Source organism: Daucus carota, chromosome 6 (assembly GCF_001625215.2).
Source record: "Daucus carota subsp. sativus chromosome 6, DH1 v3.0, whole genome shotgun sequence".
Classification (NCBI taxonomy): domain Eukaryota; kingdom Viridiplantae; phylum Streptophyta; class Magnoliopsida; order Apiales; family Apiaceae; genus Daucus; species Daucus carota.
Window position 1 is genome coordinate 26887028 of NC_030386.2, and position 279883 is coordinate 27166910.

General features: G+C 35.6%; 38 protein-coding genes, 1 long non-coding RNA gene, 1 other non-coding gene and 5 pseudogenes across 58 annotated transcripts; 17 read left to right on the forward strand and 28 right to left on the reverse strand.

The window, feature by feature from the left end:
• Nucleotides 1-666: 666 nt before the first annotated feature.
• LOC108224848 (putative lipid phosphate phosphatase 3, chloroplastic) lies at nt 667-5853 on the reverse strand. 9 transcript variants are annotated; one of them, XM_064080355.1, is made up of 11 exons: nt 5718-5838; nt 5478-5513; nt 4374-4466; nt 3750-3909; nt 3192-3419; nt 3006-3093; nt 2811-2920; nt 2596-2686; nt 2203-2391; nt 2056-2115; nt 667-1134 (listed from the first exon to the last, which is right to left on the reverse strand). In XM_064080355.1, exons 4-11 carry the CDS (start codon nt 3783-3785, stop codon nt 932-934), a joined length of 1005 nt encoding a protein of 334 aa, XP_063936425.1. In that variant the 5' UTR covers nt 3786-3909; nt 4374-4466; nt 5478-5513; nt 5718-5838; the 3' UTR covers nt 667-931. The 9 variants fall into 9 exon arrangements, with proteins under 9 accessions (XP_063936425.1, XP_063936426.1, XP_017255073.1 ...); XM_064080356.1 differs by lacking the exon at nt 5478-5513 and having other exon boundaries at nt 5718-5853; XM_017399584.2 differs by lacking the exon at nt 3750-3909 and having other exon boundaries at nt 5718-5837.
• Nucleotides 5854-12616: 6763 nt separating this feature from the next.
• LOC108226480 (uncharacterized) lies at nt 12617-13373 on the forward strand. Its single transcript, XM_017401446.2, has one exon. It carries the CDS (start codon nt 12886-12888, stop codon nt 13285-13287), a length of 402 nt encoding a protein of 133 aa, XP_017256935.1. The 5' UTR covers nt 12617-12885; the 3' UTR covers nt 13288-13373.
• Nucleotides 13374-16638: 3265 nt separating this feature from the next.
• Nucleotides 16639-18111, forward strand: LOC108228004 (peroxidase P7-like). The gene is made up of 3 exons (XM_017403451.2): nt 16639-16930; nt 17008-17199; nt 17325-18111. Exons 1-3 carry the CDS (start codon nt 16706-16708, stop codon nt 17874-17876), a joined length of 969 nt encoding a protein of 322 aa, XP_017258940.1. The 5' UTR covers nt 16639-16705; the 3' UTR covers nt 17877-18111.
• Nucleotides 18111-22698, reverse strand: LOC108228003 (uncharacterized). The gene is made up of 5 exons (XM_017403450.2): nt 22268-22698; nt 22091-22137; nt 20190-21983; nt 19230-19365; nt 18111-19038 (listed from the first exon to the last, which is right to left on the reverse strand). Exons 1-5 carry the CDS (start codon nt 22419-22421, stop codon nt 18347-18349), a joined length of 2823 nt encoding a protein of 940 aa, XP_017258939.1. The 5' UTR covers nt 22422-22698; the 3' UTR covers nt 18111-18346.
• A 1919-nt stretch (nt 22699-24617) lies between these two features.
• Nucleotides 24618-31924, forward strand: LOC108224944 (uncharacterized). Its single transcript, XM_017399713.2, has 10 exons — nt 24618-24861; nt 29175-29270; nt 30117-30201; nt 30359-30480; nt 30612-30636; nt 30735-30818; nt 30909-30938; nt 31022-31127; nt 31250-31318; nt 31710-31924. Exons 1-9 carry the CDS (start codon nt 24772-24774, stop codon nt 31311-31313), a joined length of 702 nt encoding a protein of 233 aa, XP_017255202.1. The 5' UTR covers nt 24618-24771; the 3' UTR covers nt 31314-31318; nt 31710-31924.
• Nucleotides 31925-32971: 1047 nt separating this feature from the next.
• On the reverse strand, nt 32972-35310 carry LOC108225528 (uncharacterized). 3 transcript variants are annotated; one of them, XM_017400418.2, is made up of 3 exons: nt 35172-35310; nt 33643-33753; nt 32972-33351 (listed from the first exon to the last, which is right to left on the reverse strand). In XM_017400418.2, exons 2-3 carry the CDS (start codon nt 33746-33748, stop codon nt 33212-33214), a joined length of 246 nt encoding a protein of 81 aa, XP_017255907.1. In that variant the 5' UTR covers nt 33749-33753; nt 35172-35310; the 3' UTR covers nt 32972-33211. The 3 variants fall into 3 exon arrangements, with proteins under 3 accessions (XP_017255907.1, XP_017255906.1, XP_063935290.1); XM_017400417.2 differs by having other exon boundaries at nt 33643-33750; nt 35172-35309; XM_064079220.1 differs by having other exon boundaries at nt 33643-33851; nt 35172-35306.
• Nucleotides 35311-36995: 1685 nt separating this feature from the next.
• Nucleotides 36996-42391, forward strand: LOC108227390 (ubiquitin receptor RAD23d-like). 2 transcript variants are annotated; one of them, XM_017402508.2, is made up of 12 exons: nt 36996-37275; nt 37844-38005; nt 38521-38574; nt 39259-39329; nt 39412-39468; nt 39725-39902; nt 40608-40748; nt 40834-40899; nt 40992-41039; nt 41143-41252; nt 41392-41470; nt 42090-42391. In XM_017402508.2, the coding sequence occupies exons 1-12, from the start codon at nt 37210-37212 to the stop codon at nt 42216-42218; spliced, it is 1161 nt and encodes a 386-aa protein (XP_017257997.1). In that variant the 5' UTR covers nt 36996-37209; the 3' UTR covers nt 42219-42391. The 2 variants fall into 2 exon arrangements, with proteins under 2 accessions (XP_017257997.1, XP_017257996.1); XM_017402507.2 differs by having other exon boundaries at nt 37061-37275; nt 39722-39902.
• A 964-nt stretch (nt 42392-43355) lies between these two features.
• On the forward strand, nt 43356-46990 carry LOC108227388 (vicilin-like seed storage protein At2g18540). The gene is made up of 5 exons (XM_017402504.2): nt 43356-43768; nt 44274-44485; nt 44637-44717; nt 44888-45196; nt 45294-46990. The coding sequence occupies exons 1-5, from the start codon at nt 43438-43440 to the stop codon at nt 46743-46745; spliced, it is 2385 nt and encodes a 794-aa protein (XP_017257993.1). The 5' UTR covers nt 43356-43437; the 3' UTR covers nt 46746-46990.
• A 241-nt stretch (nt 46991-47231) lies between these two features.
• Nucleotides 47232-51704, reverse strand: LOC108227389 (probable protein phosphatase 2C 80). Of its 2 annotated transcripts, none has more exons than XM_017402506.2 (5): nt 51566-51704; nt 50725-51417; nt 50279-50603; nt 49147-49296; nt 47232-47747 (listed from the first exon to the last, which is right to left on the reverse strand). In XM_017402506.2, the coding sequence occupies exons 2-5, from the start codon at nt 51297-51299 to the stop codon at nt 47454-47456; spliced, it is 1344 nt and encodes a 447-aa protein (XP_017257995.1). In that variant the 5' UTR covers nt 51300-51417; nt 51566-51704; the 3' UTR covers nt 47232-47453. The 2 variants fall into 2 exon arrangements, with proteins under 2 accessions (XP_017257995.1, XP_017257994.1); XM_017402505.2 differs by having other exon boundaries at nt 50279-50609.
• A 395-nt stretch (nt 51705-52099) lies between these two features.
• On the forward strand, nt 52100-52884 carry LOC108227391 (uncharacterized). Its single transcript, XM_017402509.2, has one exon. It carries the CDS (start codon nt 52205-52207, stop codon nt 52724-52726), a length of 522 nt encoding a protein of 173 aa, XP_017257998.1. The 5' UTR covers nt 52100-52204; the 3' UTR covers nt 52727-52884.
• Nucleotides 52885-56701: 3817 nt separating this feature from the next.
• LOC108225555 (uncharacterized) lies at nt 56702-61798 on the forward strand. Of its 2 annotated transcripts, none has more exons than XM_017400447.2 (5): nt 56702-56840; nt 59412-59503; nt 59619-59774; nt 59860-59982; nt 60409-61798. In XM_017400447.2, exons 2-5 carry the CDS (start codon nt 59423-59425, stop codon nt 61582-61584), a joined length of 1536 nt encoding a protein of 511 aa, XP_017255936.1. In that variant the 5' UTR covers nt 56702-56840; nt 59412-59422; the 3' UTR covers nt 61585-61798. The 2 variants fall into 2 exon arrangements, with proteins under 2 accessions (XP_017255936.1, XP_017255937.1); XM_017400448.2 differs by having other exon boundaries at nt 59872-59982.
• A 376-nt stretch (nt 61799-62174) lies between these two features.
• On the reverse strand, nt 62175-62246 carry TRNAE-UUC (transfer RNA glutamic acid (anticodon UUC)). The gene has a single exon. It is a non-coding gene; the product is annotated as a tRNA-Glu (tRNA).
• A 916-nt stretch (nt 62247-63162) lies between these two features.
• LOC108228123 (succinate dehydrogenase [ubiquinone] flavoprotein subunit 1, mitochondrial) lies at nt 63163-71442 on the forward strand. Its single transcript, XM_017403609.2, has 16 exons — nt 63163-63453; nt 64170-64337; nt 64736-64823; nt 65102-65248; nt 65367-65507; nt 66084-66169; nt 66250-66342; nt 66418-66481; nt 66568-66711; nt 67398-67585; nt 67671-67845; nt 67925-68095; nt 68320-68389; nt 68481-68601; nt 68685-68722; nt 71049-71442. Exons 1-16 carry the CDS (start codon nt 63358-63360, stop codon nt 71149-71151), a joined length of 1893 nt encoding a protein of 630 aa, XP_017259098.1. The 5' UTR covers nt 63163-63357; the 3' UTR covers nt 71152-71442.
• A 490-nt stretch (nt 71443-71932) lies between these two features.
• LOC108226167 (UDP-glycosyltransferase 83A1-like) lies at nt 71933-73807 on the reverse strand. The gene is made up of 2 exons (XM_017401108.2): nt 73265-73807; nt 71933-72945 (listed from the first exon to the last, which is right to left on the reverse strand). The coding sequence occupies exons 1-2, from the start codon at nt 73743-73745 to the stop codon at nt 72062-72064; spliced, it is 1365 nt and encodes a 454-aa protein (XP_017256597.1). The 5' UTR covers nt 73746-73807; the 3' UTR covers nt 71933-72061.
• A 2259-nt stretch (nt 73808-76066) lies between these two features.
• On the reverse strand, nt 76067-77850 carry LOC108226906 (UDP-glycosyltransferase 83A1-like). Its single transcript, XM_017401900.2, has 2 exons — nt 77261-77850; nt 76067-77049 (listed from the first exon to the last, which is right to left on the reverse strand). Exons 1-2 carry the CDS (start codon nt 77751-77753, stop codon nt 76169-76171), a joined length of 1374 nt encoding a protein of 457 aa, XP_017257389.1. The 5' UTR covers nt 77754-77850; the 3' UTR covers nt 76067-76168.
• A 1205-nt stretch (nt 77851-79055) lies between these two features.
• LOC108226168 (UDP-glycosyltransferase 83A1-like) lies at nt 79056-80058 on the reverse strand (annotated as a pseudogene).
• Nucleotides 80059-80622: 564 nt separating this feature from the next.
• LOC108192987 (red chlorophyll catabolite reductase, chloroplastic) lies at nt 80623-82862 on the forward strand. The gene is made up of 2 exons (XM_017359542.2): nt 80623-81081; nt 82141-82862. Exons 1-2 carry the CDS (start codon nt 80731-80733, stop codon nt 82744-82746), a joined length of 957 nt encoding a protein of 318 aa, XP_017215031.1. The 5' UTR covers nt 80623-80730; the 3' UTR covers nt 82747-82862.
• Nucleotides 82863-82900: 38 nt separating this feature from the next.
• On the reverse strand, nt 82901-86430 carry LOC108192988 (uncharacterized). Of its 3 annotated transcripts, none has more exons than XR_010284684.1 (5): nt 85988-86430; nt 85085-85214; nt 84324-84666; nt 83166-83279; nt 82901-83082 (listed from the first exon to the last, which is right to left on the reverse strand). XR_010284684.1 is itself a non-coding variant. In XM_064079973.1 (3 exons), exons 1-3 carry the CDS (start codon nt 86318-86320, stop codon nt 84455-84457), a joined length of 675 nt encoding a protein of 224 aa, XP_063936043.1. In that variant the 5' UTR covers nt 86321-86430; the 3' UTR covers nt 84122-84454. The 3 variants fall into 3 exon arrangements, 1 of the variants encoding a protein (XP_063936043.1); XR_010284683.1 differs by having other exon boundaries at nt 84402-84666; nt 85988-86429; XM_064079973.1 differs by lacking the exons at nt 82901-83082; nt 83166-83279 and having other exon boundaries at nt 84122-84666.
• A 1921-nt stretch (nt 86431-88351) lies between these two features.
• LOC108224303 (protein TIC 22-like, chloroplastic) lies at nt 88352-94610 on the reverse strand. The gene is made up of 7 exons (XM_017398853.2): nt 94057-94610; nt 93879-93953; nt 89876-89932; nt 89101-89160; nt 88933-89013; nt 88822-88857; nt 88352-88666 (listed from the first exon to the last, which is right to left on the reverse strand). The coding sequence occupies exons 1-7, from the start codon at nt 94501-94503 to the stop codon at nt 88589-88591; spliced, it is 834 nt and encodes a 277-aa protein (XP_017254342.1). The 5' UTR covers nt 94504-94610; the 3' UTR covers nt 88352-88588.
• On the forward strand, nt 91708-93233 carry LOC108224302 (uncharacterized). Its single transcript, XM_064079464.1, has 3 exons — nt 91708-91721; nt 91813-92494; nt 92659-93233. Exons 1-3 carry the CDS (start codon nt 91708-91710, stop codon nt 93121-93123), a joined length of 1161 nt encoding a protein of 386 aa, XP_063935534.1. The 3' UTR covers nt 93124-93233.
• An 871-nt stretch (nt 94611-95481) lies between the features above and the next one.
• Nucleotides 95482-96333, forward strand: LOC108226169 (LOB domain-containing protein 36). The gene has a single exon (XM_017401110.2). The coding sequence runs from the start codon at nt 95501-95503 to the stop codon at nt 96029-96031; it is 531 nt and encodes a 176-aa protein (XP_017256599.1). The 5' UTR covers nt 95482-95500; the 3' UTR covers nt 96032-96333.
• A 171-nt stretch (nt 96334-96504) lies between these two features.
• LOC108226170 (uncharacterized) lies at nt 96505-98096 on the reverse strand. The gene has a single exon (XM_017401111.2). It carries the CDS (start codon nt 97876-97878, stop codon nt 96697-96699), a length of 1182 nt encoding a protein of 393 aa, XP_017256600.1. The 5' UTR covers nt 97879-98096; the 3' UTR covers nt 96505-96696.
• Nucleotides 98097-98442: 346 nt separating this feature from the next.
• Nucleotides 98443-114999, forward strand: LOC108228090 (probable disease resistance protein At5g66910). The gene is made up of 7 exons (XM_064079751.1): nt 98443-99264; nt 99809-99830; nt 100585-100799; nt 101260-101429; nt 112135-112481; nt 113631-113842; nt 113953-114999. The coding sequence occupies exons 1-7, from the start codon at nt 98631-98633 to the stop codon at nt 114813-114815; spliced, it is 2463 nt and encodes an 820-aa protein (XP_063935821.1). The 5' UTR covers nt 98443-98630; the 3' UTR covers nt 114816-114999.
• A 997-nt stretch (nt 115000-115996) lies between these two features.
• On the forward strand, nt 115997-121044 carry LOC108224876 (probable disease resistance protein At5g66900). Its single transcript, XM_017399619.2, has 5 exons — nt 115997-116950; nt 117547-117956; nt 118306-118667; nt 119572-119783; nt 119893-121044. Exons 1-5 carry the CDS (start codon nt 116848-116850, stop codon nt 120753-120755), a joined length of 1950 nt encoding a protein of 649 aa, XP_017255108.1. The 5' UTR covers nt 115997-116847; the 3' UTR covers nt 120756-121044.
• A 723-nt stretch (nt 121045-121767) lies between these two features.
• LOC108227827 (probable disease resistance protein At5g66900) lies at nt 121768-127112 on the forward strand. Its single transcript, XM_017403189.2, has 5 exons — nt 121768-122524; nt 122877-123283; nt 123647-124014; nt 125617-125828; nt 125930-127112. Exons 1-5 carry the CDS (start codon nt 121894-121896, stop codon nt 126790-126792), a joined length of 2481 nt encoding a protein of 826 aa, XP_017258678.1. The 5' UTR covers nt 121768-121893; the 3' UTR covers nt 126793-127112.
• A 5226-nt stretch (nt 127113-132338) lies between these two features.
• LOC108226416 (geraniol 8-hydroxylase-like) lies at nt 132339-139455 on the reverse strand. Its single transcript, XM_064080498.1, has 2 exons — nt 138393-139455; nt 132339-133176 (listed from the first exon to the last, which is right to left on the reverse strand). Exons 1-2 carry the CDS (start codon nt 139278-139280, stop codon nt 132562-132564), a joined length of 1503 nt encoding a protein of 500 aa, XP_063936568.1. The 5' UTR covers nt 139281-139455; the 3' UTR covers nt 132339-132561.
• Nucleotides 139456-139618: 163 nt separating this feature from the next.
• On the reverse strand, nt 139619-140185 carry LOC108226171 (uncharacterized). The gene has a single exon (XM_017401112.1). The coding sequence runs from the start codon at nt 140183-140185 to the stop codon at nt 139619-139621; it is 567 nt and encodes a 188-aa protein (XP_017256601.1).
• Nucleotides 140186-140725: 540 nt separating this feature from the next.
• On the forward strand, nt 140726-141977 carry LOC135147258 (probable disease resistance protein At5g66910; annotated as a pseudogene).
• Nucleotides 141978-145834: 3857 nt separating this feature from the next.
• Nucleotides 145835-148656, reverse strand: LOC135147323 (uncharacterized). 2 transcript variants are annotated; one of them, XR_010284779.1, is made up of 5 exons: nt 148287-148656; nt 147964-148094; nt 146991-147058; nt 146722-146899; nt 145835-146543 (listed from the first exon to the last, which is right to left on the reverse strand). It is a non-coding gene; the product is annotated as an uncharacterized LOC135147323 (long non-coding RNA). The 2 variants fall into 2 exon arrangements; XR_010284778.1 differs by having other exon boundaries at nt 146722-147058.
• A 4382-nt stretch (nt 148657-153038) lies between these two features.
• Nucleotides 153039-155311, reverse strand: LOC108227469 (geraniol 8-hydroxylase-like). The gene is made up of 2 exons (XM_017402619.2): nt 154300-155311; nt 153039-153950 (listed from the first exon to the last, which is right to left on the reverse strand). The coding sequence occupies exons 1-2, from the start codon at nt 155182-155184 to the stop codon at nt 153336-153338; spliced, it is 1500 nt and encodes a 499-aa protein (XP_017258108.1). The 5' UTR covers nt 155185-155311; the 3' UTR covers nt 153039-153335.
• A 3551-nt stretch (nt 155312-158862) lies between these two features.
• Nucleotides 158863-160363, forward strand: LOC108226172 (probable disease resistance protein At5g66890; annotated as a pseudogene).
• A 6782-nt stretch (nt 160364-167145) lies between these two features.
• On the reverse strand, nt 167146-169424 carry LOC108227468 (geraniol 8-hydroxylase-like). Its single transcript, XM_017402618.2, has 2 exons — nt 168412-169424; nt 167146-167886 (listed from the first exon to the last, which is right to left on the reverse strand). The coding sequence occupies exons 1-2, from the start codon at nt 169297-169299 to the stop codon at nt 167272-167274; spliced, it is 1503 nt and encodes a 500-aa protein (XP_017258107.1). The 5' UTR covers nt 169300-169424; the 3' UTR covers nt 167146-167271.
• A 1877-nt stretch (nt 169425-171301) lies between these two features.
• Nucleotides 171302-173118, reverse strand: LOC108225433 (geraniol 8-hydroxylase-like). Its single transcript, XM_017400289.2, has 2 exons — nt 172125-173118; nt 171302-172001 (listed from the first exon to the last, which is right to left on the reverse strand). The coding sequence occupies exons 1-2, from the start codon at nt 173010-173012 to the stop codon at nt 171387-171389; spliced, it is 1503 nt and encodes a 500-aa protein (XP_017255778.1). The 5' UTR covers nt 173013-173118; the 3' UTR covers nt 171302-171386.
• Nucleotides 173119-175718: 2600 nt separating this feature from the next.
• Nucleotides 175719-177506, reverse strand: LOC108226173 (geraniol 8-hydroxylase-like). The gene is made up of 2 exons (XM_017401114.2): nt 176602-177506; nt 175719-176467 (listed from the first exon to the last, which is right to left on the reverse strand). The coding sequence occupies exons 1-2, from the start codon at nt 177487-177489 to the stop codon at nt 175853-175855; spliced, it is 1503 nt and encodes a 500-aa protein (XP_017256603.1). The 5' UTR covers nt 177490-177506; the 3' UTR covers nt 175719-175852.
• Nucleotides 177507-206450: 28944 nt separating this feature from the next.
• LOC108226174 (geraniol 8-hydroxylase-like) lies at nt 206451-207815 on the reverse strand (annotated as a pseudogene).
• Nucleotides 207816-208300: 485 nt separating this feature from the next.
• On the reverse strand, nt 208301-210154 carry LOC108226611 (geraniol 8-hydroxylase-like). Its single transcript, XM_017401598.2, has 2 exons — nt 209156-210154; nt 208301-208987 (listed from the first exon to the last, which is right to left on the reverse strand). Exons 1-2 carry the CDS (start codon nt 210041-210043, stop codon nt 208373-208375), a joined length of 1503 nt encoding a protein of 500 aa, XP_017257087.1. The 5' UTR covers nt 210044-210154; the 3' UTR covers nt 208301-208372.
• A 2640-nt stretch (nt 210155-212794) lies between these two features.
• LOC108226769 (geraniol 8-hydroxylase-like) lies at nt 212795-214641 on the reverse strand (annotated as a pseudogene).
• A 7336-nt stretch (nt 214642-221977) lies between these two features.
• Nucleotides 221978-240665, reverse strand: LOC108227930 (nuclear pore complex protein NUP58). Of its 3 annotated transcripts, none has more exons than XM_064079923.1 (6): nt 240203-240657; nt 239977-240091; nt 238967-239437; nt 238024-238525; nt 225935-225975; nt 221978-222394 (listed from the first exon to the last, which is right to left on the reverse strand). In XM_064079923.1, exons 1-6 carry the CDS (start codon nt 240460-240462, stop codon nt 222308-222310), a joined length of 1476 nt encoding a protein of 491 aa, XP_063935993.1. In that variant the 5' UTR covers nt 240463-240657; the 3' UTR covers nt 221978-222307. The 3 variants fall into 3 exon arrangements, with proteins under 3 accessions (XP_063935993.1, XP_017258818.1, XP_017258819.1); XM_017403329.2 differs by lacking the exons at nt 221978-222394; nt 225935-225975 and adding exons at nt 234126-234544; nt 237494-237534 and having other exon boundaries at nt 240203-240665; XM_017403330.2 differs by lacking the exons at nt 221978-222394; nt 225935-225975 and adding exons at nt 234126-234544; nt 237431-237534.
• On the reverse strand, nt 227465-229491 carry LOC108227929 (geraniol 8-hydroxylase-like). The gene is made up of 2 exons (XM_017403328.2): nt 228531-229491; nt 227465-228343 (listed from the first exon to the last, which is right to left on the reverse strand). The coding sequence occupies exons 1-2, from the start codon at nt 229416-229418 to the stop codon at nt 227729-227731; spliced, it is 1503 nt and encodes a 500-aa protein (XP_017258817.2). The 5' UTR covers nt 229419-229491; the 3' UTR covers nt 227465-227728.
• A 1402-nt stretch (nt 240666-242067) lies between the features above and the next one.
• LOC108226938 (GDSL esterase/lipase At2g23540) lies at nt 242068-243965 on the reverse strand. The gene is made up of 5 exons (XM_017401931.2): nt 243426-243965; nt 243162-243292; nt 242815-243063; nt 242479-242734; nt 242068-242397 (listed from the first exon to the last, which is right to left on the reverse strand). Exons 1-5 carry the CDS (start codon nt 243679-243681, stop codon nt 242171-242173), a joined length of 1119 nt encoding a protein of 372 aa, XP_017257420.1. The 5' UTR covers nt 243682-243965; the 3' UTR covers nt 242068-242170.
• A 996-nt stretch (nt 243966-244961) lies between these two features.
• On the reverse strand, nt 244962-246615 carry LOC108226937 (protein JINGUBANG). The gene has a single exon (XM_017401930.2). It carries the CDS (start codon nt 246442-246444, stop codon nt 245056-245058), a length of 1389 nt encoding a protein of 462 aa, XP_017257419.1. The 5' UTR covers nt 246445-246615; the 3' UTR covers nt 244962-245055.
• Nucleotides 246616-247133: 518 nt separating this feature from the next.
• LOC108192847 (putative F-box/FBD/LRR-repeat protein At4g03220) lies at nt 247134-252775 on the reverse strand. Its single transcript, XM_017359351.2, has 3 exons — nt 251522-252775; nt 249415-249582; nt 247134-248199 (listed from the first exon to the last, which is right to left on the reverse strand). Exons 1-3 carry the CDS (start codon nt 252647-252649, stop codon nt 247426-247428), a joined length of 2070 nt encoding a protein of 689 aa, XP_017214840.1. The 5' UTR covers nt 252650-252775; the 3' UTR covers nt 247134-247425.
• Nucleotides 252776-253916: 1141 nt separating this feature from the next.
• LOC108224435 (putative F-box/FBD/LRR-repeat protein At3g56780) lies at nt 253917-260108 on the reverse strand. The gene is made up of 3 exons (XM_064079915.1): nt 258907-260108; nt 256609-256776; nt 253917-255039 (listed from the first exon to the last, which is right to left on the reverse strand). Exons 1-3 carry the CDS (start codon nt 260035-260037, stop codon nt 254236-254238), a joined length of 2103 nt encoding a protein of 700 aa, XP_063935985.1. The 5' UTR covers nt 260038-260108; the 3' UTR covers nt 253917-254235.
• Nucleotides 260109-261543: 1435 nt separating this feature from the next.
• Nucleotides 261544-267540, reverse strand: LOC108225304 (putative F-box/FBD/LRR-repeat protein At4g03220). Its single transcript, XM_017400140.2, has 3 exons — nt 266345-267540; nt 264034-264195; nt 261544-262490 (listed from the first exon to the last, which is right to left on the reverse strand). Exons 1-3 carry the CDS (start codon nt 267473-267475, stop codon nt 261711-261713), a joined length of 2073 nt encoding a protein of 690 aa, XP_017255629.1. The 5' UTR covers nt 267476-267540; the 3' UTR covers nt 261544-261710.
• A 5967-nt stretch (nt 267541-273507) lies between these two features.
• Nucleotides 273508-274861, forward strand: LOC108224633 (oxygen-evolving enhancer protein 1, chloroplastic). Its single transcript, XM_017399310.2, has 2 exons — nt 273508-273941; nt 274029-274861. The coding sequence occupies exons 1-2, from the start codon at nt 273699-273701 to the stop codon at nt 274782-274784; spliced, it is 999 nt and encodes a 332-aa protein (XP_017254799.1). The 5' UTR covers nt 273508-273698; the 3' UTR covers nt 274785-274861.
• Nucleotides 274862-279883: the final 5022 nt, after the last annotated feature.

The following is a 279883-nucleotide window of genomic DNA, read 5'->3' on the forward strand; positions in this document are numbered from 1 at the left end:
TGTCCCTGTTTGACAAAAAAATCGTTTAATAATACTCGAAAAAATGTTTCTAAAATTATCCCTAGATTTGACAGATGCCAGAGTATTAAAATGAGCAGTACTAGTAGTATCTGGATTAAATATAAAAATACGTTTTTAAATAAAATGATTTATATCACAGAATTGAAAATTTTAACTGATCCATGGGAATATAAGAGATTAGTCTCAGCTGTTATTTATCTAATACCGATTAAAACATGACACTGTTCACTTAAATACTCCTTAAAACTAATTTGAGATTTAAAATAGGAACTTTTTTTTACCTTTTTCACTGGAGTTTTCCAGTAAAAGTATAGAGAAAACTAATTAAGAATTTCAAAATTATATCTTACTCCATTGACTAGTTGATCTTTCTAATATAGTTTACTTGGTGAGTTTCGGAGCAAAATATTAAAAACCCAACAGTTCAAAAATTTTACTAGATTAGGAGACGTTCAGGTGAACTTATCCATTATGACTTATGACTTAACATATGATGATAAATTGTAGTTTAAATAAAATGTATGTTTGGGTTATTTTGACTTATTAATAACTTACAGATTATTAAAAATATAATAACAAAAATAAAAATGATTCACTGGTAATTTATGACTTATGAGTAATTTATTTATTTTTAAAAACAAAGAGTTCAAAAAAATTTAAGACATTGAAAAAAGTACCTCCAACTTGTGGTTTTAAGTCGGTTTCTAAAAGTCTAGGCCTGACCAAAAAAAACTTAAAGCCTGGGCTTTATGCTCTAGGTATTTGCAAACTTAAAGCCTGGGCTTTATGCTCCAGGTATTTGCACCATAGTTCATCTCACTCGATATTTACCATCCCCGTCTATAATAACACAAGCTAAGAGAGTTATTCACATGTGTCCATACAGAGGAGGATATGATGCGCTTCAACACTAGCTCCTCCCAGCTTCCAAATCTTCAACTGTCTGCTGAGTGGAAGTACCTTTTGAAGCTAGTCCACTGAAATTTCTATCATGTTGCTGGGGCACAGTTTGAGTACTTGCAAGCTGTGCATTGCAGGTAGTTGCAGCATCCGGCACACGCCCGTTTACGAGTGATTCCTCCAACATTCGGAAATATGCATATGGACCCCAACCTACAAAAACATATGTTAGAACAAGTTGGCAAAATCATCTGACTTTTGACTTATTCCTATTATCACAGTCAATATAAATATAATCACATTAAAATGATACTAGGAGTAGCAATATTATAGCAATTGTTGATTTATTTAGGAATGAAATAATGCAAAAAAAGATATTTTCAGACACAATTAAGGGCAGAATTAGAGAAATGAAACAAAGATCCAGCAAAAGAGGAACTTCTTTGCTAACAAAACAAAAATAAAAGGTTAAAGACAAAATGGATGAGCAGCAAAAGAGGAACTTCCTCGCTAACAAAATAAAAATAAAAGGTTAAAAACAAAATGGATGAGCAATTTGAGTCGCACAGATAATCCTAATCCCAGAAACTGGCTGAGCTTCTTCGCTAACAAAAAGAAATAAAAGGTTAAAAACAAAATGAATGAGCAATTTGAGTTGATCAGATAATCCTAGTCCCAGAAGTTGGCTGAGCATAATGACAAAAGCAGAAACCCGCAGAAAACCTCTCTACCAAAAATGACTCATACCCCAATCCCTTTGCTAACAGGGATTTTTGTTGTACTTACAGTAGCGTCTTGCATATGTTATCAAAAGAGGCTGTCTACCTGTACTTGGTAGGACTATTGCACATTTAGTATCCTAGGGTGCTGAGTGCTGACATGCTGACAGGAGGTTATGTATTTTCTTCCATTGCTGCTTTTTAAGAAAATCAGCTCAATGCATATTGCTCGTTTATAGTATCAAGCTTGATATTGAGATAAAATTTAGCTCATTCATAATCTCAGTCAAACACGAATGAACTTCTCTCAAATTGTACACTGAGCTGCTATGAACTCTCCATGCATTTACAGGGAACTCTATACTAATGAAACTAAATACTAGCAATAAAACTACATAAGTTAGCAGAAGGATACCTTGACTGTGATAGGGAGGCGGGAAGAACTGCAAATAGCAAAATGTGGCTATTGTCAAACCTGCAAAAGTATTTTCTCGATAGCTTATAAACGAATTCACTACTATATAGACTTAATAATGAAGACTAAAAATTTAGCTTTATTCACCTATGAGACCTCCAGCAAAAACATCCTGCCAGTGGTGCCAATAGTCGTCCACTCGAGATATCCCAACAAGTGATGCAATTAAGAGGGGGAAGAATACAATGCAGAGTTTTGCAACATGGCCTCCGCGATCGAATGCTTTTACCTTTCCAGATAGATAGAGTGACAGAAATCCCATCCCAGCAAATGACCCTGCAATTGTTTAATCGACAAGCTAAGAGGTGGTCGGACACTTATATTCTATTATCATGTGAAACGATCAGAGTCTTTCGAATTATGCATCTCTGAGATGAAACCTCATTGAAATTAATATGCAATCAATAATTTTCACACACACACACATATATATATATCAATCAGAACAATCAAGCACATTTGGGAGTATTTGCAACTCACACGCAGTATGTCCACTTGGAAAACTTTTATGCCCTTCTCTTACGGTACTTCTGTTACCATGACAAATAACATTTCCCCATTGATCATAGACCTGCATAAAAAGCATATACCAGGTTCCCAAATTTAAAAGAACATTGTAAAACACACAGAATCTGCTTAAAGTAGAATTTCAGTCTCCAAAAAGAGCCCATATTTGCTGGTTTATAGCATCATACATCTTTTCCGTCAGGAAAACAACGCCAGAAAAAGTCTGGCCGAGGTCGACCAACAGCATCTTTTATTGCATCTGTAATAACCGCAGTTACTAGAACAGAGAATAAGAGGCCTGGTATAATGTAAGATCAAAACAATTGTTAATTTACTTTATATTTCAATAAGAGCAAATGTATAGCAAGATTAAAGAACATCACCTAATATGGCATGATGAAGATCATAAACATCTCTCCTACGAAGATAGAAGATGAGAAAGATGACCATTGGCAGAGCAACTGCATATATCTATCAACCAAAGAAAAAATGAAACAACATATGTTAATCACACTAATCACAGCAGCTATTTATGATGAAGGAAATGATTATGACAAAGGATAACTTACAGGAACAGCCCATATTGGAACAGTGTTGCTTTTTAAGGGGAACTTGAGATCACTCATCATATCCTTTCCAACATACCGATAAAATGGGTGAATAATATTTAGAATGACATCTATCACCACCAAAAGTATTAGTATCAACCAGTCATGCATGTGTGTCCTTGCCACAGTATATCCATGAGATTTTACAGTATGTGACCCACTCTGTGTCTGCATCATCCTGTTCAGCAACTGAAACATGTGGAAGAATATGAGAATCAGATTAATCATGCTCACAATGTAATCATGCATGTCAACCATAGATTCCTAGAAAATAAAAAACAAAAATGAAGTTAGCTCTTCGAAAGCTCTAGTATTCGATATTGAGAATTTATATCGAACTTTTTTAATTAATTTAATGAAGGAAAAACGTAACCTAACAACAAGCCCGGGATGGTTATCCTCTTACGTGATTGCCAAGAGTGGAACTGTTCAAGTCTCAAATTTGTGGTGTGCGTGCCCCGGGGGGGGGGGGGGGGGGGGGGGGGGGCGATGACAATTAATATTGAGATGTGGACTTACTGACAAATAGTATACATACTGACGTGTGATATGCATCCAAAATGAGATCTAAACCCGAGTCAAAAATTTAAAACTGAAAATGGTCCACGGTGCCACGAAGTACAAATGTCACCATGTTGTTGCTCAGTTCTTGGTGTATTTCCAAGTAGAAGCGGAAGTTCTGAAAATTAAGGCAATTGATCAACGATGAGGAAAAGTGGGACATGGATCCGCATGAATTACTCAAAGGTGGGATACATGATATAGACCCTAAATCCCCAAGGAACAAAATAAACAAACTGATAGGCAGTCCATAAAAGCTCTCTAAAAATCCATTTAATCAACTCAACAACTACGCTACATCTCTTCCTGCAGTAGCAAGCTACTTAAATGCAGCTCAGGAACTCCACATCCTACAAGAGTGCAGCATTACCCCAGACGCAAGGTATAAAAAAAAAAAAGGATGCCGATGCCAAATTTAAGATGAAAACAGTATGGAGAGAATTATAGCAGAGTAGGTGATAAAAAAGCAAGTTCAGCTAAACCAAATGCTTAATTTAGAAACTTCATCTCTAAGATACAATTATATACATGAGTTTAGATATCCAACAGATAAAACATTATATACAAGCTAAATAAACAAACCTCTCTGTTCTTGGATTCTAACAAGGGATAGTAGAGCGAAGAAGAATTTCCAGTATTAATTGCAGAAACCTCCAGTCTATGGCTCGGTTCATCCTGGATGACCATCAATACATGAGCCTTCAGCATGATAAATTCTACTAATTACAATATCCGATTACCATGAAACTTATAGTCTACTCTAATGCCATTAATAATAAAATTCAACATGTGTTTATTAAAAAGCAGAGGAAGCCAACAAATAAACCGTAATACCTTAACATACTCCCACAAGATTCAAAATGTCATGTCAACTGTGACTCAGCAAGTTCACTCAGAGTGTTGTACAGTTTGAAGTAGTAAAAAATTAGTTCTGGCACCAATACCAAACTCCAAGTTCATGATATTTGTCCAATCTTAACCGATTGAGAAGCATAATATAGTAATTCATGTACAGCCACAAATCAATGAGGATAGGCAACTAAATTTACAACTGATCAATTATTTACCTCAGCCTGACATATTCTTAAAACACAATTTGGTGAACAATCTATCAACATCAGTCTTCCTATAGTAAAAAAACGATTTGCTCTGTCTGTCAACAGCATTAATTTTGGTTACATCCTTAACTGGAATTCAAATATATTATATCCCTGTCACAACCCTCACAACAAACACAGTGTCTTAATAACGCCTCGAGCTGACAAATTGACGCCCCCAACACCAAAATGCAAACAACTGGCCATCTCTCTAACTTTCCTGCTTCACCTAATTAATTTACTCATAAATCCGACAACCAGTATCTCTAACCTTGCAATAAAATACATACTGTAATAGATACAGCTAATCAATTTTAATCCAAAAAAGTGGAGCATAGGTAAATACCACTACTATTAACTACTACAATCGGAAAGTGTTAGTAAAAGCCGCGAAATGTATATAATTATAGTTCTAACACTCCTCCTCATCCGGTAACAAAATCTCACTACTATACACAATCCCTTATGAATAATAATGTGCAGCAGAGAATAGCTTATATAACAAGATATTTAACCATAATCAACAAAAATTAATACACTGAAGTGACAATCTAATGAATAGTAAATACAGCATAGTGTGTGTGGGTACCAAAATGGAATCCGAAAATTCTGAGAAGCAACAAACCTGTGATGAAGCACGCAAATTGTTAAGAGAAGAGGATTTCATATAGTAATTTTTTTTTTTGACGGAAATTTCATATAGTAATTAATTATATACGATAGTGGAATTGGGATTACAGATAAATAGATGGTTGGAGATATGGTAATTAATATACAAAAGCAATAGCATACAGGTTGATAATAGTTTGTAAATAAATATAGTTACTACCTGAGTTCAATTCAACAGCAGGGGAATTGTGAGTTAAACCCTTGTGAAATTGTGGGCATGGAACACGCGTGAAGAGTGAGTGGTGAGTGAGTGAGAGGATAGGACTCGGTGACTCGGACTTGTTGTTTATGTGTTGGCATGGGTATCGGTGTGACACGTTTTTGTTGGACTGACTGTGCACTGGAACTGGGCCCGCCTTTTTTGACGGACTCTGATTTATCTTTTCGGAGAGCCCAATTCAGAGGATCCAAATGTTTTTTTATTACCCCATACCAAGGATCCAAATGCTGCTCGTATTATCAGTTTGTCACACGTGCCTGTTTTAATATTTTGATTTTTAACTGGTCAAATTAATTAAATTATATTTAATTAGTTATCTATTTTGGGAAAAGAATTGTTTCTAAATAGATGTCTCATTTTGAATTACAAAACATTTTTTAACACATATTTCCTAACTTACCCTAAATTCCAAGTTTCAATATTTGACTTTACAATTACTCATACTAATCTATGCAATAATTATGGGCATATGTGAAAATAATTTTTATAATTAAACACTCTTTGATATGTGTGTTTTTTGCAAAATCCACAACTAAAAGGAACGAAGGGAGTAACAAATTTTATCTTTTTTTTAAGCAAATGTAATCTTCTCATTATAAAAGATCATCGGCTAAAATGCCAAGCAGCTCAGATGGGACAGAACCCTCTCTGAAGTTCCAATCTGGATTAGAACTAGAAGAGCGAGCTAACCAATCAGCTGCTCTGTTCCCAGACCGTTTAACAAAAACAATATCAACATTGTTTGTGGAATTTAGAATCCATTAATAACAATATAACAAAATTTATCTTAGTGTAAACAATATAACAAAATTTATGATTTTAATTAATAATAAAACCGTGCCCGGTAAGATTGTAATGCTAAATTTAAGTTTTCTCTTTTTTATTTCTAATTTAGTTGAATTACTTTGAAATGTACCGCGGGTTTGGATTATAAAATTCCCATCTGTGTATCAAATATGGGAATGTTATGAAATAAATATGTGGATGACTTTTGGCTCTTTGATTTCTCCCATGACCTTTGACTTTTAGTTTTCTCCCATTGATACTTGAAACTCTTGACCTTTCATTTGTATTCTAAAGACCTATATAAAGGCTCTTGTATGTATTGAGAAGGTGCAAGTAATACATAGATGTTATCACATTCTCTCCTCTCATTTCATATACACTTCTTTTGTATTATTTACATAACACGTTATCAGCACGATTTGCTCTCGTTCTTGTTACTTTGATGCCGCTTCTTATGTTAAGAAGTCCAACACTACAACGTTTGTTTGTATCCAAATTTAAGTGGTTAAGGTTTGCTCTTGTACAAGGTATGACTTGTCCTTATTATCAAAAGATCGGAGTTCCTTTCTTTCATTTCAAAGTAAAGAGTTTTTGGAGTGATTAATCTGAAAATCGACCATGACTATAAGATTATAAGGTACACATCTTTATCATCTTCTTCATTTTTTTTAATGAAATGTTTTAATTCCTTATGTTCGACTAGTGCTTGTTCATATTTCTCCTAAAATTCATATATTTCTTTAACAAAGAAATTGAATATTTTAGACTCCCCGAAAAGATCTTTTGTACGTTTACCTAATATTTTTCCAATTCCTCTCTTTATTATGTCGAATTATGAAATAAGCTTAAGTTATTGATGTGATTTTGGAATTGGTACTGATTATAAAAGTTTAAATTGCATTCTGACCGGGTTCTGAGTTTTATATTATTTTGGTTTTCTGTAATTTATTTTATTGTGAGATGGCTACATCTTTGTTTTTTATGAATCTTAGCATTTTCAAAGATAAATGAGCTATTTAAAATTTTTGTGATTTGCATCTTTTCTTGTAGATTATTTTGGATATTACATATTGTCCTTTTCAAGCTTGGTAAAATATGATGTTATTAATGTACCTTGTGTTATTCCTGGAATATGATAATGCTTTAAGTTTAATACATGTAATTTTATTGGTGATGTATCTTCGCCAAAGTTTAAAATTTTAATGATGATCATATTATTTAGATATAAACTTGTATTTGTGTGTTTCTTATTATACCTTGGTAGAACTCCTGCAATTTTTTATAATTGGTGTGATTTATGTTAGAATAATTCAACAAGAAATGATTATGCACAAAATATGTTAGAATTGATTAATTCTACAAGAATGATTTATGCTAGATTGATTTATGTGATTTTTGTGATTTGAATGAGACATCTTGTGACACATTTACATAAATCTGTTAACTCTACCATTATACCTTTCGCACATGTTAGAATCTTTGTATCATGCATTAATCGAATATTTGTGAGATACTTATTTTTACTAATAAAATCATAAGTTATTAGTGACTCACTAATCCAAAAGTTGTACATGATTAGTGGATAGTAAGTCGTCCTAATCTTTAAAAGGTCATGAGTCATATGTGCTCCACTTTGTCCTAAAAAACGATTGTTCTCAAGTCATTATCTATTTCATATGAGTTTAAATTGATAGTAAGCTTTATTAATGACTTGGCTAATTTTTCAATGAGAGAGATAAATATTCCATATCATTCTTATCTATATACATTATGTATGACCTCACCTCTAGTCTTTATCAATGTATCTCAGATAAATATATGCTACACAGATCTTTGTTTGTCCATATTTAATCTTTCTATTTCGAGGACACCTCAAATTTTGAGATAGTCTAAATTTTTATATTATGGTTTGATTGAGATGGCTTATGTGCACACACTATGTCACTTGTAATAAGTTGTCTTGCTCACATATTAAAGAATATTACATATGCATGATTCAAAGTTCAAATAAGCGACATTATTTGATCTCCATGTGAAATTCTTGATAATTGATAGTATGTTAATATCACTACTTGCCTTATATTTATAGTTGATTTAAAATTAGCGTTGGTAAAAGTGTTTTTTTTTCATAAGTTAAATGATGTTGGTATTATCGACAACACCTATTTGACGATGTTGTTTTTAATAGATTGATTGTATATGATTGCACCTAGTAGTTGCACGTAATAACAACTAGAAGTTGTCTCTATATAATAAAATTCTTTTATCATCACACATTGACGTTGTGTTTAATTTTTGTGAAATTTCTAATGGATATTAATCATATTTTTCATAAATATAATTTTGAGCGAGGTCTATAAAATAAATGTTGTGTGTTTAAACACTTGATTACATCCCAGAAGAGTGATATAGTAGAATAATATTCAAATCACGAGTTTATCCTAGATGATATAATATCCCTGAAGGATGATTCTATATAAAGAATAGTATAATATTTGGATATAATAGATTTTAATTGAATAAATATTATATTGTATCACGTAGATACAATATTATGAAATTGATGAAATATTTGGATTGTTAAATTCATGAGTTGATATTGTGACTAATGTGATTTACTAAATTTGAATTATTGATAAAAGTATTATGTATTGCAACAAATGACATCACACCATAATGTGATAATATTAGAAATTTAGAGGATATCAACCATGATAGTAGCAATGGTCATGTTATTACAAATACTTTAAGTCATATTTTTATTATGTGTATAAGAAATATTTATCTTGAATGATATAAAGATGACTAGTAGCAATACTTCATATCTAAAATGAGTCATCCAAAAGGGAGGATTATATTTGATGCCTCATTATAGTTTTTCTAAATATAAGATTCGGGAAGAGAAAGTATAAAGCTCCGGAAGAGCATGTATAAGGTTCTCGAATGTTACTCCAGAAGAGCATGTATAGTATTGATGCAATTATTCTCTCCCAAGAAAATTGAAGAATGAAATTTATATAATTTATTGCATTGAGATATCAAGTGCATTTAGATATTGAGTCTATTTCATGACATTAAAAGTATTTTGAAGAAAGATTCTCCACTAATTTATAATAAGCATAATTGAAATTGATTTTGAAGTAAACCAGAAGTTTACTTATAAGTTTACAGTTTGGCATGACTAGCTAAGCCACCTCGATTTAATAAAGGTGCGAATAATGATTGATATTTTATATGGACTTTTGTTGAAGAACTTGTAGATTCTTATTCTTATCAGTGATACATATATTATTTGCTTATAAGGGAAAATTGATCATCAGCAAGGATATAATTGTGATTTATCATCTTTGAGAATAAATTAATGAAGATATTGCATGAGATAAAAATATCATATTGTTGAACAGTGAGATATTTTGTGAAATATATGGTTGTATATAAAGTTATTATTAACTCGCAGCCTGAAGTATGCGAGATTCATTATTTAGAATATATATTTATAATGCTGGTGCATCTCATAATGAGTATATCCGTCCATAAAAATTACTGAATATTTTGTATCACATATTTATCGATTCGCATCATCATATAAACAAATTTTCATAATCTCTCCCCATTTAAATAAATTATTTGGTCATCACAGATTTTCCACCACGTTAGTAAGATCGATTCCTCAATTGGATATATATTACATATGAGTGCATTTGGAATCATCATTATGTATTTGTTATGACTTGATTTAATGAGTTTGTTTTTCCAAAATCAAGGGGAGAAAATAAATAGCCGGTGAAAAAGAAATATGAGAATGAGTTATCATTGTCTCATCTTGATCCTCAAAATAAAGAATATGAACCAGAAGTTCATAAGATAATTCATTTTGATGACCAGAAAATAGTGACTATGTCGTAAACACCGGCTACATATGCTCCTATGATATAAATGTCGCACAAGGACAACCTCAAGATACTACTATGTCTAAAGAACGCCTGAAGCGTGATAGACAAGTTGGTTCCATATCTTATACAAAAAGGTGAAAAGGAGCAATAATTGATGATGGCTAAATTGATAAATCAATAATTTTTGAGGGATCTCCAGAAGAGATTGTATTGAAGGATCTCTTGAAGATATTATAGACATGACAGATTAGAGAAAATAAAAGTAATGAAAACTATTGAGATCTCGATATATTATGTCTTTTCCAGAATAAAGTGGAACCATAAATCGAATCGACGTCGATGATATTTATAGAACTTGAGGTTATTAACAATGAGGATCATGAAGCAGAATCTGTTAGAAAATATTTATAAAATTGGCCAAAGAATAAATGATATAATTGAGGCAATTATAAAGAAAAATTATTTGGACCAGTAGTCCTCTCACACCAGAAGTTGTGAAAGTGGTGCGTCCTACGAATCATTATCTCTTAAAAAAAATATAGAGAACTTTTTGAAACTGCAGTTCACACACCCAAAGGTGTTAAGTCAGTGGGATATGAATGATTATTTGTGCGAAAACCAAATGAAATTATAGAAATGTAAAGCTCAAATAATTGTATGATAACCTTGTGTTGGTTATGAAGAGTAATAGTACTTGTGGTGGAAATGATTATTTGATTGCGAAATAATCCCGCAATATGTGAAGGTTCAGTTTAAGTTTTATACGACCCACTTGACAATTATCATCCTAGAAGGATCTTAACTGCCAGAAGCTGTATAACAAACTCTCGAGAACTATACCCTCTCAAATGGAAAAGGGATTCGGGACAAATACGTGTTATCATTGTATATCAAATTATAGGTGACAACTCATAAAGTCTCTGGCCAGAGCAGATGGAAACTAGAATGTGTTTCTAGTTAACATTGAATTGAGTTGCACCTGATGTTATAAAGTTTTTATTTAGTGTATATATTGAATGGAGAATTGCTCTTGGATAAATGATACAGTGTCATATGTGAATCCCAAAAAGATTATAAATACACGATAGTACACTAACTTTTGTGAACACTTGAAAGAAATTCTCGGTCCTGAAGTACCGTATCTAAGTAAACTACAACCTGTTTTATCATACACGTTTTGACATAATTATTTAAAGCAAGTCTCCGCTTTCGATTAGTGTTCATTGTTAAGGGATTGCTCGCTCTAAAGGCGTGTTAATTCTGAAGTACAAAATGATAATTTTATTCGATCACTGTCAACCTATATATTCTATAAAGTTTAAAGCTAATTTTGCATGCATAAAGAAATAAAGGATCAAAAGTTGAATAAATTATAGTGGAGATGCAAGTAATACATAGATGTTATCACATTCTCTCCTCTCATTTCATATACACTTCTTTTGTATTATTTACATAACAGGGAAGAGATTGTTTAATCACTACAGTATTTTTGTAACAAAATTTTATTTTATTTTTTGATTATACCCAAAGCGATTCTCTAATCATTTTAAAAATAACTGTCGGCAGCTTTTGCTTCCTTCAAGAAAGTAGTCTGCATATTCTTGAGTGTCAAGGGTTCGCATACGTACTGGCGTCAAAGCAAAGAGTAACAGCACTTTGAGAATGTTGACCGGGAGTCCTAATACTTTCACTGCCTCGGCGCCAAAGAAAAACACAGGTAAAAACTAAAGCAACCATGTTTAATCATTGCTGCTATTAGATTTTAAGTTCTTACACTACCACCTCCAATCATATCTGTCACTGCACTACGAACATATAAAAATGATTTGCGAGTCCGATTTATATCTCGAACCTCAATCAAATTTTTATACATGATAAATTTAAACATACAGTTATTTATTTTGTAAATTTGTTACTTGTAAAAAGCCATAAGCATTTATAATAAAATGAGAATGCTAACTTTTGTTTCGAGATTATTTTTTTACCAAACATTTAATTATTTATAAATCTTAATTTACTTCTCACTTCTAATCCACTTCTTTACCTTAAGTCAGAAGCACTTTTTTTAAGTTTACAAAAACGTCTCCCTAGTAAATATATTATTTATTTTGTTGACACAATACTTTTCGATGTTTTCGTATTTTTATGGCGACAACAAATAGTGCTAGTACTGCCCGGAGTATACGATACAGCAGCAATAAAAGATGACAGAGCTCGCTTTACATACAAAATTCCTCACACCATACATTCATTAGCGCCTGTCCTTTGCTTCCTCCTTGACAAAAAAAGTGTACACAAAACAAAGAATCTATTCTTCTTCTACTCCCATCTATGACCCTTACCAAAACTAAACCAAAACACAAACTATCCATCAATCAGATCTGAAATCGCAACTGCAATTCACAATCACATTCATTCAAGATCCATAGATGGCCACACTCCAGAAATTCAAGCTGCTAGCCACCCAATGCTCCATCCCCAACAGCCCAACACGAAGCCCAACCACCAGCCCAATCATCCACCTCCGCCGCCGCAAGACTCTCCGCATGCTCCTCACTCGCGGCGCCACCGACGTCTGCAATAGACTGCCTCCGCCGAATCAAAAACCTGAGTCGCCGGAGAAGAGTGGGAAAAATAATAAGCTCAAGGATTTGTTTGTGTCTTCGTCTCCGTCTCCGCCGAGATCTGAGGAGGAGTTGGGTGATCGGGGGAGTGATGAAGCGGGGTGGAGACGGGGCGGTGTTCGGGCGGTGCGGCCGTGGTCGGTGGCGCTGCGGCAGCGCTTGCTTAGGAAGGCTTGGCGACCGGTGCTTGTTACCATACATGAGTGAATAGTAGGACTACACTTTCTGTTTTGCGTATTTGTACGGATGATTAATACTATTAATTATTAATAATTTTGTCATTTATTTTTTAATATGTGCTCCTGTTGTAATTAAACAGATTATGGCGAGTACTCATGTCTTAATAGGACGAAAATTTGTGACATTTAGCCAAAAAAATACAGTGACATGAAAAAATAAATATTCCAAATAATGAAATTGCGGTGAAATATAATATTGGATTAAATGAGAAAAACACCAAGTTTAGTACTAGAAATTATAGGATTCGTATTGAATGATCAGTATATAGTTTATCGATTTATATAAGATTTATATCACTTTTTTTCAATTTTTTAAAAAAGATTTACTCTCTCGATTGACTTGTCGAGTATTCATAAAATCAAACATTAATCTAAGCAAATTTAAATGAGTAATCGATTGTTAAAAATAGTTTATAGAAGTTCAAAATATAATTTCACAGTCGAAAATACGAACTCGGAAATTGGGACCAGTACTCCATTTCTCCAACCAAGCAAACTTTGCAACATTAACCCTTTCACGTGTATGTTCGTCCGTATCATTAAATTTCAATAAACTTTATTAAAATTATAAGAAAATATAAACTAAATCATAATTAGATTTACCAATGACTTCTCTCGTTCCCTAATAAATTATAAAAATCAAGAAAAAAATTTAAACACATAAAATAAAACTATGTCTCTCTCATAATTAACTTCTTATTCATTAACGATATAATTATCAAGTTATTCCAAGCGATCCTAATATTTTATCAAATTCGAAATTTTTGAATTTATACTATTCTTTTGGACTAGACACCCACTCCACCTATACGGCTATCCATATAAACTCAGATCTCTATGTACCTTTTATCTAGCGAAGAATGTAGTATTCCGTTGTCAACTGCAATACTAGTTTCAAAAGCTTCTATATTAAAATTAGAACATTTGCTCATTTTCATTTTGCATTACTTCATCCAGAAGACCAGAACAAAACTAGTGCAATGCAACTCGTCCAGCCTGTGATTCCTTACCACCTCCGTAATCAGCATTTCATTATTCATGCTTGAAACACATCCTCGGGGGTGTTTTCCTGAATGGAAATTGAAGTCCGGAATAAAAGTGAAAGGGATGGGAATGAGCATCTCAAGAGAAATGTAATTTATATCATAAAATTATTAATCCAAATACTAACACAATGGGTCTGAGATTTCGATTATCGTTAATCTACTCATGAACCAAACACCCAAATACTACATTTATAATCATTTTTGTTGTAATGTTCATGAATGGTTCCGAATATTACAAAGATTTTCATCTTTGGACCGTTGGGGACGGAGTTACGTCGATGGTTTGTACAAGTATTTCTGTTTCACTAATTACTACTATTCCAGATACGTCATGATACGGGATTATTTGGACTACAAAATCAAACCAGATTGTAGAGCAAGATTTGATAAGTAATAGTCAACAAATTGGGATTCATTTATCAACAGATTTTTTTCTTCCATTTGAACTTATTTCAATAATTCTTTTAGTTTCGTTAATAGGTGCGACTACTGTAGCTCGTCAATAATAAATCTTTCGAATTCGGAATACAAATCAAACTTTGTTGGGGGTTTGAGGTTTCGATTACCGTTAACCTGCTCATCAACCAATCACCCCTCTTGTATCTAAGTACCTGATGACACAATCAAAAAAGAAAGCCTTTAAGCAGATTTCCCTCTGTGTCCTGAGAATCCGAAAAAGCTTCCAAAATGATACCGATATCTTGGCTTAGTTGCATGGTATTTATAATAACTAAAATGACGTTAATAACTAAAATGACGTTTATAATAACTAAAATGATGTTAATAAGAACTAATGGAGTACCTCGTTAAGATCGATTAAAAAACCTCACAATAGTGATTAATTTGATATTATGGTCCCATTCTTTTCCTTAAAGAAATCATATCATCTCATTCTTCAATTGCTCATGTCTCCGTTGAAGTCGTAAAATCCGTATCGAAGTTGAATTCGTTCTTCAGGTTCACGTTTTTTAGGATGCTTTCACTGCACGGATATATCGTTTATGTGAGAAATATTCACAGCTTAACCTCAACTTTTTAGGGTACGTACTTAGTCATAGACGAGTTATTCGAGAAGTATAAGATTATTTTTGCAGAAAGTCAGAATCAAGGAGTTGCGACGATCAATCGATAACTACACCTACTTACTCTCACCTGCTCTCATAAATTCTTCTGGCACCTCATCAGAGAGCTTTAACGGAAAGTTTTGCCAACTTAGTTAGGGCCGACAAACGATAGTTGCTTTGATTTTTCCGGTTTATCTAACACGGCCCCGTTTTGACTTGTCACAAATAAAAGTATTTAATGCTAGAAAAAGTATCTACAATCCTTGGTCTTTTTTATACGTTTATTTGTGTATAAAATATATTTTAAATTATTAATGTCAGTCTTTTCTCGATTCAACATAAAAGAGTTTATAAAATAATAATCAAAAATATATATTTACGTATCATAAATTACGTGTAAAACATAAAAATGACACATGAAAAAGACATATTTTTCTCTTTGAAAATAGAGAAAGCAACATTGTGCAATAAAAGTGAAAGTATTTGTAAAGAGTAAACGGAGTTTTGTAACATTACATTTACACGCAGTAAAAGTGAAAGTACATGTAAGAAGCGAATAGTCAGAGCATTTTTTTCTGAAAATAACTTCATATTTTTTAAAATAAGTACTAACATATATGCTTATTAAATATTTATTTCTACAAAAATTTAGTATATACTTCCTCCGTATCTTTTTAGTTGTCAAATTTGATTTTATGCCGATCAAATTGATCAAAGTTTGACTAAAATTTATTAATATTTTATCAATTGGAAACTTTTAATCTACTTTAAAATGTAATTTTCAGTTTTTTAAAATAATGAAAGAATAATTTATAATCTTTGATCAAAATTTAGTAAATTTGACCAACAAATATAGAGATGTGACAGTTAAAAAGAGACAGGGAGAGTATTTATTTATTTAAAAAAAATTACTATTTCCGGAAAAATATATTAAGCACAAAAATATAGGATGCGACTTGGCTTTTGCCCGGGAACTAGTGCACCTGAATTCAGACCGGACCAGAGTTTGATCGGGTCGAACATGCCACTCGTCAACTGTGAACTTTATTTATATAGCAGTAGCCATCTAAATCACTAATGTAAACTCTCTGACAAAAAGTATTTCATTTAAGCGCGGAAGTCTTGGAATTTATATCCGCAACTAAAATAAAATCATTGGCCTTCAACATGCATATCTTCTTTGCCTATAAATACTCATTTCATTCACAGCTAAACTCATCGCCTCTCATTTACTACAGATTTCTCAGTAGTGATCAAGGAACTTCAAGTTTGCAAAATGGCTTTCCAAATTAATAGTAATACTAATTCATGTGCACTTGTCTTTGTTCTAGTTTCTCTTGTTTCTGGCCTGGCTAGTGCGCAGCTCTCTGCTAACTTCTATGCTAGCTCATGCCCAAATGTTCAAACTCTTGTCCGCACCGCGACGAACCAAGCTGTTAGAAATCAGCCGCGTCAGGGCGCCTCTGTTCTTCGCTTGTTCTTTCATGATTGCTTCGTTAACGTGAGTTACCCTGACACGTATTTTAAGGCTCATATGTAGTTTCACAAATTATTTTTAATTTTTTTTTTCTGATTCAGGGTTGTGACGGATCCATACTGCTGGATGACGTGTCGGGTTTCACCGGGGAAAAGACAGCAAATCCGAACAGAAACTCAGCAAGAGGTTTCGAAGTGATCGACACTATTAAAACTCGAGTCGAGGCGGCTTGTAATGCCACTGTCTCATGCGCTGATATTCTTGCACTTGCTGCACGAGACAGTGTTGTTGCGGTATGTCAACTTTCAAAAAATCACATGCATAATTACAAAATGTCAATTAATATCTTGATTTGAAGTTTTAACTGAAATGTTTACTTGGTGAGATCAACTAAATAATGCTGGACTAATTGTGACAGCTGGGAGGACCGTCATGGACAGTACTGCTAGGCCGAAGAGACGCGAGAACAGCGAGTCAGAGTGCAGCTAACTCGCAAATCCCAGCACCAACCTCAAGCCTCTCCACCCTCCTCTCCATGTTCTCTTCCAAAGGCCTCAACGCCCGTGACATGACCGCGCTCTCGGGGGGCCACACCATAGGCCAGGCTCAGTGTACCAATTTCCGCGGACACATATATAATGACTCCAACATAAATGCAGCTTTCAGAACTACTCGCCAGGCAAATTGCCCTGTTTCTGGTGGTGACACAAATCTGGCTCCTCTCGACATCCAAACCCCTACTCAATTCGGAAATAATTACTATCAGAACCTTGTGAATCAGCGCGGACTTCTTCATTCAGACCAGGAGCTTTTTAACGGTGGATCTACGGATGCTCAGGTTCGGAGTTACAGTACCAACAATGCAGCTTTTCGAAGTGATTTTGCAGCTGCAATGATAAAGATGGGAAATATCAGTCCTCTTACTGGAACTAATGGAGAGATCAGGACAAATTGCAGGCTTCGTAATTGATCCCCTGCAGAATATTCACATACCCCAAAGTTTCGAAACATATGTTCTTGATTTATTAGTGTTGTGTAATGTTCTGTTTTCGTGTTCGTATTAACTCAAGCTATGTTTGCATGTTTTTAGTGAATGTGAGTGATGTACTGTACAAGACCTGCTATATCATGGCAGGGCTTTACTAGTTCAGTGTTTAAAGGAGTGAGTGAAAATTTACAAATAATTATACACAGATGTTTTTTAATATTTGTTCTTCGATTAGCAAAGGGTGGGTACAATAGAAGTTGATTCACAATAGTAGCTTGAGTCAATAGATAACATTCTTAAACTTTACAGATATACTTGGCACCTCTTTTAGGAACCAGAAGGGAACTAGTGCAGCTGCGCGACACTAAGACTGTACCTGGACATGTTAAGTTGCGAAGAAATTGCATCTGCATGGCTTTGACAAGTTACAAATAGCCAGGACACCGCTCCATCTATACATACAAACTTTGATCTCTATGACAAAGGTCGATCACAATTTCATCTAGTAAAGAATGTAGTATTCCCTCGTCAACTGCAACACTAGTTTCAAAAGCTTCTATGTCAAAATCAGTCCATTTGCCCATTTCCCTGTCCATTACCTCATCCAGAACAAAACTAGTGCAACTCGTCCAGCTTCTGATTTCTTCAACCACCTCTGCAATCAGCATTTCATTATTCATGGATAATGGCAGGCCTCTCCAAGATTTTATTCCACCTTTCATGCTCGGAACATATTTTGTATCCAAGTACTCAATGACACAATCAAACAGGAATCCTTTAAGTAGATTTCCCTCAGTGTCCTGAGATTCAGAAAAGCATCCAAAGTTCGTCCATAAAACACTACCAAGAGTTTCAAGTTCATTAACAAGAAACCAGCATACTGAGAAACCTTTAATCTCAGCTGGATTATGTTGGAAAGTATTCCCAAATACTAACTCGGCATTTAGTATGACTTCCTCTGCATGGGCTAGCTTGCTTCCTTTTAGTCTAGAATCAACAAGGTCCATACTACAGACAACATCAGAGATACTGTTGAGAAAATCAGCCACGAGCTCTATACTACGCCTTTCTTTGCTTAATGAGTTTACGCCATGCAATCCATCAACACCAGGCTCCAATTGTTGTGCTTCGTTGTAGGAAAAATCTATGAAATCAATTTGCAGTTTATGAACTTAATTTGAAGTGAAAATCAAGGCAAGCAAGATAGAACTAAATTAAATACCAGGAAAAAAAAAAAGCTTATTAAAAAAATCATAAGAAACAGTGTTATAGTCTTATTGATAATCAGAAATATAATCTCTATGACTGAGAACAACAATAGTTTCGGTTGCTTACCTGAACCACCATCAATACTGCTCGATAAGCAGCTCTCATTTGAAATGGAAGCTTCAAGAACAGATAATGGGCTCATATTATTGTTTTTGCTATCATTTGAATACCTTTCTTGAGCTTCTGTTACTTTCTGTTTGGCCTGCCAGAAAGACACAAATTACAATTGGAGTGAAGCATCACAGAAAATGTTGGCTGTAACTTCCAGTTTAAGGAGGAAGCCAGTAAAAAAACACATAACATAAAAGAGGCACAATGAGACATTAGATACAGATCATAATTAATAACTAGGAGGCAATTAAACGAATAGAAGTAACAACTAATGTGATTCCAGAAAGTGCATAACTTTAGATGAACAAATGGGTACATGATTGTTATATTTTTTTTCTTTCCAACATTACATGTAGGTCTACTTGAGGGGAAGTGATTTTAGGAAACGCAGCATTCAAGAAGCTTACTAAGATTTCAGGATTGTTCTGTTGTAAAAATTAGAAGTTGCCTTCTTTCTTATAAAATGGTCCCAAGAAGGCAAGAACATGTAATTATAAACATAGCTCTCACGCTGATATAGGAAAAATATTCATAAACTTACAAAATATAATTATAACTTATATGCATATATGTGCCGACATGAAATTATGCTCTCTTCATGAAGTTGAAGTACAACTATTTTAGGAACCAAGGAGTTCAATTATTATAAAATACACAGTAATACATATCATTGAACATCTGACACACAGTTGAAGGGGAAGTTCTACTTTCTCAGTAAGTGCAGTGGCTCTGTTAATAATTTTTACATAATTATAAAACTTGATGCATTTAGAATAGAAAGTTCAAAAATTATAAGGTACTATTAGTTGATGCCATACTGCATCACAGCTGAAAACTTATAAATGTGAAAGGTAAAAAAAAAGTTAATTCTAAAATGGTTAGTTGCAGTTTCTATAATTATAAAGGCTAACAAACCTGGAAGGATGGATGTGAACCCGAGGTATGCTCACAACAAGATGAATCGCCTATCTCAGTTGGCCTGGCAACCACATCATTTGCATCGAAAGACCTCTCTACCGTTAAGGCAGATATTAGCTCTTGAAGAATAATGGCAGATGTTCGCTTAAGTGGGGAACCTTCTAGTGGCATCGCATTCTCCTCTTCACTAGTTAGCTCTTTCAGCTTTTGTTCTAGAAGGACACTTAAAGTATCCCCTGGAGAAGGCAATTTCTGAAAGCAAGTTTGCCTCTTTCTGTTGATTGTATCAAATGCTGAACTTCTCTGTGAGCTGTGGGTACATGTACATTCACTTTGATATTCCCTATCATCTGGTTTTGCTAGTATTCTCTCCTTATTCTTCTTTGAGGAACTAAATGTGAAGGAAACATCACCATTGCTGGTGTCACTGATTCTGATAATTTCTCCTGGACGAGCCAAATTGCTATCAATGCAAGGAAGGTTTGTGGATTTATCATCCCCTCTTACAAATGCTTGACTTGATGCATTGGAATTGATATATCTTTCTTTATCGACTGGGGAACCAGCAAAGCCAGAAACATTACCTTCTCTAGCAACATTTACAGATCTTCGCTTCCTTGCAGAGGATAATGGATCATATCGCCTATCAGTTGATCTTCTCTCTGAGACATATCCGCATTTGTCTAATTTACCATGCATTCTAGAGCTGCGGACAGGTGGTCTTTGATTTAAGGGTTCTTTCCTCAAGTCAACTGAATATGTGGACCTTGGCGGAATTCTATCCATCCTTAGAATCCCCTGATCCTGGACATAAATGTTTTGATCATAGCAGACAGATGAAGGTGAAGCCTCTTGTCTCTTATACTGTTGGCTTGTCAATTGCCACCGAGTTTGACCTCCTTTACGAAGAGCTGCCCTGTTAATATTATACTCAGCCCGAGGATTTACATTGCTCGGTGGTTGAAAAGTACAATCAGAGGAATTTACAGGATTTGCTGAGAAAATGCTCTCTTTTCCTGTTTCAGGCGATAATCTTTGTCTACTTTCAAACCCAAATGAAGAACAACCCATGTAATCTGAAACAGATCGCTGCTCTTCCAAATATGATCTTGATTCCAGAAAATCAACAGATTTTCCATAAATTTTACAAGAAGATTGTCCAGATAGCCTGACCTCACTTTCATAATATGTTGAACATTCGGCTTGATCAGTGGACACAGCTGTTTCTGCCTCGACCAGGTGGGCATCTGTTGGATTATGATGCCTTTGTTGACTCGAAGAAGGTAAACCACATATTGCTCTATTCCTAGCTTGCAACCCAGGTTCTAAAATTCTAGTAGCAGCACCAATCAACCGAGATGCACTTTTCTTTGAAAGACTTTTGGGACTTTTCACTGGTGAGACAAATTTAGGATGATGATGCTTACCTGATCTTGACAAGACGTTCTTAAACTGCAACCCCTCAGCTCCAAACCTGCTTACTGATCGTCTTTCAGAACCCCCCGTCTTCTGTAGCTTCTGAGGCCTCGATTCATGCTTAGAACCCGCCTTCTCCACTTCTATCTGCTGTCTGGCAAGTGCACAACTATCAGTAGCTATTTCTTCCCCCCTATCAACCCCAAGTTCATAACCTTTCTTCGACTTATTCCTCTGTACAGCAGGCAAAGAATCCAAACCCATAAGCCTAGCCACCAATGTCGGAGTTTTCATTCCTTGTTTTTGCCCAGAATCAACATTTCGTGCCCCATTTTTCTTCCCATTTGAAAAGGCTTCACCTTTTTCATCACACATCTATCAAGAACCCACACAAAATAAACCAGGACAAATAAGTCAAAAGTTCTAAACTAAATGCCTCATACACAAAAGAACATAGTATCAAAATCAAATAACATACACACCAGTCTAAGCTTAGGCAACTTATCATCAGTTCCAAACTTCTTGGAACCTGTTTTTGCAATGCCAATACAATCAAACATCAAAATCACAAATTTATTCTTACTTCCAAAAAAGCAACTTAAAAACAAGAACTTGAAAACACACAAATGGACAAATATAAGAAATCATAGAGTACTGACCTAGTGGAAGCAATTTGTTTGAAAACAATTTCTTCTTAGCAAACCTTCTGTTCCAATCAAACAGCTGGAAGAAAATACCACCACACCCACCACCACTTGCTCTCTGAGCCTTTTTCTCAGTAATGGCCAAGACAGACCCTCCTGCTTCACTCATCTTCACACTCTATACAAACCCTATACACCAAATTCTCACAAACACCAAAAATAAGCACAGCCCAGATACTAAAAACAAACACCCACCAACAAAAACCCCTACATTATTTCATAATTGTATTTTGTGTACATTAGGAATGATGAGGAGAGCAAGAAATAAAAAAGATAGAATCTTGGAGCATTTTTAGAGTGTGGGGTGTGTACAAGACAAGGGGTTTCACAAGAAAGAAGAAAAAACAGAAGAAATACTTGTGAGAGCCTGAAAATGTGATGAGTGACAGAGCAAAAGTAAGTAACAAACATATAATCCAAAAAGAATTGTTGGTAGCTCAGAGTAGTACTGTCTAGTGTCTAGTATATTATAGGCAATGTAATAATGCAGTGGATATGGGTATTTTTTACAACCAAATCATCCCCTTTGCTGAATAAAATGGTTGATTTGCTATTTTTGTGTAACAATATTGTCTGCTTTATATATTGTGTGCAGAAAGTCAAGAACAGCCCTTGTTCTTTCAGCTAATAATAATTTTCAGTCTGGTATTTTTTTTTTAATTTTTGTCCAAAATTATTATGACTACATTTTCACCCGAATATCCTAGTATTTTAAGACATCATATAAAATCGAGTAATAGTTCGGTTTAAACCATCGTGACTCATGTAAAGTGTGCAGTGCCCACTCAAGAAAGGGGAGTAATTATTTATTTTATTTAAAGAGAATGTGGAAAGGAATAACGTAGAGGAAGAAAGGAGGTGTGATGGTACAGAAGCTTGGTGTTGTCGAGGGAATGCAGGGAGCAGTTGAGAGTGAAAAAAGGAAACAAATGGGCGTGAAATGGGTGCTCCCGGTTGGAGGTGACAGTGGCTACAGCAGCAAAGGCCAGAGAGTACAACAGATAGAATGAGACGAGACAGCGGTGAGGTGCGTAGGATAAGAAATATCATTGTCAGATGCACTCGCATCGGACGTTTAGCGAATAGAAGATATTAAAAAATATACAAACCAACCTAAATCACGCCCGTATATAATTACAAATCCTTTTATAAAATCTTACGAATATAATATTTTTTTTTTAATTTTATTTGTAAATATATTACCTCTCTGATTAACGTTTCATATCTTTTTTTATCAAAAAAAAATCTTTTCATATTTTTATTTATGTCTCCTCCCCTCACCTCACTTTCTCTCATTCCTGTAACTTTATGTGTCTAGTATTTCTCCCCCTGCAATCTCACCGATCTTATATAGCTACATCAGTTGTATCTTCCATCTATCTTGTTCGCAATTAAATTTAATCAAAAATTATTGACCTCGATATCCGATGCTACCATTAGAGCATTGTTTGGTGGATTAGAATATATGATCTGTTACAAAGACTTCTGTTGGAGATTTTAATTCCGAAATCGACAAAGTCAACACGGAGGTGATCAGCGTTTCAACTGCAGCTAATGCAGCAAGAATTGGAAGTAAAATCATCTATGCTGATTTATTTAAGTGGCAGAAGGAAGTCATAAAAATTCAGGAGAATGGCAAAATGTTTATTGATTTCTGATTTGTTGTTTTAGTTGTTTTGTAGGTTGCAATGGCTCCGTTTTTGCAAACCAGTTGCAGGTTACAACTTATTATACAAATAAATATAATTTTCAATTTTTTCAAAATTATATTCTAGTTATATAAAGTTGCTTGTTGTATTGCAACCACCGTATTTTTGTAAATATTTTTTGAAATATAATATATTTACAATTTATTTTAAAAAATAATATTATTTTTACAAAAATTCTTTTAAATTTGATTATTTATAAAAGAAATCTTAAAAGAAATTACTCCCTCCGTCCCATCAGATTCCTTACGCTACTTTTTGACACTCATTTTGAGACTCTTATAAAATATAGTTCCATAACGTGTATTTTTCTAAAAAAAATCTTGAAAAAAAGTTTGGAGTTTAAACTTTTATTCAAAATAAAAATAAATTAAAAACACGTTATTGGGCTATACTATATAAGTGGTGGGACGGAGGGAGTACTAGCAAATAGCAATGAAAAGTTCAAATCTAGGTAAGAGAAACTACAACCTTGATCGAGGTTGTAAATCCAATGAACAATAAACACGTGGCTTGCCAGGTATGGTAGGCTGGGGAGTTACCCACTCCCACCTCACCAATTCCAACCTTTTAAACATTTTTGAATCTCTCTTCTCTCCCTGACCAACAGGAGTCGTCGAGCGAGATCGGGGGCTTCTTGACTTTTCTTCGCCCTATATTCTCTCTCCCCCTGTCTTTAAACTTCGATAAAACCAACTCAACATCACAATTCACAAGCTCTCAACTCTTTTACAAGTATATTTATACAGGAGCATGGCGAATTGGGAGCTTAATGGCTGTTGCAAAGACGATCAAAAAGCTTTCCTCGCTACTGTCGGCATCTACACCCTCGTCATTCTCGCTGTAAGCCCCTCTCTCTCTCTCTCTCTCTCTCACTTTATCTGCCCAGTATACAATTTGTATGATCAGTTTATTCAAAATTTTAAGTATACCCTTATGTTTAAAAACAAAACCAACTTATTTCCAAAATGTCCCATTTATATCTTATTATATTTTAGCAGAACAAGTAATTTCGAATTTTTTTTATGAATTGTATGTCTTTATATACAAAGGACTCCATAATATATAGGGGATGCTTGGTTCATGGTTAATGAACCCACTTAACTGGAATCGGAACCTCAAACCCATGTGTTGGTGTTTGGATTAGCCATTTTGTAGTATGGAATGGGAACCCCATTCCCACTTAATGGTTAAATCATTCCTTGCACACCTCTTAAAATACTCATTCACATACCCCTCATTCTCATTCCTATCTACCATGTAAACACGCCCACAAATCATAATCTTAATCGGTTGGAGTTGGTTTTGCAAACAGTATGACTTTACACTATAATAGTGTACATGGGTGATTTGGAGTCGAATAGGTGCGAATAGCAATTGATCAGATTCAGCTTAATATATAATTACTCATTTAAATCCGGTAAATCTTACTCGGACTCTTCTTGAGTTCGAATATCTATATTTGTATTGGATTCGCCTCAACTTAAATGGATACCGAACTACTAGATTTTGTATATTCAAATTCAAATTTTCTTACAATGTAATTTATACTATTAAGAATACTAGGATAATTGTTTACTGAAACTAAAATGTGATCATTTTGTAGGATATTATTTTAATATGGATATTATTAACATATAATATATATACATAATAATATACCTAGCCAACGAATTCTAGTTGAGTACCTTTAAGAAATATGTATTTCAGTGCTATTAAAATTTTAAACTACTCTATATAAATATGACTAAAAGTGTGTAGGATCCGAATCGATATTCATTCGAATTATAAAATGGGATTCAAAATTCACTCATTTTATATATTCATTTTTAACTAGTCAAATCCAGATTCGAACCCGCCACCCGGATTACTCAGATTCGCTTTCACCCCTAATAGCAGTTCTTTTAGTGTTATGGGTCGGAGATGATCTAACGTATCACGTACATTTGATTGACGAAATTTAAAAAATAAATAGAAGTTCCCACCTTTTAAACTATGGAAGCACTATCGTAATTACTAGGTACAAAACCAATTCAAAATTTTATGCATGTAAGATGCCCTTGTCTAGATCTTTGATTAAATCCAAACCATGATTTAACAAGAAATAAATCTACATAAATATCCTCTCTCAAACCAAGCAAGTATAAATGGATGCAAATTTTACTAATTGCTACTACAAAATATGTTCCTTAATAATCACAATCAAACAGGTCTTAAAATTCTTAAATTGTTAATAGATCAATTATTCAGATTCTTGGTTTAAATTTCATTCACAACCCCACTTTTTTTTTTCTTTTTTCTTATCATATCCATATTTAATTGAATCTAACGATTGATAGAACTCCAATTTTTCTATCCTCGTGGTATAAGTTTTAGGATGTTAATTTTCGTTTATGTGATTATTTACACTGAAACAAGGAAACATGATAATTCACTAATTTATTAAACATTGCGATCAATACATGATTGAGGCTGTCTTGTTTTATTGTTGCCAACACTTTATGGTTTCTTTATCACGAACCAGTTTAATTTTATCTTATATTGAAATTATGAGGAGGATATCTTATTTTGTTGAATGAAAAAAGTCATCTTGTTCTTCTAAAATCAATAAGAAAGTAGTGATTCTATATTTCTATGTTTCCTCTTCTTGGTTATGGAATGTGTAGACCTCATGTGGATTAGAGTGAGTTTTCTCACATCACTAGTGATCTTTGCCCGTGCTTCGCACACTCCAATGTTTTTTTTATTTTTTGTTCTGAAAATCATATTCAAATTTTATTGAAATCCTCGTTAAGTTGGACGCATTTATTTTTTGTTTGACTACTATTTTTCTTTGTATTTCTGCATTGACACCATATCAACTATGAAATATAATTTATCCAACATTAAACGAATAAAAATAAATATGTAAATGAAAGGTAGACTTATAATTCAGAATTAGAAAGCAAAGCAATCCTTGAAAGTAATACGATTTCATGTGTCTGAATGAAAAACACACCACTACTAAAATATGCAGAACAACACTGAATTTAATAGAAAAGGAAAAAACAGTATGAAATGAAAAATAAAATAAAACGGTGAAGAAGAACATTTCCGGCTATGCATAACATAAACAGATTGCTCGATTCTCCGGTATTTCCGCTACGATTTCTTCTCCTGTTTTGATAGGAATTTGATGTTAGAGTCAAACAAAATTATTAAATGTAAAACGGTCATATAGTTGTTGTGAGATCTTACCAATTTAACCTTTTTAGAAGTTGATTTGGATGTTCCAGGGGTATCACCACTCTCGGAAAGATTAACAACTGAGCTCTGTAAAATATAAGTAATTACATATTGCATATGCATGAATAAGTCTATAATTAAGTAGTTTGTAATGAGAAGATAGTGCAAGGGGTTGCTCACATCTCCAACAGCAGAAGTTGTACACTGTGTATCTGTTGATGAGGAGATCGTGGAGCCAGAATTGCTTGCATAACATGCATCAACAACAAAATATAGTCTGCTCTTGGAGGCTATATTATCTTCCTTAATAACTATTTTGAGCTCAAGCTCATTTCCAGTAATTGATCTAATCTGCGGAGGAAATTCATTTGTTGTGTGATCCTACAGCAAATGGCATAGCGAGTTAATCCTGGGAAGTGTAATGATACATGCATGTATTCAGTGAGTGTGTTCATTCAAGTACTCTCACCTTAAACTTATCAGAAATGAGTTTAGTTGCCGTTGTCCCGATCATCCTCTTGGCCGCACGATCAAGCAAAACAAAATTGTATGCCTCAGTAGAATCTTCACCAAGAATTACGATCCTGTACCTGATGGATTGAGAAGCAATATTGGAGTTTAGCTGTTGTAATAGTTGAAGACCAGTATCGGCTCAACACTAAAGTTAATTAAGTGGTTGCTTAGGGCCAAGACCCCAAAATTTATAAAATTATATATATGTATATGTATATAGTTAAGTAATAATAATTAGATTTTAATTTGTAAGTATGGAAAAAACAAAATATATAAAATAAATATGAATTATTGTGCTTTTAAAAGAATATAAGGGTCCTACTCTGGTACAAACCTTCTTAGCGTACAAACTACAAACCAAAATTAAAAAGTCTCTAAATCAAATCGGAATATAGCACATATGGTATGGAAATTGATCGTTGCGAGATGAACAAAAATACAGTGAAGTCGGATTTCAAAAAAAGTTCACCGATTGACGGGAAAATTCAAATTAAAAACGGAGGGGATTCTATGGATCATGTGTGGCAGAGTGTATATTAGCTGGTGTGTGGTTGCCCCTGCAGGGCCATTGGATTAGATTCATCCGAGGGCTCATATTGAGTTTGTAGTTTGTACATTAACTTAGTTTGTATTTGAGCACTTCCCATGAATATAGAGAAGATTAACTTGAAAAATGAGAATTAGATAAATCAAATGATTTTAATTTTTTTTAGTTATATGTGTATTAAGTACTTACTAAATGGAATAAAATTTACAGTTTAAATATAAAATATTTATTTTTATTTTTCATAAATTTTATGTTATTATAAATATCAGTGAAAAACATATCAGTGAAAAACGTCAAGGCCTGGTTAATTACCCATATTACTCTGACTCCTCTCTCGTCGGTATACTGCTGCCCAGAATTTCTTGATTTAGTTCCGGTTCCATTTTAGATTTGATTATAACAGTCTGCTAGGTTTTAGTCTTTTAGTGTTATGCTTTTTTATAAGTTAAGCTAAGCAGTTGGGCTCTGATATTTTTTTATTGTATTGATACAAGTTTCGTGGGGTGTATTGAATATTTTACATTAGGCTTCTTGGGTTGCCTCTTTTTACTAGCCTCCCTTCCCCCAACTATTTGATGCCACACTCGGTCTCAGTAAAATGAAAATCCATCTTTGTCTTCTGGATGTTTCATTATTATCTCTGTCTAATTGTCTCTGGTTGAGTCCAACAGATGTCCTTAAGGCTCATTCACTCACATATCTTCTCAAGATCCTTTCCAGGCTATTCCACCATCGTTTATTGTGTATAATTTGGGATACTGTAAAATATCATGCTGGGATTTGTACTGTTTGCAGAAGTGGACTTGTATAAAAATGTTTGATGCACGCTTCCCTGTTAAGTAATTAGTACTGATTTTATTGATTGTAACAGTTATGGAGGACATTCCTTCTTACACCATTCAAACTGATAACAGTATTTCTTCATGAAGCAAGCCATGCAATCGCTTGTAAGCTTACATGTGGTGAGGTATTAAAGTTTTCTTTATTTCTGCATGTGTGACATATATTTTGATCTTTCCAACAAATTACCAATGCTTCATTTCTAAATTCTTGCGTTCTTCTAAAATTTGATCTTATCAGCCGTTCTATTTGTACATTGTCAAAGTTAAAATTATGATTTCTATGTTCTACCATATGCAGTTAGTTTTTGACTAGTTTTTTTTGCTCTCGTTAATTATGCATGGCACAACTTTAAGGTTTTTGTTGGCTATGTGACTGACACAAATCGACGCGCGTTATTGTTTCTTACAGATTTTATTTTTTTATTTTTTATTATGTTTGAAAATATTATAGAAATATTGTAAAAGCGAATATAATGTGTAAAATGACTATACTAATATTATGATTTTCATTGTCTGTTCCTGAGAAAAAGTAATGATTGCTCTAGAATGTTGGGTTAGATGGTATATTATAGTGTAGTAAGAACTAAACAACACATTATAGTGTAGTAAGAACTAAACAACACATATATTTTGGCTAGGTATGTCCAATATAATCCTCAAGTTCTTAAAGTTTGTTCTTTTTTGGTACTTTTGTTCTTGAAGTCATGAGTTGTAACTCATATCTAATTTATGTATATTTCCTTATTATTTTGCCACTTATCTTGTGCCTTAATTACAAAAAATTTGAATTTGACACTTGCCATGAAATTTGCTATTTTCTTAGAAAAAGTTTACGTGTCTTTTTAATGTTAAGGTAATTAGGTTCCAAGCACTAGTTGTATTGATACACCTTATGAAACAATAGAGATTGTTGCTTGAGCTTGTAAGAAAGTAAACATTAAATCTTTGTTCCTTCTTATTTTGTTATGCAGGTGGTTGGAATGCAAGTTCATGCGAATGAGGGTGGTGTGACACAAACACGCGGTGGCGCCTATTGGTTGATTTTGCCAGCTGGATGTAATTAAATTTTTATACATAATTCACATGTGTATTTATATTGCATCTTTATTACCACATCATCTTTGAGTAAAAAACATATAGTATTTGTCTTCAATAGTGGCATCCATATACAGTGTCATGTCACTGAGAGTGTATTAATAATTTCTGCATTCAGATCTTGGTTCATCGTTCTGGGGAATGGTTTTTATCCTTGCATCCACCAATCTTATGACTGCAAGGATTGCTGCTGGTTGTTTAGCCGCTGCTCTGCTTGTTGTACTTTTTGTTGCCAAGAACGTAAGATAAATAGTTGCTTGTGCACGCTAATCTGCATCAGCAATATTACTTTCCTTAATCACTAGATCTTAGGTTATCAATAGAATTTGAACGTATCATTCTAAATGGTTTGTTTTTCTATGATGAAACAGTGGACTCTCAGAGGACTCTGCATCGGTCAGTAATTCCTAGATATTGGCCAAATGCTTTTATTTTTTCTGTTCTGTTGTGGGTGTTTTCCTCATATAATCCGTACTTGTTTATTTAAATTCCAGGTTTTATAATTTTTCTTGCCATTATATGGGTGCTTCAAGAAAAAACTACTATTCATATACTTCGGTACATCATTCTTTTTATAGGTATATACTTGTTTTATATCTTATTGGAACTTGTCTTTTATAGTGAAAAGATGTGTTTCTCATCCGTTGTTTGTATCTGTAAAATTGCAGGTGTCATGAACAGTTTGTTTTCAGTCTATGGTATAAACTATCCTTCAGTAATGCCAGTGGATAAGTGCTAACGTAATTATTGTATTATAACTGACTTATATCTGATGCAACAGATATCTATGACGATCTAATTTCCAGGAGGGTGAACTCTAGTGATGCTGAAAAGTTTGCTGAAGTCTGTCCGTGTCCTTGCAATGGTGTTGGATGGGGAATTATCTGGTGAGATTTTTTAAGCCCCAAAGTTTTGTGAAACTGTTACATTAAGGAATGTTCTTATCAAGTTGTCGAAGACTTTCAATGCCAAAATTTTGCCACTCATCACTAAAGGTGTTTACTTGCAGGGGAATGATATCTTTCATATTTCTGTGTGGTGCATTGTACTTGGGACTTGTTATATTGTCTTAATTAAGGTAATAATTCTGGAACCTTTGGTAAAATAAAAAGAATTCCCTCAAATAGTTTCTTCCAGTAAAATTATTGCCATATTATTCATTTGCTTGTTTGGAAAAACAATACGTGCCATATATGTGACGAAAGAAATTACATGCTTAAGAACAAACGAGCTGAAGCTGGTTGCCATATCAGGGTATATTGCCAGCTTGAGATACCCTCTTTTCCTGTATTATAAATCAGTTACAGTGTACTATGTGCATCTCGCAACTGCTAAAGAAGGACAAAGTTCTGTTGCATCTTATGTATGCCTCATTGCTTCTGCATAAGTTTCAAATGATTAATTTATTTGTAGTTCAAAAGGTTTGTATACTTGTTTCATTGTTTGACTAACTTTCAATTGATCTCCAGGATCAGGGATGTGGGTTCAGAACTGCGAGAATGCTCCGATATCAGAAGCGCATCAACATATTCAGGATATCGACTATGATTTGATCATACTAATCTTGTAGAAGACAGTACCCTTTTGCACATTTTTTAGCTCATTCTTTCAAATCCCTTCCCAGGGTTAACATACCAATTATGTAGTTGTACCTGTACAGTTAAATACCATTTTGTTCATTCTATTTTATGGACCTTGGAATACATATAGAATTATTATTTTCATGATAAAGTGACATTTATGTGATGAGAAAGCCAAAATGATATTTTTATTTTTAAGATATTTCACAAGTATCTCGAAAATACTTTAACTTGTATCAAAATTTACTTAAATGAACTAGGCGAAATTATCAAATAAATTAATTATAAATTAAATATGTTTAATTGGGGAGGGATTAAGTTATTTCATGACCTGTACCAAGAACGAACTTAAATGAATTAGATGGGATTGCCAAATAAATTAATTATAAATTAAATATGTTTAATTCGGGATGGATGTTATTTCAGGATCCATCAGACCTAGATGAATGATCCATTAGAACATTCAGACCTCTTCGTCCCAAACTCAACACTAATTATGAAACATGATTTGATTTTTCTAATATAAATTTATTTTATTTTCTGATTTCTACCCACGACCTAAACGAGTGTAGCAGAGACTTGCATCCTACAAATTCATCCAAATTACATAAAATCATGTCTAATCCAATCGAAGGTGGCACAAGACAAAGATACAAGACAAAGATAATAGCATCCGCGTTTGCTTCTTCCTTCACATAGCCCACCGAAGAAGCAAAGATTACCCTTTTATCGGGATAAAGGAGACAATAAAAATTAGTTGTTTCGCAACCTCTGAATGACTCGCCACTGTATTATTTGTTGTTAAAAAAGAGGATAATTTTGAATTGAAAATTTTGAAGAAAGAAAGGAGGAAAATCAACTACTACATAAGCGGATAAGCCCAACAATAAGGTCATAGGGCATCAACAAAATAGATGAAAAACATCATTTATCAGCTATTCAGCTTTACAGGCATCACAGAAGGCATTCAAATTAATTCCTGTTTTTTTGAAGTGCATGGTGATACACAATTAGAACATGATCTACAAGCAAAATCCAGCACCTTAGATGATAAAGAGAGTTTCCATAAATTTTGTCAGAATACACTGGATCGAGTTGTATACTATGGCTAGAATAAGCTGCTTGGCAGACATAGCATAAGGCATAAGCTACATCAAGCTTTATATTGTGTATTTACCTAGGAAGCCATACTGTATCAATCAACACTTGTCCACCTATTCTGAATTTGGGAATCATCTGCAAACAATCTTGCTTAGCAACAAAGTTTCGAAGTGGTTACAAGTGAAAACAAACTGAAGGGATTAACAGCTGGCTGCCAAGGAAGAAACTTTTAACAAACAGTAGTCATAAAAAACAGTTTCCTCTTCTGACAATATTATCTGTGCAAGTCATTAATGGCCTTGCATATCAAGCATCTCATCCAAACGCTTTAATCTCTCTAGTCCATCACTTATCAAGAAACGTATCCTCTGCTTGTCACTGCAGTTTCGTTGACTCTCAAACTCTTGTCTAATTATATTTCTCAATTCAGCTGAACAAGTGAAATTAACAGAAAATAATTAGGGATGCAGCATTAAAGTAGTACAATGTAAACTAATATTTTCTCGACTACAAACAACAGGTACTTAACAAGAATCGTTAATAACTAAAATTTATAATTCCAAATCTAAGTTCTGAAAGCTATAAAAGTTTAGTAACTAGCTAATGCTTCGAATGTGTGAGATAAGGCAAAATCCTTTCCTATTTTATACTTACTTTTTCATTATATATTTGGGTTCTTGATACATGCAAAAACACATAACTATAAATAAAAAAACTTTACCTTTACTGTCACATGGTGCTCTTTTTGTAATCTTTAGTGCTTGTCTATACAGCTTCAGCACTCGAGCACGAAGAATGAAACTTCGAAAATCCAAGGACTGAAGCATAGCTGCTGGTACAGACACAAATTATGGCACAAGAATTTTTGGAAATATGAAGTTAAGTTTACTGGATGCTACCACTCGTTTGGAATGATGTACATAACACTTCCTGCTAGGAATTTATATTCTACTATATCAATATCCAAAGTGATCCATAACGGTGACAACGAGATAAACAGAAAGGTACCATATTGCACTCTAAGAAACATAGAAGAGCACATAGAAAGGTCAAAACAAGTTACTGATTTCACCACTTTGTAGTGTAACAATGAATGACAACCAACGTTTGCTTATACTTATCACATTGCATAAAGTGCTAAACACAAGCTTCTTTTAGTATTATTGTTAGTATAAAAATTTTCAACCACAAGCTGAAGCACTAGGTTTTGGTCCTTTTTAGTTTGTAACACAGTTTTAGAAAATATTGCTTTGAATACCAGAACTCAAAACAATGTTCAGAAATACCGCACAAGACCCACATGTGTGAAGTACTGAATGTGTACCATGAGTCAAAACATTGTTCATGAATATTATCATAAGGTGCAACGCCCCATAATTGCCCACCCTATTTTCTCCTCTCTGAGTAGGAATACTTATTATGTATAATCAATGTGGTAAAAAGGGACTTATTTCAGGTATTTTAGTCCAAACAGGAAGAGTAAATGTATCTGGCTGCTTGGGGGAAAAAACTTGAAATAAAATGTAGAAAAATTAATACCTAAATAATTAAACAACATAAATTTACTAAAATCACATAAACCAGTTTAATAGTCGCAAAAGAACAGTAACTAGCCCCAAAGAACGTGACTCAAAAATGTCACAACAAAACGAAGTTTTAAGATGCGTTTTTATCTGTATCAGATATGCTGAAGAGTAGTGATGCACTGATGCATACTTGATAGCTAATGTATCAATATAAAGAAGTGAACAGTTGGCCTGTGAAGTATGTATGAGGCTCCCATCACACTGAACTACTGAAGTATAGATGTAACTGATTCTCGTGGTGGTTGCACAGAGTCTTAACACAAAGTTATCTTGCGTATCTTAGAAACACTAGGTAATATTTCAGCTCCCCTGATTATGAAAACACACAAAACACTCTTAATGCCTTCGTGTTTTTCAAACACTCCTCTTTAACATGCTTTTGTTGTGACATCAAGGGTCATATTTTCAATTCTTGTTATCTGGGTTTATAAAATTGTGACATATAGGGCAACATCCCAAAATTGATGAATTCTAATTTCTTGCAGCAGCAAAACATACAAGACACAGGAAATTAATCACACACTAAACAATTGATTCTGAATTTATCTCATATCTTAAATCGATCTTTATATATCTCAGACCAAAAAGTTCAAAATCAAGCACAATTGATGTATACAGCTATGTATACTGATAGGATTAGACATTTACAGGATTAGACATTTACCTTGCGAAGCAGTGCCGGGTGTAATATTCTTTTTCCGGCAAATCGGGTCGGACGTTCGGTCATGGATCGATATTCATCCGGTAAGTTCCCGGTCCAAACCACCCTGCCCAATTTCAATATACTTTTTTGAGTTTTGAACCCAAATTATATGATTTTTATTAAATGCTATTAATTGATTCTAGTCTTAGTACATTTAATTGATTTAAATGGTTGATTTCTAAATCTTTAACAAAATTATAGATACATAATTGGAATATCTATACTTTTTTATAATATTTTAAAAAAAGATCTTATCAATATAAAAAATATATAATTATTTTGTTAAACCTATATATATTATAAATAATATCGTGTTCATAATTAAAATCTTCAAAATTTATGTAGATATGTTATATTTTTATGTATTTTACAGGTTATCACGAGCAATACTTAAAACCAAGTACAAGAGTGAGCAAATAGAATCATCTAAAATTATCATTCATCCATCATACAAAAATAAATAAATTTGTGTCTTCCCCGAGTGAATTGAAAGTTGGATCTACATTGGAATCCTCTTGAGGAGAAGTTTGGTTTCAAACCCCGGTTCGAACAGGAGGAGTACGCCATGTTAATGTGTCTTGGATGATCCACATATGACGGTCAAGGCGCATATGAAAACATTGAACTATATATGACGGTCAAGGCGCCGATGAAAACATTGAACTATTTATGTGGCTGAGGGTTGTAATTCAAGTCGAGTAAGTCGAGTTTAGAGCTGAGTCTAATTCGAGTCAAGTTTAATCGAGTATAGTCAAACCAGCTCGTTTTTGTAATCGAGTCTAAACCTCAATGTCTAAATCCAACTCGTTTAATTTTACAGGTCGAGTCGAGTCTACTCGTTTAGCTAAACGAGCCAGTTTAACGAGTCCAGCGAGCCAGCTCATATAATTTCAAACTTGATCGAGTCTAAATCTTAACCGGAACTCGGCTCGTTTAATTTCACGAGTCGAGTCGAACCGGCTGGTTTAGTTAAACAAGCTCGAATCTTTGCCCGAATTCGACTCATTTAACGAGTCGAGCCGAGCCGATCCGATCCTAGTTGGACGAGTTCGAACCAAGCTAGCTCACTAGCCGCCCGTCTCGAATTACGGCTATATATTCAGTTAATCTCTTATGATTTGTATTATATATAAATATATAAATATAGGGTTTTACTCCAATAGAAACTACTAGAATAGAAACTAAATAGAAACCAATGCGATTAAGTAGAATGGCGCGGGTATTGGGATAGGGGATGGATCCCGAGATGGGCTTAGATGGAGTCTAAGTGGGGCCTAATAGGGCCCGGGGCCTAGTGAGGCCAAGGTTTGGCTCTTTAAGACTGTCTGGAGCCTATCCAGGACCTGTGAGGAGCCTAGACGAGGCGCTAGCGGGCCCGGGGTGGATTGAGTAGGGGTGAGGGTGGATCCTAGGTGGGTGATAACATATAGGAGGTGAGTGATGACATATAGGGGGTGAGTGAGGTCATTTAGGTATAGTTTCCCTTGGTTTTCATTTTAGTTTTTATATTAGTGATTTCTATTTGAGCAATTGCATATGTATATATCATTTTGTGAATAAAAATATAAGATTAATATTTTTATACAGAAAAAGAATATTTAAAAATAATAATTTTAAGTATTCAGTCAAAACTTTTAGAATTGTGTGCAATAAAGTCAAATGTCAATTATTTGAAAAGAGAGGTAGTAATTTATTAAATTTTAGTTGAATATTGGAAAAATTGATACGGACCGATATGAACAAATAGTACCCAATCAGAGGAAGACACGTATATACGACTGCTGCAAATCACTTTCAGCAGTTATGACGACGCCTCCTTATCCAAGGGTATAGAAGCCCCAAGCCCGTCACAGCAGCACGCAACCGCCTGGTCACACTATATAAAACCCCCCTCCCCCCACTATAAAAGCTGCTGCAAATTTGTCTCACACACCACATATACACATATCATATTACTAGTAATAATATTCTGTGTGCACTTGTTTGGAGAATTTCGGAGATGAAAATCTTCGTTAAAACCTTGAAGGGCACTAACTTCGAGATCCAAGTCAAACCTGATGACACCGTATGCCAATCTCTCTCTCAGTCTCTTTTATATGCGATAATCTCTCTCTCTCTCTCTTGATGTTTATATATGAATCATGGTATTTATGTAGTGATAGGCTAATAGCTGCTTCTTGATTGTGTTGAATTGAATTTGCAGTGCATGACTCCTAGGGTTTTACGTTCTAGTTCAATTTGTCTGTAGGGCGATTAGAGTATACATACATAACTTGTTATAAATCTACATAACTGTTTTTGTTGCTTCGTTGCCAATTCACTGTTGCATCTGATTTGTTGTTAGAGTTTGTAATTGTTTGGATGCTTGTACGAATTTCACTTTGATCTTGTCGAAACTTGTTTCATTCTCCACTTGTGTGTGTTTGTTATGTATGTATATGTATTGTTGTGAAGGAATTGGATCACAGGCACAGGATATGTTAAGTAATGAGATGGTAGTGAGTAGAGTCGATTTGGATTTTGTTAGTGTTCTTGCTATTTCAAGAATTTAATTGTTTTGGAATGATCGTGTATCTGCAAATGCGTTGCCAGAATTGGCCTGTTTAATTTGTTTATTAATTGGTTTTATTCAGATTTCTGATGTGAAGAGTATTATAGAGGCGAAACAGGGTAAGGATGTTTACCCTGCTGCACAACAGATGCTTATCCACAAGGGGAAAGTACTTAACAATGCAAGCACAATCGAGGAGAATCAAGTTACTGAAAATAGTTCCGTCGTTATTATGCTCTCAAAGGTTCATCATATTCTTGTAGTGTGTGCAAAACAATATTCTCCCTAAATTTTATCATTAGCTAAAGAACTCGGAGAACGAAATTCTGAGTCGAAACCATAGTAGTCATATTTTAACAATCAATGATATATAGGCCTTGGGGGAGTTTGAGTATCTGATAAACATTTATTATTATTATTATTATTATTATTATTATTATTATTATTATTATTATTATTATTATTATTATTATTATTATTATTATTATTATTATTATTATTATTTTACTTTTTTGCTTTATGGGAAAGAGTTTGACGATGTGATGCTGCAGTTATGTATATTAGTATGTGTTACTAACCAATGTTGTATTCAGTGACGACTTGCTCTGTATGGTTTTACGTCATTATTTGGTTATAATTCGTTTTGGCGGACCCTATGATCTGACATTTTGGCGGGCCCTATGTCTAGACATTTTGATAAAGTAATTAAGAGGCGTTAGACTTTATTAGTGATGCTTTGCTTTCGTGAAACCATTGTAGGCAAAGATTTCATCAAGTGGCGCATCAACTACATCAGCCGCACCTTCAAGCACGGTGAGTGCAGAACCACTTCTCTTGTATCTGTAACTAAAATCCTAATGTGTAGAAGATGTTTTGCTGAATGGCTATGTTAATGGCTTATAAAAATGAAACCAGAACTTAAAAATCTGAAAAGCTGCTCTGTGATTAAAGTCTCGGTTCTTCAGTTTAGAGCAGTTTCTGTTGTGTGATATGCCATCACTTTGAGTTCATGTCCAGTGACAACTTATTGGCTATAATATTGTTTGTGGTAGTGCCCATTATCTCAAAGGCCATGGCACACAATCTAATATGTGGTAGTAGATAGGTAATAGGTTAGCACATGTTGGATTGATGGTACTACTAGGGATGATATTCTTGCAAGTGCTTACATTCTAAAAATCAATTAAACTTAATTTGGATGTAGTACTACTTAGTTAAAGATATATTTGTTATCTACATGTTAACCTATCCTATATCTTACTATATAGAAGAAGTGTTTGTAAAGTCCTTCCGCTAGGTGTTTGATAGAAGTTCAGCCTAGTAGTTGCATACGAGAGACAGTAAATTTATTAAGTTAACAGTTCATTAATATATGACAATTCTGGCTGAATATATCTTGTGAGTATTAAGACTGGAATGACACTTTTTTCCTCAGTCTTCTGTTTCTGTTACAATGCTGTGTTTTCTTAAGAGCTGAAGGATCTTTTTATTTAACAGGTTCAACCAGCAAATCCCTCACCTGCTGCAGTGTCTGTAACATCATCTCAAACGCCTGCACCAACTACGCTGTGAGTTATATTTTATGGCTTGCTTTATTATTGTATGATTGCTTTTTTACATATGTGCTGATGGTTATTGCTTGTTTGCCAGCGGACAATCTGCATCTGCAACTCCTCTCATTCCTGCCCCAAGTTCTATTCCTGCTTCGTAAGTACAAACTTGCACTGGGTGATCTATTTTAATTAGTCCCTCATGTTTCCTAGTGGCCTTAATATTTCGATTTGCTGTAAGATGTTACAATTTTTATATATGCTCCATAATGTACCAGTTTGCATTTGTATACGTGTGGGTGCACATTGTGGTTTGTAACACAGGTGCTTATTTCACATGGTGGTGATTGGTCGTGTTATAAACTTGTAAATCTTATTTTCTTTACTGTTGCCTTTTTTATTTGCTAAAGCAGATCAGATTCAGATGTATATGGCCATGCAGCATCAAACCTTGTAGCTGGAGGTAACTTAGAATCTACTATTCAACATATTCTTGATATGGGTGGAGGGATCTGGGTTCGTGATACAGTTCTTCGTGCCCTGCGTGCCGCCTTTAACAATCCAGAGAGAGCTATTGAATACCTGTATTCAGTGAGTTTCTCCTTGTTCTTGATTTTCCTTAATCTCATTTATATTTGAAAATAGCTTACTCCCAGCTCTATTTTACTTCAAACCTATTTAAATGATATATAATATCAGTTGTAATTTGATTCTATCTAACTTGACCCCAAGTTTAGACATTGCCCACTATAAAAGCTAATGATAGGATAAAAGGGGCTCACCATGGATGTCTATCTTGTACATAGACTGACTACGAGAGACGTCACTAAATGAAAAAAGAAACAAAAACGATCTAGCCGTAAACGAAGAGACAGCAAAGAACAGAGTTCAGCTAGCACTAAATTATTGATCAGTCCGAGCAAGTTGAGCTCATCTTGATAAATCTGAAAACCTCCTTTTAATACAGTCAGATGCTTCTCCTAAATATGGTCGCCTGCTGATTTTCAGAACCATATTAAAATGTCTGATTGTCTATACCGGCGTCCAGCAAGTTTTCAATTTTTTTTGGTCAGGAGTTTGCTGTACTTTCTCGTGGAATTTTTATTTGCTGAATTGAAGACCTCCCTGAATTGAAGTCCTGGGTCCAGTATTGGTTCTGCATTTTCTTCTTTGTTTACAGCATACCTAACAACTATCTTCCATTTTCTTTGACAAACTATTGTTGTCGATATATGTTTTGCCTGTTTTTGGCGCCACTCATTTTTACTGATTATATAATACAATTAACAATTTAAGGGCATTCCTGAGCTAGCTGTAGCTCCTGTTGTTGCTCAAGCACCTGCTGGCGGTCAAACTATAAACCCTCCGTCACAGGCACCACAAGCCCCAGGTCCTCAAGTTGGCCCTAATGCAAATCCTCTGAATCTGTTCCCACAGGTATTGATATCCAGACAATTTTATTCTTCTCATAATCATTCTTTTATATGAGTCGATATTTATTGTCATTTCTTCGGGAGTTCAGGGACTTCCAAATATGGGTTCAAATGCAAATGCAGGAAACTTGGAATTTTTACGTAACAGCCCACAGGTACATGATTTTCTATATAGTACTAGAGAATGTTTGTCTAGTAAAAGTTTTTGAGATCTGACTTTTTGTGTGTTTTCATCCATCTATTTTAGTTCCAGGCCTTACGAACAATGGTTCAGACTAATCCCCAGATCTTGCAGGTAAATGTATATATAATAAAGTCATAACTATTTGTGACCATTTTTCGTCTTTTACACTTATGTCGAGCACTTTAAGCAATCATGAATCAAAATCCATTTGCAGCCTATGCTTCAGGAGTTGGGGAAGCAAAACCCAAACCTGATGCGACTCATTCAGAACCGCCAGGCTGACTTTCTAGACTTGATAAATGAACCTGTTGAAGGGGGGGAAGGGTATGAATTTTTCTTTGATGTTGCTGTTAAGCTCAGTAGAACTGGAATTTGCAGTAGTGTTGTCTATTCATTTTCTATCTCTTTTCGCCTTTTTTTTTTGCCTCCTTGTGCTATAATTTTATTATTTTTTGTTTATCAGGAACATTCTGGGGCAGCTGGGTGGAGCAGCACCACAAGCTCTCTCTGTTACACCTGAAGAGCGAGATGCCATTGAACGTGTAAGTTTTAAAAATATTTAAATTAATCTAGGATATTTCACTGGTGAAACTTTCATGCAAATTTCTTTAGAAATAATACACAACTCACCAATGACATTTCTATTGGGTGTCCTATTCTGTCTTTTGACATAGTTCATTATTTGTAATGTACGAATGTCTCTCGTCGCTGGGAATGAACATATAAAGTCCCTCCATATATTATTATAATCTGTGTATTATTTATAAGCAACATAGGTAATATACTAATGTCCTTCTAAATCCTTTAAACTGATCCCGAAACCCCCACCCCTAAATGAAACTCAAACAAGCTGTATCAAGAACATATGTTATTCAAGTGTCTGGTAAGTGGTAACTAGCAATGCTGCATTCGATTGTAGTTCCCATTGTTGCATTTACACTGTAATGTTTGGTTGCATTTGGAGGCTGCCCTGTAGAAATTGGTTTATCATTGATCATGACACTGTCCTCCTTAGTAAGTTTAAAATTTATATGTGCAATTAATAAAATGACCATAATTGAATAAGCCATAAGGTTAAATCCAATATTACCAGAGTAAGTAGTTTTTTTTAGTCAGGACCCGAATAAGTTTTTAATACATTCACTTTTGTGGTTTCTGCAGCTTGAAGCAATGGGTTTCAATCGAGCTGTTGTATTGCAAGTATTCATCGCATGCAACAAAAATGAGGAGTTGGCTGCCAACTATCTTCTAGATCATGGTCATGAGTTTGATGATGATGTAGCTAACTAAAGTTTTTTTTTAATCCAATATAAAAATTGTGATGCTGACTTGGTTTTATTCCCTTTAAAGTGGGTAAGGTCTTGATACAGCCAAATAGTATCTAGAGTCGCAGCTGTTTCTATTACATCTTGGAAAATTCTTATTAAGATTTTTTCATAGTAATTCTCTTTGCAGCTTTTTCATTCCTCCTCCTTGTTTATAGAACAGTTCTATTAGAACTATTGTTTGATCACATGTCAAATGCTAGTACTGGCAGCATGCTAGGTTCCTTTAGTGAATGTGGCTACATTTGTTTACCATTTCTTTTTACTGATTTTTTAGTGATTCTCGGAGTTCAGATAGGTGTTGCCTATTGATGGCAACAGGGGAGCTGTTGCCCTTGGTCTTGAAAACTGATCTTTAAGCATGCTTTCGGTTTCCCTTTTCTTAAATTGTTCTTTCTACAAACTGTAGCCAACTATATATTAACAATAATTTCGTTTTTGATATCTATAAAATGATTTTCAATGTTGTTATTATTTTGAACTTTCTAATAATATCTATTCATTTGATAAAAAAACTCTTACAAATGAAAATAATCATCTGATAAAATATTATTGTCATAAATTAGGGATAAATAACAAGAATTAGACTTAAGAAGGCGTTAACTGGATAATTAAATGAATAACATATAAAAATGATAATACTTTAATTTATCCATATTAGTTTGAGAAATATATTTGATGGTGTTTAAAGTCGAATCACATAAGATTATATATAGAACGAATATAGAACGAACCCCGCGATGATTCCTATATAGATCTTCTCAAACTCTGGTATGAATGTACAGACAACACTGATTGAACTGATTTGGGAAATTTTCAATCGTAAAATGAATAAGTTGGAAAACAAACACGGCCTTCATCTTGAAACTCGTAATTGCAAGCCCAGTGTCTTATAGTAAAAGCCCATAATCTTTATCCTGCCAGTCCTTATCTTTTATCCTGTAAGCCCACGTCACATGATAAGACTAATCACACGTACAAACAAATATCCTCTGCATGCAGCATTGAATGCCGCGCCCGCCCTTGAAGCTCCATTTTCTCAAGTATGTGCCACGTATTGCCCTCACAGACACGTGGCACATGCAGCACACACCACGTTACTATGTCATCTATTATATAACCAGACTTCACAAACCATTTAGCTCAAGCCCTTGATTGTAGTGAAAAGCGTTTGTGCATGAACAATGAGTGTAGGCTTTCTAGCTATGTGGAGAAAGAACTTGAATATGGCTTCGATATTTAAGTTATGCGCAGTCTTGGTATGCGTTACTGCATGTGTAATAAATGTGACAGCAGCGACATCTAGTTTGGATGATGAACATAGGAAGCTGGAACTCTTGGCCAAGAAAAATGAGTGGAGATCAGTTGTTTCCACAGAAAATGGGAAGATCTCGGATGTGGAAATCGGAGATGGATTTAACAGAACCTACTATCTTCAGCACATTGAAATGGACCCCAACTCTCTGTTTCTGCCTGTTATTTTACATACAGACATGACATTTTATGTTCATTCAGGTAAGTTCTCTTAATTTCATCTACTTTGAAGTGTTGCATTTTGTTTTACTAGCCCTCATTTCATCTACTTTGAAGTGTTGCATTTTAATTTACTTAACCCTCTTCTTTACTTTTGACCTTAAGTTGTGTTCCATCAAGACGTTTTAAGTGTCCCGGCATTTTAAGTTATCAGTTCTCCTAAAAATTGCTAACCGTTAATATCTGGCAAGAATAGAGTGGGATAGGCGTTGCAACAGAATTTGATCATCCAAAGGCAATATAGACAACACAACAATGTATTTGGTATATATATCCATGAAATTGGGTAATCGGTTGACCTACATATTTAGAATTTATAAGGGATTTATCAGAGTTTTTGTTTGGATAAATCAAGGATTTTTACTCAGTTGATAAATCGATGAAACTCCTGTCAATGATTAATTGGTGATTTTTTAATAAATCGGGAATTTTTAGAACACCGGATATACCTCAGTTTGATTTACGCAGGCTTAATATTGTCATACAGGTAGGGGAAGAGTGAGTTGGTTTGATGTAGATGGAGAAACGAATGGAGACAAGCATAAAGACAAGGATAAGAGCCAAGGGATGAGGATTCAAAGAGGAGATGTTTACAGGTTCAAGCCTGGAACTATTTTCTACATTAGGAGCAGCTTAGATGATGAAAGACGGAAGCTTCGAATATATGCCATTTTTGCCAATTCAGAGGGAGACTTGGGAGTACGTTCAGTCCGTTTAGCCTCCCAATTTCTTGAACTACTAATTTGTTATATAATACATAATGCAATGGAAATTAATTCGATATGATATAAAGGAAATTTAGGGTCTGCAACAATTTTATATGCATTAATCAAACAAGATATTTGTGCAGGTGCCTGTGGTTTGGCCATACTCTGGTGTTCGTGATCTTGTTCTCGGCTTCGATAAGAAAGTCCTCCAAGCAGCTTTCCAGGTTAGAACACAAGCCCTTGAAATTTCAGTACCTGCGTTTGGATAATGCGGTGTCAATTTAAAGTGGAGTATAAGATGCTCTTGATTCTGTAAATGCTGTTTTTTCTCTTGTTTGCTCTAAACATTTAAGAGAAATTGTGTGTAACCTGGATTGTATGTTTGAATTTGAAGATGCCTGAGGAAGCAGTTGAAGAAATAACGAGTGCTAAGAAGCCACCTCAAATAGTGCATGCAGCACAAAACTCGAGTAGCAGGACATTCTGGGAAGTCGAAGCTCAGTTTATAGAAGTTTTTCTCGGAAGGAATATGTACAGCCTGTTTGAAGTGAATAAAAAGAAGAAATCGACTGGGGTTTACAATTTTTTTGATGGAGATCGAGATGTTGAGAACTGTAATGGATGGAGTAAAGCAGTATCAAGTGAAGAGTTGCCATCTCTCCGAGGATCGAACATTGGTTTGTTCATGGTTAATTTGAGCAAGGTCATTTCATGAAACTTTTTACTATATATCTGAGACTAATAGCATTTCAGGTGATATCTACAAGATCTGACACTGCTTTTGTGATTTGTGTTTTAAGGGGGCAATGATGGGGCCACATTGGAATCCGTCTGCAACAGAGATAGCGATCGTATTAGAAGGACAAGGAATGGTTAATATTGTTTGCCTGGGAACTGGAAGAAAAGAATGCAATAACACAAGGTTCATGGTTGAAGAGGGGTATGCATTTGTTGTGCCAAGACATCATCCTATGGCTCAAATGGCCTTCAACAATGGCTCATTTGTTTTTGTGGGGTTCACGACGAGGGATAAGACCAATCATCCTCAATTTATCGCAGGAAAAAGATCAGTTCTACAAACTCTTCAGAAGCAAGTGTTGGAAGTAGCATTCAATGCTAGCAATTCAACAGTTAGTCGGCTTCTGGACCCACAAAATGATTCGATAATATTAGAATGTGTATCTTGTGCAGAGGAAGAAGAGAAGATAATGGAGGAAGAAATTGAGAAAGCGAGAGAGGAAGAAAGGAAGAGACAGGAAGAAGAGAGGAAGAAAGAGGAAGAGGAAGAGAGAAAAAGGGAAGAGGAGGCCGCTAAGAAAAGAGAGGAAGAGAGAAGGAAGCGAGAAGAGGAGGAGGAGAAGAGAAAGGAGGAAGAGGAAGCGAGGAGAAGAGAGGAAGAGAAGAAGAAAAAGGAGGAAGAGGAGGCCGCTAAGAAAAGAGAGGAAGAGAAAAGGAAGCGAGAAGAGGAGGAGAAGAGAAAGGAGGAAGAGGAAGAGGAAAGGAGACGAGAGGAAGAGAAGAAGAAAAAGGAGGAAGAGGATGCGAGGAAAAGAGAGGAAGAGAAAAGGAGACAAGAGGAGGAAGAGAGGGAGAGGAGAAGACAAGAAGAGGCTGCAAGGAAAGCAGAGGAAGCTAGGAGAAGAGAAGAGGAAGAAATGAAGAGAAAGAAAGAAGAGGAAGCAAGAAAAAGGGAGGAAGAAGAAGAAGCAGCAGCGAGGAAGAGGGAGGAAGAAAGGGAGAGGAAAAGAGAAGAGGAGCAAGCCAGGAGAGAGGAGGAGGCTAAGAAGAGAGAGGAAGAAGAAGCTCGGAGGAAAGAGAAGGAACGAGCACAAGAAGAGGAAGCTAGAAAGAGAGAGAAAGAGAAGGCTCAAGAGGAAGAACAAAGGAGGCAGGAGGAAGAACAAATACAACAGGAGGAAACAAGGAGACAACAAGAAGCTGCTAAAGAAGCAGAAGCAGCAAGAAAGGCAAAGGAGGATGAACAAGCGAAACAGAGAAAGGAGCAGGAGGAAGCTGAAAAAAGAGAACCAGAGAAGGCCCGAGAGGAAGAAAGCAGGAGGCAAGATGAAGAACAAGCACAGCAAGAGGAACTAAAGAGGCAACAAGCTGCAAGGAGGGCTAGAGAGGCAGAAGCAAAACACAGAGAGGAGGAAGCTGGGAGTGCAGGAAAAAAGAAGTCGGAAGAAGAACAGAAACAAGAGGAGATCGAATACCGACCTGGAGGCCCGGGAGGAGAAGGAAGAGTTCTGTGAAAAATGTGAACAGGTGAAATGAAGGAGTCTGGTTGATTACTTGGTACTTGAAGGAATAAGTTTCTTCGTGTTTGTGACGTTGATTTATGCAACTGTGGCATTGTTTTCTTAAAATAACGAACCAGCTGGAGAAGAAAAGTTGGCATGTAAATTAGGTTTCTTCTGAGAAGTCTGGTTGTAACTTATGTATGATCGTAGCTTATGTATGATGTTAATGTGTATGGAATGTGCTTTTTTGTTCAGAACCTATAATTTCAGACCTGTGGAGCACAAGTCTGTTTTTACCAAGACTCAATCTAACAGTAAGGTGGCAAAAATGCAAAATATAGAAACCTGATCGTCTAGACCAAAAACAAGAAAACATGCTCCAGACCTGGTATATTATATTTTCTTTTTCTGAATTTTATTATATCACCGAGCTGAAATAATTAGAATCTAAATTGAAATCGTCTGCTCGTAATAATGATTCAAAAATCTGATTCTGGATAGCATATGATGCTGCTCTTTAAAACTGTAAACATATTTTATATCAGGTCTTAAGATGTTAAGAACCCAGTAACCCGCTAAAGATGAGAAAAGCAGCCCATTACAAATGAGGAAAGCATGAAATTTATTACCTGCCAACTAGTGGTTATAGCCTCTATGAAATGGACAAGCAAAGAAACGCTCAATATAAGATAATACAACTGCAGTCAGCGGAGGAAAAAACTAGTTGGTGGAGCTGCTTATATAAGAAACTACGACTGTAATGTCATCAAGCTTTCCACCGTAGTATCTGAATCCTGCTTCCTTGGCTGCTGTAGAGAATGGGGTTTGCTTATGTCTGTCTAGAGCCCTTTGTTGTGCGAAAGCAGCTAATTTCTGAGATAAAGCATCAGGATCTAGACCTCCTCTCATTCCTTCAGCAACAATAGATACTACCTCGTTGCTGAATAGATTGTCAAATAATCCATCTGTCCCAGCAACAATCACATCTCCAGGTACAACAGGAATCATAAACACCTGAAATAATTATACCTAGATACATGAAACTGTTGACATAATCCTTCATCAAAAAAATAATGGCACTCCTATTTCGCCTAAAGATTATCGATTCAAATTCATTGTGCTTCTTCCTGAGGTCATTCCTTACAGAAGTGTTTTTAAATCTCTTGCGTTATTGAAGATGCTAGAATAAACATACTTTACAAGGAGGAAAGATTATGTTATAATAATATGAAATCTGAAAGGTTTCACACAAACTCTGGTATGTCATAGGTAGGTCAGGTAGATGATTTTGCATAGCCCAGAGCCCAACGACACAGAGCTTATTTGCCTCGAATCATCTCGTGAGAGCTGATTCATTTCAAACTGTACCTCATGGTGAGAGATGCAAGGCGCATAATATGCCGCCTCAGTGAAGGTTATTTTAAAGAAAAGGAAAAATGAGTTTACATATTGAAGCCCCTAAATAAGTCAACCAAAAAGAATATAAGAAAGATGAAAACGCGTAATGATTCCAACATATCATGCTTATCTTTGTATCTCTTCATGTGCAAAAAAGTATGCTTTGCATTCTTATGCAACCGACATTCTATATAGACACAGTTTAGATAACCCATTTATGTATTATAAATACCCATAACAGTGTTACTAGTTAATTGTACAACACCAGTGAATTTTTCTGACAAAATAATTTATTTTGTAAAATGGAACTATAGACATTAGGGCCGTTAAGCTGAATTCAAAAGAAGTTATTTATTGCTTAAAGTAAAAAAGTGGATTATAAGTGATAAGTAGGTTAGGATTTAGTGGATTATGTGACTTAAGTTATTTAAGTGTTTGTATAATTTTACATAGAATATTTGGTAATTTTAAAAAAGTAGAGTGTTACTTGAAAAGAAGATATAAAAGAGGTAGAAGTTGCACACAATAAAAAGCTAGCTTTCTCAACTTTCTACTTCTCTCTCCGAAAATTTTTAGAAGTGCTTCTACTTCTTCACACAAACGGGTCAATTAAAGAAGAAGCCTGCTTTTGATTAAAAGAAGCCCGGCTTCTCATTTCCCAAACATGCATATTATCAAATCGAAACAATAACCTGATATAAAATATAAACACTAACAAAAATTTAAATAGAAGTGTATATACTAGTACAAGTAAATTTATTATAAAAGTAAGAGCAGACTCTACCATATTAATTTAGATATTTAATGACTTGTCACAATATCTTGCACCTTGGTGCACTGTTCGCTTTTAATAACACTGGACTTGCAGATACATAAATTCAGACGAAAGCAGTGACTGATCAATAGTTTGGTTTTCCTCATCTATGAAGTCATAACTCTAGGCAGCAAGTGTCCGTTCAAAACTAGCTGAGAAATACAGATGTACCAAATGATAAAAGCGAAATTGTTTACTGACCTGCCCGGAACTTGGTTGATCACTTCTGCTACTACACTCCAGCTGATACGTGAAGTTAAAACCATGCTGCTGCACAGGGGACTCAAAGACAGTGCAACCATCTCTAACTACAATGAATCCACTGTCACCAAGATTAATAGCATGTATACCCTGCTTAAACAAAAAACAATATTAAATAAACTTGGTATAATAATTTATAGAATTAACAATTTACAAGTACCACATATTTTTAGACTACAGATGTACTGAACCAAAAGTTATCTCAGGTTTAAACATCGTTCCTTCTTGATATGTCGTGGTCCTGTATTCGATAACATTTTGACCCTGAAACAGCTTAAACTTTGATATGATTCCTCATAACATCTACTTAAATATGGATATAGAGGTGTAGATTGATTACATCCTCATAGGATGGCAAATAGTCGTCTAACTCCGACATCTGGGAGTGCATCAAATACCACCTCAAGATATTTATAAATATGAGAACATCAGAAATGAATCTAGATACTGAGGTTTTATAGTAAGAAAACCTCCTCTTTTTAAGATGCTCCAAAATCAAATTATACAACAGAAATTGTTTAAGCTCACGGTCAAACAATGGACAGAAAAATCCTATATAAATTAGAGTGACCCAGATAAAGAGGAATTTGGATAGTCCCATAAAAACCAAAAAAGACATACCCAGTGTATCCTGCTCACAAAGCGGGTCTAGGGTGGATAAGATGTATGTCGAGACCTTACTTCTACTATAGAAGGAATTTGGTTATTTCCATAATTTATACAAGAAACAAGGAGCTTCAACTAAGAGCCTTCCCAACAAAAGCATGATACTCCGAGGTTCTCTAAGATGTGGCATACATTAACAGATACACTAGGTTGCATATCTTTATATACGAAAAAAGTACTACTTTCAATATAAACATTTATGAATTGTCTTTATTAGACCAAAAACCAGGGTCCAAAGTCTTTCTGCTTTAAGGTTTTGCAGGCACAAGTACAACGAGAATGGTAGATTAGACTTAAGGTACACAAAGCCACATATTAGTCTTAATAAAGTAGTTAAGTTTTAAATATAGTATAGTTTCTTGAATTGAAATAAATTGCAAGCTGAGCTTAAGCAATGCAGAATAACCTCTTCTTTAAGACATATGATGCAGGCTGTTGAGGATCCCATAGCTTTTGTAGCAGAATGGGCTCTAGTTAACACCCTCGCAGGATCAATCCCATCCTTAGGCTCGTTCAGGATTGCTCCCACTGAATTAGACATGAGTTCACGGGCATATAGTCCAGCATTAACTCCAACATCCGCCCAGCCACCAACACCATCAGCAACACCAATCACTTGCTCATTTACACAAATGAAGTGAGCATCCTCCCCACCCGTCTCTTCCTTATCAGGATGTGGCAGGTAACATGATCCAGAAAGCAGTTTCAAGGTTCTCTGCGCTGGATCTTGTCTGCATCTAGAACACGTTTAACAAGATTATATGTCATTATGACAACAGAAATTATATAATAACACATTTAATAAAAATTCAAATTTCAGCTTAAAAGTAACACCAAAATGAGGAAACATACTCATCAGCTGATGCCGTGGTAGTTGCAAGCTGTTCACTACATGATAATCCATTCACTGTCATATCTGGAACTAATCCATCTGAGTAACATGACGAAGAGGAGGCATGAGCATTCTTCAAAGAAGGATCAAAATCTGAATTTGAGCTAAAAGACCTCCGCGTAACATCAAATATAAAATACCCATGAACCAACCGACGATGGTTATATGGTTCTCTACTTCTACTTAGACTCATGCTTAATTTCTGATAACTCCTACAACCAACTCTTTCATTACAATAAACCCCAAAAGGTTTTACAAAACTACTGACATTCCCACAACTCGAAATTAACTTCTCCACAATATGATCTCTTGTGGCAGTTGCGGAACCAGAAGCAGCCGCCATCATACTCCTGCAATGTGAGTACTTTTGAACTATATCAACAGTATTTTCACCCCCACGAGAAAGTCGAGCCTGGCAACAAAATTCGGAATGCGTAGACAGAAATCTTGGCTGTCTAAGCAAAGATTTCACTGTATTCCCAAAACCAAAACTAAATAAAGCAGAATTTAAACCACAAACAGCACCAGAAAGCATTTTAATGCTTTACACACAACATCTGCGATTCTTTCCCCAACCAACAACTACCAAGAATATATATATTTCTTGTTATTTTAACAAACATATGGTCTTCAATATTGAAGTAATGATTCACCTGCTATGCAAATAACATTGAAGATGCATTACAATAATGTTCATACTTAAAAACATCTCAAATGATAGAAAAAATCAATATTACGCGATGAATGTGAATAAAGACACAATCTTTAGGTATGAAAAAAGATATAGGTTGAAAAGGATACCTGTTGTTCCTCTAAAACCTCATCTGCGCCTCTTTTTTGAAATGGCAGACCCAAGAAGCAATAGGGGCTGTTTGGCCAAGGTATCTTTTGGAACCTGTTTTTCTTGAGATACAAATTTTTTGGGTTTCTTTTCAAAAATTATTACTGCTATTTCAGCAAAATAATAATAATAATTTACTGCTCTTTTTGTCCAAGCTCTCCTATTGTTTTATTATTATTATTTTCTGATGATGTTTTATTATTTTTAATGACAAAGGAGATATACAAGTGAGCAGAATATGCTGATATATGATACTCTTTTATGTATTATCATTTTTTTAAGTGAGATTATATCATCGTTTTGACTTCTATCATTTTTTTAGCGGGATAAACTTATTTTTGCAGTGAGATTATTTTTGTATAATAATTGAAATGCAAGATATTTTTGACTAATTTACGAAATAGCCTTTTCAATTAATTAAGAGCCCTAGTCTATTTTTTGAAAAAAAAATCCCCAAAAAAAAACTAGTTTATATATTGGTATTTTGTGATTGGTGAGAAACCTCTTGAAGCACAAGGATAGATAAGGTTTGCTCAGCTGCTTTTCATTTCAAAAACTTCTCCCTTGGTCTCTCACCACTCTTTCCCAACAAGTCCAATATGCAGCTGCAGATGATGCACATGAGACTCCTCTGTCCGAGTCCAGACCGCCTGGTCTCGACTCTGGTTCGGACCAACTACACTTTATTCTCCGCATCCAAGCGAAAATTGTCCACATCACGCAACATAACAGCCATGGCCAAAAATGACACCAGCTCCGAAGACGAACTTGGCATCGCTGAGAAAGCTGGCATAGCAGCCGGACTCGTATCGAACCCGGTCATTGCATGGTCTCTCTTCACTCTCAAAACCACTGGCTGCGGTCTGCCACCCGGGCCAGGAGGCTCCATTGGTGCACTGGAGGGAGTGAGCTACCTGGCTGTGGTGGGAATCATAGGCTGGTCATTGTACACCAAGTCCAAGACAGGATCGGGTCTGCCGAGCGGACCGTTTGGTCTGCTAGGTGCTGTAGAAGGACTGTCTTATTTGTCGTTGTTAGGTATTATAGTTGTTTTTGGATTGCAGTTTGTTCAGCAAGGCTCCATTCCTGGACCGCTTCCTACTGAACAATGCTTTGGCTAGTTGAATTGCCTCTCTGATTACACCTTATCTTAAATTCTTGTCTCTCATATTACAGTTTCTTTTCGAGTCGGCTCGGGCTAGCTGTTGTATGTAAAATTTATGAGTTCCTGCTGCTGATTTAAATTAAGTGCAAAGTTTAATTAAAATTATTTAATCAAGTCATTGTTTAACATATTTTTTTAAAGCACTGATGCAAAATTTTATTAATTTATAATAAAAATAGAAGATAAATTTTTTTTATATATAAATGAGTTAATTCAATAATAAAAAGTCATATGCCATCTATAAAACAGTCGTGTCGAATACAAAACATAAAAACAATCACTCATTAATTCATTTTTCTTGAAGATACAATCACATGGTTTGTTGAAAATGATATTTACACATATTTCGCCACTTTCGCTTCCATCATAATCAGTTTGAGCTATCAACTGAACCGAAATATTTGGGTAATTTCAGTTAACCTAACCGAAATATTTTAATAATTTCGGTTCGGTATTTGGTTAACCGCACTTAATGCTCAGCCCAGCATTATGAAAGAGTGTAGATTAGGGGTGAGAAAAAAAACCGGAAAACCGAAACCGAGCCGAAAAACCGAAAAACCAAACCGAAAAAAATCGTAACCGACAAAAACCGAAAAAAACCGTAACCGAACCGAACCGATATAACGGTTTGGTAACGGTTACGGTTTTACCCCTAAAACCGAACCGAAAAACTGAACCGTTAATATAATATATAATAAAAAATATATAACATTTTTTATATATTATTATATATAACATATTACATATGTGTGTGCTACAATATATTAATTATATATTTTAGTAAGAGAAATTGATATAATAAGTATATAAATATTTTTCTAAAATTAATAAAAGCATTAAATTTGTATAGTAATTTGAACCAAAAAATCAAACCGTTTATATAATATATAATAAAAATATAACATTTATTATATATTATGATATATAACATATTATATATATATATATATATGTGTGCAACAATATATTAATTATATATTTTAGTAAGAGAAATTGATATAATAAGTATATAAATATTTTTATAAAATTAATAAAAGTATTAAATTTGTATAGTAGTTTCTAATCAAATAAAAACCGGAAAAAAACCGAAACCGACCAACGGTTAACCGAACCCAAAAAAACCGTTGGAAACGGTTCGGTTACGGTTTCTACCTAAAAACCGAACCGAACCGAAATACACGGTTCGGTAACGGTTTTAGGTAGAAACCGACCCGTGCACACCCCTAGTGTAGATTGACGCTCATTTAAAATTGAAGGTTTCAAATCTCCCTATCAACTGATTTCGTATTTATACATATGTGGTGAGAATTTTAAAGACCAATCAAAGAGAAAGGAAAAGATACTCGAATGTGTAAGCAACAGATACGCATATACGCATATGCTGTATGTGTGTTCATCTGGTACTCAAATGCATAAATTACAGATACATATATATATCACATGCTCATAATTGATGTCGTTATTAAAGACATCATTTCCGCATGTTTTTTTAATATGAAAATTGTTATTAAGAACTTTCACCCCAAAATTGGAGGATCGACCAAACAAAATATTAATAGATAAATATATGACAAGTTTAGATTATTTTTTTCAAAAATTACAATTATTTTTTTATAATATTAATTGAGAATTACTATATGTTAAAATTATAATTTATATAATAAATAAAATTTAGTAGATATAATTTCATTTCACTAATAATGATGACAAGTGATGATTGATGAGAATGATGATTATAACGATAATAATTATTATTATTATATTTATTTTATAAGAGTGTATAGCGAATGTCAGTTAAAAGAGCGATCCCTCCCATTTATTTATAAAGGGGTATTTATAAAGGGGTTGGGCACGACGATTAATTTTTGATTAATTTTGAAACCATTTATTTATAAACGAGTTTGACATGAAGATTAATTCTTTGATTAGTTTCAATATATAAAGAATTGGAATGGGTATTCGAAGAAAAAAGTAAAGAAATGGTTGAGACAAAGGGGGTTAAGTAACAAAATACTATATTCACTTTTTTAAAGGTAGATGCCCAACCACACTATTCTCATACTTTTTTTTAAAATGAATATTTCGAGATACATATTTTTGAAACGAGTATTATATTAAAAATTATTTATAAAGGGGTATTTATAAAGGGTTTGGGCACGAAGATTAATTCTTGATAAATTTGGAAACCATTTATTTATAAACGAGTTTGACATGAAGATTAATTTTTTGACAATTTTCAATATATAAAGAATTGGAATGGACATTCGAATAAAAAGGCAAAGAGATGGTTGAGACAAAGGGGGTTAAGTAACAAAATACTATGTTCCCTTTTTTAAATGTAGATGCCCAACAATACTATTCTCATACGCATTTTTTTAAATGAATATTTCAGGATACGTATTTTTGAAACGAGTATTATATTAAAATTAAATTTTTTCTTTTAAAATAGTTGATACACATTTTCAAAATGGATAATCGTGCAACGTATCCTCGTAATGTATAACTTTTAGCTTTCCGAAATTCTTATCAGATCTCCCACCGGTCAATTCAACACCCCCTTATCATGATCGATTTTAATTAAGCATTAAATATATCGGGTTACACATTTTTAAAAGCGATGCTCGAATGATATTTTACGTCATTAAATTGAAAAATGACATTTTTATACAAACATGTAAAAATTTATAGTATTTTTATTATTGTTTAAACAGAGCGAGTAGTTGTTATGTTATTCATTTATTTTAAAAATATATTATTTTATTAAACAAAATAGATGGAATAGCGTGATTGTGAAAGAAATAATTCATAAATAATATAATTTAATATATATATATATATATATATATCTTAAAATTTTGGGATCTTTTTAAAAATACCCATCTGTAAAATTATTTTTTTTAAAATACTACCATCTTTTTCATTGTTTTTAAAAATACCTTTTCATAATTTTTTTTTTCAAAAATACGATTTGTAACTTTTGCAACCTCATTTGCAACCTTGGGCGGCGCAGCCGTAAAAGTTGCAAATGAGGTTGCAAAAGTTGCAAATGAGGTTGCAAAAGTTGCAAATAAAAATGGAAAGTTGCAACAGTTGCAACTGCAATTGCAACTAGTTCAACTGAAAACTGTAAGTTGCAAAAGTTGCAAATGAGGTTGCAAAAGTTGCAACTGAGGTTGCAAATGAAGTTGCAAAAGTTGCAACTGCAGTTGCAACTTTTGCAACTTCATTTGCAACCTCAGTTGCAACTAAATGCAGTGTGCCCCTGGCGGGGCCGTTAGATTACAATAGAATCAACTGAATGCAACCATATGCAACTGAATACAACCATATGCAATCATATATGCAATTACAAATCCTGATTTCAAGTTCCAGTTTTCGAATGTCATTTTCGACCTCATTTTCGGAATCGATTCAGCTGCATATGAAGTTGCAAAAGAGGTTGCAACACGGCTGGCGCCGCCTGTAGTTGCAAATGAGGTTGCAAAAGTTGCAAACAGTATTTTTGAAAAAAAGATTTTATGAAAAGGTATTTTTAAAAATAATTCTGGAAAGTAGTATTTTTGAAAACAATAAAAGAAAAGGTAGGTAGTTTTGTAGATTTCCCTAAAATTTACAATAATATTTTCGATATGCTATCAAAATTTAATCCGCTTACTTACACGAGAGCAATTAATAATCAATAAATGATGATTGTAGTTAATCAGATTAATTAATTTAGGACGCGTTCCGGCGTTAGCAAAGAAGTTTTGTGATGTGACGCTTGAAATTCCTAACCCCAAATAAAACACTCCATTCTTTTATACAAGCCAAAACTTTTGATATTACCTAACAAATGACATGGACCCTGGCCCACGAACAAAAGCGTCCTTTTAAATCCACACCAGTTTCGACCCAGGTCCAGTTTCACCCTCTGGCCTCTGCTATTATACTACTTCCATAATAAAATTTATACTATGCAGTATAAAAAATATAAAAACATATTATTATATATATCACAGATAAACACAAAGGCTCTTACTCTGTCTCTCCATTTCGCTGAGTAAACCCTTTGTTGACGTCGTGGTTTCAGGGTCAGTAATCTCAAGAAAGCTCTCTTTTTTCACTTCTAAGTTCATATAATCTGTGAAGTTGTGTTAATATTTATGTTCATGTCATGATATATGTTTTTGATGGTTGGTTTGTATGTGTTCTTGTTTTTTATCTGCTGATCTTTGATTTTTTGATCGCTCTTTGTTTGTCACGTCGTTGATTGATGTTCTTTGTGTTACATGATTGACTTGACTTAACAAGTGTACTTCATGATTATCTTCATGATCTTGCAATAGATTACATGATGTTTGTATGTGCACACGTGTTGGTAGGATGGAGAATTGTATGCTAGACCATATCTTTCATTTATTTATACCGCGGCGGGGGCATCGGAAAATTTTATTGGAGTAAATATTTTACCCTAATATCCCGGCGGAGTTTGAAAATGGACCCTAGGGTCGCGACGGGGCTTGAAAATTTTACCCTAGTGTCGCGGAGGGGCTTGAAAATTTTACCCTAGTGTCGCGGAGGGGTTTAAAATTTTTACCCTAGTGTCGGGTCGGGGCGGGGTTTGAAATTTTTTTACCCTAGTCGGGCAGACCAAATTTTTTTTATCCTAATTGCGCCGTGGTGGACTCAAATTTTTTTTTATCTACCCTATTCATGCCGCATGCGGCGCTAAATGTTATTATATTTTGGTGATAAATATTTTTGGCCTTGTGGGGGCTGACTGTGGACCCCTTCATCATGAAACAGAGATAGGGGTTCCATGGTCCCTGAATTTGAAACTACAAGCTGTTGTATAGGAATTGTTTGTAATTCTTGTGATTTTGAAAGTTAATGTGCATTTTTATAGTTACCCTAATTTCATGGATATTTGACCACCTACACATTGTATCATGTATGTTGCTCTGCTTTGTTCTTTACTTGTAGGCTGTAAGAAGTTTTCAAATTCTTAATATCTTATGTATGAGTTTAATCTGATCTGTCTTCAATTTCTTATGTAACCTGCATCTCCTACCATTTTATATCGTACTTGTCAACTACTGACCTGTATTCCATCATCTTAGTTTTTCTTCTGCTAAAAACTTGAGTTGTTTGAAGACAAATAAATGGTCCACAAGCACCTTGACATCTCAGAATATAGTTAATTTATTGTATTCTACTCTTCCTTCAGGGTAACCAGCATTACTTTAATGCCTGAATGCCAGTCTTAAAGTTTTTCTGACTGAGCTATGACCTGACATTATAAATTTAATTTTCCCATCTGCTTATTTTAGAAGCCTCTTATGGTTTCACACCTGGTCAGCTACATTTTTGATTGTCAGTAAACATGAATAATTCACACAACCTGAAAATGCATATTCCTTTCTGGATCAGCAATTTGACTTTCATCCCAACTTTACGGATAGTAAGTTTTGGATTATTGCTCTATTCCCCCTTATTCCTGTTCTGACATTAGTTCATTCAGCCAGTGAAAAACTCAAAACTTGAATAGGTTATTGATGTTTATGAGATGCACTGCAGAGCCAAATCCCAGGGAATTTTGAATGCTATTCATAAGTTTGACTTATACCTGTCTTTGAAGGACAGCACTTCTGAGCTTTTTTAAAGAACAAAAAGATGCCAGATATCTTCCCCATGACACAGTTATTTTCTGATATTTGTTGCAAGCATGTGATGTCATATTAACGACATCAATAGTCAAATTCTAGGAGTGGCGGTGACTGTTAAGATTTATTTCCAACATACTCTATCTTCATTTTCTTTTGCCAGTAGTAAGTACTTTTAGCAATTATATACTTGTTAATACATTCTCAAATATATAATAGGAGTCTGCTCTCAATAGCAATTGTATACTTGTTAATACATTCTCAATTATATACCTGTTAATACATTCTCAAATATATAATAGGAGTCTAATGCTAAATAAAATTATAAGGTGATGCATTTTTAGTAAGATATATCAGGTGTGCAGATTTCAGTATTATTATCATGTTGGTAAGTTTGTTTATGGTACTAGAATGTTCTGTTGTGTTAGTCTCTGTGTTGAATTAATTTTATGATGTGTTATTCTTACTATAGAGTGCCTTTTTCTTTTTCTTTATATTAATTAAATTATCTGTTATCAACTGTGAGCCCCGTTTTTTGATTGAAAGTAACTCTAGTTAATATGTTTATTTGGCTTCAGTTATTTTTGTTGTGATGCATTAGTAATTAGATATAATCGCGCATGACTACAATTTGTACCCTTAAATTTTTATGGTCCTTTTAAATTTGTTTGAGCCGCTAAAGGCAGGTCTGGTCAGGAGTGTAAAATTAGGCCATCTTGGATGTTGTGGTGTATCCTTTATGTTCTTTGTGTTGCCATTAATCAGAGATGTATGTTCGGTTGCCTATAGATGTTGATAGAATGTACGGCTAGTTTTTGTTAGAAAATTGTATTAAAAAATTTGGTACTTTTTCTGTCCTTTGTGCTACATTTTTCAAGAATTCCCTAATCATATGTTCAAATATTTTTTTATTATGATTTACAGTTTTTAGACATGATTATAATCTTTAGAACATGGATAATCTAGTTCCAATTACTAAATCCATTTATTATGCTGTAGGATCAATAAAAATGGTGTTGCCGGACAATGAGATTGATCAAAGTGATGATGATCACTCCTATGAGTTTATTGACTCAGATGATTTACATACGGTAAGTATCAGGCCTTCTAATCTTCTTCCTTTTTTACTTAAAAGAATTCATCTATTGATATATTATATGAAAAGAGTTTTGTGACTATTAATCTTCTGCTTTGTTACTATTGTAGGACAAAAGTGATCATAGTGAGAGTTCCTTCGAATTTATTGGTTCTGAAGAAATGAACTCCTTGAAAGATATTGAGGAACCAAATTTTGCTGGAATTACATGTGAGGGAAATGCATCTGATATTCTAGATTCAGAGACTGCTGATGCTTCCAACAATGTATGCTTTTGTTTTTTTATTTCCTGATTTTTTAGAGCTAGTTTTTGTTTAAATTTTGTGGTGTAATGATCAATGATTTGTTTAGGATGAAGAGCAGTTAGACGACATGGATAGGTTCTCATATAAATCAACCGACTCTGAGCTCAATTTTTCTGATGAATGCACATATATGGAGGTTGCATCACCCATCAGTGATCTGGATGATAAGGTGTGTAGAAATCTCAAGCTTAATTTTTGCTAACTTATGATTTCCCTCCACCCCAGTAAGTAAATTGAATCTTTGAGGTGGCCACTGTGTGTACAGTTTAAATGATTTACTGTATGTTCAGTTAGATCGAAGTAAAACAAAAACTAATTCAATTTTATTTGGATATTGATTTACCTTGTAATGAACTGTAGTTTTTTTTTTTTTGGCTCGGGGGGTGGGGGTGATTTACCATATTGACAGGAAAATTGAAGTAAACCGTAAAACTTCATTTATACCTGCTGGATATAGGTATGTATGGCCTATTAGTTTTTCTATAATGCAGCTCCGAATTTACCGTATTTACAGGAAAATCGAAGTAAAACGTAAAACTTTATTTATATCTGCTGGATATAGGTATGTATGACCTATTAGTTTTCTATAATGCAGCTTCGAAGGTTCAAGCGTAGAGCTCTTACATATGAGATAACTGATATCAGTGGAGTCTTTACGGTGCCCACAAATTTGATGCTGCGAGGGAATATTGAAATTAAAGATATAGCTAAGGAATTTATTCTCCCATTCCTTCCTGCGAAAGCCCTTGTGAGATTCAAGGCCGTTTCCAAAGAATGGGACAACAGAATATCACATCCATTCCTAGCCCATCTGCAAAGCTACTGCTTTGAAGAGATGTCTGGGTTCTTCTGTCAGAATGGTTTCCAACATTTCTTTGTGACCCTTGATCAGGCCGCGTATGGGATTCCAAATTCAACTTTGTCATTTCTTCCTTCGAATTTTAAGATCAAAAGTTCCTGCAAGGGGTTGCTACTCTGTCAAAGAGTCCCTGATGAAGACGAAGAGAATGAATACTGCGTGTGTAATCCTGCTACCAGGGAATTCCATGTGCTTCCTCAGTCTACTTACTATCATGGTCCAGAACCAAATTTGATACTTGCATTCGAGCCGTCTTCGATGAACTTTGGGGAAAATTACAAGGTGATATGTGCCTTTGACATGCATGATGGTTTTAAGATGCTTTGCTTTGACATTTACAACTCAGAGACAAAGTCTTGGACCTGCTGCTCCGATCTTGTCTGCCCTGAGTTTGAGGTAGCCAGTTTGGAAGATAATGGTCTATACAGGAATGGAGTGGCATATTGGGCTACCACATTAGGCTATCTTCTTGCTTTGGATATCAAGAACAGTTTCTATCAAGTTCAGCCTATATGTTCAGAAAGGTTGAAAGCTGAAGGTATCTTAACATTGCTAGATGGGGAGCTATCTTACATTCAGGCCTATGTTGAGCCTTCTTACCTTGAGAGTGGTACTTGCTGTGATGACACAGATGATGTGAAAAATACATGCATAATCGAGATATTTGGGGGTGTTACTATGCGCTTAAGACGTCGTGTTACTGTTAAACTCGATATGAAGATTTATGATACCCAGTCCTTCAAGGTGTTGTTTGCTCCTAAGAGGGATTTCTTTATTTTCAACATTGAAAATGTCCTATATTCCTGTAATGTTGAGGAAAAAAAATTTGAAGTGATCAGAAGCAGAAGCAGAGGAATCAGCTCGAGCACGACATACACTCCGTATGTGAACAGCCTTGTGTCTCTGGCGTGAGCAGCCCCGTATCTTTGTCAGCCAGCGTTTCTGTAATCGTTAATCATGTCATAGTGCCTGTTAGTTTTCGTTGTTGCAAACATCTGGACATCTAGTTTGTCTAAAAACACCCATGCATAGGATGCTGTTTCCTAATATTTCAGTCTCAGTATTACCATCTGATGTGGATTCCCGTTTTGGTTGAATGAACATCTGTTGACATTGTGTTCTTATCTTTCATGTTTTTCTGATCTTAATGATTCTGCTCAGCCCTCATACAGTACTTGGTTCATTGATATTTTTATCAATGATGGTAAGTTTTAATTAGTTCAAGAGCAGCCAGCTATATTATCAGTCCACCCCGAGGTAGTTATCTTGCTTTAAATTATGTGTTCTTGTCTATCTTCTTTCCTCAAACTGCAACACTTTTCTCGTTCTTGTTACGTGCTTCAGCAGCAACTCGGAAGTGTGAGTTTACCCTAATATATCCAATAATATGGGCACGTTAGTGGCATCTATATATCGTTTCAGGCATTTAGCAAAACAAACAAGTGGAATCAGATTTTGATGGTGATGTTTCCAAGGTTGTATATGAACTAATAAATAAAAAATTCCATTGCCGGGAATCGAACCCGGGTCTCCTGGGTGAAAGCCAGATATCCTAACCGCTGGACGACAATGGAGGTATGAGTTGATAAGTGCAAGCAGACAGTTTATTTGATAAATTACACATCACAATTACATACCCAGTCACTCCAGTCTCCAGTAGTCAGTCTGGTAAGTGGCGAGCCCGGCTCAAACTATTCTATAATTTCTAAAGGAACTTTTCCAAGTATCTTATAAAACGAAAGGCGAAAGCCCCGCTACATGAAGTTGGACCGTTCGAATGATACCCCGTGGCGACCTCCTCCCTCTGTTTCATTTAAATATAATTATTTTTTTATATGTATTTTAAAATTTTGAAAAAATCACATTTAAATATAATTATTTTTTACAAAATGTATATCAAATAAAAGTTTAAAATCTAAATTTTTATTTAATATAAGAGTTGAATTTTTTTATTGAGCGTAAATATTTTTTTACACCTCAATATACGTGTCAAAAAGTCAAAAATCAGTTAAAATATGACAGAGGGAGTATAAATTTTTCTATCAATTTACATGAAGATAAGGATGAATATTTAACACATTTTTTCATAATAACTATGATAGAAGGGCCATTAATTTCTAATATTTGAATTTTTATTGTGATCAAGATTTTCTACTAATTAAGAGAATTTATCAAACTAAAAAGTATTTATGTAAAAAGATTCTTCTATATATCCGGTTTAATAATTTTAAGAAATTTTTATAATCCATGTTTTATATTATCCTTTTAATAAATATATCATTTTAGTCTACATCAAGTTATCGTCACTATTTTAATATGTTGATAATTGAGAGTTTTAATATGTTGATAATTGAGAGTTTTAATAAATAAATATTAATTTAGTCCACATCCAGCTATCAATTACCATCACTATCCTAGTATCATAATGATCGAGAAATTTAATTTAATTTTTTAATATATGGGGAGAGGGAGTTTAGAACTCGTGACTAGGAGAAATTAAAAAAAAGATAACCGAACGGGTTGGTTGGTTTTTTTTTCAAGATTGTAGTGATATACAGTCACACTTTTGTCCCTCTCTCCCTATTATTTCCTTAGCCATCCTCTGCGATTTTCGAGACAAACCATATATACATACACGCGCGCACATATTATAAACACGCACGTATATTACCGAAGTAGCGGACGATGTGGCGAGCGGTGTCTCGTGGCTTCCGCATTCCGGCGAAGAGATCCGGCGCCGGCGAAGCTTTGAAGCCTCACAGATTATTCTCCACTGAAGCGGTATCAGTATCTTTTACGAATCTCTTACTTTTTAGCTTTTATGTTGTTGTTATGTACCTATTTGTTTGTTTATTTTGTATTTCATGTGTTTTTTTCCCATTTTGCTCGATTTTAGTTTGTGTAAGCTGTGATTGAATCTGTTGTTTTGGCGTATATGACTGGACTAAAGTGTAGGCGTATTGGATGTAAATTGATTTATTCGTTAATGTTATTTCTAGAGATATTTCAATAACCTAGATAAACAATTTGATTTCATGATCTGATAATGATTGTGGATATACGTGAATTCTGGATATCAAAATGCTAAAATTTTATAAATGGATAATTACTGCATATCAGTTTTGTGCGTTTATGTATACTCTGTAACAGTTATTGCAACTTTGGCTGATCCTTTTGTTAGTTGTTGCTTAGACACAATTCACATGTTTCAGGCCCGAGAATAGTAACCCGCTACACAATTTAGACTAGAACAACAATGAGTTTACGTAATTAAAAAACAAATGAAATTAGTCTATTCATTTGGAGTTGAGGTTATTTGTGTTATTGTTTTTTGTTTTTATATTGATTACTTAACTATGCTAAATGATTTTTTTCTGCAGCTAAATTTGTATAAGAATTATTGGTATTCATACATTATACTGCATAGGAATGATAAATTATACAAAATTATTGTGGTAGAAATTAAGTTACTATTATTTGTTCAAAAAATGTGACAGAGGGTGGGAGGCTCATCGTATACTATAGTGGATCATACATATGATGCAGTCGTGGTAGGTGCTGGTGGTGCTGGGCTCAGAGCAGCTATAGGGTTGTCTGAGCACGGATTCAACACAGCATGCATTACTAAGCTCTTCCCGACTCGTTCACACACAGTTGCTGCTCAGGTGTGTGGTTTCTTGCATCTCCTCTAGGCATTGCATTTTAAATATGAATCCAGATATGTATCCGTTCTTGTGCAATGTTGATATGGAAGCTCATATTTTTCTTGAAAATATGTAAGAGTACTGTTGGCCACTGGATGCTTTCCAGTCTCTTAAGCTGCAATTATGAATCTGTTGCGTGTTCAGTTTGAATAAACAGATTCACTAATATGCATTTCCACATCAATAATGATAGCATCCGTTTACCTTTTCATTGTTAATTGATTATTTGCTTGTTAAGAAACTATTGCATTTAGTGTTCACCTCACATCTACTTGCATTTAGTATACCTCTTAAATCTACATTTTATTTTATTTTTGCCAAGGATTTTGTGTTTTATATTCTGATAAATTTGCTTGCAGGGTGGTATAAATGCTGCATTAGGTAATATGAGTGAGGATGACTGGAGGTGGCACATGTATGACACTGTCAAGGGAAGTGATTGGCTAGGTATCGTGTTTATTAGAAGGGGACACTCATCAACACTTAAATACTTGTACAATGCTTGTTGTCTTGTGTTTTATACATGTGATCTTTTGTCAAGATCTTTGTATTTTATATACGTATCAAGATCCATTTGTATGGTTTTTATTTTGTTCATATTCCTCCTATGTTGTCTGAGGAACATTGTAATTTTAAGGGACATGCAGTTTTTGTTGTTACTCTACATTCAAGACTTTAGCTCCGCAAATTCACTCACTCTAAATTGCTTGTCTTCTTCTTTACAGGTGACCAGGATGCCATTCAATATATGTGTAGAGAAGCTCCAAAGGCAGTTATTGAGCTTGAGAACTATGGCCTACCGTTTTCCAGAACCGAAGAAGGAAAAATTTATCAACGTGCTTTTGGTGGTCAAAGTCTAGACTTTGGCAAAGGTGTAATACAGATTTTGTGTTTGTGTCGTATCTCTATAAATATTTTTGTGATCTTGGTGGATATACGTATAGCTCCGAGAATAACTTTTTTAGCTCTTTCTGTTTGTGATTGCTCTAGGTGGACAAGCCTACCGGTGTGCATGTGCTGCTGATCGAACTGGGCATGCTTTGTTGCACACGTTATATGGTCAGGCCATGAAGCATAACACACAATTCTTTGTGGAATATTTTGCTCTGGATCTACTCATGGCTAGTGATGGTATTTTTATATTTCTTTTTTCAGCCTTCGATAATTTGATTTTATATAGCATATCCTCTTTGAGTGGAAATAAGCAAATATGTGCATTTCTCATATGACTGTACCTGGTTGTAATCATTCCGAATTTAGTTCTTGATATTTTGATTTATTGCTTTTGTTTTTTATTTGAACAGTGGTTAACTGACTGCAGACACTTGTCTCGTTGAATGTGGAAGCCATCAGTTGTTTTACATTCCAATAATTGAATTTTACATTAAAGTTATATAGTCGGAATCAATTTGAGCATAATAAGACTATCTTATTCTTAAGAACGTACCCTGTGAGTGTATCATTATCATAATAAATTGAGTGTATCTCAGAACATATCGTATTATTAATTTTAAACAGGGTCTGATATTTGAGTCGATCATCATATCATAGGAATCTACTTGCAATTTTTTTTTTTCGCATTTGTATTTCAGTTATCATTATTGGGCATCCCGCCATCCCCTCAGTTGAGGGAATTTGTAGGTAGCGAAATTAGTGCCCTTTGTAAATGTTTCAGTTCATTGCTAATGTTGCACACTTTGATGACAGGTAGTTGCCAGGGTGTAATTGCATTAAATATGGAAGATGGCACTCTGCATCGCTTCCAGTCATCTTCAACAATTTTGGCTACAGGAGTATGTCTCATTTCCATTTTAAATGTCCTTCTCAGAAGAGTTACTTTTTAGTTTATGTAATAATTGATATTGTTTGTCAGGGATATGGTAGGGCCTACTTTTCGGCTACCTCGGCTCATACTTGCACCGGGGATGGCAATGCTATGGTTGCTCGTGCTGGGCTTCCGCTTGAGGTTTGTCTTCTTAACTATCTACATTTGAATGATGTTTCTTCACTGTTATTTGGCACTCTTGTCGTACTTTTGCAGGATCAGGAGTTTGTGCAGTTCCATCCAACTGGAATATATGGTGCTGGCTGCCTCATTACTGAAGGTGGGTGCTTTCGGCACCACAGCATATTATCTTTCTAATACATCAGACTATGGTGATTGATACTGTTTCCTTTGTTCTGTGTATAGGTTCTCGTGGTGAAGGAGGCATTCTCAGGAACAGTGAAGGTGAAAGATTTATGGAACGTTATGCCCCTACGGCCAAGGACCTTGCATCAAGAGATGTTGTTTCAAGGTCTATGACAATGGAAATTCGGGAAGGTCGTGGTGTAGGTATGGTCTTTTGAGCATTATCACATTAAAGATACAAGATTATATCTTGTAGAGAATTCATTCTCTTTATAACATCACAGTTGGCATACAGAACACCTTCGTCTAAAACCGTCTAAGCTTATATTTGTTGCTCTTTGTTGTAAATTATTGAGACGGTTGTACTATATGTATCTCAGTCTCTTGGTCAGAAGCATCAAGCAAGGTTTTAAAGTTATACTGTCATAGACTTGAATTGCTACATGTTTACAATCAAGCATTTACCTAATACCGGTTTTCACTTTTCGGCAATAAAAAATATTCTATGCATATTGACCGTCAATTATTGTTGAGAAAGTATTATTGAATGAATTTTTTTAATCATTATTAATATTGAAACGACTGCTTATATTATTCTATTCTACGATCTTCAATTTTCAAAGTTTGTGGATATTTTTACTTTTTTTAAGTTACTGTTTGCTGAGCGTAAAGTTCAGTTAGCTGTTTATAAGTTGATTATAAATTTCAGTCGCTGTTTGATCTTTAAATGGTGGTATAACTTGGAGGCTAATATCACCATTAATCTGAGTTCTAAGAAGTGTAATACAGCTCGACTCCTAGTTACTCCTGATATGGATAACTGTGCTTTCTGCATTTGCACAATACTCTAATTAACTCTTAATATTTGCACTTGTTTTAATTATCAATAGGACCCCAGAAGGATCACATATATCTCCACTTGAATCACTTACCACCAGAGGTCCTGAAGGAGAGGCTTCCTGGTATCTCTGAAACTGCTGCCATATTTGCTGGTGTTGATGTTACAAAAGAACCAATTCCTGTTCTACCTACCGTTCATTATAACATGGGTGGTATTCCAACAAATCATCATGGAGAGGTAATTTATGTTATTTACTGTTCTTAATTTTAGATATTAAAACTATTAGCTATAGTGAGAAGTATTCTTACCGCTGGAGCCACAGGTCGTTACAGTTAAAGGTAATGATCCCGATGCAATAGTTCCTGGACTTATGGCTGCTGGGGAGGCAGCTTGTGCATCTGTTCATGGTGCCAATCGCCTTGGTGCAAACTCTCTCCTTGACATTGTTGTGTTTGGTCGAGCTTGTGCAAATAGGGTAGCAGAGATCCAAAGACCAGGCAAGTAGCTGCTGTAAAATATTATAGATGTCATTTTTGCAACCATGCTATAAGTGGTAGTTTATTTTTTTGCATGCAGGAGCAAAGCAAAAGCCATTAGAAAAGGATGCTGGTTCCAGGACCATTGAGTGGTTGGAAAAGATAAGAAATTCAAATGGCTTACTTCCGACATCGAAAATTCGGTTGAATATGCAACGAATAATGCAAAACAATGCTGCTGTATTCCGCACACAAGAGACCTTAGAGGAAGGTATACAACATGCTAATTCTCATATTGCACCCTTACAAACCTCCATAGCTCGTTTATATATGAAGATTCGATAGTGACTAGTATTTTCTCTTTTGACTGTTTGAATTTTCCAAAATTTTAACATCTAAGACATATGTTTCATTTAAGACTACTGGGATTTGCGACTACATCATTCATTGTCCCCTAACACAATTCATTTGCATTCTATGTCTGTGCTGTTGCAGGGGTAAAATTGATTGATGAAACTTGGAATAGCTTTCATGATGTTCAGGTGAAGGACCGAAGTTTGATATGGTAATCTTCTTAGAACTTTGTCTGGTATTGGCATTAGATCACTAAGATATTTAACTTTTATTCACTTTTCTTTCTAATCAAACCATACCAGGAATTCTGACTTGATAGAGACACTAGAGTTGGAAAACCTGTTGATCAATGCATCTATTACCATGCATTCTGCTGAAGCAAGAAAAGAGAGCAGAGGAGCACACGCACGTGAAGATTTTACGGTTAGTCTAGTAACCTAATTACTTATTACATCCTTGTTATATTATTTATTCATAACAAAATTGATTGTTCTTGCTATATGCAGAAAAGAGATGATGAGAAATGGATGAAGCATTCACTGGGGTAAGTCTTGATTATTATTATTATTTTTTTTTTGTCTTCAAGTTATTCTACATTCCCTCTTGGTTCAATTTATGTATATTGGGCATTTATTATAAACCTGGCCAATCCTGGTAGGTTCCTGGCTCAAGCGGAACCCAGTGCTAAAGCTGGGTTGGCTTTGGGCATTAAAGTAGTTCTGCATTTGAGTAAATGGTTCTTAAACAAACGCAGTCAATTCTGCACCCAAATTCTAAACTTAAGCAGCTGTTTTATTGTCATGTTGATATTACTTTATAGAATGAAATTTAAAGTCTGAGCTTGTTGAAGCTCAAAAGTCAAAACCATGTCATCTTACATGCATAAGAAACCACTAGGCAAGTGAGTTATTTTTCTTTGGCAGAATCATTAATTAGGCCCGCAACTGAAGTTTTTAGCATGATTTTTGGTAGACTGTCAAAGTTATAAAAAGAAATTACCATAAATTTAAACTGTATGTACAAGGACTTCAATATGTAATAATTACTTATACAGATTTTTAAATTGTCTTAAAATTAAATTATAAAAATAATTTTAAATAGATTATTAGCAGAGAATATTTTTATTTGGAGTATTAGGTATGTTTTTTTTTTTTTTTGAAAATGAGAATAAATCTCAACGAGAATCGGCAATTCACCGTGATAATTCTTTCATTCAAGAAAGCTTATTATCTAACCGTCGGACATGCAAGATGACCGGGGAAATTTAGACAATAAAACTTTAATGTCCGAAAAGAAAACCGGTCTTCTTCCAAGAATCCTGAAAATAAAACAAAAAAACAAGAAGAATATAAGTCGATATATTTAGCAGATTATATTAAAATATTCCCACAATCATGATAACTCATGATTGAGACAATTAAGCTCTTAATTAAGGCATAATAATAAAACATTATTGTCCTTAATTAAGACACAATTAACGCCCTCAAATAAGGCAGGCACAATTTACGCCCTCAATTAGTAGGCACAATTAACGCCCTCAATTAGGAGGCACAATTAACGCCCTCAATTAAGGCATAATTAGCGCTTTCCATTCTGAAACCGAATCCCGTCCCGAAACCGCCGTCACCACCACCATCTGCCTCCACCGCTATGCTGTCAGTCAGGTTGCCTCGTCGTATGCGAAACGAATAAGGAAGCGTCTCATTTGTAACACGAAAAATCGCCAAAAACACCAAAAACCAAACAAAACACAAGGATTAAGCAAACAAACAAATACTTGTTGATCGAGGGTCAAACAAAATTGAATCTTTTGACCAAGCAAGCAAATCATCAGCATAAAAATGGCCAAGCCATGCTGATTAAATCTCCAAAACTCAATCAGTACACCCACTAAAACAAACCCACGATTTATTTTCCACTAACAAGCTGAAATCAACGATCAAAATGGCACAAAAGAGAGATTAGAAAGAACGAGTTGACTCAGTGGTTTAAAAAAGAAGAAGAAAACAAGTGGCGAATGAATGAAGATAGCATCAAACAAAGAGCCCACTATTTCCATCCATTCTGATATAACTAATAGAAGGCTTGGAATTTGAATTTGAAAGCTATTGACATCTGGCTTTGTTTCCTTTGGATCCAAGTGGATAAGAACGAGCAGCAGCTCAGTATTAGGTATGTTTAAAATAATAAGTATGTTTATATATCATATAAAATGTATTTTTAAAAAAAATTCTGAATTGTCTGGAGGCTGAACCACCAAACCTTTTCACTGTCATCTTGCCCAGTAGGTAGCTGGGCGACGTTTTCAAAGGATCATCTCAATCACGGTGTTATAATTTATCAGAAGTCATGTTTCATATTGGATTACGAAATTTGAGCAATCTGTTAGATTTTGATTATTTGCAAAGTAAAAGTGCAGTTTTCTTTACTGACTGAGCTTTAAATTATTGACCAAATACTATTATCAGTTCTATAAATCCGCCCTATATCCTTTTTTTAAAAGGTTAGTAGTAAGGAAAATATATAAAACATTATATTCAGAAAAAGGGTGGTCAGAAAATTAGATATTGTGAAGTTGATTGGAGTATCTATGCCAGTCTTGAATTATGTTGGGGCTTCATACCAGAGAGAAGATGGTATGAAGGTATAAAACAATGACCCAGCAACTCTATTCTGTGGCCTAGTTGGTTTGTTCCTGAGGATCTGAGAGGGAAGCTGTAAAATAGTGTGATGGAATATAATATTATTGCAATTTCCAGTTTAGCTTTTTAATAATATTTCCCAGCTCTCAGTTGCCTTTTCCCCCCTTCTGAATTTAGCTTTCTGCTGGAAATGAGGTCTTTATTTTGGAATCTTTTTTTAATTTGCAGATATTGGGAGAATGAGAAGGTACGGCTTGACTATAGGCCTGTTCACATGAACACATTAGATGATGAAATTGAGACTTTCCCACCTAAAGCTCGTGTGTACTGAAAAAAGGATATTAAGGATACATACCGGGGATGCAAGAGAAAACTTTTTCTTTTGGGAAGTTGCAATAATATAATTTAAACATAGAATTTTTTTACAATAATGGTTGTATTGGTCATCAACCTGCAATGTTGTGTAAACGAGTGTAACCATTTTTTGTAGTTAGATATTTCTTTTTCTCTATCGATGCTAGTCATTAGTCAGTACTCAGTACCCTTCAAGTTTTCAGTGCTCCCCTACTTTTGATTAGTAATCCCAGCAGGAAGTGAAAGTTCACTCCTAGTGTTATTTTAATTTATCTGTTGTACATTTGACGCTCATTTCAAATACAATGCATATTGTATAGCTGAAATAGTATTGGGGATTGGGGAACTTAAACAGATATTTGCTCATTGTAGTAATGCTGCTGAATGTGAGATTATTTTCCGTTCCCATACACTTTTTACGACCTCCACTCTCTCTAGACAGTCTGGAGTTCGACACTTTGTGTTACCCTGTGACCGATCTTGCAAACCTTGTTTTCGTTAAAAGTGGCGTCGGAGTTGCGGAATATATATTGACCTTTTATAGGATCTGGTAGAGAAGGATATCATTCCTGCTGGTCAGAGACTTAAATAGTTAAATGTCTTTAGAAAAAGTGATGAAATGGCCAATGCACAATAAACTGATACTACTGGGATGAAATACCTTTGGATTAGTTAAAGAACTAACCCTACCTTACTCTGTTTACATAAAACAGTTAACATACTGCATAAATCATAATCTCATTCATTTGCTACCTCAAGTATCCAATATAACAATGCGTGCATCGGTTTGCCCGGAAAATAAGGAATTATGAAGGGCTACTAGCCTTGAAAAGTAATGAAGTTGTAACATAAAGAGCCACATTCGAAATGCTTAAGAGGCATCTCTGTCACATTTTTAACCATTTAATGAAGTCGGTCATATTTGTGTTAGAGCAACCGTTGTCTTGGCAACCACTTGTAACAATATTTTGATGGATCAAGGCCCTCTCTTTGAATGCCTTGTCATGTAACAACTTTTCCACTTTACTGGTGATTTCTCCTCTAGTGATGATCCCAGTTTCATCTTTATCAAGGCCCAGGCCAACCTTCCAAACGTCGCAAATGTAGGTCTGGTTAAGAAACTGATCAGCAAAGTAAGGCCAGCACAGGAATGGCACGCCATTGCTCACACCTTCCATTGTGGAATTCCAACCGCAATGACTTATGAAACAGCCTACGGAAGGATGATTTAACACGGCCTGCTGATGAGTCCATCCCACCATTCGCCCACGCTTGCCTACTCGAGCCATTACTGCTTTCAAGAACACCTCAGACTTCTCGTCCATAGTATCAGGACGAACAACCCACAAGAATGGCCTTCTGGTGACCTCAAGTCCAAGAGCCAGTTCTTCTAATTGTTTTTGGTCAAAAATTGTGAAACTTCCAAATGCTACGTATATAACTGATTGTTCTGGATGTTGGTCTAGCCATGTTAGGCAGCTTGCATCAGCCGGCCAAAAGTAGCCTTTTGATTTTCCTAGCCGGTGCTCTGCAAGAAGCGGGCCAATTGGCAAGATTTCTGGAAATAAGCCAAATGCAGCAGGCTCTAGCTCATAGGATGTGTTGCAAATGACCCTGTCTGCTAATTTCACAGTTCTGTTAGTTTCTTCCAGAAGGTTGAAGATGATTCTCTCAGTGTTAGAGTTACCAAGAGAGGTCCAAGAAAATTGTTCAGGTTTCATGGCAGGCATTGCTGAGGCCAGAGTAATCGTGTCGCGTCTTAAAATAGTTCCTGCAATGAAGTTACAGAAAGAATTACTAAACTACCAAATTATACCAGATTATTCTTATGTAGCCTATAAAGATCTAAAATCTATCTCTGTTCCACATAAATCCAGTTAAATTTGTTTTAATCCTCAGCTTTACTTATTTTTGGTAGCTGCTGTCAGACTTTTTTAACAAGTTAACAAACTGTAAATAGAAAAATTACTGTAGATAGAGTTTTAACTGTACAAACTTGTTTAAGTATCAGTTTCAATGTGTTATTTGATGTTACTAAGCACCACAATTTTATCAGCTAGAAAGAAATTCTATGATTTATGACTTCTCACCATCACTGTCCAGAACTCCATCTTGAATCAAATTTGGGATGCTAAATATCGAGGCCAATAATGCAGCTGATGCAGGCCAGAAAGCTGCACTCTTAATCTTCATTCTTTCTGCAACTGCCAGTGCCCACCCCATATTTTCATCAGCAATAATGCATGTAATTTCACTGTCATCTGTCCGTTTTATATCCTTAACAAGTTCCTCAAGCTCTCCTGGCATGACTCTGAAAATGTCTTGTGATAGCTTGCCAAGATCACTCCTATCTTCCCAAGGTTCCATTCCATCCGGGAGTGAAACCATATTTATAAGCTCTTCTACATTATCTTCCTTTGGTAATGCACTCAAAATGCGCTTGTGTATGAACTCAGTGTTGACAAATGTAACCTTAAAACCCTGCTTAACTAATTGCAAGGAAAGCTCCATTAGGGGAATTACATGACCTTGAGCCGGATAAGGGATAGCTAGAATGTGCTGTTCTCCCATCTTTTCCCGTTAAATCAGGTTTTCCAAGATTTTTTTTATGTTTCTTGGTAATTTGTACTCCTTAACTAAGATTTTGAAGTAGATTTATAGGTAAGATCTGATTGAGATGCCAAAGATGAAGACATTGATTTATCGTGATATTCTTATTTGTCGACAAATGTATGTACTCTCCTTCACTGTCTATGTCTACTTTTGTCCTTCAATTAGCGGCCATACTGTCATCTGCATGGAAGTTTGCCATGTCTTAGAACTAATATAAACATCTTAAACAATGTGTTTCAACTCTTATTTTTATCGACACATCTATTGTTTTTCTGGGGGTTGGTCCTAAATAACCAAATTTGAGGTGATAATGCCCCAAATATCAAAATATCCAATAAATGGCCCTCACTAACCATTAGTGACGCACATGGTGTAGCGTCTTGGTTTTTTTTAACCAAAACGCTACATCGTGTAGCGTCTTAAGTTTTGTTTTTTATTAATAAAATAGAAACGCTACTTTCAAAAGCGTTTAGTTTCCGTGGTTTTTGTTCAGAGGGGACATACAACCAAGACGCTAGACGCAATGGCGTCTAGCTTTTTTTTTTTTTATTCATTTAACTAAACACGCTAGTTAAACTTGCGTTTATGTTAGTTTTAAGATCAAATGGTAGCCGCACTAGTGTCTGACCTATAAGTTTAAAATGCCAAAATCTCTTTTGGTCCTAAACCCTAACCATCAGTCAATTTAATTTAAAGTATGAACTAATTATTCTATAACACAAACCTAAACCCTAAATATTAACGATTGTAAATTTATTTATTCCGCCGGCGTCTCGGCTTCAGGGCCTTCGGCCCTTCAGCCTCGCTTAATTAGGGTTTAGGCTCGAGGGAGTAGGGCCTACCGGCCCTACACCCTCAATCCTAAACCCTAACCGTCGGCTAATTTTATATACAGTACGAATTAATCATTCTGCAACCCAAACCTAAACCCTAAATGTTAACGGTTGTAAATTTATTTATTCCGCCGGCGTCTCGGCTTCAGGGCCTTCGGCCCTTCAGCCTCGCATTAATTAGGGTTTAGGCTCGAGGGAGTAGGGCCTACCGGCCCTACTCCCTCAATCCTAAACCCTAACCATCGGCCAATTTAATATACAGTACGAATTAATCATTCTACAACCCAAACCTAAACCCTAAATGTTAACGGTTGTAAATTTATTTTTTAAAACTAGTGGCCCTAAATCCTCAATCCTAAACCCTAATTATCGGTCAATTTAATTTCAAATATAAATTAATTATTTTAAAATCCAAATATGAACCCTAAAATATTAATGACTGTTAATTTACGTTCTAATTATTATTTTATTGGGGGTTATCAAAATTATTTTTAAAAAAGCAAAATGAAACAAAATTAGTAAATCACATATAATAATAAACAACCAATTAATTTTGAAGGAGCTGGCCAATCACATATAACTCAAGAGCAAGGTGAAGAAGCACTGTCATATATATTCTCTGTACATCTTGGGCTTGGGCCTAAAAAGCCTAAAAAATGTAAAACGTTACTTCTTGTAGCGTTTACATCTTTTAAAAAACTGTAAAACGTTACACGAAGTAGCGTGTTAGTACAAGTTCAAGACGCTACTTCAGATACGTCTTTACTTGTTATTCAGGGCCAACTTTTTAAAAATGGTTGTTTTGGGCATTAGTTTGGTTAATCCGGTTATTGAGGGCCTTTTTTCCTTTCAAGCTAGTGGATTTAGATCGGCATAGTTGGTAACTGGAAGGAAGTAAAAGGATAATACTGACATAATGTGTTGCCAATTTTCTAATGGATTTACGCGATAGACAATGTCATTCCATGCCTTCTCGACCCACTTTCGGGAAGAATACAAAACCTTGAAATATACTTCTGGCTGGATGAAGTGCAAGATCTGTCTATTAGCTTCCTGAACTTATTTATCACATGGAATCTCCTTATAATAATCCTTCAAATCATTGTACATCAAATAGATGTGAAGTACAAGATCATTAATCACATGGAATCAAGTATTAATATTTTTCAATCATTGAATATCAGATGATTTCCTGCTATATGAAAAGTTAGAGAAGAGGCTTGAAAGGGCATGGGAACTGAAAATGGCCAACTTTTGTGGCAAGTTTGTAGATAATCTACTTTGAGTGATTAATATATACGATCAGATAATTTATTTATGGCCAAATGTTCTGGAAGTAGTCTCTGCACTTCAGAACTTATTACTTCCTTGGAAATTATCAGCTGCTAACTAGTAGACATGTTAAGTATTGATAGAAAGAAAGTAGCAAGTAGTTATTTCATCCATTGGATGAAAAGTTGGTAGTATTGATAAAAGGTTGGAAATTACTTGATAGCAAGTGAAATGCTTCAGCCATGCTAAGGGAAAACATATTCAGACATGAAATAGTTATTTCATCCATTGGATGAAATTTCGTAAGTTGGTGTTAGAGCAGCCATCTCCTTGGACACTACTAGCAAGCTTTTCTTTAAGCACCATAGCTCTTTCCTTATAATCCTTGTCACCAAGAAGCATCTCCACCTTTTTCTTAATTTCACCTTTTGTGATGATGCCATTTTCATTTTTCTCGAACCCCAGACCAACCTTCCAAACATCACAGATGTACGTCTCATTAAGCAACTGATCCGCAAAATAAGGCCAGCACAGGAAAGGGACTCCATGACTCACACCTTCTGTTGTCGAATTCCATCCACAATGGCTTATAAAGCAAGCCACAGACGGATGTCGTAGAACTTTCTCTTGAGGTGACCAACCTACCATTCTTCCACGACACCCTATGCGATCTTCAAATCCTTCTGGATAAGCCTCATCTGTACAATCAGTCATATCAGGACGGACAACCCACAGGAACGGCTTGTTTGTGAGTTCAAGACCTAGAGCCAATTCTCGGAATTGTGTCTGATCAAAAACTGTGAAGCTGCCAAATGCAACATAGATGACCGAGCCAGCAGGCTGTTGATCGAGCCATGACAGGCAGGCAGAGTCCTCTGCCCAAAAATGACCTGCTTGATGTCCGAGCTCGTTGCTTGCCGATAGTGGACCAATCGGCAACGTATCTGGAAATAATGTAAATGCCGCAGGCTCAAGCTCACGAGCTGAATTGCATACTATCCAGCTTGTCAGTTTTAGGGACTCGTTTACATTAAGAAAAAAATCAAAAATAATTTTCCGCGTTGCCAAGTCTGTGAAGCAAGTCCATACAAATGTCGAAGTACTCATTGCAGGCATTGTTGGTGACAGCTGAATGATTTCATTCGGTTTAAGGACTCCTGTATTATCAGAGATCACGGTTATCTTTGAATATTTAGTCAAAAATTGGTCAATTTGACTTCAACGAACATTCAGGGACGGAGGGAGTATTATATTTCCGCTGATAATCTTGTAACATTAGTTATCTAACTTTACATTACTTTCCTATACTAGTAAAACTCAGTAACACATATAAAATATATGAATAATATAAGATTAACAATGTCTTACCACCGTCAGTGTCCAAGACTGCATCTTGAATGAGCTTATGAATACTGCGGAGAGACGAAAGAGTAGCTGTTGATGCAGGCCAGAAGAATGCTCGTTTAATTCCCATGTTCTCGGCAACTTCCATTGCCCAGCTCATAGCCCCATCAGCAATAACACAGCTGATTTTGCTATCGTGCCTTGCGCTGTTAATATTTTCTATGAGGTCTACTAAATCTGCGCGCATCCGCAGTGGGAGAACGTCGAATAACTTCCCAATGTCATTCCTGTCCTCCCCTGGTTCCAACCCATCCGGGACCGAAACCAGGTGTATCAGGTCTCCCGAATCATCATCCTTGTTCGACAAGGCCTTCATGACTCGCTTGTGATTGAAGTCGGTGTTCACAAACGTGACTCTGATACCATGTTGAGCTATTTTACGGACAAGCTCCATCATTGGAATGACGTGACCTTGTGCTGGAAATGGGATGGCCAGAACACGTGATACCTTGCTCATCTTTGCAAAAGTTGACGAAGGTTTTTTTGGCTAATGCTCTCTTCTCCTGTCTCGTATGCTTGGGTGTAATATAACAGTGTTGTCAGCTCATTCACAAAAAGGAAGTTCAGATAACGAATGGTAGCTGCAGACAGAGTTATTATTGAATGGTAGCTGCAGGCTGCAGCATGGAGTTGCAAAGACTCTTAGAATATGATCCCGGTAATTGCTCCTCCTAACACACGATTTTAAGAGAATTGGTCACTTATTAGAATATAATATGATCCTCGTAAGTTCTCTTCCCAGCACTCTGAACTTTTGAGAGAGTTGGTCACTTAACAAAGACAAAAACGAAGAGATTGAACTACGATATTATTTTAAATTGGTCCAGTAGAGTACTTCAGAGATAATATTTATAATCTAGCATATGAGACAATATAATTCTTGCCACAAATAGAAACAGACATTAGACACTACTGTAGTTTTCAGATCAAGCAACTCCAACTATATATGCCAAGTTGCCAACAACTCAACCGTGGTCTGCCATGACAACCTTTCTTGGTCGTGAGGGTGCTCAAAGTGATTTTCAAGCTTAAAAATTGTAAGCTTATCAAGAATTTTAGTTTAAACAATAGATAAATCAGAATTTCATATCATATCTGAAAGCAGGCAGTATTCATGGCAGGCATTGTAGGTATCAGACAGATAACATAATGTTTGAACATTGTGTTTCTGCAGTAAAACTTCCCAATTTTTGGCAACATGCAATGCCCCATGCTGCCACCCCATCAGCGATAACACCGACAATATCTTTATCATCATCAGTTATATTTTGTATGGGCTCCTGCTTTGGTTGCCTCACTCTCCACATGCATTTACTCAGCTTTCCCATATCTTCTATCTTCCCGAATTCCCTTCCCATCATCCGGGATGAGCTAGGTGAATCCCATCTCCCAAATCATTATCGGTCTTAGACAAAGCTTTCATGACTCAACTGTTATCAATCAGTGTTTACAGAATATGGTTACTCTGAAACTGAAACCATGCTCTCTTTGCAAACCCCTAGACTAAAATAACATCAGTTGTCCTGGTAATTTGTTATTGTTAATCTATATTGTGTGACTCGTGTCATGTATCTAAGAGTTCAATACTATAAGTTAAGATAACGTAGTCATTTGCATGTTAAATCTTCTGTTAATCAAGTCGTATGAATATCACCAGGTTCTCAACCTTCTACTAATCAAAGTAATAATGGAAGTCGATCGATAAAATGCTTTTTGAATAAAATATAACAGTGAACGAAACAAATCAAATAACGAGGAGACAAGATGAAAAATAAAAACCCGAGTTCAGTGGCGTGACTGTCTCCAACATTTTCCAACAATGCTCAAGTCTATCCCTCTTGTTTAAGTCTATTTTCTACATTTTCCGACAATGCTTTAGCAATGCTAACTGATTATCCTTGATAAAGTTTGAGGGCAAACATATTCAGAAATTAAGTACTTATTTCATCCATTCGACAAAATTTCTGAAGTTTGTGTTAGAGCAGCCATCTCCCTGGACACTACTCGCAAGCTTTTCTTTCAGCTGCATAGCTCTTTCTTTATAATTCCTGTCACCAAGCAGCACTTCCACCTTTTTCTTGATTTCACCTTTTGTTATGATGCCATTTTCATTTCTCTCGAACCCCAGACCAACCTTCCAAACATCACAGATGTACGTCTCATTAAGCAACTGATCCGCAAAATAAGGCCAGCACAGGAAAGGGACTCCATGGCTCACACCTTCTGTTGTCGAATTCCATCCACAATGGCTTATAAAGCAAGCCACAGACGGATGTCGTAGAACTTTCTCTTGAGGTGACCACCCTACCATTCTTCCACGACACCCTATGCGATCTTCAAATCCTTCTGGATAAGCTTCATCTGTACCATCCGGCATATCTGGACGGACAACCCACAGGAAGGGCTTGTTAGCGAGTTCAAGACCTAGAGCCAATTCTCGGAACCGTGTCTGATCAAAAACTGTGAAGCTGCCAAATGCAACATAGATGACCGAGCCAGCAGGCTGTTGATCGAGCCACGACAGGTCGGCAACGTATCTGGAAATAATGTAAATGCTGCAGGCTCAAGCTCACGAGCTGAATTGCATACTGGGACTCGTTTACATCAGCAAAAAAATCAAATACAATTTTCCGCGTTGCCAAGTCTGTGAAGCAGGTCCATACAAATGTCGAAGTACTCATTGCAGGCATTGTTGGTGATAGTTGAATGATTTCATTCTTTTTAAGGATTCCTGCATTGTAAGTTTTTCGATGATCAGGGTTTTATATATCTACAATTCCTAGCTAATATGCTCCAGGATTATGTGGACGGAAAGATTGTGTTTATTATGTTTTTTTCAATGTAATAAAATGATTACATGTATGAAACTTTCATTTTTGAATGAATGTGAAATTCAATGTTTTGGAGATAAAACCAAATATGTCTATTTGATGACTAATTTATCTCTCATGTTAGAGCCTCCTCATCGGTCAGTATTTTTCAACAGTGTCACATAATTAAATATAATATTTTTTATATTCTCTTATGTACATTATCTTTAGTGTTTTAAAAAAAAATACTTCAATGACTGGCATTTAATTAATATAATTATTTAAACTTAAAAATACAGGGGTGCCAATTATCCCAATCTATTGTCGCCGGTGCAGTTTTAGATTAAAAACCAACCAATTGGTTGAAAGCGTGACTTAGTAAGAGATATAAAAGTAAGTTAACTATCATGTCGATGGACATGAGTGTATTAGCAATTCTGCGGATTAGTCGAGGAGTGTGAAAACTGATGTTTATACTGAATTATCAAATAAAAAGAAAATAAAAGCAGAATAGAAGTTTTAAAAATGGGTGAAAGTGACGAAAACCGTAGCTGAGTAGCTTGTAAATGCGTGTAGAATCGAAACTAGCGAGAGCTGATTCATTTGTGTAAATTGAATGATCGTATGGTAATGGCGCTCATCTTTTCTAATCTTTCTTTTCACTCCTCTCCCTCCCGCTCCTTCTCTCTCCCTCTTTCTTCTTCTTATTCATTATCTCATACCACATCTTGCAATTCCTCCTCTACATCACCCGGTCTCATGAACCATCATCATCCTCGGAGCAAACTGATGGAGTTCCCGTACGTGTCGGCCCCACACAGGAATCTAATGGTGGATATTGTCTCTAAAGTGGAGGCCCACCTATCCTCTTCCTTACTTCCCTGTACACTCCCGCAGGATGTAGAGTACTTTGAGAATGAGAGTGGCACCGCACAATCTGCTCTTCTTGTTAGATCTGCCGTACCTTCCTCCCAGGTACTAGCACTCACCTGTGTCTATCTACTTTATCATATTACTGTCTTAGGTCGTGTTTGGTTATGGCTTAAAAGCCGGCTCCGGCTCCTGGGTTTATAAGCACTTATTTCGTACCGTAAGTCAAGAAGTACTTAATAAAAGCTGAGAATACTGGCTTTTGTTTCATGACTTCTGCTTCTCTCCCAAACACTTAAATCAGTTATAAGTCTTAACTTGCTTCTAACTTATATTTTACTTCTCTACTTTAAGCAAGAAATACTTATTTTTAGCTCACCCAAACGGCCCCTTAATCTTGTTTATCATCGATTGTGCATTTATGCTTATCAAGAGACACTGCCCATGTCTGTTTTAAGGTATTATCATAAAATTAATCCCTGTAGTTGTCGAGTCTGTATGTTGATTGGAGACTTAATTGCGATTACCAGGGGTTACTCTAGCAGTCAAGACAGAATGTAGATTGTAGAGGGCAAGATGAGCACAAAACAAACTCTAAAACGAACGTATGGCAAAATGGGCATGAATCAAAAGATTACACTCTAAAACATTTGGTCGAATGGACAAAAAGAAGTCTTCACTCTGGCTCCTTTCTTTGCATATTTACAGAAGAAAGTATTATTGTTTGTTTCACCGGATTAAGGGTGATAAAGGAGGTAATTGACGTTTTTTCAAGTCAATTAGAAGTCGTGTTTTTCCTAGCGAACTTCAGGGTTTCATTGTAGTGTTCGGTGAAGTAGAGAACAATGTTGAACTATCTGAAGAAGGGAATCAGAGCATTAAAATATGTGATGAACTCAGCAGAAAGTGAACTGTAATCATACTTTTTCCACAGTGATAACTAATTAGCAATGATATTGCTATACATTCCCAAACTGGGAACAGGCGATTTGTTCTTGGTTATAAGGGTGGCGACAGTTATCTAATTCTTAAATTTATGAGTAAGACTGTAAGAGTCAGGATTTGATCTTATGCATATTTCATTGTACTAACATCTAGGACACAGTGTTTCTTCACACACCCGCACTCAGGCTTCCTAGACTAAAATATTTCATTGTTTCTCAGATAGATTTTATACTAGGGAGTTGGCTACATTGTGGACTGCCGACTGGAGGAGCGTTAAACATAACAAGCTTTTCAGGATATCTCAACTCATCAACAGATGCACCAAACTTCCTGGTTGAGCTTATCCAGAGCAGCCCAACATCTATGATTCTCATTCTTGATTTGCCTCCACGCAAAGACCTTGTCTTGCATGATGAATACCTTAAGACCTTCTACGAAGACACACTACTGGACGACAAAAGGAAACATCTTGAAAAACTTGTGGAGGTAAAACCTTACTTCACATCCTCTTTGTACATCCGTTCTGTTGTTTCTCCTACTGCTATTATGGTACGCATAGAAACTGGGACTGACGAGGCAGAGCAGTTGGAGGAGATAGTTCGTGATCATGTGAGTCCCATTGCCAAGGAAGTATTACAGATTTGGTTGGAACTCTGTGCTTGCGGAAAAAGAGAAGTGGAACAGGAGGAGATGATCGCTTTGGCTAAAAGGGACAAAATAACTAAAAGCAAGACTATTGAGATTGATCTGGGATCAAACTTACCTCGGTTGTTTGGAGAAGTAGCAGCAGCTAGGGTTTTAGAATCCTTAAAGGAAGTGTATTAATAGTTATATACACAAGGCTGTGTAATACATGCAGACTGAGCAATCACTGTTATGAACTTGTACAAATATATAATTAAATTTTGACAGAATAGGTCAAATTAAATATACCATTCAAACTCCTGACAAAAAAAATAAATATACCATTCAAACTGAATTGTGACAAAGAAAAAGCTGGTAACACATAGAAAGAGACAGATGCATATCACTAATTTTTATTTTGAAGAGAGAAGGATTTTTAACTACACAGCTTAAAGCTTAGTAATCTCGAAATGCAGAAGAATTTAAAAGCACCAGTAATCAAAGCAGCTGGACCAGCAATCGTAGAAGCAAGAACAGCTGCAACCATAAACTGAAGAATGAATGAAGGAACAACAAACAAATATGTACTTTAAAGCAAATATGACTGCTAGTCAGCTTACCACATTCATGACTTTTTCTTTCTTAGTATCCTCCGGAGGATTCACTTTGTTGCTGCTGTTGTTGTCTATGGACTGGAGTGTGGGTGATTCCATCCCTTTGATCTCTCCCTCTACCTATGTACACAATAATCAAAAGTAAAAATCTGAAAATAACAAGATATGCAAACATAAAATTGAAAATATAACAAAAACTCTTCTAGTAACTCGAGTACGATCTAAAATGATTCCTTCATAAAAACTATATTCCTTATATCCTGTATATCCTTTTGTGTTTGCTATTTTCAACGATGTACATTCATTTTGTCAAATTTGTATAAATTTAAAAACACTCAAACCGACACATTCATAAACACGAATATGAACAGAATTTGAATACTAATATTCATAACATGACCAGATTGCACTCAGACTTTGAAAAGACATTCCACAATCCCCACAATGAGCAAACCTTTTCTACTTTACCCAGACTTTAGTAGCTAATGATTCTTTGTTTCTTTACCTTATGATTGACCATATCAAGCAAATCTGAAAGGTCCATATATATAGTTAAACCACTTCAAAAGAATTAAAACATCTCTGTGTATTTATACCCACACTAAAGATGTTTGATTCCTTTTATCTTTCATACAAATCTAACAACATAAACTGAAAATCATATGCACAAATAAAGAAACCCAATATACACGTAACCGAATTGGGAAAGTTTTTAACATTTATTTTTAATAAAATTTTAAACTTGAAGATTAAGGTTATTTTTAGCTTCGTTTCAAAAAAAAAAGGTTATTTTTAGCTTAAATTTTGTGAAAACCGTTGGCCTATGGGACACATTGTAAATTTTATCGACAGCAGTTATCCAAGATTTTATGGGAAGTAGACAATTAGTTGTGTTACCAAACTATGCTTTTATGGTAAGATGCTATGAGGTTCTACAAAAACATCAAACGAGCAAGATAATGTGCAGGACAACCAATGCATTAGACTGGTACGAAATTCTCCAAATAGTGTTGGAACCCTACCTCTGATCTAGTTAAAAGTTCTGACATACAATTACAAGTAGCCGAGTAGACTATTAGAGACAATGAGCATGATCGCGCACATAAGAAAAAAGATATCAGATTACAGAGAAGGGAGGCTGAGAATCATCTCAAATGTGCTGACCTCATTAAAGTTTCAAATTCCTGATACACGAGTAAGTGGACTTCATTCCTAAAAAAGTGACCCGGTATAATTTTGTACCTTGCAAACTTGGAGTCTCCTTGCAATAGGAAATAATGCCACTACGTTGAAGTTCAGAACATTCTAATTGGTGTTGCCATAATTCTGCACACAGGCAGAGCCTCATTTTTACTTAACAGCTTTAGTGACGGATGAACCTGAACATCATGCATAGATATTCCATCTCCAATATCAAGTGTGCTTACATCCACGACAACTTTCGAAGGAATTTGCTCAGACGGACAGAGATATTTCAGATTATCTCGTATCTTATATATAAAACCTCCTGCTTTCACACAAAATCATATCACTTAGTCCAGAAAAATCCATGAAAAAGCCAGTTCTCCATCAACAATCAGAGGGCACTATTCATTTCTTAATTTAAGACATTGCATCAATCCACACAAGTACTTGTAACATATATATAAGCATTCAACTGTACAACGGTACTTAAAAAATAAAGTGGAATTTTTATATAAAAAGAGAAACTATAAATGAGTGAATGGAGTGAATTTTAAATATAAATTCTGAACCTAGTGGTTTTTAGTAAATTGTCATAGAACTGTTATGTTCCAATAGCACAAATATACCAGTAAGAACATCAGTCACTAATAAACATAACATTTCATTGTTAAAAAGCTGTTCACAGTTCACAGGAAGTAGAAGCAACAAACTAAAGAAAAACAGAGAAGCCGAAATCCAACCTTTTCTGATACCGGGACAATCATCTTCCCCTTTAAAGACAATAGGCACATCAACCTTTAATTTGGAGCCTTCATCTGCCCAGACAAATACTAAATTAAAAATCTTTCCTGTAACCGGATGCCTGTGAACCTAAAAAAAAAAAAACAACCAAGGTCATGCACTCATATTTTACTATAGCCATTTCTGCCTAAAACTCTAATAACAGAGATATAAACAATACGAGTCACCATTTATTCGGTTACAAAATTACAAATCACCGGTCATCATAATACAAATTGTACAAATCACTTAAACTATTGGCCTATCAATATATGATTAGTTGCTGTGAGTTGCTATTTTTCATATTATTTATTGTTTGCATTCAACACAACTAAAAATATACATATTTACGACCAGTTTTCTCGCGAGAACAATTGTCATGCACAATTTTAGAAGTATGCACAGAACTAACATATAAAAAGAAGGGTCCAGTCCGGCCAGGGACTGTATATACAGCCAGCTAAATCCCAGCCTTTGGATGGGATTAAAAATTCTGTAATTCCAGCAAGGCAAATCTCCTTCCACTATTTTTTTTTTTTTTAAATAACATTTTTTATCGGAAGCAAAAACTCCTTCCAGCAATATTTTTGTGCCGATGGAGGCGCAGAATTTTAAATCGCAGCCACTAGGATGTGACCGGCTTTATAAACTGTCCCTGTCATCAACTCATAAAAAATGTTGCGCAATTGTTATCACAAGTCATCAAGCTGGCACAACAACCAGAACAATCATATGTAAACATATAATTATAGTAATACTAATATTTTTATTCAGAAAAAAGAAAATTTGAAAACTAATGTTCAGAAGTATAGTAGTTTAAAAAGTCACAGCAACACAGGCAGATTGGTATAGAGCTCAAGTACCTTAATAGGAAGTACATTTCCGGATTCAAGTAGTTTAGAAGAACCCGACCCGGCAAGAATCCGGAGACTAAAAACAGTAGAGCAAAAGAAAGGCAGTGGCACAAGGTTGATAAGAGACTGAATCTGATCCTTGTGCGCAGTAATAATATGTCTCCTGGAAAGTGTGTTTGCGACGTCGTCTTGGGCCAAAACGACGCCGGGTATTCGACCTTGGGCTCTCTCTTTCGCAGCTATATTTTTGCCGGTAAGTTCTCGCGGAATGGCTTCAATTGAGTGGTACAGTGGTGACGTTTGTATAGCTCTTCGAAGCCCAATCTTCCACCACTTGGACATGATTATATTGTAAAATACTATGTGTATCTGTGTGTATTTTCCGACAAAACCGGGGTTTGTTTGGGTGATGACTGTGTATTAGGGCTGGCAATTTCGGGTTTCGGGTCGGGTTCGAGTCGGGTTGACAGTCGCGGGCCAAAAATTTTACCCAACCCGAACTCGACCCGCACTACCCGCGGGTAACCCGAACCCGACCCGAAAATTAATATTTATTAATAAATATATTTTTTTAATAATAAATAAATATTATTTTAATTCAAATAAATTAATATTTTATTAAATTAAATAATTTTTATTAAATTTAACTATTAAATATTGTAAAAATAATATATATAATATAAATATATATAAATATATTATATATTAATTTTCGGGTAATTTCGTGTCAATTTCGGGTAACCCGAATTCAACCCGAAAATGACCTGTTTTTTCTGGGTTGATTTTGGGTTAACCCGAATTCGACCCGAACCCGAAAAACTCCAACCCGAATTCATATTTTACGGGTCAAATTCGTGTCGGGTTGTTGGGTCGGGTCCAATATTGCCACCCCTACTGTGTATCAGCTCCAATTTTGTATTGCAGCGAAACTATTTATAACTCGGGAGCAGAGCGTAAGATCAGGAGAGAACAATTTTCTTTTAGTATCGAATTGAATTTTTTATAAGTAAATTATTTTATAATTATCTTATGTTTATTAAGAATAAAAATTTCATAGTAGTTAACAAAAATTAAAAATCTTAAAAGAACTAATTCAGAAAAAACTATTACATGTATAATTTCTACAAATTTAAAACAACATATTTGAATACATGCCAGTGAGTAACTTTCAAATAAATAAAAACAAATGTGTTTGAGTTGAATAATCATGAATCTGCTCATTAGTAAACAATTTTTAAATAAATAATTAAAATAAATGTCTTTGAGTTGAAAAATTTCAAGCTTATGGATGATAGTGAATTTGTGCCTGTGAAATCACGAGACTGTTCACATTTCCCCCGCCCCGCTCGACCCGATTCGATCCCCACCCTGTTCGGGTCGGGGATTCGGGGAAATTTTCGGGGACGGGGCGGGGAACGGGGAGGGTTTTATAAAAAATTTGGGGATCGGGGCGGGGTCGGGGATTCGTGTCTTCTCGTCCCGATCCCCGACCCCGATTGTATATATATGAAAATAATAATATATAATACTAAATAAATTATTAAAAATAGATATATTTTATAATATTATTAAAATTAAATAATATTCTCTATTTTTAATGGTCAATTATAATTATAATATAATATAATATATTTTACTATTCCAAAATTGTCTTTTATTTATATTATAAATCAATTTTAATATATGAGCTGATGTTGAAAATATGAGATAATATCATTTTATTAGTATATTATGAGTTAGTAGTTTATTTTTTTATTAAAATATATATTATATATTATAAAATTATTAATTTTGTATTAGAAAATTAATTTCCCCGAATCCCCGCAAGGATCCCCGTTCCCCGTTCGGGGCGGGGATCGAGGAGGAAAATAATCTCCATTCAGGGTTCGGGTCGGGGTCGGGGATGGGTATTGAATTCGGGGATCAGGGGCGGGGATAGCACTCCCCGACCCCGAAGTGTCCCCGCGCCCATCCCTACGCAAGGCCAACTTGATCCTTTTCCCCAGAGATCCCAGATGAGGAAACCTAGGAGAGCCGCAAGGTAAACAACTACCTCTCAGGTCTCCCGACTGATTCTACCATAGAGGCCAACGACAGACAATAACTCTCCCTGAACACAGCTTACAACTTTCATCGTATTGTGCTCTCCAAATAGCAACCCTTCTCAAAATCTCACTCAAAAGGTGCTGAGTTGGAATTCCATTCTAACTAAGGATTCTTGTGGTTCCGGAGGATCCAACTACAGGAGAACCGGGAACGGAGAGCTCCCCATTTTCCGACGACTCTTTGGTCTTAAGAACGCAAGTTTTAAGAATGAGTGATTGCCCTTCTCCGACCCTTACTGCCCAACCTGAGAGCGAACATAAATACAACTAGTAATAGAGAGCCTGTTTAGGAACGTAAATTAAAGACTTGTTAACATCCTGTTTAGGTACACCATTAACAGTTGACATCCTCTCTAAGGATATGAAGAGTTGTGAACAGACTCTGAGGACAATGTGATACAATCCAAACTTCTAGCTAACAGTATATGATCAAGACTTGGAGAGACTATAACACGACTGTGAGGGTTCCTAATAGACATTATTGACAAAATCCCTCTGAAACCCTTCACTGGGATGAATCCGATGTGACATCAAAACCAGGAGGGATGAATACCACGTCGTCCCACTCTGAACTGGAATTATCCTGCACAATAGATTTTGCTAATGAGTTCACATGTTCAGTATTGAGAGAGAACAGTGTGAAGAAAAGGTACAAAAATGGATGAAAGACTACTATGCTATAAGACAACTAGTTCATCCATCATCGTATTGAAAATAACAGGAAATATAAACTCTGACCTTCATTCCCATAAGAATATCCTCAAAAACAGCCACCTGCCAGAACGAACAAAAGTTGATACTTCTAATGAATATTTAACCAGACTAACAGAAAAATATCAAAATATGTACCTGTATATCTCCCTCCTTCAAAGCAGGATTCATTTTTCTCTGATCGCGAGAAGCTTTAAGCAAAGAGTTTTCCAAATCCTCCTAAGTAATCCATAATAGTCCATTATAAGTGAAAGTAAGCACGCTTAACCACAGATATAGGCACCTGAATTGTTATATCAAACACACCTTTCTGAAGAAAACAGGACGATATCTCGTTTTTTGGCTCTTCAATATTAAGCTCCTGGACTGCGATACATAAAATGTGCAATTAGGTGACATTGGATAACCAAAATAAAGTCAAGAAGCATGAACACTCTCTGAAAAAGTAATATAAACACAATTCATTATGGTCCTGGAAACTATTAACCTTGAGTTGTGGTTTCGAAGGTATGAGATTTCTAAGGAGACTCTAGTGCAGACTATTTAATTATAACAGTCACTGAGTATCAACAAATAAAACATGTCGAATCTATTCTTTATAATTGGAAACACCTTGTCAGTTTCTTTATATAACCACTGGGTCACAGTGTCTGCAGCTCTAAAAAACAAAACACATTGTGTTTCACAACTAAACAAATAGACATAAGCTGATTATGTCTATAAAGTATAAGCACATTGTATTACTTTTTATCATGTTGACTGGGTCGTCTTAATAGAAACGGGTCTTCTTAGATTCTATTTTTCTTCTCCTATATACTTTTTTCGCCTTCTCCAATATATATTCTTGATAAACGAAGAAAAATAGTGGATTAACTACGCATGTATTTATTACTTTTTGACTTTAAATTATTCTAGACATTGAATCTATGTAATGATGAATTTGGCTGCTTTATATGACAATTAAGTTTTTCTTACAAATTATATAAATCTATATTATTTTACATTATATATCAAAAACGTATCTTTATTTGTTTTAACAATACACCATGGTAAACTGACAATATAAGTTAAGAAACAAAACCTGGAAAACTGGAACTCCGGAGAAGCTCCCATCAGAGACACCAGCTTTTTCTCTTTCCTATGAGCAAGACCAGAATCACCGTTAATTTAACATGTATCGGGCAAATACTTTAAGGCTTTAAGTCAACCTAAAACCACTTGTTTGTCTACTCAATAGTAGTAACTGTATCCACTCTCCAAAAATATACGGGAATTGCAAATTATATTTCATTAATCTCATGGTAGACTATGCTAGGCCACATACTAAACCATACAGATAATGTATTGTATTATTTTGTCCACGGATTTTACTATTGTGCAAAAGTGTGGTGATTAATGTTGTAATGCTGGCAATGTTATTGCAGTAAATATATCAATCATCGTCATTTCATATTAGCCAATAACAGAGTCCATAAGAGCAGCAGCTAAATCTAGTCTTAGACCTCAGAGTAGTATCCAGTCTAGCAGACAGAAGCATAACCATTGGTGCCCCTCTTTAGTGACACATTGAACGGGAAAGTTAAAAAGCTATTCAAGTACAACAGAAGCCAGGAAATTTCACACGGACGAACACATGGGGATGCACCCGCAAGCTGTGACAAAGCAATGAAGGTTAATACAGTAAAACCGAGTTACCAGTTGTTATGAAGGTTTTTTTGTTAATGAAATGCAACCCCAATGGCTTGGAATGGTTCTCCTAAACATTCTAACATGACAAAAAACAATGAAAATCATCCGTACAATAGGAGACATCATAACCTTGTTATTTATATTATGTCACCTCATCAGCAAGTGTAGGATTTCTCATGTTATTGCTATGGAAATCAGAGGACAGTATACAGTTGGAGACTGAAAGTAGAGCTGGAAATCTGGATCTAAATTCATGAAACCGAACCAATCCGAACTAGATTTTTGGTTTTAGTTCATGACAAAATTTTTTATAAATTAGTATGGGTTTTCTAATATTTTTTTATATAAAATTCAAGGTCAAAAGTCGCACGTAAATAATACTATATTAGTAAATAATATAAATAATAATTCTAATATATTATCAAGAAATTAGATAGTCATTATTAATAACTTGTTCTATTTATAATGACTAATAAATATACAAGCAACTATTCTTTTACTTCTTGTAGAAAGGGCGGAGTCGTCAAGCTAATATCAATACATAATCCTAACAAGTTAAATATAAAATAATGTTAAATAAATCGATAAATTAACATATGAAATCACCATTAAAAAAATTAACACAAATATGGATAATCCATATTTATATACACAACTATATAGAACCAAACCAAATTATATCTTATATTTGATTAAATATAGTTGAAATATAATTTTGGTTCCTAAACCAAATCAAAACCATATTATTCATCCAAAACCAAACCAAATCCATATTCTGCTAGGTCTAACTGGGAGTAGCATCAAGAGGTACAGAAAACATAGTATACCGTTAGAGTAGCTGGTAGCATCAAGAGGTAAAAATACATGAGAAGTGAAACCCACCATATTGCCTAAAAGCATATCACGGGGTAAACTTCTGAAGTATGGAGAGGGTACACACTTTTATTTGTACCAGATTTTAGATAAATTATTTTATAGTAGATTATTAAGGAATTATAAATCCCATTTGGGATGGAAGACAAAAATCCAAAATGCCTAAAATGGCAAACACATATGAACATCTGCAAGTGTCTAGAATTACTCAATACTCCTGATATAGTGAGGTTTTAATTGCCTAATTGGAATCCAATAACCAACCGATTAATTTTTTTACAACATCAATGACAGCATATTAGGTTTCTCTCTGTTTTATTTAGCATTCATGCAAATCTGCCATCGGTGGCCATGGGATTGATGCTGTAAGTGGAACCTAATTACCAATTTTTAACTTTTATTACCATGCTTATTGAGTCGACGACTAGTCACCGACTAGTCGCCGAGTCGGTGCAGCAGGTTAAGTCGAGCAGCGACTGTCTTTTGGGAAGGTTTAGAGGATTGCTTGAATGCATCACAGCCACTTCTTCAAGTTTTGCGAATTGCAGATGGTGATGAAAGGCCTGCTCTCGCAGAGGTTGCAGCTGCTATGGATTATGCAAGAGTCCAATTTACAAAGGCATTTGTTGGTCCAAAAACGCAACTTCGAAACAAAGTATTGAAAATTATTGATGACCGTTGGAATACACAAATGGGGAAACCTTTGTATGGGGCGGCCTTGTTTCTTAATCCCGGGAAGTACTTTGACATAGTTGAAAGGAATCCTTCATGTGCCTCCCGGATAAGAGAAGACTTTAATGATGTACTTGAGAAGATGGTTAAGGATCGGACTACAAGGAACCTTATAAGTAACTCCGCGGATGACTACAAAAATACAAGAGGAGGATTCGCTAGAGAGATGGCAATTGAGCACCGAAAGGAAAAAAGTCCTAGTAAGCTCACTTGTGTTAGTCTTACTTCCGTATTAGCTATTTTTATATTCTTATTACTTATTAGTATTATTTTTATTTTTATATTAGTTGATTGGTGGGATGCTTATGGAGGTCGTGCAATTGAGCTTCAATCATTTGCAAAGCGTATTGTTGGTTTATGTTGTTCATCTTCCGGTTGTGAACGGAATTGGAGTACATTTGAATTCGTATGTGGCTACACTTTTATTATTATTATTATTATTATTATTATTATTATTATTATTATTATTATTATTATTATTATTATTATTATTATTATTGTTATTGTTATTGTTATTGTTATCAATTCACAACTACTAAAGTACTAATACTTGCTATCTAATTAATTTAGATACATACAAAGAAGAGGAATAGGTTGGAACATCAACGTTTAAATGATTTGGTGTATGTTCAATACAACCGGAAGATTGATTCCCGATTCAAAAAGATGCGTGAACTTGGAGAAAAATATAATCCACTAATATTTGAAGACTTGGAGTGGACTAATGATTGGATGAATGATATTGATGATAGGTTTTGGAGTGCGGTGGATATAGCTTCGGGTGCCTCACAAGGACTTGAGGGACGCACTTTACCAAGAAAAGCTAAAGGTGGTTCAACTAGTGATTTGCTTACCTACAATCGACGTGGCACTAGTTCGACACTACATGATGATGATGATGATGATGATGGATGGGGGGAAGATGAAGACCATACTCCTATTGATGATATGGAAGTGGAAGATGACTATGGTGTTCCTCCCGATCCATCCTTGAAGAATACTCAAGAGGGAGATGAAGATTTCATGCTTGATTAGTTTATTTCACTCATATATTATGTTTTTATTTGCTTAGGGATGCTTAACTTTTGGTATTTGAACTTATTGTCTCTTTCCTATTTGAAATATTGAATGATGTGTTTTTATCTATATTATATAATCTTTACTATATATATATTTATTTATTTATGTATATCACGACTTGTCGACAAGTCGATTCCAAGGTGTCCGGGCGCCGAGGCTCGACTTGTCGACTTAATAAGCATGTTTATTACATAGCCAATGAAAGCATATAACAGGCTTTACTCTGTTTTAGAATGATGGCTGCAGCTCGAATCCTATGGCCAGTACTGGCGGATTTGCCAATATAGAACATATAACTAAGCTGATTAGAAATAATTAGTCTGAGGAACATAAGCATACTTAGCCCAAGGCAATAAAGATATGCAACGTCACCACTGCTGTCCCTTGCCGAACTGGAAAATGCTAGCTCAATATAAGTGATATCGCCTTCTAGTAATTTAGTCATGTATTTTAAGATACTGCCTAAATCCAGCAATATAACTAGAGCAGACAATTTTGGGCCTCCGATAGAAGTATACAAGGGCCTAAAAGTTGGGGTGAAAGTGGAAACATGTATGATTTTAGTTCAGGAATACTCAATGTTCTCCACATTTTTAATTTCGAGGTTGTCAATAAATACTGCCGAGACTTTTAAAATTTAACATGTTACCTGTTGAACCTAATCACGGTTTTTAGAATTAAAGCAAAAATAGCATCATCAAATAACTCACATTAATTGCATTAGTTATCTGGGTAGAGTCCGGTATCAACCTAAACCCGACCCCATCAACTTTAAGCTGAAAAACCTGCAACAACAAATAAAAATCAAAACCATCATTTAACCACACAATCCGAAACCAACAAAACAAACACAAACAACATTCACTATACAATTCAAAGCAACACTACTTTATTAAGCGCAACAGGAACCACTTTGGAGCCCTGTCGCATCCCCGGGTCCATAGTCTTCATCTGCTCCAAAAGGGTATGAACATCCTCCTCTCGAAAACAAAACAACCCGAGAGACTTCCCAGAAGTCCCACTCGAAACCAACACGAATTCATCAGAAGGGTTGCTGAGAGCGTAGACTGGGACCCCGGCTAATCTTTCTTCAATTTCTTGTATAGATAAGGAAGAAGAAGAGGAGGATGAGGGTGAGGGTAAAGTGGGGGTGGTGGAAATTCGAGCCCATGTAGGATTTGGGGCTTGGGGAAGTGATGGTAGCTTGATGTTGGGTGGGAAGGTTGATTCAAGGGCTTGTTTGGCTTGGGTTTGAAGGGTTGAGAGGGCGGAGGTGAAGCGGGATTGGATATCTGTGAATGCTTGTTCGAGGTTTTGGGGTTTTAGGAAATTCATGTTTTCGATTTGGGGACGAGAATGTGGGTTTTGCTGCTTATTATACACTGCTTTAGATTTTTGATTTGTTTTTCTAGTGTGTATGCACACATTTTAAGAACTGGTTTCTTGTCATTGTCACGGACTGGCGTTTTAAGATTAAGATTTCATTTCTTAGAATAAATGTTACATTTGCATAATTAAGTGCAAGCAAAATGGGTACCCTTGCAAGGCTTGTGCTAGTATCACAAAAATAATCCGAAAAAATCAAAATTAATGATCACGGACAACTAACAATCAATAATTCAATACTCTTAATCAACCAACAACGCAATAACACGTACAATCATATATATACAATTATATACATACACATATATGATACCCTTAATCGAACCTAATTCTGTTTTTGATTTTTTTCAAAATTTTAAATCTAATCAATAATTCATTTCTCTGGCCGAAATTTTGATGAAAGAGAGAATGAGGAGAGAAATGAGACAATTAGGGAGCACAGATCTGGGGGAGAGAAATAAAGAGAGGGGGAAGCGAGAGAGGGAAAGAGATAGATGCCGAGGAGGGGGAAAGAGAGATTATTAGCGCGGGAAGCAGGGAGAGAGACTGATGTTGTGGTTGAGGGAGAGACGAGATGTTGCTGTTATTAGGAACGTATATATGCAAATCTTTTAGCTTTTTTTAAAAAAAAAACGTAAAATTACAACTATATCAAGAAGATAGTAATTTTGCAATTAACATGTTAAAAAACTATATATATTTGGTAATTTCCCTTAAATCAATGATGAATAAAAAATTGAAAATAATTTTTTTGTACAAAGATTTGCATAGGTACTAGTAGAAATCTTCAAATGATTTTCATTACTAAATAAAGGAATGTTTAGTAATCTTACAGATTTCAAAATTTTCAGTCATAAATCTACGTACCGTTTAGTCTTAACAAACAATTGATTATATATTCATGTTTTTTTGCGGTCTTGAGAGAGAAGTAACGAGGAGGAGCATAATGTCTTCATCAAACTCTCGCTGTGCTGCCTGCAAATTCCTTCGAAGAAAATGCTCACAAGACTGTGTATTTGCCCCGTATTTCCCACCTGACCAGCCTCAGAAATTTGCAAACGTTCATAAAGTGTTTGGAGCCAGCAATGTCGCGAAACTCCTCAATGATCTAAGGCCTGTGCAACGCGAAGATGCAGTCAATTCCTTAGCTTACGAGGCAGACGCTAGGCTCAGAGACCCGGTTTATGGCTGTGTAGGCCTCATCTCAATTTTACAAGACCAACTCAAACAAGTTCAGGGTGACCTGATTAATGCCAAGAAAGAACTAGCCAATTACAGAACTTCTGCAGTGTTACCCTACAATATGTTGCCTATGTTAGGCTTGTGCTTGAATCAAGACCACGGGGCAATGCCACTAGTAATGCATGATCATCCGCAGAAACAGCACCTGATGGAGGCTCAGCAATTAGCTGTGGCAGAGTGGGAACAACAAGAAATGTTAAGGCCTTGCAAACAGGAGCAACAACGACGTGTTTAATACGAGTAGGCAGGTTACTGCTAGTGGGTTTGATCAATCTATAGCAGGTGTTTTGACAATGTTTTTGGCATTGGAATCATATGAGGATCCATATCATCATCAAATCCTAGAACAGCAGTCAGAAGAGGCTTATATTATGTCCAAGAACAACACTAAGATGGGTAGGGCGGTTCATTGATCCATGTTAAAAACGTTTGATAGATAGTTTTATGTCGTTACCATATTATGGATATTCTAAGATAATTTTGGGGTGAGCAACCCAGAATTTTGGGACGAGAGAGGATAAACCCTTATCACTTGGGCTATCCAATTGCGCTCAACTTACTATTCTTTGATTATGTTTGGTAGTAGTTTTGTTGCTTCAGTTTAATTTCGTGTACCATATATAGTGTCAACCGATCTCATGAAATTAGGAAGAATAATACAGCAGAAGAATGAAATTAATCTCAATACCAGATAGAGATATCACCAAATGAGTACAGAACTGCAAACTGAGATAAAATGTCAACAAAAATGACTAATAGATTCATTTCTTTCTCCACACAGTCTATTCAAACCAAACCAGGAGGACACAACATATGTAACAGTCAAAAGTTTCAAAATCACCAGCTTCAACACATGCACATTTGTGCATGCACTACATACTTAATTAGTGGTAACAAATATTAATAAGGACTTAATTCAGAATCATAGTCAAGCCTGCTACTCTCACTCCTATAATGCTTCTTCTTATCACCTCCGCAAACTATTGTTATTTCACACCCGCATATGCTCCCAAAGCATGAAACCAAACGTGCGTCTGATGAACCACTACGCCGCCTTGACCTCGCCCTCTTTGGAGCCTTCCCTCCGGCTCCTCTCTGATTATCAGGATTTTCGTAATTGTTATACACAGATGGCACCTCCATTCTCCATCTATCAATCTTTGATTTTAGTCCTTCGATACTCGAATCCTCCACTGTCCAATCCCCTAGGATCGAACTCCCTGCATCATGAGGCACAGGCAATTGTGTAGGGTAGATCCCTCTAGCCACTGCTGCGGCTACTACTGATGGCGATGGTCCCACGTCCGATATCATCGATCCGCCCTTAGCCATACCAATCTCTGAACCGTTCAGCATTGAGCCATTAACAGCTGAACCACCGTTCACTACAGAGCCACCAGCACCAGCACCACCAATCTGTTTCTGCATCGCTGGCTGATTCATTATGCTGTTCATTTCCGAACGATCACTCCGTGATCGCCACAACTTGATGCCTTTCTCTTGTTCCTGTTCCTTTTCCTTTTCTCCTTTAGCCACCACTATTTGTTTTCCTTTATCACCTTTTTTATCCAGGCCATTCTTATAAGCCTTTCCATCCATTAAATCGCGGTATCCAACCGACGAAGAAGGCCCAATTTCAGAACACAGAGGCATGCTTCTCATGGTGTTATCAAGCAGCGTAACGCCCATATTTAAAATGCCTTGAGGCCGGCCAGAAGGACGGCGAATCTGAAGAGCAACAAAGCGGCGAGTAGAGTTGTTTTGTTGCCTTAAAGCAGGGGGAATGAGATTGCTGATAAGTACCCGTACAGATCCTACAAGAATATCTCGTAACCATCCCATTGTGTATATCTCAATCATGACTCCGCTTGTTTCTGAATCAAGAAACTCTTCATCCACACGAAACACAAATTTGTCGTTCCACGAGGGGCTAATGTGGCCTCTTTGATCAATTTTTGAACGCAGTTTGCGGTCCGGGCTGATCCATATAACTGCATAAGTACGGAGGTTTTTGTAAACCGGTGATAGATCCTGGGCTGAAATTAATGTCAGCTCTAAGAGCTGGAAAGGTACTTTTGACATTTTGTTGTGATATTTTGGTTATAGTTTTGGCCTTGTACTCTTACACGGTTATCCTTTTCCTCGTCGCCCTGGGAATTCAGGACGACGAGCAAGGATCAAGAGGTGGAAGAGACAGAAATGGAGATGGAGGCTAGGATCGAGATAGAGAAGTGGATTTGTTTGTTTCTTTAGAACAATGAGAAGGCGAGCTGTTTTTTCTCCTTTCCATATAATTTTTATGTTTCTTTATAAATTGAGGCAGTGTATTGGCTAAATTTAGCTATATATTTGAAAGCAAGATTATCCGAGTCAAACTAGTGTCATGTCTAATTTCATCTTTTTTCCTTTCTCATATTTTTATTACCTTTTCGAGCAAAGAATGACGAAATGGAGAATCGGAGTATCAACTTTTAAAATTGTGGAGTTTAGGGGTCTTGCTTTATTTCTTTAACGTCAAGATGTCTTGAGGCTTAGCTCAAGTCTCCGGCCTAAAGTCTCCCCCTAGTCTATTTTACCATCTAGGTGAACTTTTAAGGACATTTCCTTTCACATTAAGTCTCCGACTTGTAATTTAAAAAATTATTTTGTTCATACAAAAGTATAGGTGAGCTTCCAAGCGATTTCCTTTTGCAAGAATTCGTCTACGAAAAACGCTACTTTAAGTTTATAAACTTAACACAAGTTTCATCTGAGTTTCCCAGTAATTCATCTCAGTCGCTCTACACTCTATTCTATTTAAAACACATACACACGTAGTTTATGATCCACCGAATATGGAATTGTTAGCTGGTGCAGCATTGGGAGCTGTCATGAGCGAACTCTTCCAAGTCGTTAAAACAGGTGCAAAACACACACTCAGCTTCAAGTCCAATCTCAAAACACTTAAGAAAACACTTAAATCAGTTAAGCCCATTTTCGATACCATCGAAAAGCTGCAAGAAGAATTAAAGGAGCTGGAGCATCAAGAAGAAGAGATCCTACAATTCACCAAGAAACTACAAAGTGGTGTAGATCTTGTAAAATATTGTAGCACAATACATTACTTGAATGTATTCAAGAGACCTTTTTACTCCAAGAAGTTGGGGGACTTGGATAAGGCTATAGTGAAGTTTTTTAATATACAGGTGCAGGGGCTGACGGCTGTTAATAGTTTGAGGGCTGTGATTGGTGTTAAGCAAAATGGTGATAAGTTGGATTCGATACATAAGAGTTTGAGTATCGGTGAGTATTCGGGTTTTGGGGCTATCCCGGGTGTTCCCATTGGGGTGGTGGGGTTTGATCAGCCGCTGAAGGAATTGAAGGAGATGTTGCTCGATGACAAGGTGAAAATTAAGGTGGTTTCTGCTCCTGGAGGATGCGGAAAGACGACTCTGGCTAAAATGCTCTGTAATGATCCTGACATTCAAAGTAAGGATTTCTCTCTACATGCTGCCTTGAATTATTTTTTATAGCCTTTTACATGATTTTACCAACACTATTGTAGACATTTTTAAAAAATAAAAACAATATTGTAGACAAATCTATGTGATATTAGTATATTACATACACATCCATGTTTAATTTGATATACTATACGAATTACAGACAAATCCTTCTAGAAGTAAGAACTGTAGAGAATGTCTGAGACTGAGAGTAATTGTTAGTACTATGATTAGCTTAATTTGATATAAAATAATGATTATCTTAAGACAACCCACCAGTTAAAGACTTGTCTAGTCCGTAAAATTTATGCACTTTCTACTAGAAAATTTACACATTTTCATCCGTTCTCACAAGTCCCTCTTATTTTTTTTCTCTCTTTTCCCTAGTCCTCTTTTCACATTTGTGCATTAAGTATGCTCCCTCATTCCAATTCTTTCAATTCACAGGAGCATGAGTATATATATGGCAATATGGCAGTCTTATATCATTATTTAACCTTATCATGTTTGATGTATTACCTTATTGGCAGGAATATTTAAGGGTAACATACTCTTTGTGATAGGGGTGTTCACCGGACCGCCCACACCGCACAAACCGCCCACACCGCACCAAACCGCACCACAAAACGCGGTTTTAAATTTTTGTGGTGCGGTCGCGGGTTGAATTTCTTACAAACCGCGCGGTGCGGTGCGGGTTGTGGTTTTATATTTAAGTATCGCGGTTCAAACCGCACCGCACCGCATATAATAATATATATATATATATATAATATTTATATTATATAATTATATACATATATTATTTTTATATTAATATATTACATCTTTATTTATTAAAAGATTATACTGACTTCGTGATAGACCGAGTCTATATAGATATGCATTATATTCCATATTTGCCCAATTTAATAGTCTTTACTGTAACCCAATATTAGCTTTAATTTGTATTCGATACTTGAAATGTTCTACTCCTTTTCAATATAACATTGTTTTTTGAGTTTGTATTTGTAATGTGACCACACTTGAATGTTGATTAGGTCACTGAATGAAAAGACAAAAATACTTAGTGACTTCTAAATTTTATTATAATTTTTAATTTTTAATTTTTATAATTTTAAAAGTGAAATTGTTAGACCGCACAAACCGCATAAACCACACCGCACCGCACCGCATTTATGTGGTGTGGTTTATGTGGTTTTTTATTAACGCGGTGCGGTCGCGGTTTGAATATTTAACCAAACCGCATATGCGGGTTGGTCTGCGGTTTTAGAGAAAAACCGCACCGCCCGCACCGCGAACACCCCTACTTTGTGACTATCTCAAGATTAGCTGACACCACTGACATTGTTAAGAAAATAATACAACAATTGCCTAGCAGTCAACTGCCCGACTTCCACAGTGATGAAGATGCAATCAACCACCTGGAATGCTTGCTTAAGCGTGTGAGTCCAAGTCATATACTGTTAGTGTTGGATGATGTATGGCGTGAAGGGGTATCCCTTGTTGACAGTTTATTTAGCCTGAGGGGTGTATTGGATTGGGATTTTAAAGCATTTTTTTGCATTCATAAAATCCGAGGGTATTCGATTGGGATTGTTTGAAATCCATTAAAATCTTGAGGTATTCAATTGGGATTTTAAATTATGCTACAAAATCTGGTGGTATTCAATTGGGATTTTAAAATATGCTTTAAAATCCGATGGTATTCAATTGGGATTGTTTAAAATCCATTAAAATCTGATGGTATTCAAATGCTGATGGATTTTTTTTCATTTTATAAAATGATGGATTTTGTGGCATTCTTCAGTGTATTTTAAGTTTTTTGAAATCCCACCAAATTCAATGGGATTTTGAAGCATTGTACTTAAATCCTATCAACTCTGCGACATTTCAAATCCGCACAAAATCAAAATCTCATACAATCCATTAAAATTCATAGACTAAAAACAATCCATTAAAATCCCAATCGAATACACCCCCGTAAATTTGCCGAATTATAAGATCCTGGTTACATCAAGATTCTCTTTTCAAAGATTCAAACCTGTGTACAATCTGAAGATTTTAAATGATCAAGATGCCATGACTCTTTTCTGCCAGTATGCACTCCCAGATGATGGAAGTTCTACAATACCTTACGATCTTGTGGAAAAGGTAGAAGGTGTTGCTTGATGTAGAAAATAGAAACATTTTAGAAGCTTATCATTCAACAAACTCATATGTCACACACACAATTATTTGTTTGAAGTACTAATACTCCCTCCGTCCCAGCCAATTCTTTACGTTTGGTTTGGGCACGGAGATTAAGAAATATGTATAAAGTAGTGGAAAAGAGAAAGAAAAGTGGGTGAAGTGACGAGACCCATCAATTTTTAATGTATAAAAGAGAGATAGTGGAGTAAAAGTAGTGTGAAAAGGGTGTAAAAGTAGTGTGAAAAGGAAGGAAAAGTTGGGAAGTGGTGGGACCCATTTACTATTTTTGGTAAGTTTTGAAATGTAAAGAATTGGATGGGACATCCCAAAAAGGAAACTGTAAAGAATCTGGTGGGACGGAGGGAGTATGTTTTTCTTAAAATTCACAACAAGGTTGCCCTTTTTATTTTGATCATAATCCATGTCTTTTTTTTTTTAATTTTAATATCTTAACAGTGCACATACGTTGTCCATTCCAAATGTGCATCTGACTTTCATTATAATTGACTAGTATTTATGCCCGCTTTGCTTGGGCCTTTAAAATTTGTAAATTTTCAATAAAAATAAATTATTATCTTATATTTGGATAATAATTTTAATAAAGTTAAATAATTAATTTGTATATATATAATTTGCTTTTGTTCTTTTAGTATATAAAAAGTCGTTTTTCTCAACTATGTCGAGCTGCGACCCTCGTACTTTAATCGAATATTTTATGATCAAAATAAATTAAATAGCTAAATGACGTCTCATATTTCAGTCAAATAAGTTATATTTAAATAATTATTAACAATAATGATTTACATATATTTTGTAGTTTCAAGAGAATAATAATGTAATAAAATTTCATTTAAAACGAATATCAAATTAAACAAAAAATTATTGTATAATTTGAATATTTAAAAAAGATTGGTTCTTAAATAAAATTCATTTATATTCGAGAGTTATATAATATCTTTTTGTATTTTAAATGGTTTTTATCGAGTACTCCTCGGCGTCGCCGAGCGGCGATGTCTCTCGCTCTAGTCAAATATTTTATAATTAAAAAATTATAAAATATAATATAATAATTTATATTTTAGTATATAAAAATATAATATCATTTAATATATAAAAAGTTTTTATATGAAGTGCTGCTCGGCGTCGCCGAGCGGCGACGCCTCGTACTTTAGTCAGATAATTTATATTTAAAAAACTTATAAGTGATGATAATTTTTATATATATGTGTGTGTAGTTTCAAGAAAAAAGTATAATGTAATAAAAGTTCATTGATAAAATAAAAATCACATTCAACAAAAAATTATTATATAATTTGAATATTTATAAAGTTTGACTCTTAAATAAAATTCATTTATGTTTGATAATTACATAAAATTCATTTATATTTTAGTATATAAAATATAATATTTTTTAGTATATAAAAAGCCTTTTTATCAAGTACTCCTCGGCGCCGCCGAGCGACGACGCCTCGTATTTTAATGTATATTTTAAAAAATTATAAATTATAATAATTTTTAAATATTTCGTAGTTTCAAGAAAAAGGTATAATGTAATAACAATTCATTACTAAAATTAAACTTAGATTCAGCAAAATATTATTGGAGAATTTGAATATTTTTAAAGTTTAACTCTTAAATAAAATTCATTTATGTTTGACAATTACGTAATATCTTTTAATACGAAGAAGTTATTTTTTATCAAGTACTCGTCGCCGTCACCAAGTTGTGATGCCTCACACTTTAATCGAATATTTTATAATCAATAATAATTTACATAGATTTCGTAGTTCCAAGAAAACAGTATAATGTAATAAAATTTACCGGAAAAATAAAAATTGAATTGAACAAAAAAATATTGTATAATTTAAATATTTATAAAGGTTGGCGCTTAAATAAAATTCATTTATATTCGAGAATTATATAATATTTTTAAGTATATAAGAAGCCTTTTTTATCAAGTATATATTCCCCGGCGTCATCGCGCGGAAACATCTCAGACTTTACTCCAATATATCATAATCAAAATATTATAAAGTATAATGTAATAATTTATATTTTAGTATATAAAATATAATAACTTTTAGTATATAAAAAGCCTTTTTATCAAGTACTTCTCGGCGACGCCTCGTATTTTAGTCAGACAATTATATTTAAAAAAATTATAAGTAATAATAATTTATATATATATGCAGTTTAAAAATTATATATAGTCAATTATATTTGAATTTATATATATTCGTAGTTTAAAAATTATAAATAATAATAATTTATATATATTCGAATTTTATAATCAATAATATATTACATACATTTCGTAGTTCCAAGAAAACTGTATAATGTAATAAAATTCAGGGATAAAATAAAAATCGAAACAAAAAAATATTATATTATTTAAATATTTATAAAGGTTGGTGCTTAAATAAAATTCATTTATGTTCGAGAATCACATAATATTTTTTAGTATATGAAAAGTCATTTTTTATCAAGTTTCCTCGACCATCCCTCGCACTTTAATCAAACTCAACAAATTTGAATAATTTACATTATTGTATAATTTAACTTTTTTTATTTTTGATCCTTAAATAAAATTCATTTATGTATGACAATTATATAATATCTTTTAACATATCTTTTAATATGCAAAAATCATTTTTTATCAAGTACTCGTCGCCGTCGCCGAGTGGTTACGCCTCACACTTTAATCAAATATTTTGTAATCAAAATAATTTATACAGCTAATGGACACCTCACATTTTAATCAAATATTTACGGTTCAAAAATTTATGATAAATAATAATTTACATATATTTCGTAGTTCCAACAAAATAGTATTATGTAATAAAATTCGCTGGTAAAATAAAAATGAAATTCAACAAAAATTTATTGCATAATTTAAAAAATTATAGAAAAATTATTGTACTTATAATAAACATTTTTTAATTAAATACTATACATAAAACTCGGTTAAACTTAGTTTAATGTAATTATTAAAAGTCAAAACTCGGTTAAGGCTTGTATCAAGTGTTCATTATATTAAAGCTAAGACAATATTTTTTTTATTTGTCTCTACTTGTCAAGTGAACTCAATAAGCAGGCATCGAAGTACATGACAAACACCTGAATAACAAAATAATATTAACAATCCCAAGTCTTTGCCTAAAGTCCAACTAACTTGTCTATATCTTACATCTTCAGAGGTCATTTTCTTTTAGCACAGAACTTCATTCAAGTTTAGGCAAATTTTTTGCTCTGGACAACACAGAATCATGAAGCCCTACACCACTTGCCATTTATACTGAAATCTCCAGTAAGAGGAGATGAATGAAGGCGTGTTTATTTTGTAAAAGTCTAGACTTCACAGGATACTTTTGTCGCACTTGGCTCGTACGGAGACTGAATCACTAAGCCGTACACCACTTGCCATTTATACTGAAATCTCCAGTAAGAGGAGATGAATGAAGGCGTGTTTATTTTGTAAAAGTCTAGACTTCACAGGATACTTTTGTCGCACTTGGCTCGTACGGAGACTGAATCACTAAGCCGTGCATCTCTGTAGTTTTTAAGATAGTGAATCTGAAGCAACAGGACTCTTTGCTGGTGCGTATCATAATTTTGAGGCTTCGAGCGAGAGGTAAAGCTGTACTTGAGGGCCTGTAGAGGTTTCATTGGAAATGCAGCAAGTGAATCTTCCATAGTATGGATATCACTGAGCCCATCCTGAGGACATAAAGACAAAATATTAAAATTTCAGAAACCAAATGCAAACATTAATATGATCCAAATACAACATATATGCGTAAGTGTAGGAAAAAAAAGGAAAAAGGAACAGGTCCGGCAACAGAGAGGTAGTCATGGTACCTGGTAATGAGGTGCAACATTTGGCTGATTAACTGTTCCGGGAGGTGGATTATCCACAGCAAAACCAACTTCATCATACCCATCCTTTTGTTTTCCACTTTACTGGATCTTTGTATGTTCAATATGGCAACACAGTCCTGGATCTACAAACAACGTGGCACATTCAAGAAGGTTATCGCCCAATTATAGTGAGTTGATAATAGTATCTTGAACCACCAGCATAGCGGGGCAGCCTGGTTCTTCAAATCCTCCAAGTTCAAATTCCAAGCACTGATTCCTCGAATGTATTCTTGCTACAAAAGACCATTAAATAGCCATTAAACCAAGTGATTCACGCATCAGAAGATGTCAACTGTCATCTCTAATGTAAGCACATTATTGCTATGGAAGTAATGCCAACTGTTAGTTTTCACACTAACAATTTTCTGCGTGTCAGTAAGGAAGCATTAGAACAGAGCATGAAACTTTCAAAACAATTATATCAAACAAACTATTAGTATTAAACTCTTGGGCAGATCTAAAGACTTATACATATCCTCAACAGCATGATGGATGCAGATTTTCTCGAAGTATATATATGAGAAAAAGGTGAGGCAACAGGTATAAACTGCAGTTGTACATATTAAATATATGTTCATAAAAGTTTAGAAGTTGTCATTTTATTACCTGTGATAGTTGATCCTTATATGGACAAACCTTTACCACAGCGCCAATGAGAGTTTGGCCATTGAACAAAATCCAGGTCACTAATGCTAGTTATTGTGCCTATATATCTAGTAAACCACAAAAATATTATATGGTGCGAAACTGTTGATGTATAAATTAATTAGAAATAAAATTACACTTTCTAATATACCACTTTGTCTATATGCATCACATAGGTTATTTATCTGCATCATACTGAAACGTGAAAGATAATTTATTTATTTCCCTTGTTTAACTATCCTGGGAAGTCATCTTTTGTATTTTATGTGCTGCATACATCTCCTTTGTTTCTGAATTCTAAAGCGGGAAGAGGCTTCAAAGTTGGTTACATCTCGACATTATCTGCTTCTGTAATATGCTGCATACATCTCTACATTGTTTTATTTCATACAAAATATATCAACTCTCCACAATACTTTCCCAGTATAATTTCCAACGCCAAAACTTCAATATAAACATCATTGGTACTTAAATATCAAATGCAAGCACCACACAATATTAAAAATTAAAATCAGAATGACTACTAATAACAATAATAAGTCACAGAAGTCTGAATACTTAACTCAATACATTGATCCATGTACATATAAGAACTTGTAGCACTGGTCCATAAAAACATCAACCTGAAACAATAGGAAAATACCTGCAGTTAGACAAAAGAGCTCACAATGCTTGCAACAATCCACAAATCAGAGCATCACGAAGCAGTGGAGTAAATAAAACTTTAACAAACAATATGAGGCTATAACATGAATTATAAAATGAACACAACATGTTTGGCCAAGCACACTCAAACTCCCATTAAAAAAATATATAGCTATCTTATGTCTTGTAACAACCATCATAAAAAAGCCAAACTCCATGAATCAATTTTAAAAACTGAAGATACCCAAAACATAGTATAAGCATATACAAAATAGTCAAGTTACTAATCAAAACTCACATAGTCGCACACAAAAGTTACTTGAATAATGATATATTCATCAATCTTGTTCTTTTGGGCAAATCATCAAACAGATTCCGGACGAAGTTCAATCGCTGAAAATAGATCAAAGTTATTAGACAGGTATAGACGAAATCAACTCCATCATCAGTGATAATGAGGTCTAACATCCTTGTGCATCCTCACGCCTCTTTTTCGTCTTTTAAGAGACACATAACCTGAAAACGGACGTCGTTGTTAGAAGCTGGGTTATAGTGTGTGCGAAAAACTATAACAAATACGGTAGAGAAGTAGCGGAACCTTGTATCATATCCTCATAAGTGAATAAACGCCGCGAACGATCATCATCATCCTGCCAGTAAACCAAGCGAAATGCTTTAAAAAACAGATCAAGAAATAATAAGTAAGAAGGCAACATATACACGACTATAACCTGATTCATGGCTTGCGCAGAGCTGCAGAAGAAACTCTCTCTTACCAAGACAGGTCTGTGGCGTGGTAGAGTTCAGCAATGGAGGAGGCTGGGTTTTCAAATTTGAAATTAGTAAAATATCTTTAAGAAACATGAAAACAACCTAAGCTTGTAACATAAGCTTCGGGTTCAAACCCCCCTCCGGTGTTGTTTTGCAGACACCCGTCCAGCAGCTACACCGCAAGACACCAGTACACGGCGGAGGAAGCACCGGAACGGGATCTGGCGTTATCATTTGGCGCTAGAAGGAGGGGAAGATTGTATTCTCCGTCCTGTGGTCACGGTGCCACTGGACTCATCTTCATCAGCAAACTCCCGAAAAGAGAGTCCCGATTCAACCATGTAAGCTTCAAAACGCACTCAAATCTTTCAAAACCCTCTCAGCCATGATTCTCTTTGTTGTGTGCATGTTAGCAAACCCTGTCTAGAAGAACCCTAAATTTGTCTGTAGTACATCAAGACACCTTGTCCTGTAGTCCCTTACACCTTTGTCATTTAACTATTTCTAGCATTTCTTGAAGTAGTAAGTTGACTATCTGCTTACACTATTTCTATCATTCCACTACTGTCTATACTGCACACATACACTTTCACCAAAAAGCAAGCATACTCCCTGGGTAGTTCTTGTTTGAGTTGTTCACTATAATCATGACAAGGGGTGGAAAAACCCAAACCCAATCAACCCGATCCGAGCAGTTCAACTCGGTGGACCAGGACAATCCACATCAGGATCTCATCTCTAAACCACTCTTGACCGGGATCAATCCAGAAGAGACCCGGATCAACCTAGACGATGCCCGGGTCACAATTGAAATGAACCAGTTAAAGTGCATCGATGTCCCGGTGACCGCAGACCATGTTACATATCTAACCAACATAGAGTTGGCCGAAGCAATCCGGTTATACCAGGAACAACGAACCGAGAACCTCAAAGGACCCAGGTTGATTCCTGATTCTGAAGACTTTGAAAATTCCCGCCAATCCCGGGGTTCCGTCTTTGACCGGATTGGTGACAAAGTAAGGAAAAAGAAGCAGAGAGAAAGTGATGCCACAAGGCGAAAGATCCTGGCCAAAAAAAAAAAGAACACATCCGGAGAGAAGAGAAGAAAAGCTAGAGCAAAAAATTCAAAGAAGGATCCAGTTATAAGAAGAAAGGCTCATGAGCAAGTCCCGCTCCAAACGATCTAGGAATGAGCCAACCCAAGAGCTGATCTAAGACCATGAGAATAACGAGTATCAGACCAATCTATGGGACATGATCCATGAGCTGTAGAAGAAAGTTAGAAGGGACTCCGGGTACGGGAGTATGATAATGAGGCACTCTCGGCTTATATGAGATGTCTTCAAGAAGCAATCAGCAAGAAGTTTTTCTAAGCAACCATACTAGTCCTGACTTAGATGAGTCCGGACTACGCAATCATACTAGCCCTGATTCAATAATGAGTCCGGACCAAGCAATCATACTTGGAAAAAAAATTTCTAAGACAAACAATCAAAAGCTACCCCGGTCCAGTTATGACATATCTCTTACTTGGAAAAATTATTTTCCAAGGCAAACAAACAAAAAGCTACCCGGGTTCAATCATGATCTATCTCTTACTTGGAAAAATTTTCCAAGGCAAAAAGCAAAAGCTACCTCGGTTCAATTTTGAGAACCCGAGTACCCCGGTTCAATCATGAGCTATCTTACTTGGAAAAATTTTCCAAGGCAAAAAGCAAAAGCTACCCCGGTTCAATTTTGAGAACCCGAGTACCCCGGTTCAATCATGAGCTATCTTACTTGGAAAAATTTTTCTAAGGCAAACAAACAAAAAGCTACCCGGGTTCAATCATGACCTATCTCTTACTTGGAAAAATTTTCCAAGGCAAAAAGCAAAAGCTACCCCGGTTCAATTTTGAGAACCCGAGTACCCCGGTTCAATCATGAGCTATCTCTTACTTGGAAAAAAAAAAAATTCCAAGGCAAACAAGCAAAAGCTACCCCGGTCCAGTTATGACCTATCTCTTACTTAGAAAAATTTTCTAAGGAAAAAAAGCAAAAGCTACCCCGGTTCAATTTTGAGTACCCCGGTTCAATCATGAGCTATCTTATTTGGAAAAAATTTTCTAAGGCAAACAAGTAAAAGCTACCCGGGTTCAATCATGAGCTATCTCTTACTTGGAAAAAAATTTCCAAGGCAAACAAGCAAAAGCTACCCCGGTCCAGTTATGACCTATCTCTTACTTAGAAAAATTTTTCGAAGGAAAAAAAGCAAAAGCTACCCCGGTTCAATTTTGAGTACCCCGGTTCAATCATGAGCTATCTTACTTGGAAAAATTTTTCTAAGGCAAACAAACAAAAAGCTACCCCGGTCCAGTTATGACATATCTCTTACTTGGAAAAATTATTTTCCAAGACAAACAAACAAAAAGCTACCCGGGTTCAATCATGATCTATCTCTTACTTGGAAAAATTATTTCCCAAGGCAAACAAACAAAAAGCTACCCGCGTTCAATCATGATCTATCTCTTACTTGGAAAAATTATTTTCCAAGGCAAACAAACAAAAAGCTACCCGGGTTCAATCATGATCTATCTCTTACTTGGAAAAATTATTTTCCAAGGCAAACAAACAAAAAGCTACCCGGGTTCAATCATAAGCTATCTCTTACTTGGAAAAAAATTTCCAAGGCAAACAAGCAAAAGCTACCCCGGTCCAGTTATGACCTATCTCTTACTTAGAAAAATTTTCTAAGGAAAAAAAGCAAAAGCTACCCCGGTTCAATTTTGAGTACCCCGGTTCAATCATGAGCTATCTTGGAAAAATTTTTCTAAGGCAAACAAACAAAAAGCTACCCCGGTTCAATTTTGAGTACCCCGGTTCAATCATGAGCTATCTTACTTGGAAAATTTTTTCTAAGGCAAACAAAAAAAAAAAAAAAAAAAAAAAAAAAAAACAATCACCCGGACTCATGTCAAGCAATCCCGTCCGGACACATGTGGAGCAATCCCGTCCGGACTCATGCCGAGCAATCTAACCAGACTCACCTCTTGTCCGGATCAACCCAGGCCGAGGGACAAAAAGCAAAATCTCACATCCTACCCTGATCAACCCAGACGGGGGGCAAAAAGCAGAATCCCACCACTTCGTCCAGATCGGTCCGGACAGGGGGGCAAAAGCAAAATTTCACACCATGTCTGGATCCACCTGGATAGGTGAGCAAGATTTCACACCTAGTCCGGGTCAACCCGGGCAGAGGAGCAAAAGCAGGATTCTTCGCCTAATACCGGATTAACTGGGATAGAGGCGCAAAAGCAAAAATTCCACCTTGTCCAGGTTAACCCGGACAGGGGGGCAAATGAAAAACTCCACCTTCTCCGCAATCAGCTCGGACTAGACAATACACTCAACTCCCTCACACAGAAAATCTGTATAAGGGAGTGGGGGGCAAATGATAGGGTATAACCCGGATTGGCTTAATCTGGACCCTGGATTGGCTTAATCCGGACCCGAGCACGATATGACCCGGAGATGATCCCGGACCCAGGAGACGATCCCGGACCCAGGAGATGGTCCCGGACCCAAACACAACCTATCCACTCTTCTCCCGGACCGGGACACAAGAGTCCAAGCCGACACCTGAACAAGCCACATTCTAACATGAAAAGGATTGGCTTAACCCGGACTCTGGATTGGCTTAATCCGGACCCGAGCACGATATGACCCGGATATGGTCCCGGACCCAGGAGATGATCTCAGAACCAGGAGACGATCCCGGACCTTGGAGATGATCTCGGACCCCGGAGATGATCCAGGACCCAGACGCAACCTATCCATCCTTCCCCCGGACCGGGACACAAGAGTCCAAGCCGACACCTGAACAAGTTGCAGTCTGACATGACAAGGACAATACCCAATGCCAGCTACTGACACTATGAAGACAAACCTCATAACACTCCAAAATACTATTCCTTAGCTGACACCTGGACAGGTGTTAAGCATCCAAGCCCTACAGATGGACAACAGGATCCAAGGTACACATCCTTAAACCCTAATCCTTGGCCTATAAATAGACCAAGGATGAGAGGCTTAAGGATCTTCTTCTCCACACTCTCATATTTCTCACACACTCTAAGCCACCATACACAGCAGCCATACACCTTCACCCACCACACATAGATAACTCATTTCCCGTCTATATATTTTCCGACGCCTGTACTCATTCTCACGCCGGAGGCGCCGCGGGGCTCAAACCCCCCTCCGGTGTTGTTTTGCAGACACCCGTCCAGCAGCTACACCGCAAGACACCAGTACACGGCGGAGGAAGCACCGGAACGGGATCTGGCGTTATCAGAAACTCTCTCTTACCAAGACAGGTCTGTGGCGTGGTAGAGTTCAGCAATGGAGGAGGCTGGGTTTTCAAATTTGAAATTAGTAAAATATCTTTAAGAAACATGAAAACAACCTAAGCTTGTAACATAAGCTTGGGGTTAGTACGGTGTAATGTATACGAAACACAGCAGGAAGAGAGCACGTGGGGCAAGGAGTTTACGTGGCTGCATAGAAACAAAGCGGTGGCATTTTTGTAATAAGCTGGAAGTCTGGGGTGAAAGAATTAGGCAGGGCGTTACTGTACAAATCACGCATCAGGAGCTATAATATAATATAATATATAATATAAAGAGATTTATTTCTTCAATACCTGTAGACTGTGAGAAGCTGCAAAGGATTTCCGATAGCCCTTAAAGTGGTTGGGCGGTCACTTTATGGACAAGAGGAAGTAAAATGGAGACATGAACAAATGAGCTGGTCTGATAGTACCAGCAAAGAATTGCTTGATCGTCTCCAACCCAGTTTAGATGCCCTGGACGAAATGAATGAGAGTTCATTAAAGGACTGTTGCCTGGACCTTGGATCATTTCCCGAGGATCAAAAGGTTTCAGCCACCACTCTTATGGATATATGGGCAGAATTATACAATCTGAATGATGAGAAGACCTACTGTAATCTTGTTGAACTAGCATTCAGAAATCTTGTTAATCTTTTCTGCACAAGGTACTTCTCCTCTGCTGCAAAACTGCCCAAATTTATTGATTAACTGCAATTTTGTGTTTACATAATAGTAGAAATATTTGACTTTTATCAACTGAATATCTCGACTATTGCCTTACAGTATCCCCTCGCATTAATGAAATTCACAACTCTTTTTATAAATATTAATTGATGGTATCTGACATATTATATGGTACATTAAAGTGTCCGAGGATGTCCACTAACATTAGGTCTGTTATTTTGGTTAACGCCCATATGACCTCTATATAAGTTGTTATATGATTAAATGATGATGTTCACCTTAAAAAGACATGATGTTGCATTGATAGAGATTTCACTTATTTTGGCATGTTTCTTTTTAGTTGGAGGTACATTGAATTTTAATGTTTGCTTTGGCATATGAGTTTTTATAGAAGTTCTAAATAAATTATTAATCTGTAGCAAAAGAAGCAGTTGAAATTATGGGACGAAAAGTTTGTCAATTTTGACTTCATCAGACCTCTATATTTTGATATAGTTCATCAAGAGTTCCCTGTTAGTAAGCACTCTACACTTTACACTCGCCTGACTAAAGCAAACAAATAAAAAAATTGGGCTGAAGCTAAACATATAATACCTTGCTTTATAAGAGCATCTCCAACGGTGTTGGCTATAATCGTTGGCTAAATTGGACCTGTAAGACATTATGTAAAATTTGCTGAACCTGTAAGACATTTTGCTTCAATGGTACTGGCTATATTGGTTGGTTATAATTTAAAAATAGTATGTTATTAATATTTTAAATTGTTAAAATAGAATATATTAGTTCAATATGGTAATAAATGATGTACAATCATTCTACAGATTTTCTTACAGACCTGTAGAGGTTCGACAAATTTAGCCATCCATAGGAGGTTGGCTAAATTTATAGACAACAGCTGAGCATGGTTGGAGTTGGGTTTTTGGAGCTGTTCGCTAAATTTTTTTATTTTAGGTATGCCACCTCACTTTTTAGCCAAGGACTTTAGATGGTTGGAGATGCTCTAAGACTTGCAAGAGATCTGTGAGTAGTTTGCTTCAGTTGGCTAGAAAAGCCTATAAGAAAATACACTCTGTGTCCACTAGTTACGAAACTAATTAAAACTATTGTTGTGACCAAAATTATGATTGCAGACAGACAGGGAATGAGGCTGACCGTCTCTGCAATGAAAGGTCTGTCATGCAGCATGATCTGCTTAGAGATCTGACTATCCACCAAAGTAACACGGAACCAATAAAACATAGAAAAAGGTTATTTATAGAGATGCAGGGGAACAACTTTCCCCAGTGGTGGACTGAAGAAATGAACCAACCAATCCAAGCACGCCTTTTGTCAATTTCGACTGGTATGCTTGATTTAATATGTTCTTCAGAGTTTTTAATTGATCATACTAAAAGTGCTTTGTTTTATTTAGTTTTCTTCGTCCGCTGATAATGTAAAAACTTGAATTTGCAGATAAAAATTTCTCCGGAAGCTGGTTTCCCTTGACACTCCCTGCAGTCGAGGTTGTAATACTAAACTGCTCTTCAGCTATGTGCACTATACCAGAGTTCATTGAGAAAATGAATCAGCTGAAGGTTCTGATTGTCACAAACTATGGCGCCTCCTTCTCTAAGCTATCCAACTTCCAGATTCTTGGAAGTTTACCCAATTTGAGGCGGATGAGATTTGAACGAGTTTCATTATCTTTCCTCGACACACCCTTACTCAAGCCGGGGAACTTGCAGAAGATATCTTTTACTATGTGTGAAATTGGGACAGTCTTTGAGAATACTAATATCGACTTATCTCATGTCTTCCCTAATCTTGAGGAGATTGAGATCGACTGTTGTGAGGACTTGCTGAACTTGCATGTTGGGTTGTGTGATATTGTTAGTCTTAAAAAGATAAGCATCACTAACTGCAATGGGCTATCTGCACTTCCAGAGGAGATTGGGAGGCTCACAAACCTTGAATATTTACTGCTCAATTCTTGCACCAACCTATTAGAGTTGCCAGAATCTGTTGCAGACCTCCATAGACTGAAAGTTCTTGATATATCTGATTGCCTAAACATTAGCAATTTGCCCGGAAGAGTGGGTGAGTTGCGTGCTTTGAAAACAATCCACATGGGAGGTTGCCTGGGATTATCTGAGCTACATAAGTTGCCCTCATCTGTTAAAGATCTGACGCTATTAAAGAAGGTGATATGTGATGTTGAAGCTAGTCATTTATGGGAATCATATGGAAGTCATTTGAAAAATCTCAAAGTTGAAGTGGTAAAAGAAGATGCAGTTAAAAGCCTTATGAGAGTCATCTCATCAATTCAACATTCTTGAATTGCTTCTGTTAGAAATCAACATGTGTACTTCTGGCAACGCTCTGTTCAATATCTATCGTTATAGTTTGTAAAGATATCATTACCAGGGGCTCAATAGATCAATTGATTGTGGCATTTATAAATTCTGTATTATCCGGATTTTGAAGAAACAATAATAAGAATTTGATACAGAGTTTTTAGTTTCTAGGAGAGCTGAATACTGATAACAATCAATATGATCGATTAACTGGTATGAATTTATCCAAAAATACATTGAGATATAATCATCCCAATGCAAAAGGTTATTTACAGAACCGATAGAACATAAGGAAAGGTTTATTTATTGAGATGACAGGGAATCACTTTCGTAAGTGATAGTAATGAATTGATGAAATAAACCAACCCATCAATGCAAGTCTCTTTTCAATTTCGACTGATGTGCTTGATTTGATATGTTATTAAATTTTTTGAACTGATCACACTATTAGTCTTTTGTGTTATCTTGTTTTCTTTGTACATTGTCGATAGCAAAATTTAAATGTCCAGATATAAATTTCTCCGCCAAGCTGGTTTCACTTGACACTCCCTGCAGGCTGCAGCTGAAAGTTCTGGTTGTCTAACTTATGGCTCTTCCTTCTCTATGCTATGCAGCTTTCAGCTTCATTCAAGTTTACCAATCAGATTTGAACGAGTTTCATTCTCTTCTTACAGTTTCGGAGTTGGATGAATATGTGATGGCCAAAATTATAATATATTTTATATGTTGAGCATTTTTTAATTGTTAAACAGATAAAATACTCTCATTTTGATCATAGATAGTTAATAATTTTATCCTTCTGACAATTAAATAAAAGTGTTAAAAATATATTATAATTTTGACGGTTGTATATTCATCCAACTATCATTAAACTATATGTTAATATCCAAATGTACAAGTAAATACAATATTCTATTAAGTAACAGCTCAAATAATATATTTATTAGAAGAAAAAATATAAAATCATGTGAAAAGAAATATTAAAAAATGAAAAATTTTATTTTTTAATTTACATATTCATGGTTGGAAATTGGAATGATATTTATTTCACATTCTTTAAACAATAATTAGACAATATGTATATATTTCTTACAATAAAAAATAAAAATATAACTGATTTCCATATAAGCTCTGAACAACACAGTCCAAATCGTGGGAATACGGACTTTTTAAAGTCTTGCTCCAGTGTGAAGTCTTCCTCTCTTGTTTATCATCCAGTACTCTTTATCATTTAGGCGAACTTTCCAGGAATTTGCAACTGACTTTCCGGTATTTTCACAATTTCACCTCAGTGCCTTTAAATTCTATTCTATTCTATTCAAAACTCGCATATCCCCAAAAAAAACTCAAATGTGTTTCGTTAATAGTTAATGAATCCGGTTAAGATGAATCAGAATCTCAAACTCATACGTTAAAGAATCTGAATCTCATTTGGAAGTTAAGTCATTCCTTATCGCTCATTCTCATGCTCTTCATTCCCACGGCCCCAAAATGTCTTTCCTAACTGATGCAGCACTGGGAAGTGGCATAAGTGAACTGCTCAAAGTCGTTATATTCGTTGCAAAACGAACCTTAGCCTTCAAATCCAATCTCGAAACACTAAAGAAAACACTTCACTCAGTTGAGCCCATTTTCGATGAAATCAGAAACCTTCACAGAATATTAGAACGTCCAGAAGAAGAGACCCAAATTTTCATTAAGCAATTAAAAAGTGGCGTGGAGCTCGTAGAGGAGTGTAGCACAATCCCTTCCTGGAAACCCTGGAAAACTTTTTTTCACTCCAAGAAATTGGCTGACTTGGATAAGGCCATAGTGAAGTTTTTTAATATACAAGTGCAGGGGTTGACGGCTGTTAATAGTATGAGGGCTGTGATTGGTGTTTGATCAAAATAATGAGAGGTTGGATTTGATTCTAAGGTGTTTGAATATTGGTGAATATTCGAGTTTTGGTGCTGTCCCGGGTGTTCCCAGTGGGGTGGTGGGGTTTGATCACCCGTTGAAGGAATTGAAGGAGATGTTGCTCAAGGACGAGGTGAGAATTAAGGTGGTTTCAGCTCCTGGAGGATGCGGAAAGACGACTCTGGCTAAAATGCTCTCTAATGATCCTGATATTCAAAGTAAGGCCTTTTTCGCTCTGTGCTGCCTTGATTAATAATTTCTTTGTTTTTATGCAATATTAATTGTCCTTATTGAGTAATTACTTATATGGGTTATAAGAAGTTGGAACCTATAAGTTAGGAGTTACATCGATAACCTAGAAGTTATATTGAGTAATATTTGTGATACTGACACTTCATAGTTCATATGGTTAGAAGCTAGGAGGATTGACATTGCATTGATTGCAAGGGAATGGAATGAAATTGCTACTGAGTTAGTAGTAAATATTTATAATAATCAATCATATATTCCATTCATATCAATAAAAATGGAAGCTCAACTCATAAATTATAAACTAGTGCCCTATCCTCCTTTCTGTTCACTTGACAATAAATCCAGTATAGAAAGTTTGCAGTCTAGATTCCATCTTTTTCACTACTACTCTTACATTTTTTTTATTTCTCTTTTTCCTTTACGTTAGTCTATTTCTATCTCGTTCCATTCCTTCCAACTCAAGGGAGCGCGAGTATGTATTTGGCAGACACAAACCATTTGGTTATTTAGTCTAATGTCATTATAAGAACTGATAAATGTTTGATGTGTTACTTTTTGGCAGGAATATTTAAGAAAAACATACTGTTTTTGACCATCTCAAAATCAGGCGACATCTGTGACATTGTTAAGAAAATGTTACAACCAAGACTGCCCAGCAGTCATCTGCCAGACATCCAAACTGATGATGCAGCAATCGACCTCCTGGAATGGTGGCTGAAGAGTATAAGTCCAAGTCCTGTACTGTTGGTGTTGGATGATGTGTGGCCCAATTGGGCTACCGTTGTTGACAACTTATCAAGCCTGAACTTACCACATTATAAGATCCTAGTTACATCGAGATATTCTTTTCCAAGATTCGAACCTGTATACAATTTGAAGATTTTGAATGATCAAGATGCCATGACTCTTTTCTGCCAGTTTGCACTCCCAAATGACGGAAGTTCCACAATTCCTGACGATCTTGTGGAAAAGGTAGAAGAAAAGCTTGCTTGATTTGGAAAGTAAAAACGTTATTGAAGCTTATATATACAGCATACCATCTGTCACACTCACATACACTTAAATTCGTACGGAGAACCAATATTATTTTGATAATTATAAAGGTCGTCATTCAGGTTTTAATTTTTTAACGGCGTCCTTCTTCTTCAACATTGATATAGATCGTTATGTGTAAGTGTAGATAGTGACTAGTATTATGCTGGATATCTATAAATTAACAAGCAGATATATTGAACATGTCTGCATATGGCAGCTACATATTACACATCCACACGTGAATCTGACTTTCATTAGAACTAATCTATTTTTTCATTACTTGTAGACTGTGAAAGGTTGTAAAGGATTTCCACTAGCCCTTAAAGTGGTTGGGCGATCACTTTATGGGCAAAAGGAGGTGAAATGGAGACGTGAACAAAAGAAATGGTCTGAAGGTAAATCTATTATAGATACCAGCACAGAATTGTTTGATTGTCTCCAACCCAGTTTAGATGCCCTGGAAGAAATGAAGGAGAGTTCATTAAAAGACTGCTGCCTGGACCTCGGATCATTTCCTGAGGATCAAAGGGTTCCAGCCACCACTCTTATGGATATATGGGCAGAACTATACAATCTGGATGATATGGATACCTACTATAATCTTCTTGAACTAGCATTCAGAAATCTTGTCAATCTTTTCTGCACAAGGTACTTTTTAACTGACCAATTTTTAAGATTAATTGTGAATGTGTGTTTAAGAAGTAGTAAAGAGTATTTCCTTTTTATCAAATGCACCTCTCAAATATTGCTTCTACTATGTTTCCTCAAAGTAATGATTGTCCCAACTCTCTACCGACGTTTTGCATAACTATTTATTGAAGGAATCTTACATCTTATGTGGTACAATAAATTGTCTGAGAGGTGTGCACTAGCATTTGGATAAAGCCTTCTGACCTCTATAAAACCGGTTAAATGATTACATGATAACGTGGACCTTCAAGTTTCACATGAGGGACATGGAATGATAGATCCATAAGTTTTGAATGAACATTGAGTCTTGGAGTTCAGATTATGGACAAGTAGAACCCGTCCAGTGGAATTCTGCATTAGATTTTACAAATATGTGATGTTGCAGTAATTTAGATTTCACTTATCCTGGTATGTTTTTTTTTCAGTTGGAGGTACCTAGAATTTTATGGTTCATTAGCCTAGGTTTTTTGGAGAAAAAGTTGTAAACAAATTGCAAATCAGTTGCAAAAGAAGCCATTATGAGATTTGAAATTTTAGGACAAAACTAACAATACCAAGCTTTGAGGGACATTTTGCAGTGTGTAAGTTGTGACTTCAACACACCTTTACATGATGATATAGTTCCTTAAAAATTTCTCTGCTAATAAGCACTTTACACTTATCGGTTGAACTTGCTTGACTAAAGCAAACAAATATTTTTTTTTGGCTAAAGTGAAACATATACTACTATGCTTTACAAATTGTAAGAGATCAGTTAGTAGTTCCATTCACTTGGTTAGAAAAACATGTAAGAAAGTACACTCCTTATCTACTAGTTATGGAACTAATCAAAACCATTGTTGTGACCACAATTTGATTGCAGACAAACAGAAAATGAGGTTGAGGACTTCTGTAATGAAAGGTCTGTCATGCAGCATGATCTGCTTAGAGATCTGACAATCCACCAGAGCAACATAAAACCGATAGAACATACAGAAAGGTTATTTATAGAGATGACTGGGAATAAATTTCCAAAGTGGTGGAGTGAAGAAATGAACCAGCCAATCCATGCACGGCTCTTATCAATTTCAACAGGTGTGCTTGATATAATATGCCATTCAAAGTTTTTAATTGATCGCTCTACTATTGCTATGTGTTGTTTAGTTTCTTTGTACACTGACAATGTAAAAACTTGAATTTCCAGATAAAAATTTCTCTGGAAGCTGGTTTCCCTTGACACTCCCTGCAGTCAAGGTTGTAATACTAAACTGCTCTTCAGCTATGTACACCATACCAGAGTTTATTGAGAGAACAAATCAGCTGAAGGTTCTGATTATCACAAATTATGGCTCTTCCTTCTCTAAGCTATCCAACTTTCATCTTCTTGGAAATTTACCCATTTTGAGGCGAATGAGAATGGAACGAGTTTCTTTATCTTTCCTCAACACATCCTTACTCAAGCCGGTGAACTTGCAGAAGATATCTTTTACTATGTGTGAGATTGGGACTGCCTTTGAGAATACTAATATCGACTTATCTCATGTCTTCCCTAATCTTGAGGAGATTGAGATCGACTGTTGTGATGACTTGCAGAACTTGCATGTTGGCTTGTGTGATATTGTCAGTCTTAAAAAGGTAAGCATCACTACCTGTAATGAGCTATCTGCACTTCCAGAGGAGATTGGGAAGCTCAGAAACCTTGAATATTTAATGCTCAATTCTTGTACCAAGCTGTCAGAGCTGCCAGAGTCCATCGGAGACCTCCATAAGTTGAAATCTCTTGATATATCTGATTGTTTAAACATAAGTGATTTGCCCGGAAGAGTGGGTGAGCTGCGTGCTTTGGAAACGATCAACATGAGAGGCTGCCAGGGATTATCAGACCTGCGTAAGCTGCCCTCGTCTGTTAAAGATCTGAAGCTGTTAGAGAAGGTGATATGTGATGCAGATATTAGTCATCTATGGAAAGCATACCAAAGTAATTTGAAAAAACTCAAAGTTGAAGTTGTGAAAGAAGATGCATTCAAAAGCCTTATGAGAGTCATCTCACCAATTCAGCAATTTTGAGATGTTTTGTTGTTGAAAATCAACAACAGTCACTGAAAAAAACTGTTGCACAACTAAGCAACTATGTATGAACCAAGATTCAATATGAGTGCGAGTCTTAGAAGTTATCATGAAGTTAATCATACAGGACCATTTAGATTATGTTTAACCACTCTTCCGGGCAAATCATGAAGTTACCATTCCGCCACATAAGTAATCATGGAGTTAATCATGTAAGAACCTTTAGATTAGTTCCGGGTACCCAACTATGTGATGTTTATTTTATTTATAAATTTGATAAATAATTAAATATTGTTGTCATATAAAGTAAGGGATCTAAAAAAACTTAATAAATTAATATTAATATTATTAATATTTTTAGTGGATTGTATTGATTTTGATTTTATACGAATTTTTTATGCAGAATTTAGATAAAATGTTATAGAGTTCTTAGTTATTAAACACAATATTTCAAAATCTTGTGGATTATGATGAGATTTAAATAAACATAAAGTACACTGAATAATCTCACAAAATTTATCATTTTATGAAATTCGAAAAATCGAATATCATTTAATTTTAATTTCTATTATATATTATCGAATTTTTAAATATAATTTAAAATCTTGAATACCATCCGATTTTTAAGAATAATTTGAAAGACAATGTCCCAATTTTTTCTCAAATAGCGTGATAGAAGAATGATTTAATTATGTGATTTATGTGCAGGGTCTCATTATTGATAATATGAATGAAATCAATTAAAATATTATTAACTAAGATTTGTGATTTTCTTCTGCAATATCTAGCATTTTTATCCTAATTCAATATTTTAAGATTTTAATATATATTTCAAACTTTGAATTTGAATACACTTAAAATTTTATAAATTTAGAAAAATAGTTAAAAATTTGAACTGAAATGCAGCCCTAAATCCAAACATAAAATGTACGAAATCGAAGTGGAAACTCCCTGCATATTACCTCCACGCGGGCAAAACGAAACTTCAACAACTCTTCCTTTGTTTATTAAAAACGACTCAACTTGTCTCGGCGACCTTTCCAACAACTCATCTCAATCCTTGTTCATTCTTCATCTCTATAAAACACATACATGCTTACTTAAAATGAACACTTTCTCTTAGATTCCTCAACTCAAAATGGCTTTCATAGCAGACGCAGCTCTAGGCACAGGCATAAGCGAGCTCCTCAAAGTCGCCATAGCCGTCGCGAAACAAACCTTAGCTTTCAAAACCAATCTCAAATCCCTAGTCAAAACCCTTCAATCAGTCAAACCCATCTTCCACGAAATCGAGAAGCTCCACAAGGTTCTTGATCGGCCACAAGACGAGACTGATCGCTTCATCGAGCAGCTGCGCAGCGGAGTCGAACTCGTGGACAAGTGCAGCACAATTCCGTGCTGGAACAAGTACAAACAGTACATTTACTCGAACAAATTAGTTAAATTAGATAAAGATGTAGTCAAGTTTTTTCAAATAGAAGCTCAGGGGTTAGCGGCTGTGAATAGTTTGAGGAGTGTGGTTGGGATTCAGGATAGTAATGATAAGCTGGACTTGATTCTTAAGTATTTGAATATTAGTGATTCGGGGTTTTCGTTCTGGGGAAGTGTCCCCGGGGTTCCTGATGGGGTGGTTGGGTTTGAGCGGCCTTTGAAAGAGTTGAAGGAGATGTTGTTGAGAGATGAGGAGAAGGTTAAAGTGGTTTCTGCTCCTGGAGGATGTGGGAAGACCACTTTGGTGAAAATGCTCTGTCATGATCCTGATATCGAAAGTAAGGCATCCTCGTATTAGTCCTCATTTGTTAAGGTCATACTTAGATACTTGCAATTTCTGTTTAGTAATGAGAGTTGAATATTCATGTGATCGAAGTGTATTTGGATAATTTTGCAGCAACAATGCTAAAGAGTTGGATAAATTTAATGCATCATATGAATCACTAAGTATATCTAGGCTGACACACATGTTATATGCCTGTGATTTGAACTACTGCTGTAATGTATTTTATCCTGTTTGATGTATTCTGTTATGGACAGGGATATCTGGGGGAACATATTCTTTGTGATTATTTGATTTATTGTCATTGTGAAATTTGATCTTGTTTGTTGTGTTTATTCATTGTACAGATATATTTGGCAAGAACATACTGGTTGTGACTATTTCAAAATCAGCCAACATCACTGTGATTGTTGAGAAGATATTCAAATGCCGAATGCCTGACAATAAACTGCCAGACTTCCAAAATGATGATGATGCAATCAATCACCTGGAATACTTGTTGAAGCAAATAGGTCCAAGTCCTATACTATTAGTGTTGGATGATGTATGGCCTAATTGGGTATCTCTTATCGATGACTTGACCTTCTCATTACCAAATTATAAGATCCTAGTCACTTCTAGATTCTCTTTTCAAAGATTTGAACCTGTATATAATCTTAAGATTCTAAATGATAAAGATGCCATGACTCTTTTCCGCCGTTGTGCGTTTCCAAAAGATGGGAATTCTAAGATTCCAGAAGATCTTGTGGAAAAGGTAACATACTGAAATCTGCTCGCTGTACAGAAGAAAATGCTTTTCTTTTTTTTTTGGTAACTTATCTGTTCAACAAATCATAGGCAACATACACATACATGTGCACAGCACCAATATGTTTTCTCATCAAATTCACCACAAACTTAAATTTTTTGCATCACTTGACATTTCAACGATCTCATTTTTGCTTTTACAGTCACTTTATATTTGACAGGTAAATGATTATAGAACGGTGACTACTATACTGTAGGATATCTATACGTAATGAAGCAGAATCTTTAACATGTCTGCAGGTGGCATCCACATATTAATTAGTGCATCTGACTTCAAAAAATATTTAACTTATTACTGTATTACTTGTAGACTGTGAAAGGTTGCAAAGGATTTCCTTTGGCCCTTACAGTGGTTGGACGGTCACTTTATGGGCATCCAGAGGTGACATGGAGACTTAAACAAAGAAAATGGTCTGATGGTAAATCTATTTTGGACACCGAGAGAGAATTGCTTGATTGTCTCCAAACTAGTTTAGATGCCTTGGATGAGATGAATGAGAGTTCAATAAAGGATTGCTGCCTGGACTTGGGATCATTTCCCGAGGATCAAAGAATTCCAGCCACCACTCTCTTGGATATGTGGGCAGAACTGTACAACCTTGATGATAAAGACATGGATAGCTTCAGCAATCTCGTTGAACTAGCATTCAGAAATCTAGTTAATCTTTTCTGCACAAGGTACTTCTTATCTGCTGCAAGACTGACCCATTATACAAGATAAACTCCAAACTTTTAGTTAAATAGTGGAAGAAATTTTTAACTTTGCATCAATTGCATACTTCAGATTACAAAACTTTTATTGAAATCCCTTACATCTGTAAATTTTACAATTCTTTACCGACTTGCTGAGATATTTTACCGACTCTTTGCTGAAGTAATTTGGTAAGAGTATCTGACTTACCGTATATGGTAGTATACAGTCCATGAGAAGGTCTACTAGCATTTGGTCCATAATTTTTGTAAATGTCCAAATGATCATAAATTTATTAAAATGATTAATCGATAGGTGGAGTTTCAAGTTTCTCACGATGGACATGGAACCTTAAAGTTTAGATTGAACACATGAAATCTCATAGCTAAGGAAACTGACATGGTCTATGATTACAATTTTAAGGTTTGATTTCTATTCATTAAGAAACTTGGAAATCAGAACAGGAGAAGCAGTTGTAGTAGTTGACACTTTGGTGGAACGATAAAAGTTTTGCAATTTGTTATTGTGACTTCGGGTTTGATGTGATAATGTTTTTACAACAGGATTTTATATTATGATAAGACTGAAGTGTTTCAGTGAGATAATGTTTTTCTTAATAAGAACTTAACACTTTACATTACTGAACTCAGTTGTGTAAAGGGAACACGACTACTGCTAGGATAGGTAAGAACTCTCGTATTTATTGAAAATTAACAATTACTCCCTCCGTCCCTTCCATTTCTTTACACTTTCCTCTTTGGGATGTCCCATCCATTTCTTTACATTTCAAAACTTACCCAAAATAGTCAATGGGTCCCACCACTTTCTCACTTTTCTTTCCTTTTCACACTACTTTTACTCCACTATCTTTTTTTTATACATTAAAAATCAATGGGGTCCCACCACTTCACCCACTTTTCTTTCTCTTTTCCACTACTTTATACATATTTCTTAACCTCCGTGCCCAACCCAAACGATAAGAATTGGGAGGGACGGAGGGAGTATATGCTTTATAAAAACTGCAAGAGGTTGCCAGTACATTATGCCAAAATTTACTATGTTACATAATGTGCATTGTTTATTTGTGATAGTTTGTTATCATCAATAGTGGTCCTTTGCAACGTTAGATATACCAATATCTTTTCTGCAGTAGTCTAGATAGAGGTGTATCTTTGTTCCAAAACAATTGGGTAATCAAGGAGCATCACGATAAAACTACTATTTTCTGTTGACTAATAAATATATATCCAGATTTAACTTTCTTCTCAATCATAGTTTGTTTAATGCATCTTAAGTTGGAAGTTCAGGCATATTTTCATTATACAACTTATCCACTTCAAATTAGTTTCGTATATTAAGTCTTATAAATTAAGTAATAGAGTAGACTTACTCCTCCTCTAGTATATGTTTAACACAATAGCACTTGGTATCGAAAAAATTCATTTATCTCTATATCAGCTATAAAACTTTCAGATGTATCTAGTAGTTGATAGAACTGATTAATTTACATCACTAATTGGTTCATATGTGATATGCCATACTATGTTGATGATATTATGATGAATTTAACAAACCTATCTTTGCTTCAGCCATAAAGGAAATGAGGTTGACGGCTATTGCAATGAAAATTACGTCATGCAGCATGATCTGATTAGGGATTTAACCATCCACCAGAGTAACAGAGAACCGATAGAGCAGAGAAAAAGGTTGATTATAGAGATAACAGGGAATGACTTTCCTAAGTGGTGGACTGAAGGAGCAGGCCTACCAATCCATGCACGCCTCTTGTCGATTTCCACAGGTCTGGTTAGCTAATCACTAAATCACTCTCTTAGTTCTCTGTGCTGCTTTTTTTTTTTTTTTTCTTTTCCCTACTGACATTTATTAAAATTTTATGTCCAGATAAAAATTTCTCCTCAAGCTGGCTTCCCTTGAAACTCCCTGCAGCCGAAGTTGTGATACTTAACTGCAGTTCAGGTCTGTACACCATACCACAGTTTATTGGGAGTATGGATAAACTGAAGGTTCTCATTGTCACAAATTATGGGTCTTCCTTCTCTAAGCTAGACAACTTTTATTGTCTTGGAAGTTTACCCATTCTAAGGCGAATCAGATTAGAACGAGTTTCATTATCTTCCCTCAGCACGTCCTCAATCGAGTTGGTGAACCTGCAGAAGATAACTTTTACTATGTGTGAGATCGGCGAGGCATTTGAGAATGGTACTATGGACCTCCCTCGCATCTTCCCTAATCTTCTGGAACTTGAGATTGACTGTTGTGATGACTTGATGAAATTGCATGTTGGAATCTGTAATGTTGTCAGTCTTAAGAAGATCAGCATAACTTACTGCAATGAGCTATCTTCACTTCCAGAGGAGATCGGCAGGCTCAGAAATCTAGAAGTTTTGAGGCTCAATTCTTGTACAAAGCTATTAGAGTTACCAGAGTCAATTGGAAACCTCCAAAAATTAACAGTTCTTGATATATCTGATTGTTTAAGCATAAGTAATTTGCCAAGAACAGTAGGCGAGTTGTGTGCTTTAAAAAAGTTTCACATGAGAGGCTGCCAAGGATTGGCAGACCTACATAAGCTTCCCTCATCCGTAAAAGATCTGACGCTATTAGAGAAGGTGATATGTGATGAAGAAGCCAGTCATCTATGGAAAACATATCGAAGCCATTTGAAAAATCTGGTAGTCGAAGAGGTAAAGGAAGATGCATTTGAAAGCCTTATGAGGGTCATCTCACCAATTCAGCATTGTTGACACAGCAAAAGAATGTGGTACAGCGTCTAGATTTCTGAAACCAGAAGTTCTGATTGTATACTACTGGCAAGTGTAGGTTCAGTTTTCATTGTTATTGATAAATATGTGTAAATTCTACATAGTATCAATGCTAAACTGTAAATCAGTAGCTCTGGAACAGCATGACTAATACCCCATTTGCGAAATAGAATGTACTGGAGAACCTGCAGTACAACGATCTGACATTGTATATAGAATGTAGTAAAATGTCATTCAGAATAATCTCCAGGTTTCCAGATGCTATTGTATTTAATTAAAGTTGGTTCTCTTATATTGGGACAGGAACTAAATGTGCTGCATGCAATTTAGTTTGGTGTAAACAAATCAAACGGTTCGTGAGCTATTCGAGCTTGACTCGTAAAATATTCGAATTTGATTTGGTAATAATTGAGCCGAACTCAAGCTCGAGCTATTTGGATGTTTTACCAAGACGAGCTCGAGCTTCAAATTACTCGGCTTGTAAGGTTCGCGAGCCTTATTGAGCTTCGACTATTTTTTTAATTTTTTTATTATAAATATATTTTTATAAATATATTTAATATTTTAATTATAATTTATATATTTAATCGAATCGAACTAGAGCCAAACCGATTATATTTTGAGTTTTTGTCAATATTTGGTGACTCGATTCGAGTTTTCGAGCTGAACTCGAGCCTATCAAACTTTTTACGAACCGAGTTTCGAACTTGAAATTAAAAGCTCGATCGAGCTCGACTCCCAAACTTAATAGTCGAGCTTGAGCTCAGCCTGACAGTGTTCGACTTGGTTCGTCTCGATTACACCCTAGTCGTCTAGTCGGATGTACACATTTATAATAAATCAAAGTCATGCCTACGAGGCATAACTGATTCCTTCACATTGACATTTATCTCAACTCCATGAAGTGTACAGGATTTCTTCACCGACCTTAGAAATTTTTGATGAGCTCATTTGACAACATAAATTTTCCTATATCTCTCCTTTTCTTTCTCCGAAACTTATTACATTTTCAAAAATCTTATCATGTGTGTCTATATATGTATGTCTATATATATATATACATGTACAAATTTTAATTGAAATTCATAATTTAAAAATTAAATCTTTAAATATATATCCTATATCTCTCCTTTCCTTTTTTCGAAACTTGAATTATATAATATATCTAAAAGCAATAACAAGAAACTGAGATAGATTCATCTTTGTATCAAATATGCATTATTGGTATTTTAAAAACTTCTAGAAAACCAATATTTCGAGTCTATGAAATTCCAAAATAGTTAGATTTATTTTTAAAATATATTCTCACAAATTTGTTTTTTTTATATAGGACAGATGTGCTTTGTCTTTTTTTAAAAAAAAACAGGACTAGTGAACATTACATCCACATAAATAATTTCTTAAAATTTAATCAGACTTATCTATAAATATACATAATTCCAAAGCCAAATAACCTTGATAGTACGGCATTCTACCGGTTAATTTACCACATGCAAGTATGCAACCTATACCACATGCAACCTGGAGCTTGTTTGTCTGTGCTTAAAGCCCGGGCTTTAAGTCATCTCTGGTTTTAAGCTGAAAAATGTCTGTTTTTTGTGATAAATCAGAAGTTAGTTTAAAGTCAGAAATAAGCCGGAAGCTACTTAAAGCCAGAAGTTAGTTTGAGGTACTTTTTTCAGTTACTAGTTTTTTGAACTTTTTTGATAAAAATTAATTCTAAATCATAAATTACTCATAAACCATTTTTATTGCTCTTATTATATTTTTAATAACTCATAAGTCTTTAATAAATCAAAATTACCCATACAGACATTTTAAGCTCTCAGCTTATCAAATAAGTCACGTTAAGTCATAAGTCACGTTAAGACATAAGCTCAGCCAAACGGGCTCCTAAACGATCTCATTACTGAATCAATTTATTATCATAAAAGTTAAAAATCATGAATCATCTTTACATCAATTCAGTTATATGATACATCTTGAACAAAAAACTTCTTTTCTATAAATAATTAATTCACGTGAATATGATTAATGATCGACGAAAGACGGAAGGTTTGGTGACTTTAGAGCATCTCCAATAAACTCTTTAAACAAGCTCTTAAATGAAAAAATAGAGAGCATTAATAAAATGGAAGCTCCAATAGAGTCTTAGAGGCTCTTCAAAACCTTAAGAGTCTATTCTCTCTCCTCTCTTTTAAGAGTCTCTCACTCACTCTTAAGTTATATTTTATTATAAAGTAATAGACTTAATTACCGAAAAAACTATTAAACTATTGTGATTTTTTCATTTTAACCATAAATCTAATTTTGTTGCAGAAAAATGCAACTAACTAATAGAAAACGTATTTGAGAGAACCCAATTTGAAAATATTTCTAACCATGGTTAAATGGATGTCATACACAACTTTACTAAAATATTATTTTTATATAATTTTATTTTAAATATTTACATAATTCATTGTACACACACCAAACAATCAGTTTTTTTTTTCGTAGGGCGCACTGGGTAAACCCACGAGTTCACATAATAGCCTGCAAACTGCACTTAAGTGACAGGCTCTGGTCCAAGAGGCATAATTTTTTTTCCTTAAGGCGCACTGGGTAAACCCACGAGTTCACATAATAGCCTGCAAACTGCACCTAAGTGACATGCTCTGGTCCAAGAGGCATAATCACAAATTCTGCTCCCTTCGGAAGTCGAACCTGTGACCAAAAGGATACAAGTCCCCTCTTTAAACAGTTGAACCAACCCTTGCGGGCAATTTTTATTTGAATTATCAAGGTTCGTCATAATATAATTTATAAATTCGATACAAATATCATAAATCACATGAAAAATTATCAATACAATCATACACATGTAGCCAGTAGGCTATGGATGTTTCATAAAAATCATGCTAACATTGTCCTCTGCCTTCAAACATAAATTATAATTCGCTCAATATTTGTGTAAAATATGAATTAGGATTTTAACCTTTTAACTCGATAGTAAAAAAAGTAATAAAATTCATATACTAATTAATTTATAACTTAGACAATATATGTGGCATACATCTCAATTTTAACTTAACTATGATTATGAATTAGTGAGATTGGGTTTTCTAAAAATAATTTTTTAAAGTTATTTGCATTATCCCGCAATAAATATACTATTATGGTTAAATTGAAAAAAACATGATAGTTGTATAGTTTTTTTAGTAATTAAGTCAAAGTAATACAAGCATCCACTTTCTCTTTCCACTCTAGTATTGTAGTCCTATTCATTTAATAATAAAATATTGTTTAAGAGTGGATGTAAAGAGTGTTGTTGGAGTTGAGTATACATTAAATTGTTAAGAGTGAATATTTTATATTATATTTGAGGAATGACTTAAGATACTATTGGAGATGCTATTAAAAACTGAGACGTGTAAATTGTAATGTTGTTCGACTTTACCTTATGCTTTCTTATGTCCATTCCAGAAACAGAAAGGTCAATAATTGGCCGGGCATGTACTGCTCACTAGTCACATCTGTATGATGATAATATCACTATTCGATAAGCTTCGGTTAACCGACAATTATAATTCACCGATTCAAATCATTTTGTTTGGTGGTGATGATTTTTTTTGACAAATATGGATAAAAAACAAAGTTCACCGACTCCTTCTCCTTGCTCTGCAATTGGGGTCCCTTCGTGGTTTCCCCGCATTCACAATCATAATCTCAATTTTTAATACTGTATTATATAAAACTAGAAAAATTATTTGGAAAAAACATCATTTTAGATATTTTTAATTTTTATAATAAATTGTTTAGATGCTACTAGCCTAATACAGATCATCGACATGATTTTTAAGTGAAATAATTTGTGTGTTAAACCTTCAAACTCAAAATAAGTATATAAATTAAATAATACTCCTTTAATTGATTAATTTTGTTATAAAAAACAATAACTTATAACACATATCATGCACAGTGATTAAATTATATATATATACTCCCTTATGTTTGGTTTGAGCACGAAATTTAATAAATATGTAAAGAGGGTGAAGTGGTGGTAGCTAGTAATAATAAAACTGGCGTGAAAAATGTGGAAAAGTGGTGGACTCCTTGATAATTTTTATAAATTTTGAAATGTAAAGAATTGGATGGACATTCTAAAAAGTAAACGGTAAAGAAATCGTTGGGACACAAGAATATATTTTATTAAATATATTGAATATTTTTTGAAGATAAAATTTTATTGAAATAATATGAATTTTTAATTTTTTTTTGAAGTAATGAATCTTTAAATTAAGACAGTTTATTAATAACTAATAAATGTTTTTTTTGATAAGTCGATATATATTATAAATGAAAACGATGGCAAGCCGTGAGGAGAGAACATAAAATTTGGCGTACTATAGGCTAAACATCAGGGAAATGAAACTAATAAATGTGTGTGGGTTAATATATTTATGTATGTCAAACAAATATTTTCATGCAACATATTAAATAAATTTTTAATATTTAAACAGTCTAATTAAGATTGATCCTAAGATTACTGAGAACATTTCTATGATTCTAATAATAATGATTATTAAACAGATACAATCAAACATGTTACAAATTAAATAGGTTAGTATATCCATGTACCCTAATAAATTCGGCTTAATTTATATTTGTTTTTGTGTAATTCTAGTTCATAAAATTACTGGGCAGATTGGTTACAGCTTACTTTGTGGTCAGTAATGAATACATGCCCTGCATAGAACGTAATTTTCGATTAAGGCGATTAATATTGTGTTAATAGATCAGCTTTTCTTTTAAAAGTTGTGTTAATGACTTAATGAAGCATATTAATTAATGATTATAGTATTTGTTAACCAACACTCAACTCCAACTGAGAAAATAACTTTGTGACAGGCTGACAGCTTAAGAAGTTGAATTGATTATCAGCAGAAAAGAGAACAAAGGTGAGATGCAGGGGTAAGCATAATTCGGTTTGGACCGTTTTGGAGTTTCAAACTGAACCAAACTGTATATTTCGGTTTTGAAAATTTACAAATCATATACAAATTGAATGTTATAAAAACCAATCTAAATCGAACTAATCATTAAAGGATTGCTTCGATTTGATTTCGGTTTAATATCAAAATATTAAAAAAAAAATTATACACTTTAATTATTTTATAATAGTTTTAGGTGTCCCTTTTTTGTCACTTAACAAAATACTTAATGAAAGATAAAGGAGAAACTTGTATAACTCTTCGATATAAATAATTTTAGGTACTACCCTTATACATTGTTATGAAAATAAATAATTCATTTTATTTTAAAAACTAAAAAAAATATTATATTTAAAAGAGAAAAAAAATAAAATTTGATTATTAATGTAGAGTACGATAAAATAAGGTTGGAGAAAAAGGGGAAGAATAATTTATAATATTGATCAACACTTGAAACTTAAATACCTAAAAACTAATTATATAAAAATATTAACTATATAACATATGTGCTAACGGTTCGGTTCGAATATTTCGATCGGTTTGAAAGTAAAAACAGAAACCAAACTGAAAATTTTCGATTTTCTAATTACCAAAATCAAAACCAAACCAAACCGTTAAGAAATCGAAATCGATTTGGACGTTTGGATCGGCCGGTTTGGAACCGTTTCGGATAATTACGCTCATAGAAAATAATTCAAATACATAGCTCCAACTCTAAACAACCGTAAAACATATAGTCACAGAGTGCAAGTGTGCACGAACATGCAGACATTATTAACTACTGAACAAAAGGAACTGCTACAGCACGAAGCGGGTGAAGCTTGGCCAGAGTGATCCCGAACTTATCCTCCATGTCCAAATCTCCTGGTGCAATCCCACCTTCAAGTTTCCACTCAAAACAATTTATGAGGGATCCCACCATGATCGGCACCATCCTAACTGCAAGGGGCAATCCAGGACATTTCCTTCGACCCGTGCCAAATGGAATCAGCTCGAAATCATGCCCATACACATCAACTTTGGAGTCCATGAATCTCTCCGGGTGGAATGACAGTGGATTTTCCCATAGCGTGGGATCGCGTCCCAAAGCCCATACATTCACCATCACTTGCGAATTCTTGGGAATTATATAGCCACTTAATTCAACATCTTCTGTCACTTGGCGTGGTAGCAAGAAGGGAACCGGTGGGTGCAACCTTGCACTCTCTTTCACAATGCATTGCAAATAAGTCAACTTAGAAATGTCTGCTTCTTCTACTATCTTGCCTTTTCCAATCACTTGATTCAGCTCAGCTTTCGCCTTGGCCAATACCGTCTCCGGCTTTCTTAATACCTCAGCCATTGTCCATTCCACTGTACTTGAAGTCGTATCTGTTCCTGCAAGGAACAAATCCTGCCCAAGTATATAATTGTTAGAATACAGATAGGCACTCCTCCTAGCACTTTCAGTTATGAAATTGTCAGAGCTCTCTGTAACTTGTATAAACTTGATGAAGAAGAAAGAAAACATTTCTATTGATTACTCTGAAATGATTACAAGCCTGTCTTTATATACATGAGCTACTACTCTAGCTGTATAACAGATTCTGTTATACAAGTGGTGGTGTAACTAACTAGACTGTAACTACCTACCTCTACTGTAACTAATTGTTTTTACTGGAATGTAAACTAACATCCCCCCGCAAGCTGGAATCTATGGTTGAAGATGTATCATAGATACCAAGCTTGGAGTTGAGAGTTCGCAACTGTGGAGAAGGGAGTGTCTTAGTTAGAATATCAGCCAGTTGATGTCGTGTAGGAAGATAAGTAAGTTGTAACAAGCCCTCTAACACCTTGTCTCTTGTAAAATGACAATCCACTTCGATGTGCTTTGTTCGTTCATGAAAGATTGGGTTCTTAGCTATATGTAATGCAGACTGATTGTCACAATGTAAAGTTACTGGGGTAAGTTTATGAACTCCTATTTCTTGTAACAATCTAACCATCCAAGCAACTTCAGCAGCTGCTGAGGTCATGGCACGATATTCAGCTTCTGAGCTGGATCGTGAAACCGTGTTTTGTTTCTTGGATTTCCAAGAAACAGGTGAGTTTCCAAATAGCAACAAATAACCAGTAACTGATCTTCTAGAGTCTGGGCATGCAGCCCAGTCAGAATCTGAAAACGCTTGCAAGGTGATAGAATCTGAACCTTTCATAAGAATTCCTTGTCCAATTGTGTTGGAAACATAACTAAGTGTATGGAGTAATGCTGCAAAATGTGGTACCCTGGGTAAATGCATAAATTGGCTTAACAACTGTACAGTGTAGCTCAAATCAGGACGAGTATGTGTTAAGTAATTTAGTTTACCAACGAGGGACCGATACAAAGCAGGATCATGGAATGGATCACCGTTTTCCTGGCTGAGCTTTAGATGTAGTGGTAATGGAGATACTGCTTTAGGTGGTAGATCAAAATCACATGTACTGAGTAGATCGTTACTAAACTTCTTCTGTGATAACACAATACCATCAGCAACATATGTTATCTCAATTCCCAAGAAGTAATGTAAGAGTCCTAAATCTTTTATCGTGAATGTAACATCCAAATGATGTTTGATAAAAGAGATATGGTCCTCATTGCTCCCAGTAATGACAATATCATCGACATATACTATAAGGATAGTAATGTCATCATCCTTGTGATAAGTAAACAGACTATAATCGTTCTTGGATTGAACGAAACCTTGTGTGATCAATTCTTTGGCTAATTTGTGAGACCAGCAGCGGGAAGATTGGTGTAAACCGTAGATAGACTTTCGAAGCCTACACACAAGATTAAGAGGATTAGAGTATCCTTCTGGAACATTCATATAAACCTCTTCAGTAAGATCTCCGTGAAGGAACGCATTATTTACATCCAACTGGAACAATTTCCATTTTCTGCAGGCTGCTAAAGCAATGACACAACGAACTGTACTCATTTTCACAACTGGTGAAAACGTTTCTTCAAAATCAATACCATACCTCTGACTGTACCCTTTTGCTACTAACCGAGCTTTGCAGCGTTCAAGTGTCCCATCAGCATTTAGTTTGACTTTGAAAACCCATCGACTACCAATTGCCTTTTTACCAGTAGGCAGAGGAACTAATTCCCATGTTTTGTTATTTTCCAATGCCTTGATTTCTTTCTGCATAGCTTCTACCCACAAAGGATTATTTGCAGCTTGATTATAATTAGCTGGCTCTGTGATGACTGACTGATTGGCAACCAAACAATGAACACTTGATGGTAAAGCTGATGAAGATATCAAGTTGCACCAATGTGTAGTTGTAGACTTAGTAGCAACACTGCAAACATAATCTTGGAGATATGTTGGTGTCTGTTTAGTCCTAAATGACCGTCTAACAGAGTTGTCAACAGGAACACTAGTATCTGTAGATGGACTAGTGTTATGAGACTCAACAGTGGAACTAAGTATATGGTTTTGTGGGGAAGAAGAAATACTGGATTCTGGTGTATGATTTGAATCTTGTGTAGGATTTTGTGACAGATTATCTTGTGTATGATTTGAATCTTGTGTGGGACTCTGTGAAAGATTTTGTGGTGGAAAATCAACTGTATCAGGAACAGATGATACCTTTGGCAGAAATGTCTGGGAGAGAAACTGATTTTGTGTTTGATTTGTGTTTGCCAACACTTGAAAAGGAAATGTAAATTCATGAAATACCACATCCCTAGATATGACAATAGTGTTGTGCAATAGGTCAAAAACTCTATAACCTTTAGTGACATTACAGTAGCCTAGAAACACACCAGCTATAGCTCTAGGATCTAACTTGGTCCTGTGAACTTTGATTGTAGAGAAGAAGCATAAACAACCAAAATTTCTCAGAATTTGCAAATCAGGAGCTTCCTTATATAGTTTGAAATAAGGACTTTGGTTGTTAAGGCATTCTAGGGGCATTCTATTAATCAAGTAGGTAGCACATAAAACTGAATCACCCCAAAATCTATCAGGAAGACAAGCTTGGAAATGTAAAGCTCTTGTGGTCTCAAGCAAATGTCTATGTTTACGCTCCACAACACCATTTTGTTGTGGAGTGTAAACACAGGTTTTCTGGTGAATTATACCATATTTTTCATAAAACAGCTTGACAGATCCTTCACTAAGCTCAAGAGCATTATCAGAACGAATGCATTGCACAGATGTCTTAAACTGAGTATGCACATATTCAACAAAATTCTGTAATACAGAACAAACTTCAGATTTGTACTTGAGCAAATGAACCCAAGTAAACCGACTAAAGTCATCAACTATAGTCAAAAACTGTGTGCAACCAGTAAGAGATTTAGTTTTGTATGGACCCCATACATCAATGTGCAGTAATTGAAAAACAGCAGTAGTCTTAATAGTACTCACAGGAAAAGGTTGTCTAGTTTGTCTTGCTGTTGGACAGATTTGACAAACATTAGTAGCCAAGCATTCTTTGACAGAGGATACAGGTGCCACCATAGGTAACTTTGAAAATGGGATGTGTCCCAACCTGACATGCCATAATTTTGCTTCTTCAACTTTATTGAGATGTGCAGCAGTACATAGCTGTGTAGGAAAAATTTGCTCTGTAGCCTTTGTACTGTATAATCCATTGCAGAAATTACCAAGAGGAATTGGAGGCCTGTTCATTGAAAGGCCCTGAATAAAGCAACCTTTGTTAGTAAAATTGATTTGACAATCCATATCTGTACATAATTGGCTCACAGAAATAAGACTAAAATGAAAGTCAGGTACATGTAGTACTTTTTTCAGTATTATTTCACTGTTTAACCTAACAGTTCCAATATGTTGCACTTTTATTTGCCGTCCATCTGGCACAGTGATGAAACTATTATTTGCTGAAATATTTTGATATTCTTGAAATTTATCAAGAAATGGACAGATATGATCTGTTGCCCCACTGTCAATCAACCATTCAGAAGTTGATTGAGAACTGAGGCAAACAATACCTGCCAATAAAGCAAATTTGGAGTCTGATTGATTAGAAACATCACGAGAGGTTGAAGCATTCTGAGATTTTTCCATCATTGCCAGAAATTGATTGTATTGTGCTGTCGAAATTGGAGAAGATTGCTCTGTATCTTCTGTATTTTCTGAAACTTGATGAACAGCAGCAGCAACTTTCTTGTTTTGTTTAGTTTGAAAACCAGGAGGAAATCCATGTATTTTGAAACATCTTTCGATACTATGACCAGCAATGTTGCAATTAGTACAGAAATAGTATGGTTTTGTCTTCTGACCTTGACCTGGATTGTTAGAGTCTTTAGCATTAGAAAACTGTTTCTTCTTGAAACCTTGATTCTGAGAATAATTGCCACCAGTCTTTCTTTCAGAATAGAATGCCATAACTTCAGTCTGATTTGTGAGGTTTGATATTTCCTTGTGCTTTTCCTCCTGTGCAAACAACCTGTAGACCTGAGAAACAGTTGGAACAGGCTGCATCATCAACACATTGCCCCTAATCACAGCAAACTGCTCATTTAGTCTCATTATGAACTGCAGCATTCTCTGTTGTTGTTGCTTCTGTTGTAGACGTTGAGTCAGTCCACAAGTACACTTGTTGCAAGTGCAGTTAAGTAATGGATCAACATCTGTGATTCCATCCCAAATAGTTCTGATCTTTGTGTAAAACTCAGAAACTGAATCAGTTCCTTGTTTAAGCTCTAGAAGCTGTTGTTCAAGTGAATAAATCTGTGTCAAAGAGGCAATTCCAAATCGTTCTTCAATATCATCCCAAATTTCTTTAGCTGTTTTCATATTAAGAACACTTTGAGCAATAACCTCATCCAGATTGAAGAGGAGCCAAGAAATAACAAGATCATTGCAACGTTCCCATTGTTTAAACAACACATCAGTAGATCGAGGCATCGGAAGACTTCCATTAATGAAACCAAGCTTATTCTTAGTAGATAAAGTAAGCATCATAGATCTTCGCCAGTTATGATAACCGACACCATTAAACTTGACAGAAACAAGTTGAAATGAGGTAGTATCTGAAGGATGAATGTAATACACACTGGATGGATCATTATTGGAGATCAATCGACTAGTTTCAGACGCCATTAGATGATGATAATCAGAAATTTCACAGTAATGAACACAGCAAGCAGATGAATCAATGAACAGAAGTGATTCACAGTTAAAGAATCAAGAATCGGTGTTGAATTGTATATGCACAGATACAATCGGAAACTAAGTAAGTAACGAACAGGAGATGAATGCGTAGATGAAACCTGGAGATGAACACGATGAACACGATGAGATTACGATGAGATTATGATGAGAGTGATCGAATTCGCCATTTTAGCTCTGATACCATGTAACTTGTATAAACTTGATGAAGAAGAAAGAAAACATTTCTATTGATTACTCTGAAATGATTACAAGCCTGTCTTTATATACATGAGCTACTACTCTAGCTGTATAACAGATTCTGTTATACAAGTGGTGGTGTAACTAACTAGACTGTAACTACCTACCTCTACTGTAACTAATTGTTTTTACTGGAATGTAAACTAACATTATATATACAATAGAACAAATCACTTATATACACAAGGAAATATTATCTTACCGTGAGCAAGTGATTGGCATGTCGTTTCTCAATTTCATTTGTTCGCAACAATTTTAACAGTTCGTCGAGCACATCTGTACTAGGACTGTCCTCAGAGTCACCCAATTTCTTCAGCTCCAAACGCTCATTGACCATACCATCAAACAACTTGATTAACTTACCAAAACCAACAGTTGATCGTCGTTTGATACCTTGAGGATCGAAAGACCTAAGAATAGGAAAATAATCCACTAAATTAGGCGTACCTGCCTCCTTCATAATGTTCCACACCGTGTCCTTAAACTCCTTAGTGTCACTGCCATGATACGGATCTGCCATATCCTTGGAAAACATGGTATTCGACAAAAGATTAAGCGCGGTCTGAAAAGCAGCACAACCAATATCTACAGCCTCCCCACTTTCGCTACACTTAGTAACGTATCCAACAAGCTCCTGCACCTTGTTTGTTCGAAGATGATGATTTGCATCCAGCTTGCTAGTAGCAAAAATATAAGTGCTCATAATTTTTCTTAGATTCCTCCACTGATTTCCAACAGGCGACCATGCAACCGAGGACTTGAAATGGTCGCATGCACGTATAGCATCGGGCAGGGGCCGAGTAGAGAAGGCCAGGTCTTGCTTTTGGAGGACTTCTCGAGCTGCAGTCGGTGAAGAGATGACTATGGTGGTTATACGTCCCAGTTTTAGACTCATAATTGGACCATAAACATGAGCCAGGTTGGCTAAGGATTTATGCGGGTGTTTACCGAGATTGTGTATATTTCCTATTAGTGGCAATGGGGAGGGACCTGGTGGAAGCTTTTGAACAGCTTTGACATTGTTTCTTTGTAGTAAGAAGAGTGAAAAGGCCAGCACTATGCAGAGCAAACTGATCAAAAAGATCTCCATATGCCCCAGTTCTGGTTTAACCTTGACGAGAGGTAAAAATACTGATAAAAAATAAAGAAGACGATTGTTGGATGCTTATACAATTGTGTTAGTTTCTGTTTCTATTTGTACACAAACACGACCGACAGAACATAGAAATGAATGGCTCCAGTTCAAACAACCTAAAACGTCAATGTCCAGAATACTGATTAAAGATTTTACGGTTCAATTATTTCTCAAACAAATGTTGCAGGCAAAAGAACCTTTTTTTAGTTAAGTATCGGATTTTTATTGATTTCAATCTCATAAATAGTGATGACGCTATTTTTTTTTTTTGAAATAAATCGGACTTGCATTAATCAACTACCCTCCGGGGCTAGGTTACACAAGATAAAATCAGGAGCAGTATGATACCATTCCTGAGGACCTGACATAGAACAAGCAGCCTGTGCTGAAGAGTGGGCTACATTATTCGCAGATCGCAGTACAAACATAACTAACACTTCCTGAAAGTGTTTAATCAACTCCCTGCAATCTTCCACAATCGTGTCAAAGATTGAATTGCCGTGACCTGCATGAATTGCATCTACTAACAACTTTGCATCTGATTCAAAAATACATTTCTGTGTCCTCCATGTCTTTACCCATGATAATGCTTCCTTTAAGCTCAAAGCTTCAGCCTCCCGCGCATAACTCCTGCCTTGCACCAGAGTTGTTCTGGCTCGAAGAAACTCTCCCCTTTCATTTCTCACGACACAGCCAACACCCACATACTCACTGTCTTGTCTGCAGGATGCATCTATATTAATCTTAATCCATCCCTCTGGTGGTGGACACCACTGTCGCGTATGCACATGAACTCCAGTTCCGCTTTTACAGGTTTCCTCTTGAGCTTTTTTCCACTCCTGAAGCATGTTCAAAGCCATAGATTTAATGCCAAAGACAGATGAATTAATCTTTTCCCACACCCACTTATTTCTTCTAAACCACAAGCACCAGCAAATTACTCCTATCAACGCACACTGTTCATTAGTTCCACCAATTAATTCCTGATTATCTAATTAATTGCTAAACGGTGATTCAACCGATTAATATTAATTTCCAATTTTTAAAACACTGATGTGGATAATTTTTATCATCTCTAGCCTCCTCGTACAGGAATTCTTATCGGTGGTGTTTATAGGGCCGACTTTAGAGATTTGGGTGCTCTAGACGATTTTTGAAACCAATGCTCCTATTTTTTCCGGATCATAAATGAAAATTTTACATACATTCAAATCAATATACAATGACCATACAAAAAAAATTCAATATACAATGACATCATAAAAATATTGATTTAAGATTATTACAATCAATTCAAATGCATGTAAATATATAAATACAAAAATTTATCATTAAATACTACATATGCATGAATTTGTTGATGTACTAGGATAGTGGTGTCCCAAGACGTTCGCCTTGGTATGGCGACCGAGGACCATTTCTCGGTGTTTCCGTTGAGAGATTTAAGAATTAGCCAGATAGTTCACAACCTTCGTGACAACAATCATAATCTGCAACGTACTTCCGAAAGCCATAGTTATTGCTCTCCAAACACTAACCATAGATTAGGACACTCTTGGGGGCATGGCCCTGATGTAGCTCTGTTGTAGACTGATATATAATACAGAACATCAGAGCCCGTTTTGGTGTGTGGAAAAACTAAACCTTACTCCGTTATTTAGAAACGCTAATAAACTTACTGGTGTAGGAAATGACAAATATGAGAAAGAAAAATGCTAACTATCTCAAAACTCAAAACTGAGACTCTGAGAGAATAATAGTCAATATTTTAGAATTCATATAAATAATTTGATGAGAAATTAAGAAAAAGAAATGTAAAAAATATCGAGACAACTAGATTATTATTATAATTGTCCAATAGTTAGAGAGTTGAAGTCAAGCTATATTTGTTTTTCATAAATTTTGTCACAAAAGATGTGTCGTTTTTGTATAATTAAGAAGTAGTTATTTGGTAGTTATCTATTCTGTTTTGAGAATCGAATCCATGCACGCCTCTTGTCGATTTCCACAGGTCTGGTTAGCTAATCACTAAATCACTCTCTTAGTTCTCTGTGTTGCTTTCTTTTTTCTTTCCCTACTGACATTTATTAAAATTTTATGTCAAGATAAAAATTTCTCCTCAAGCTGGCTTCCCTTGAAACTCCCTGCAGCCGAAGTTGTGATACTTAACTGCAGTTCAGGTCTGTACACCATACACAGTTTATTGGGAGTATGGATAAACTGAAAGTTCTCATTGTCACAAATTATGGGTCTTCCTTCTCTAAGCTAGACAACTTTTATTGTCTTGGAAGTTTACCCATTCTAAGGCGAATCAGATTAGAACGAGTTTCATTATCTTCCCTTAACACGTCCTCAATCGAGTTGGTGAACCTGCAGAAGATAACTTTTACTATGTGTGAGATCGGCGAGGCATTTGAGAATGGTACTATGGACCTCCCTCGCATCTTCCCTAATCTTCTGGAACTTGAGATTGACTGTTGTGATGACTTGATGAAATTGCATGTTGGAATCTGTAATGTTGTCAGTCTTAAGTAGATCAGCATCACTTACTGCAATGAGCTATCTTCACTTCCAGAGGAGATCGGCAGGTTCAGAAATCTTGAAGTTTTGAGGCTCAATTCTTGTACAAAGCTACTCCCTCCGTCCCAATGAATTATATACATTGGGAACGGACACGGAGACCAAGAAAAAGTGTAAGAAATAAGTAAAGTTAGATGGAAAGTGGGTAAAGTGGTGGGATCCACATATTTTTTAACACTCCCTCTGTTTCATATTACATGTCCACCTTTGATAACTAAAAATTGTTTCAAATTAGTTGTCCCATTTCAACTTTCAATGCAATGTAGTCAATAGTTGTATTTCCTAGATGAAGTTTATACCACATCCTACTAAATTATATTTCCTAGATCAAATATTTCCTACATATTATACTTGGTCAATGCAATAAATACAATAATAAATGAAAGTTTTTTACAAAAGTTAGTTTTTCTTAATATATGTGATTTGTTTAAAAGTGGACATGTATTATGAAACGGAGGGAGTAATAGATTTGAGATAGTGGAGTAAGGTAGGGTGTAATAGTGTTTTTATTATTATATAATAGAGATAGTGGGAGAATGTAGTGGGTGTAGTAGTGTTTTATGTTATAAAAAGTTGCTATTTTGGGAATGTATAGAAATGATAGGACATCCCAAAAAAGAAACTGTATATAATTGATTGGGACGGAGGGAGTATTAGAGTTGCCAGAGTCAATTGGAAACTGTTGGAATATAATCTGAAACTTGTATTTGAATATTAATGTTTATGTTTTATTTTATTTGTTTTATTGAATAAATTGTACGTGTCTTAGTGTCTTAGTAAACGTTTGTGATGGTTAGCGCAGTAGTAGCTATAGACCCGTTTATAGTTCAGTTTCAGTATTATCAGGGATGTGGAAGAAGTGTAGTCATGATAGGATGTTAGTTGCTATTTTTTAGGTATCACCTTTATGTGTCTAGCCTATTTATATCTGATTGTATGCGTTCATTTTTAACAAGAAGAGAGGATACAATGTAGTCCCTAGAGAGCAGTTTGTTCTTGTACATATCAAATTGCTATACTGTTCATTCTATAGATATAAATTTCTAGTCTTATATTTTCAACATGGTATCAGAGCGAGGTTGGGAGAGAGTATCAGGGCTTAACAGCCTTCCTCCGATCCTTGGGTTGTTGCTGGGTGTTGGCGTCACGGGTGCCGGGCGTTGTGCTGCAGAGGCGTTGTGTTGCGGAGAAGATGTAGTTTTAAGTAGGCGTTGCAGAAGGATGGTGGCAAAGCTACACGTGTAGTATGGGATGCATGTGTAGTATATGGCTGTCGAGAAAGACAAGGCGATGCCGGAGAAGTACGTGAGAAGAAAATCACGGCACAAGTGGTCATGGAAGAAATTTTTAATTTAGAATTGTGGGTGAGAAGTGCACCCTGGAGAGAAGTACTTCAAAATTGTTTTTGATGAGAAGTGCATCAAACTTGATAGTGGTGAGAAGTGCATCACAAAAATGAAAAGATGGTGGTGAGAAGTTCATCACAGATGAAGAGAAGTGCTTCATAAATTCAGTTCAGATAAGTTTCAGATTAAGGGGGTGATTGTTGGAATATAATCTGAAACTTGTATTTGAATATTAATGTTTATGTTTTATTTTATTTGTTTTATTGAATAAATTGTACGTGCCTTAGTAAACGTTTGTGATGGTTAGCGCAGTAGTAGCTATAGACCCGTTTATAGTTCAGTTTCAGTATTATCAGGGATGTGGAAGAAGTGTAGTCATGATAGGATGTTAGTTGCTATTTTTTAGGTATCACCTTTATGTGTCTAGCCTATTTATATCTGATTGTATGCGTTCATTTTTAACAAGAAGAGAGGATACAATGTAGTCCCTGGAGAGCAGTTTGTTCGTGTACATATCAAATTGCTATACTGTTCATTCTATAGATATAAATTTCTAGTCTTATATTTTCAACAGAAACCTCCAAAAATTAACAGTTCTTGATTTATCTGATTGCTTAAGCATAAGTAATTTGCCTAGAACAGTAGGTGGGTTGTGTGCTTTAAAAAAGTTCCACATGAGAGGTTGCCAAGGATTGTCAGACCTACATAAGCTTCCGACATCTGTAAAAGATCTGACACTATTAGAGAAGGTGGTATGTGATGAAGAAGCTAGTCATCTATGGAAAACATATCGAAGTCATTTGAAAAATCTGGTAGTAGAAGAGGTAAAAGAAGATGCATTTGAAAGCCTTATGAGGGTCATCTCACCAATTCAGCATTGTTGACACAGCAAAAGAATGCTGTACAGCGTGTAGATTTCTGAAATCAGAAGTTCTGATTGTATAATACTGGCAAGTGGCAACACTTAGGTTTTCATTTTTATTCATAGATATGTGTAAATTCTATAGAGTATCATGCTGAACTGTAAATCAGTAGCTCTAGAACAGCATGACTAAGACCCCATTTGTGAAATAGAATGTACTGGAGAACCTGCACTGCATCGATCGGACATTGTAAATAGAATGTAGTAAAATGTCATTCAGAATAATCTCCAGGTTTCCAGATGCTGTTGTATTTAAAGTTGGTTAAAGTTTTTTCTTCTCAGTTTGATAACTCAACTTTATCAGTAAAATTGATTGTGATATGATATGAATGGTACATTACATCTGATATGTTTTAAATTGATAGTAACAGATTTACGTGTTCAAATTCGCTGTAATGAACCCATTTACGTGAAGCATCCACTTGGGCCAAATTCAAATATGATGTATGAATCATAAGAGTTGCCAGTATTGTGATCGCCAATGTGCTCTAGTTTGCTAACATCTCAAAATTCTTCTAGGTGATGTTGAAGATTGCGTGTTTGGTAAAGCTTTCCATAAAATTCATCGCAGATGTTTTGTCCATGCAAGTTATCATATTGTCCTATGTACACATTTATAATATACTCTCCGTCCCCTCATTTGTTTACATTGGGGGACGTGGATCGGCACGCATTCTAATACTCTCGTAAAATGTAGTTCAATAAATTATTTTGAACTTTTTTTTCTTCTGAATAAAAATTTGATGTTTAAATTTTTGTAAAAAAAAAATTCAAAAATAAGTTATAAAATTATGTTTTATATATATCTTAAAATGTGTGTCAAACTATGTGAAAAAACGGTAAAAAAATGAAAGAGACAAAGGGAATATTAAAGTCATGCCTACAACACATAACCGAGTCCTTCACATTGACATTCAACTCAATAAGCGTGCCAGGATTTTCTCTTCACCGACCTTAGAAATTTTTGTGAGCTCATTTATTACATTTGATTTTGACAACATAAATTTTTCATAGATTTTACAGTAAATATACTATCTAAAAGCAGTAACAAGAAACTGAGATAGACATCCTTGTTTCAAATATGCATGATTGGTAGTTTAAAAACTTCTAGAAAATCAATATTTCAAGTCTATAAAATTCCTAAATAATTAGATTTATTTTTAAAATATATTCTCACAAATTTGTTTTGTTTATATAGGACGGATGTGCTTTGTCTTTTTTTTTTTTTTTACTAAACATCGCTATAAACATTACATCCAAATAAATAATTTCTTAATTTTAATCAGACTTATCTATATACATAATTCCAAAGTCAAATAACTTTGATAGGAAGGCATTCTACCGGTTAATTTACCACATGCAACCTAAACGATCGCATTGCTGAATCATTTTATTATCACAACTAGGTGTACAAACCGCGCTTCGCGCGGTCAGTAAAAACATTACGCTCTAAAATAACTTGAGGCATTGATGGTAGGCTATCAAAACAAATAAGATGTTGATGATATGCTATCTATCTAGACTTTTCTTGAAGGAGAATGCAAGTGAAGAAAGTGAGTAAGAGAAAATAATATAAACGGCCGCCATAACTTTATATTATTAATAACAAATATCAGTTGCTATATTATTACGAGTTTTGGAGAGTAGAATAACAACCGCCAAGTAGCAAGTAGAAGAAAATAGTTTCATATAGAATTTCAACCTAACGATCATTATATAGATGTAATGTAATATAGGCTTATAGCCTACTGGAAGATATTAAGAGCGGAATAAAAATTACATATTTTGTGCAGTGTAAATAATCGAACGGTTGTGTCCAGGTAATATTGTTTCAATGTGTTCTTGCAGGACGGAGTTCAAATGTCGCCTTTGTCTTCTACACTTGCTTGAAAAACACATCAACTCTGTCAACTTCATTAGTGAAACACATGGTAGTTATCGTTTTTACTTTCATCTGAACTATTTTCTGTTTCAAGAACAGAGTCTGATAGCTCATGAGTAGTATTTACAATTCAAGAACATATAAGTACAGACCTCATGGAATACCTCAAGTATGACTCCTCTATATTTTTCCCTGTTCATTGAAACATAATAGTTCAGACTTTTTAAATCTTTTAGCTCATTAATAGTACTTGTTGTAATCATCTCCAATATAGATTCCCTAAAATCTTCTCTAGGATCATATGATGACTTCTCTGATCCAGCTTATCTTGAACCATCATATGTTCTGCACTTGCTATCGTCGTAGTTCTGTCCAAATTCCCACCTTCGCCGCATGAAGAGACACTCGGCCAACAGCTGCAGCAGATGGCCTTCATCCACCCCTTGGGCTTAAGCTTCTGGTTCTCTAATTCTCCAGAGCCCTGCATTCTTATAAAGGAATGAAGGACTTGAGCAAACAATCTATTTAATACATAAAAAGTTTTCAAGCTAGTTGGTGAAACCATGACTCTCCCTGAGGTCCAGACAATTTGCTATTATCATGAAAAATATGCTTGGAGGACAACAGGAAATTAGTTCTTTTTTGTTGAATAAGTTACTAACTTACTGGTTTGAAAAACTCCATAGATTTCCATTATTGTCCTTTCAATTTGTAACAGCTCTGCAACTCTAGCTAATGTAGAAGTAGCAACAGAATACTGAGACATGGAAGCTTTCTTTTCAAGTTTTAAATTTCTAAATTATCAAGTAAACCAGGAGTGGGTGGCATCATAAGGAAGGAACCGCTGACGAAAAGAATAACAAACATGATTAAAGATAATGTAAACCTAAAAATATTAGATAAATTAGTATTCTCTACTGGCTTTAGACGCCCACCGGGAAGCTTGCAAAAAGTGTTCCCATTTTGCCGTAGAAGTATATGCGAGGTGATTGTGTTCTTGAACCTGCAAAATCAGATACATATGTGGAAAACTTCATCATCTTGCATGACTTTGACAACTCTCAGAGAAAATCTACGGGGGGATAAAATCTGATTAATGCAATTCATATCAAACCCTACCCTTTAGGTGTCGTTTGGTTGGGTGGTATGGAGAATCAGGTATGGGTATGAAAGCAACCAAACCCATACCTAGTGTTTGGTTGGATTTTTTTTTATCTTCATACCCATACCTGAACCCCCGATTATAACTTTTTAAAACCCAAGTGGAGGGGTGGGTATGAGCTGCTGGTATGGGTATCAGTATTAATATTCTTTTCTTATATTTAGAAAAAATATTAATAATAATAAATAAAATATTTATATATACAAATAAATGTTATTATTTGATAATAAAAATATTTATAATTTTTTATTTAATAAAATAATTTAATTTAATCAATAACATGATTATATTTTTAATTAAATAGATTCATTCCAACACTCAACCAAACACAAGATATCAAGAATGATACCTTAACCCCATACAACTCCAAACCGATTCTTAATTCAAACCCCATATCACTCCACGAACCAAACGACCCCTTAAAGCTTTCCAGTAAGCAAATCAAAAGTCTGCAACCAATACTAAAATAAGCTGGGAAAATAGATAGTCTATTAGCTCTAAACACAAGCAAAATCAATAAAGTGTAAAAGTGCTAGAACATAATGTAACATCTGGCAGGCCATAGTAACTCCTGGGAGCTTGCACTTACACACATTATCACACCCAAAAAATGTAAAGTGCAACCCAAATTAGTTGATTCATGAACCAATTAGAATTGTTTGACCCCAATAACAGTATTTCATGATAGGAACTACACGTAAATGGTAAGAAAGAATAAAACAACAGATGTGGGATTAGAAACTGACCTTAACAACAGCCCAGCAATCAATCAGCCAAATCATCCAAATGAATTCCAGCCACAACTTCCCAACCACCCTGCCAATTTTTCGGCAAGTATTCTTCGAAAAAGGGTGTGCACAACAACGAAAAAGAAAGCCTGATAAAAACCCGCAACAAAGAATTAGACTTAAGTTGGACAACTCTAAAATTTATAATTTATAAAATTGAGAGGAGCATTTGGTAAGCACAAAAGAAAGAGTAGAAATCTGGATTACAATGTATAATTTATAAAACTGAGATGAACATTTGGTAAATCACAAAAGAAAGAGTAGAAATCTGGGAATATTACCGGAAGAAGATTGACGACTAAGCCATAGATGAAGAAGAGGACGGCCACCGGAAGAATAACAGCTGCTGCAGCAATCGCCATAGCCAAGCCAGCCTAACAAAGAGGTCCAATAGTGTGGGTAGAGCTTATTTTCGAGTAGGAAATAACCAAGCGAAAAGATACAACTGCTGGAGGACCATTTATAGCAAACTATCCGAAGAGATGATGAGGCTTCAGTTACGAAACAGGAAAATTTTGAAGGCTGTACAGGTTCCGGCCGGATAAAACCGCAAGGCCAGCAGAGAGACAGAGGGCTGTGCGGAATTAAAAAATTAAAGAAATAGAAATTAAATAAGAATAAAAAAGGGCGAGTGTGAGAAGTGAGAATTGAGTCTAACAACAATGAGGAAAGAACCACGTAGGCCGCCCTGGATTTTACTTTATATAGATATAACTAGGTGTATAACCCGCGCTTCGCGCGGTTGGTGAGAATATTACAAGATAAAATCTAAAAAAATGTTGGGACATCTTTTAAAAAACTCTTCAAATATGATATCACTCCATGAGAATCAAGGTATATCAAAAATTTATACACATATATTCTTGATCATATCACTTGCGTTAGGTTATATAAATTTTTCACGCACAAACTATTTCTTCTTGTTGGTAGAGAAGTTGAATCTTTTCAATATATCCTTTTTATTTATTTATAACATTGCATAGGTTATTATTTTTTTAGTTATCAAATCATTTTGACCAACATAATTCTTTTAAAAAAAAATACTTTTTTGACCTTTTTATATTTTTCTAAAATTGTTAAATCTAAAATTTATGCAATAAACTTATTCTTTACCACTTGTGTAATATTATATAAATATCTCAGTATCTCACACATTAATTATTTTTTCTTCCATCCCTATTTTTTTTGGTGGAGAGTTGGTAAAAATTATTTTTTCTTTCATCCCTAATTTCTTTTTGTGAAGAGGTAGAATCTTTTCAATATATATTTATTTTGAATTTTGTAACATTACAGTACCCCTAGCATGATCTGCAAGATGATGCCTTGCATGCCTTTCATCATTTTCTGCACCGTCGGCACGTGCTATATAGTTAAGCCCAAACTACAATATGAACGATACAACACAGCCTTCTGAGTTGTGAGCTACTGTATATAAACTAATGCTCATTACAAACTACAAAGACAATCCGGTCTTTGGAACACAGCTCACAAGTCACAACATTTTGTTGGCCGGCCAGGGAAAAATATAAGCATTCTGCTTATTACAAAAATTGTCTGAGCTTGCTACTTACAAGTTACAACATCAAGACTTCCACTTTCCGAAGTTTGCCTATGCTTGTGTGATTGCAAACTCCTGGCTCAGCCCGGCTATCATAATTCACAATGAATGACAATTTGTTTCCAAGTAGATCATAAACAAAAAAAATGATTTGAATGAAGTTTTGTTAAGCTCGGATATGGCCAGCATAGCCATAATGTCTTAAAAGTCCTGCATCCAGCCTCCAGAGCAAAGATACCAATAAAGAGATTAATGATTCAAGCACTCGCAGAGATTTGTGTGAGACAAAAAGCAGCAGGAAGTTACATTGCATGGCTAGAAATGACATCAGATAACAATAACACAATCTTGTATACCTGGAATCTCAATTTCACCAAGACTGCCCTCAGAAGAAGGAGGATCAGCTTTATATGCCGCCTCATTTAGGCTCCTGCACATTGTCAGTATAACTCTCATACTAAATATTACCTAAGAGGTAACAATTTTTGCAGACATCCCAGTTCCGATATATGTGCATACATCTGTATTTGTGAGTTGTTTTCAAGAATCATGACCCCCACACGGCATCTACAGGCCTTCCAAGACGTCGACATGTACGGTAATAAGAGGATTCAGTGCAAGGGTATATCGTATATATCAATATAATAGAAATGTATGTTTGATGATATGCATAATAACGCCTTACTTCTTAGTTCTTAACAGAAATGTATGTTTGATGATATGCATAATAACTCCTTACTTCTTAGTTCTTAACATAACAAACAAACACTTCATCAAAGTTAAAATCAAAGACATAACTTAATCATTCAACACAAAAAAGTTTGACCTGAATTTTCAATGGTAATTTCATGATAGAAACTACACATGAGTGGTAAGAAAAAATAAAACAGTTAATTCCTGAGAAATGGGATTAGAAACAGACCTTAACAGCAGCCCACCAATCAATCAGCCAAAAGAGTTCCAGCCACAACAACTCCTCAACCATCCTGTTAATCTTTTGGTAAGTAGTCTTCGAAAAAGTAAAATATACATGACAGACATAGACATGAGGAAAAGCCTAAAGATGTTTAGATTAGCAATACATAAGAAGCAAATAAGAATCAAACAACATCAAATAAGACTCCCCAATGGATCAGAGGTATCACAAGACTAAGTGTTCAATTTCTAAAATCACTGAATAGGCATCAAAAGACCAAGCCTTCAATTTCTAAAATCACTAAATACCGAATTCGTAGAGAAGCAGAGATAAAGAATGTTAGTAAAATATACATGACAGGCATAATATGAGCAAAACTTAAAGATGTTTAGATTAACATAAGAAGCAGATAAGAATCAAACAACATCTAATAAGACTCCCCAACGGAACAGAGGTATCAAAAGACCAAGGCTGCAGCTTCTAAAATCAATAAATAGATTTCAAGAGACCAAGGCCTCAACTTCTAAAATGACTAAATACCAAAATCGCAGAAAAGCAGGGATAAAGATTGAGAGGCTGAGAAGGAGGCATACTTATCACCTTTTCATAGCTGGTTCTGAAATAGCAAACCGATGTGGAAGGATTGCCCAAGGAAGGCCATTTATAAGAAACTCCGAGGAGGCACAGAGACTTCAGTTACGATTTGGGGAAATCTGCGGAGCCTGTCCAAGTTCCAGCCAGAAAATAATTGCAAGGCAAGCGAAGGGCCATCAGGTTTGATCAGCACTGCATACATCAATCAATTAAAGGAGAGCTGATTTAGCTGAGCGAAGTTCGCTCAGAGAGCAAAGATTTGAGTTTAAGAGTTTAGGGAGCGACACGTCAGCCGCCCGGGATTTTACTTTATATAGATATATAGATATAATATAAGATATCACAAAAGTTAAAAATCATGAATCATCTTTACATCAATTCAGTTATACAATGCACATCTAGAACAAAAACTTCTTTTTCTATAAATAATTAATTCACGTGAATATGATTAATGATCAAAGAAAGACGGAAGGTTTGCTGACTAAAAAAACTGAGACGTGTTAATTGTAATTCCTCTGTCCTATAATATTTTTTAGGTTTATTTTTATCAGGTTTGTTGATACACATTTTTATCGTGAATATTTTCAATTTCGTATTAGTATTAAATGTAAAAACATCACCGTATCAAAGTACTCATAAATATGAAGTCACTTATGACTATATTTAGTTTTATAAATTAGACATAAATTAATAATTTATCTCATGTTATGAACAGTGCCGACATATAAAATCAAAAAAGTTTTTTTAAACGGGGTGTAATGTTGTTTGACTTTGTGGGTGTTTGGCTAAGCTTCTTATAAGTGCTTCCGGGCTTCTTTTAGCACTTTAAGCAGCTTCTACTTTTTACGTGGTGTTTGGCAAAAATAAGCAGAAGTGCTTATTTTGGGTTTTTAAGCCAGAAGTTGGAAGCTAGACATGCTAGCTTTTTTTGAGCTTTTCCCGTGATTTGCATTTATTATGAAGTTTTAAAAATTTTAATATATAATAAACTTTATTTATTAATAAAGTTTTTAATATTTTAATGATTTGATTTTTTTTAAAATTTATACATTTAAATTACCAAACACTCAATTGACTTATAAGAAAAAGTTATCCAAACACTTTTAATAACTTATAAGTTAAGTTCATTTATCAATTATAATCCACTTCTTTATTTTAAGCAATAAATCACACTTTTAAGTTAAGCCAAACGCCCCCTTTATCTTAGGCATTCTTCTGTCCATTCCAGAAAGAGAAAGGTCAATTATTGGAGTGGCATGTACTGCTCACTGGTCACAATATCACTATTCGATAAGCTTCGGATACCGGACAATTATAATTGATTCAAACCATTTTGTTTGTTGGTGATCTGATTTAAAATATATATGGATAATAACAAAATCTACCCACTCCTTGCTCTGCAACAGGGGTCCCTTCGTCGTTTCCCCTCAAACTTCCAAAATGCATTCACAATTATAATCAATTAATAAATTATATAAAATTAGAAAAATTATCATTTGTAAAAAAACATCAATCTTAGAAATATGATTAATGAGAACATTTCTATGAGTTCATCATTTGTAAAAAAACATCAATCTTAGAAATATGAGAGAACATTTCTATGAGTTCTAATAACCATGATTATTAAACAGATTCAATTAAACATGCTAGGTATCCATGTACCCTAATAATTCGGCCAAATCTATAGTTGATTTTGTAATTCTAGTTCATAAAATTACTTGGCATATTGGTTACAAGTTACTTTGTATGTGGTCAGTATTGAATATATGCCCTCCATGGTAACGTAATTTTCGATTAAGGCGATTAATATTGTGTTAATGGATCAGCTTTTCTTTCAAAAGTTGTGTTAATTGAGCATATCAATGATTATAGTATTTGTCAACCAACACTCAACTCCAACTGAGAAAATAACTTTGTGACAGCTTAAGAAGTTGAGTTGATTATCAGCAGAAAAGAGAACAAACGTGAGATGAAAATAATTCAAATACATAGCTCAAACTTTAAACAACAGTAAAACATATATAAACATATAGTCATAGTCATATAGAGTGAAAGTGTTCACGAGCATGCAGACATTATTAACAGTGCTACATGCACAAAATTGGGTACACAATTTTGCACAAAATAAAGTGGCAACTGAGGTGGAAAGTTTCAATTGGTGCTATTAATGCATAGGGGCATGTTCCAATCAAAAGTTAACACATACTTATTATGTGAATGCTTTTATACCCAATTTTGTGCTTCTAGCATTTTCCTTATTAACTACGGAACAACAGGAATTGCTACAGCACGAAGCGGGTGAAGCTTGGCCAGAGTGATCCCAAACTTATCCTCCATGTCCAAATCTCCTGGTGCAATCCCACCTTCAAGTTTCCAGTCGAAACAATTTATGAGGGATCCCACCATGATGGGCACCATCCTCATGGCCAGGGGCAATCCAGGACATTTCCTTCGACCCGCGCCAAATGGAATCAGCTCGTAATCATGCCCATACACGTCAACTTTGGAGTCCATGAATCTCTCCGGATGGAATGACAGTGGATTTTCCCATAGCGTGGGATCGCGTCCGAAAGCCCATACATTCACCATCACTTGCGAATTTTTGGGAATTATATAGCCACTTAATTCAACATCTTCTGTCACTTGGCGTGGTAGTAAGAAGGGAACTGGTGGGTGCAACCTTGCAGTCTCTTTCACAATGCATTGCAAATAAGTCAACTTAGAAACGTCTGCTTCTTCTACTATCTTGCCTTTTCCAATCACTTGATCCAGCTCAGCTTTCGCCTTGGCCAATACCGTTTCCGGATTTCTTAATACCTCAGCCATCGTCCATTCCACTGTACTTGAAGTCGTATCTGTTCCTGCAGCGAACAAATCCTGCCCAAGTAAATAATTGTTAGAATACTATATGATACTGATAAGCACTCCTCCTAATACTTTCACATTTCGCAGAATCAATTACTTACCATGGTAAGAGCTTTCTTATATATACTATAGAACAAGAGTAGTGCAACATGCACAAAATTGGGTACAGAATTTTGCACAAAATGGCGTGGCAACTGAGGTGGATAGTTTTAATTGGTGCTATTAATGCATATACAGGGGGCCATTCCAATCAAATGTTAACACATACTCATTATGTGAATATTTTTGTAATCAATTTTGTGCAACTAGCATTTTCCATAAAACAAAGCACTTATATACACAAGGAAAAGGATTATCTCACCGTGAGCAAGTGATTGGCGTGTCCTTTCTCAATTTCATTTGTTCGCAACAATTTCAGCAGTTCGTCGAGCACATCTGCACTAAGACTGTTGTCAGCTCCCAACTTCTTCAGCTCCAAACGCTCGTTCACCATACCATCAAACAACTTGATCAACTTTCCAAAATAAACACTTGATCGTCGTTTGATACCTTGAGGATCGAAAGCCCTAAGAATAGGAAAATAATCCACAAAATTCGGCGTACCTGCCTCCTTCATAATGTTCCACACCGTGTCCTTAAACTCCTTAGTGTCACTACCATGATACGGATCTACCATATCCTTGGAAAACATGGTATTAGACAAAAGATTAAGCGCAGTCTGAAAAGCAGCACAACCAATATCTACAGCCTCCCCTCTTTCGCTACACTTAGTAACGTATCCAACAAGCTCCTGCACCTTATTCGTTCGAAGATGATGATTAGCATCCAGCTTGCTAGTTGTAAAAATATAAGAGCTCATAATTTTTCTTAGATTCCTCCACTGATTTCCAACAGGCAACCATGCAACCGAGAACTTGAAATGGTCTTGGGCACGTATAGCATCGGGATGGGGCCGAGTAGAGAAGGCCAGGTCTTGCTTTTGGAGGACTTCTCGAGCTGCAGTCGGTGAAGAGATAATTATGGTGGTTATACGTCCCAGTCTTAGACTCATAATCGGACCGTAAACCTGAGCCAGGTTGGCTAAGGATTTATGCGGGTGTTTGCCGAGGTTGTGTATATTTCCTATGAGTGGTAAGGGGAAGGGTCCTGGTGGAAGCTTTTGAACAGCTTTCATATGATTTTTTTGTAGTAAGAAGAGTGAAAAGGCCAGCAGTATGCACAGCACACTGATCAAAAAGATCTCCATATGCGCTGGTTCTGGTTGAACCTTGACGAAGGGTTAATATACTGATAAACAATAAAGAAGATGAGGGTTGGGATGCTTATGCAATTGTGTTAGTTTCTGTTTCTATTTATACACAAACAGGACCGGCAGAAAATAGAAATCAATGGTTCCAATTAAAACAACCTAAAACGTCTATGTCCAGAATACTGCTTAAAGATTTGACACTTCAATTATTTCTCAAACAAATGTTGTTGGCGTCACGCCATCTCCAACGGTGGAAGCAGTTTTTTATCTAAATTTTTGTCCAAATTTAGACCGAATTATCTTTTCATTTTAACTATTCGGCCTAAATTTTGGTCCAAATTCATATACTCCCTCCGTCCCGGTCAATTCTATACGGTTTATTTTTCGGGATGTCCCATCATTTCTATACATTCCCAAAATAGCAATTTTTTATAATATAAAACACTATTACACCCACTAATTTCTTCAGCTATCTCCATTCTATAATACTAAAAACACTATTACACCCACCACTTTCCTCCACTATCTCAAATCTATTATTAAAAATAAATGGGTCTCAGCACTTTACCCACTTCTCATCTAACTTTACTCAAATCTTACCCTTTTTCTTCGTTTCCGTGTCGAATCCCAATGTATATTATTCATTGGGACGGAGGGAGTATACATATTTTATTCTTCAAACTTTCTTTCTATTATTATTATTATTATTATTATTATTATTATTATTATTATTATTATTATTATATTTTAATAATAATATAAAATTTCATATTAATCTTAAACTTATAAATTTATTTAATTAGAAAAACGCTACATTCAAACAAAGAAAATCAAAAGAAATTTAACATCTTACTATATTAACTAAAAAAAATAAAAGAAAGTTTTAGTTTATATTATGATTTCTTCTAAGTTGCAGTTTCAATCAAGTTTTATCGAGCGTAATCTCTATTTTATGTTTAATTAATGTATTGTTAATTTGAATTTAATAAATTTAAGAGTCTTTAGTTTTATTATATTTCAGAATTAAATATAATTTGTAATTATTTAATAATTATTCTAACATATAATCAATCAACTAACTAAATATACAAAACATAAAAGGTTATTATTATATTATTAAAAAGATTTAGGCAAGTGAATAGGGTTGGCCTCAATTTAGGCAGGCACCGTTCACCGGTCTAAATTTAAACCAAGATTTAGGTCACTATCGGAAAAATTTACGTCGAAACTGGTCCAAATTTGGACCTTTAGCCCCCTGTTGGACTAACAACCATTTTTTAATTAAGTTTTGATTTTTTTTATTTCAATCTCATAAATAATGATAACGTTATTTCGGTAGTTGTCCCGATATTGATGTGATTCCACCAATTAACTCATGATTCAACCATTTAAATATAATTTTTGTTTTTTACGACACTCATGTGGATACATTTTTATCATCTCTAATAAATTATTTTTTGTAGCTCTCTTAACTAATTCTTGATCCTGCCTCCTTGTACAGAAATTATTAACGTTGGTGTTCGTAGAGGTTTGGGTGCTTTAAACGATTTTTAAAACTGATGCTCCTATTTTTCAAGATCGTAAATGAAAATTTTACATACATTCAAACTAATATACAATAATATAATAAAAACATTTATTTAAAATTAACACAATCAATTAAAGTGCATGTAAATATATAAATACATAGATTTATCATTATATGCAATAGTAGAATTTTTTGGTACTTGGTACTTTTATGACAGTGATGCCCAGGACGTCCATCTTGGTCGCCATAACAAGGGCCAGTCCTGGATGTTTCCGTTGAGAGACTTATGAAAATGAACACTTGTTCGTCATTTAATACCTTGAGGATCGATAGACCTAAGAATAGGAAAATAATCCGCAAAATTAGGCTTACCGGACTCCATCATAAGGAGCCTAAATGAAGAGCCTCTTGGAGATGCTCTCTAATGGAGCTCTTAAACAAGCTCCTATCCTTCAATTTAAAGAGCAAATCAAAAAATAGTGCTCCAATGGGCTCCTAGATGCTCTTTAAAAATTTAAGAGCCTACCATCTCTCCACTCTTTTGAAGAGCATCTAGTAGCTCCTAACTAATATTATATTAATTTTTCTCCCACTACACATTCAACCTTTCTCTCTCTTTTCACTTCTCTCTCTAATTTATATGAATAAAATAAGAATAGAGAGCATGTTTAAAGAGGAGCATTGGAGTTGGAAGATTTTTCAATGTAGAGCATCTCCAATAGTCTCTTAGTTGGCTCCTATGTATAATATAAAATATTAAGCTCCTAGTAAGTTAGTACATTGTTAGGAGTTTGAACTCCAATAATGCTCTTTATACTCACTCTTAACATTATATTTTATTATTATTTGAACTCCACTATGATAAAAGTACAAAGTCACATGGGTGATAGTGAATATTATATTACAAAAAACAAGTTAAGAGCCTTGTAGTGGCTCCTAAAAGAGAGGAGAGAGAAGGGCCTCTTAGTATTTTTAAGAGCCATTAAGAGCCTATTGGAGCTCTATTTTCTCTTATCCTCTTTACTTTTGGTTTTAAGAGCCACTTTAAGAGGTTATTGGAGATGCTCTTAACTCACTAAGAGCCACATATTATATTATATTTTAAAAAGTGATTTAAGAGCACCATTGGAGATGCTCTAACTTGAGATTTGAGGAGGGAGAGAAAAAATGTTGCTCCAAGAGACTCTTAAGTGGCTCTTAAATCACTAAGAGCCTCTTGTTTCTCTCTCCTCTCTCCTCAAAGTTAAGAGCCACCACATTATTCCTAACTTATTTTTTCACAATAAAAAAATCCTTCATTCCACTTCACCTCCATCTTTTCATCTCTTTTGTTATAGTGGAGCCCAATATATGAATAAAATATGAAATAGAGAAGAGATGTAGAGAGTATTATTGGAGCCACATTTTTTATATTATATTTAGGACCCAACAAAGAAGCTCTTGGAGATGCTCTAATGCTCCACACCGTTTCCTTAAACTCCTTAGCTACATTCCCATGATACGGATCTGCCATATCCTTGGAAAACATGGTATTAGACAAAAGATTAAGCGCGGTCTGAAAAGCAGCACGACCAATATCTACAGCCTCCCCACTTTCGCTACACTTAGTAATGTATCCAACAAGCTCCTGCACCTTGTTTGTTCGAAGATGATGATTTGCATCCAGCTTGCTAGTAGTAAAAATATAAGTGCTAATAATTTTTGTCATCTGTAGCCTCATTCTTATCAGTGGTGTTTACAGGGCCGACTTTAGAGATTTGGGTGCTCTAGACGATTTTTGAAACTGATGCTCCTATTTTTTCAAGATCATAAATGAAAATTTTACTTACATTCAAATCAATATACAATGACCATACAAAAAAAAAAAGTTCAATATACAATAAAATCATATAAATATTGGTTTAAGATTAACACAATCAATTCAAATGCATGTAAATATATAAATACAAAAATTTATCATTAAATACTACATATGCATGAATTTGTTGATGTCCTAGGATAGTGTGTCCAAGATCCGTTGAGAGATTTAAGAGTCATCCAGATAGTTCACAACCTTCGTGACAACAACCATAATCTGCAACGTACTTCCGAAAGCCATAGTTATTGCTCTCCAAACACTAACCATAGATTAGGACACTCTTGGGGGCATGGCCCTGATGTAGCTCTGTTGTAGACTGATATATAATACAGAACATCAGAGCCCGTTTTGGTGTGTGGAAAAACTAAACCTTACTCCCAGAGGCGGATCTTAGAAGGGGTAAGAGGGGGCAACTGACCCCCCTTAATTTTTATTTTTTTTAATATTATACATATTTTTAGGTTGTAAAATTGAAATTGACCCCCTTAATTTTTTTGTGACCCCTTTTATTTTTTTTTACAAAAAAATTGACCCCCCTTAACTTTATAGTCAGATCCGCCACTGCTTACTCCGTTATTTAGAAACGCTAATAAACTTACTGGTGTAGGAAATGACAAATATGAGAAAGAAAAATGCTCATACTACAAGATTATTATTATAATAATTGTCCAATAGTTAGAGAGCTGAAGTCAAGCTATATTTGTTTTTCATAAATTTGGTCACAAAAGATGTGTCGTTTTTGTATAATTAAGAAGTAGTTATTTGGTAGTTATCTATTCTGTTTTGAGAATCGAATCCATGCACGCCTCTTGTCGATTTCCACAGGTCTGGTTAGCTAATCACTAAATCACTCTCTTAGTTCTCTGTGTTGCTTTCTTTTTTCTTTCCCTACTGACATTTATTAAAATTTTATGTCCAGATAAAAATTTCTCCTCAAGCTGGCTTCCCTTGAAACTCCCTGCAGCTGAAGTTGTGATAGTTAACTGCAGTTCAGGTCTGTACACCATACCACAGTTTATTGGGAGTATGGATAAACTGAAGGTTCTCATTGTCACAAATTATGGGTCTTCCTTCTCTAAGCTAGACAACTTTTATTGTCTTGGAAGTTTACCCATTCTAAGGTGAATCAGATTAGAACGATCGAGTTTCATTATCTTCCCTTAACACGTCCTCAATCGAGTTGGTGAACCTGCAGAAGATAACTTTTACAATGTGTGAGATCGGCGAGGCATTTGAGAATGGTACTATATATGGACCTCCCTCGCATCTTCCCTAATCATCTGGAACTTGAGATTGACTGTTGTGATGACTTGATGAAATTGCATGCTGGAATCTGTAATGTTGTCAGTCTTAAGAAGATCTGCATCACTTACTGCAATGAGCTATCTTTGCTTCCAGAGGAGATCGGCAGGCTCAGAAATCTTGAAGTCTTGAGGCTCAATTCTTGTACAAAGCTATTAGAGTTGCCAGAGTCAATTGGAAACCTCCAAAAATTAACAGTTCTTGATATATCTGATTGCTTAAGCATAAGTAATTTGCCTAGAACAGTAGGTGAGTTGTGTGCTTTAAAAAAGTTCCACATGAGAGGTTGCGAAGGATTGTCAGACCTACATAAGCTTCCCTCATCTGTAAAAGATCTGACGCTATTAGAGAAGGTGATATGTGATGAAGAAGCTAGTCATCTATGGAAAACATATCGAAGCCATTTGAAAAATCTGGTAGTCGAAGAGGTAAAAGAAGATGCATTTGAAAGCCTTATGAGGGTCATCTAACCAATTCAGCATTGTTGACACAGCAAAAGAATGTTGTACAGCGTTTAGATTTCTGAAATCAGAACTTCTGATTGTATACTACTGGCAAGTGGCAACACTTGGGTTTTCATTGTTATTCATAGATATGTGTAAATTCTATAGAGTGTAGTAACATGTCATTCAGAAAATCTCCAGGTTTCCAGATGCTAATGTATTTAAAGTTGGTTAAAGACACATATCCATGTAAGCTTGAAAAGTACGTCAATAATTAGTTCTCTTGTGTTGGGACAGGAACTCAATGTGGTGCATGCAATTGAAACTTTTGTTTTTGGTTGAGCTATGATTTGGTTTGTTATTCACATAATTATCCTGTTCTCTATTTTGTCAGAATTGGTTTTATTAAGTTTGTAAGAATGTAAGTGCATTTGCTCAATTTAGTGTCTTTGATTCAAGTGTGAAAGTCCATGCCTTCTCGAGCTTTTAGCATAAACGTTCCGTGACCAAGCCGCTTAAGAGGGAGTGAGGGACAGTCCGAGAAAGAAATTATAACATCCAGTCCACAACCATATGTATATATATCCGTTTATTGACTCGTAGTATCTATTAATGGTTTAAAGCTATCCCTTATTGTAGATTCGAAGTCCGAATTCACACACAAACTTCTAGAATCTGGTGTCTCTGCACTTCCAGCTGGACCAAATTCTCATACTCTCTCCGTCTCAATTTATAGGTCCCTTTTGGACAAAAAATTTGTCCCACAATACTTGTCCCTCTCTTTTTTCAATACAAATTTATTTCTATATTAATTATAAATTTTTTGAAACTCAACATTATTCTCATTTCTCAATGCACTAAATCTCTATATTTATTGTGATTTTTTTGAAACTCAATTATATTCTCCCTTATCAATGTACTAATTAATGATATATGAGATAAAATTATATCTAATCAACTACTTTTTTCTTAATATGCGTGTTTATTCCAAAAAGGACCTATAAATTGAGACGGGGAGTACCATTTATAATATACAAGCCAAGCTCACAATTAGATACGTACAGGGTCCCGACAAACCAACAAACCATCACAAGTCGATCTAAAATTAATCAGAGGTTTGCCCAAAATTTTAGTAAATTCTACATCCGTTATTAACTTGTATCTATACAAACTTCTTATTCTAAACGGTGTCCATGTTACAGAAATGCTCACAAATGTTTATTATGAAAGACGCTAGAGGACTAACTTCGCAGAAAGCCATTCCTTTTATTACATCGTATCTGACTGTACCCCCTTGAAATGTATTGGCATTTTTAGTTTGTATAGTATTTTTTTTCCTTCTCAGTTTGATAACTCAAATTTATGAGTAAAATTGGATGTGATATGATATAGATGGTACATTACATCTGACATGTTTTAAATTTGAAAACAGATTTACGTGTTCAACTTCGCTGTAATGAACCCATAAGTGAAGAATTCCCTTCAGCCAAATTCATATGTGATGTATGAATCACAATAATAGTTGCCAGCAGTGTGATCGCCAATGTGCTCTACTTTGCAAAACATTTCAAAATTCTTCAAAGGTGATGTTGAAGATTGCGTGTTTGGTAAAGTTTTCCATAAAATTCAACGCCGATGTCTTGTACATACAAGTTACTCCCTCCGTCGTTTTCCTAGATCTTTTGGTTGTCACTTTTTAACGTAATTTAATGTGATTAAAAGGTATATTTTCATATTTTTTTTAAATTAAAATTTATAGTTTATATTTTATTCATAAAAATATTTTAAGAATAATAAATAAAAATATATTTTTAATTATTTTAAATTACATGTAAAATGTTAGAATGACAGGTGAAAAAGAACTTATAATATATAAAAGTCATGCCGACTAGCCATAACAAAGTCCTTCTTCACATTGACATTTATCTCAACTCCAAGAAGCCTGCCAGGATTTCTTCTTCACCGACCTTGAAATTTTTGATGAGCTCGTTTATTATGTTTGTTGCTTTCGACAACATAAATTTTCCATAGATTTCACCGTAAATGTAATATCTTAAAGTAAAATTCTGGATAAAATCATTATTGCGTTTGGTATTTTCGTCAAACCATTCATATATTATTTATATTTCATAAATCACAAGTTATATCATTTATATATATATATATATATATATATATATATATATATATATATATATATATATATATATTTTCATATCATAAACATATCTTAGTTTAAATATTATTGCACAAAGTAAATTCATATATTTAATTAGCTAATAATATACCCTCAGTGTTTGATTCAGCTTCTTTTCTCATGTATTCACTTATTCCACCCATTTGTTTATATATACCGGACACCAAAACTAATAAAATTATATATATATATATATATATATATATATATATAATATATATAGTTAAGTTCTATGGAGTACAAAAAAAATTGGAGTATTGGAGTACAAAGTTTGATAAAATGTAATCTAGTCATCTAAATTTCAATTTTTTTTGTCCAATAATATTTGTAAATATTTGACAACCTGCACATTATGTTCTGCAACATAAACATCGTGATCAAATGGTAGAATAATTACTTTTATAAATCATAGGACTCTATGTTCTGCAATATAACTAATAAGCAGAACAATAATCTTAATACTTGTTAAAGTTGAAAGATATTAATGATTAATTGACAATTATGTGCAAGACAACTTATAAATGATAGATTATATCAAAATTTGGATAATCAAAGATATTATATAGGATCAAACTAAAAAATTATGATTTGTACTCCAATACTCCAATGTTTTTATGTACTCCATAGAACTTAACTCATATATATATATATTATAGATTTAGTTAATTTTAACCTATCTTTCTCTTTGTTTTTTTTACTTTTTTATCCTATTCAATTGTTTATATTTATGCACGACGATTCGTAAAATTTTACAAAATAGCATAAAATCGAAAGAAAAGTTTATTAATGAAATGTTTATCTGATAGATTAAAAAAAATGAAACAAAACAGTGGATGAGATTAATTTTTTTTTTTTTTTTTGCTAGTTGATGAGATTAATTTTTGTATTATATTCTTTCCATCTTTTATATGAAACCATGACTATTAAAACATACTTTCAAGTGATTTAATTGCATAATTATTTTTTTTACAAATGTTTTTGTGTATAAAGATACATAATAAAAAATTTAATTAAAAAAAGTCAAAATTTATTATTTTTATTAATCATTCAAAGCACTTAATAAGTGTAAAAACGGAGAGAATAAAAGCTAATATTTTAGTCAAATGTTAAGAATTTAACAGAAAATTAAGAAAAAAAATGTAAAGAATTTCGAGACAACAAGTATTATTCTAATTGTCCAATACTAAGAGAGTTGAAGTCAAGCTATATTTATTTTTCTTAAATTAGCCTTGTGTAATTAAGAAGTAGTTATATGTTAATTATATATTTTGTTTTGAGAGTCGACTCTCGCAATTAGACTTTTAGTTCTCATTTTTTTGAATTTTCATCCTCTCATCAATTAAGCCTTCTTCCCCGTATCATCATTTTTCTATTTATCAGCTTTTCAATAAAACTAAAATCTATTTTTTTATTTTTTTTGGTGAGATCTTATTAAATACCTTGTTATCAAGGTTGTAGTGGTCCCATATTTTTGAGAAGTTAGTATGCTATGTTTTGAAATTTTGTTTATCGTTTATGAATTTTTCTGAAAAGGATTTATAAGATTTTTTCGGTGATTTATAATACTCGTATTGATTCTAGGTAGGTGATGAATATGGCAAGAGCACATTTTTTGCAACAAAAATGTATGGGGGTCATATAGTCACTTTTAATTGTCATAGTATTTTCATAAATATTCTTAAAAGTTATAAAATTACAAAAAAGTTAAAAAAACATAGTATTTGATAAGCTCCTTTATAATATCAATTTTGTTAACATATATAAATTTTAATTTAATTCCTAATTTAAAAGTTAAATTATTATTTCTTATATCTCCCCTTTCTTTTCCCCGAAAACTTTAATTATGTAATATATCTAAAAGCAATAACAAACAAACTGAGATAGACATCTTTGTTTCAAATATGCATTATTGGTACTTTAATTTTTTTTTTTAGAAAATCAATATTTTGAGTGTATAAAATTTCAAAAGGATTAGATTTACTTTTTATAATATATCCTCTTTATGTGACAAATTTGTTTTATTTATATAGACAGATGTGCTTTGTCTGTTTTCTTAAAACAGGGCAAGGAAATATTACATCCACGTAAAAAATTTCTTAAAATTTAGTCAAATTTATCCATAAATATACATAACTCCAAGGTCAATAACCGTTGTGAAAGTACGACACTATACTGGTTTAATGGAGAGTATATCACATGCAACCTGAAGTCTAAACGATCTCAATCGCTTGGGTCACATAATTATCACAAAAGTCAAAAATCATGAATCATCTTTACAACATTGGGATCCGCTGTACATCTAAAGAACATACTTTTACTCGTATTACTTAAAAAAGTTATTTTTCACTTATAAATAAAATTTCACTAATTATAAGAAATAAACTCTTGTTTTAAATTAAACTAAACTAAACGACTCCTTAGATAAATTTATAGACAGTTTTTATACTTTTATAGAATGCAATGAAATGCAGGTTGAACAAAATGTTTATATTAAATGTTAATTAGATTAAATATAACGAGTTTATGAGTTTTTGAAATTAAGTTCTAATTACATTCATATTTAGGTTTAAAAAAGTAGTATAGATGTTAATCTTTAAATTATACTGTGTTAATTATCTAATCAAAGTATCTCTTTTGATTAGAATTTAATTTATTAAATTAGTGTAGGTTAATTAATGTTCTTACACTTTTTTGTTAATATTCCAGGATATTATTAGTTCTACTCTCATATGTAAATATTTTATTATCAAAATGTTCAAAAATACTTTTTAATGTGAATCCGTTATATGATATTCATCTTGAACGAAAAACCTCTTTCTTTATAAATAATTGATTCACGTGAAAATGATTAAATGATCAAAGAAAGACGGAAGATTTGCCGACCAAAGAAACCGAGACGTGTAAATTGTAGTAACGTTGTTTGACTTTATCTTACGCATTCTTCTGTCGATTCCAGAAACAGAAAGGTCAATTATTGGCGGGGCACTAGTCACATTTGTATGATAGTGTCACTATTCGATAAGCTTCATTTAGAAATTACAAAATCTGCCGACTCCTTGCTCTGCAATTGGGGTCCCTTCGTGGTTTCCCCTCAAACTTCCAAAATGCATTCACAATTATAATTTATGTACGTTAACACCTTCAAACTCAAAATAAGTATATTAATTAAATTTATTTCAAAAAAAAAAGAAAAAAAGTATATTAATTAAATAATACTTCTTTAATTGATTAATTTTGTTATAAAAAATAATAACTTATAAAACATGTATTGGTGATTTATAATAGTATATATATACTCCTTACGTTTGGTTTGGGAATGGAGATTAAGAAATAAGTGTAAAGTAGTGGAAAAGAGAAAGAAAAATGTATGATGTGGTGAGAGCTATTGATTTTTAATGTATAAAAGAGAGATAGGGGAGTAAAAGTGATGTAAAAATGGAGGAAAAATGAGTAAGTGATGGAACCCATTGATTATTTTTGGTAAGGTTTGAAATGTATGGGACATCCTAAAAAGGAAACGGTAAAGAAATGATTAGCACATGAGGGAGTATATTTTTTTATTAAATATATTGAATATTTATTTTTATTTTGAAGATAAAATTATGTTCAAGTAATATGAATCTTTAAGTTTCTTTTTTTTGAAGTAATAAATCTTTAAGTTAAGATAGTTTTTTAATAAATAATAAATGTGTGGTTAATATTTTTATATATGTTAAACAAATATTTTCATGTAACATATTAAGTAAATTCTTAATATTTTTTTTTTGATAAAAAAGAATCAATTCATTAATCAAAAGCCATAGACAATCTACAAATATAATCAAAATTGGACAAACGCTAAATTATATCACTGTTGAAATTTTCTTTGTTGGAGAGATAACTAGCTTTGAAAATGATTTAAAATATATGTACTTTTTTCACCCAATTGATTTTCACTCGACTATTCTCAATAATCAACCATAAATACGATTTCATAATAACCTTCGAATCTAAATAAACTCATGAAAATCATGCTGATATATAACCTTGGTAGGGAGAACATCGAAACACACCAAACCGAAAATCAACATAAAATTCAAATAAATTGAGAACTCATTGAAAGGTAACCAAGATTTCAAACAAGAAAACGGAAAAAAAAAATTGAGACGGGCGAAAACCGATGGAAGTCCCTTCAAATTTTTTTAATGGAAGCTAGGGTTTGAGGGAGTGAGAGTTGGGAATGATACGAAGGAAGTTAGTATATAAATTCTTAATATTTAAACCCGTTAAGAAGATTGATCCTAAGAAATATGATAACTGGGAACATTTCTATGAGTTCTAATAATAATGATTATTAAACAGATTCAATTAAACATGTTACAAATTGAATAGGTTCGTATATATATCCATGTACCCTAATAAATTCAGCTAAATCTGTAGTAGTTGTTTTTGTGTAATTCTAGTTCATAAAATTACTGGGCAGATTGGTTACAGCTTACTTTGTCTGTGGTCAGTAATGAATACATGCCCTGCTTTAGTAACGTAATTTTGCGATTAATATTGTGTTAATAGATCAGCTCTTCTTTTAAGAGTTGTGTTAATAGAGCATATTAATGATTATAGTATTTGTCAACCAGCACTCAATTCCAACTGAGAAAATAACTCTGTGACAGCTTAAGAAGTTGAAAATAATTCAAATACATAGCTCCAACTTTAAACAACAGTAAAACATATAGTCATAGAGTGCAAGTGTGCACGAACATGCAGACATTATTAACTAAGGAACAACAGGAGTTGCTACAGCACGAAGCGGGTGAAGCTTGGCCAGAGTGATCCCAAACTTATCCTCCATGTCCAAATCTCCTGGTGCAATCCCACCTTCAAGTTTCCAGTCAAAACAATTTATGAGGGATCCCACCATCATGGGCACCATTCTCATAGCCAGGGGCAATCCAGGACATTTCCTGCGACCCGCGCCAAAGGGAATCAGCTCGAGATCATGCCCATACACATCAACTTTGGAGTCCATGAATCTCTCTGGCTGGAATGACAGTGGATTTTCCCATAGCGTGGGATCGCGTCCGAAAGCCCATACATTCACCAGCACTTGAGAATTCTTGGGAATTATATAGCCACTTAATTCAACATCTTCTGTCACTTGGCGTGGTAGTAAGAAGGGAACTGGTGGGTGCAACCTTGCACTCTCTTTCACAATGCATTGCAAATAAGTCAACTTAGAAATGTCTGCTTCTTCTACCATCTTGCCTTTTCCGATCACTTGATTCAGCTCAGCTTTCGCCTTGGCCAATACCGTTTCTGGTTTTCTTAAGACCTCAGCCATCGCCCATTCCACTGTACCTGAAGTCGTATCTGTTCCTGCAATGAACAAATCCTGCCCAAGTATATAATTGTTAGAATACTGATAAGTACTCCTCCTAGCACTTTCAGATTTTCGAAGAATCGATTACATAACATGGTATCAGAGCTCTCTTATATACTCCCTCCGTCCCAGCCAATTGTAGCCAATTGTTTACGTTCGGTTTGGGCACGGAGGTTAAGAAATATGTAAGTAGTAAAAAAGAGAAAGAAAAGTGGGTAAAATAGTGGGACCTATTAATTTTTAATGTATGAAAGGGAGATAGCGTTAAGAAATATGTAAGTAGTAAAAAAGAGAAAGAAAAGTGGGTAAAATGGTGGGACCCATTAATTTTTAACGTATAAAAGGGAGATAGCGGAATAAAAGTAGCGTGAAAACGGAGGAAAGATTGGGACATGATTGGACCCATATTTTTGGTAAGTTTTGTAATATAAAGAACTGGAAAAGACATCCCAAAAAGGAAACCGTAAATAATCTGGTGGGACGGAGGAGTATACTATAGAACAAATCACTTATATACACAAGGAAAAATTATCTTACAGTGAGCAAGTGATTGGCGTGTCGTTTCTCAATTTCATTTGTTCGCAACAATTTTAACAGTTCGTCCAGCACATCTGTACTAGTACTGTCCTCAGAGTCCCCCAACTTCTTTAGCTCCAAACGCTCATTTACCATACCATCAAACAACTTGATTACCTTTCCAAAACCAACACTTGATCGTCCTCTGATACCTTGAGGATCGAAAGACCTAAGAATAGGAAAATAATCCACAAAATTAGGCGTACCTGCCTCCTTCATAATATTCCACACCGTGTCCTTAAACTCCTTAGTGTCACTCCCATGATACGGATCTGCCATATCCTTGGAAAACATGGTATTCGACAAAAGATTAAGCGCAGTCTGAAACGCAGCACAACCAATATCTACAGCCTCCCCCCTTTCGCTACACTTATTAACGTAACCAACAAGCTCCTGCACCTTGTTCATTCGAAGATGATGACTTGCATCCAGCTTGCTTGTAGTAAAAATATGAGAGCTCATAATTTTTCTTAGATTCCTCCACTGACTTCCAACAGGCAACCATGCAACCGAGGACTTGAAATGGTCGCGAGCACGTATAGCATCGGGCAGGGGCCGAGTAGAGAAGGCCAGGTCTTGCTTTTGCAGGACTTCTCGAGCTGCAGTCGGTGAAGTGATCACTATGGTGGTTATACGTCCCAGTCTTAGACTCATGATCGGGCCGTAAACCTTAGCCAGTTTGGCTAAGGATTTATGCGGTTGTTTGCCGAGGTGGTGTATATTTCCTATTAGTGGCAAGGGGGATGGTCCTGGTGGAAGCTTTTGAACAGCTTTCACATGATTTTTTCGTAGTAAGAAGAGTGAAAAGGCCAGCAGTATGCACAGCAAACTGATCAAAAAGATCTCCATATGCGCTGGTTCTGGTTGAACCTTGACGAAGGGTTAATATACTGATAAAAATAGGAAGATATGGGTTGGGAACTTGGGATGCTTATGCAATTGTGTTGGTCTCTGTTTCCATTTATACACAAACATGGCCGACAGAAAATAGAAATGAATGGCTCCAATTAAAACAACCTAAAATGTCAATGTCCAGAATACTGATTAAAGATTTTACGGCTCAATTATTTCTCAAATACATTTCGCAGGCATAACAACCATTTTTTAGTTAAGTATCGGATTTTTATTGGTTTTAATCTCATTAATAGTGATGACGCTATTTGTGATAGCTGTCTTGACATTAATGTGATTCCACCAATTAAGTCCCGATTATCTAATTGATTGCTAAACGGTGATTCAACCGATTAATCCTAATTTAGGTTTTTTTACAATACTGGTGTGGATTTTTATCATCTCTAGCCTCCTCGTACATGAATTCTTATCGTTTGTGTTTACAAGGCCGAATCTAGAAATTTGGGTGCTCTAAACCATTTTTGAAACTGGTGCCCTTATTTTTCAAGATCGTAAATGAAAATTTTACATACATTTAAATTCAATATACAAAGAAATCATAAAAACATTGGTTTAGGATTAACATAATCAATTCAAATGCATGTAAATATATAAATACATAAATATATCATTATATACTACATATGTATAGATTTTTTAATGCCCTGAGATAGTGATGGTCAAGACGTTCGTCTTGGTATGCCGACCAAGGGCCATTCCTGTGTGTTTCTAGTGAGGGATTTAAGAGTCAACCAGATAGTTCACAACCTGGTTGGTGACCAAAGACCATTCCTGGATGTTTCTGTTGAGAGATTTAAGAGTCAGCCAGATAGTTCACAACCTTCGTAACAACCATAATCTGCAACGTACTTCTGAAAGCCATGGCCATTGCTCTCCAAACACTAACCATAAATTAGGACAATCTTGGGGGCATGGCCCTGATATAGCTCTGTTGTAGACTGATATATATATATATATATTAATACAGAACATCACAGCCCGTTTTGGTGTGTAAAAAACTAAACCTCACTCCTTAATTTGAAAACGCTAATAAACTTAAGGTTTGTCTAGTATGTGCCATGAGACTGAATTCTATAAATTTGGGACATTTTGATTGGTGTGTTTATTGTATTTGCATGGGTTCCACAAATAATAAGAAATAGGAGCCAATTAAAATGAGTAAAACTTGTAATTTCTAGTGTTTAGCATGTGCCATGAGCACACTGGAAAAACCGATAAACTTATTGGTGTAGAAAATGGCAAATGAGAAAACAATCAAAGTGACTGCAACCAAACTGTCTTGGACCATTGTCAGATCTAGAAGATTGTGACATGTATATTATATTATTAAATCCCAAAATTTTTTGTCAGTATTTGGGTAAAATTATGAGCTTATTTATATAATAAAAAACTAATTTTTATATTTCCTAACTAAAAAAAATTCAAATTTTTAATAATAATATTGGACAACATAGCAATTAACTTTTTTAACAAAATCAGATTCCTAACTAAAAACTCGATTTCTAAAAATAACACATGCAATATACATTAAAAAATGAAATATTATTATATATAATTATTAATATACAACTAATGATATATTTCAACTAATGTTATTTTTAATTACTCCATGTTATCAATTTAATATCATGGATCCATACAATCCATTTATACTATCCTGTACAATAATAATAATATTATTATTATCATCATTATTATTTTTATATTAAAAATGAAATATTAATAATTTAATTGGTTAGTCGAATTTTATCTGCCGACTAGTATTATTCATATGGGTCTCCTTAATATATAATGTTTCCAATAAATCATTTTATTATAAATAAAGCCAAAAATTTTAAAAATTCGGTTAATATGATCGATTTGTATGTCAATTAAATTTAAACTATAGAAGACAAATTTATAGATGTTAAAAATCACTATACGGGTTATAAGCTGGTGATGATTAAAAAGCAATTATTAAAAGTATAATTTTTAAACAATGATAAACATACAGTCTTAGAGTGGCATGTAAAAAAAAGTAGTCGTCACGGAACAACAAGAGTTGCTAGAGCACGAAGGGGATGAAGCTTGGCCAGAGTGATCCCGAACTTATCCTCCATGTCCAACTCCCCTGCTGCAATATCACCTTCAAGTTCCCAGTCAAAACAATTTATGAGGGATCCCACCATGATGGGCACCATCCTCATGGCCAGGGGCAATCCAGGACATTTCCTTCGACCCGCGCCAAATGGAATCAGCTCGAGATCATGCCCATACACATCAACTTTGGAGTCCGTGAATCTCTCCGGCTGGAATGACAGTGGATTTTCCCATAGGGCAGGATCGCGCCCAAAAGACCATACATTCACCAGCACTTGCGAATTTTTGGGAATTATATAGCCACTTAATTCAACATCTTCTGTCACTTGGCGTGGTAGCAAGAAGGGAACCGGTGGGTGCAACCTTGCACTCTCTTTCACAATGCATTGCAAATAAGTCAACTTAGAAATGTCTGCTTCTTCTACTATCTTGCCTTTTCCGATCACTTGATTCAGCTCAGCTTTCGCCCTGGCCAATACTGTTTCCGATTTCTTTAATACCTCAGCCATCGCCCATTCCACTGTACTTGAAGTCGTCTCTGTTCCTGCAACGAACAAGTCCTGTCCAAGTATATAATTTGTGACTTTAATCAATTCGGATATCATGATTTGTATGATTATGACAAAAAAGCAATTGACAAAAATCCTTATATATCCTATAGAACAAATCACTTATTATCTTACCGTGAACAAGTGATTGGTGTGTCGTCTGTCAATTTCATTTGTTCGCAACAATTTCAGCAGTTCGTCGAGCACATCTATACTAAGATTGTCCTCAGAGTCCCCCAATTTCTTCAGCTCCAAACGCTCATTTACCATACCATCAAACAACTTGATTAACTTTCGAAAATGAACACTTGTTCGTCGTTTAATACCTTGAGGATCGATAGACCTAAGAATAGGAAAATAATCCGCAAAATTAGGCTTACCGGACTCCATCATAATGCTCCACACCGTGTCCTTAAACTCCCTAGCTACATTCCCATGATACGGATCTGCGATATCCTTGGAAAACATGGTATTAGACAAAAGATTAAGCGCGGTCTGAAATGCAGCACAACCAATATCTACAGCCTCCCCCCTTTCGCTACACTTACTAACGTAACCAACAAGCTCCTGCACCTTGTTCGTTCGAAGATGATGACTTGCATCCAGCTTGCTAGTAGTAAAAATATACGAGCTCATAATTTTTCTTAGGCTCCTCCACTGATTTCCAACAGGCAACCATGTAACCGAGGACTTGAAATGGTCGCAAGCACGTATAGCATCGGGTTGGGTCCGAGTAGAGAAGGCCAGGTCTTGCTTTTGGAGGACTTCTCGAGCTGCAGTCGGTGAAGAGATGACTATGGTGGTTATGCGTCCCAGTCTTAGACTCATGATCGGACCGTAAACATGAGCCAGGTTGGCTAGTGATTTATGCGGGTGTTTGCCGAGATTGTGTATATTTCCTATGAGTGGCAATGGGGAGGGTCCTGGTGGAAGCTTTTGAACAGCTTTGACATTGTTTCTTTGTAGTAAGAAGAGTGAAAAGGCCAGCACTATGCAGAAAAAACTGATAAAAAAGATCTCCATATGCCCCGGAGAGGTGAAAATAGTGATGAAAAGGTAAAGAAGATGATGGTTTGGATGCTTATGCGATTGTAGTAGTTTCTGTTTCTAAATTACACCCCACACGACCGACTGCAAAAATAGAAATGTCATTAAATGAGTGGTTCTTGTTAAAACACCTAAAACGTCTATCTCTAGAACTAGGGCTGTTCACGAACCGAGCCAAGCCGAGTTTTGACCGAACCGAGCCGAGCTTTAATTTTTTTTCTGACGAGCCGAGCCGGGCCGAGCTTTTTTATCGAACAAAAATTGTGTTCAAGCTCGGCTCGTTAACTAACGAGCCGAACACGAGCTTGTTCGCGAACAAATACAAGCCGAGCCGAGTCGAATCGAGTCGAGCCGAGCCAGAAAAAAAATAAGGACAAACCGCTAGTTGACTCTTAAAATAGCTAACCAAATAATTTTAATTTTTTTTAAACTTTGTTTATATCACTAAAATGTATATATGTTAACATCCATACGGTTAGATCGGTAAGAAATATTTTTTAAAATATTGAAACACTAAATTAGGATTAAACACTAGTTAGCGGTACTAGTTAACCTTCTACTTGACTGTTAAAATAGCAAACCATATAAAATTATTATTTTCCGAAATTTTGGTAACATCACGAAAATATATATATATATATATATATATATATTAATTATATGTTGAATTCTGAGTTTAATAACATATATAAATTATAAAAAAAAACCCGAAAATATTACATTTTTTCGAGTTTTAATGAGCCGAGCTCGAGCCGAGCGAGCTCGAGCCGAACATACTAAAAGCTCGGCTCGAGCTCGTTTACTTAACGAACAATTTTTTGTGTTCGAGCTCGAGCTCGTTAACTTAACGAGCCGAGCCGAACGAGCTCTTAACGAGCCGAGCTCGAGCTTGTTCGCGAACAGCTCGGTTCGTTAAACAGCCCTATCTAGAACACTGATTAAGATTCGACAGTTCAATTATTTCTCAGAAAGCTACAGTGGCCGCTGACCAAGGGGCTCGGAGCGGAGATATTGTTTCAACACGGCTACAGCGACAGGATAGCAACTAGGCAGAAAAATAAAATCAGAGAATAGATTGTTTTGGATACTACAATGTCAGAGCCACGTGAAGCGATAGAATAATGAGTTAAGGCTTCAATGAGTAAGATACCCGAAAATGTCCCTTTACTGTGAGGGAATTAAACAAAACTTTCGATTTTGTCACCAGTATAAAAAAGCTCCAACCCCATGGATATAGACTTGGATGATATATAAATATAAGAGTTTAATAACAAATTCATTGCTTAATTTTTTATCAGTTTTGATTTGGTTATAAGATAATTTTAATTTTAAATTAATTAAACTAAAAAAATAAAAACAGTCATTTAATTTATATGCTTATAAAAATATAAAAAAAAATTCGATTTATATTATTTCAATAGTCAGATTTGAATCAAACATATAAATTTTTATAAATATCCAATTTTTCCTTAATATTTAGGATTTATTATATTAAAAGTTGTATTGATTTAATACATATGCTTTTAAATCGTTATAAGAAAATGAATATATGTAGACAACACATTTTTTCTATCCAATTATTTTATATTGAGAAATTATACTGAAAATGTTTTTTTGCACAAGTTTAATTCTTTTTGAATGATTACATGTTTATTAATTTTAAAATTTTGTACAGTCAGGTACTCATGTCCTTATGAATCAATATAAGGAAAATTAAATTCGTGGAGATAAAAATTTGTAAATTTTTGTGGTATGATTATAATTTAATTATTAAACTTTAATATATTCATTTAGTCACTTAATCCATATGTGTTCATGTTTGTAAACAATGACGGGGACGGAAGGAGTAATTGTAGTTTCATAAGTTTCAATACAAAATAACAATGAATTAACGTATAGATTCTTATCTAAATTAGTTTGTTAACAAAAAATTTCCATAAATTAGAAAAAATAAATACTCGCAAATAATAAGATAAATGAATAAATAAAGGGAATTTACCCATGCTACCACTAATTCTAAGTTTTTTTTTTGCGATTTTATTGTCGTTTGAAAATACTTGAAAAAAATAATTTTTTAAGAAGTATTGGCGAAAATATGATCATTAAATGCAACCAGATGTCCTAAGCATGGTTTCATCTGGTTGCAAGTATAGTTGCATGTGGTTGCTTACCGTATTTTTACCAATATTTTTCAAAGTTAGGTATTTTTCAAATAAATATAATTGCATGTGGGCCCGTACAATATTTTTGCAAATAATTTTAAAAATTTTGATATTTTTGTAAAATATTTAAAAAATATATAGCATTTTTTCGAAAAATGCTTTGGACTGACTGAGATATTTTATTTATGAGAAAATCCCATAGATAAATAATAGACACGCGAGATACATTTTATCATTTATAAATAGTAGGTTTTGCAAGTGGTGGCCATGCCGTCATGAATGAGATCAGAATTTATTTTAGTTAATTTTCTTATTCAATCCTCGATTAGGTAGCCTTCTCATACACGAATTCATATCGCTGGTGCTTTCGTTGAGAGATTTGAGAGTCAGCCAGATAGTTTACAATCTTCACCACAACAACCATAATCTGGAACAAACTTCCGAAAGCCATAATAGCTCTGTTGTAGAATGATATATAAATACAAAGCATCAAGCCTGTGTGAAAATTGGAAAAACTAAACCTTACTCACTCCACTCCTTAATTTAAAAACGCTAGAAACTTTTACTGGTGTAAAAGATGACAATTGACAACTGAAAACGCAATTAACTGATTGCAGCCAAACTAGAGTGGCATGTAAAGGAAGAAATTAGTAGTCAAGGAACAACAAGAGTTGCTAGAGCACGAAGGGGATGAAGCTTGGCAAGAGTGATCCCGAACTTATTCTCCATGTCCAACTCTCCTGGAGCAATCCCACCTTCAAGTTCCCAGTCAAAACAATTTATGAGGGTGCCCACCATGACGGGCACCATCCTCATGGCCAGGGGCAATCCAGGACATTTCCTTCGACCCGCGCCAAATGGAATCAACTCGTAATCATGCCCATACAAATCAACTTCAGAGTCCATGAATCTCTCTGGCTGGATTGACAACGGATTTTCCCACAGCATGGGATCGCGTCCTATAGCCCATGCATTCACAAGGACTTGTGAATTCTTAGGAATGGTATAGCCACAGAGTTCAACGTCTTCTTTCACTTGGCGTGGTATTAAGAAGGGGGCCGCTGGGTGAAGCCTTGCAGTTTCTTTCACAATGCATTGCAAATAAGTCAACTTAGAAATGTCTGCTTCTTCTACTATCTTGCCTTTTCCGATCACTTGATTCAGCTCAGCTTTCGCCCTGGCCAATACTGTTTCCGATTTCTTTAATACCTCAGCCATCGCCCATTCCACTGTACTTGAAGTTGTATCTGTTCCTGCCACGAATAAATCCTGCCCAAAATTTCCGGATATTAGTAAGATATGAGAAGCATACATACTACAGAGGTGCAAATATTGTGTGTTGCATAGAGGTGCTAAAAAATAAGACCAAAAACAATTAGGAATTATTAAGAAGATTAACTTACCAAGAACAAGTGGTTGCTGAGAGTTATATCAATCTCATTCGTCTGTACCAATTTCAGCAGTTCGTCGAGCACGTCTGTACTAGAATTGTCATCAGAGTTCCCCAGTCTCTTCAACTCCAAGCGTTCACTTACCATACCATCAAATAACTCGAGTAGCTTCCCAAAGTGCACAATCATTCGTCGTCTAATACCTTGGGGATCGAAAGACCTAAGAAAAGGAAAATAATCCACTAAATTAGGCGTGTCTGCCTCGAGCATAATGTTCCCCACCAAGTCCTTGAACTCCTTAGCCTCGGTGTTATGATACGGATCTGCAATATCCTTGGAAAAAATCGTATTTGACAAAAGATTAAGCGAGGTCTGAAAAGCAACACGCCCAATATCCACAGCCTCCCCACTTCTCCCACACTTATCAACGTATCCAACAAGCTCCTGCACCTTGTTAGATCGAAGATGATGATTAGCATCGAGCTTGCTAGTTGTAAATATATAAGAGCTCAAAATTTTTCTTAGGTCTCTCCACTGTTTTCCAACAGGCAACGATACTACCGAGGACTCGGAGTGGTGGCATGCACGTACAGCGTCGAGCCCGAGCCTATTAGAGAAGGCCAGGTCTTGCTTTTGAAGGACTTCTTGAGCTGCGGTCGATGAAGAGATGACTATGGTGGTTATACGTCCCAGTTTTAGACTCATGACCGGGCCGTGAAGCTGAACCAGGTTGGCTAAGGATTTATGCGGGTGTTTGCCGAGTTTGTGTATATTTCCTATGATTGGCAAGGGGGAGGGTCCTGGTGGAAGCTTTTGAACAGCTTTGACATGATTTCTTCGTAGTAGGAAGAGTGAAAAGGCCAGCACTATGCAGAGCAAACTGACCAAATAGATCTCCATATGCCCGGCTTCTGGTTTGGTTTGGTTTCTATATAGGGAAAATAAATTCAACCGTCCTTAAACTTTACTGGTTTTATGATCTACGTCCTTGAACTATAAAGAAAATAAATACGATCCTTGAACTTTTTAATATTTCTGATTCGGGTCCTTCTGTTCAAATAAAGTTAACGGACGTTAACTTTTGCTTAGGTGGCAGCTGATAAAATTAAAAGAAAAATGTTGGATGCTATATGGATATTATGTGGCACTTTAATAAAATTTTGTATGGAATGTTATTGCACTTTAATAAAATTTTGTTTTCATTAATTGATTTTTTTACTCTAATATTTTTCTATAACACAATGTAAAATTGAAACAAAAACAAAGATAAGATTGACATAGAGTACTTGAACATTAATTGATAGTGTAATGATATTACATTGGAATAGATAGCTTGAAAATAAAACAAATACTAAGTAGCAAAAATATTTCAAAGTACTCATAATTTTAATACTAGATATCTTAAATTCTTGTAAAAGTAGTCCACATTAACACCGGATTCCATCTGAAATTATAAAGAAGCAAATTAGAGTTATAAAATGAAGATAAATGAAAGAGATGAAGTAAGAAGTGATGCTCTCAAGGTTTTGATGATCACACTGCCAGCAAGCTAATAGCATAAAACTTGTGCTTGTTAGCGAGCTATCAATGATATATTTGCATGTGCTAACAGCTTGATATGATCCAGTATTATGTTCAACTGTCAGCAAGCTTACAGGTTGTCATTCAGGCTTATCAGCAAGCTCACAGCGTGAACAGAATAACAAATGGATAAGGATCAAAGTCGAAAAGCAAGGAGATTTATTAGGAATCAATTTGTAAGGACTTTAATATTTATATATAACTTATATAAATATTAGAGCTCAGTTTTTAAATCAGAATTTCAAACAAAAACGATTTCCTAACTTATAGGAGTTTTTATCTCATACTTGATCTTATCTCTAACTACTCCTATCCTATTTCAAATTATGGTTTTTATATAAACGTTTTACTGAGATATATTCACAACGTTTTGACGCTTTTTACTCAGTAAACTTCACAAGATTAAACGTTCAAATTGGGAACAAATTATGCGTGAGTTCGGTTGGAACAAGAACGTTTGAATTTGTTAGCAACTTGACCGTTGGATCTTTGTGTATATAAACTTGAGTGTGGTTTCCGTTTTGATGGAGAACACGAACACACTTCAAGCTTCTGAAATACAACACACTTTCATTGCAAAATCTTTACTTGAGCTCTAGTACTTATATTTGATTATATATCTATATTGAGTTCATAGTTTCGGTTGTATTACACTCATACATTGTATTGTTCAAAGCGTAAAGGTTTGTTGCTGTGTATCGAGCTTGTGAAACAAGGGAACAAGGGGACTAGTTATGTGACGCCCCCGGCTCGGGATGACCTCAGAAACCCGACCCGGGGATGCCAAACAAACTAACCAACTCAAAATATACTTACACAATCTTAACAACACTTAATAATATAAAGCTCTTACAACGTCTTCAAGTTTGTAACAAAAGATTACATCATAAGCTCCTAACTTAAACACAAAACAAGCATATTATACTAGCATCTTCCTTTACTTGCTACATGCCTCTCGTTGCCACTAAAACCTTAGTTCATCACATTCTTATCCTTTCCAGAACATCCTTCTCCAAAATTCTTTCCTGAGAAAGTTAGTGACATAAAAGAGTGAGCTCATAAAGCTCAGTAAGCATATATCGTACGATTCAACTGAGGTTTATCCAAGAAACTAAAACAATCTTTCGATAAAATAATCATCAAGAATTTATCAATATCATAAAAGGTTCATCGCAGCAAAATAGTTCACATAAGAATAAAACCGAGTATCCAAGCATTATTAGTTCATCAATTCATCAAGTTGGGATCCCGGCCATCTAAACAATCGGTTTAGCTTTACTTCCTAAAAGGAAGCATCATCATCAGTTCATCAAGTATCAATGCAAGAATACTCGTTTTTCATCAGGAAAACATCATTTCCAAATTCAAATCATCATTTAAATATTAAACATCAACAGCGAAGTACAGTATATACTTACAGTGCACAATGTCCTAATTTAAGCCTCAAGTCCAACAACTTCGTTCCCTAAAATATGCACACATTTATTTTATTATTATCAGATCATACTTATACTAAATTTCCAATTACTACTAATCAGATAAAAATAACTAAAATTTAAATAACTAATAAAACTATAATAAGTCAGGAGACTTACTAGACTTAGCAGCCCGATAGCTTCCTATTTTTAGCAAGCTGGATCTAGTTGTGTTTATATAAGGAAAGGAATGACCTTCCTTTTAATTTTCCTCGATGTGGTACAATGAACCTAATTTTAATAAAATGTTGGCAAAGGGGTGGCGCTAGCAACTTGCGCGCGTCGAGGGTAACTTGTGCAACTTGGCATCGCGGCAGCACCTGCCTTGGCTTCCATTTCATTAACATGAGAATCAAGTCATTGCTTATATTCATGAGAATGTTTTATAATGCTCTCGATGTGGTACAGAAACAAAATAAAACAAAAGAAATCCTGGAAGGCTAGCAGACGCTAAGGTGCCAAAGGATTACCAAGCCTCTCATGCCTTGCTAAGGTCTACAAGCTTTTATAAGTCTGGAATCTGGTTTTTTCTATATATTCTCCATTTTCTTCCTTTCTTTTTTCAATGTGGGTTTGGAGTTCTCTGATACAAGTTACACTATACCACATTGATTAGAGATTGAAACTATCTCCCCCTCAACCTCTATATAAACTCAGCTTAGCTCATGACTTTACTTTGAGAAAGTTCAATACTTTCTACTTAAGAAAGTTTACAACTTCTCCTTGGCTTTTCCATGGTCAATAAAATTCAGTCTAAAGTTTTTATTCAAGGAAGCAAGAAGCATAGTTCTCCTATGATTAAGTAATTTACCCATTGCTTCAAGTCCCACATTGATAAGATAATAGAGACGTAACCTCTCTTTTCTATATAAATTCTAAGGAGCCAACCTTGGTTGCTTAGTTTTTGGACTATATTTAGTCCCACATCGAGGAGATTTCAGAGATACATCACCTCCTCCTCTATATATATCATGAGACCATGAAGCCCATAGTAGAAAATAAGCCAAACTATGACTTGTTGGCTTAAGTTAGGACATTTTATTTGTCCCACATCGAGAAGGTATAGAATACCTCTCCTTCTCAACTCTATATAATATCATAATAAATCTACTTCGTTGAATACTTAAAGGGAACTAACCCCTTTCCATATTGGAAGGTTGGGTTTAGATCTTTTACGAAGTTTTATATGATGAAGTTTTGTTTGACTAAATAAAATAAAATATTCTTTATTGGGCTTTATTTAGCCTAATAAAAAAATAAAAGTTCAAAGATGAAAATGACCATCTAAGTCCCACATAAATTCCACATCAAATATGAGATTTACATCTCTTTCTGTATACAACTTAGGAAAACTTATGTGTGTTTTAATAATAAGGCAATTTGTCCCACATCGAAAAGATGTGAGAACAAAGCCCCTACCTCAACTATATAGTGAGGTTAGAGAAAATTTCTATCAAACACATTGGGCTTGGCTTATTGGTTAAACTTGACCTTTATTATTGGCCTACACTTAGTCAATAATTAAGGCAAGTTAATATTTCAAAATAATAAATTTTTAGAGAAAATAAAATACTAATCTGAATAAACTTAAATTAGAATAAAATGAAGTGGGGATGTTACAAGTTAGCTAGAAGAGTATACTTGGGAAGTATAGGTCTTGGAGAGCTTTTGGTTCGTGGTTCAGGGGTTTCAGCAAGCTGATAACAGGAACAAGGGATAAAGGGAGTTATATTATTGAATCATTGTAATCGTTAACATTATTGATTAATAATATAATCTCTTACCAGTTGGTAGGGGACCAGGACGTAGACCATTAGGGTTAGGGGTCGAACCTGGCTAAAATTCTCTGTGTTGCTAGCTTACTGATTATATCTGTTTTGCATTACATCTGCATTGTTAGCTAGCTGACTGTTTACTCTGAAATTAACAGCAAGCTGCCTGTGACAGTATAAATATTCGGTAACATTAAAAATCGGTCATATTAGCCATAACACCTATTCACCCCCCCTCTAGGTGTGTAATTTCAATTGGTATCAGAGCTGTGTTTGTACTAATACTTCTGTAACAGGAATAGTATCGATCGATATGGCTGATAACTTTCAGGGAAAGTCCGATTTTAGAGCTCCTCTCCTCACGGGTTCTGACAACTACAATTGGTGGAAAGGCCAAATGGAGGCTCATCTATCCAGAGATCCCCTAATGCAAAGAGTTGTGCAAAGAGGTCCTTATGAATATCTTGATAAAGATGGCAAAGTCAAGGACGTTGATGTTCTCACAGCGGACGAGCTATCAAAGGTTGCTGCCAATGGAAAAGCAAGGAGTACATTGATCAATGGGCTGAATCAAGCTGAATATGACAAGGTCTCATCTCTCAAAACAGCAAAGGAAATTTGGGATGCATTGGAGACGTATCATGAAGGCTCACAAGGTCTAAAGAAGGTCAAGCTCGGAAAGCTCATGAAAGAATTTGGAAGCTTCGCTATCAAGAAGGGAGAATCCATTCGTGAAAGCCAAGCTAGATTCCAAGTCACTCTAAACAGCCTTGAAAGACTTGGCAAAAAGATTCCTCAATCGGAAATCAACATGAATATTCTTAATGCAGCTCCATTCGAATATGGTGCCAAGGTCACAGCATTGGAGTCAGCTCTCAACATTGATACTATGGATCACCTGGCTATATTTGCTGAGTTGGAACAATTTGAAGCTAAGATTGAAGCTAACAGCTCAGAAAGCAGCAAGCTGCCAACAGAGAAAATGAAGAATCTTGCACTGCACTCCTCTGTCAGCAAGCTGGAAACAGATGAGGAAACAGAATCAGATGAGGATCTAGCTCTTATGTCCAGGAAAATCAAGAGAATGATTGAAAAGAAAAACAAAATGAAGCGAGAAAAGGGCAAAGCTTTTGGTGCAAAGAAAGATCCAAAGGATGATGCATGTTTTGAATGTGGCAAGAAAGGACATTTCAAAAGGGATTGCTACAAGCTGAAAAACAAGTCAAAGCCGCCTAGACAGCAAGCTGATTACAAGAATAAAAAGAAATCCAAGGCACTTCTAACTTGGAGTGATGATGAAGATGAGTTAGCTTCTGATGATTCTAGTGATGAGATGGTGAATTTGGCTCTTGTTGGTCTCGATGGCTCAATTGATACAACGGATTCAGATACGGACACTAACAGTGAGGTAAACTCTATTAATTCTGAATTACATACTATTGATACAACTACTTGTGAACTAACCATGCAGGATAAGAGTTGTTTATCAATAAGGGAACTCATTGATCTAAAGAATGAGAATTATGAGCTCGAGAAAGAAAATGTTCATTTGAAGAAAGTCATAGGTGAATTCTTGAATGAAAAGAGTGCCAAAGCTAGTAGTGGAATCATTGCTACCCTCAAGGAACAGATCTCACAACTTGAAGGGAACAACATGCAAATCCAAAGAAGGAATGATACACTCATGAAGGAACTCAGCACGCTGAGAGCAGATCTTAAAGCTAAGGATGCAAGCTTGGAGGCATTCGAGTTGAGCAAAACACAAAGCTTAGCCGAAATCTCTATTCAAGCTGAAAAGATCAAAGCATTGGAGCAAGAAGTCAAAGATCTTCAGAAAGCCATGGGAAAGTTTGTTCAAGGAGAAGAAAGTCTCAAATCTATGATGAAACAAGCTAAAGGTTCTCATGATAAAGGAGGCATTGGTGCAGCTTCTACATCCACATCTTCAATGAGATATGAAGGGAAAAATGGCATTCCATACAATTATGCCATGCCATGGGTAACTTGTCACAAGTGTGGAAAGAAGGGCCATCTTGCTAATAATTGTCCAATGAAGAATACTCAATCAGCAAGCTGGAAAAGGAAGTCAGCTCACAGACAGTATGCTGACAACAGAAACAGACAGAAGACAGCTCCAAGACAGTATGCTGATAAGACCAGCAGAACATGGAAGAAGAGTTCTAAAGTGGTCCAAATGTGGATCAAGAAATCTGATCTTAATGTTCTATATGTTTTATCAACTAACACTGTTGGACCCAACAAAATATGGGTACCAAAACGTTGAGTGTTTTGTGTTTGTTTTGTAGGTTTGTCTCGTGTCTAACGTAAAGCCAAATCAATGGATATTGGATAGTGGATGCACTAGGCACATGAGTGGAGACAAATCACAGTTTCTAAGCTTGAAGATGAAGAAGGGTGGACGTGTCACAATTGGTGATAGCAAAACTCTTCCTATTCTTGGCAAAGGAACTATAGGTAATAGTATCATTTCTATCAACAAGGTACAATATGTCAAAGGTCTTACTTATAATTTGCTTAGTATAAGTCAGTTATTTGATGATGGTCATATTGTTAACTTTGGTAAGGATGAATGTACTATACTTGTTGGTGCTAACAAAACTCCTCTAGTTGCAAAACGAGAAGGGAATATATATGTTTTGAACTTTGAAGAACAGGAGGCAGGTGTTTGTTTAGCAGCTGTGGATAATAATCCAGAAATTTGGCATAGAAGGCTTGGACATGCTCATATGGATCATCTCAGCAAGATGTCAGCAAAGAAGCTTGTTCGAGGACTACCAAAGCTTAAGTATGTCAAGATGGAGACATGTTCTGCTTGTCAATTGGGAAAGCAAACAAGGACTCCACATAAGGCAAAGAAAATGGTATCTACTTCTAAACCTTTAGAGCTTCTTCACTTGGATCTCTTTGGTCCCGAAGCTTATAAGAGTATTGGAGGTAAACAATATGCCTTTGTTATAGTTGATGATTATTCTAGATTCACTTGGGTATTATTCTTGCGTACTAAAGATTGTGCTTTTAGTGAATTTGAGAAACTAATCAAGTTGCTTGAGAACAAACTAGATACAAGACTTGTAGGTATTCGAAGTGATCATGGTGGGGAATTCCAAAAAGACTTCATAACTTATTGTGAAGAAAGAGGAATCTCTCATGAGTTCTCAGCACCTCGTACACCTCAGCAAAATGGAGTTGTAGAGCGTAAGAACAGGTCCTTACAAGAAACAGCTAGGACATTGCTGCAGGAGAGCAAGCTGCCAAGAAGCTTTTGGGCAGAAGCTGTCAACACAGCAAGCTATGTTCTTAACAGAGTGCTTATCAGGCCAATTCTCAACAAGACTCCTTATGAATTGCTAAGGAAAAAGAAGCCTAATATCAGCTATTTCAAGGTTTTTGGATCTAAGTGCTTCGTACTCAAAACCATTGATAGGGATGGTAAATTCGATTCTAAATCTTATGAAGCTATATTTTTGGGCTATTCTTTAACAAGTCGTTCTTATAGAGTGTATAATCTTGCTAAACATACTGTTGAAGAGTCTATTGATGTTTCATTTCAAGAGTCTACTGATGATCTTGCAAGGGATGAGGAAGAATGTGCAGGTACAGGTACTGACAGCAAGCTGACAGTGAAGGAAATTGGAAATCAGCAAGCTGACAAGTCAACTGCCACAACTTCAGAAGGCAATAAAGCTACTGAATCCACTCCATCTCTTGAAGAAACTTTGGATAAGATGTCTAAGCTCACATTGGATGAATCCAGAGGTCAAACTTCATCAGCAAGCCAAAATGTTGTTGATCAGACTCCTCCTAGGCAGACTATAAGGAATGAAGAGGTCATAGCTCAACATAATCTACCAAAATCAACTAGAACAGTGAAGAATCATCCTCCTCAGTTGATCATTGGAGATAAATCAGCTGGAATCAAGACAAGGAAAGCTCAAGCCAACATTTGTGCTTATGCTGCCTTTATAGCTCAAGAGGAACCAAAGAATGTTCAAGAGGCTTTACAAGATGAAAATTGGATCATGGCAATGCAAGAAGAACTCAACCAATTCGAAAGATGTGATGTTTGGGAACTTGTTGATCCACCAGAGGATGCTTCAATTGTTGGAACCAAATGGGTATTTGTTGTGAGAGGAATTGATACAACACCCCCAGAACCGTATAGCACAATTATAGGGATATCTGTTACGACTACGAAAATCACGGCTAGCTCTTAGGGGCTACCGTTAACATAAACTAACGAAACAAATGAGAAACAAGTGTGTTTAAGGGCTGAGCTTGCAAAGAACCAAACAACGAGGCCGGAATTATGGAATTCCGTCCTGCAATTGCCCGGAAATATCTGTCACAAAGGTTACACGTGCCTCTCTTTAGAGTGTAGAACTCGTGAATATGATTCTCCTCCCTTTGCAAGGTGCCTACATACCCTATATTTATAGGGATCAAGCCCATGTAGTTCTCGATTTAGGACTCTGAAGAGATAAGCTCTTATCCCCTCGAGTTTAAGATAAAACAGCCTTCTTTCAGTAGTTATCCAGCGGTATCCCACTCCAAGTAGGTTACTTGAAGCCTTCATCTTGCATAATTATCCGAATATTCTTGAATTATCTTCCCCCGATCATAATTATCTTCATAATGTATGTATTTATCCCTTAATTCGTAGATAAATAATAGCTAACACACTCCCGATATGTCTCCAATTCGCCCTCCTAGAAACAAGGAAGAAGAGTCCTGTTTGGAGTCTGCCTGCCATTCTGCCCAGGCGGCGGAAGCCCTGCCAGCGGCATCCCCTAACTACAGCCCCGTAACTGCAAGCCAGGATGCACTTAGCGGTAACCCCTAGCAGTGGTAACCCCTAAAGCGCCTTCAGGTGCAACCCCATTCTGATGGCAGCCTTCACTATATTTCCAGTGTGAGTCCATACACCTTCTTGTACACCTTCAATGATCCACCCAGCCATGGTGAAGCCCATTATTCTTAACCAAATGATTCCAATAAGCCCAAGTGAAGCCCAAATAACATGATGGGCTATAAAATAAGCCCAGGGAGATTTTATGGCACAACAACTACCCCCCGGTTCCTTGAAGTATTAAATACGAGAGGAACCTAAGAACGGTAACCCTCAATCATCCAGCTGCAAGCCCTTGAATTATGTCAGAAATTAGTCGTATATTATTTCTAAGCTTACGTGGGCGTAGCCCGATGTAAGAAACAAGAAATAATTCAGACGTAATTCCCACACATAATTATAAAACCAATTATATTAATTCAATACAACCACCGCAAGCCTTGAATATTTATTCCCAAAGATAATTAAAATTATTTTCCAATTTGTCCGGGCTCGCACAAATCCAATTCCAGCTCTTTTAACTTCCAAAGCTTATCCAAATATTTGAATATAAGGCTTATCCCATAATTAAAATTTGAAATCATTCCAAACCCAACCAAATCGCCTAGATTGGTGGTGCAGCTGTGGAGTCCCAATTAAACTCTACCCCTTCAGCTGTCTAATCCCCTCCTCGGGAAGCTTCACACCATCAAGGCTTCCGCATGCCTATCCAATCGCAGCGCGCCACCTGGCAGGGCTGTCCCCCACTTTTTCCCACTATATATACATCAGCCCGAAGCCTTGCCTTACTTTTTTTTATATCTCCCCAACTCTTCACTCTCCCACTTCTCACACTCGAAGCATCCCAGGCGCAGAGCTATTTCGTTTTTCCGGCGTTCTCTTCGGCTTTTCTTCTACTTCCGACCAAAGGTATGTTTCTTGACCTCCGGCTTTCCTTTTCATTACATTCATCCATGTTTGTGGCTAAAGGCTTGTATGATCCATGCCTGTTTGTCTCTTCTCTACTTTTCAATTGCTCACCTCGGTATGCGTGCACACATCCACATTTGTCCATCTGAGGTTACTTCAGTAGATTAAACCGCCAATATGCCCTGCATGCCAGTATAGTTAAATATGTACACTCGTTCTCTGAATGCACACACACCACATGCTTTGATTTGGCCCTGATTATGTTATGTGTATCTCGTGACCTGACTGCCACTCTCGGCGTTGCTGTGACGCCTTGTCGATTCGCAGCCCCAATTACGATTTTAGGCCATAAGCCCTAGGTTCCCAATCAGCCTTCAGAGGAAACCCCTCTTTTGCGATCGAAACCCCTTTGTGTGTCTTTATCTGCCTTGGATGTTTTATTGTGTGACTTGCTGCGTTGTACTTGCTTAGATTGTAGCCTAGGGTAATTATTGGATGTTGACTGTTGTGGTTGAGACTGGGGTTAGGATTAGGCTTCCCGCTCCGGGTCCCTTGTTGGGCTTCCCGAAGAAGATGAACCGCCCTCCGTGGCCTGTGCCACCTCCTGTGAGGGATGTAGTCCTCTTACACCTCAGGGCTCCAACTGAAGCCTTTTCATTCCTTCCTCACGCCCGTAGGGCTCCACCCTTGCAGCCCAGTCTTCCGCAAACCCTTTCTCCTTCTTCCTTTTTGTTTTTCTTTCTCTCGACCGCTCCTCATCTTGCTGTGTCCTTTCGTTAACCCATCCTTTCCTATTGTAGATGTCTCAAGGATCCATGTCCTCACACTCTTCTCAGTCTGCCACCAGCAAGGCTCCCGTTGTTGCAGTTGACACGGGATCCTCTTTTAGCCAGGACCTTCAACCTGCCCGGCCCAGCTTAGGGGTTAGCTCCAGGACCCGCTCCAGGCGCAATTTGGTGGTGAAGGAGCTCAACTGGACAACCTCTGAGTCCAGTAAGGCGGATGGGACCTCGGGCTTCCCGCTGGACCCTGCTGCTGAAGCCCTCGAGGGGAGCCCCGAGGAGGCTGAGCGGGAGGCTGAGGCTTCCGTGGAGGTGATCGAGCCTCCAGCTGTAGTCCTGGCCTGCGAGCATATGGACTCCATCATGACTCCTGTTCGGCTGCAGTCCCTATTGGAGTCCTGCAACCCCGGCTGCACCTTGGGGATCCCGAAGCCAGGAGAGAGGTGTCACCGCTTTGACACCCTCAAGCCAGGCACTGGCTACCCCAAAGCCGTGCTTTCCGCCCAGTTCTTCAGGCTGGGTTTGTCTCTCCCCCTCCATCCTTTCATCCTGGAGGTCTTGGACTTCTATGAGGTCTCCCCCATGCAGCTCACCCCCAACTCCTACCGCATGGCGGTCTGCCTCTACATCCTCTATGACATCCACCATGGGGTGAGGATGTCTGCCTTGGAGTTGGGCTGGTTCTTCCAGCTGAAACTTACCGGCAGGACCCCCGGTTTCTTCTACCTCACTGCCTGGAACACCCATCATAAGAAGGGCATCAAGGGCAACCGCCAGTCGATGTCGGACTGGCAGAAGCTCTTCCTTTACTGCTATGACTGCCCAGTCTACAGGAAGGACTTCAATCTCTCCCCCAGTAAGCCAGCTTTTCCTTAATCCATTGTCCAGTTTTGCCTTTTAGGGTTCCCGTTTAGTTTCCTTACGCTTGTATTTGTTGTAGACATGCCAGTGCAGACTCCTCTGGCGGGAGAGTCCCTTGAGAGGGCCAAGCATGTGTTGGGGCTATCCACCGGGCTAGGTGATGGCTCCAGCCTGCTTACTCCGGAAAATCTGGAGAGGCTCGGTTTTTCCACCACGATGGTGGATGCATCCCCCGTTGACGAGGGGGGTGCAGATGTGGAGGCGACGGGAAACCCAGGTTTCCTCTTAGCTTGCACCTTTGAACTTACTTTCCTGATATTCGCTTTATAAATTTCCTTCCTGCATGCTTTACGATTTTTATGCCATCTGCTATGCTTGCATCTCCCCATATTTCCGTATGTGTTTGCATATTATCTAATTGTTTCTTCTTGTTTCTCTTTGCAGATATGGCTTCCAACATTCCCAAATTCATTAAGCGCTCCACCAAGTATGAGGATCTTTTTGGGGAGGCCTCTGATCCTCAGGCTCCCCTTCCGGTCAAGCCACTCTCTCAGCTCCCTTCCCCCTCTCTGGAGCAGAAGAAGACCTCCTCCGGGGGTCGCAAGCGGGACCCCTCCAAGACTGCTGAGGGGGGGTCTTCAGCTGAAGGCCGTACAAGCAAGAAGCCCAAGCTGGCCCTGGCACGTAGTTCTCCTGCCCCTTCCTCTACCCAGAAGACTCAGCTCTTCCAGAGGATGCTCTCCGACCAGGTATCTGAGGCCACTATCCGGGAATGGGATAGGCTTTCCATTGCCGAGGCCACCCGAGACAAGATGGTGGCCAACGCTAAGAGCCTATTCCTCGACCTGAAGATGGGGGAGCATGTCGCCGACACCGCCCGGGTGAATGAAACCATGAGGGCGGACCTCAAGCAAGTCAGGGCTGATCTGGCTTCCGCTGTCAAGGAGAGGGACACCTTCCGGAAGGCCAACCTCAAGTTCAAGGAGGCGGAGGGCGAAGCTCGGCGGCTGAAGGAGAAGGAGGACATGGTGAGGAAGGGCCTTGAGGAGGAGGTTGACGGCCTGCGGAGGCAGGTCAAGGAGCTGGAGCTGCAGGTGAAAGGCCTTCAGGATGCGGCTGCCACCATGAAGGCTGGGAGGAAGGAAAGGGAGGCCACGATATTTGAGGCGGGGGTTGCCGCAGGGGTGAAAGACTGCGTGAAGTCGGCTTTCCGCTTCTTTCCTGACAATGACTGGGCAAAGTTGGGGCCTGACGCTGCGGTGGCCCTGGAGGAAGCAAAGGCTGAGAACGAGGCCGGCATGAATAAGGCCTTGACTGCTTCTCAGGGTCTCTCCGGTTCCGGCGGCGACAAAGGGGTTACGGCCGAAGATCAGCCAAAGCCCGCAGAGCTGGTTTCTGCGGGTCTCGTGGTGACGCCCCCAGAAGGGGTTCCGGCCGTAGCCCCGGCGGTAGCCTCTCAGGACCCCCCGGCCGTTGATGAGAAGGACTCCTCCTCCCCTGCTGCTCTTTGACCTCCTCTCCCCCTGTTTTAATCAACCCTTTTTAATTATGAATTGTGAATTTGTGCGTGGCGCTTGTCGTCACGAATTAAGTATTCTTTTGGATGAGGGTGCGGGCACCTCCGAATGCTCCGCAAGACATTTTTTTAATATTGTAAAGGGCCTCCCCCTGTTGGTGTGGGGAGGAATTTCCCTTGCAATATTTTGCTCTCCTTTTTTGCTTATATAGTCGCTCTTATTCCTTCCCCGTTTTGCCTTGTATGCCTTTCTTGTATTTCCTGGGATATTACTGTGTTGGTTGCCTAACTTTTCCATGCAGGTAGAAAGGGTGAATATAGGGGATAACCCTTGTACCGAAAGCGTACACATTGTCCACCTTCTGGGGGATGCGACCCTTAGGGCCTTGTTCTCCAAGGTCGTTTCCTTCTTTGCGAATGTATGTTGATGTATGTGTTAACTCACCAATAGCGTACATAAAAGCACTTGATCTTTCCTTGTAATACTCCGTTCAAGCATAGTTGAATCCGATCTCGCATGTGTGAAAATCTAGGAACACCATTGGGCTTAAGCTCCAAAATGACCCCTAGGTGTAAGCCTTTAAAGTAGTCTCCCGGTATAAGTTTTGAGATAATTTGACAACGTAGGCCTTGTAATAATTCCTCCAAGTAAGTTCCGAAGTAATCCCACGAGGTGAGCTTTTTAGTGATCCCACAAAGTTGGCCTTGTAATAGCTTCACCAAGTAAGCCTTATGAGCCTGGATAGGCTTTAAACTCGAAAGCTGCGGTAAGCCTTTAGCCTTGAAAGCCTCGATGGGCTTTAAACCTTGAAGAGCTACCGCAAGCCCAACACCATGAAAGCTTGAAAAGCTTTTGCCTTGAAAGCCTTGATAGGCTTGGAACCTTGAAAGCTTGAAAAGCTTTAGCCTTGAAAGCCTTGATAGGCTTGAAACCTTGAAAGCTTGAAAAGCTTTAGCCTTGAAAGCCTTGATAGGCTTGAAACCTTGAAAGCTTGAAAAGCTTTAGCCTTGAAAGCCTTGATAGGCTTGAAACCTTGAAAGCTTGAAAAGCTTTAGCCTTGAAAGCCTTGATAGGCTTGAAACCTTGAAAGCTTGAAAAGCTTTAGCCTTGAAAGCCTTGATAGGCTTGAAACCTTGAAAGCTTGAAAAGCTTTAGCCTTGAAAGCCTTGATAGGCTTGAAACCTTGAAAGCTTGAAAAGCTTTAGCCTTGAAAGCCTTGATAGGCTTGAAACCTTGAAAGCTTGAAAAGCTTTAGCCTTGAAAGCCTTGATAGGCTTGAAACCTTGAAAGCTTGAAAAGCTTTAGCCTTGAAAGCCTTGATAGGCTTGAAACCTTGAAAGCTTGAAAAGCTTTAGCCTTGAAAGCCTTGATAGGCTTGAAACCTTGAAAGCTTGAAAAGCTTTAGCCTTGAAAGCCTTGATAGGCTTGAAACCTTGAAAGCTTGAAAAGCTTTAGCCTTGAAAGCCTTGATAGGCTTGAAACCTTGAAAGCTTGAAAAGCTTTAGCCTTGAAAGCCTTGATAGGCTTGAAACCTTGAAAGCTTGAAAAGCTTTAGCCTTGAAAGCCTTGATAGGCTTGAAACCTTGAAAGCTTGAAAAGCTTTAGCCTTGAAAGCCTTGATAGGCTTGAAACCTTGAAAGCTTGAAAAGCTTTAGCCTTGAAAGCCTTGATAGGCTTGAAACCTTGAAAGCTTGAAAAGCTTTAGCCTTGAAAGCCTTGATAGGCTTGAAACCTTGAAAGCTTGAAAAGCTTTAGCCTTGAAAGCCTTGATAGGCTTGAAACCTTGAAAGCTTGAAAAGCTTTAGCCTTGAAAGCCTTGATAGGCTTGAAACCTTGAAAGCTTGAAAAGCTTTAGCCTTGAAAGCCTTGATAGGCTTGAAACCTTGAAAGCTTGAAAAGCTTTAGCCTTGAAAGCCTTGATAGGCTTGAAACCTTGAAAGCTTGAAAAGCTTTAGCCTTGAAAGCCTTGATAGGCTTGAAACCTTGAAAGCTTGAAAAGCTTTAGCCTTGAAAGCCTTGATAGGCTTGAAACCTTGAAAGCTTGAAAAGCTTTAGCCTTGAAAGCCTTGATAGGCTTGAAACCTTGAAAGCTTGAAAAGCTTTAGCCTTGAAAGCCTTGATAGGCTTGAAACCTTGAAAGCTTTCCTTCCCACCGGTGTAGCCAAGTTATCAAGTTGTGTTTACGAGTTTTAGTGTATTTAGCATTTTCGATTTCCAAATTTATTTGAATTTTAAGCCAAATGAGTAATGTTAATGATACGCCTACTACCCCCCGAGTTCTTTAGCATAATTTTAATTATGGTGGAGAACTAGATGCAATTGAAGCCCTAAATAATTTTTAAAGCATACACGAAGTATTCAATTAACAATCATGGTAAGCAAGCAAGCATATACAACATTTTTGTAACGGAAAGCTGCGAAATTTTATTGAATCACATGGTAAAAATTGTCATATCATAATATTGGGGGGTGCAACGACACTACCCCCCGAGCGTCCTGGCAAATAAAGCAAATAGTAGCCTGATAATTTTCCTAAAAGCATGGCGATTACAACTAATAAATCGCTTTTATTTCCTGACCCTTAAGCCGAAGCCTACAGAAATACTACCCGGGTGAAGCTACTGGTAATACCTCTTTAAGTGTTGGGCATTCCATGCCCGTGGTATGAGTCCTCCATCCATGTCTGTGAGGTGATAGGTACCTTCCCAAAGCACTGTTTTGATGATATATGGTCCTTCCCACTTTGCACCAAAGGCCCCATGAGCGGGAACCCTCATGTTAGGCATCATTTTTCTGAGAACTAGGTCTCCCGTTTTGAGGGGTCGAGCCCTTACTTTCTTATCAAAATATTTACGGGTCCTTTGTTGATATGCAGCAAGTTTCAATTGAGCCGTATCTCGTACTTCTTCAATCAGATCTAAGTAGAGCCTGTGGTTGACCTCATTATTCTCAGGGTCGTAGTTATCCCTTCGAAAAGATCCTGCTCCAACTTCTACGGGGACCATGGCTTCACACCCGTATGTTAGGGTGAACGGGGTTTCACCGGTGGTAGACCTTGGAGTGGTGTTGTAAGACCACAACACCATGGGAAGTTCTTCCGGCCAGCATCCCTTTCTCTCTTCGAGTTTGGCTTTCAGGGTGTGCTTAATAATTTTGTTTACGGCCTCCGTTTGACCGTTGCTCTGAGGGTGGCACACCGCGGAGAAGCCTTTCTTTATGCCAAGATTTTCACAGAAATTCATCATTTCATTGCTGTCAAACTGTTTCCCATTGTCTGATATGAGCTTGTAGGGAACCCCGTATCGACAGACGATCGCGCGGCAAACGAAGTCTACCAACTTTTTTGCAGTGATGGAAGCTAGGGGTTCAGCTTCAGCCCATTTAGTAAAGTAATCTACAGCCACGACTGCATATTTCACCCCTCCTTTCCCTTTTGGCAATTCACCAATCAGATCTATCCCCCAAACAGCAAACGGCCAGGGGCTTGTCAGGGTCTTCAGGGGTACCGCGGGACTCTTGTTTGTATTAGAGAACCTCTGGCAGCTGTCACAGGCCCTGGCGAAGGCATGAGCATCCTTGTGGAGGGTAGGCCAGTAGTAGCCTTGACGAAGGATTTTGTGAGCGAGGGAGGCACCCCCCGAGTGATTCCCACAGATCCCCTCATGCACCTCGCGCATAATGTATTCACACCTTACCCCAGCGACACACCTGAGGAGGGGCCGATTGAATCCCCTTTTGTAAAGGATTCCATCATAAATTACATACTGGGCAGCCTTGTACCTCAATTTTCTGGCCTCATCTTTGTCTGTAGGCAGGGTTCCATTGGCTATGTATTCGTGGATTGGGGTTGTCCAGAGGTTAGTCTCATCAGCTTCAACATCCATGACTTCAATTTTGGGGATGCTAGGCTGATACTGGATTTCGAGGGGGATCACCCCGAGCATGTGTGCATCCCTCTGAGAGCCTAATTTGGCTAAAGCATCAGCATCTGCATTCTCAGACCTTGGTATTTGCTCTAGCTTGATTTCTCTGAATTTTCCAATTAATTCCTGGGCATACCGCATATAGAGATCAGTGCGGGGACCCCTAGCTTGGAAGCCTCCTCGGATGTGCCAGACTACCAGCATAGAATCACTGTAAACATTCATGTTTTCCACTCTCATTTCCAAGGCCAGCCTCAGGCCAGCTATTAGGGCTTCATACTCCGCGTCGTTGTTAGTGGCATTGAAGTCGAAATGAATGGAGCTTTGCAGCTTATGGCCTTCCGGACTGACTAAGACAATGCCAGCCCCGGCCCCATTTCCATTTACAGCCCCATCGACGTACAGGTTCCACCAAGGGGAACAATTCTCAGGTATGGCTACTGAAGACTGGGGTTCAGGTGTGCATTCCATCCCTTCGACCTCAAAAGTAGGTGGAAATTCTAAGATGAAGTCAGCTAGCGCTTGCCCCTTTATTGCGGTTCTAGGCTTGTACTCTATGTCAAACTGGCCCAGCTCGACCGCCCATTTCATGATTCTTCCCGAGGCTTCCGGCTTGTGCAAGACCTGTCTGAGAGGGAAGGATGTTCGTACTTCAATCTTGTGAGCCTGAAAGTAAGGCCTTAATTTGCGGGAAGCCAAGATTAGTGCATAGGCTAACTTCTCCATGTTTGAGTAGCGGGTTTCAGCATCAAGTAATCTCTTGCTCACATAGTATACTGGCTGTTGGGCTTGCTCTTCCTCCTTGATCAGGACGGCGCTAATTGAGAACTCGGAAACCCCTAGGTAAAGGATCAAGGCTTCACCCTCCGTTGGCTTGGCCAGCAGGGGCGGGCTTCCAAGTTGCTCTTTCAGCTTCAGGAAAGCAGCCTCACATTCTGTCATCCATTCAAATTTTTGCCCCTTTTTTATGGCTGCGAAAAATTCTCTACATTTGTCTGAGGATTTTGAGATAAACCGGTTTAGGGCGGCGACCCGGCCTGTAAGGCATTGCACCTCCTTTACGTTCCTAGGCGACCTCATTTCAATTAAGGCCTTGATCTTCGCAGGGTTAGCTTCGATTCCCCTGTGATTGACAATGAAGCCCAAGAACTTGCCGGATTCAACCCCGAACACGCATTTTTGGGGATTCAACTTCATCCTATAATCCCTCAGTATGTCGAACATCTCTGATAAGTGTGTAACATGATCGTAAGCCTCCTTTGATTTTACTAACATGTCATCTACATACACTTCCATAGTTCTTCCAATCTGATCTTTAAACATCTTATTGACCAGCCTCTGATATGTAGCCCCAGCGTTTAATAGCCCAAACGGCATGCCTATATAGCAATAAAGCCCCCTGTCAGTGATGAAGGAGGTGTGTTCCTGATCTGGCTCGAACATAGGGATCTGATTGTAGCCCGAATAGGCGTCCATGAAGCTTAACAGTGCATGCCCCGCAGTGGAATCCACCAACTGGTCAATTCGAGGGAGCGGGAAGCTGTCCTTAGGGCAAGCCTTGTTCAGATCAGTAAAGTCTATGCAAGTTCTCCACTTTCCGTTAGGTTTTTTCACCAACACCGGGTTTGCTAGCCATGTGGGGTAAAAAGCTTCTTTCACTAGGCCTGCCTTCAATAGTCGGTCTACCTCTTCTTGAAGAGCGGTAGCCCTTTCCCCGCTAATTGGTCTTCTTTTCTGTCTGACTCCCTTCCTGTCTGGGTCAATATTGAGGTGGTGGCACATGACTTCCGGGTGAATCCCGATCATATCCGAATGGTTCCAAGCGAAGACGTCCAGATTATTCTTTAAGAATGCGGTCAGGGTTTCCCTTAGGTCCGGTCCCAACTGTTCCCCAATTTTTAGTTCTTTAGTGGGGTCGGACTCATCCACCAAGATGGACAGGGTATCCCCAGCTGCTCCAGTCTTCACTTGGGTTTCCGGCATCCTTGGGTCGAGGTCGATCTCAACGGTAACCTCTTTGTTGCCACCCTCTTGGGGTTGCGTACCCAGGATTTCATGAACGGGAAGCCGTGTTCGGTTTCCGAGTTGATAGGTTACCATAGCACTATTGAAGTCACAAGGTGCCTCGCACTCATTTTCTTGCTTTTTATTCTGGGGCTGTTTTTGACCATCTCCTTCGAAGTCACTGTCAGTAACATCTTCCACAATCCCTTCAACCAGGGTTTCAGCTGTATCAATTTTCTTTGCTGGGAGTTCATCCGTGGGTGCAAGCCCTTCATGCACGGCATGCGAGGCTTCTAGATAAGGATCTTCCCCCGGATGTTGTACGATGATCACCATGTTGCAGGTTGCTTTCACAAACTTTATTAAAACTCTTCCCTGAGCCTTGGTTTCAGGTTTCTCTTCAATATCCACCTGCTTGTAACAGCTCTCCGGGATATCTTCATCCATTTGTTGGGCTTCTTTACAGGCTTTTACTGCGGACCTCAAAGCCTTGCTATAACATTCCCGGGAGTCAGCCTGACATCCTCGTACACACCCTACCCCATTGGGGGTTGGGAACTTCATGGATAGGTGGTATATTGAGGTTACAATTCGCATGTCCCTTAAAATGGGTCTGCCCAGGATCCCGTTATAGGAGATGTCTTCGTTTACTACCATGAACTCTGCAACCTGAGTGACAGCTCGGGGTTCCACTCCAAGGGTGATTGGGAGTCTTACCCTTCCAACAATCTGGACAGCATTCCCCGTGAAACCATACAGCTCATTATAGCAAGCCATCATATCTTTATCTGCCATTTTCATTCTTTGGTACGCACTGTAGGCCAAGATATTGACAGAGCTTCCGTTATCGACGAGGAGCCTGTGTACATTGACATTTCCGATCACGGCTGTTACCACCAGGGCGTCGCTATGAGGATGGTGTACCGCGCGCGCATCCCCCTCAGTGAAGGTAATGTCCATGGTCTCCCCTTTGAACATTTTGGGAGGCCTTTCAGACAGATGGCACACATTGGTTAAGGGCGGCCCTCGGGCTTCCCGTACATATCTTTTCATAGCACTGCGTCCCTGGCCTCCCACGAAGGGCCCTCCGATGATCATTCGTACACTACCAGCACGGGTGTTACGGTTGGCTTCCTGGTTATTTGTCCTTTCAGCTTTCTTTTCCTTATATTTCTTAGCCTCTTGGGCTACGAACTCCGTCAGGTATCCTGTTCTGATAAGATCCTCTATGTGGTCTTTAAGATGAATACATTCCGCCGTGTCATGTCCGTTCAAATCGTGGAAAGCACAATATTTTCCCTGATCTTTCTTTCCAGGGGGTCCACTTCGAAAGGGCTTCCGGAAGAGTCTCGCCTTGTCTCCGACCTCAAAAATGTGATCTATAGAAGCCGTTAGTGGCGTGTATTCGTGGTACCTCGCTTCTCTTGTCTTCCTCACTGTCAACCTTGACTTGTCGAAGCCCTGCGTGCTGGTTGTGTTTACTGTAATGGGCGAGGTTTTGCCATCCCGACTCGAGGGCTTTTCACCAGCAGGCCTTGCGTAGGGATTCCTCTTGTAGGTGTTCCTCCTATCTGGGCTGTAAGACCTATCCCTCTTGTTTTTCCAGCTGCTACGGCTTTCAGACTTTGACTCCTTCTTCAACTTGGCCAGGGATTCCTCGATCACTTTATGGGGTTCAGCCCTAGCAAAGAAGTCAGCTAGGGTCTCAGGTTCCCGCCCTTGCAACTCCTTCCAAAAGTCTGTTCCAGGCCTTACCCCCGCTATCAAGAAGTTCTTCAGGGTTTCCTTCGAAGTTGGCCTAACCCGGGGTACCTCTGCGTTGAAGCGCTTAAAATACTCCCTCAATGTCTCATGTTCCTTTTGCTTAATATTGGCCAGAGTGTTGGCAGGTGGGGCGTAAGTGACGGAAGCCCTGAATTGTCCCACAAACAGTTCGCACATTTTCCTCCAAGAGCTGATGGAATCAGCAGGAAGCCTCTTGAACCAGTGATGAGCGTCATCCCTGAGGGTTGCAGCCAACAAGCGACATTTTGTGAGGTCTGGAATCTGGTAGACCTCCATCTCAGTGTCGAACCGGCTAAGATACTCCACGGGATCCGTGGTTCCGTTAAATCGCAGGTCGCCCACCCCCCTGTAGATACGAGGTAGGGGTGACTCCCTAACCTTCTTAGTAAAGGGTGACTTTACGGTAAGCTCGGCTTTCGACTTCTTATCGGCTTTCACCTTCTTTAGGGCTTCCAACAGTTCTTCCATCTTGCATTTATCATCCCCATCATCAAGTGCAACCTCATAGTCATCATCCAGGGGTTGGTCTTTCTTCTTGCTCACTTCATTATCATTGTGCGACCCTGAGCTTTCCTCATCGTCATGAATGGAGATAACCTTTGACGGCCTTTGGTTTTTATCCTTTGACCGAGCTTCAGACACGGGCTTCTCCGGTCGTTGACTGGGAGGAGCCCTATGTTGCGAGCCTTCAGGTCCATCCCCGTTAGGGGCCTTGTTGCCAAGCCTGTGCCGCAAGTCTTGCTCGGTCAGTTTCCTCCCAAGGCGGTCGAACACACTAGCAGCCTGTGAGTGCTCTCTATCATCCATGTCGGGATTCGCTTCCTTCTCGAGGTTGCCACCTTCTTTCCTGCCGTCTTCTGCACCGAAATCTAGCTTGGTGGGAGTCACCTTGCTAGCCCTTTTTGACCTTGCTGACTTCCTTTTCAAGGAGGCAATCCTCCTACTCATTCTCTTCATCTTTGCCTTCATCTCCTCGCGGGTCAATTCTCCGCTTGGAAGATCACTTTCATCCTGTGTAGCGCCTTCCGGCGTCTTAGGGTTTTCAGTATTTTCGGGAATTTCTGACATCTCTCCTCTCTAAGATCAGTAATCCCCTCCTTCTAGCGCCAAAAAGTGTTGTGAGAGGAATTGATACAACACCCCCAGAACCGTATAGCACAATTATAGGGATATCTGTTACGACTACGAAAATCACGGCTAGCTCTTAGGGGCTACCGTTAACATAAACTAACGAAACAAATGAGAAACAAGTGTGTTTAAGGGCTGAGCTTGCAAAGAACCAAACAACGAGGCCGGAATTATGGAATTCCGTCCTGCAGTTGCCCGGAAATATCTGTCACAAAGGTTACACGTGCCTCTCTTTAGAGTGTAGAACTCGTGAATATGATTCTCCTCCCTTTGCAAGGTGCCTACATACCCTATATTTATAGGGATCAAGCCCATGTAGTTCTCGATTTAGGACTCTGAAGAGATAAGCTCTTATCCCCTCGAGTTTAAGATAAAACAGCCTTCTTTCAGTAGTTATCCAGCGGTATCCCACTCCAAGTAGGTTACTTGAAGCCTTCATCTTGCATAATTATCCGAATATTCTTGAATTATCTTCCCCCGATCATAATTATCTTCATAATGTATGTATTTATCCCTTAATTCGTAGATAAATAATAGCTAACACACTCCCGATATGTCTCCAATTCGCCCTCCTAGAAACAAGGAAGAAGAGTCCTGTTTGGAGTCTGCCTGCCATTCTGCCCAGGCGGCGGAAGCCCTGCCAGCGGCATCCCCTAACTACAGCCCCGTAACTGCAAGCCAGGATGCACTTAGCGGTAACCCCTAGCAGTGGTAACCCCTAAAGCGCCTTCAGGTGCAACCCCATTCTGATGGCAGCCTTCACTATATTTCCAGTGTGAGTCCATACACCTTCTTGTACACCTTCAATGATCCACCCAGCCATGGTGAAGCCCATTATTCTTAACCAAATGATTCCAATAAGCCCAAGTGAAGCCCAAATAACATGATGGGCTATAAAATAAGCCCAGGGAGATTTTATGGCACAACAGTATTCAAGAATAAAGTTGATGAATTTGGTACTATCACTCGGAACAAAGCTAGACTTGTTGCACAAGGATACAATCAACAAGAAGGGATTGATTTTGGTCAAACATATGCTCCGGTTGCAAGATTGGAATCTATTAGGATGCTCTTGTCATTTGCATGCTACAAGAAGTTCAAGCTACATCAAATGGACGTCAAAAGTGCATTCTTAAATGGATATCTAAAGGAAGAAGTTTATGTCAAGCAACCACCAGGATTCGAGGATGAAAAATATCCAAATCGTGTCTACAAGCTCAAGAAGGCATTATATGGGTTAAGGCAAGCACCTCGGTCATGGTATGAAAGGTTAAGTGAATTTTTGATCAAAAATGGTTTCATTAGAGGTAAAATTGATCCTACTTTGTTTACCATTATTAAAGGTCAAGATATATTAGTTGTTCAAATATATGTGGATGATATTATATTTGGATCTACTAATGATTCTTTGTGTAAGTGGTTTTCAAAGTGCATGCATAGTGAGTTTGACATGAGCATGATGGGCGAGCTCAATTATTTCTTGGGGCTCCAAATTAAGCAAACTCCAGAAGGGATTTATGTGCATCAATCCAAGTACATCAAGAATCTCCTCAAAAGATTTGGATATGAGAATGTCAAGGCGAAATCAACACCAATGAGCGTTGTCAGCAAGCTGACAGCAGATGAAAATGGTAAAGATGTTGATATTCGAATGTATAGAGGTATGATTGGTAGTTTACTTTATCTTACAGCCTCTAGACCTGATATTATGTATAGTGTTTGTGTTTGTGCTAGATTTCAAGCAAAACCAAAGGATTCTCACTTACAAGTTGTTAAAAGAATATTTAAATATTTAAGTGGAACCATTACTTTGGGTTTATTCTATCCTATCACAAATGCTTTTGATCTTGTTGGGTATAGTGATGCAGATTATGCAGGAAGTCAAACTGATAGAAAAAGTACAAGTGGTGTTTGTGCATTTTTGGGTCAAAGCTTAGTTTCTTGGTTAAGCAAGAAGCAAACTTCAGTTGCTCTATCTACGGCTGAGGGGGAGTATTTAGCAGCTGGTAGCTGTTGCTCTCAAATGCTATGGATGAGACAACAATTGAAGGACTTTGGAATCAAGTGCAAGCAAACTCCTATCTTTTGTGACAACACAAGTACAATCAATATTTCAGAAAATCCTGTCAATCATTCAAGGACAAAACACATTGATGTTCGACATCATTTTCTGAGAGACAATGTTGCAAAGGGTGCTGTCAAGCTGATTTTTGTGGCTACAGCAGATCAGCTAGCTGACATCTTCACAAAACCTCTTCCTGAAGAACGATATATCGTGCTGAGAAGGGAATTGGGCATGTGTGATGTGCAGTCAGCAAGCTAATAAGCTTGGTCCGGGTACTATCAGCTTACTCTTAGTACTTTACATATTTTAAATTATTTTTGCATGCAGGTCAGTTCAAGGGTTTATTTGCAGTTTAGGTTAATTAATAAACTATCCGTTATGTGCTGATTTACATGAATTTATATGTTGAATTTTGTTACGTGATTATGTGATAATCTATGTGATTTATGATAAGCTTTAAAATTCAAATTTTTAAGATTTGCTATTTAAGTGGAAATCTGCTAAGAATTGTTACTAGATTTTGTTAGGATAATATAGCGGATATATCATGTCGTTTTTCACCAAAATTAGTTTAACAAATATTATCCCTAAATCCTCTCCCGGGATCATTATCAAAAGAATTTTAAAATCTATCATTTCTCCGAGTCTATACAGCTTCCTCTTTAAAAGCTCACAACAGCCCTCTAGGGTTTTATCTCTCCTACACAATCGCCTTTTTCAATTAACGATTGCGACGATCGGTGCTCGTGTTGCGATGAAGAAGAAAACTAGGGCTTCGATGAAGACTCCAACCTCTGCTTCAACTGTCACTAAGCGGAGACTCATTGACGAGGATGACACCGAGTTGGATGCTGAGTTGGTTGATGTTGAAAGCAGTGATGAACAGTCGGGTGTTCGCAAAGTAGAGAAATCTGGGAAGAAAGCTCGCATGTCGGTAGAAGAGAAGACCGAAGGTCAGGGTCTTGAGGATCGGAAAATTATTTTCGGAAAGCCATTGTCTGGTAAGGCTTTCTTCAACTGTGGTGTGGTTAAGTTGTTTAGTAATTTAGGCTTTGAATCGTTTTTGGTTGACATGCCTAAACTCTGTTACCCATCGCTTGTTCATGAATTTTATTCACAATTAACTGAAAATGCCTCTGGTCAGTATGTGTCTTTTGTTGCTGACACTAAAATCACTCTATCTCCACTATTTTTGAATGCTATTCTGAAAACCCCTCCTTCACCAGTTTCAATTTACACTAAAAGAGGTTTTAAGCAATTGGATAATTTTAGTGTTAAGGATCAGTTTCATGTGCTGTTTGGGGCTGATGGACCTACTGAAACCTTTCCCTCTACTACTCAAATCCTTCCCATGGCTCATGCTCTGTTTAGGGTATCTATTGATAATGTGTGTCCTAGATTGGGAACTAGGTCAAACTTATCTGCTCAGGATGTGATTGTAGTTTCTATGTTATTATCTGGAAAGTCTTTTGACATTGGGGAGTTGATACTGAAAAATATGATTGGGGCTATTGAGGGTAAGTCGAACACTGGACTGCCCTATGGATTGTTGTTGACTCGAATCTTCGAATGGTTTGGTGTTGGTCTGGATGGGGTTGAGAGTGTACAGGCCAAAGAGTTTCTCGACGGTAAGTGTCTCACTCAGTCCAATCTGAAGCTTGAGAAAGATGGGACTTTATCAGTTGTCGAAGTTCCACCTCCACCTTCAGTTCAATCTGTTTCTGCTGGTTCTGTTGATCTTGGTATTCCTGCCAAGGATATACTTGATTTTATGATTGAGCTTCGTGAAAATCACAAGCAGTTAGTGGATGGACAAAAGCAGTTGTCAGAACAGATGGATGACATTGCTACTCAGTTCCAGTTCTGGAAAGATTTTGTTTTTGCTGGTAAGACTGGAAACTCTCCTGAGAAGTGTAGTTCTGGAAGCCTTGGGTATGAGTTACGCAAGAGGATGTTTGGTTCTTGCGGGTCCTCTGATGTCAAGTTCACTTTTACTTCTACGGATGAGGCTACCGAAAGTCCACGCCCACGCACTGCAATGGATGCTCTTAAGGAGGCTGCGGGCACTGATTCTGTGTATGCTGAAGCTGGAAACTTGATGATGGAACAGAATCGCATTGCTATGGAGCTTGCCAGGAAGCTGGGTTCTGAGAAAGAGAAATCTGTGGACGATGACGAGGCTTAAATTTTTTCTCTTTTTAATGATTAAGGGGGAGAAAATTTAGGAAAATAAAACATTGTTGCTTAAGTGTTTATCTGCTATGCTTAAGTACTTATTGGCCCTATGTTAAGACTAAGTTGTTTTGAATTTGGTTGGATATCAGGTGGTTTATCCTGATTGAATTTGTTAAGTTTGTTTTGGATATTTGTTGGTTGCCAGGTGGTTTATCCTGGTTTAGGATTTTATTTTAATTATCTATGCAAGTGCTTTATTTCTTATCTGGTTGCATAAGTGTTATATTTGTTATATTTGATTTAAATGCTGAATTGCTGTATATGTTAAGTTTAATGATATTAGATTGCTGTATTCAGGGGGAGTATTATTACTTTTCCTAAATATGGTGTAATCATCAAAAAGGGGGAGATTGATACTCTCAAGGTTTTGATGATCACACTGCCAGCAAGCTAATAGCATAAAACTTGTGCTTGTTAGCGAGCTATCAATGATATATTTGCATGTGCTAACAGCTTGATATGATCCAGTATTATGTTCAACTGTCAGCAAGCTTACAGGTTGTCATTCAGGCTTATCAGCAAGCTCACAGCGTGAACAGAATAACAAATGGATAAGGATCAAAGTCGAAAAGCAAGGAGATTTATTAGGAATCGATTTGTAAGGACTTTAATATTTATATATAACTTATATAAATATTAGAGCTCAGTTTTTAAATCAGAATTTCAAACAAAAACGATTTCCTAACTTATAGGAGTTTTTATCTCATACTTGATCTTATCTCTAACTACTCCTATCCTATTTCAAATTATGGTTTTTATATAAACATTTTACTGAGATATATTCACAACGTTTTGACGCTTTTTACTCAGTAAACTTCACAAGATTAAACGTTCAAATTGGGAACAAATTATGCGTGAGTTCGGTTGGAACAAGAACGTTTGAATTTGTTAGCAACTTGACCGTTGGATCTTTGTGTATATAAACTTGAGTGTGGTTTCCGTTTTGATGGAGAACACGAACACACTTCAAGCTTCTGAAATACAACACACTTTCATTGCAAAATCTTTACTTGAGCTCTAGTACTTATATTTGATTATATATCTATATTGAGTTCATAGTTTCGGTTGTATTACACTCATACATTGTATTGTTCAAAGTGTAAAGGTTTGTTGCTGTGTATCGAGCTTGTGAAACAAGGGAACAAGGGGACTAGTTAGCTAGAAGAGTATACTTGGGAAGTATAGGTCTTGGAGAGCTTTTGGTTCGTGGTTCAGGGGTTTCAGCAAGCTGATAACAGGAACAAGGGATAAAGGGAGTTATATTATTGAATCATTGTAATCGTTAACATTATTAATTAATAATATAATCTCTTACCAGTTGGTAGGGGACCAGGACGTAGACCATTAGGGTTAGGGGTCGAACCTGGCTAAAATTCTCTGTGTTGCTAGCTTACTGATTATATCTGTTTTGCATTACATCTGCATTGTTAGCTAGCTGACTGTTTACTCTGAAATTAACAGCAAGCTGTCTGTGACAGTATAAATATTCGGTAACATTAAAAATCGGTCATATTAGCCATAACACCTATTCACCCCCCCTCTAGGTGTGTAATTTCAAGAAGATTAAACGAATATCATATATACATGTTTAAGCTCTCAAATACCTGCGATTTTGATCTTCTCTGAATAGCCCCAATTTCCTTAAACCCTAGCTATAGACCCAGTTACCCGCCGATGCTTGTTATTTCTCTGTGAAACATATATGTATATTATGTTTTTATATGTATATTACATATTTAAATTAAATTAGTTAAATGAACTTATGAGTCAGCATCCACGTGTTTAATTCTAATAATATTTTATATATTATTTATTTAAATTTCCTGCCACCTAAGCAAAAGTTAACATCCGTTAACTTTATTTTGGACAGAAGGACCCGAATCAGAAATATTAAAAAGTTCAAGGATCGTATTTATTTTTTTTATAGTTCAAGGACGTAGATCATAAAACAAGTAAAGTTCAAGGATGATTGAATTTATTTTCCCTTTCTATATATGAACCTACACTACTGATGGCAGTTTATTATTACTGCTCATGGCACGCATTTTGAAATTTCTATAAATTATAATTTCGTAACGTAAATAATCTAATAGGACTGACAAAGTATAAGATTGAGCGTATTAGAGCATCTCCGATGGTTGGCACCCTTCAACGATTGCTAATTTTGACACATAACTCAAAATATTATTTTTATATTCACCCTCTTCCAAATCATTTTTAACACCATTCTTTCAAAATACACTCCAATAATTGACACTCCAGGATGCCAACTTTATTAATAGAGAAATGATATTTTATATATTATTGGAACCACAAATGAATATTTTATGTTTTATTGGGACCACAAATGGTTGACAACTTTTGACATCCCAAAGTGACGCCCATATCAATTCACCTGGCATCCCAATGACACCCCAATAGCACCCCAGCATCTCAAATGGAGTACTAACGAGTGCCGGTATATGTCATGCCACATGACGTTGGCACCCCTCTTGCCATCGAACATTGAAGATGCTTTTATTGACTATATTATAAGTAATATATAAAAGAAGCAGCCTGTCCTTGCTTGCATCACAATATGATTTAGTCTACTATGTCATTGGGAATCTTTCCTTTTTATATTAAAAATCATATAAAACAAAGCTTTTGTAAGTTTACCTGCTTAAGTTGACTGAGGAAAAAAATAATCAAACAAACTGTTAAACGAAAAACATGTTTATTTGTCATCAGGGGAGTAATGTAAAAATTTGATTCCACGAGAAGGAAATTAAGTACATCAAGTTCATTCTCAAAGATCACAAATCCTAAACAGACTCAAATCTAACATGTAAAGAAACATAAATGTTTTAATTTAATACATATACGTGCTAATTCCGATCAAAACTTAACACATGTCATTTTGTAAAAGATTATATATCCAGTTTTGAGCACCAAACATTTTCCTCCGCCGAATTCAACTAAGAAACAACCGGAGTTGCTACAACACGAAACAGATGAAGCTTGGCTAGAGTCAGCCGAATTTATCCTCCATTTCCAACTCCTTTGGTGCAACCACACCTTCTGGGTTTCCATTCGAAACAATTTATGTGGGATCCCAACATGACCGGCACCATGCTCATAGCCAACGGCAGTCCAGGACATGTCCTTCTGCCCGCGCCAAATGGAATCAACTCGTAATCATGCCCATAGACATCAACTTCAGAATCCATAAATCTCTCAGGCTCAAATAACAGTGGATTCCGCCATAGCTTAGGGTCACGTCCAATAGCCCATGCATTAACTAGAACCTGTGAATTCTTTGGAAGGGTGTAGCCACATAGTTCAACTTCATCTTCCACTCGTCGTGGAATTAAGAAGGGTACTGGTGAGTGTAACCTCGCGGTTTCTTTAACAATGCATCGCACATAGGCCAATTTAGAAATGTCTGATTCTTCTACAATCTTTCCTTTTCCGAATCACCTGGTTGAGCTCAGCTTTCGCCTTCACCAGTACTGTTTCTGAATTTCATAATACCTCAGCCATCCCCCATTCCACTGTACTCGAAGTCGTATCTGTTCCTGCTGCAAATAAGTCCTGCGCGTGTGTACTTGTTTCAATCAATTGAAATTAGGTTCAACCATTAAACATCAAACTTTTAATCAGATTTAAAAAAAAAAATTATTACGGAATTATATTTTAAAGAAACCTTAAAATGCATGTCAAAAAGTAAAGTATATAATTGGATGAGACGGAGGGAGTAACTAATACAAAGATGAAATGAAAAACTTACTATAAACAGGTGTAGAGTGTGAGTTCTATTAATCCCATCTGCTTGCAATAATTTTAGCAGTTCTTCAAGCACGTCTGTAATAGTATTCTCATCAGCGTGTCCCAACCTCTTCAACTCCAAGCGCTCGTTTAACAAACCATTAAAAAGTTCAATCAGCTTCTCAAAATGACTTGTCGAGCTGTGATTGACGATGATATGACGATGGTGTTGATGCGGCCAAGTTTTAGGCGCATGATGGGTCCGTAAAGTTGAGCGAGTTCGGCCAGGGATTTGTGGGGGTGCTTGCCTAGTTTGTGTATATTTCGTATGATGGGCAAGGGGTGTGGTCTGGAAGTTTTTGAGGAGTTTTTGCTCTTTTTCTTGCAACTGAGAAGAAAGTGAAGGCCAAAGTATGCATATTCCAGTGATTATAACTATACCCATCTGTTCGGCTGCAAATGTGGCTCGGGAGGTAGGATACAAGTTTTTGGAGACGATGGTGCACGGAGGCAGTTTCCATGATATACCATGCTTATATCAGTTTCCACCCGACCAACCAGCAAGTCCAACAATATCCTTGCAAGTCTCTTGTAAATATAATAAAAAATAGTTTTATAATGATTTAGGACATTATTTAAATATATTAATTGCAAAAACATATCTTGTTATTGTGCCTTATAATTAAGATAGTAGTATATTTCAATCTCGTACACAAATTCATATCGTTGGTGCTTTCTCTGGGAGATTTGAGAGTCAGCCAGATACTAGTTAGACAACCTTCACGACGACAATCATAATCTGGAACGAACTTCCGAAAGCCATAATAGCTCTGTTGTAGACTGATATATAAATACAGAGCATCACAGCCTGTTTTGGTGTGTGAAGATTGGAAAAACTAAACCTTACTCACTCAGACTCCTTAATTTAAAAACGCTAGAAACTTATTGGTGTAAAAGATGACAATTGACAACTGAGAAAGCAATTAAATGATTGCAGCCAAACTGTGTAAAACCATTGCCAGCCTTAGAAGTTTGTGATCTGGTAATTATGCAACAATCATTAATATAACAATTTTAAATTTAATGATAAACATACAGTCTCAGAGTGGCATGTAAATTAACAAATTACTAGTCAGGGAACAACAAGAGTTGCTACAGCACGGAGGGGATGAAGCTTGGCCAGAGTGATCCCAAACTTATCCTCCATGTCCAACTCCCCTGCTGCAATCCCACCTTCAAGGTTCCAGTCAAAACAATTTATGAGGGTGCCCACCATGACGGGCACCATCCTAATTGCCAGGGGCAATCCAGGACATCTCCTTCGACCCGCGCCAAATGGAATCAGCCCGTAATCATGCCCATATAAATCAACTTCAGACTCCATGAATCTCTCTGGCTGGAATGACAACGGATTTTCCCACAGCGTGGGATCGCGTCCTATAGCCCATGCATTCACAAGGACTTGTGAATTCTTAGGAATGGTGTACCCACAGAGTTCAACGTCTTCCTTCACTTGGCGTGGTAGTAACAAGGGAACTGCTGGGTGTAGCCTTGCAGTTTCTTTCACAATGCATCTTAAATAAGTCAACTTTGAAATGTCTGCTTCTTCAACTATCTTGCCTTTTCCAATCACTTGATTCAGCTCAGCTTTCGCCCTGGCTAATACTGTTTCCGATTGCCTTAATACCTCAGCCATCGCCCATTCCACTGTACTTGAAGTCGTATCTGTTCCTGCAGCAAATAAGTCCTGTCCATGCCCCATATATATTAGAAATTTTAAATATTTCCGGATATTAGTAAGATATGAGAAGTATATATACTTCGGCGGAGGTGCAAATCAAGTTATTGTATATTGCGTCGGTGCTCCTAAACAAGACTAAAAACAATTAGGAATCATTAAAAAAGATCAACTCACCAAGAACAAGTGATTGCTGAGAGGTATATCAATCTCATTTATCTGCACCAATTTCAGCAGTTCATCGAGCACGTCTGTACTAGAATTGTCATCAGAGTTACCCAATCTCTTCAACTCCAAGCGTTCACTTACCATACCATCAAATAACTCGAGTAGCTTCCCAAAGTGCACACTCATTCGTCGTCTAATACCTTGGGGATCGAAAGACCTAAGAATAGGAAAATAATCCACTAAATTAGGCGTGCCTGCCTCGAGCATAATGTTCCACATCAAGTCCTTGAACTCCTTAGCCTTGGTGCCATGATACGGATCCGCAATATCCTTGGAAAAAATCGTATTTGACAAAAGATTAAGCGAGGTCTGAAAAGCAACACGCCCAATATCCACAGCCTCCCCACTTCTGCCACACTTATCAACGTATCCAACAAGCTCCTGCACCTTATTAGATCGAAGATGATGATTCGCATCCAGCTTGCTAGTTGTAAAAATATAAGAGCTCATAATTTTTCTTAGGACTCTCCACTGATTTCCAACAGGCAACCATGCTACCGAGGAGTCGGAGTGGTCGCATGCACTTACAGCGTCGAGCCGGAGCCTATTAGAGAAGGCCAGGTCTTGCTTTTGGAGGACTTCTTGAGCTGCAGTAGATGAAGAGATGACTATGGTGGTTATGCGTCCCAGTTTTAGACTCATGACCGGGCCGTAAACCTGAGCCAGGTTGGCTAAGGATTTATGCGGGTGTTTGCCGAGTTTGTGTATATTTCCTATGATTGGTAAGGGGGAGGGACCTGGTGGAAGCTTTTGAACAGCTTTGACATGATTTCTTCGTAGTAGGAAGAGTGAAAAGGCCAGCAATATGCAGAGCAAACTGACCAAAAAGATCTCCATATGCCCTGCTGCGGGTTTGGTTTATTTAGTTTAGTTTCTATATATGCACCTACACTAGTAACACTATCGATGGCAGTTCATTACTTGAAAAGATATATGCCCATTTGTTAATAATTGGAAGTAAATAAGAGCATCTCCAACGGGCTCTCTAAACAACCTCCTAAATCAAAATTTAAAGAGCAAATCAAAATTTAGTGCTCCAATGGGCTCCTAGATGCTCTTTAAAAATTTAGGAGCTTATCATCTCTCCTCTCTTTTAAAGAGCATGTAAGAGCTCTTAACTTCTTTTTCATGAATATAATATTGATTTCCCTTCAACTTTATCTACAACAATGCTCTCTTTTTACTTTTCTCTCTCATTTATATGAATAAAATATGAATAAGGAGCAAGTATAAAGAGAGCATTGGAGTTGGAATCTTTTTCAATGTCTTAACTCACTAGGAGCCAAATATTATATTATATTTTAAAGAGTAATCTAAGAGCACCATTGGAGATGCTCTAAGCCTGTACGCTTATCGATTGGTATAGTATAGATTCTTATAAATCTGGGGGAGTAAGACATTTTTATTTTTTGCCAGTCTGGGACTCTGGGTGGGTGAGACTTGAAGATCATAAATGATAAACTTTTCTACTAATTTATATCGTGAATAATTAATACACATCATGCATGTGTGACTTGTGAGATTGGATTTAATCTTTTTAATCAGTTTGACAAATGTTCATTTTTCAAGTGGCTTGATATATCAGTTTTCTGTGCAAACTGCAAAGAATGAGTCTAATATATTGTAGAGTCTTGATGAAAATTTAAAACTTTAACCTGTGATTTAATGTTGTTATATAATAAATTAAAATGAAAATTTTAAATTATAAATTTGGATAATTTTGTATCAACGAGTTGCTAATAATATAATAGTAAAAATAAATTATATATAGCAAATTTGAATATTTATATCAACTTTCATCATAAAATATAAAATTAAGGAAAAGTAAAAAATCAATCCTTTATAACAATTTCTAATTTTAAAATATTTAAATTTAAAAGAATTTCAAATTTATATATAATTAGATTTTTTTAATTTAAAATTAAAAATAACTTAACGCCATTTTTTTTTCAGAAGGCTCTTAATCTTTAATGTTGCTTCGATATGATCTTCTCGGCCTTGAGATACTATAAGATTGAGCGTGTTATTGACTATATTATCATCTTTATATAAAAACAAGCAACCTGTCCTTGCATTACTATATGATTCAGTCCAGTCTGTCATTGTCTCATTGAGCATCTTTCTTGTTTATATTAAAATCATATTTAAAACCTCGTAAGATCTGTTATGCAGTGTACTAAAAGATATCCTCCTATAAAACAAAGTTTTCTCAAGTTTAGCTGCTTAATTTGACGAGAAAAAGATAATCAAACAAACTGTTTTAGGGAAAATATGTTTATTTGTCCTTAAAGGAATAAAGTGAAAATTTGATTCACGAGAAGGAAATTACGTACATCAAGTTCAAGTTCATGCTCAAAGATCACAAATCTCTAACGGGTTAATGCTCTAATTCATCACTATACTGAACCAAAACTTTCAATTGGCCTACCGAGTCAAAAAAGCTTTCAGTCAACTAATTGTACCATTCAAAACTTTCAAATAGGACATTCCGTTAGTTTCTGTTAAGTTTTTAACAAATACATCAGCGCCGGTCATCCTGCGTGTCGCAATCTCTGCCGGAATCTCCTGCACCGCGCTCCCCCTCTCTCTAACGGTGTCCCGCCACCACCATGTCAGGTGGTTTCCCTTCCTCTGACCGCCTCTGACCGTGCTGAAAACGCTCATCCATCGTCCAGGCATGATTTCTCAACACGCCATCTCTCTCCCTCCTTCGTCGTCGCTGTCCATGGCGGCTTCCTTCATCGTCCCCCGTCCATACTTCTCCAAATCAGGCTCACAACGCACCCAATACAAATATAATACACACCCAACCATTCTCCATCTCCCTTGTGCATCTTCTCCCTCCAATCTAGCTCCTTTATACTCCTCCAATTGCCACCAGAGCCGTTGCTGACGGTGGTCCATGTGGCCTCCAATCTCTCCTCTGGCTTAATTCGTAAGCCTCGTATCATCCTCTTCACCACCCAAAACCAATTAACCCCTCAATTACCCAAAATACTACCAGAAATCAGAAGCCCCCGATTCAAACCCTAACACTAGCTAAAGAACCCTAAGTTTTATTTTAATCTGGGGAGAAAATAATACAAATCCGTTAAAACTAACGTTATCCGTTAAAGTCAAAGGCCTGCTTAACGGCGTTGAAATGTTTTTTAATCTTGATCTTGTGATTGAAAATTTTTAGATACTTTGTTATTTAAATGAAAACTTTTTTGACTCGGTAGGCCAACTGAAAGTTTTAGTCGAGTACAGTGACGAAATAGAGCATTAACCCAATCTCTAACATAGTAAAATGTAAAGAAAAACAGATTCAGGCACAAGATTTTAATTTGCGATTTTTCTATGGTGTGCGGTGTGCCCACACTAAGCATCAAAATTTATGATTTTGAATGATTTTTATTAGTTTATCTTCTTTAATAATAATGATGGACACTCATGCAGTTACAACAATCATAACGATCAAAACCCTCCCATTTTATATAAGGAAAATGCTTGGTGCACATAATTGTGTACAAAAACATGTACATAATGACATGTGGCGGATTTTAATTGGATGACCCCCCTCATTTACACCAACCACCCCAATTAAAACTTACCACATCACTTGTCACATCATTATGTACAAATTTTCTGGACACAATTATGTGCACCTAGCACTACTCTTTGTATAAATGTTTGTGCTTAGCATGTACCCATGGGTACACACTAGACAAACACTTTAATTTGACGTTATTAATACATATAATTTAACTAAGGAACAACCGGAGTTGCTGCAGCACGAAGCGGATGAAGCTTGGCTAGAGTCAGCCCGAATTTATCCTCCATGTCTAACTCCTTTGGTGCAACCTCACCTTCAAGTTTCCATTCGAAACAATTTATGAGGGATCCCAACATGACCGGCACCATCCTCATAGCCAACGGCAGTCCAGGACATGTCCTTCTGCCCGCGCCAAATGGAATCAACTCGTAATTATGGCCATAGACATCAACTTCAGAGTCCATGAATCTCTCAGGCTGAAATGCCAACGGATTTTCCCACAGCGCGGGATCGCGTCCTATAGCCCATGCATTCACAAGGACTTGTGAATTCTTAGGAATGGTATAGCCACAGAGTTCAACTTCTTCTTTCACTTGTCGTGGTAGTAAGAAGGGCGCCGCAGGGTGAAGCCTTGCAGTTTCTTTCACAATACATCTTAAATAAGGCAACTTAGAAATGTCTGATTCCTCTACAATCTTTCCTTATCCGATCACTTGATTCAGCTCAGCTTTCGCCTTCACCAGTACTGTTTCTGGATTTCTTAATATCTCAGCCATCCCCCATTCCACTGTACTCGAAGTCGTATCGGTTCCTGCTGCAAATAAGTCCTGCGCGTGTGTTCTTAATCAGAATTTTAGTCTTATATTACGAAAAAATTAATCTACTAACTAATACGAGGATGAAATGAAATCTTGAAATGAATAACTTACTATAAACAGGTGTAGAGTGTGAGTTCTATTAATCTCATTTGCTTGCATTAATTTTAGCAGCTCCTCAAGCACATCTGTACTCGTATTCTCATCAGCGTGTTCCAACCTCTTCGACTCCAACCGCTCGTTTAACAAACCATTAAAAAGGTCAATTAGCTTCTCAAAATGACTAGTCAATCTCCGCTTTATACCTTGCAGATCAATCCATTCAAGAACCGGAAAGTAATCCGCCAAATTAGGCTTCCCGGCCTCAAGCATGATATTCCACACCAAGTCCTTGAACTCCTTAGCCTCCGAATCCCGATTCGGGTCCGTCATATCCTTGGAAAATATAGTGGTGGACAAAAAATTGAGTGAAGTCTGAAAAGCAGCACGGCCAATATCGATCACCTCCTCGTTTCGGCTACAATTTTCACAGTACCGAATCAGCTCCTGCACCTTCTTGCTCCGTAAATGCTGATTTGCATCGAGCTTATTTGTCGTAAATAAATTTAAGCTCATAATTTTTCTGAGGCTTCTCCACGTACTGCCGACAGGCAACCATGCGACAGAGTTTTTGAAATGGTCGCAAGCGCGAATAGCATTCGGCACGGGGCGGCTAGAGAAGGCGAGGTCTTGCTTTTGGAGGACTTGTCGAGCCGTGATTGACGATGATATGACGATGGTGTTGATGCGACCGAGTTTTAGCCGCATGATGGGTCCGTAAACCTGCGCGAGTTTGGCCAGGGATTTATGGGGGTGCGTACCTAGCTTGTGTATGTTTCCTATGATGGGTAAGGGGTTTGGTCCTGGTGGAAGATTTTGAGGAGTTTTGGCTCTTTTTTTAGCTACTGAAAAGAGAGTGAAGGCCAGAAGTATGCATATTCCAGTGATTATAACTAGGCCCATCTGGCCGTTCGGCTGCAAATGTGGCTCAGGAGGGAGTATAAAAGTTGTAGGAGACGATGGTGCAAGGAGGCACATTGCATGATACATGTACTTATATCAGTTTCCACCCAACTACTCTTAAGTTGATTTTCTTAACAATTGTGAAGTTTACAGGCTATTGCGTCACTTGCGTGAGCCCGTGAGTAGCGGTTCCTACATTAAAAAAAAATAAAAAAAAATTAACCCTTGCATTGACGTATATTTATTTACGGAAAATTAACTTACTTCATAATTCCCCTCGTCCCGATTCATGTATTTTCACTTCCATAAACTCCTGTAGGATTTTTTTTCTCACTATTTATAACTAGTTGGGAAGCTGCGTGTTGCGGCGGCCTATAAAAATTATATTAATGATTCAATATTAATATTTGTAGAGTGTAATAATTTTATGACTTTCTATAAAAAGTATATTAATGATTAGAATTAATATTTGTAGGATAAAATAAATTTTATATTATAAAAATCTTGATGTAATACCAATACTAATATATAAAATTGCAAAATTGGACTATAATTCATGGTGAAAAAATGAAAATAAATTTCTACACGTAATTAACAATTTAAAGCACGACGAATCTTAATTTTATTTGTGTTTTTTTTTTGAAAAGTAATATTGTTCTTACATTGTCACCTTCCTCCAATATTTTGGATTGATTGTGCACAAAAACATCTAACTTAAATCCGTGGGATAACGGTCTATAACTACCATTGCGTGTAACAACCTTTATTTTTTAATACTGTATAAACAGTCTTCACTTAAAAGTTGCTTGAACGGAGCAAACAGATAATGCATAAATAATATTTTCATGTATACAAGGTAAATCATATAAAAATTAACAACAACAAACATGTCCGATAAAAAAAACAAATATTATAAAAGAATTACCAACAAACATACATCACTAATAGTTAATTTATTGATATCATCCAACAATATCATGTCAAGTCTATATTCTTTTCCCGTATTTGGATTTGTCAACTCCCACATAGCGATCCATAATACATTTGCTTGCAACAACCTTTATTTTTCTTAATACCGTATAAACAGCCTTCATTTATCGTTGCAGAAGAACGACACCACCGAGTTAGAAATCAATCAAGAGAACTATCACCAGAGTTGTGGTGTTGAGAGAGAGTAGGTTGTGTTTAGATAATCCAAAACACTACAACCTATAGAGGTATTTATAGGTGCAGAGAGACTTGTGTGCACTACAACTTATAGGGGTATTTATAGATGCAGGGAGACTTCTGTGCTACTCTTTCCCATAATTAAATAATCTGTAACAAAATCAGATTAAAACTTTCAAGCTGCTATATTCCATAAATAATCTGAAACAAAATCAGATTCTGAAACTGACTTCTAATAAATCTGAAACTAAAAAAGATAATTCTAATTTTTGATATTTTTCATCCAAAAATTGAAGAAAATTAGAAAAATAAAATAGAGCGATGTGAGAGTCGCCACCTATGCCCCGCTTCTCCTTTATATAAGTATATTGATATTGATTGATGATTGATTATTGATGATTGATGATTCATAAACATATGTGAAAATTATATCTCACATCACAAACTCTCGTGATTTGATCTTTCTCACGTCTTTAAATTTTAGTACTCCCTCCGTCCCTATTTATCTGTCAACTTTTAACATTTTCACGCATATTAAGAAAATTTAAGTTTGATAAGAAACTTCTATCAATACCCTTATTTAATGCTTTAATCGTAGGAAAATACAAGTGGGATTACTCCATTATCCAATACAAATTTGATGAATCACTGAATAATAGTCATGATATTTATAGCTTGAAGAACAAAGTCAAAGACTCTTCGGGTTATTAAATGAAAAATTTTGCTTTGGTTATATAAATGGACCGATAAATAGGGACAAGTTTTTACTTTCAAAGTGGACAGATAAATAGGGACGGAGGGAGTAATTTTTTCCACGCATCACGAATTCTCACAGTTAAACTATTTTTACATCTTTAGATTTTGATTTCTTTTCTGGCACTACAAACTCTCATAATATTAATTATTTTCGCACATACAAACTCTCATAGATAATATTTTCCCATACTCACGAACCCTAAGGAACTGTTTCACACATGATTGGTTGTTTCACTCTTATATTCTTGATTTTTAAATCCGTGAAACAGACATATTTTACTTGCATTTGATCTCTTGACAAATAATTATAAATTAATATATATTTTGTTATATTTTAACACTAATTAATAAATAGGAGTACAATATTATAATGTTTATGAGAATAAAATTTGGCGGAAGTATTTTATCTATGTTATAATAACTGGGAATAGAAACAATTCTATTGACCTATGGATTTAGAATTTATCGAAAACTTTTAGTTAATCAATAAACTAATTTTAAAAAACAATATAATCGAAAAAATTTCAATAAAAAAATTTTCTAGAACCATGTATTGTTGAAGTCGAAAAGGTTTCTATAAAAGAATACTCCCTTTATGCAGGGATAGGCATGGAGGTTAAATTATATGATTTAAAGATTAGTTCAAGATTATTCATTTTATTAATTTCCTATGGTAAATAATTTAAAATAACAAGTGTCATGACGAGAATGGTTTAGTCCCTTCATGCATTATCAACTTTCTGGTAAGAGTGGATTTTAAATATATCAATAGAAGATTTAATTTAGAGGCTGATGGGCTTGCAAAGGAGGGGTTAAATAGATTTAGGCTAGTTGAGGGGTGGATATGAGGCCCACTATTTTGGATTGATGGAAGGGCCTTAGAAGTCTCAGTCAACAAAATAAATAGGTTTGCGGGTTTCAAATTTGGCCGTTGCTGGTATGTGAGTTTCTATGAACTCTGGCATTCCCAAGCTGAGCTTTTTTCCCTCATTGGCCTTCCAGCTGCAAACCTATTGGCATGCTTTTCTTGGGAATACATTTTTGTTATTTGGCAGATGATTTCAAGGGTCAGTTGTTGAATATAAGTTCTTACCATCTACCTACTATCTCATCTGCCATCACTCCATTTCACTCTCTTCCTTTCTCCCCTTTCTATCTTTCAAAACTTCAACCTCATGGCCTCTAGCTGGGTTCCTCCTAGACGTAACTTTGTCAAGGTTAATGTGCGAGCCTCCACTATAGCAGATCCACTTCCAAACGGAAATATCAACGGGGTGGGCATTCTGGCAAGGAACAACAGGATGGAATACCTTTGGGGGCTCATGGGTCCAATGAAAGATATAGGGTTTTTGGAGCTGCAACTCTGGGCTATTCATAAGGCTATGGTGACGGCCTATGAAAAGCGAATTCCCAGGGTGATAATAGAAACCGACAATGTGCATGCGTATGATATTCTTTTGGAAGAAGATGATGACATGATTGAAGAGGAAGGTCTGGAGGAGGTTGTGAGGCAGATTAACAACCTAAGTCGTACGTACAATGGGACTAGGCAAGAGGACGGAACTAAATGGGACTGTGAATTGGTTCTGGTGAACGCAGCAAAAAACAGGGCAGCACTATGCATGGCGCAGTATGGAATGACAAACTTTGAGTCTCTGGTGGAAGTCCCTCGTCCTTTTGAAGAACTTCAAGAGCAGCTGAACATGGATATTGGACTTGGGCCAAGAGCTGATTTCTTAGAAGTGCAGCCAAATTTCGGTCGGGGTGAGATTGTGGCGGGTCGAGTTGGAGGAAATCGTGTGGTGATCGACTTAACTGGCGAAGCAGGTAGGGGTAGGGGAAGGAGGCAGTAAGGCAGGTGGTTTACGGCTGTTGCTCATTTCCCGTCCAGTTTTTCGGTTCATGGTGTTCAGCTTTAAAGGTTTCCTGCTGCGTGGCTTTGGTGGTCGTCTGGGTTTTCTGTCTCTTTTAGGTTATATGTTCTGGTTTAAGATTGTTTGTTAGTAGTATGGATTGGTATTGCTAAGCTCGGCTATTTTGATGTTCAGCCAGCTTTGGTGCTTTATTTATTATATTCTGGTTTATCAAAAAAAAAAATATATCTTCTGAATTTCTGATAATGACCAATAAGCTTACCGCACAATCCGTACCATTATCGAATTTTCTATTTTGCTATCTCGTGACGCTGACTTGGAGTCGTTAACGACTCGTTAAAACAAATACAAGAGTGCTTTAAATTGATATCTTAAATCAAAATATAACACATTTGAAGCGCTCCAATAATATCTTAATGGTGTCTTAAAATACTAGAACATCTGAGAAATGCTTTATTTTTGAGGTACAAGTATACATACCCTAAACTATTTCAATCAATAAAAAAAATAGTGTTCTCTCATTTCAAGACATCTCCCTGCTCTCTCCTTTTCACTTTCAAAGCCTCCAACAATAATTCAACGGTTTTTCTAATGTGTGACCAACATTCATGAAAATGGTTTGTTTTGATTGGTGGAATTGATATGAATGCAGGGGGCCATTTACATTTATTATTCGTCCACCAATCAAAAGCTAGTATTCTTATGGATGTTAGGGATTATTGTGTGCCCTTGGGCACACCATAGAAAATTCGATAGTAATTCAAATGTATTACTATTTTAATAATGAGGCACAATAATAAAGCAAGGCATGTTGTTGGAGTTTGGTATGTTAACATTATGTAATAAATGATTAGGATATTATTTTTTTATTATATTTATAAGGCATTTGCTAAGACATGGTTAGACTTGCTCTTATAATTCATTTTCATCAGAAAATTATGAAAAAATAGCTTTCAGTTGTTGCTTGTGTGGATTATTTCAGCATATAATTTTTCTTTTTATATTGTTTCAAAATTATTATATTGTAAAAGCTCTATATGATATGATAATGGCTGATAATTGATTGATGTGACATCTTTTGTCGAAAATACAATTTTGAATTATATTTTACTAGAAAGATTTGACAATTGCAAGAATGAAGAAACTAAGAACGTGAAAATCTTTTAATAAAAATCGACTGCAACTCTTTTTGAAAAATATTTAAAAATAAATATCATTTCGTAACGAAGCTATACTCACTGTTGCTTAGTTGATCTTCTAGGACTCCATTTTTCTATTGTTTGATAAATTATAAGTATCAAACTGAAAAAAAAAATTATTATAAAATAATATGACATCAATATTATGATATTTTAATTAATGAAATCAATAAAAATAAGGTCATCCACGCTTACTAAGAGGGGTGTATTGGATTGGGATTTTAAAGCATTTTTTTGCATTCATGAAATCCGAGGGTATTCGATTGGGATTGTTTGAAATCCATTAAAATCTTGAGGTATTCAATTGGGATTTTAAATTATGCTACAAAATCTGGTGGTATTCAATTGAGATTTTAAATTATGCTTTAAAATCCGATGGTATTCAATTGGGATTGTTTAAAATCCATTAAAATCTGATGGTATTCAAATGCTGATGGATTTTTTTTCATTTAATAAAATGATGGATTTTGTGGCATTTTTCAGTATATTTTAAGTTTTTTGAAATCCCATCAAAATCAATGGGATTTTGAAGCATTCTACCTAAATCCCATCAACTCTGCGACATTTTATCAAGAATCCGCACAAAATCAAAATCCCATACAATCCATTAAAATCCCAATCGAATACACCCCGTAAATCGAATTACTGGCCAACCAAGTCTGTTACATGATTACCAATTTTTTTAGCATTTATGAGGAAAGAAAAATACAAGCATGCGCAATAAACAAACGGTTTTTTATGATGTGTCCATGGGCACATGCTAAGCGCGGAAATTTTTGTATTTGAAGCATTTTTATTGGCTCCTACTTCTTAATAATGATGGACCCCCTGCAAATACACCAACCACACCAATGAAAATGCTCCAAATACAAAAATTTCCGCGCTTAGCATGTGCTCATGGGCACACACTAGACAAACCCATAAACAAAACGGGGTTGGTTTTCTTTTATTACACTTTATTATATTCGAATAGGAGGCCACAATATTTGAATCATTTGCTTAATTTTCCTTAACATTTTAAATACTTTGGTGTTTTTAACGTGTTTAGGGATGATACTCGCTATTCATGAGTTCCTTGAATATGTAATTTGCTCAATATGTAAACCTAGTATAATTAATGTTCTAAGAATTTAACTTTTTTGATAAAATTGAGAGGATATTTGATTGGTTTTTAAGTGGGTGTTTGGGTGGGGTTTTTAAGCCCCGCTTCTAGAGTTCTAAGTTGGAAGCACTTATTCGTATTGTTTGTATAAAAAGTCGAGAAGCACTTATTAAAAACTAGGATTCTTAGGGGATGTTTGGCGACGACTTAAAAGCCGGCTTCTAGTTTCATAAGTTAGAAGCACTTATTTCGTAATTTTTGTGTAAAAAATCAAGAAGTACTTATAAAAAGCTATAAATGCTAACTTTGGTTTCAGGGTATCTACTTATTTACCAAATACTGTAATCACTTATAAGTCTTAACTTGCTTCTAATTTCTACTCCACTTATTTATTTTAAGAAAGAAGCACTTCTTTTAAGCTCAGCCAAACGACCCCCTAATTTTTGTTCCATGACTTCTACCTTTTTCCAAACACTTTAATCACGTATAAGTCTTAAGTAAATTTTAACTTCTACTTCCTTTTTTTACATTAAGCAATAAAAACTTATTTTAAACTCACCCAAATGGTTCCTAAATCAACCCCGTGACAATCAGAATTGAATTATTTGTAACATATGTTGTATATTACTCCCTTCGGCCCACCCAATTGTATACAATTGGGTGTGAACACGGAGATCAAAAAATAATAAAAAATGAGTAAAGTTACATAAAAAATGAATAAAATAATGACATCTATTTATATTTAATAGTATATTTGAGATAGTGGAGTAAAGTGTGAGTGTAATAATGTTTATTGTATTATAGAATGAAGATAGTGAAAGAAGGTAGTGGGTATAATATTTTATATTATATAAAAGTTACAGAATGTATAAAAATAAGGGGACATCCAAAAAATAAACTGTATAAAAATGAATACAGAAATTGAACCTGTAAATTTGGCCGGACGATGGGGGCCATTTGACCGATTTTAAAATAAGTGCTTATTGATTAAAATAAAAAAATGAAATAGAAGTTACAAACGACTTATAAGTGATTAAAATATTTGGAAAAAATGTAGAAATTATGAGAGAAAACTAGCATTCGTGCTTCTGTTTTTTTTTACACAAACGGACCAGGAAAACAAAAGGCAGCTTCTGGAAAATAAGTGTTTCTCCTCCGTCGCCAAACAGGCACAATATGTTTAAAAAAACCAGATATTCAAGAAGCAGTACATTGCTCGTTCGTAATCTAGTAATGATCATGAGTTCTTTCTTTTTTTAAAATAAAAATTAATCTAAAGTTAAGGCATTAATTTTTCTTTAAGAAAACAGTCAGGTTACACTGAGGTAAATGCATGAACCAGCAATGAACTATATTTCCTCTGGTACAAATCCAATCGAACTTGCTTATACAACAAAAATACAAGATCCAAACCATTACAAAATCTTCTAATGTCGTGAAGTAGAAATTCTTTTATCATTACTCAGCTAGAAAAAGCTTAGACCTTTACAGTGTTTTCAGTCTCTAGAAAGAGTCTAGAGGGTTTGAGACGAGAACAATTGATACACACGTTCAATCACCAGTGAGATGGGGTTAGAGCATTCAGGAATGAGCATTACATGTGAATACTGCAGTTCATCAAATGCAGATTATTCTCATGTTATTCACATACCTATATCAAATGGGCAAAATCGGGCATGTCAACTTTCATGCAACTGAGAATTAGCCATCGCCCAGTGCGAGTTTTAGCTCTTGATTTCTGCGAGTAGAAACAATGACCAAACTGAGCATCTTAAGTAATCTTTTAAGCAAGACATTAACACAAATATAATCGTAAAGCCTAAAAAATTGGACCAACATTTACAATGATCATCATCACAACTTCTGCTGAACAATGTTTTAACTTAACTCGTTACGTGCATGACCATAATTTCCAGCAATAGGACTAGCATATTATGTCCCTTTATTATATCACTGTTATTCTATCAGGTCCTTGAACAAATTTTCCTGTTGTTAACCCTATGAACTTGTCTTTCATCTTGTCATTTAGCCCAAGATGATTGGAAGTTAATGAGAAAAAATGACAATGGGTACACCGTATACATCAAAGCTGACATGGAAAAAAGTAGAGCAAATCTGTTGCCATTTCTGCACCTATTTACAGAGCTTTAAATGATCAAATCCCAGCAAGCACATGGATAGAGGAACCAGACTTAACTGCTAGACCATAGGTTTTTTTTTGGTATACATAGAGGAGTTAATAAAGACTGTAATTTTGCTCTCTTTTTACGCCATGTCAGCTATGATGCGTGATGCAAGAGAAGAAATAACACAAAAAGTAACAGATAAAAGTACCACAAAACCAACTTAGCCCAAGGTGATCCAACAGCCAAAAACCACTAACCCTATGATATCTCAACCATAAGAGAGGAATTTTTTAAGATCACACACCTATATCAACTGACAAATCAATATTTTCAAATACTAAGAAATTAGCAGATCCGTGAAACTCAACCACAAAATACACTCCTAATAATAAATAAAGAAAACATTTTTTTTTCCACTCGTTATTATAATCTAGAGAATTCTTAGAAAGGGATTAATTAAGTGGGGTAACCTTATGTGAGTGTTATATGTCTTGCAACATGTTCTGCTTGCTTGCTTACAGAATATTGAAAAACATAACTGAACATTTGCAGGACATACAGTACTCCATTGAACTCATGTTCTGTTCGGTTGGGGTGAATGAATTCGGAATGGAATGAAATTTAATATGTGCTATGGACAATTGTTCAAAAATTTCATTACTCCCCTCATACCATTCCCTACACCCTATACTAGAAGTCACACCCTCAATTTGAGAAGGAATGCTCCATTCTCTCCTATGCTCGATTTCTTCTCAAATCTCATCATAACAATTTTGCACTCACTCATTTATTTCCGAAACTTCCCTCCTATATCTAATATTTTATTATATTTTTACTCATTCCCTCCATTCTCCCCAACCAAACACAACTTAAGGTACTCTGCAACACGTTTGCCTACTTAATAAACTATATATCTAATTCAATACTTTGTAACTTAAGATTAACTCTACTCCTAAATAGCAACATAAAATATGCACAAGTTCATATATATAAATTCCATGCTTTGTGTCAGTGTGTACACCATGTCTTTTTCAACATAAACAAAAACAAGTTCAAGGAGGTAATAAATAAGAAAATTAATTTAAGGGCTCAATAAAATATTAGCAACAAAATGCAGGGCCAACATCCAACCCTATAGATATTAAGTTTCAATCTTAAAGATGTTATGAAAATCAGATACCCTCGTATCCCAACATGCATGTCATGATTTTATTAAATATATACACTTTATAGTGGAAATATAGTATTAACACTTAGGGATCACGAATGAGTTTACCAAACCGAATATACCCAGCGAGTCACTCTCTTAAAGCTGAAGTGTACTAGTAAAAACATGTTGGCTTTGACATTGGCATTGCAACACAGTACGTACACGAGATACTATAAAAACCGAGCAAGATATATAACACTAATATTATGAATAAGAGGCATGTAATACAACAAATGTATATGTATACTGAAGCAGCCCCTAATCCCTGAGCGATAAAATTTTCCATCCTGCAAATGGTCATACTTTTAGAGGAATTATAAGTCTACATTTCCAGTTTCAACTGCCCATCTGACATCGACATTACTCATTGGCAACAGAGCTGATTGTTGATACCAGCATGAACACCATCACCACAACCTCTCATACCTTATCCTCTATGAAATAGGTGTAACTTCTACTTTTCCCAAAGGTCCAATTGGTATTCTGTCCATCATGGTGCAACTACTTGTGCATTGCATAATCCTCAGCTGTCGCTTCTAACATTTGCTCTTGTACTTTCTTTATTGTTAAAACGTTATGCAAGTCTGCTGGCTACGATAATTAATTTACCCCTCTAGTCATCACTTATCCCTCTAGCAACCCTCCACATTAGCCACCCTATTTAAATAAGGTGTATAACATTATCCTTCGAAGCTGTGTTACCCGGACTCTTTCTTTTGCCTCGAAATACCCGTGTCGGACACTCGGCACTTGGACATGAACACTTAAACCAGGAGACTTATTTTAGGCCAACAACATGTAAATTTTCATAATATTACCGAGTCCGACACGTGGACACGTATCCATGTCTGACACTTCTAGCCGAGTCCGAGCAACATAGCTTCGAAGTACTGTCTGTCATCCTATTACTAACTTTTACCCCCTCCTCACTGAGGTTAATTAGTTGCACGACCACTAAGTACTAAGTGTTATTTTAACTAGTATTTATGCCCGCGTTGCTGGGCTATTTCATGATAAAAATAATTCTACAACGGAACTTCAATATAGCATAGAAATCATATTTGATTCCACAAATCCGAGTGATTAGCAAAATGTTACAGTTTTGATTAAAGCAGAGTTGATAATCAACCTGTTATTTCACTGAAAAGTAAATAATGACCATTACAAAAGGGGTCTATTGACCAAAATGAAGCTGACGAAAACATCTCGAAGGTGGAATGGCCGTTGTTGCTTTTCAATCTTTTGTCGCAGTTGAGGTCGGAAAGTCCTGGTATTTGAGTAGTCGAAGACATAGCCTGAAGTTCAGTACTGGTTGTTGTCTGCTCGGCTGCTGGTTTTTGTTCCTCCAACTTAAAACCATGACAAATATTTGTTGCAAAGTACACGATTCTTTTCCTCATGATGTTGCCTTCATGTAGTTCCAGTTTGATGGTATATGGCTTGAGAGGCATAAGCCGGAAGCATTGTGGAAACTTCCGAGAAACAGATGGCTGCCACCATTTGATATTACACAATTTATCCATGTCTGACACTTCTAGCCGAGTCCGAGCAACATAGCTTCGAAGTACTGTCTGTCATCCTATTACTAACTTTTACCCCCTCCTCACTGAGGTTAATTAGTTGCACGACCACTAAGTACTAAGTGTTATTTTAATATCTTGTATGCTCAACATGCCCACCTTCCACTCCCTTTATCTTTTGCTGCATTTGCCTAGAAATCTCGATTTAGCAATAACTTTTATTAGCTAAATTGTGTCCAAAAATGATAAACAGTTGCTGATAAAGATAAGCATGATTGGAATATTTCCTTTATATGAGTCCTTTTGCAACAAGTACGTATATACTGTCCTAAGCATGAGCTTAAACAAAGGCTACACACCTACACATCCGCAGTTAAGACAAAAGACAGAATAGGTTAAGGCACAGAGTTAGATCTACTCACAGATGCAGTGTTAAAACTCGCCCCAGATCCTGTAGCAGGTCCTATTCAACAAAAGCATAAATCAAAATATATTATATAAAATAGCAGAAATACAGAACTAGGAAAAAAGGGATACAAATAAGGTGGTGATTATTTGTAAAAGTGATGTAGCAACTGAAAGATAAGCTATATACACATCAAAGAAAATAGCTGAAATACTGAACTATGGAACAAGAAATGCAAAGGGATTGTTAAATATATATAGAAGTAATAAACAACGGCAAAAGGATTTATTATCTAACTAGTAATTTTTTTTAAGATATAAAAATCACTATCTCAGAGAAATTTGGGGAATCTCAAGCCAAAGCTTCTTCCTTTTTTTTTTTTTAATTTTATTCTTTCCTCTTCTGTCAGGTGCATTTTTTGCCTTGAGGCTTATGGTGATAAGATTGCCCTTAGATAATACTTTATTTTCAAATAAAAAACCCATTATAAAAAATAATTCATTAAGAGCTAGCAGTAAAGCTTGCAAATGTTTCAGATAAAGAGATGTTGCAAATGTTGCAAACATATATGATGAAAAGAATTACTCCAAATGCTGCAAATCTACCGTTAACTTAACAGATATTTTACCCATGTGACCTCTCAAAATTTACGTATCATATTTTGAAATTATTTCTGAACACACACAATGATGTAAAAAAAATTAAAATAATTTTTAAAATATGTATTTATTTTAACATTTTAAAATAAGTTACATCGTTTATGTAAAAAATAAATAAATTTTCAAATTCTAAATCTAGATACATATTTTAAAAATTATTTTAAATTTTTTTACATCGTTGTGTGTGTTCAGAAATAATTTTAAAATATAATACATAATTTTTTAGGGGTCACAGGGAGTAAAGTAGCTGTTAAGTTAACGGTAGATTTGGACGAAATAGTGACCAGGGATTACAACTTGCACGAGAATGTTAAGTTTAGGGTACATATTGCTACGTTTTAAAGTTCAGATACTAAACTGCGTTTGAAGCAAACCTAGAGGTTACAAAGTGTAATTAACTCTTTTTTTAAAGAACCTGATTATCTTATGAACTAAATTAAAGTTAATATTTATGGAAACGTGTGGTTCAGATTTTTATGCGGTTTATTAACCAAAACCAAACCGATAAAAATCAAATCCAGAGTTTTGGAACCAAAACCGACGATGAAGTTGCGGTTGAGATTTTTGATTTTTAAAACCGAGAGCATGCGGTTCCGATTGCGGTTTTATCCAAAATTCACACCAAACCCGTATCCACTCTACCTGATGCCAGCACCAACTCCCTTGACTATATTATCATCTTAGTATTAAACAGGCAACCTGTCCTTACTTGCATTACTATATGATTCAGTCTAGTCTGTCATCGAGCATCTTTCTTGTTTATATTAAAATCATATTTTAAATCCCGTGAGATCTATGCAGTGTACTAAAAAGATATACTCCAATAAAACAAAGTTTTTCTAAGTTTAGCTGCTTCGTTTGACGAGAAAAAAATAATCAAACTGGTATAGGAAAAAGATGTTTATTTGTCATTAGAGGAATAAAGTGAAATTTTGATTCCACGAGAAGGAAATTAAGTACATCAAGTTTATGCTCAAAGATCACAAATCCTAAACAGACTCATAATCTAACACGTAAAGAAACAGACATGGCACGATGTTTTAATTGATGTTATTAGTACATATACGGGACAATTCCAATCAAAACTTAACACATCTGAAAGCTTTTATATCCAATTTTGTATCTGAAATATTTTCAGCTGTGAAATTTAACTAGGGAACAACTGGAGTTGCTGCAGCACGAAGCGGATGAAGCTTGGCTAGAGTCAGCCCGAATTTATCCTCCATGTCCAACTCCTTTGGTGCAATCTCACCTTCAAGTTTCCATTCGAAACCATTTATGAGGGATCCCAACATAACCGGCACCATCCTCATAGCCAACGGCAGTCCAGGACATGTCCTTCTGCCCGCGCCAAATGGAATCAACTCGTAATCATGCCCATAGACATCAACTTCAGAATCCATAAATCTCTCAGGCTCAAATAACAGTGGATTCCGCCATAGCGTAGGGTCCCGTCCGATAGCCCATGCATTAACTAGAACTTGTGAATTCTTTGGAAGGGTGTAGCCACATAGTTCAACTTCATCTTCCACTCTTCGTGGAATTAAGAAGGGTACTGGTGGGTGTAACCTCAAGGTTTCTTTAACAATGCATCGCAAATAGGCCAACTTAGAAATATCTGATTCCTCTACAATCTTTCCTTTTCCGATCACTTGGTTGAGCTCAGCTTTCGCCTTCACCAGTACTGTTTCCGAATTTCTCAATACCTCAGCCATCCCCCATTCCACTGTACTCGAAGTCGTATCTGTTCCTGCTGCAAATAAGTCCTGCGCGTGTGTACTTGTTTCAATCATTTTGAAATTAGGTTCAACCATTAAACATCAAACCTTTATTCAGGAAAAATATTTAAAAAATATTACAGAACTATATTTTGAAGAAGTCTTAATAAAGTAACGTATACAATTGGATGAGACAGAGGAGGTAACTAATACGAGGATAAAATGAATAACTTACTATAAACAGGTGTAGAGTGTGAATTTTATTGATCTCATTTGCTTGCAATAATCTTAGCAGTTCCTCGAGCACATCTGTACTAGTATTCTCATCAGCGTGTCCCAACCTCTTCAACTCCAAGCGTTCGTTTAACAAACCATTAAAAAGTTCAATTAGCTTCTCAAAATGACTAGTCATTCTCCGCTTTATACCTTGCAGATCAATCCATTCAAGAACCGGAAAGTAATCCGCCAAATTAGGCTTCCCGGCCTCAAGCATGATATTCCACACCAAGTCCTTGAACTCCTTAGCCTCCGAATCCCGGCTCGGGTCCGTCATATCCTTGGAAAATATAGTGGTGGACAAAAAATTGAGTGAAGTCTGAAAAGCAGCACGGCCAATATCGATCACCTCCTCGTTTCGGCTACAATTTTCACAGTACCGAATCAGCTCCTGCACCTTCTTACTCCTTAAATGCTGATTTGCATCGAGCTTATTCGTCGTAAATAAATTTAAGCTCATAATTTTTCTTAGGCTTCTCCACGTACTGCTGACAGGCAGCCACACGACAGAGTATTTGAAATGGTCGCAAGCGCGAATAGCATCAGGTACAGGGCGGCTAGAGAAGGCGAGGTCTTGCTTTTGGAGGACTTGTCGAGCTGTAATTGACGACGATATGACGATAGTGTTGATGCGGCCAAGTTTTAGGCGCATGATGGGTCCGTAAACCTGGGCGAGTTTGGCCAGGGATTTATGGGGGTGCTTGCCTAGTTTGTGTATGTTTCCTATGATGGGCAAGGGGTTTGGTCCTGGTGGAAGTTGTTGAGGAGTTTTGGCTCTTTTTCTTGCAACTGAGAAGACTGTAAAGGCCAGAAGTATGCATATTCCAGTGATTATAACTATACCCATCTGTTCGGCTGCAAATGTGGCTCAGGAGGTAGGATACAAGTTTTAGAAGACGATGGTGCACCGAGGTACTTTCCATGATATACGTGCTTATATCAGTTTCCACCCAACTACTCTTACTCCTTGCTCGAGGTTTTTTTAGGAGAGAAAACAAGTGAATGCAAGTGAATTCATCCTACTTTTAGAGTGAAAGTTTTGGAGTGAAACTATGCTATATTTTCACTCACTTTCACTCGCTTTCCTTCCTTTAAAAAACTCGGGAGCAAGAGTAGGAATGAAAATTAGATAACTTTATTTCCTCTCCACTTGCTTTCTTCTTTTTTAAAACTCGGGAGCAGGATGTTAGTTAATTTTCTTGCATTGGTCCTGATATTGATAACAAAAAATTAAAAAAAACCCTTGCATTGACGTATATTTATCTACGGAAAATTAACTTATTCAATAATTTCTGTCGCCCGGCGTCTTTTCTCTGCTGAACATATATTATTAAAAATGTGTCCTTATAAACGAGTCATTTTATCGGATCATATAATACTTCTAATATTTTTCCTTATTCAAAAAATCTTTAATTTGGGTTGAAAAAGTAAAGTATTTGTTTATTTATCTTTTTAACTTCTGATGCTGTCAGCGATTCAAAATAATAGGCGACTCGATCTTCTACACAAAATTTGAGCTGAGATATAAATTTTTATATATTATTTTTCAAATTTTTTGATTATGAATAAAAATATAAATGTTGATAAATAAACTCGCTTTCGGGGGTCTCTTTCGATGTTGAACTAACAATCATTTATAAAAAAATATCTTTAAGTAATTAGTTGGACATGATTGAATATAAGAAATAATGTATAATCATTGAACCTTGTATTCTTCCGGCCGGGGTTGTATTTTATTGAGATTTTAATAAATTGTTTTTAGTTTATGAATTTAATAGATTGTATGCGATTTTGATTTTGTGCGGATTATTAATAAAATATCGTAGAGTTGATATAAATTCTTTAGCTTTTAAGCACAATGCAAAATCTTATAAATTTTGATGAGATTTTAAAAAAATTAAAATGTATTGAAAAATCTCACAAAATCCATCACTTTATGAAATCTAAAAAAATCCATCTTGAATACCTTCAGATTTTAATGGATTTTAAATAATCTCAATTGAATACCATCGGATTTTAAAGTAAAATTTAAAATTTTAATTGAATACTACCAGATTTTGTAGCATAATATAAAATCTCAATTGAATACTCAAAATTTTTATGAATTTCAAACAATCACAATCGAATACCTTCAGGTTTCAAGATTTCAAGAATGAAAAAAATCTTTTAAAATCTCAATCAAATACACCCCCTTAATTACAAAAGTCATGATGATATTGTTGATTTCGCATAATGATGACAAAATTTCGTATTAACAAATATGCTCTCAAGATTTTTATTTATAACAAAAGTTTTGTACTTCATAGAAAAGATCCTATTAATAAGGATATACATGTTCATTTATTTATAAAAATGCTTTCGAAGTGTATTATAATTTCACTCCGTACTTGCTTCTTCTATTATTTTTTTGGTCAGGACACTCGTACTTACTTTATTCTCATATAATCCTATCATTTTTGTTGTCATTATTAGATTTATTATTAATTTCATTTCATCCGTATTTTATTCTGATGTAATTATATTATCTTCGTTGTTATAATCATACCAATTCATATTTGATATATTTTCACTTCCACAAACTCAAGTAGGATTTCTTTTTCTCCCTATTTATAATTCATTAACATATGTGGAAACTATTTCTCACATCACAAACTCTCGTGATTTGATCTATCTCACGTCTTTAAATTTTATTTTATTTTCCACGCATCACGAATTCTCACAGTTAAACACTTTTTACATCTTTAAATTTTGATTTCTTTCCCGCGCACTACGAACTCTCGTAAATTATTTTCAGACCTACAAACTCTCGTAGACTTAATATTTTCGCATACTCACGAACCCTAAAGAAATTTTTCACACATGATTGGTTGTTTTCCACTTATATTCTTGATTTTAAAATCTGTGAAACAGACATATTTTACTTGCATTTGATCTGTTTACAAGTAATTATAAATTAATACATATTTTATTATATTTTAACACTACCAAGAAATAGGAGTACAATATTATAATATTTATGAGAATAAATTTGGGCAGAAGTACTTTATCAATGTTATAATAATTGAGAATCGGAACTATTCGGTGACCCATCGATTTAGAATTTATCAAAATTTTTTAGTTAAATAGGATTATAATCGGTAAATTAGTAAAATATTTTTTATAAAATTAATCGAAAATTTTTTAATGAATTGATAAATTTCTATAACCATGTATTGTTGAGGTCGAAAAGGTTTATATAAAAGAATACTCCCTTCATCCCACATAGAGGGTTGGGCATAGAGGTTAAAAAATTATATAATTTTAAAGATTAATTAAAAATTATTCCTTTTATTAATTTCTTATGGTACGTAAATAATTTAAAATAATGAGTAAATCAATATATCTTCTTCTTTTTTTTTTTCTGAATTTTTGATAAGGTCGCACAATCCCTACCATTATTAAATTTGCTATTTTGCTATCTCGTGATGCTGACTTGGAGTGGTTATCGACTTGTTGTAAAGCATTTTCATGATAAACTTATGGAAAAATAGCTTTTAATTGTCGCTTTTGTGGATTATTTCAGCATATAATTTTATTTTATTTTGAAACGATTTCAGCATATAATTATTCTCTTTATTTTGTTTCAAAATTATTATATTGTAACTCCGTATAATACGATATTAGCTGATAATCGATTGATGTGACATGTTTTGTCGAAAATACAATTTTGAATTATATTTTATTAGAAAGATTTGACAATTGCAAGAAACTGAGAACGACGAAAATCTTTTAATAAAAATCGACCGCAACTCTTTTTGAAAAAGGTTTAAAAATATATATATCATTATAATTACATTTATCACATGCTGCATTTCGTAACGAAGCTATACTCACTGTTGCTTAGTTGATCTTCTGCGACTCCATTTTTCTATTGTTTAATAATAATATAAGTACCAAACTGATACAAAAAATTATTTATAAAATAATATGACATCAATATTTTGATATTTTGAAATATTTTAATCAATGAAATCAATAAAAATAAGGTCATCCACGCTTACAAAATCGAGTTACTGGCCAACCAAGTATGTTACATGATTACCAAATTTTTTTAGCATTTCTGAGGAAAGAAAAATACAAGCTTGCGCAATAAACAAAACGGGGTTGGTTTTCTTTTACTTCGCTTTATATTTGAATAGAAGGCCACAATATTTGAAATTGTGTGCTTAATTTTTCCCAACATTTTAAATACTTTGGGGTTTTTAACGTGTTTAGGGATGATACTCGTTATTCATGAGTTTCTTGAATATGTAATTTGCTCAATATGTAAACCTAGTATAATTATGTTCTAAGAATTTAACCTTTTTGATAAAATTTAAAGGATATTTGGTTGGTTTTTAAGTCAACTCGGGACTTAAAAATCAGAATTGAATTAGTTGTATCATTTGTTGTACAGTATTAAATGACCATAATGTGTTGAATGATGTTACTCTAGAAAATATAAATAAGAGATAGAGTATGTGAAGTAGAATTGATTTTGAAAATATAATTTTGCAATTGAAAGTTGAAGTGGACAACTAATTTGAAACAAATTTTTTCTTTTCGATTAAAATCGAGGGAGTAATTTTCTATTTAAACACTCATCAATTCCCCCCTTGCAAAACTAGCACAAACAGTTAAAACTACACCCATATCTTTGTATTAGTTACAATCAAACAGATTTTCAGTTGTAGCATTGTAATTGTCTAGATGATATTTTACTTTTTTTCAAATATTTATATATAAAAAAAAAGGCATTGTAATTGTCTAGATGATATTTTACTTTTTTCAAATATTTATAAAAAAAATTATTTTGTAATTTGAGAGTGCCTCATTTTTTAAGATTAGCACAGGGTCTCAAAAAAGTCCCAGACCCTGAGTCAGATCAGGTTAGAATAAATCCGACAATGTCCTGGTAAATGCTTATAAATATAGTAAAATATAGGATAGTAGGTGTTTAGCACGAGTTTATAAGCCTGACTTCTGAATTATAAGTTAGAAACATCTATTTGTACCGTTTGTGTAAGAAGTCAAGAAGTACTTAAAAAATGATACGATTACTAGGCTTTGTCTCACGGCTTCTACTTATTTCCCAAACATTTTTACCACATATAAGTCTAAACTTGCTTCTAACTTCTACTTCACTTTTTTACTTTAAGCAATAAGCACTTATTTTAAACTCACCCAAACGGCCGTGTCCTAGTAATTTAAGGTATGATTTTTGTATATTAACTCAAACAATGCTTTGTGCCTAATGATTAATATAATTTTATATTTGAATTATAATTGGGGAGAAGTGAAAAGACGTGTAAAAAATGAGTGAAAAGACATGTAAAAAGTGAGGGAACGAAATTTATTAATAGAAGTGAAAGTGAGCATATCTAGTGATGCCTTGAAAATGAGGCGCTTGATAGATGTCCTAGTATTTTAAGACACACTGGGACATTGTCATACCTCATTTATATAAAATGCCTTGAATTCTAGTTTAATAGTTTAAGACACTCTTGGACTTCTCTTGCGTGGAAATAAATGCATGAACCAGCAATGAACTATATTTCATCTGGTACAAACCCAATCGAACTTGCTTATACAACAAAAATACAAAATCCAAACCATTACAAAATCTTCTAATGTCGTAAAGTAGAAATTATTTTATCATTACTCAGCTAGAAAAAGCCTAGACCTTTACAGTGTTTTCAGTCATCTCTAGAAAAAGCCTAGAGGGTGTGAGAAAACTGAAACTAAGAGACGAGAACAATTGATACACAAGTTCAATCACCAGTGAGATTAGGTTAGAGCATTCAAGGAATGAGCATTACATGTGAATACTGCAGTTCATCCAATGCAGATTCATTCACATGCCAATAACAAATGGGCAAAGTCGGGCATGTCAACTTTCATGCAACCGAGAATTAGCCACTAGCGTCGCCCAGTGCGAGTTTTAGCTCTTGATTTCTGCAAGTAGAAACAATGACCAAACTGAGCATCTTAAGCAATCTTTAAAGCAAGACATTAACATAAATATAATCGTAAAGCCTAAGCATTGGACCAACATTTACATATATTTTTATTTTTATATGATAATCATCACAACTTCGCTGAACAATATTAACTTAATTCATTACGTGCATGACCATAATTTCCAGCGATAGGACAATAGCATATTATGTCCCTTTATTATGTTACTATTATTCTATCAGGTCCTTGAACAAATTTTCCTATTGTTAACCCTATGAACTTGTCTTCCATCTTGTCATTTAGCCAAAGATGATTGGAAGCTAATGAGAAAAAATGACAATGGGTACACCGTACACGTCAAAGCTGACATGGAAAAAAGTGGAGCAAATCTGTTGCCGTGTTTGCTCCTATTTACAGAGGCTTTAAATGATCAAATCCCAGCAAGCACATGGATAGAGGAACCAGACTTAACTGCTAGACCATAGGGTTTTTTTTTGGGATACATAGAGGTGTTGTGTCTAGTCGATGAATTTATTTGTTAACAAAGACTGTAATTTTGTTCTCTTTTTACGCCATGTCAGCTATGATGCGTGATGCAAGAGAAGGAAAAACACAAAAAGTACACCGATAAAAGTACCGCAAAACCAACTAAGCCCAAGGTGATCCAAAAGCCAAAAACCACTAACCCTATGATATCTCAACCATAAGAGAGGAATTTTTTAAGATCACACACTTGTGTCAACTGACAGATCAAAATTTTCAAATACTAAGAAATTAGCAGATCCGTAAAACTCAACCACAAAATACAATCCTAATAATAAATAAAGAGAACATATAATTTTTTTTCCGCTCGTTATCATAATCTAGAAAATTATTAGTAAGGGATTAATTAAGTGGAGTAACCTTATTTGAGTGCTATATGTCTTGCAACATGTTCTGCTTGCTTGCTTACAGAATATTGCAAAACATAACTGAACATTTGCAGGACATATAGTACTCCATTGAACTTATGTTCTGTTCGGTTGGGGTGAATGAATTCGGAATGGAATGAAATTTGAAATATGCTATGGACAATTGTTCAAAACTTTCATTACTCCCTTCATACCATTCCCTACACCCTATACTAGAAGTCACACCCTCAATTTGAGAAGGGATGCTCCATTCTCTCCTATACTCGATTTCTTCTCAAATCTCATCATAACAATTTTGCACTCACTCATTTATTTGCAAAACTTTCCTCCTATCTCTAATATTTTCTTATATTTTTATTCGTGCCCTCCATTCTCCCCAACCAAACACAACTTAAGTTACTCTACACTTTTGCCTACATAATAAACTATATGTCTAATTCAATACTTTATAACTTAAAATTAACTCTAATCCTAAATAGCAACATAAAATATGTACAAGTTCATATATAAATTCCATGCTTTGTGTCGGTGTGTACACCATGTCATTTTTCCATTAGTTTCCCATACTGACCAACATAGAGAAAAACAAGTTCAAGGAGGTAAAAATAAGAATATTAATTTAAGGGCTCAATAAAATATTAGCAACAAATTGCAGGGCCAAGATCCTACCCTATAGATATTAAGTTTCAATCTTAAAGATGTTATGAAAATCAGATACCCTCGTACCCCAACATGCATGTCATACTTTTTTTTAATATATATATATACACTTTATACTGGGAATATAGTATTAACACTTAGGGATCACGAATGAGTTTACCAAACAGAATATACCCAGCAAATTCATCTCTTAAAGCTGAAGAGGATAAGATGTGTACAAGTAAAAACATGTTGGCTTTGAGCCTTTGACATTGGCATTGCAACACAGTACGTACACGAGATACTATAACAACCGAGCAAGATATATAACACTAATATTATGAATAAGAGGCATGTAATACAACAAATGTATATAAATACTGAAGCAGCCCCTGATCCCTGAGCGATAAAATTTCCATCCTGCAAATGGTCATACTTTTAGAGGAATTATAAGTCTACCTTTCCAGTTTCAACTGCCCATCCAACATCAACATTACTCATTGGAAACAGAGCTGATTGTTAATACCAGCATGAACACCATCACCACAACCTCTCATACCTTATCCTCTATGAAATAGATGTAACTCCTACTTTACCCAAAGGCCCAGTCGGTATTCTGTCCATCATGGTGCAACTACTTGTGCATTGCATGATTCTCAGCTGTCGCTTCTAACATTTGCTCTTGTACTTTCTTTATTGTTAAATCGTCATGCAAGTCTGCTCACTATGATAATTACTTTACCCCTCTAGTCATCACTTATCCCTCTAGCAACCCTCCACATTAGCCGCCCTATTTAAATAAGGTGTGTAACATTATCCTTCAAAGCTGTGTTACCCGGACTCTTCCTTTTGCCTCGAAGTACCCGTGTCAGACACTCAGCGCTTGGACATGAACACTCAGACTAGGGGACTTATTTTAGGCCAACATGTATATTTTTCAAAATATTACTGAGTCCGACATATGGACACGTAAACATGTTGGACACTTCTAGCCGAGTCCGAGCAACATAGCTTCAAAGTACTATCTGTCATCCTATTACTAACTTTTACCCCCTCGGCCCCTCCTCACTAAGGTTAGTTGCACGACCACTACGTATAAGTGTTACCCTAATATCTTGTATGCTCAACATGCCCACCTTCCACTACCTTTATGTTTTGCTGCATTTGCCTAGAAATCTCGATTTAGCAATAACTTTTATTAGCTAAATTGTGTCCAAAAATGATAAACAGTTGCTGATAAAGATAAGCATGATTGGAATATTTCCTTTATATGAGTCCTTTTGCAACAAGTATATACTGTCCTAAGCATGAGCTTAAAACAAAGGCTACACACCTACACGTCCGCAGTTAAGACAAAAGACAGAATAGGTTAAGGCACAGAGTTAGATCTACTCACAGATGCAGTATTAAAACTCGCCCCAGATCCTGTAGCAGGTCCTATTCAACAAAAGCATAAATCAAAATATATTATATAAAATAGCAGAAATACAGAACTAGGAAAAAAGAGATACAAATAAGGTGGGGATTTTTTGTAAAAGTGATGTAGCAACTGAAAGATGAGCTATATACACATCAAATAAAATAGCTGAAATACTGAACTATGGAACAAGAAATGCAAAGGGATTGTTAAATATATATAGAAGTAATAGTAACAGCAAAAGGATTTATTATCTAACAAGTAAATTTTTTAAAATAAAAAAATCACCATCCCAGAAAATTTGGGGAATCTCAAGCCAAAGCTTTTTCCTTTTTTTTAAAAAAAAATTTATTCTTTCCTCTTCTGTCAGGTACATTTTTTGCCTTGAGGCTTATGGTGATAAGATTGCCCTCAGATAATACTTTAATTTCAAATAAAAAACCTATTATAAAAAATAATTCATTAAGAGCTAGCAGTAAAGCTTGCAAATGTTTCAGATAGGGAGATACCTGAAGCAAATGGTGTTGAAAATGAAGACATTCCAGCAGCAGGAGTTGAGTTAAACAAAGGAGCAGTATTAGTGAAGGAAGGTGTCGAAGTAGAGAAGGAACTAAAAAGTGATGTTTGAGGTGAAGCAGATGATCCGAATAAGGACACTGGAGTAGTTGTGACAGGAGTTGAGAACAGGGAAGATGCAGGTATGGAAGCAGCTGGAGTATTAAAAAGCGTGGTCCCACTCCCAGATGGTGCAGAAGAAAGGCCTGCAGATGTTTGAGGTGCAGCAGATGTTCCAGGAGCTGCTGAGCTGGCAAACAAACCAGCAACCTGAGTTGACGGTTGTGGATTTGTTGGCAAATGCTGCGTTGGGTGAACTCTGCGAGCAGCAGCTTCTTGTTTGGCAGTCTCCCTTCTATCAGCCTCAAGAAAAGGATCATTTACATGGCCCCGGCGCCGGTGGTCAGCAAGATATGCAGTTTTCATCGACTCCATGTATTGATGTATGCTTTCAACCTACATGGCATATATATTAAGGCGTTGTATACTGCACAAGACTAACAAAAATATATTACAGAAAATAGGACAGTACACAAAAGGAAACAACTAAAGGAGAGCCAAAGAACATAATTACTATATGTTTCATGTACGGACGGAATAGTCATCTGTAATTGCGATTATCTAAATTACTTTACATTTAGAAAGAGGATGGCATAGACATAACTGGCAGGTCTTGGAAATAAATTCTGCAGAATTTTTGTAAGGTAGATGAACACATAATTATATACATATACAACACGTGTGTATCAATTACTTTTAAGTAGCCACTCAAACATATATGATGAAAAGAATTACTCCAAAAACAGCTCTAATACTGATAAATACTATGGATAGAAGATTCAAACAGCACATGTAATAACTCAAGTCAAGAACAAGAGCAATTTTAGTAAACGTTACCTTTGCCGCTACATGAACAAAAAAGTCGTGGACATTTGACATGACTTTGGGAAGGGACTGCAATAATGAAGAGCTAGAGTTCAGAGAGTTCTTCTCAGAATCTAAACGTAATAATTGTTCTAACTCTTCAATCCACTGGCGAGACTCTCCAATATACTTCTCAAATGTTGCAATAGTTTGCTGCAGAAAGGGAGATGGTTTCTTGGGGAGTCCACTATAGAAATCATAAACAGGCATCATTGGTGTTCCTGCTGGTTGACCACTTGCACTTGGAGTTATTGCCCCAGTATACTGAGATGATGATGTGGCATTTGTGGTAGCACCTCCACTGGAGTGAATAAACCTTGGACGCAACATCATAAAAGAACGAACAGCCACCTCTGTGTTGCGTAACATATCTTTCACAACAACCATTAGCTCTTGTAAAACAGCTTTCTGTCGTTCCATTGCTGTACTGATTCCACCAAGTTCCTGCATATAGAATTACAGATACATTTCAGCATACAAGAAATTTCAAATTTTAAAGGGAACCGAGGCACTCAATAAAGTTACATGCCGTACATAAATATACTAACATGGCTCCTATTTTAACGTGAGATGTTACACTTTGCTTCTATCACAGGTTACTGATATAGAAAAATGAGCATTTTCTCAGTTGTATGATACCATCAGGATAACAACAGCGCTTGAATACTAATCAAGTGTATACAACGTTATCATGTATATTATATAGTAGTATATAGTGCTTAAACATAAATCATAGGTGATCCCCAATTATTGGCCAAGATTACTCGTCATGCAAAGCAATTAGCATACTAAACACAAAGAACCGGTGAAATCTTTTTCTTATGCTAATACATAAACCTTACCATAACTTTAACACAAACCTTGTAATATTGCCAGTTCTGACACACATCATGACCTTAAAATGACCAGTCCTCAGGTATAATGAAAGCAAATATTACATGATTTGAAATACATAAAGCCAAATGAATAAAAAGAGCAACAACCTGAACAACAACGCTAGCATCATGCTCAAACACGTCATTAGAAACCGAAGAATCATAAAGTCTACTACACTGGTCCAACCGCTGACTCTCGTCTCTGTACTCCAAGATTCTCTCCCTATCAACACAAAAACAAATCAAACAAAATTCACAACAAAACAAATTAAACACCGAAACCAGCCCGAAAAAACCGACATTCATGAAATACAATCAGGAAACAAAAACGCACTCAATTTGGAGGAGAAATTTCTGAGAATCAGGATGGAGGTCAGCCCACTTCGTGCCGTAACTAGCCGGAGCCTTATCGTTCGTAAACAAAAAGAGCTGATTTTGCTGAAATTGCTGCTGCTGTTGCTGTTGTTGTTGTTGAGGCTGTTGAAAATTGAACGGAGAGGGCTGTTGAAACGGCGATTGTTGTTGTTGTTGTGGTTGAAAGAGTGATGAAGTTTGTTGTTGCTGCTGTTGCGGCGGAGTGAAGGAGAATGACATTTTGGTAGATTGATGAAGACGATGATAATGAAGGCCTCAATGTGATTTTGTGTGCATGAATTGCGAGTGAATTGAAATTTGAAAAAGGGGGGTAAAATGTAAAACCCTAATTCTTGGACCCTGGGGCTGAGGAGGAGAACAAGAGGGATTCGGGTTTTGTTTACAACTCAACCCAAGGATCGAACCATGAAATTACCCATCCAGGTTTGGGTAGGATTGACGATTTGACGGGCTTGATTTAGGTATTTGACCCGATTTATATTTGCTCTCAAATGCTAACGACTTATTTTATGTTAATTAAATAGTTATTAATTTAAATAAATAATATACAAGTAACATTATATGTAGGTTTGTTCATAATATATAATATTATATTTCGGGTAGTTTAATAATCATCCTGTTTTTCTTTCAAAAGAAATTATACTGTTTTTTGTGTTTATTTTGTATCCACCAGGTTCAAAATCGAAAAATAGTTTTGTATTTTGCGATTAATCGGCCAAATTAAAATTACTTTTTGGGGTCATTTTTTCGGGTCGAATTTGATTTTATTATCTCTAAATAAAATTCTTCACTACACAAAATTCAATCTCTTATAAAAATACAGAATATTATTACAAAATTTTTTGAAATTTAAAGTTGAGATGTTTATAAAAAATATCAATTTTGACATGTACCAAAATGAGAAAATGCCCTTTTTATTACATTTATAATATCCACGTATCCAAAATATCATTTTTCGCTGAGCGTGTCCTATTTACCTATTTGGATACGCATACGAGGTATGCGTGCATACCCACACTTCTAAACTAAACACACGAACTTTAGTATGCAGGTGACTTGATCAGGACTTGAAGAAGACAACGCACGGAGATCGAGGTTGATGGATCAATCAATTTAATGGAGCGTAAAAAATGTGATTGTGGTGCTAGGCAGGTACACGCATCCGGCGAAAGCGCACCCGGCTATTACACACGCATAAGCTTTATGCGTATAGTTCCCAGCATAATCTTATGTGTATACTTCGTATGAGTCAGAAGGTCTGTGGAGTGTGGAGTGTGTGAAGTGTGAATACATAATAGGATATGCTATGGCCTGGCCCTTGTACGTGAGTGTGAGAAATTGAGAATGAGTTACAAACCAGTGAGATGAGTAACATGAAGTAGACATAGTGAATGATATGGTTCACGGAGTAAAACAGGGGAGGGGACAGGAGAAGAGGGAAACTGAAGGCAAACACGCATACATATCATGCGTATGCACCTGCGCATTTACAAAATGCGAATATAAAATGTGATTTTGGGCACTTCTTACCCATGCTGGTATTTTGGACATATGTGTACGTGAAAGTGGTAGATCGGATATTCACCCCACTAAAATATTCTCTTGTTTATATTACCCTCGGGGCACAGATTTAAAGTGTTCCGTGGTTGTTGACGTCTCATATGAATCCATAATCCTTATTACTTCTCACCTTTTTTTAGTTTTATTAATTCTTCATTTAGTTTATCTGCTTGGGAAAGTAACTGAGTTAAAAAATTTAAAATGGCTACGACGACAGCTGAATGAGGAGGTGTTGGTGACAAACCAGAGAGATCTCTAAGTTGCCTCATAGGCTAACACTCATGGGAGATATACTTTCTTAAAAAGAAGTTACATCTAGCTAGTTTTCTAATGTACATGTACTGTATGCACCAAAAAATGCAGTTAACTAGAGATCTCTAAGTTCCCTAATACTCATGGGAGATATATACTTGGTGTCTCCATCAAGCAATCTATTGGCAATGATAAGATTTGCAGCCTCACTAGGATGGTAAAGATCCCAGAACACGTACTTGTCGCGATCCAGACACATTTTAGAATCCGGTCTGCAAGGCATGATTGCCCCAAGCCCAAGCTCACCATTTCCACAACATGCTTTACTTGCAGATATAAAACCTGCACAGAGTTTCCACTTAATAAAAATTAATTCTTTGGTTTATACGATGAAGAATTTAGCAACTTAAAATAATAGCCTACCATAATTTGTATAGTTTGTTATGACATCCATCACCAGATCATAAACATTTGCAAGAACAAACGTTGCTCCATCAAGAGTTGTGTTCAGCTCACGCACCATAAGTTTTAATCCAGCATTGTAGCGACGGGCCATTTTGTTTGGTAAGTTCACACACTGACTTTCATTCAACTTATGCAATGTCCTCTGATAAGGTATGCAACCTATTGGCCCAACATTTCCGATTATAAACTTTCTTGCATCTAACTTGTAAAGTCTCTGTCACCAAAATCAAATTTATCGGGCAAAATCAATAATCAAAAAATCATGAAGCTGGGAACGTTTAAGTACGTACTCACATTGAGTTGTTGTTTCAAAGTTTTAATAAGATCAGCTATGAAAGCATCCGGGCTTATTGTCATTCTTTCATGAATAGAGAAGAACGGAAGCAGATAATTGTTGAGAAAATCGTTTGAACCAACTATAATTGGAAATATAGATTTCTTTGTAATGAACTGTCTAGCTTCAGTTGTACCCAACAATTCATCAATAAGCTTCCTGGTAATATCGAAATAGTCAATTTGTGTATCCATCGAAAGCCTTTTAATCTGCCAAAACAAAAAAGTGCAGAAATTTATATCAGATAAACATTCTTGGATGCAATTTTATACTATAACTCAGTATGATGGAGTTCATATTGGCTTACAAATATAGTTCCAGTGGCATTCAAAATTCCACCGCCTCCTGATGCATAATTTACTCCATGCAATGGACCTCTGCTTTGAGAATTCGGAGCCAGAAATGGCACAGGATAGTATCGATGCCCTAGTTCTTCCCCTAAAGCATTTAAATTTTAAGAAAAACTAACAATCTAAATAATCACAAACAGACAGCACTTCCTTCTACATAATTGCAACAATACATAGAGAGTTGAAGGAAGGCAAGTTTCATTTTGTGCAAGATGGCCTACCAATAATGTCTCCAATTGTTCTTCCATTAGTAAACCGGCCTGTGGGAGCTCCCCCGGAAGCTTTAAAATCAATACCATTTGGTATGACATTAGCCTTAGACAATGTTGACAAATAGTTATTGTTACCTGCATCCACTAAAGAATCACCGAAAATAAATAAAGCTCCATTTTCGACCTCATCATCTCCCTTCCCCAGCATGCCCAGAATAATGATTATCAAGATAACAGTTAGACCTATAAAATTAAAACTGGCCATGGATTCTTCCAGGAATTAGTGTTTTAGGAATCTATGGAAGATAGTAGTAGGTGCAACATTTGGCATGATCATCATCTTTTGAATAAGAAGATGAATGTCAATTGAGATATTTAAAGAGAGGTAGGTCAGCAACACTAATAAAGTACTGTATATATCAAAACATTCAGGGCTAAGAGAAACTAATTTATTTTACATCAAGCTAAAGACTACAACTCCACTTAAAGATATAATCTTGATACTATTTGAAGTGGAAATCTTAGTTCTGCACAACATATTCTTGCCATTCAGGGTTTTTAAGATTATTTATTTGACTTTGTGAATTTGAACTTTGTGTGTTAATAGTGGATGTAACTTTAAGAACTACTGGCTAAAAAGCTTGCCAAAGTGAAAATTGTAAGTTGGTCACCAAAATATGTTTCTTCGTTAATTTTTCCTACCAGTTTGGATATTGTGTGCACTATAAATTTCTATACATCTAAAGATATAATGGAATGTATTGACAGATATTGAGCAGTGCAAGAATTGTTTGTTTGTCACTTTCTTTTTAACAAATTAAAAAAGAAGTTTGATTAATTTTTTACTGACACTTGGATACAGAAAGGTGCATGATTAAACAATCATGATTGCATTTTTTCAGGTACTGGTTTACTTAGATATGTCAATCTCTCACTAATTACATAGCAATTTGAAAGCTTTAAATTGAGTTAGAAAGTTTTCTTTTTCTTCACCATTCCTAGTTTTTCCAGAAAAATATAGTATTATCTTCTGTTCACCGAAGCTTTGCAACAGTAGAGAACCTGCAGGAAGTTTCTGCAGAGGCTTGGGCTGTCTATCTTTTCTTAATTAAATCCCTTCAATGGTTTTGGTCTTTTTTATCTGGATGATAGATTTTGGCAGTCGTTTTTCAATTCAATTTGCGTAATTCTGACAATCCCAGTCATTTAATAGCTGCATCTTTATAATATCATATATAATCAAGCCCTGCCACCTATCATGTACACTATGTTCTAACAGTAATATCTGATATGGGAAAATGAAGATAAATCAAAGAACATGTCTAAGAATTTATCATTCTTCATTTGAGAAGAATGTTTCATCTTAGAAATACTACTCACTCAGAGTCTCACACTGACACTACCACAAGCCCATTAAATTTTAATTTACAAAGCAGTCGCTCATCTCCTCATAAGGCGGTCGTCAGAAGTTCAAAGGGACTTCTGTTTGTTGCGGATCATTAACCTATACAGAATTACAATATGCATTATATATATGGTTTCCTGGTAGATAATTACAATGTACAATCACAACTTCTAGACATGTCAGATGAAACTACTTACAGTTGCTGCTGCAATGAACTTTTTGTCTTCTTACCAACTAGTTCTTCTGACAGGGTCTGCTGAAGTGTTGGACAGAAGGAACAAATGGTGGTTGATCTTTTTGCTGGGGGTTTTGTATAGGAGCCATATTCGCGGACACCCTCCAGATCTTCACCGACTTGTCCAAACTCCCACTGTAAACAACCCACCGCCTATCACCACCAAATTGCTGTTCTCTATCATCCTCAACTGCCAAACATTTTACTGGTCCAGTATGACCACTCAACACCGACAAACACGTATGAATGCCTTCTCCATCTCTAATCCAGACACATATATTTGTATCAGCTGATCCGCTAAATATCAGGTTACTAGATGAAGCTAAACACAGAACTGCAAGCTTATGCCCCCTTAGTACTCCCCCGTGTGACAAAAAGCTAGCACGTTCCCAAAAATTAACAACGCCGTCTGATGATCCACAATATAGGTATGAAGCAAGAGGATCAACAGCCAATGCTGTCACAGCACATTCTTGTTTCAACAATGTCTGTGAGAAAAAATGCTTGGTGCCTTTTCCTTGCAACTCACGACGCCATACCTTAACGGTTCCATCAGCTGATCCTGTAAATACGAGCCCATCAAAGCCTGCAACCACCGAATTGACAGCATCCTCATGAGCATTAACAGATTCTAAGCATTTTGAATTGGAAACTCTCCAAACTTTAATTGTTCTGTCCCAAGAAGCCGAGTACAATAGTGTTTTATCTTCATTTAAGCTTAGGCACGAAATGGCATCAAAATGTTTAAGCCATATCACATTCCGGCTTCTCCTGTAGCTACTAGGATTCATGGAGCTTTTAAACACAGCTTTAAATGTTGGCAAAGATCCCACCCGTTTATGAATACTTGGATTCTTAGACGAGACTCTCCACAAACGAATTTTACCATCTTGATGACCCGTGAAAATCTTCTCACCTGCAATAATAATCGCCTTAACCAGTCCGCTATTAGATTTAAACCCCGAGAACTCCTTCTGATTTTTCCATACCCGAATGTTCTTACTGTCAGACCCCGTGTACAACAAATCCCCTGTCGCTGCCAATGAATAAATATGGCCTTCCTCGCGAACAAGCGACCCCATAAGGCCCGTGTACTTATAACTATCTTCTTGCACCTGAGGCTCCTCAACATGAGATGACCACGGAGATTTCGCTATCGGTGACGTGGCCAATGACTTGTCCCATGAAGGCACCGCAGGCGGAGGCGAGGAAGAGGACGTATGATTATCAACTGATATCGGAGAAACAATATCTTCATGCGAATGATGTAAATCGTTTGCATTATCAATTGTCACGCTGCTTATGCGAAATGAATATTCTAATTCTTCATCTGTCGAATCTATCTTCACCATTCTGTCATAGCCCTTTTTGTTAACTGAGTTCTGCATTATTATGAATATTTCACTGTTCGCGCATGCAGATATTGCGTGTTTGTTTGTAAATAAATATAAGTCAGGCAAAAAACAGAACAACTCGGAGAAATCTTTCGAGGATGATGGTGTAATGTTTTCGATGATTTCTCGGAGAACTTGCTGGAGATTTTGATCACAAGTGCATAGTTAAAAATGGGGAGTGCGAAAGAATTGAGGGAATAAGAGTGATGAAGAATATGAGTTTGAGAAAGGAGGAAACAGAGTGTAATACAAAGCGTTGGTTTTTTAGATAATTTTCAGTGGTGAGACAGAATTGTAGGAAGTTTCAAGGAAATTTTGTGCTGTGTGGAGCTACATGAAATGAGGGTACATGTTTTGGCTTCTGGTAGCTTTGGAATGCGTGCCGAGCCCCGTTGAGGACGGAGGGAGTATAACTTAATATACTTTTTAATAATATTGTAAAATCTATCTATTTAATATTAACTGTGAATTCAAGATTATCTATATTTCATTTACTACTATTTTTAATTAAAAACATGCATATTATATAATATTGGAATACTACTACAAAATAATATCTATTTATCTATATTTTATTTGATATAACTAACATACAGTATTATTTAAATCTAATATTTATACTTATCAATTATAATACTTAAATTTAGCTTTTTATCTTTAAAAGGATAATGAATTACTTAGCATAAAAAAAGGATAATGAATTACTTTTTTTGTATGTAGTTAGGCTTGAACCTTGGTCATTTAGGTTAGTAGCGTCATAAAATATGACAATTTTATCCTTAACGACCAACTACGTTAACTGTCTACAGGCATGACGCCTCAAAGGTACCAAAAACAAAGTCTACAGGCAGTGGCATGAGCCAGCCCTTAAAGTTTAACGGTACCAAATACTTGAGCACCTGAAACTAGAAAAAGATAACAAGGCCTGCAAAAAAACTCTCAAGCATGTGGCTGATCAGGAGAAAACTCTGGACTTTATAAGATATCATCTCCTATGTAGCCAACAACAAGGTTTGTAGCCATAGGTCCAAAAGCTTTCTGAATCGCTTGCATCTTTTCAGCACGAAGAGTCTCTAAATCCTTTAATTTAGATTTAGTATCGTCAATACATGTCTGAAACTCTTGTAATTTACTTTTGGCATCAACAATATGACAGTCGATTGCATGAAGCTCCGAAAATAGGGGCTGTGAAAACCGGGCCTGTTCTATATAGTTCAGACGACCCACAAGCCAACTCACATTGAATCCGAATTCCTGCAACTCCGCAAATACTTCCCTGTACTCAGCTATCGTCTTAGTATCAACATCACTTAGAGATATTTTGGTAAAGTCATTCACAGAGGTGCACAACAAATTCAGCTTCATTGTACCAAATTTCTTGTTTTTAGTGGTAAAGTGCTCAAAGGTTTCTGGGTACTTATCCATAATGCGATCAAGCAGACATACAAACTCACAGTAAACCTCATGGCCCCGCCATAACCTAAAATCACTATTAGTCCCAGAAGAACTTACCCGATCACTGCCTGTCCTTTCAACTGTTGCACCAATTTGTCGAACCCTCTCACTCTCACCATCTAATAAAGAGTTCTGCCCCACAAGCTCTTCCTGCACTCCCATGTGTGCAGTGTCAACAAACACACTTTTATGTATGTATTGAGATCTTATCAACACTTTAGTTGGAGATCCTGGCTCTTGTGGCACCACATTTTGAGCTTTCACAGTAGATGCCTCTTTACAAGAAATTATATTCTGGAAAACAAATCAGAAAGTTTAGTGAAGCATTCTGACTGAGACTTAAACATATGTACCTGTTTATCAACAAAAGAAATGTAACTTTCACATAAAATACTATGCAGAAGATGAGTAGACCACCTCAACAAATAACATGAGTTATTATCTTAGTCAACTTCTTCCACAAAGTGAAGCAAGAATATTTAGCTAAACAATTGAGTTACCACCGTGCCATTACTTTTATAACAGCAAGACCACCTAGCAAGCTGGCATCAGTGCATCGCTTCAATAGTTGATGTGCAAAAACATAATTATAACATACGTAGGTATATTAGCCTCTGAACTCAAAGATTGTTTTACTGGCTCTAACGTAGCCCAAATGATTTTTTGTTCCCACCCTCAGTCCCTCACTGTTCAAAACTCCTTTTATTAAGATTCCACTGGTTCCATCTTCTTCTTGACTCTTTTCAAATCAATTTAAATCTCAAGTTGATTCACATGTCTGTATGTACATGTGCATTTGTGGGTGTAACTTTGACACATATACCCACACAGGTGAATCCCCAAAGCTCTAATTTAATAATGTATAGAAAGAAATTACTAAAGGCTTTCACTCATCCTAAGATCTACAGGTTTATCGGGTAAGTACTTTATTCAGTTCAGCTATGAGAAGACCTATTCAAGAAGTTTGGAAATTTATGAATTTTAGACCTTCAAGATATTTCAACAAATGAAAACTTAAACAGCAATGTTTTAAAAAAACACATGGAAGTTGGAACCTTTACATTTCATATATTATCTTTAAACCTCAATTACTCAAACATTCCAGACTAAAACATTGCTAAATACTAGGCAAAAAGATATTCAACAGCCACAATAGTGCCCAAACAATCATAGTTCAAAATTTTTAAGTATAACAAACAACTCCTACAACGTAAGTCCAAATTTGAAGTATACTGCTTCAAAAAATTAAGGTCTTATGTAAGCACATGTTTAAACATTAAGGTCAACCATCATATTCAAGCTCTTTTCTTTTTGTACGTGCTCGTACAAAAACAAAAGAAAACAAAATTCAGGATAACGAACTAGCAGGAAACAATGGTTAACTCATACGTTAATACATTTTAAAGTGTTTTGCTTACCTGCTTTCATAGTATAAACTGTTTATGCCTATAAGAAACAAGACAATGAGTGCATCAAGTTACCAAGAAGGATAATCAATAAGTTGAATACCTGGGGCAATGCTGTGACAATGGTGGCTGCTGGGGAGCCACCAAGTAAGTAGCTTCTCAGAATACTGGATATACTTGCCTCATTACATCCAAGTGGCAGCTTTACATACTCCAAGTCATAGAATGGAGAAGGGAAACTTACAAGAAAGTCAGAAATCGAGAGAAGTGCCTAAGATGTGATAAAAAAAAAAAAAGAGAGTAATATATAAAACATCAGGTGAAGGAATTGTAATCAAAATCAACTAAAATAGAAGCAATAATATAGTAGCCTTTGTGTTTCCTTCCCAGATTATCATATTTTGCACAAAGAAAGATCACATAAAAGCTAATGAGAAGGGGTAATAATCACTCTCTGTAAGGACAAGTCTAAAAATGGTAACAACTGTCTACAAAATATATTAGAAAAGGACAATAAGTACACTTGTTTTCTTCAACAAACCATGTATGCGAGTTCCTAAGAAAGGAATTTGTCCATTTTTCGGGGTCAAGTTTTACTTGTGTACTTGGGATGGAATAATGAAGCTCATCGGTACAACCCGCAGGAGATAAGAGATGCTTGGTACATAAAATATTAATAGAAATGACTAATTCATCACTAAACTGAGAGTGATCCGTCTGACAAAAAAAATAAAATACCGAGAGTGTTACAAGTGTAATCAAACATGTTCAAATATGAATCTCTCATTATTTTAAGATAAAAACAGACTTTCTTAGTAACGAAGTACATAGATATATGTGTCATCTTTAACAATACTCCATATACTCGGTCCTTGTAACACTTGTAAAGGCGTGAAGGCAAAACAAGGTGCTAGTGCCTGCCTAGGCCATAAGTCAAACAGATTGTGCTCAAATACAAACGGGCATATATGATGTAGACCTATTTTGTTTAGTTTCAATATGATTATTTTAATTTAAGATCATATCATTTGACATATTCTATTAACTTTTATTTTATATTTTAATTGCTGTTATCAATATAATGATTTAATTGTAATAATTTATATTTATAGATTTAACCCACAAAAGACAAACTGCAATGAGATAAAGCAAAACAATATTATGTATTAGGAAAATAGTTGATAAGTGTTAGGAATATAGTTAATACATGTAGTTCAACACTTAATTCACCAAGTGACTAGTGTACATCTAGGCGATGCCAAATTCACATAATTTAGGCCTAGGCAACGACTATTTCACCTACCCCATTCAAACCAATGCAAGTGTCTACCCGTGTTTGATCACCTTTCTGTCCAGGGGTCACCTTGATATTAACTATGCTCCTTATGTAATATATTTTTGAAGTACTTTATCTCCCCAAAATGCAAAAGACCAAGCCACAAAAATTCCAAAAAATATTTGATCCTATTGTGTTCCTTATATAAATTATTAATAATAAAACTTCGAGTAAATGAAAATATTGTTCTGTGTATTAAGTATTAACTCCAACAACCGTCTTTATACTTGTTCCTTTACAATAACAATAACAATAACAATAACAATAGTAATAATAATAATAATAATAATAATAATAATAATAATAATAACAACAACAACAACAACAACAACAACAACAACAACAACAATAACAATAATAATTATAATAGTTAATTTGACGAGAGAGAGGAATGAAGACACAAAAGGAGGAAAATGAATATTATATTGATAAAAGTGAATAAGGACCGACTCTAGCTTCCTTAGAAATAAGGAATGAGATGGGTGTCTTAACTTTTGAATAAACCACTACCACACCATCAGAGCACAATTTTCAACCAAATTCCTTAAATTTAATGTTAGAAGCTCACAGACCTTATATATTGGAGTTTCTTTTCGGAGCTATTTTTTAATGATACCTCCTAACTTCTAACTTAGAAGTTTAGATAGAAAGAGCCTAGAAGACGCTCTATGGTGATAACAATATTGGACCGATCACATTATATAAGAACCGGAGGATGGGATATATTACCAACGAATTAAACATCTGCTAAAGATGTCAGAAATTTTATTTGCCAAATTCACAAGTTATAATATCAATACTTTCATATCTTTGCTGATAGAAGGAAGCAAAGGAAGACTAATGTCGATAATTGCCAAATTGCTAAGTAACTTACCTCAATGATCTCCAAGTCAAGACTAAGAATCTTAGCACTACCAAGTCTTGGCAACATACTTGTAAGCTGTTGATAACATTCTTTCATCTTCTCCTGCGAGAAGCTTTTTGCATCTATCCAACCCTTTAGTCTTACATTTACATAGTCCAACTTCGAATCCTCAAAAGTTACTGAGAAGATACCAACAGAAGTAAATTTTTTTAGCTTTGGAGCAAAAACCACAATTGTACTACTAGGAATCCCCTTGTAATGGTTGTAGCGGGTCTCGATCTCCAGGTTCACCAATTCAGGACAATGTACAAAACAACTACATATGGAAACGTTTTTGTAATATAATTTAAGATTTTGTAAACTGACAAGTGCAGCAAATAGGTCCATATTCTCAGGATATTGTACATCATCAAGAGTTAGACTAGTCAAAGCTGGCAAATCCCAATCTTTAGTGGGCAATTTACACATACGCACAACGAGAGATGTTAATTCAGGTAAACGAAAAGCAAAGGACCGCAAATCCCAACTTTCAAGCAACAGATTTCTCAAGGCAGGCAAGCAGGTCACATATATTTCCGCTAACTTCTCAATGACAGACCGACTAAACTTACAACGTACTTTGCGTATCAAACAAAGAGTCGATAAAGCAGGTAAATCCCAACAATCTGATTTTGAAATACATTCTTTAAGTTTAATTATTACTTCCAGTTTCTCAATAGATACAGAGTTAAAATTGGATAACTTAAAAGGCCTATGTTCCGGAAGGAAATGAACATTTAAGTATCGAACACGACGAGCAGTAGCATATCTAATAAACTCAGCCATTAAACCTTGAGGCAGCATTTCCATCTTCAGACATGAAATCTGGGATTGATAGTTTCGATGAATCATTACCTGACGAGCTAAATTACTTACTTTTGTAGATGAATAGCGTTTATCCCATTTAAAGTTAAGAAAGGGGAGAGTAGTCCATACAAGCTTCCATCGTTTGGAGAGAGCGCTGGTTTGGACACTTATTTTGGTATCTACAAACTTGAGAATTTGATGAAGCAATTCATCAGGCAATTCGCTGATTCTGTCTTCTCCATCTTCACTTGTGATTCTTGCTTTCTTCCTCTTCTCCAACCGACGGTTCATTTTACTTCTTTTCTCAAACCCTAGCCCCTAATTCAATTTCCCCACCAATATGATACTCTTCACAAAAGTTGCGTTTCTCCCATGTTTAGATTTGTTCTTTCTATTTGTGGAGTTATTCGGCATAAAATCAAATATTTAAAACTCTTTTCCTCCTTAATACCACAATTTTTTTAACTACTTCAAACGTATATTAAAAATGGACAACTAAACATAGATTGGATAAAAAACTAGGGTTTTCTCTCTGCCTCTCAAAAGTTTTGAGAGTCGACTCCCGTTTTTAGGGTTCTAGCTACCATTTCTCCATCTTCTAAATCTTCATCCCTTCATCGATTAAGCCATTTTCGCTCTCCCATCCTCTATTTTGTATTTCAGTTTTTCAATAAACCAAGATCCGTGAGATCTTGTTGAGTACCTTGTTATCAAGGCAGTGCCTATGTTTTGGGATGTTAGTATGTCATATTTTGTGTTTTGTGTGTGTTTTTGTATCGTTGTCGGAGGGTTTTCTAAAAAGGATTCATACGATATTGTGGGCGATCTGTAAGACTCGCATCGATTCTGGGATGACGGTGGATATCGCAAAAGCTCACCTTTCACAACAAAAATTTGTTCATATTTTGGGAGTCTTTGTTGCTCCAATATCAGTCAATATAACTGATAGTTCTGAACGTTGGGCTACAGATGATGCTTATGTGAAGGTCAATTGTGATGCTACCAGTTTCATAGGTGATGTAGGTTGGATTGCTCTATATGTCATTGTATTACTTTTTAGATCAAAGAATTTAAATATTCTATGTGTTAAGCGATCTGAAAACAAAACGGCTATTTGGTTAGCTCGTTTTTTGTTTCACGATCAGATTGTAGTTGATAGTTCGGGGGTTTGTACCGGCTGGATTCCGATGAGTGATATCCGTTAATAAAATCATTTGTTTGTCAAAAAAAAACATAGATTGGATTATTATTTTTTTGCAACATAATTTGAATAATAAAAAAATATTGTTAAATTTCATCAAAAAATGCTCAAGAATGATATGAAAATATGAAATGGACAACTATAAAAAGATTGGATATGTTTTTCAATTTTTCAAAAAAAATGAAAATTATCACTTAAAATTATATTTACGAATTCAATTTCATATTTTAGAATTAAAACTTGTTATTCTATTTCAAAAAAAAAAACACACTTGTTATTCTTATATCTAGTACTTATTCAATATAAACTTTAGCGTAAATATCAATTTTATAAGTGAGGTTAACTCCTGATAATTACCAGAAACTTAAAACTTCAAACACAAGGACATTTTAACATAAAGTCTACATGCAGGATGACAATAGATACCAGAGACTTGAATACCTGAGTAGAATACACATAAAAGGCATACAAACAAATCTTAAACATGCGACTCATCATGAGAAAACTAAGGGTTTGTGATCGTAAGTCCAAAAGCTTTCTGAATCTCTTCCATCTTTTCAGTACGGAGAGTCTCCAGAGCCTTCAATTTAATTTTACTATCATCAAAAAGTTCAAAGGTACCAAAGACTTGAGCACCTGAAACTATAAAAAGTTAAAAGGCCTACAAAAAAAACTCTCAAGCATGTGACTGATCAGGGGGAAACTCTGGACTTGACAAGAGATCATCTCCTACGTAGCCAACAACAAGGTTTGTAGCCATAGGTCCAAAAGCTTTCTGAATCGCATGCATCTTTTCAGCACGAAGAGTCTCTAGATCCTTTAATTTAGATTTAGTATCATCAATACAAACCTGAAACTCTTGTAACTTACTTTTGGCATCAACAATATGACAGTCGATCGCATGAATCTCCGAAAGTAGGGGCTGTGAAAACCGGACCTGTTCTATATAGTTCAGACGACCCAAAAGCCAACTCACATTGAATCCGAATTCCTGCAACTCCGCAAATACTTCCCTGTACTCAGCTATCGTCTTAGCATCAACATCACTCAGAGAAATTTTGGTAAAGTCATTCACAGAGGTGCACAACATATTCAGCTTAATTGTACAAAATTTCTTGTTTTTAGTGGTGAAGTGCTCAAAGGTTTCTGGGTACTTATCCATAATGCGATCAAGCAGACATACAAACTCACAGTAAACCTCATGGCCCTGCCATAACCTAAAATCACTATTACCCCCAGAAGAACTTACCCGACCACTGCCTGTCCTTTTAACTGGTGCACCTATTTGTCTAACCCTGTCACCATCTAATAAAGAGTTCTGCCCCACAAGCTCTTCCTGCACTCCCATGTGTGCAGTGTCGACAAACACACTTTTATGTACATATTGAGAATTAATCAACACTTTGGTTGGAGATCCCGGCTCTTGTCGCACCACATTTTGGGCTTTCACAGTAGATGCCTCTTTACGAGAAATTATATTCTGGAAAACAAATCAGAAAGTTTAGTGAAGCATTCTGACTGAGAGTTAAACATATGTACCTGTTTATCAACAAAATAAATTTGTTTCACATAATATGCTATGCAGAAGATGAGTAGACCACTTTAGCAAATAACATGAGTTATTATCTTAGTCAACTTCTTCCACAAAGTGAGGCAAGAATATTTAGCTAAACAATCGAGTTACCACCGTGCCATTAGTTTTATAACAGCATTACAGCAAGACCACCTAGCAAGCTGGCATCAGCACATCGCTTTAATAGTTGATGTTTAAAAACATAATTATAACATAAAGGTATATTAGCCTCTGAACTCAAAGATTGTTTTACTGGCTCTAACGCATCCCAAATGATTTTTTGTGCCCACCCTCACTGTTCAAAACTCCTTTTATCTAGTTTCTACTGGCTCCATCTTCTTCTTAACTATTTCCAAATCAGTTTAATCTCAAGTTGATTATTTGTGGGTGTAGCTTTGACACATATACCTACACAAGTGAATCCCCAAAGCTCTAATTTAATAATGCATAAAAAGAAATTAGTAAAGGCTTTCACTTATCCTAAGATCTACAGGTTTATAGGGAAAGTACTTTATTCAGTTCAGCTATGACAAGACCAATTCAAGAAGTTTGGAAATTTATGAATTTTAGACCTTCAAGATATTTTAACAAATGAAAACCTGGACAACAATGTTTTAAGAAAACATATGGAAGTTGCAACCTTTACATTTTATATAGTATTTTTAAACCTCAATTACTCAAACATTCCAGAATTAAACATGCTAAATACTAAGCAAAAAAATATTCAACAACCACAAGTCCACAATAGTGCCCAGACAATCATAATTCAAAATTTTAAGTATAACAAACAACCCCTACAAAATAAGTCCAAATTTGAAGTATACCGCTTCAAAAAATTAAGGCCTTATGTAAGCACATGTTTAAACATTAAGGTCAACTATCATATTCAACCTCTTTTCTTTTTGTACGTGCTCGTACAAAAACAAAAGAAAACAAATTTGTGTATACGTAAAAAAACCGAATAGTAAATAAATGACCTACATCTTAAGAAGTTGAGATTTTGTCAAAATAGCTGTTGTTATTCAGAATATATATGGTCATGAACTAGCAGGAAACAATGGTTAACGCATAAGTTAATACATTTAAAGTGTTTTGCTTATCTGCTTTCGTATTATATATTGTTTACTTCATGAAACCTAATTGTTCATAGGTCATGACCATTTATATCAAAATCAAATTGAGGCTAAAACCTTCCCATAATAAGACTACAAGCTAATTTATTAGCACTTCTTTCTTAGGAGAATTTGCTATAATTAATAGCACAAATAAACAAAATTCAAATATTTCTACAGAGACTTAAAAATCAATATATGTAGATCAACCATTTATGCTCATGCTCTCCAGTCAGAAGAACATGATGTAAAGGAGATATATCTGGTATGACTACATAAATGCTAAATGCACTGTTTATGCATACAGAAAACAAGATAATGAGTGCATCAAGTTACCAAGAAGGATAATCAATAATTTTAATACCTGTGGCAATGCCGTGACCATGGTGGCTGCTGGGGAGCCACCAAGTAAGTAGCTTCTCAGAGTACTGGATAAACTTGCCTCATTACATCCAAGTGGCAGCTTTACATACTCCAAGTCACAGAATGGAGAAGGGAAACTTACAAGAAAGTCAAAAATCCAGAGAAGTGCCTAAGAAATAATAAAAAAACAAAGAGCAAAATATAGAACATCAGTTGAAGGAATTGCAATCAATATCAACTAAAATAAAAAGTAATAATATAGTAGCCTCTGTGTTTCCTTCCCAGAGTATCATATTCTGCACAAACCAATATCACATAGAAGCTAACGAGAAGGGGGGATAATCACTCTCAGTAAGGACAAGTCTAAAAATTGCAACTGTCTACAAAATAAAATTGAAAAGGATAATATATAAACTTGCTTTTTTTTGCTAAATATTATGTGCACTTGTTTCCTTCAACAAACCACATATGACATATGCATGTCAAGTTTTATTTGTTGACTTGGGATGGAATAATGAAGCTCATCGGTACAACCCGCAAGAGATGGGAAATGCTTGGTACATAAAATATTACTCCCTCCGTCCCCTTGAATAATATACATATGAAATGTACACGGAGACTAAGAAAAGTGTATAAAGTAGTATGAAATAATGGGAAAGAGAAAGAAAAGTGGGTATAATGGTGGGACCCATTAATTTTTAATATATAAAATAGAGATAGTGGAGTAAAAAGTAGTGTGAAAAGGAAAGAAAAGTGAGAAAGTGGTGGGACCATTAACTAATTTGGGAAAATTTTGAAATGTATAGAATTAAGTGGGACATCTCAGAAAGGAAAGTGTATAGAATTAAATGGGACGGAGGGAGTAATAGATATGACTAATTCATTACTAAATTGAGAGTGATCTGTCTGACAAAAAAATAAAAATTGAGAGTGATATGAGTGTAAGCAAACATGTTCAAATATGAATCTCTCATTATTTAAAGATAGAAACAGACTTTTTTAGTAACTAAGTACATAGATATACGCGTCATGTTTAACAATACTCCATATACTTGGTCCTTGTAACACTTGTCAAGGCGTGAAGACAAAACAAGGTGCTAGTGCCCACCTAGGCCATAAGTTAAACAGATTGTGTTCAAATATACATGTGCATATATCATGTAGACATATTTTGTTTAGTTTCAAATTTTCAATATGATTATATTAATTTAAGATCATATCATTTGACATATTTTATTAACTTTTATTTTATTTTTTTAATTGCTGTTATCAATATAATGATTTAATTGTAATAGTTCACATTAAAATTTAACCTACAAAAGAAAAACTGCAATGAGATAAAGCAAAACAAAATTATGTATTAGGAAAATAGTTGATACGTGTTAGGAATATAGTCAATATATGTAGTTCAACACTTGATTCACCAAGTGACTAGTGTACATCTAGGCGATGCCAAATTCACATAATTTAGGCCTAGGCAACGACTATTTTACCTACCCCATTCAAACCAATGCAACCATCTACCCGTGTTTGATGACCTTTCCGTCCAGGGGTCACCTTGATGGTAACTATGCTCCTTAACCCTAAGTAATTTTCTTGAAGTACTTTATCTCACCAAAATGTAAAAGACCAAGTTATTATAAATTTCAAAAAATATTTGATTGTAGTATGTTCCTTATATAAATTATTAATAATAGAACTTCAAGTAAATGAAAATATTGTTCTGTATATTAACTCTAACAACCCTCTTTATACTTGTTCCTTATTATAATAATAATATTAAATTTGACGAGAGAGAGAGGAAAAAGAAGTGTACAAAAGGAGGAAAATGAATATTATATTAATAAAAGTGTGAACAGGGAATGACTCTAGCTTTCTTAGAAATAAGGAATGAGATGGGTGTCCTAACTTTTGAATAAACCACTACCACACCATTGGAGCACAATTTTGCACCAAATTCCTTAAATTTTATGTTAGAAGCTCATATACCTAATACATTGGAGTTGCTTTTCGGAGCTATTTTCTAATGATACCTCCTAACTTTTAACTTAGAAGTTTAGATAGAAAGAGCCTAGAAGACGCTCTATGGTAAATTGGTAATATAAATATTAAACCGATCACATGATATAAGAACCGGAAGATGGGATATATTACCAATGAATTAAACATCTGCTAAAGATGTCAGAAATTATATTTACCAAAGTCACTAGTTATAATATCAATACATTCATATCTTTGCTGATAGAAGGAAACAAAGGGAGACTAATGCCGATATTTGTCAAATTGCCAAGTAAGTTACCTCAATGATCTCCAAGTCAAGACTAAGAATCTTAGCACTACCAAGTCCTGGTAGCATACTTGTAAGCTGTTGATAACATTCTTTCATCTTCTGCCGCGAGAAGCTTTTTGCATCTATCCAACCCTTTAGTCTTACATTTACATAGTCCAACTTAGTATCCTCAAAAGTTACTGGGAAGATACCAATAGAAGTAAATTTCTTTAGCTTTGGAGCAAAAACCACAATTTTACTAGTAGGAATCCCCTTGTCCTGGTTGTAGCGGGTCTCGATCTCCAGGTTCACCAATTCAGGACAATGTACAAAACAATTACATATAGAAACCTCTTTGTGAAATAATTTAAGATTTTGTAAACTGACAAGTGCAGCAAATAGGTCCTTCATATTCTCAGGATATTGTACATCATCAAGAGTTAGACTAGTCAAAGCTGGCAAATCCCAATCTTTACTGGGCAATTTACACATACGCACAACGAGAGATGTTAATTCAGGTAAACGAAAAGCACAGGACTGCAAATCCCAACTTTCAAGCGACAGATTTCTCAACGCAGGCAAGCAGGTTACATATATTTCCGCCAACTTGTCAACGTCAAACCGGTTAAACCCACAAAAATTTTTGCGTGTCAAGCAAAGAGTCGATAAAGCAGGTAAATCCCAACAATCTGATTTTGACACACAATCTCCAAGTTTAATTGTCAGTTCCAGTTTCTCAATATATACAGAGTTAAAATTTGATAACTTAAACGGCTTATGTTCCGCCCGGAAATGAACATTTAAGTATCGAACACGACGAACAATAGCATATCTAATAAACTCAGTCATTAAGCCTTGAGGCAGCATAGCCATCTCCAGACATGAAATCTGGGATTGATAGTTTCGATTAATCATTACCTGACGAGTTAAATTACTCATTTTCGGACATGAATACCAGTGATTCCATTTGAAGTTGAGAAAGGGGAGAGTAGTCCATACACGCTTCCATCGTTTGGAGAGAGCGCTGGTCTGAACACTTAATTTGGTATCTACGAACTTGAGAATTTGATGAAGCAATTCATCTGGCAATCTGCTGATTCTGTCTTCTCCATCTTCACTTGTGATTCTTGCTTTCTTCTTCTTCTCCCACTGACTGTTCATTTCTCTTCTCAAGCCCTAGACCCTAATTTGATTTTCCCACCAATGATATAAACCAGTGTTCAGACGCCGGGTCCTCGTTTTTAACCCCTCAGCTATCCGAGTTGCGAGTAAATGGGTTCAAAATCGTACTCGAGGTCAATTTTTTATTAGATAATTTTATTATTAATCAGTGTATAATTATATATGAGAAAAAAAATAATTAAAAAAATACCTGATTAGTTATCCGATAACTCGTTCCCATTACTCTCCCGAGTTTCGAGTACTCATTTTTCCGGAACCAACTTGAGTTGGATTGATTTCCAATTTTTACAACCTTGATATAAAAAAATTACCAATGTGTCTCTCGACAAGTTAAAAGTTAAAATTAGATCACGCAAATATTTAATATTATTTACACATTGTACAAAAATATGATAGGAAAATGAAATAATATTTTTCACATATATATTCTCATTTACAATACAGTACACAAACTCAAAAATATACGATCTTAGTGTCTAGTTTACGATAACGTTTTGAGTAGAGTATATGATTTGAATATATGACCTAATTAATTAATTAAAATAATAACAATTTATAATATAGTAACAAAAATTTTAATAATAATTTATGATAAATAATTTGATATATATATATATATGTATATATGTATATATCATAAATTATAAAAGAAAAGAAAAGATATAATATGAATTAATATGTATAAATTAGTTAATTAAGAATACTTAAATATGTATATATTTTAATCATATTTCTTCCTATATCGCATCGTGTATTTTTGTATATGTAAAAATTTTGTATAATTTCCTGCTATTTCAGTTTTTGCTTATCACTGTGTTTAGATTTGAGATTTAGGTTGTGTCGTGTTCGTGTTTGGATACACGATACAAATCATTGGGTCCACCGTAAATAAATTTAGTAAACTTAAGAGGAGATGATCAACTTAGTAAACTTTTTTTTTTTGACAGAATCAACTTAGTAAACTTGAAAGACATAATTACTGTAACATTTACTTATTTATATCAAAATATTCTTCTTTTTTTGTCAAATTAAGATTCAAAAACATCATCCTAATATCCATGTTGAAAATGAGTAACACAATTTCTTTATTTTAATTCTTATACTTAATCTGTCTCCTTTTATATGTCATTTTTAAAATAAAATTTGTTCCTCCTTACATGTCCATTTACACTTTCAAAATAAATTTAATGATAATTTTTTTAAATCTATCTTCAGAATTTCTAGTTTGAAGGCTTAACTTATTTAAAATTTAGTTGAATCCATCTTTTTGAAGACATTAATTAGAGATATTCAATCATTTTCAAAACATTAATTTATTCAGAATAAAAAGTCAATACAACTAACTAATTTTTGGCATGTGTGTTTTTGAAAATGAATATGTAAAAAGAAACATAAAGAGTATCACTTATGAAAAGACCAATATTAGCCCCGTCAATCGTGTCCTGTACTTTCGTGTGCTTTCAAGTTTCGCCGTCAATCGTGCTGTTTACTTTCACATTTTGTGATAATTAACATAAACTTGAGTACACAAGGATATTTTAACATAAAGTCTACATGCAGGATGACAATAGATACCAGAGACTTGAGTACCTGACTAGAATAGATAAACGGCATCCAAACAAATCTTAATCATGCGACTCATTTTCAGAAAACTACGGGCTTGACAAGAGATCATCTCCTATGCAGCCAACAACAAGGTTTGTGACCGCAGGTCCAAAAGCTTTCTGAATCTCTTTCATCTTTTCAGCACGGAGAGTCTCCAGATCCTTTAATTTAGTTATAGTATCATCAAAAAGAGTCTTATACTCTTGTAACTTACTTTTGGTATCAACAATATGAGAGTCAATTGCATGAAGCTCCGAAAATAGGGGCTGTGAAAACCGGACCTGTTCTATGTAGTTCAGACGGCTCACAAGCCAACTCACGTTAAATCCGAATTTCTGCAACTCTGCAAATACATCCCTGTACTCGGAAATCATCTCAGTGTCAACATCAGTCATAGAGATTTTGGTGAAGTCATTCACTGAAGTGCACAGGGTATTCAGCTTAATTGTACAAAATTTCTTGTTTTTGGTGGTGAAGTGCTCAAAGGTTTCTGGGTACTTATCCATAATGAGATCAAGCAGACATACAAACTCACAGTTAACCTCATGGCCCTGCCATAACGCAAAATCACTATCATCTCTGGAGGATCTTACCTGATCATTGCCTGTCCTTTCAACTGGTGCACTAATTTGTCTAACCCTCTCAACATCTAATAAAGAGTTCTGCTCCACAAGCTCTTCTAGCACTCCCAGGTCTGCAGTTTCAACACACGCAGTTTTATGTATATATTGAGAATCAACCAATACCCTGGTTGGAGGTCCCAAGGGCTCTTGTAGCACCACATTTTGAGCTTTCACAGTAGCTGCCTCTGTATAAGGAGCGATGTCCTGGCAAAAAACCCAAAAAGTTCAGGGAAACATGCTGACTGAGAATTAAACATATGCACCTATTTATTAACATAATAAAATGTGTCTTCACATTATATACCTAATAGAAAATAAATAGACCGGCTTAATAAAAAACATGAGTTATCCTAGTCAACTTCTTTTATAAAGTGAAACAAAAATATTCAGCTAAACGATCAAATTTTCAGTAAAAGCCATTAGTTTTATAACAGCATACCACCTAGCAAGCTGGCATCACTTCAACAGTTGATGCTTAAAAACATGATTAAAATATAAGTAGGTATATCATCCTATGAACTCAAATTTTGTTTTTCCGGCTAAGACCTAGCCCAAGTGATCTGCTACCCACCCGTTCCATTTTAACACTCTTGTTTAGATTCCACTTTCTCCATCTTATTCTTTTGGGAAATATGCAAAAATACCCATGTTTTCAAACTTATTTTCAAAATACGGTCGAAGTTGCAACTGAGGTTGCAACACAGTTGATTTTCAGGTTATTGGCGTTGCAAAAAAGGTTGCAGATGAGGCTGCACCTTATTTTTGAAAATAATTTCTGCAACTTGGGTATTTTTGAAAAACGCCCTATTCTTTTTAGTCATGTTTAAAAGAAGTTTGGTTTCACGTTGATTCACATGTGTTTGTATGTACATGTGCTTTGTGCGGGTGAGCTTCTGTGGAATATACCTACACAATTAAAATCCCGAAGCTCTAATTTAATCATGCAGAAAAAAATCACTAAAGGTTGTAACTTCTATGATCTAAAGCTCTGTTGAGCGTAAATTAATCAAATCAACCATGACAAGACCTATTCAAAGAGAAACAATTCATACTCTGGAACATTGTTAAATACCAAATAAAAAGATAACCAACATCCACAATTAGCACGAAAGCAATCGAAGTACAAGACTGGATGTATACTAAACAACTCCAACAAATGAAATTCAAGATCAAAGTGTACCTTTTCATAAAATGGTTTTATGTATTGGCCATTTTAAAAACAAGTGATTAAGTGAAAAACATTTTGACCTCAACCTTATGGAGTTGAAAATTTGTATAAATACCTGTTCTTAATCAAGATATTTGGACATGAACTAGCAGGAAACATGCTTTGATGCTTAATGCCTACGTAATATGTTTTTCACATTTTTCTTATTTGCTCTGGTAGTATAAATTGTTTACTTTAAACCTGATTGTTCACAAGCCATAACCATATACACCAAAAATAATTTGAAGCTAAGACCTTTCTATAATAAGACTGGAAGCTAATTTGATAACACTTCTTGCAGAGGAAATTTTGCTAAAATTAGTAGCACAAATAAACAAAAATTCAAATCCTTTTACAGAGACTTGAAAATCAATATCTGCAAATCCATCATTTCATGCTCATGCTCCCCCGTAAAAAAGAATTTAATGTACAAGGACTAAGGAGATATACCTAGTATGACTATATAAATTCGACATGCATTGTTTATGAGATAACGAATGTATCAAGTTACTAAGAAGAAATGATTGATATTTTGAATACCTGGGCTGTGACAATGGTGGCTGTTGGAGAGCCACCAAGTAGGTAACTTCTCAGAGTACTGGATATATTTGCCTCATTACATCCACGTGGCAGCTTTACAAACTTTAAGTCATAGAATGGAGAAGGGAAACTTAAAAGAAAGTCGAATATCGATTGAAGTGCCTACAAGATTATAGAACAACATAGAGTAATATATAAAACATCAGTCAAAGGAATTGTAGTTACATCTGTTGTTCAATTAACCAACATATAAAAAGTAACAATTAAATAGCCCATATGTTTCCTCCCCAGGGTATCATATTTAGCATAAAGCACGATCACAAAGAAACTAATGAGAAGGGGGCATAATTACTCTGCGAGGACAAGTCAAAGAAGGGCAACCACTGTCCGCCACATGAATTTGAAAAGGACAATATATAATATAGGCTTGTTTCCTTTAAAAAAACATGGCCTAGAAGCGTGTCAAATCCTGATTGTTAACTTCAAATGGAATAATGAAGTTCAATGGTTCAACCGCAAAGATGCTTTATACATACAAGAGATGCTTTATACATATACTATTGATAGATGCTATTATTTTTGTGACCAAAGTGGGACTGTCTGGTGTATACAAGTTTAATCAAACATAAGCAAACAAAAATTTATCATGCTTTGAAAAATAGAACAAACTTCTAACATATGGCTGCAAGAGACTCTTATCCCCTCCTTAAATATATTATAAAAAAAATTAATCTCCTAGTAACTTACTCCAACATATTGTGTGACATCTCCAACATTACTCCAGATACTCACTCCTTATCAAACTTGTTAAAGGCAAAAAGGCTGAACAAGGTTATTAGGCGAATTGTGCTCATCTATATATGAGCACATATATTATTTATCATGTACACATATTTTGATTAACTTTAAAAGATCATGTGACTCCATTAATTATATTTTACTAATGTTTTTATATTTGAAAATTTTGGTTATCAATATGTTGGTTTAGTTGTAACCGTAATGTGACCCAGAAAAGATACGTTGCAACGATAATAAGAAAATTCATTACATATTCACAATGTACATAATGTAGTTGAATGCTTGATTAACCTGGTGTAGCACATTCACTAAGTGTACACCTAGGCAACGACTATATAACCTACCCTATTCAAATCAAATCAAGGCAGGCATCTATCAATATTTGATCGCCTTGTCACCTAGGCGACGCCTTGATAACTATGCTCATTACATAACTTGTTAAAGAAAGTACTTAATATCACTAAATGTAATAGACTAATAATCAAAAAGTCTAAAAGCTAAGACGGTTTGTTTCGCTTACACTTTTATCATTTTCTTTACATTATTGGTTTAAAAAATGTACTAAAAGGAAAAAATTATCAATTAGTTTACGGATCGAGACTACAATTAATAAATAATGACACAATATCATTGTTATACACATAAAAAGAATTAATTACAATCAAAACCCGCAAACTACTAACTATGTGCACCTGAAGCTAATTAGATAATGTTCTTACATATTTGTATTATTAATAACAAGTAATAGTAATAGCGCAAATAGTTTTAACACTAATATCCATTTTTAAAAAATTAAAATATATTACTTAAAAATAACAATATATATTAAGAGAGAGTTTTTTTATGGGGTTTTTTGTGGGGTACGGAGTAATAATTAGAGTATTATATGTCCTACTACAACACCTTTGCAAAATTTTGTAAGGAAAACATTAAGGTACTCCAAGGAGTACTTTATTCATAGTTTAAATATCAAAGTGTTTTTTTAAAGTAGAATATGAACCTGGGAGAGATGGAGTGTAAACAGAGTGTCTTTAGTAATTTATTAAAATATGACTCTAAAAGTGGGAGAAGACCCTTTAGAAACAAGGACAAAAGGGAGGCTTCTATAAAATGAGGAGCTACTAGGAGCCCCTTGGAGCTAATTTTTTAATTAATACCTCATAAATTTTAACTTCAATTTAAAATACGAAGTCTCTTGGAGAAGCTATAAGGTAATATTATTACTGGGCGATCACATTAAATAAGAACTGGAATATGAGATAGCTTACAGATAAATAACTGAATTTACTAAAGATGTATCATAAGGCATGTTAAGAAATTAGTAGATCTTTTTAAGTCATAAGTTATAAAATAAAATATCAATTATACCTTTGAAGAGAGAAGGAAACAAATAGTCATGTGAAGTGATAAATAAACTCCACATTCTACAATTTAAACTCCACACTAATATGTATATTACATTATAACCCAAAAGTCATAAATGTCGATAATTACGAGATTGAAATTAAGTTACCTCAATGGCTTCCAGGTCAAGATTAAGAATCTTGGCACTACCAAGTGCGGGAAGCATAATGGTAAATTGTTGATAAGTTTCTTTCGACTTTTCCCAGTAGAAGTTCTTGTCATCTATCCAACCATGCAGTTTAACATTTGCATAGTCCAACTTGGAAACTTCAAACATGATTCTAAAGATACCAACAGAAGTAAAATTGCTGAGTTTTGGAGCAAAAACCACAACTGTACTGTCAGGAACCGCTTTGTAGGAGCAGTAGCGGGTCTTGATTTCCAGGTTCACCAATTCAGGACAATGTACAAAACAGTTTTGTACAGAAACATCGTCGTAAGTTAATTTGAGATTTCGTAGATTGACAAGTGCAGCAAATAGGTCCTTCATATTCTCAGGAAATTTCACATCATCAAGAGTTAGACTAGTTAAAGCTGGCAAATTCCAAACTTTGGGCAATTTGCATCTACGTAGAATGAGAGTTGTCAAGTCAATAAAACTAAAAAGGGAGTGTAAATCCCACTTCTCAAGTGACAGATCTCTCAAGGCAGGCAAGCAGGTCAAATATTGTTTCTCTAACTTGTAGAATCGATTATCAGATATATAATAACTGTATGTCAAGCTTTTTAAGCGTAAAGTTGATAAAACAGGTAAATCCCAACAATCTGATTCTAAAAGAGAATCTTCAGGCTTAATTTCTAATTCCAGCTTCTGAATCGAATCAGAGTTAAAGTTAGATAACTTATAAGGCTTATGATCAGACCGAAAATGAACAATTAAGCATTGAACATGATGAGAAATAGCATATTCAATAAACTTAACCATTAAACTGTAAGGGAGCAATTTGAGCTCCAAACACGAAATCTGGACCCCGTGGTTTCGACGAGTGAAAACTTGACGGGCTAAATTACTTGCGGTGGCGGCTGAAGACCGTTGGTCCCATTTAAAGTTGAGAAAGGGGAGAGTAGTCCATACAAGCTTCCATCGTTTGGAGAGAGCGCTGGTTTGAACACTAAATTTGGTATCTACAAACTTGAGGATTCGATGAAGCAATTCATCAGGCAATTTGCTGATTCTGTCTTCTCCGTCTTCACTTGTGATTCTTGCTTTCTTCTTCTTCTTCTCCGACTGACCGTTCATTTTACTTCTCTTCTCAAACCCTAGCCCCTAATTCAGTTTTCCCGCCGAAATGATACAGAAATGTGACTCTCCCTTTTGATTCATGGGTACTCTTTTCTAACAAAAGTTGCATTCTTCCTATACTAAGGGGCTGGTATTGTATTGTGATTTTCAATGACTTTTATTTACTTTTAAAATCTAGGTGTATTCAATTAAGATTTTTAAATACTCTTTAAAAATAAAGAGGTATTATATTAGGATTTCTAAAAAGTCTTTCAAAATTTGAGGTATTGAATTACAACTTTTAAAGAGTTATTAAAAATCAGTTGTTATTCAATATATCAATGACTTTGGTGGAAATATATAATTGATAGACTTTTAATGACTTTCTATGAAAAATTGCATATATTTTTTCAGAAAATTGTCAGGCCATTCCTGAAAAGATTTGACACGACTTTATCTTCCCTCAATTAACCGGTTGCTCCAACCTAGGCTTCATCCTCTGCGAAAAGTCTCTTCAATTCATTATTTTTCTTCTCTACTATGGTTTTCTATTATCATTCTGTGTTTTTACATACATATAGATCTACTTGCTTCTATTAATGATTTTTAATTTATACAGATTGTCGAAGATCTCAATCTTGTTATAAGCATAAAACGAAAATTCAGCTACATTCAGAGCTTACCAGGCATATATGCCATGCAAAGGTCATACCTACCAGTTAAACATCCATACACCTTCAAGCCTAACAATCCACGTATAGTGACCGAATCAAGTGAAGCAGAATTCTGTATCGACGAGAAGCACTACTTAAGTAGACCAAAAATGTTGCAGTATTAAGTAGATCAAAAATGTTGCAGTATATATAATACAGCAATAATACCTTGTGCTCGATTTTATAGTCGCCAGATTTGTGAACATACACCCAACTTGGGTATAGCATAAGATCGAGAGGGTATAACAAAAGGTCTAGAGGGTTTCAAAGAGGCTATTTATGATTTTAATAAAAGTCTATTAAAGTATTTCAAAGTCATGAATTTGTAAAAAAAAGTCCGTTAAACTTTTTAAAAGTCATTGTCTCGGGAGTCATGGATTATTTTTGAAATCTTAACAAGTCAACGAGAGTCATTAAAAGTCTATAAAATCCATTAAAGTTATCTTCCCAAAATTTGTCATTAAAAATCATTATACAATACCAGCCCCTAAAAGTTGTTCTTTCCATTTAGGAAAAAAAAACTGTTCTTTTCTATTTTTATATAAAATACATACAATTATTTTATAATATAGTTTTTAACTTTTTAAAATAATAAAAAAATTGTCGTTAATCTTTGATAAAAAAAATTGTCAGCATTGACCGATGATAATAAAATATGAACAACTAAAAAAACGGAGATAATATTAAATTATAATTCTGAGTATGTTCCAGTTTTTTCTATAAGTATTGAAAATTGTCGATAAATCTTGTATTTGTGAATTCAATTTTATATTTATATTTCGTACTTAATCGGAATTTGATCTATTAACGGGACACTAGATATTTACCGGAGACTATGAAATCAGAGCAATAGTGCAATACATTGGTTTTATATATTTTTAGGGATATGGTAAATCACCGTTAAGATATACTCGTTCAGTCCTCTCATTTTTTTACGTTATTTTTTGTCATGTTTTTCACACTCATTTAAAGTATAGTTCTATAATATATTTTTTTTAATTTTTTTTCTCTGAATAAAAGTTTGATGTTTAAATTTTTATTTAAAAAAAGAACATTTTGAAAAAAAAATTATGAAATTATATTTCATAGAAACGTCAAAATGCGTGTAATAGGGAAGTAAACAAACACCTGACAGTGGCTGACACAGAGGGAGTAATTTGGATAGTCCAAAATTAAGGCAAGCAGATTCGCACTAGCACGAAATCTAAACCATTGTTTTGTTTATGCAAGACCTGGTTCAACATTATCCCTGGTTACAAAAACATGCAAATATGCAATGACGCAAAGATCAAAACTTTTGTCATGATATGATACTAAAATGATCCAGTATATACCCTCTGCACTATATATAGATGTCGGACCTCTATTAACCCTTAACAAACCCAAGAGTTCCGATTTAACAATGGCTAAACAGATGGGATTGACTATAATAGTGTTGGCACTTCTAATGATAACAGTGGAGATCAAAGGAGGAAACAGATTTCAATCTATCACTACATGTTGCTTAAAACAAGGTGCCACTTACCCCTCTGCAGACTCTCCTACTTCCTCTCCACCACCACCGGCTCCTCTTATGACTACAGCGGAATCAAAATTTGTACAAGGCCACAGAGGCGGATCCATACAGTCAGAGGCCACCGCGGAAAGACCTGCTCCCTGAAATTATTATATCTGCATTGTGTGTTTTCAATACTAAGTGCGTTGTTTCAAGTACTTATTATGCTAGCCAGTATCTGACTTTTCTTCTTTTTCATCCTTTTCTATACTGGATTTGTAAGATATCGTCTTGTTTGTTTTCTGCATCATGTTTAACATATTATTTTTGATCTGATTCCTGAGTTAGTCTATTGCAAACATATATCCACAAAATTGAAGTAGGATTGTGAAGTGAACTAGATTTTTAAAGAATTTTTAGGAACCCTTTTTTCACATCGAAGAAGAAAAGAACTACTAGTGTGTATCATCACTGCAATAAGATTTTCTGGCTCTACCGGTGCATACCTAGCTCTGATCCTGAGATTACAGCTCACAGTTGAGATCGCATAATATGGGTGCATATATAGAATCAATATATGGTTTTGGCTACTTTGACTGTGTATCTGCATTTTCCTACCAAATGCTTGTTAACAACCCTCCTTTTCAAATGCCTATCATTTTCTTAGGATTCAAATAAAAGGTTTTCGGTAGATACTTCAGAATTTCTTATTTCTCTATAAAAATTCTTAAAAAAATTTCATTCTATTATCCCCGTTGCATTCGATTCAAGTAAAAGCAACCTTACCTCAAAATGAACTATAATATAGGTAGGAAGCAACCTTACCTCAAAATAAGAAATTTTGATGTTTAGGGAATGACTAAAACTCTGCGATAGTGGATTTTTGTAACATATTCCTCAAAATTATATTTTAATGCATCATCTTATATTAATATACATTAACTAGCATCACATTTGACACTACAAGAAAAGCGCACATTTCAAATTCTGACTGCAGTCTTTACTCTAATGGATATACAGAAAAGTTCATATCGTATCCACAGAGACCAGGTTATCATCAACAGAACACTCTCTCTAAAGCAATTCATCAACAGACATGGCCAGTAAAACTGAACCCCTGATTTCTCGGCAAAGCTATAGCTGGAGTATTGTCTATGATACCTCCTATTTTCTGAGAAGGATTAACAGGGGTGTATTGGATTGGGATTTTAAAGCATTTTTTTGCATTAATGAAATCCGAGAGTATTCGATTGGGATTATTTGAAATCCATTAAAATCTTGAGGTATTCAATTGGGATTTTAAACTATGCTACAAAATCTAGTGGTATTCAATTGAGATTTTAAATAATGCTTTAAAATCTGATGGTATTCAATTGGGATTGTTTAAAATCCATTAAAATCTGATGGTATTCAAATGCTGATGGATTTTTTTTCATTTCATAAAATGATGGATTTTGTGGCATTCTTCAGTGTATTTTAAGTTTTTTGAAATCCCACCAAATTCAATGGGATTTTGAAGCATTGTACCTAAATCCTATCAACTCTGCGACATTTCATCACGAATCCGCAAAAAATCAAAATCCCATACAATCCATTAAAATCCATAGACTAAAAACAATGCATTAAAATCTCAATCGAATACACCCCCGTAAATTTGTATCAGATTTTCCGTATATTATATCTGTGAAAAGTATTATGGTAATCAAATCTCGCCATGTGTATAAGTATATTAAATCCAATCAAGAGAAAACAGCATGTCTGTTCGGAATTTTCTCAGATCACAAAATCGGACACCCAATAGTTGAGTAGTTAAATTTACATATTTTGAACCTTTTGACAAGATCACTAAATCAGGATAACTTCTAGCAGCTTGATATACACAAAAAGATATACATGCACACAGATCTAGTGTAGCATCATTCCCTCTAAAAGGAAGAAATGGATTATCATCAGAAACTGTACAGAAAATCAGATCAGTTTCCACCTTGCCATGACCAGCTAGCTAACCACAGCAAGTAGTAATTGGAGTTGTCGACACCGGTGATCCATACTGAGCAGTTGGCGGCTTCATAGTGGAACATATAACACCTCCACAAATGACACCACCCTTTCTGCAACATGGAGACACGCCTGCAACTGCATTCTGCCTGACTCCTCCTCTTACCGCTACTATTATCGTTAGCAGCAACAAAATCATTAGTCTTACCTCTATTTGTATAGCCATTAAGTCTATATAGTGAATACTGTTTATTTCTTGATCTGTTTCCTACTCTTAGCGCTTGGTTAATATTGATAGAAACGCGATCTCTCTATTTATGTTAGTGGTTGTACGTAGATTATTCTTTTATTGTGACCTTCAGCTCACTGCTTCATGCTGCTTCTGTTAGTTTTGCTGGTCTATTGTCATGTCCACATGAAATTTAAGTGACTTGGGAAGAATCCTAAGGATTTATGGGTAATGTTAAGTTTTAACTTCTATCGTTCTATTCAATAAAAAATTGCTGTTATGTATACTTTCTTGTTTTTTATGTGGATTACACAGCATATATTTCAGTATGTCACCATCTATGAAGCATAAAGTTTAGCTTTTACTGCGGACCGTAAATATGTTCATTATGTTTCTTATAACATTTTTCAGGTACATCACAATCAAAATATATGAATTACAGAATAATCTGGATAGTTACTGAAGGAAGGGTCTTAGAGTATATCTTGCTGTCACTGACAATCACCATCATATGTGTACTGCTGCGGAATCTGAACCTTAATTTGTTTCCGAAACACTTGATTTAACTTCATCCCTGGTTTCATTAAGATTAACATGCAACAAAAATGGTTATGTCAAGATTTTGTATCAGATCTATTGGTATATACCCTCAAGTCCTCTACTATAAATAGATGTTAGATCTCTATCAAACCTTAAATCACACTAGAGTTCCGAGTTCATATAGATATAATGGCTAAACAGATTGGATTCACAATAATAGTGCTGGTATTTTTATTGATAACAGTAAAGATTAATGGAGGAAACAGATATCTAGCTGTTACTACTACTCCCTCTACAGAGTCCCCTGCTCCCTCTCCGTCTCCATCGGAATCACCACTTGCAATGCCACTTGTTGCTCCTGTTCCAGCAAAAGCACAATATGTACTAAACAGCAGGGTGGGAGGCATACAGTAAGAGTTCACCACATCAAGAGTTTCACCCCAGAATCATTATATGTGTACATCGCGTGATTTCTATGACTAACAGCGTCATTTCTTGAAGAACTTGTCATATGACTTTCTGGCTCTTACTTTTTTTCCTTTGTATCCTTGTTTAATTAGAATCGTCTGAATTGTGTGTAAGATATGGACAATGTAGGTCTCTTGTTGTAAATATGTGCTTATGTATCATTAGGATTAGCTTCCAATAGTATTTGTACTTCATTTGTGGCGTGTCGTTGGAGATTTATGTACTGTATCAAGGATCTTGTCATTCAATAACTAATATTATGTGTCTTTCTATAACTAATATTATGTATGCATATCACCATCAAAAACGTATTAGTTATATAAAGTCCAAAAAAATTCATCAGCATTTAAATACCATCAGTTTTTAACGGATTTTAAATAATCACAATTGAGTATCACAATATATTTAAGCATATTTCAAAATATTGATCGAATACCATCAGATCTATTAATTTTTTTAGGAGTTTTGCGACCTTTTTTATAGTTACAGTTGTAAACTTGTAACAATAAAATAAAGAAAATACAGTTATAAGTATGGTCGTTCATCCATCATTGTCCAAAGATGACCCGGTATCTTTATCCTAAAAACCAAAGTAGCCACATTGGACAACATGAAACCAGAGAAATGAGCTGAGATCAACCAATGAAAAAATACCTTATCCTGATCCTTTTATCTTGCTCAAACCTACGACACCAATGATCTTAGGCCTTCATCTTCATACAAATTATTTCCTCTACTTGTACAACTAATAAGACTAGATCCATAAACCAGTCCACATAATAGATTTTACAATATTCAATGGCAGCCTCACTCCATGCAGCTGCGACTTTCATGCAACACACTAAGGTGGGAGGTATCCAAACTCGACCTGCGCTACAACTGAAGTCTTCACCTAGCCTTTGCAAGGCTTTTGGCGTCGAGTCTAGCGGAGCTAGGGTGACTTGTTCCCTGCAATCTGATTTGAAGGACTTGGCTCATAAGTGTGCTGATGCCGCTAAAGTTGCTGGTTTTGCCCTTGCCACTTCTGCTCTTGTAGTTTCGGTATGTCAGTATGCATGAAATTCATGAGAATCCTCCTTTTAGTCTTAGTACAAGTTTTGCATTTAAACTAATTATGTGAATTTACAGGGTGCAAGTGCCGAAGGGGTTCCAAAGAGGCTGACTTACGATGAAATTCAGAGCAAGACATACATGGAAGTAAAGGGAACTGGAACTGCTAATCAGTGTCCAACAATTGAAGGCGGGTCCGAAAGTTTTGCATTTAAGTCTGGCAAATATAATGCCAAGAAGTTCTGCTTGGAACCTACATCATTCACTGTTAAGGCCGAAAGTGTGGGCAAGAATGGCCCTCCTGAATTCCAGAAGACCAAACTAATGACCCGCTTGACCTATACTCTTGATGAGATCGAAGGGCCCTTTGAGGTTGCCTCAGATGGCAGTGTTAAATTTGAGGAAAAAGATGGAATTGATTATGCTGCTGTTACTGTTCAGCTTCCTGGTGGAGAGCGTGTGCCCTTCCTCTTCACCATTAAGCAGCTAGTAGCATCTGGCAAACCTGACAGCTTTTCGGGAGATTTTCTTGTGCCATCTTACAGGGGTTCATCTTTCCTTGACCCAAAGGGTAGAGGTGGTTCCACTGGTTATGATAACGCGGTTGCATTGCCTGCCGGAGGCAGAGGAGATGAAGAGGAGCTTGCTAAGGAGAACACAAAGAATACAGCATCTTCAACCGGAAAGATCACGTTTAGTGTTACAAATAGCAAGCCGGAGACTGGTGAGGTGATTGGAGTTTTCGAAAGCATTCAGCCATCTGATACTGATTTGGGAGCTAAGGTTCCTAAGGATGTGAAAATTCAAGGGGTCTGGTATGCTCAACTTGATTAGTAGGGGATCTTGGAATCAATGTAATAAGCGTCCTGGTTCAGATTTTGTTTTTTTAACAAAGTTGTTTATGATGTCAATCCTGATCCTACAATTTTGGTAGACCATTATTTACGAGACTTAATGTCCCTTTTATCCCTTAATATTCGGGGTTTACCGATATAACCTCAATATTTTACTCGACTGATTTAATCCTTTAAGTATCCGTTGTATTCCGATTATCCCTCACACCAAGATGTAGTCAAAAAGCAAACTTGATACTTCACAACCATTTATTCTGGTACGAGGATTACTCGATATATAATGGATACTTTGAGAGTTAGATCGACCGAGTTAAAACATCGAGAACTGATCGTTACATTCCTAAATTTTAAGCGTTAAAAGATCTTGCAAATTATAGTATCAGAATCTTTGATTGTTCGTGATAGATATGATAGTTGCGCGTATTTTGAGCATGACTTAGGAAGCTACTGCAGTTGACGTTGAATTAAATAATGAACCATTCGATAAAGTTTTTATAAAATATACATATACTTATCAATAAAGATGAAGAAGGTAATTGATATGTTGAACTTTTAGAATAGAGTTAATTGCAAAACGCACCCCCGGATATCTAAAAAAGCATTTTAGATCAATACTTTAAATAATTGCACTATGCACCCCGTTGGTTAATATGGCGCGTCACTTTGCACCCTTTCCGTTAATTTTGACAATTAAGGTTAAAAGTCTTAGGGGTAGTTTTAGAAATTTAAAAAAAATTAATTTTAACCAGATCCTTATTTAATTTTTTCGACCTTCTAAACGATATTTTTTGAAAAATCTTAATGAACGAAAGTTGTAGAGAACGAAAAGATCTTTGAAAACAATAAAATTCAAAATTATTGAAATCCTTTTTGTTATTGTTTAATAAATTACAAAAATTGGAGATATTTTAAAAATTCGTAATAAATTCGATTAATATCGAATTTCAATGATGTTTGATGATTCGGAAAGCACTTTCAATTGCCTATAACTTTCGTTCACATGGTTTCTTCATATTATGTTTTGAATTATTTTCGAAAATATTTCAAAAATATTATTTTGTTCATGTTGTTTCCTCATATTATTTCGAAAATATTTCGAAACATAATATGAAGAAACAACATGAACGAAAGTTATAGGCAATTGAAAGTGCTTTCTGAATCATGAAAAATCATTGAAATACGATCTTAATTGAATTTATTACGAATTTTTAATGGATCTCCAACTTTTGTAATTTATTAAACAATAACGAAAAGGATTTCAATAATTTTGAATTTTATAGTTTTAAAAAAGTCTTTTCGTTCTCTACAACTTTCGTTCTTTAAGATTTTTCAAAAAATATTGTTTGGAGGGTCAAAAAAATTAAATAAAGATCTGGTTAATATTAATTTATTTAAATTTCACAAACTACCTCTGAGACTTTTAACCTTAATTGTCAAAATTAACGGAAAGGGTGCAAACTGACGCGCCAAATTAACCAACGGGGTGCATAGTGCAATTATTTAAAATATTGGTCTACAATGCCTTTTCGGATATCCTAAGGGGTGCTTTTTGCAATTAACTCTTTAGAATATCATATAAGGTTCCTATTGGACTGTCACAATTATTTATAGAATATTATTAACCATTCCAGTTACAATAGCTTTTATATAATGGAGTTTTTCAAAGTTAAAATTTATTAAATTGTATGTCTGCAGTAGGATGTCGCAAGAATAGTTGAATGAGTTGACTATGTTATCAATCGAGAGAGATATGCTTGCAAATTCTAATTTCGAAGGCTTGATTGATGATTTTGTTAGTAAAAAAAAATGAAAAGAATAATTTTTAAGTCATGAATTATCTTTTTTTTGTTAGATACTGAAACGAGTTAGTTGATTTTTTTTTACAAGAGTAAATTTTTTTTAAGACCGCATGAAATCTTTTTTAAGACTGCATGGCCATCTTCCATCTCAGAGCCGTCCATGAACCTTCCGACTCAAAAACTGGTTGTCATGACTCTAGCAGCTGCCCGATCAAGCTTTAAGATAGATAGCTGTGTTTGAGGTTGTGTAGATCGTATTCTAGGCAAGGGTATCTTTTTTGTGGTATCATTCTAAAAACTCCACCTGAAGGAACCAATCATCAATATACTTATATAAAGGAGAAGCGAGTGGCGTGTAGGTGGCGCCTCTCACATCGCTTCATTCTGTTTTTCTAATTTTCTCGGATTTTTGGATGTAAAATATCAATAATTAGAATTACTTTTTTTAGTTTCGGGTGTATTAGAAGCAAGTTTCAGAATCTGATTTTGTTTCAGATTATATATGGAATATAGTAGTTTGAAAGTTTTAATCTGATTTTGTTTCAGATTATTTATGGAATATAGCGCCTCTCACATCGCTCCATTCCGTTTTTCTAATTTTCTCGGATTTTTGGATGTAAAATATCAATAATTAGAACTACCTTTTTTAGTTTCGGGTGTATTAGAAGCAAGTTTCAGAATCTGATTTTGTTTCAGATTATTTATGGAATATAGTAGTTTGAAAGTTTTAATCTGATTTTGTTTCAAATTATTTATGGAATATAGTAGTTTGAAAGTTTTAATCTGATTTTGTTTTAAATTATTTAATTATGGGAAAGAGTAGCACACATATAAATACCCCTATATATTGTAGGGTTTTGAACCATCTAAACACAACCTCCTCTCTCTATACCACAACTCTACCTCTCTCTGGTGATAGTTCTCTTACTTGATTTCTAACTCGGTGGTGCTGTTCTTATGCAACGATAAGTGAATGCTGTTTATATAGTATTAAAAAAATAAAGATTGTTGCAAGCAAAGGTAGTTATAGATCGCTATGTGGGAGCCGACAAATTCAAACAAAGGAAAAGAATATAGTCTTTACATGATATTGATGGATGATATCAATAAATTAACTATTAGTGATGTATGTTTGTTGGTTATTCTTTTATAATATTTATTTTGTTCATCGGACATGTTTGTTGTTGTTAATTATTATATGATTAACTTTGTATAAAGGAAAATATGGTGGAGAAGCGAGGGGCTGTAGATGGCGTCTCTCACATCGATCCGTTCTATTTTTTAAATTTTATGGAATTTTTGGATGAAAAATATCAAAAATTAAAAGTACCTTTATTAGTTTCGGGTATATTAGAAGCAAGTATCAGAATCTGATTTTGTTTCGGATTATTTACGGAATATAGTAATTTGAAAGTTTTAATCTAATTTTGTTTCAGATTATTTAATTATAGGAAAGAGTAGCACACAAGCCTCCCTGCACCTATAAATACCCCCGCAGATCGTAAGGTTTTGGATCATCTAAACACAACTTCCCCTCTCTCAATACTACAACCTCACGGATTTAAGTTAGATGTTTTTGTGCACAATCAATCCAACAAAATTGGCGGAAGGTGACAATGTAAGAACATAATTACTTTTCAAAAAAAACACAAATAAAATTAAGATTCGTCGTGTTTTAAATTGTTAATCACCTGTATAACTTTATTTTCATTTTTTCACCATGAATTATAGTCCAATTTTACAATTTTATATATTAGTATTGGTATTACATCAAGATTTTTATAATATAAAATTTATTTTATCCTACAAATATTAATTTTGAAACGTTAATTAGTTTATATAGACAACTACAAAATTATTTTATTCTATAAATATTAATATTGAATCATTAATATAATTTTTATAGGCCGCCGCAACGCGCGGCTTCTCAACTAGTTCAATATAATGAGAATATCTGATAGCGTCCGTTTTCATAATTTATATTCCGTTTGTCTGATGATATAATATATTTGCACTTGTCTGGTGATATACTGTTATTATATAATACTCGAAAGAGAGTAAGTTTAGTTGAAAAGTGAGTAAAGTAGTGGGACCCATTAATATTTTAATAGATAGTGGAGGAAAGTAGTGGAGTATTAGATGTAATAGTATTTGTTTAAAAAAAAGAGTATAAAATAGAGAGATAGTGGGTGTAATAGTGAAAAGTAGTGTTCAAAAATAGTAAGTATGATACCCAGAAAGGAAATGAGGTCACATAAAATGGGACGGAGGGATTAGAGTCCTCTGTTGTAACCTCTTTTTTTTTTCTTTTTCTTTCCATCCTTTTTTTAACCAAATTTTCTCAAATTACAATACATTTCAATATTCTTATTCAATTTCTTCAAATTATCTTTAATCTAATTTATTAGTTTATTTATTCTTTAAGCTCTTTAATTTTTTAATTAAGATTCTTACATATTTTTTTACACTTAAAATTCAGGTGTATTTAATTTGGATTTAAAAAATGTATTAGAATCTTAATATATTCATTTATAATTTTAAATTTTCCAGAAGAAATCTGATGGTTTTCAATCAGAAATTAAAATTGTGTATAAATATCCGGTGGTATTCAATTAGAACTATAAAATTCATTAGAATATGATGATATTTGGACACTGATGTATTTTCCTAAACTTTATGAAATGGTGGATTCTCTGAGATGTTATTCAATTGAGATTTTTAAAGAATTTTTCATTCTTCAATGCATGTGTATTGCATTCGGATTAAAAAATATATCAGAATCTCTAGATATTCGATTAGAATTCTAAATTATCCTAATGAATTTAATGACATTCTATCATGATTTTAAATTATACTTTAAAATATGATGGTATTTAATTAAGATTATTTAGATTTTGATGGTATTCAAAAGATGACTTATTATTTTGGACTTTGCGAAATGGTGGATATCGTGGGATTGAACAATGTATTTTATGTTTCTAAATTTCTTATATAATCCACAAGACTTTGAAAGATTGTGCTTAAATTTTGAGGATTCTATATTCACTCTATGACATTTGACCTTAAATCTGCTAGACTCCACATAAATTTTCTACAATCCATTAAAATCATAGATTATAATCAATGTCTTAAAATTCAGATCAAATACAATTGTACTTTAGTGATAATAAAAAATATCCATTAATAATTTTAAAAAACTCACAAATTAGCTCAAATACCAATCGAACGACCGAATAAAATAATGTTTTGGCTTTAATCGTATCATTAGCTTATAACCCAT

Bases quoted from the DNA above. Each gene is read 5' to 3' on its own strand.
- LOC108224848 (XM_017399582.2), bottom strand. From the start codon at position 5,555: ATGAAATCCTCTTCTCTTAACAATTTGCGTGCTTCATCACAGGTTTGT. The intron at 2,116-2,202 runs GTGAATAAAGCT...ATACTTTTGCAG, and splicing joins TTTTGCTGGAGGTCTCATAG to GTTTGACAATAGCCACATTT. The intron at 1,135-2,055 runs GTATCCTTCTGC...ATGTTTTTGTAG, and splicing joins GCCTCCCTATCACAGTCAAG to GTTGGGGTCCATATGCATAT.
- LOC108226480 (XM_017401446.2), top strand. From the start codon at position 12,886: ATGGCCACACTCCAGAAATTCAAGCTGCTAGCCACCCAATGCTCCATC.
- LOC108228004 (XM_017403451.2), top strand. From the start codon at position 16,706: ATGGCTTTCCAAATTAATAGTAATACTAATTCATGTGCACTTGTCTTT. The intron at 16,931-17,007 runs GTGAGTTACCCT...TTTCTGATTCAG, and splicing joins TTCATGATTGCTTCGTTAAC to GGTTGTGACGGATCCATACT. The intron at 17,200-17,324 runs GTATGTCAACTT...TAATTGTGACAG, and splicing joins CACGAGACAGTGTTGTTGCG to CTGGGAGGACCGTCATGGAC.
- LOC108228003 (XM_017403450.2), bottom strand. From the start codon at position 22,421: ATGAGTGAAGCAGGAGGGTCTGTCTTGGCCATTACTGAGAAAAAGGCT. The intron at 22,138-22,267 runs GTCAGTACTCTA...TTGCAAAAACAG, and splicing joins AAACAAATTGCTTCCACTAG to GTTCCAAGAAGTTTGGAACT. The intron at 19,039-19,229 runs GTAAGCAACCGA...TTGATTTCATAG, and splicing joins CAGTATTGATGGTGGTTCAG to ATTTTTCCTACAACGAAGCA.
- LOC108224944 (XM_017399713.2), top strand. From the start codon at position 24,772: ATGGCGAATTGGGAGCTTAATGGCTGTTGCAAAGACGATCAAAAAGCT. The intron at 24,862-29,174 runs GTAAGCCCCTCT...TGATTGTAACAG, and splicing joins ACACCCTCGTCATTCTCGCT to TTATGGAGGACATTCCTTCT. The intron at 31,128-31,249 runs GTGAGATTTTTT...GTTTACTTGCAG, and splicing joins GTTGGATGGGGAATTATCTG to GGGAATGATATCTTTCATAT.
- LOC108225528 (XM_017400418.2), bottom strand. From the start codon at position 33,748: ATGCTTCAGTCCTTGGATTTTCGAAGTTTCATTCTTCGTGCTCGAGTG. The intron at 33,352-33,642 runs GTAAAGTTTTTT...TCACTTGTTCAG, and splicing joins AGCACCATGTGACAGTAAAG to CTGAATTGAGAAATATAATT.
- LOC108227390 (XM_017402507.2), top strand. From the start codon at position 37,210: ATGAAAATCTTCGTTAAAACCTTGAAGGGCACTAACTTCGAGATCCAA. The intron at 39,330-39,411 runs GTGAGTTATATT...CTTGTTTGCCAG, and splicing joins ACGCCTGCACCAACTACGCT to CGGACAATCTGCATCTGCAA. The intron at 39,903-40,607 runs GTGAGTTTCTCC...TAACAATTTAAG, and splicing joins CTATTGAATACCTGTATTCA to GGCATTCCTGAGCTAGCTGT.
- LOC108227388 (XM_017402504.2), top strand. From the start codon at position 43,438: ATGAGTGTAGGCTTTCTAGCTATGTGGAGAAAGAACTTGAATATGGCT. The intron at 43,769-44,273 runs GTAAGTTCTCTT...ATTGTCATACAG, and splicing joins GACATTTTATGTTCATTCAG to GTAGGGGAAGAGTGAGTTGG. The intron at 44,718-44,887 runs GTTAGAACACAA...TTGAATTTGAAG, and splicing joins TCCTCCAAGCAGCTTTCCAG to ATGCCTGAGGAAGCAGTTGA.
- LOC108227389 (XM_017402505.2), bottom strand. From the start codon at position 51,299: ATGCTTTCTGGTGCTGTTTGTGGTTTAAATTCTGCTTTATTTAGTTTT. The intron at 50,610-50,724 runs GTATGTTTCCTC...AACGTGTTCTAG, and splicing joins ACCACGGCATCAGCTGATGA to ATGCAGACAAGATCCAGCGC. The intron at 49,297-50,278 runs GTTATTCTGCAT...TTGTTTAAGCAG, and splicing joins TCATATGTCTTAAAGAAGAG to GGTATACATGCTATTAATCT.
- LOC108227391 (XM_017402509.2), top strand. From the start codon at position 52,205: ATGCAGCTGCAGATGATGCACATGAGACTCCTCTGTCCGAGTCCAGAC.
- LOC108225555 (XM_017400447.2), top strand. From the start codon at position 59,423: ATGGTGTTGCCGGACAATGAGATTGATCAAAGTGATGATGATCACTCC. The intron at 59,504-59,618 runs GTAAGTATCAGG...TTACTATTGTAG, and splicing joins ACTCAGATGATTTACATACG to GACAAAAGTGATCATAGTGA. The intron at 59,983-60,408 runs GTGTGTAGAAAT...TCTATAATGCAG, and splicing joins TCAGTGATCTGGATGATAAG to CTTCGAAGGTTCAAGCGTAG.
- LOC108228123 (XM_017403609.2), top strand. From the start codon at position 63,358: ATGTGGCGAGCGGTGTCTCGTGGCTTCCGCATTCCGGCGAAGAGATCC. The intron at 64,338-64,735 runs GTGTGTGGTTTC...ATTTGCTTGCAG, and splicing joins CACACACAGTTGCTGCTCAG to GGTGGTATAAATGCTGCATT. The intron at 68,602-68,684 runs GTTAGTCTAGTA...TGCTATATGCAG, and splicing joins ACGCACGTGAAGATTTTACG to AAAAGAGATGATGAGAAATG.
- LOC108226167 (XM_017401108.2), bottom strand. From the start codon at position 73,745: ATGGGAGAACAGCACATTCTAGCTATCCCTTATCCGGCTCAAGGTCAT. The intron at 72,946-73,264 runs GTGAGAAGTCAT...ACTTCATTGCAG, and splicing joins TGGAGTTCTGGACAGTGATG to GAACTATTTTAAGACGCGAC.
- LOC108226906 (XM_017401900.2), bottom strand. From the start codon at position 77,753: ATGAGCAAGGTATCACGTGTTCTGGCCATCCCATTTCCAGCACAAGGT. The intron at 77,050-77,260 runs GTAAGACATTGT...CTGATAATACAG, and splicing joins AGTCTTGGACACTGACGGTG to GAGTCCTTAAACCGAATGAA.
- LOC108192987 (XM_017359542.2), top strand. From the start codon at position 80,731: ATGGTAATGGCGCTCATCTTTTCTAATCTTTCTTTTCACTCCTCTCCC. The intron at 81,082-82,140 runs GTACTAGCACTC...ATTGTTTCTCAG, and splicing joins CTGCCGTACCTTCCTCCCAG to ATAGATTTTATACTAGGGAG.
- LOC108192988 (XM_064079973.1), bottom strand. From the start codon at position 86,320: ATGTCCAAGTGGTGGAAGATTGGGCTTCGAAGAGCTATACAAACGTCA. The intron at 85,215-85,987 runs GTACTTGAGCTC...TTTTTTTTTTAG, and splicing joins GAAATGTACTTCCTATTAAG to GTTCACAGGCATCCGGTTAC. The intron at 84,667-85,084 runs GTTGGATTTCGG...GTGTGAAAGCAG, and splicing joins TTGTCCCGGTATCAGAAAAG to GAGGTTTTATATATAAGATA.
- LOC108224302 (XM_064079464.1), top strand. The intron at 92,495-92,658 runs GTATGTGGCTAC...TAATTAATTTAG, and splicing joins ATTGGAGTACATTTGAATTC to ATACATACAAAGAAGAGGAA.
- LOC108224303 (XM_017398853.2), bottom strand. From the start codon at position 94,503: ATGAATTTCCTAAAACCCCAAAACCTCGAACAAGCATTCACAGATATC. The intron at 93,954-94,056 runs GTAGTGTTGCTT...TTGTTGTTGCAG, and splicing joins TTCCTGTTGCGCTTAATAAA to GTTTTTCAGCTTAAAGTTGA. The intron at 89,933-93,878 runs GTGAGTTATTTG...TCTTGCTCATAG, and splicing joins AGATAACTAATGCAATTAAT to GAAAGAGAAAAAGCTGGTGT.
- LOC108226169 (XM_017401110.2), top strand. From the start codon at position 95,501: ATGTCTTCATCAAACTCTCGCTGTGCTGCCTGCAAATTCCTTCGAAGA.
- LOC108226170 (XM_017401111.2), bottom strand. From the start codon at position 97,878: ATGTCAAAAGTACCTTTCCAGCTCTTAGAGCTGACATTAATTTCAGCC.
- LOC108228090 (XM_064079751.1), top strand. From the start codon at position 98,631: ATGGAATTGTTAGCTGGTGCAGCATTGGGAGCTGTCATGAGCGAACTC. The intron at 99,265-99,808 runs GTAAGGATTTCT...CCTTATTGGCAG, and splicing joins TAATGATCCTGACATTCAAA to GAATATTTAAGGGTAACATA. The intron at 99,831-100,584 runs CTTTGTGATAGG...CGAACACCCCTA, and splicing joins ATATTTAAGGGTAACATACT to CTTTGTGACTATCTCAAGAT.
- LOC108224876 (XM_017399619.2), top strand. From the start codon at position 116,848: ATGTTGCTCAAGGACGAGGTGAGAATTAAGGTGGTTTCAGCTCCTGGA. The intron at 117,957-118,305 runs GTAGAAGAAAAG...CATTACTTGTAG, and splicing joins CTGACGATCTTGTGGAAAAG to ACTGTGAAAGGTTGTAAAGG. The intron at 118,668-119,571 runs GTACTTTTTAAC...ATTTGATTGCAG, and splicing joins GTCAATCTTTTCTGCACAAG to ACAAACAGAAAATGAGGTTG.
- LOC108227827 (XM_017403189.2), top strand. From the start codon at position 121,894: ATGGCTTTCATAGCAGACGCAGCTCTAGGCACAGGCATAAGCGAGCTC. The intron at 122,525-122,876 runs GTAAGGCATCCT...TTCATTGTACAG, and splicing joins TCATGATCCTGATATCGAAA to ATATATTTGGCAAGAACATA. The intron at 123,284-123,646 runs GTAACATACTGA...TATTACTTGTAG, and splicing joins CAGAAGATCTTGTGGAAAAG to ACTGTGAAAGGTTGCAAAGG.
- LOC108226416 (XM_064080498.1), bottom strand. From the start codon at position 139,280: ATGGAGATCTTTTTGATCAGTTTGCTCTGCATAGTGCTGGCCTTTTCA. The intron at 133,177-138,392 runs GTAAGATAATAT...ATACTTGGGCAG, and splicing joins ATGCCAATCACTTGCTCACG to GATTTGTTCCTTGCAGGAAC.
- LOC108226171 (XM_017401112.1), bottom strand. From the start codon at position 140,185: ATGGCTTTGAACATGCTTCAGGAGTGGAAAAAAGCTCAAGAGGAAACC.
- LOC108227469 (XM_017402619.2), bottom strand. From the start codon at position 155,184: ATGGAGATCTTTTTGATCAGTGTGCTGTGCATACTGCTGGCCTTTTCA. The intron at 153,951-154,299 runs GTGAGATAATCC...TTACTTGGGCAG, and splicing joins ACGCCAATCACTTGCTCACG to GATTTGTTCGCTGCAGGAAC.
- LOC108227468 (XM_017402618.2), bottom strand. From the start codon at position 169,299: ATGGAGATCTTTTTGATCAGTTTGCTGTGCATACTGCTGGCCTTTTCA. The intron at 167,887-168,411 runs GTAAGATAATTT...ATACTTGGGCAG, and splicing joins ACGCCAATCACTTGCTCACT to GATTTGTTCATTGCAGGAAC.
- LOC108225433 (XM_017400289.2), bottom strand. From the start codon at position 173,012: ATGGAGATCTTTTTTATCAGTTTTTTCTGCATAGTGCTGGCCTTTTCA. The intron at 172,002-172,124 runs GTAAGATAATAA...ATACTTGGACAG, and splicing joins ACACCAATCACTTGTTCACG to GACTTGTTCGTTGCAGGAAC.
- LOC108226173 (XM_017401114.2), bottom strand. From the start codon at position 177,489: ATGGAGATCTATTTGGTCAGTTTGCTCTGCATAGTGCTGGCCTTTTCA. The intron at 176,468-176,601 runs GTAAGTTAATCT...AATTTTGGGCAG, and splicing joins TCAGCAACCACTTGTTCTTG to GATTTATTCGTGGCAGGAAC.
- LOC108226611 (XM_017401598.2), bottom strand. From the start codon at position 210,043: ATGGAGATCTTTTTGGTCAGTTTGCTCTGCATATTGCTGGCCTTTTCA. The intron at 208,988-209,155 runs GTGAGTTGATCT...GGGCATGGACAG, and splicing joins TCAGCAATCACTTGTTCTTG to GACTTATTTGCTGCAGGAAC.
- LOC108227929 (XM_017403328.2), bottom strand. From the start codon at position 229,418: ATGGGTATAGTTATAATCACTGGAATATGCATACTTCTGGCCTTTACA. The intron at 228,344-228,530 runs GTAAGTTATTCA...ACACACGCGCAG, and splicing joins ACACTCTACACCTGTTTATA to GACTTATTTGCAGCAGGAAC.
- LOC108227930 (XM_064079923.1), bottom strand. From the start codon at position 240,462: ATGTCATTCTCCTTCACTCCGCCGCAACAGCAGCAACAACAAACTTCA. The intron at 238,526-238,966 runs GTAACGTTTACT...TATGCCATGTAG, and splicing joins TTGTTCATGTAGCGGCAAAG to GTTGAAAGCATACATCAATA. The intron at 225,976-238,023 runs GTATCTCCCTAT...TTTGTTGAATAG, and splicing joins TTCAACACCATTTGCTTCAG to GACCTGCTACAGGATCTGGG.
- LOC108226938 (XM_017401931.2), bottom strand. From the start codon at position 243,681: ATGGCCAGTTTTAATTTTATAGGTCTAACTGTTATCTTGATAATCATT. The intron at 242,735-242,814 runs GTGAGTACGTAC...TTTTGGTGACAG, and splicing joins CTTTGAAACAACAACTCAAT to AGACTTTACAAGTTAGATGC. The intron at 242,398-242,478 runs GTAGGCTATTAT...AACTCTGTGCAG, and splicing joins AACAAACTATACAAATTATG to GTTTTATATCTGCAAGTAAA.
- LOC108226937 (XM_017401930.2), bottom strand. From the start codon at position 246,444: ATGCAGAACTCAGTTAACAAAAAGGGCTATGACAGAATGGTGAAGATA.
- LOC108192847 (XM_017359351.2), bottom strand. From the start codon at position 252,649: ATGAACCGTCGGTTGGAGAAGAGGAAGAAAGCAAGAATCACAAGTGAA. The intron at 249,583-251,521 runs GTAAGTTACTTA...ATCACATCTTAG, and splicing joins TTGACTTGGAGATCATTGAG to GCACTTCTCTCGATTTCTGA. The intron at 248,200-249,414 runs GTATTCAACTTA...TTTGTTTTCCAG, and splicing joins TTGTCACAGCATTGCCCCAG to AATATAATTTCTTGTAAAGA.
- LOC108224435 (XM_064079915.1), bottom strand. From the start codon at position 260,037: ATGAACAGTCAGTGGGAGAAGAAGAAGAAAGCAAGAATCACAAGTGAA. The intron at 256,777-258,906 runs GTAACTTACTTG...ATTATTTCTTAG, and splicing joins TTGACTTGGAGATCATTGAG to GCACTTCTCTGGATTTTTGA. The intron at 255,040-256,608 runs GTATTAAAATTA...TTTGTTTTCCAG, and splicing joins TGGTCACGGCATTGCCACAG to AATATAATTTCTCGTAAAGA.
- LOC108225304 (XM_017400140.2), bottom strand. From the start codon at position 267,475: ATGAACGGTCAGTCGGAGAAGAAGAAGAAGAAAGCAAGAATCACAAGT. The intron at 264,196-266,344 runs GTAACTTAATTT...ATAATCTTGTAG, and splicing joins TTGACCTGGAAGCCATTGAG to GCACTTCAATCGATATTCGA. The intron at 262,491-264,033 runs GTATTCAAAATA...GTTTTTTGCCAG, and splicing joins CCACCATTGTCACAGCCCAG to GACATCGCTCCTTATACAGA.
- LOC108224633 (XM_017399310.2), top strand. From the start codon at position 273,699: ATGGCAGCCTCACTCCATGCAGCTGCGACTTTCATGCAACACACTAAG. The intron at 273,942-274,028 runs GTATGTCAGTAT...GTGAATTTACAG, and splicing joins CTTCTGCTCTTGTAGTTTCG to GGTGCAAGTGCCGAAGGGGT.